A 288358-nucleotide genomic window follows, 5' to 3' on the forward strand; every position below is an offset into this window, starting at 1 on the left:
ACCTTGTCCACATCCTTGAGCTGAAAAGAATCCATCAAAACTGGACAAGCAGATGCTTGTGTTACATCCTCGGAAGCTGCCATTAATATGGTGTCAAAACCGGAGCGGTTCAGAGTGATTTTGTCCGCAAAGAACTGAGCAAATGCTTCACAAAAGGCTGCCGAGTTGTCAGGGATCCCTTCTTGAGAGACGGGATTTAACAAACCTCTGACAACTGCATCTATTGCCGTAGCATATGCCCTTAATTAGGAACATAGCCGTGTTAGGTCTAATTTGTTACGTTCTGAATGCCACATGCATTCTAGTTCCCTCTTTTTTCTTTCTTATATGAGTCTACACTGCCAAAATATCTGAGATAGGCAGATAATCTGGTATCAGATCCTGGGATAGAGGGCAGTGTAGATCCAGCCATATAAACCGAGTGGGGACAGATCTCTGCATTTATTATGGAGGCCGAGTATGCCTAACCTAAATAGCTTGGGACCAGGAGTGCTTTGGATGTCATATTCTGACAGGTTTAGGAATCCCCATATTTACATACATGTGCAAAGTGGCATTTGGGGCCGGGCTGTGGCGCAGGCTGGTAAACAGCTGCTGCAATAAATCACTCTGACCATGAGGTCATGAGTTCGAGGCCAGCCTGTGCCAGGGTGAGCACCCGTCAATTAAAAATAAAATATAGCCCCTGCTCGTTGCTGACCTAGCAACCCGAAAGATAGTTGCATCTATCAAGTAGGAAATAAGGTACCACTCATAAAAGTGGGGAGGCAAGTTTAACTAATTTACAATGTTGGAATGAGGAAGTGAGGAAGTGCCATCAGAGTGGATGATGAAGCAGCTGCTCCCCTCTGTGGCCAGAATCGAACATCCCCTCAGGAGAAGGTTAAATTGCCTCTGCGTCTGTCTGTCTGTTGTCTCTGTCTTGGTTCGATGTGTTTATGGACATTGAATGTTTGCCCTATATGTACATAATGTGATCCTCCCTAATTCCCCTTCGGGGTGAGAAGGGTGGAATATAAATACTGTAAATAAAAATAAATAAATTTCTTGAAGAATGGAGAAGTGAAATTTGTTTAAATTTCACATACATCATATTCACATAGTCTGAGGATAATTTTATACATGTTAAATAATTGTGTGCATGAAAACATTTGTGTAATGGCCATTTACTTAGACAATCTTCAGTAAAACAAACTTTAGGGCCAAAACATAGTATTTTCATCATAGGGTGCATCTACATGTAGAATTAATACAGTTGGCCAACACTTTATCTCCCATGGCCCAAAGCTAGGGAATCATGTGTTGTGTAGTTTTGCAAGCTCTTTAGCCTTCTCTACATAAACGTGCTGGTGTCTCATCAAAGTACTTCTCCCATGATTCCATAGCATTGAGCCATGGCAGCTAAAGTGGAGTCCAACTGTATTGAATCTACAGTGTAGATGCAGCCGTAAGTTGGCTTTAAATAAAAATAAATAAAACATTCTAGGAACTTAGCAGTATGTATCAAGGTCTGCAAGGAACACCCTCCATGCGATGCATGGCTACACAATTGCCACCCCACTTTGCACATACCTTACAAAAGGAGGAGCCACATTTGAAAAGATCCCACCATGGCCCCTGGGCAGTTTGTTCTCAGATATCTGCAAGAAGCTGTGTGGCAATGTGTCCATATCGATTTGTAGAGTTTATTCCTCTTCCTAGAAGTAACTTTGCTTTAAATATGAATGCATGTACTGCATTTAGAAAGCTGAAGCAAGGAAATATATTACATAACACACACACACACACACACAAACTGAATGAGAACAGATGCTAATAGAAATTTACATTCCCATTTCAGTGGGATTTGTGTCAGAGAATTTCTAAGGAGATTGTGTCCAATTTTTCAAGAGTGCCAATGAATGATTATTTCTATAATAATGTAGGATAATTTAAGTGTTTAATATTCATGCCTAAAAATCTTGGATCCATATCAAATCAAGAAACACTTGTTTGCTAAATTCAACTTTTTGGCATTTTGATTCCTTGAGACAATGAGTTTGATTTTTGCCAACATATGAGCAGGCTTTCTGTATAAATTATATATTCTCTTTGGCAACTGATCCTTGGCAGTTCCATACAATTAGAAATATTAGTCATGACTACATAGAGTAAAAAAGAATGGGAGTTGGGGGAGATGTCCTCAGGGTCCAAAAATTCTCTTGGCAGACCAAGCAGTGAGCTTTTTTGATCAACTTACATTATTCTGCTTTTCAAAAAATTCTACACAAGTCAATAAGGCATGCTTTGCTTCATGGATTGCTTATGTGGGAAGAGACTGTGTGAATTTTAAAAAATAATTCAGCGCTCCCATTATTATCTGTAATCCTAGATCTGGATTTCATTTTAAAAAGCCCAGAAAACTGAGGCTGCAGCTGTGCGGGACTCTTTAAGAAAAACCGCCAAGAGCCTCTTGTTTGGCCATTTTAAAGCCTGGATTCCAAAACTTGGTTCTATAGTTTTTAAAATTTGGAAACTCCTCTCCAAACTAGCTCCAAAGATAGAACGGCTCAATGCTATCCTGGGATATTGCTTCCTTGCCACTGCCAGTCTACAGTTGCCAACCCTTTCATATTAACATATATTAGCAGGCCTGTAGTGAGGGGGGGGGGGTTAGGGGTTCAACCCCCTCCCCCGAATTTTTTCAGGTTAAAAAAAAACCTGGTTTACTCATGAATTTTAACTGGTTAACCAAATCCCCATGCTAAGTCTATGATACGCAAAACATTAAGAGTCCCTCCAGGCACTATCTCAAGCAGATATTGACAGGTCTGTAGCTGGGGGAGGGGGTGCTAGGGGTTCAAACCCCCCCCCCCCAATTTTCAAAACCCCTCCCAAATTTTTTTTCTGGCTATGGCCCTGTATATTAGTAAAAAGTAAAGGTTTCCCCTGACGTTAAGTCCAGTCATGTCTGACTCTGGGGGTTGGTGCTCATCTCCATTTCTAAGCCAAAGAGCCAGCGTTGTCCGTAGATACCTCCAAGGTCATGTGGCTGGCATGACAGCATGGAGTGCTGTTAGTGGTTATTATTAGTTATTATAAAAACGGTTATGATAGTATGGTGTCACTGTTTGTGCTCAAAATGTGCCATAGCAGAAGCTGGTGTCATTGTCAACTGTTGTCAAGTCAACCTTGATGGATGAAGCCTTATGAATGAGAGACCTCTAAGGGCCCTTCTACACAGGCCTGAAACCCACAATCCATCACATGTTAACCCGAAGTGTCCAAACGACACCTCGGGTTAAACGGATTAATCTGGAGTAAACTGGGATTTCCCAGTTTACTCCTGATTAATTTGGCACCTGCAAAGATCCAAACCTTAAGGTAAGATTTGGATCTTTGCAGGTGCTGGGCCTGTGGTGATTGATACCCACAGTTCTAGAGGTCAATCCCCACTGCCATCTCCTCCCCCACAGCCCCCCATTTGCTCATCCCAAACTTATCTGGGGGACCTGCTGGCAGTTCAGGCTCCTCCAAAGTGTACTCTTGTTGCACAAAACTGACATGTCAGGAGTTAGGCTGGGGTGGGAAGGAAACTACAACTCCCCCACCACCTGTCACGTTTTTGCAGGTCAGTACTCCTCAGAGATGTTTGTATTGCTGTAAGGCCCCTCAGGTAGGTTTTGGAGAGGAAAATGGGGTGCTGGGTTCAATCCCTAGTCAATCTTGATTTGGGATGGCATCTAGCCACCCCCGAGGGCAAGCCCGAGGTTTGAGTTGGGCCTGGGGACACAAACCCGGGAGGAACTGGGTTAAAAAAACCCTGCAATTCCTCTTGGACTTGGGGACAGCATAGAAGGGCCCTTAGATATCCTGCATCAACAAACTCTGGCTTTCTTGACTGGGCCTATCAATTTGCCATTTCTCTCTTTTCCTACTACCTTCCACTGAAGCATTATTGGTTTTTTCCAATGAGTTCTGTCATCTCATGACATGACCAAAGTTTGATGGACTGAATTATTTTAGCCATTTTGTTTTCAAGGAAGTGAAAACAAATGCAAAGTTATGCAAATTATTATTGAATAATATCAACAAGATTTCATATAACCTCTTGAAATGTCATCTTTTGCACAACCATTCATGATGGAGGAGCGCAGTCAGGTTTCTGCTCAGGCAATCTAATCAAAAACATTTATTTCAGTTAAACAAAAAATATAGGGTTTTAAGATTAAAACTAGAGAGGGCTCCTGTAACTTTCATGGATGTGTAGAAGAAATCTGGAAAGCCCTTTCCTGTTTCTCTGTTTGTTTGTTTTTTTTAAAAAACCACATCGGAGATAGGCAGCAGTACCCTAGTCTTCTATTGTTTTCTAATATATTTTTGTGCCTCAAGAATTTAATAGTAGTGCCTCACAGTGTCCTCTCCTGTCTTATGCATATAAAAAAAACAATATTCAGTGTTCCAACTTTAAAACATGGGAGACAAAAAAACCATCATATCAAATTCTTCAGTATTTAACAAAATAGCCTTTTTGGAATTTTGAAACTGGAACCTGGAACTTTCATGCCAACCAAAAACAGTTCAGCAAATATGCAGGGATTTCCTGATGAGTTATGCCAGCATTTCCGATTCTATTTGTAGTGAGACCACTGACTTTTTCTTGTGAAATTGGGTGCTGTAATGAAAACGTTTCATCAAATTTTGAGAAATCTATTACAATGTTATCATGACTTATGGCTGCTTCAAATAGTCAGACAGGAAGCCATGCAGACATTATCTTATATTATTGCAGATGTATTTTTAATCACATTTCCCAGTCTGAGTAAAGAAGATTAATCAGCTGTGTATAAATATTTGTTAATTATCATTTTGTCTTTATGCATTACTTTTTAAATATGAAAACATGCTTTGCAGTCACTACCTTACTCATTCTTAGTTAATTCTGTGCGAGAACACACTTGTTCTACTGTTTAAGACATACAGAATCAAAAGTTAATGTCCTGACAAAAGGCCAATTTACAGTTTACTGCCTCTTACTATTCATACTACTAGGATGGTAACAGCATTGCATTTCAGCAGTTGACAGAGCTATATGTTCAGACTACTCTCCTAATTTATTATACTATTTTTTATATTCTCTGTTAAATAATCTATGGTTATTGTAATCATGACTCCACTTTTTAATTATTATTTAGAACTATAGAAACCACTGAGGAGAACAACAGGGTCCTTAGCTGGTATGAAGAAGTAACTAATCCATATAAATGATTTTTGTGGATGCCTCTTATTTCCAAATCAATTTTTACTCCAGCATTTACAATTTATTGTGCTGTAAGAGGTTGCCAAATTGTGGCTGTCACAAAGCAACATAAAATGACTTGGTGCAAAGGCATTGCGTGTGTGTGCTTTATACAAGATTCATTTTTACCCTCTGTAATCTAATGGCCAAATCCCAGTCAGTGCTATTATTCTTGAATTTCCTTTGCAGTGAAAACAGGATGTGACAGTCTCCTAGCGTTATTAAGTGAAAGCTTTAGTTGCTCATTGCGGTGCTATTGCATAGACTGATTGCAGTACCGCAGCCAATTAGCTGATTCTAGTCAAAGGCTGGAGACCAAGAAACTGGTCCCCAAGGTAGCCAGGTGTTAAATAGCATGTATTACCGCCAACACCTTGATTGCATCTACGGAGAGATGGGAAAACAATGCAATTTATGGGATACAGTTTTAAGTATTTTCTTGCTTCAGTTTCTCTCTGAAGCTAGCGGCTGTCTCAGCCAGGTTCAGCTGCAGTGCTCAAAAGGCCTTCCAATTGGAGCTTACTATAGCTGGGAAGATCAGCTGTGCTTTAGTGAATGAAAATATAAACAAGTGTGGAATCACTTATCAAAATCTGCAGGGAAATTAGGAAAAATTAAATTAAATTAAGAGCAAGACTTTCAGACACAGGCTTTAATACCTAAACCACACCCAGACATCTGTATCAGTATGATTAAGTCTCTTGACTGAAGGGTGCTTGGTTTGGAGTGGCAACTACCTGCTGTTGCATGGAAGAAAGCCAGGTTTGTGCACTAAAAAGAAAAAGGGGAGGGAGGGAGACATTTTGACAGAAGGAGGCTAAGTTTTCTCTGCTTCTGTAATGGGATGCCTGTCTATCTCACAAATGAGCTTATGAATACCTGGCAGAGGATGTAATACCAGTTTTGAAAGTGGCAATCAGCTATATGTAGGGAAATGTTGTCTTCCATCTTCTTTAACATCTAGGAATGCATTTTTTTTAAAAAAGCTTTGACTATATTGGATGTCACTGTGGCAAACATCACCTGTTTGTGTGTTCAGGGGAAAAATCTGCTCTGCTTGACAAACACCACATGCACACAAAGTAGTTGGACAAAGAAGACCACAACTATATTGATTACAACTGTAAGTAGTAAGTAAGTAGGAATGGGCTGTACCTATGAATCCAGCCATTGGCCAGCTCACTTCTTGGCCCTTGGGATGACAGGAAATGATCCATGTCGTCTGAAGCCTTGTCCAGGAGATGTAGAAAAGGTGTTCACCCTCAAGCCAGGCAAAACTCCACTTGGCCCAACTCCAGTGTCCCATTAGGGGACCCCCATCCATTTACTAATGCTGGCAATCAATAACACAGATCCAGAACACATAACATCCATCTCCTGAGTTGTGACAAACATAAAAGTACATACAGACATTAAACTCAAGTTACAAAATAGCAAGATGAGTGCAATAGAGGGTGGAGGTGGAAGAATGCTCTGAAAAGACTGACGAGCATGTGGGCATACTAAATGCTTTTGGCTGGCTGGGATGAAGCTAGCATTGGTTCACCCTGGCTGAACTTCTCAGCTAATGTATTCTAGTTGAGGATTGAACCCATTGATAGACTATTACTACCTTTTCCCTTGGCCTGAAACAAAGCACATGGGCTCTGGGAAAAACATGACCACTTGTCTCCAATACAGAAGGCAGCTACTATGCTCTGTAGAGCCCAAACCACAAACTTTTTGCGCAGTGAGTTGTTCAGTTTCATAATGCAGAAATAAGCCTTCTTCTTGGGAATTTGTTGTTTTACTCTCTTCTGCAGAAAGTGCTTCTGTACACCAAAGGGGAGAAGATAGATGTAGCAGTATATATCAAGGATGTGTATATCTGTGAGAAGATCTTTATTTGAAAGCATGGAAAACAGGTTGAGAACATTTGGGTAAAAATTGAAGGAGTGAGAAACAACAGTGACATCATTGTGGAGATCTATTGAAAAACTGGACAAAGAATGAAGACTTGGATTATGTCTGGAACAGATGACAAAACATTAAGAAAAAGATGTATAGCAATAATGGGAAGATTCAGACATCTTGATATTTATTGGAAGCTAAACTTTGCCAAGAATGTAAGATCCAACAAATTGCTCACTTGCCTTACTTTGTCCAGAAGAAGAGCAGGCAAAAATGGAACTATCTTGGACATGATCCCAACCAAGAGACAACAACTAGTCAATAGTGTCAAAATAGTGAGAACTCATGGGTGGGAGCAAACACTTCCCCTTGGGATTTGTTTTTTAGTAAGCCATCCAATTTCATGGATGTGTCAGGACCCAGGCTGCAGGGCACCAATAACCATACACAGAGGCCAGAATCTATCTAATATCTTTATTGAAGGAGTATATAAAGTTAATAAAAACAAGTGTAGAAAATAGTCCAGAGTTAGACCTTTCAGGAAAGGTCAAAATTAGTCCAAAGAAACAATGTCCAATATGAAATATTAAGGTCCAAAGTTGTAATCCAATAACCGAAACACTCACTTGCCAAGCAAGTGAGGGGAGATGACAAGGTCCTTTAGTCCATGAACTTGAGCAAGGCTAGGAAAATAACTTGATACTTGGAACACAAGGCTTGATTCAAGACAACAAGGTAAAGAGGAGCAAGAACAAGATCCGTGGAATTACTTGGTAAAATCCGGGAAAACAAAGCGAGACTGAGTCCTGGAAAACAAGGCAAGGTCCGCGAAGGTAAACAAGGCTGGAAACAGGAGCGAAGACTTGGAATCAGGGACAAGGCTTGAAACAGGAACGAGGCTTGGAAACGGAGCGCGCTGTCCACACACAACTTACTCCAGTAGCTGACGAATTGACTCCGCGAAGTTACTTCGCGGGTAAAACACCTATATAGAGTCTAACCTTCCCGCCAAGAGCAGTTCTCTGGGAACCAGAAACGAAAGCTAATCTCTGAGACCAGATGTTTGACTCCTTAAAGATTCTCATGGAAAGCAGGCTTAATTGGCTAAATTCTTAGCAGCTATTCTAGCACTCCTGCGCGAGGCCGCTTCCAAACCTCTCTGTTGTTTACAAAACTCATGGCGCGAAAACACAGGAGATGTAGGCTCAGGGTTTGTTTGACATACTTCTGGAACACAACTCTCTTGCAGGTGCAAGGTTCCCAGATCTGGCTGGGAAGAATCTGGCTGGGAAGATTCCAGTTCTGACTGGGAAGGTAAAAAACCCAAGTTTTCTTCTTCATCAGGTATCACCATGTCATGAGCAGGACTACAAGGCCCATGAGTCATCACACTATCCCCCTCCTCAAGCCCCCTCCCAAACTGGGACTCTCTCCCCGGGGCGCGAGGTCGTGGCTTGGCGGGATAGGTCTGATGAAAGCGACGGGTTAGATCAGGAGCATGGACTGTGGAGGCGTCTTCCCAAGAGCGTTCCTCAGGGCCAAAACCCACCCAGTCAATGAGATATTGCAGGCGGCGGCGGTGAAAGCGAGAATCCAAAATGTCCTGAACCTCGAATTCTTCCTCCCCATCCACCAAAACAGGGACGGGGGCCGGCCGGTCAGCATCAGGGCGCACACCATCCGCCGGAAGGAGCAGGGAGCGGTGGAACACTGGATGAATGCGCATTGAACGTGGAAGTTGGAGTTTGAAAGTCACGGGGTTAAGTTGCGCCACCACTGGATAGGGGCCAATGAAACGGGCATCTAACTTCCGGCAAGGGCGATGGGAGGGCAAAAAGCGAGTGGACAGAAAAACCCGATCTCCTACCTTGATTTCGGGGCCCGGCTGGCGATGTTTGTCCGCGTGACGTTTATAGTCCTCCTTGGCTTGGTCCAGTTGTTGGAGCAAAAGTTGTTGCACCGCTGTGAGTTCCTGCAGCCAATCCTCTGCTGCGGGAACTTCTGAAGTTTCAATGACAGGGGGAAAGAAACGTGGATGGAAGCCGTAGTTTGCAAAGAACGGCGTTTCTTTTGTAGAAGCCTGGACTCCATTGTTGTAGGCAAACTCCGACAGTGGTAACAGAGAAGCCCAATTGTCCTGTTGGTAGTTTACATAACAGCGAAGGTACTGTTCCAAAGTGGCATTGGTGCGCTCCGTTTGCCCATCTGTTTGGGGATGATGAGCTGAAGATAAACGAGAGTCTATGCCCAATAGTTTTTGTAGTGCCTTCCAGAAACGAGAGGTGAATTGGGATCCACGGTCTGTGACCAAACTCTTGGGCAATCCATGTAATCTGAAAACATGTTGGAGGAATAGATCTGCAGTCTCTTTGGCCGTGGGAAGGCCTTCACAGGGAATGAAATGGGCTAACTTGGTGAAAAGGTCCACCACCACTAGGATCGTGGTAAATTCACAGGAAGGTGGTAAGTCAGTGATAAAATCCGCAGAAATTATTTCCCATGGGCGAGATGGGGTAGGAAGGGGGTGTAAAAGCCCTGAGGGCTTCTCCCTTCTTGTCTTGGAGCGCTGGCATACTGGGCAGGTGTTGACATATTTTTCCACATCCTTGCGGATCTTGGGCCACCAGAAATCTCTTAGGATCAAATGCATGGTTTTAAATAGTCCGAAATGCCCTGCTGGCTTGCAGTCATGACACAGACGAAGTGTTTTTTCCCTGCCCGGTCCTGGGGGGATATAAACATGATTTCTATAGCAAAGTAGTCCATCCTTAAGCGAAAAGGGAAAATGCAATCCTTGGCGGAGTTGGTCCTGCGCCCAGGCATCTGCTTGCTGACTAGCCCTGATTTCTTGAGCACAGAGGGGCCCTGGAGTAGAGGGAGTTGAATCAATGAGAGTGGATTTGGTGTTCCCCACTGTGAGCGTGGCAAAGTTCTCGGGTTGTAGTAGTTGGGATTCAAAAGTCTCTTTGCGTCCTGCAGCGTATTCCGGTTTACGTGACAGGGCGTCTGCTTGCTTGGTTTGGGCTGGGGTTACATAATGAATCTGGAAGTTAAAACGTTCAAAGAATAAAGCCCAACGTTGTTGCCTCTGATTTAGCTTGCGGGCAGTTCTTAGATGTTCTAGATTCCGATGATCAGTATGGACTTCAATGGGAAATTTGGCCCCTTCTAGCCAATGTCTCCAAGTTTCAAAAGCTGCCTTTATGGCTAATAGTTCTTTTTCCCAAATGGTATAGTTTCTCTCTGGTGCGGTTAGTTGACGAGAATAAAAGGCACAAGGATGAAGGTGATCCCCCACCGGTTGTAGGAGTACAGCTCCAATCGCCACATCAGAGGCGTCCGCTTGCACAACAAAAAGGGTTTCAGGATCTGGATGCTGAAGGATTGGCTGGGACGTGAATAATTTCTTTAGTTGCTGGAACCCTTTCTCTGCTTGATCAGTCCAGCGGAAAGGCTGTTTCCCACGGATGCAGCTGGTGATTGGGTCAGACCAGCGGGCAAAATCTGGAATGAACTTGCGGTAATAGTTCGCGAACCCCAAGAATCGCTGCACCTCTTTCTTGTTGGTTGGCGCTCGCCATTCCAATACTGCTGAAACTTTTGCCGGGTCCATGGAGAGCCCTAGAGGCGAGATGCGGTACCCCAGGAAATCTACCTCTTGTAGATCAAAAGCGCATTTTTCCAGCTTGGCATAAAGCCCATGATCCCGCAATCGTTGTAACACCATTTTAACGTGGTTCTCATGTTCTGATTGTGATCTAGAAAACACCAAAAAATCGTCCAGGTAGATGATCAAGAACCGATCTAGATAGTCCTGAAAAATGTCATTGACAAAATGCTGGAACGTTGCGGGAGCTCCGCATAAACCATAATTCATAACTCGGGACTCGAATAATCCGAATTTAGTCTGGAAGGCGGTCTTCCACTCGTCCCCTTCTCTGATGCGAACTAGGTTATAAGCCCCCCGTAGGTCCAGCTTGGTGTAGACCTTGGCTCCTCGAAGTCGGTCTAGTAGATCCGAGATTAAGGGCAGGGGATAGCTGTTCCGCTTAGTGATATTGTTCAATGCTCTGTAGTCCACCACCAAGCGTAAGTCCCCTGACTTCTTCTTCACAAACATTACTGGGGAGGCGGCTGGGGATTGAGAGGGTCTGATGAATCCCTTGCGAAGGTTTGTCTCTATGAATTCCCTGAGAGCTTCTTGCTCCGGTTCAGTCAGGGAGTAGAGATGCCCTCGCGGGATCGGGGCCCCCTCCACCAAGTCAATGGCACAGTCATAAGGTCTATGTGGGGGTAATTTTTCGGCTTCTTTTTCATTGAATACATCCCAATACTCGGAGTACTTCTTTGGCAAGGTGATAATGGGCTCGGTGTCTGTGGCATGGCAGACCTTGGCTACGAGGCAATGGTTTTGGCAGTACTTTGAAGCAAACTGCAGTTCTCTGTTGGACCAGGAGATGCTTGGGTCGTGAAGTGTCAGCCATGGAATCCCCAAAATCACAGGGAAATGGGGAACCTCAGTAACAAAGAAGGAAATCTCTTCCATATGTTCCCTTATCCACATCCTGGTGGGTTCCGACCACTGGCTTACGGGGCCCGTCTTGAGAGGGCGGCCATCGATGGCTTGCACCACACGGGCATTCTTGAAGTCGTGATATTGTAATCCCAGAGAGTCGGCATACTCTCTATCAATGAAATTGTTGGTGGCTCCTGAGTCTATCATGGCGTGGATCATGACGGGTCCCTTTTTTGCTGACCATAAGGTGACCACTAGAAGGAACAGGACCCCGGTGGGCGGCTCTTGAATGGGTTTTTTGACCGGGTTGGCGAGCCTCTCTACGCCCGGTCGTTGGCTTCCCCCACCGGCTGTGTGCCAATCGCCTCAGACGCCTTCGTCTCCGTGGAGGACGCCGCCGCAAGACGGGCGGCGGGCTTCCCTTTGGCTGGGCACTCTCTGGCGAAGTGGCCCCCATTCCCGCAATACCAACAGAGGTTTAGGCGTTGGCGGCGGGCCTTCTCGGCGGCATCTAATCTGGGACGCACATTGCCCAACTGCATCGGCACCTCCTCGCTCCCTCTGGGGTATGGGGATGGTGGTGGGGGTCTCCACACTGGACGCGGCTGAACGCTGGCGGGAGCGGGGGGTTTTGCCCCAGCTCTACCGCTCTGGCCTCGTACCCACTGTTTCCTGTTGGCAATCATGACTTCAGCCCGTAAACATTGATCAATGAGTGCTTCAAGAGTGTGGGGAGGATCCACCTTGGAGATTTCCTCCAGCATTTCAATGTTGAGACCCTCCCGAAATTGTCCTCTGAGGGCTACATCGTTCCAGCCGGTGTTGTGGGCCAGCACTCGGAACTCGGCTATGTACTGAGACATGGGTCTGTCTCCTTGAAAGAGGCGGCGGAGTTTGTGACCGGCTGCCTCCAAATTGTCCTCGATTCCCCAGGTCTCCTTAAGGTGGTCCAAGAAGTGTTGCGCTGATCTTAGGTGTGGAGAGGCTTGGTCGAACAGTGCCGTCGCCCAGTTGGCCGCTGGCCCGTCTAGAAGACTGTAAACCCACGCCACCTTGATGTCTTCTTGGGGAAACTCGGCGGCACGGGCCTCTAGGTAAGCCTGGCACTGGCGGCGGAATACTTGGACCTTGGAGGCTTCTCCAGAGAACTTGGTTGGCAACGCCATGGCCGGGAGGCGGATTCCGCGCTCCCTCAACCCTTTTATTTCTCCATCCTGCGCGTTGAGTCTGTCACGGATGCGGTCCACCTCGTCCTTGCTGATGGTGTAGCTAAGTGGCTGTCCACCCGGCACGGCTCCGGTAGACATTCTGGCCTTGGTTAATTGGTGCTTATGGTGGCGGAGTCAAACTGTCAGGACCCAGGCTGCAGGGCACCAATAACCATACACAGAGGCCAGAATCTATCTAATATCTTTATTGAAGGAGTATATAAAGTTAATAAAAACAAGTGTAGAAAATAGTCCAGAGTTAGACCTTTCAGGAAAGGTCAAAATTAGTCCAAAGAAACAATGTCCAATATGAAATATTAAGGTCCAAAGTTGTAATCCAATAACCGAAACACTCACTTGCCAAGCAAGTGAGGGGAGATGACAAGGTCCTTTAGTCCATGAACTTGAGCAAGGCTAGGAAAATAACTTGATACTTGGAACACAAGGCTTGATTCAAGACAACAAGGTAACGAGGAGCAAGAACAAGATCCGTGGAATTACTTGGTAAAATCCGGGAAAACAAAGCGAGACTGAGTCCTGGAAAACAAGGCAAGGTCCGCGAAGGTAAACAAGGCTGGAAACAGGAGCGAAGACTTGGAATCAGGGACAAGGCTTGAAACAGGAACGAGGCTTGGAAACGGAGCGCGCTGTCCACACACAACTTACTCCAGTAGCTGACGAATTGACTCCGCGAAGTTACTTCGCGGGTAAAACACCTATATAGAGTCTAACCTTCCCGCCAAGAGCAGTTCTCTGGGAACCAGAAACGAAAACTAATCTCTGAGACCAGATGTTTGACTCCTTAAAGATTCTCATGGAAAGCAGGCTTAATTGGCTAAATTCTTAGCAGCTGTTCTAGCACTCCTGCGCGAGGCCGCTTCCAAACCTCTCTGTTGTTTACAAAACTCATGGCGAGAAAACACAGGAGATGTAGGCTCAGGGTTTGTTTGACATACTTCTGGAACACAACTCTCTTGCAGGTGCAAGGTTCCCAGATCTGGCTGGGAAGAATCTGGCTGGGAAGATTCCAGTTCTGACTGGGAAGGTAAAAAACCCAAGTTTTCTTCTTCATCAGGTATCACCATGTCATGAGCAGGACTACAAGGCCCTTGAGTCATCACAGGATGCTAGTGGTGCAGGACCCCTGCAAAAGTCCAATAACTGAATACAAAACAGCTATTTTTTTTACCTGAGATAATATCTCTTTAGGAGTTTCTAGATCCTCCAGGGCAACTCCAATGGTCAACTTCCAGGACAATAGAGTTTCCCTGGACAACCTAGGGATCCCTAGATAGAACATGTTAATCAAATCTGTGGATAATGAAATCCGCAAATGTTAACCCACAAATGTATAGGGTCAACTGCACAGAAAAGGAGTGAAGGCTACTGTAGTTAGACACACCAAGCTTAAGGAATCATAGAATCATAGATTTGGAAGAGACCACAAGGGCCATCTGGTCCAACCCCATTCTGCATTTGGGGTCCCTTCCACACAGCCATATAACCCAGAATATCAAGACAGATAATCCACAATATCTTCATTGAACTTGGTTATCTGAGTCCACACTGCCATATAATCCAGTTCAATGTGGATTTTATACAGCTTGTAGAAGGAGCCCAGGAGTACATAATCAAATCAGTCTTGACAGATAGTTATCCAGTCTCTGTTTAAAAACCTCTGGAGAAGGAGGCTTTACAACACTCTGAGGCAGCTTATTACATGGTTGAACAGCTTTTACCATCAGAAAATACTGTATAAGATCCCACAGTCAAATAAATTCAAAGGCAAGGAAGTTTCCTAATGGTGGGATGCTGAAGGTACAATTATTGACAATTCGAACGAGGAAGAAAAGTGGGATGTATCTAAAGTAATCAGGGTGCTTACATTTTTAAAAAACACCCTTTAGATAAGTTGAGATTTAAAAGGGACATGTTCAAGAAATGGAAGAAGGGGAAAACTGGCAAAAAGAAATTCAGAGAAATAGCCGGGATTTATTTGGAGAAAGTCAGAAAAGCTAAAGCCCAGAATGAGTTCAGGAGAGATTAGTCATATTAAAAAGGGAATGGTTAGCTATATTAAGAACAAAAGGAAGAATGAGGAAAGAATAAGACCATTATGTGGAAACCATGTGAATTTTTGACAAGAGAAAGAGAAATGGTGAAATGGCCCAACATTTTCTTTGCCTCAGTCTTTTTTCAAAACGAAAACAGTGATAGGCTGCAAATCAGGGGAAAATTCAGTAGGGACCTTATCACATTGCCCAATGCATTCACCATGTATTGTGGCAAATCCATGGAGTCCTGTTGGGGGCGTAGGGAACCCATTGCCCCATGCCCTGCATCGCCCAACTTACCTGGGACCCCATTTCATGGGGGGTGGTGTCCACCGCCCAGCTTCCCTCCATTGTTCTGAAGGCAACATTGCGCTTGCTCTCCCGTTTTGGCATGGAGCCCAGCTGGAAGTACACATGTGTTGTGTAATGGGCTTTGGGTTGAAAGGGCAGAACAAGCAGTGTACGATGGGCAAAGTAGTCTATCTGATGAGGTTGTAAGTGGGCTGCATTCCATATTCCAGAACAGGTGAAGTGGTTGTGCATGAATATCTAGTTACTCGGAATAATTCAAGTAGTTCAACTTGCCCAACCCTGTTTTTCTTTTTTAAAAAATTAAAAGATGGTGCCAAATACCCTCAAATACTGTCCAAGGTAATGATGTTGAAACCAGTGGGGTTAATCCTCTATTTGTAAATGTCAGGAAAGTCTTACCAAGTTATAAGCAACAATATATAATTTCATCATGTTATTTAGTAAGTCTTCATTTTACTAATATGTAACTTGTTTTGTTATGAGTTGAGGATGTTTTACTGCAATACATGGTAACACAGAAATCAACCAGTATGGCTTTGCCCCTCTCTGCATTCATAGAATCAGAGAGCTGGAAGAGACCTCATGGGCCATCCAATCCAACCCCCTGCCAAGAAGCAGGAAATCACATTCAAAGCACCCTCGACAGATGGCCATCCAGCCTCTGCTCAAAAGCCTCCAAAGAAGGATCCTCCACCACAGTCCGGGGCAGAGTTCCACTGCCGAACAGAGTTCCACTGCCGAATATAAATTCTTGCAGATCTATATTACTGAAGATGTTTGCCATGGTTCCATCATATTTTAGCATTGCCAGAAAAACATGGAAATAAGGCATTGGCTGTATAACATAAGAGCCAGCTTACTCTTCAACGGCTGGAGTCACTGCAGTCACACAGCCCATTTATCATAATCACTGGCATTTTGCTGGTTAGTAAACATGACTTAGATGGCACATTACATTTCCCATATGACTATTATGAAGCTCAGTCAAATAGGTCTATTTTCAGTCAAAATGTAAAGCTTCTGCTATTTATTTTACAAGCACTTTCTGTCTTGATCAGTCCTTGATAAATAACAAATAGCAGTCTCTTTTATTTGTGCTAAATCTCAGTCTTTTGTAATGTAAAAGAGACAGGTTAGAGAAATGGAAGAAGGGACCATGGGACCATTTGGGAACTGGTTTGCTGATATCCCTGTATTTTGGACATGCTACATTTTTGATGGCTACTCCTACAAAATCTCAGAGCAATCATACTAGATAAGGGATTCTGTAAGTTCCAAGGTTTTTTTTAAGTCACCACATTTCTAAACTCTGTTTTGTAGACACAAAATGGGATACTATTTCTGGTGATTAAATGTAAGCCTTGGTTATTCATACTGGGGGGGGGGGGGAATCACTCAAAAGAATACTAAAAAGATGTAAGTGTATCAGATTCATGTGTGCTACTATTCTGATGCTGTGTTAGTGGGAGAAAATCATGCAAAACAAACCAATATCTGTCCTGCTGCAGTTAAAGTACAATCGCCTTGGGAACTCTTTTAATCCATATGGAAATCTTGAAACACATTTCCCTTCCCAACTCTTTCAATGGCTTAATAGACCAGATACAAAGCTCACATAGACAAGTTGTGGGTATGTCTTTTATGGCAATTCACAAGGGGTTTGCTCAGGGGAGTCTGTCTGGCATTTTCTTGAATTTTTGATACTTGCATGACAAACCCAGGTTTTAATTGCAGACAATTTTTCTTCTGGCACTGAACCATCTGCTTTAGTGACTCTTATTTTCCCCTACCCTCCCAGTAGTGAGGAAGCATTGTATGTTTTATTAGTCTCTTATTAAAGCTTTACTAAAGATCAGCTTGCTTACTTGTTCACAAAAATATAAGGGTCTCATTTACCTTTTACAGAAACAAAAACTGAAATTATTGATTACTTGTTTCCTCCAGGGCAACATTGTTAAACTGCTTTGCTTCCAAGCCAGAGAAACTGCACAAAGAAGAAAATCCCCCAGAAAATGTAAAAAGGTCAATGGTGCATTTGATGACATGTGTGCTTATGAAGCCACATAATTCATCATTTGTTACGACAGAGCTTGCTCCTGGGGGCTTTGCATTTGCCAATAAATATACCATATGTTTGATTCTGTATGGAGATTTTTAAAGTTACCTTCCCTAATCATTAAAGGAATCTCATGAGAGCTATGAGTAAAATGGACCAAGCCAACCACGATTCTCTGGACCTTTAATCCATGTGGTTATGGAGTGAAGTCATGTCTTTTCAGAATCTAGTTCAATAAAATCTATGCAATCAAGAGGGCCAGCCTTGCCATGAGGAAAACAAAGGTCATGATCCTATTTGATGTGATGTCAGCATATGAATGCTGAGCAGTGGTACAATGGAAATTTCCCAATATAGCCTTGCAGGCAATCTATTGCCAAATCAGAGTGGAATTTCATACCAGTATTAGATGTCTTCTTACACATCATATGAAAAGTATTTTGTTGTTTATTTTTCATCAAATCGATTTCAACTTACGGTGACCCTATGGATGAGAGACCTCCAAGAGCCCTTGACATCAGCTGACCTGCTCAGGTCTTAGAAACTCACAACCATAGTTTTTTTGAGTGTATTCAGCTGTAATGTGCCATTCCTCTTGTCCTCTTGCTTTCAAATTATGGTCCTTTCCAGTGAGTCATGTTATCTCATGATGTACCCAAAGTATGAATGCCTCAGTTAAGTCATGTAATAAATACAGTTTGGGCACCTCCCCTAACAATATGATACCAAGTTAATTCTGCATATGCAATATTTGTAATGCGTTGTCTGATGTTGTCTGTCAGATGGTTTCATGTTTAATTTTGATCATTTTAACCATTCTAATTTTTAAAACTATTATTTAAACTATGTGCTATTTCCTAGTAAAAAGTAGGATGTAATTCTTCAAGGTAAACAAACAGGAACCCTTGCTTGCTTGTGACCCTATATCTGAATCTGTCAGGCTAAAATACACCTGGCCTTCTGTGTCCACAGGATCTGTATTCATGGATTCAACCAACTGCAACTTGAAAATATTCAGAAAAATATATCAAAAAGCAAAGTTTGAATTTCCTGCATGTCAAGTGCTATGATAGTGTAAAGGCATACCCCACTGTAGCCTCCCAACATTGAACAAATCCTGTTTAAGGGATGCCATTTTGCTATGCCATTGTATATAATTAAACTTGAGTACCCAACCATGGATTTTGGTATCCACTGCGGTGTGCATGTGTGTCTCGAACCAAACCACAGCAGATAGCCTAGGGTCCATTGTATTTTTAAAAAAATGTGTCGACTATAGTTAATGTCACAGAATCACAGAACATAGTGTTGGAAGGGGCCCTAAAGGTAAAGGTAAAGGTTTTCCCCTGATATTAAGTCTAGTCATGTCTGACTCTGGGGGTTGGTGCACATTTCCATTTCTAAGTCAGAGCTGGCGTTGTCTGTAGACACCTCCAAGGTCATATGGCCAGCATGACTGCATGGAGCACCGATACCTTCCCGTCAGAGTGGTATCTATTGATCTACTCACATTTGCATGTTTTCAGACTGCTAGGTTGGCAGATGCTGGGGCTAAGAGTGGGAGCTCAGCCTGCTTCCCAGATTCAAACTGCCAACCTTTTGGTCAGTAAGTTCAGCAGCTCAGTGGTTTAACCCACTGCACTACTGGGGGCTCCTGGAAGGGGCCCTACACACCATCAAATCCAATCCTTTGTTCATTGCAAGTAGCTACCCAACCTCTTTTAGAAGGCACCCAGTGAAAGAGATCCTATCACTTCGCTAGGTAAGTGGTCTCATTGTCAAACCACTCTTTTTATCAAGAGGTTTCTTCCAACATTGAATTGAAATCTATCCCCCTGTAATTTAAAACCATTATATAAATATAAAAATACTTTATTTATAGCCCACCTCAAGGCGGCTTACAGCAAAGTAAAATGTATTGGCAAACATTTAATGCTGAAGTTACAAATAACAAAACAAATAAAAAACAACTTAAAAAAACAAAACATAACACAATAACACTTTTAACATATTACATCATTAAAAACTCCTAAAATCTGACTAAAATTATTGGAGCTAAAATGGTATATAGCAGATTAAATAAGGTAGATGTTCAACAAAAACAAGGCAGGGTGTATATAAGATGTAATTAGTCCTCCTCCTCTCTGTAAGCCAATATGCATAGATATGTTTTAAAAGGTTTTTTAAAGGAGAGGAGAGGGAGGCCATTTTTAAGAGGGCAAGACTTCATTTTACCCTCTGGAGCAGCAGAGTGGAAACCTTTCTCTCGCTGACAGCCGTTTGATAAAGTGTACAATCATGTCACCTTTTCAGTCTTTTGCCAACGTCCTCATCCTTTCGTCATATGTTTTGCTCTCTTTACCTGTTATTATCCTTGTTGTCTTTCTTTGAATCTGCTTTTGCTTGTCTGTATCCTTCTTAAACTGAGGCACTCAGAACTGGGTGCAATTCACCATATGAACTTTACTAATTGGACTATTCTCTTGACATGGAGACTAAAACTGTTAATTATCATGTTCCTTCTTTGCTACATGATCATACTGCTGGGTTATATTAAATTTATGAACAATAATCCCAAAGTCTATTTCACATTTCTAATAAGAGTATGTGAAATGGCAGAAATCCGTTCTATTCCCAGTTCCATTTTCAGATGCTCTCTCCTCTTATTCTGTTTTTGGAAAGATCTGTGTGTGTGTGTTCAGATTCGTAATTTGGAACCCTGAGTTCTGTTTTCATTTCAGTAAGATTTAGTCCATTGACGCCAATGGGGGAACTTGCAAGGCTCGTCTTTCTGTCATTTTTATGGCTATCAGGATGAAACTTGACACACTTGTAGGACACATTTACAACTGCAAGCCTGCCAAGTTTCAAATCATTTCGCTAATCCACTGAGTTTTTGGATTTTTTTTGAAATTTTTACCAATAACATTTTTTGAAGAAAAAAACTACAACAGGGATTTCTGGGATTTGAAGTCCAAAAGAGTGCATGCCACAAAAGGGGAGGAGAATGGACAGAACCTGCCCTCTGATTGGCTGAGAAACATGATGCAGCATGTGTGGCTGCGCTCGCCACTCGGCCCCATCGCTCTCACCATTGAGAGATTGCTGCTTGTGCTTGCAAGCAAACCAATGGTCAGAATACTAATGTGAAAAATAAGTGCAAATCAACAAACCTTTCCCAAACTTTTAGCCGAAAGATTAGGTGGTCTGTTTTTTGTTCTGGGAAGGCTCCAAAGAGGTCCTTTCCAGTCTGTTTCCAGCGGCTCAGATCTCCGAAATTATCCATAATCCAAATCAACCAATGGAATTTCGCACACCCCTAATTTCTAAGCCGAGTGTCTGCCATTCAATATCTGTACATTTACAGTTTAAATATAAACATTAAAACAACTAACAACTTTATTCTAGCAGATGATTAGAGATACCACTTGTAGACTCATTGGTCCACTAACAAAAACTTCCTTGTTTGTTAGTGGCATGATTTTGCTTCCTAATTGTGTTATTGATTACTTTAGTAAACCTTTAAGAGAACCAATATGTAGTGTAAAGAAATCAAATTTTACTCCTGCACCTACCTAAAAGCTTCCATGTTGCAGCAACCTTCTGCCACAAGCCGTAATGAAATTGCTTTGAGATAGTGTAGTGCTCAATGTCTTATATCTTGCTTGCAGGATGTTCAATATCTTTCACATCAGTGATAATACAATTTCGCCAGTGTTTAACCTTCTCGGTGCCAAGTTGCTGGAAAGTTCAGGCTTATATTAGTCCTGATTGGTGAACTTTGTTCACCCGAGTTATGATCAGTTTTCCCTATTCAATGAAATATAGCTTATTTGTTCTTGTTTCTTCTTGGATTCTGTATTTTGTATGTGTGGATACTGTGGTCTCATATCCTGCTTTGCTTAGAGGTCCATTTTCATGTGCCTGGTTTATATGAGAGCTTCTTACCAAGTTACTTAAAACAATCTCCTTTACTACTTAATAGTGCAGACACAATAAACACTGAGCAATCTCTTACTCTGGTTCATGCATACACAGTACATTTGAACAATATTTTAATTTATCTTTCATTTCATACAAAACTTGGAGCATTTGCCATTGTAAGTTAAACAGGTTCTGGAGAGGGAATTACACATGAATTTGTATCCCTTTCTATTTGAGCAGGTAGCTAAAAAAAGTTGTCATACAATACACTTCTTGTTCTTTCCTGAGCCACCTGAGTACCGCTCCAATAATATATCATTCCAGAGGCAGCAAAAGAACTAACAGTGAAGCAAAGAAGAGAAAACAAAGAGAACTAGCAGAAGAAAAAAGGAAGTGCATTCCCCACGTCCTCTCCTGCAGCTGCTACTGTTTTATTAGCCAACAAAGCATCTGTTTTGAGTTTGCTAAACAGTATTGACAATTCATTTGAGAAGCCATGGCACCTATCTACCAAATTTCTCAAAAGTAATAAAAAGTGTTCAATCTATGTTTTCAGCTTACTACTGGTTTTGTAATACAAAGCCTTTCTATATGGCCTTTGGATTTTGGGGGTGGGAAGGGCGAATGTGAGGGGAGAAAGCTTGATATATCATGTTGTTGGCAGGGAAGTAAGTATTACTGTAGAGGGAAAGAATTTATAGAGCGTCATGTAAAACAAATGGTTCATAAACCTTTGCTGCAGGGAGCAGTGAGTGATGAGCATTTTTACTGGTCTGCAACCAAGCTATGATGCCATAAAATAGGGGTAGACCCTAATCTATGTCACCGAGCTATGACCTGTTAATGGTGCAGTGCCTTTTCCCACATCCCTCGGAAAGACAGCAAGCCAAAGGTGCTCCAGTCCAGACACAATTTCCTCTTCTTACCAAGTTACTTAAAACAATCACCTTTACTGCTTAATAGTGCAGACACAATAAACACTGAGCAATCTCTTAATCTAGTTCATGCATACACACAATCTTTAGCACAACAGTAGGCCCTTCACCATGAAACATGTGCTTGATCAATTTAAGTTTACTTGGAATGGCACCTCCAAAGCTGCGCCTGCTCATAACCATCACACTTGGACATGTGGTGGCCTCTAATGTATTAAGACCACTTCATTTCAAAACAGAGAGAAAATACATCACTGGAAGACAAAACAAAACCTTAGCAAACTGAGTCAGCTTCCTCTGCAATTTGAGAACATGAATTTATCTGTTCAGCAGCTACAAAAAGTTTAAATGGTAAAATTAAAAATACAAACCAGATTATTGAAGAATAGCATTAAAAGTGATGCATTGTGAATGCATTCAAAATATGAGAAAAAGAAAAGCATATAGAGATGCTTTTGTAAGTTGTAGTGGCTTCAGTTGGTAACAACCTGGAAAGATTACTTTTAGGTAGTACAATTCCCAAATACCCCAGCCAGCATATTTTATTTTTCACTATTTTTAAATTATTGTCTGCTTAGAAATTTAGCAGTAAATGTTAATAAGATAAAGAATATGTAAAAGTTTAAGATTAAACAAAACACCTAGGAATGCTGGATACAAAATATCCTAGGTGTAATTGCACTAAATGAAAACAAGTGTAAACACCAATAATAGGATTTACAAATGTTTATACAAAAGATTTATGAATATTCACCTAACTAAAATAAGTAAAAATAATGTGTTGAAAATGTATTAAGAAGCAACAATAATTAAAGGGATTTAAAAAAAAGTAGTCTAACTAATGTATGACTTTTCATCTTTCCTTTCAAAGAGTGGACAAGACTGCAAGCAAGTAGTAACCACTTTCTCTGAATTTTTTTTTTAAAAGTATCCTTTTGAAAATATTTAAAAATACTTTAAATTCCCCCATTACTGCCATGTCATACACAGATCTTGGAAGAGTGAGTTACAAAAAACATAGTTATCTATAATGAGTTACTCATCAATCAAAGCATCTCTGGGTTGCTTTTTGGGGGAACCACTGAGTTGCACAAGCAAAAGGTTGACTGATTCAGGATGACCGTTGTATCACTCAGAGAGAAATTTCAAGCATAATAGGCATTTCAGAAGAACATGTGCATCATATTATTGCTTGGCTTGGCTATCGGAAGATCTGTGCATGATGGGTACTGTGAGATCCTGGTTGCAAAAACAGAGTGTCGACTTCTTCCGTGACGGCTTCAGAAAACAGCCCTGAGCTTCCTAACACCTGAGGGTTTGATCAGCAACAGCTTCTTTTTGCTTTGCTCATGTCAGATGTAGCCTGCTTATAGTTTGGAAAATTCTTCCTAACAGATACCACACATGGCAAGCACACCCAATTTTTGGCCTATAAATATTCTGCCAGGATAGAGGTTTTTCATCAACCTCTCATTATTGAAAAAAATCTGGAACTGCAGAAAGAGAGAGATGTTCTTCTGCAGACTCACATTCCTGTTATGGTATCATTTCCATGGTGGCTAGGGTCAATTTTTAAGTGAAGTCATCTCTCATTTCTTGTGATATATTGTGGGGAATATTCACAAACAACCCAGTAGTTGTTTGAAGGTCTACTCTTTCCTAGCATTAATAGATGTCACTTTGAGAAGAGGTAGATCAATAATAAAGGCCCTTCCAGACAGGCCCTATATTAGGCATGGGCAAACTAAGGCCTGGGGGACAGATGCGCCCCCCTGGGTGCTTACCTCAGGCCCTCCTCATTTTCCCTGTCCTCTTGGCAGGGCATGGTGGCCCGCCACATCCTTATGCCCAAAAGATGGGGGAGGAAGGCACATAGCAACATAGAGAGCACACTGGAGCGCAGTCAGCCACCATATGTCTTGACTTCCTCCTGGAATAAGAAAGGTGCGAGTGACCCCATCCTTATGTCAGGAGGACAGCTTGAAGAAGGCATCTGCTGGCTGAGAGTCCTCCATTGCATTCTCAACCACCATCTGTCTCGTCCTCCTCCCAGCATGCCAAGAGAACAGCCCTCTTCAAGGAGGGGGATCAGGGGACATCAAAGCAGTCACTGTGTGTCCCACCTTCCTCCCGGCATAAGGATAGGGCGAGCAAAACTGTCCTTATGCTGGGAGAACACCCTGGGGATGACCCAGGCCCTGCTCTGCCCACTCCTGGTCCTGCCCTCTCCCAGACCCTTTCCCTCCTGGGCCCACCCCACCCAGCGTGTGCCTGGCCCCCGGCTCTCCTGGTTGGGCCCTCAATGCGGCCCCAAAACTAAAAAGTTTGCCCATGTCTGCCCTATATCCTAGGATCTGATCACAGGTTTTCTGTTTATCCCATATTATCTGGCAGTGCGGACTCATATAATCCAGTTTAAAGCAAAAAAACTGGGATCAGATCCTGGGATATAGGGCCTGTCTGGAAAGGCCCTAAGTGGCCCCTGACTATCCAGAACTTGTAAATAAACTCAATGTCAGTATTTCCTAATACAGTAGAGTCTCACTTATCCAAGCCTCGCTTATCCAAGCTTCTGGATTATCCAAGCCATTTTTGTAGTCAATGTTTTCAATATATCGTGATATTTTGGTGCTAAATTCGTAAATACAGTAATTACAACATAACATTACTGCGTATTGAACTACTTTTTCTGTCAAATTTGTTGTAAAACATGATGTTTTGATGCTTAATTTGTAAAATCATAACCTAATTTGATGTTTAATAGGCTTTTCCTTAATCCCTCCTTATTATCCAAGATATTCGCTTATCCAAGCTTCTGCCGGCCTGTTTAGCTTTGATAAGTGAGACTCTACTGTATGTGTAAATGATTTAAAGGTAGCAACCTCAGCATGGCTGTACTTAGTCGTTGCTATTTGCATCTCTTGTGTTTAGGTATAACATGGCACTATTTTTTAACCTGAGAAAATGCCACAGTGGGAATTTCTATGTCCTCTAGTGTGATTCTAAGGTCAACATCCATTGGAAGTTACACTGGAGAACGGAAAGATGCCTAGAAGGACCATATTAAACAAGTTTGTGAATAATCAAATCTGCAAAAATCAAGTATGAAAATTTGGAGGGCCGACTGTATCGTGATGTTATTTTCTGTTGGTCTTGCCACTATAATTCAATCTTCAGTTATTCAAACTTTATTCATTCTCCATTTTGTAATCCACCATTCTTGCTTTTTCTTCCATGTTTGAAGAACACATGTTACATAGCCTCTCCCCATCAGATGTTATGAAATCTTTAGTATGGTTAAGTTAATCTCCTTCGTATGTTTTAAGAAAGAAGATGAATCCCTTTCTGGGAGACCTCTGCTGAGATATTTGCAATGTAACTAAAAATATTTGCCTTATTTTACCCTTTACTAATAAATATGTTTAGGTTGCGTTGAAACCACTTAACTGATGGATAATATCATTTCAGTGGCATTTAGCAATGACAAATACTTGTGTGCTAAGAAACATAAAGAAATATTGACGAGAAATATCCTCATTATTCAGCCAAAAAAAATCACCATTCATTTCAAAAAGGGAGGCTGCTTCCAACACTTTTATAATATTTCATTTATTATTTTGTCGTTGCCTTCCTAGTAGCCGCACTACTTTTGATTATTCTTATTATTCCTATTCACTCTATTCAGTGTTGTTGCTGTTTTCTAAAAAGAGATAGGCAAGTATCCAAAATTCATAATGACCTGTTTGCCAGTCTTGAGACCTCTTGCCTTAAAAACAGTTTTGGGACTCTGGAGACTTCCATGAATCCATTAGACAGACACTATGTTTTTAGGGTAGTGAGAAACAAAAGCAAACTGAGAAGAGTTCTAAAAGCTTCTTTCCAAGCTAGGGAAATGAGTATGAGAGGGGCAAATTAGATTCCATGTGAGGAAATGTAAAGTGATGTATATTGAGGTGAAGAAACCCAATTGCATGGATATACTGATGGCCTCTGTCCTGGCAGAAATTGGCAAATAAATGGATTTCAGGGTTATGGTAGCTAGTTCAATGAAAATGGTGACTCACTGATGTAAGAAGAAAAAAAAGAAAGAAAGAGAAGAACAAGGTGAATTTTATGCTGGGTGTAACTAGGAAAGGAATCAGAAATACCATTACTATTTTGATCTTATCCACATCCATGGTACAACCACAACTTGAATGCTGTGCATAGTTCTGTTCACCACACCTATTGCACAGCTGGAAGATCGAAACAGGACTTCCAAAGGGATCAAAGGACTAAAGCCACTCCCCTGAGAGGAAAGGATACAGCTACTTAGAGTAAGGAGAGACATGATGTGGAGGATTAAGGATGGTGAAGAGAAAGTGAACAAGGAGAATTTTTTCTCGTGATACTAGAACTCTGGATCACTCACCGAGACTAATGAGGGGCAGATTTAAAGAAATAGATAAAAGGAACCATGGCTTCACACAGCATCTAATTAAACTATGGAAAATATAATTAAACTATGGAAACTCGGGGATGGCTGCCAACTTGGATGGCTTTAAAAGGGAATTACATACATTCCTGGATGTCAGAGTTCTCAAGGCTTAGAATAGTAGTCATGCTTAGTCATATACGACCTCCAACAGCAGAGGGAGTATGCCTCTGCACATCAGTTGCTGCCGTTCTTGAGACTGAAAATGCAGCTGAACTTGTGTTCTGGTTGTGGACTTCTCAGAGGCAACACAGGTTGGCTAGATCATACTTTTGCCATTGCTCCCATTTGTCTTTCTAAATATGCTGCCCCTTGAAAGAAAAAAAAAATAGTGTCATAGTTTCCGGTAAGGTTAGTATTGCATACTGCACATTGTTGTCTTATATTCTAATTCTATATTCTATACATTTTATATTCTAATTCTGTCTTGGATCCTACACAAGGCAAAATGTGGGCTATGCAGGTTGGGCATTCCTCATCAAAAATTTGAAATTACCACCTGGATACCTGTGGAAGTGACATCTTTGCTTTCTGATGCTTCAGTATATACACACTGTGTTTCATATGTATGTACACACACACAGACACACATAGACACAAATATTCCAATATCCCATACACTTCTGGTCCCAAGCACTTTGAATAAGGGACATTGAACTTATAAATCAAATAAATAAGTAAAATATACATTACATAAACAATATCACTAAAACTAGCCAGTTTGGTCAATGCAAATACAGTAGAGTCACGCATATCCAACCTTCGCTTATCCAATGTTTTGGGTTATCCAACGCAGTCTATCTCCCACCCGGATCCACAGCTGTTTCTCTAGACAGCAAGGACTGGATTTTTTATGGATTTAACTTCTAACAATGTTGTTACTATAAGTTCATTTTATGCAATTCTATCTTTATTTGTAATCAATTTATTAGTAGCCAATGTTTTGTAGTCAATGTTTTCAATACATTGTGATGTTTTGGTGCTAAATTCATAAATACAGTAATTACTACATAACATTATTGTGTATTGAACTGCTTTTTCCGTCGATTTGTTGTAAAATATGATGTTTTGGTGCTTAATTTGTAATCATAATGTAATTTGACGTTTATTAGGCTTAATTCCTCCTTATTATCCAACATTTTCACTTATCCAATGTTCTGTCGGCCCGTTTATGTTGGATAAGTGAGACTACTGTATGTTTCTCCTCATCATGTAAATGATGCAGATGCCTCTGGCTTCATCTTCTGTGGGAACTCTACATGATCACATCAATTACGATGCCTGAGCATTTTATTATATCATACATGTGTCACATCCAGTTTGCTGATTTCCTCTTTTAGAACTTTTCCAGCTCTGGTATTTGGATTTACCGTATGCTGCGGTTTGTTTTCTCCTAGGAATGAAATGCAAATATGTTTTGCTATGAATTGGAATCAAACTGACAACAGATGTTTTCTAAAGGCTCAGCATAAAGGAAAAGGCAATTCTGCTCCACCTGCACTTGAAGAAACACACGACTTTCCTAGAATGCAGATCTTTTGACCACTGCAGACTATCCCACTCCCCTGGTATGCACACACAGCTGAAGTGTGCTTTACATTTTAGTCTTATATTTTTAATCAGTATTTTATCAGTATTCCCAGGATGGAGGGAAAGTAACCAGTAGGATCTCTTCCCTCACTAGAAACAGAGCTGCTTTTATAAAAGTCTGGCATCCCATTAATGAGATTAATCTTTTACCCGGGGGGGGGGGGAGCACCCTCTCCAACAAGTTGGCCCAAGGCTTATTATGGCTGCTGGAAACAGAAGTTCCTCCGCCTATTGGTGCTCAGGGGCATTTGAAATGAGCCTAAGTGACCTTTACAAACAATCTCTGGAGGTGTGCTGCTAGATTCCTGCACTTAGTTTTGTCTTTGGAATTCCATTTTTTCTTTGGAAAAAACCCACACCAGGAAAAAATGAAAACTCCTAGTAATTAGTTGATATGGATCAACATTGCTACTGTGGAGCTCCTGGTAGTGCAACAGGTCAAATCCTTGTGCCAGCAGGACTGCTGACCTGGAGGTTGGGTTGCTGAACTGAAGGTTGTCGGTTCGAATCCAACCCAGGGAGAGCACAGATGAGCTCCCTCTGTCAACTCCAGCTCCACATGCAAGGACGTGAAAGAAGCATCCCAAAAGGATGATAAAACATCAAAACATCCAGGAATTCCCTGGACAACATTCTTGCAGATGGCCAATTCTTTCACACCAGAAGTGACTTGCAGTTTCTCAAGTAGCTCCTGACACAACCCCCCCACCCCAAACCCCACCGCTACTTATTTTTTGGGATTCTTCTTGTGACTATGCCATGATGTGCACATTTTAATAATAATAATAATAATAATAATAATAATAATAATAATAATAATAATAATAATAATAATAATCTGTGAAGAACTTGCTTTGATTGAAGTCAAAAACTCCTCAAAACACAGCAGACTCAGTACAAGAAAACTGCACTACAAACTAGAGCTGATAGCTGGCACAACAAAACATTGCATGGAAAGTTCCTTGACAAAATTGAAAGAAAAGCTGATAAGGAGAAGACCTGGCTATGGCTCACAAATGGAACACTGAAGAAGGAGACAGAAGGCCTGATCCTTGCAGCCCAGGAGCAAGCCATCAGAACAAACGCAATTAAGGCCAAGATCGAAAAATCAGCTGATGACCCAAAATGCAGACTGTGCAAGGAAGCTGACGAAACCATTGATCATATGCTCAGCTGCTGTAAGAAAATCGCACAGACAGACTACAAACAGAGGCACAACTATGTGGCCCAAATGATTCATTGGAACTTATGCCTCAAGTGCCACCTCCCAGCAGTAAAGAACTGGTAGGATCACAAACCTGCAAAAGTATTGGAGAATGAGCACGCAAAGATACTGTGGGACTTCCGAATCCAGACTGACAAAGTTCTGGAACACAACACACCAGACATCACAGTTGTAGAAAGGAAAAAGGTGTGGATCATTGATGTTGCCATCCCAGGTGACAGTCGCATTGACGAAAAACAACAGGAAAAACTCAGCCGCTATCAGGACCTCAAGATTGAACTTCAAAGACTCTGGCAGAAACCAGTGCAGGTGGTCCCGGTGGTGATCGGCACATTGGGTGCCATGCCAAAAGATCTCAACCGGCATTTGGAAACAATAGACATTGACAAAATCATGATCTGCCAACTGCAAAAGGCCACCCTACTGGGATCTGCACACATCATCCGAAAATACATCACACAGTCCTAGACACTTGGGAAGTGTTCAACTTGTGATTTTGTGATACAAAATTCAGCATATCTAACTTGTTTGCTGTGTCATAATAAAATAATAATAATAATAAAGACTCTGGCAGAAACCAGTACAGGTGGTCCCGGTGGTGATCGGCACATTGGGTGCTGTCCCAAAAGATCTCAGCCGACATTTGGAAATAATAGACATTGACAAAATTACGATCTGCCAACTGCAAAAGGCCACTTTACTGGGATCTGTACGCAAAATCTGAAAATACATCACACAGTCCTAAACACTTGGGAAGTGTTTGACTTGGGATTTTGTGATGCGAAATCCAGCGTATCTATCTTGTTTGCTGTGTCATACAATGTCGTTGTGTCAGTAATAATAATCTTTATTTCTAGACCGCCCTCTCTTCCCGAAGGGAACACTTCACCATTGATCAGAGTATTCAAGGGTTTGCTTCTCCCCAGGCCTTGAGCATGCAGGTGGATCACTCCTAAATCAGCCAAGAGTCTCCTGTGCATTAGCACCACTTTTGTGGCCCCAACAAAGCCATGGTAGAGGGAAGCTGACAATGAATGTCTATTGTAATATGATGGGTACAGTTATAGGTGATGTGGCAAATGAAGGCATTTCCCCATATGAATACATTTTCCCATGAATTTTTCCTTTAGTTCTCTATGTTTTGAGCATTCTAGAGCAGTAGTTTTCAACCTGTGGGTCCCCAGATGTTTTAACCTTCAACTCCCAGAAATCCTAACAGCTGGTAAAGTGGCTGGAATAACTGGGAGTTGTAGGTCAAAACACTTGGAAACACACAGGTTGAGAAGCACTGTTCTAGAGAGTCAGACATTGGAAAGTGTTGATGCTCAAAGATTAAGATCATCTGGGGAGGCCCTGCTCTCGGTCCTGCCTGCTTCGCAAGCGCAACTGGCGGGGACGAGAGACAAGGCCTTCTTATTGTGGCACGGATTCATGCATTGGACAGATTGCATGAGTTAGATTCATAGATATGATTACTGTGATTTGATTTTCTATGATTGAGCAAGCTTGTTTTCTACTGCCCTGCAGACTAGGACGCGGAACAATGGCTTCAAACTACAGGAAAGGAGATTCCATCTGAACATCAGGAAGAACTTCCTGACTGTGAGAGCTGTTCTGCAGTGGAACTCTCTGTCCCGGACTGTGGTGGAGGCTCCTTCTGTGGAGGCTTTTAAACAGAGGCTGGATGGCCATCTGTCGGGGGTGCTTTGAATGTGGTTTCCTGCTTCTTGGCAGGGGGTTGGACTGGATGGCCCATGAGGTCTCTTCCAACTCTACTATTCTATGATTCTATGAGGTGGTGACTGGTAGATGGTATATGTTATGTATCTCAAAACCTACAACCAACAGGGAAAAACTGGTGCAATTTTTAGGAATCTGCAGGTCAAATATATACAGAAATAGGTCTAACATTTGAGGCGCCAAAATGTGTGTTGGCCAATGTTGTAGATGGATACCCCAGAAAGATGCAGTGTTGTGATGTGATACTGTATTTTTATATTTTACATCTGAGAACATCTCTATTCTGTATTAATAGAGACCCTACAATCACTTAAAACAATAACTGTGTAATCCATGTCACAGGTGTGGATACTTGACAGATGAATTGTGTGTTTGTTGTTGCATGCCTTCAAGTTGTTTCCACTGTATGACAACCCTAGTGAATACCAATCACAGGGGTTTCTTGGCACTATTTGTTAAGAAGAGGTTTGCTATTGCCTTCCTATGATGATGAGAAAGATAGGGTTCATCTACACTTTGGTATTAATGCAGTTTGACACCACCTTAACTGCCCTGGTTCAATGCTATGGAGTCAGGGGAGCTGTAGTTTTTCAAGTCTTTAGCCATCTCTGTCAAAGGGTGTTGGTGCCTCACCAAACTACAGCTCCTAGGTTTCCAAAACATTGAGCCATGGCAGTTAAAGTGGTGTCAAACTGCATTAATTCCAAAGTGTAGATATACCCTGTGACTTGCCCAAGGTCACCTAGTGGGGTTCATGACTGAGCAGGGATTTCAATCCTATTTCCTGTCCGTAATCCAACACTCAAACCATATGGGTTTCCTAAATTATTGAAAGAGCAATTGTATAACTATCCTTGCAAAATATCATAGCCAAAATATTTTACAATATTGCTATTGTTCTGGATATAAAAATAAACTTTAAAACTAGACTTTTCTGTGCACAGTCTTCCATGTCTCTTCTCCTCTCTGCAGATAAAATTTCAGATCTGTCAGGTTTGCAGAATGTCGTTACAGTAGAATAGCTGTTGAAGGGTAAACAGTTTTAACATTCACGTACAGTTCAAAACTGCCTGTTCACTTGTCTTTCCTAAAACATATTACAGTCACATTCATTCAAATTTTTGTTCACTTATTTCACACTCTCTAAAGCACAAATCTTCAATTTGTCTGCTACATGGGCTTGGAGATGTTTGCTTTGTTATTCTGACAATATCTTTCAACACCCAGATAACTAGAAAGCATGTGTCTGATGTTTTATTTTTCAAGCACGTATGACAGATGGGAGGCCCAGCATGGGTCCTTTCTGCCTGGCATTCAGACTTTAAAAAACAAAAACAAAAACTACTTGTTACACTGTTATTCCTATCAAAGCTTGGAAACGTTACTTTCGGATTTTTCCTCCAAGACGTTCACAGTAAACGTGACTACTGCTTATTCTGGCTGGGATATTCTGGCACTTAAAGCATCAAAAATACTTTTTAAAGCATTATCTTATGTTGGGTAATTGAATGTTTGCAATTATTTTTTTGTCTAGTTCTGATGCAGGTTTGGACTTTACTTTTTCACTGAAAGTGAGGACAAGGAATGAATGCAGCATTTCTGCAATGTTTTATTCTCCTTTAGCACTCCTGTATCTTTTTTGGCATCGAAACATACAATTGGGTCCCTTTGAGTTTTCCTGCATTTAGATGTTGTTGGTCTAACTCAGCAAGATCTTTTCAATCTTGCTTTGTTATATATTTTTTGGAAAATGTATATCTACTGTAATTATATATTTTTTGTTGCTTATTTGCATCCCCACCCCACCCCAGCTCAAGTCTGTGTTTATTTTTGTGTTTAATTTGTGCAAAATGTCCATTTTCTGAAGGAAGCTTTTTTTACTTTTAAAATTTTTAGGTCTTGGGTGTTTGGATTTGGATTGCTTCCATCTCTGTTGATGACTTCATGATCAACTGTCCTGTGACAAAAACCTTATTCAGACATTCAGAAGTAGGTTAAAATGAATAGGCAAGGAGGAGAAGCATAATAGCCAAATCTCATTCATTGACCCTCTCCATAAACACATGGCTTTGAGTCCTAGTCTCCAGGGCAATCGACAACAAACCTGCTCTATCTTCCTTATGGCATTCTTTCAAATATTTAAACCTAGCTATCATTTCTCCTCTCAACCTTCCCTTCTTTAGGCTAAACATTAGAGTAGGGCCTGGTATTTGTTTCATATGTCTCGTTCATGCTTTTGTTCATTTGTATTGCACGGTACGGCAGACTCCTCCCCATGTGGATGAAGCAGTGCCTGCAGCACTTGTTGCCTCTTGCCTGCCTCAGTGCCTGCCTTGCAGCCTACTTATTCTTTAAGCTTAGGTCTCCTCTTCAGATCGAGAGGGAGACCTCTCAGAATCAGTGGTGCCTTAAGCCCCTACTGTTAAGCTCAGGTCTCCTTTGCAGATCAAGAGGGAGACCTCTCAGAATCAGTGGTATATTAAGCCCTTAGGGTAAAGGGCGGGACCAGCAGGGAAAGAGGGAATGTTCTTAGGGAGATTTTATTTATAGAAAGAAAAAATCCCAAGAATTCTGGGATGACCCAAATCTTGTAAGAGTTGGATGGCTAAAAGTGGTAGATATACCCTCCATGTGTGGTGATTTTCACCCCTCTAGCTCTAAAACTGAGTTGAAGGGGAGCCTGTGCAGCCTGCCCATTGCCGCCAATGGGATGAATGCATTTGTACATTCAGTTGGTGAAACGAAAGAGCTCATTTGGATGGGTGCTGGTTTCGGAAGTGGCCGACAGACACAGAAATGGGACCATATGAATGGAACAAACAGAAACATGTAGCGATTTTATACAAATGCACAAGACTACTAAGCACATCCAGCTCTTTAAGCCACTCCTCACAGGGCATGATATTTGATCACTTTAGTTGTCCTCCTCTAGACATGTTCCAGCTTGTCAATATCCCTCTTGGATTGTGGTGCCCAGAAATGGACATAGTATTTCAGCCAGTGCCAGATTTAGGACAAATGAGGACCTGTGCTGGTTAACTTTTGAGGCTCTTTACTTGGGCCCTGAAGGAGGTAGGCCCAGTATGCCTGCACTGCCTGCTTACTGGTACACTCCCATACATTATCAACATGTCTGGAATTGCTTCAAAACAGAATTCCTTCAAATTTAGAATTGTACCACATAAGCAAAATCCATCATAAACATTTTTGAGGGGCAGGAAGATGGGCCTCCCTGGCCAATGAAGCCCTGAAGCACACCTAGGCATAATGGTAAACCCGAGGTCTGTCCAAAGCAGAATAGAGTGGGACCACCAACCTCATCAGATGGGCTACTTTGCCCACCATACATCACTTGTTCTGCCTTTTCAGCATGGATCCCATTACATGATACATGAGTCCTCTCAGGGAGAGGGTGGCCTATAAGTAAAGTATTACTATTACCTCCAGCCGGGCTCCTTGCCGCAAGTGGCGTATGCTTCCCGTGTTGCCTTTGAAACATTAGGGGGATGCTTTCTCTTGTGGGATGGGGTCCCAGTAAGTTGGACAATGTGGGGCATGGGGCAACAGGTTCCCCACACTCCCTGATGGGACCCCATGGATTTGCCATGATGTGTGGCAAATCCATTAGGTAATGTGATAAGGTCCCACGACTTTCCTCGATCTCGAAACTATGCATTCTAGAATTGCATAGGCTTTTTTTTGTTACCACATGACTCGTGTTCAGTTTCTGGCATACTAAGACTCCAAGATCTATTCACATGTACTGTTTTCAGGCCGGATGTCACCCATCCTGTTTTTGTGCATTTCATTTTCAATGTTTAGTTGTAGTACCATATATATCTCCCTGTTGAAATTCATTTTGTTAGTTTTGGCCCACCAGTCTAATTTATGAAGGTCATTTTGGATTCAGATTCAGAACAATAAAATATTTAAAATGAAGAACAATTTTAACCAACATAAACTTAACAGTATTTCAGTGGAAGACTCCAGAGGCCATCCAATTCAACTCCCTTCTGCCATGGAGTAAAAGCACAACTAAAGTACCCACAACAGATGGCCATCCAGCATTTGTAATAATAGTACTACTACTACTACTACTACTAATAATAATAATAATAATAATAATAATAATAATAATAGCAGAAAGCCATTTGACCATCCTGTTCTACTCCCTTCTGCCATACCGGGGGAGGGGTGTGTGTCTGTGCCTCTGGAGGATGCTGCTGCTGCTTCTTTGGCAGCTCCAAACTTTAATTTCCTTGCATTTCTCAGGAAGAGGCGGAGAAGGATGAGGAGGAGGAAAGAGGAGGGGGTGGAAGCAGCATGGTGCTCCACAGCACAGTTTGAGAACCTCTGCTCTGGAGAATTAGCAATCCCTCCAATTTGGTGTCATCTAAAGGGGAAAGTCTCTAACACTCATGGCATTATTTCATTTGACTTTGATCTCTAATATTTCAGAGTTCTGGTTCACATCATCTCTGTTTCATACCTTCTCTTCTCTTTTACTTTCCATAGGTAAAGGTAAAGTTTTCCCCCTGACATTAAGTCTAGTCATGTCCAACTCTGGGGGTTGGTGCTCATCTCCATTTCTAAGCCAAAGAGCTAGCGTTGTCCGTAGACACCTCCTAGTTCATGTGGCTGGCATGACTGCATGGAGCACCATTACCTTCCTACCCATTGATCTACTCACATTTGCATATTTTCGAACTGCTAGGTTGGCAGAAGCTGGGGCTAACAGCGGGAGCTCACTCCGTTCCCCATATTCAATCCACCAACCTTTTGGTCAGCAAGTTCAGCAGCTCAGCAGTTTAATCCGCTGCGCCCCCGGGGGCTCCCATATTTTCCATATGAGAGCAATAATGAAGAAGATGGGATACATGGATCCTTCATCCTCTGCTAAAACTCTACTAAAACACTTCAACTAGAATTGTTTAGTGTATCTAAAAAAACTTATCTACATACCATGATTAAAACATATATCGATTTCATGGGATGGAATTATGCTGATGACATACATGTCAAAGTTCCCTTCTGCATTTGAGTTACTGGAGTGATAGTACTGTATAATTATAGTACAGTAGAGTCTCACTAATCCAAGCCTCGCTTATCCAAGCCTCTGGATAATCCAAGCCATTTTTGTAGTCAATGTTTTCAATATATTGTGTTATTTTGGTGCTAAATTCGTAAATACAGTAATTACAACATAACATTACTGCGTATTGAACTACCTTTTCTGTCAAATTTGTTGTGTAACATGATGTTTTGGTGCTTAATTTGTGAAATCATAACCTAATTTGATGTTTAATAGGCTTTTCCTTAATCCCTCCTTATTATCCAAGTTATTCGCTTATCCAAGCTTCTGCCGGCCTGTTTAGCTTGGATAAGTGAGACTCTACTGTACCCATTTATTTCTGAAGCTTGGTATTGCTGCTACCTGTAGTGCTTCTGTGGCTTCAATTACCTTCAAACTTGGCTCTGATGTAACCTATGCAGAGAATGTCCATTTTGGCTTCCATGGTGTTATTCCCCTTCCTACTGTTGTTCTGTTGGCAGGCTAGACCTTTTTATTCAGGTGCCAATAAAGTGGCTGCTGAGAAAGGAGTTTTTAATGACTTGATCTGCATTTTTAAAGCATTTTAAAATAGATTCTGAGTCATTTTTATTAATATTATAATTTGTCTATTAGTCTTTATTAAAATATTGTGTTAGCTTTATTTATGGTTAAGCTTGTTGTTAGCTACTTTCGTTCCTAGTTTTAAGAGAAGAGTGAATATTCCTCAAATAAATAAATCAAGCTATAAATAATGTCCTATGTCACTAAGCTTTCATTTTTCCTTTTGATATGGAGAGCTCTTGGCCAAATGTACATTTTATTTATTTATTTATTTGCTATATTTTGGCCGGGGGGGGGGGGGGATCAGTGGAAATATCTCAGTTTCCACTCTGAAATCTGTTTGGAGTTGCACAGGATTACCCAAACGCTGCACAATTCCCATCTTTACTGTGAAGTTCCCACCTTAACACAACCTACTTGGAGTTGTCAGTAAAGAATTGGAAGTCTTGCACATGCTGTGTGTTTCTTCATTGGGTTGCAGCCCTCATTGGCCACAGCTGCCTATGGACTTCTAGGTGCCTGCTCCTGTTAAGCCAACCAACATTCCGGGAATAGTATTGCATTTGGGTTTTAGATCTTTGAGCTCTGGGTACGGTATTGCTTTTTGGGTTTTTACGTCTTTGCACTCTTATTACAGTATTGTCTTTGAGCTTTTATGTCTGAATACAGTATTGCCTTTGGGGTATTAGTTCAGTGATGTGAGAACTCTGGAACATGAAGTTATCACAGACCTATAAAAATAAGGAGTAGTACAATGAGGGGTTCTAATAGTGAATCTATGTTCTGATCTCTCAGACAACCATACGTCTTGAGAAAACAGCTTTTAAAATAATTATATCTGTCAATAAATATAGTCCGGGAAAATGCTGCTTAGATTAATGTATATACATTTTCTATTATTTTAGGATCAAACTCCCAAACATCATTATGGATAAATGCTTTAGCATTGGGCAGCGGGCCTCTTTAAGTACCATCTTCCTCCTGTGAAGCACATCAATTTGACATACTTATATTTGCTAACAAATGAAATTGGTCAGAATGGATCACAGAAACAAATGAAAGAGAAGATAAATTTGGTTATGTTTATACTGTGTTTTGGTTAACACATAGTTTATTTTCTTTTATACAAAAAAATCAAAAATAGAAATAAAACATGGTTGATCAAGAGGGAGAGGGGAGCCCTTGTCTCAGGCTCAGTGAGAATCTGGGCATACAAAGACCTTATTAGATCGCTTTTCAAATTATATTTAACAGACACAACTGGGATCTTAGAAAGGAAGATACAAGACATGTTACATTATATCCATGCAACAAGTAGTGTACAAAATGGTGGTCAGATGAATGTTCTCGAGGCTCCTTGCATTATTTTGTTTCCAAATCATGGCTTTTGTTCACCCTTGCCTTAAAATAATAACACTTTACAAAGCATTGGCATAGACACATATGAATTTTAGTGTATGGTCTATAAATTTAAGGCATCCTAAGAGTCTGTTATTCTGCTGGTGAAAGTTACGTTTTCAAGTGGGAAGATTTCAGGCCATGTTTGGAGGAAGACTGTGAAACCCCAAGAAATGTGAGTCAAAGGAAGAATTCTTGAAGCTCTGGTTCGTCAAAACAACTTCTGCTGTAAGACTGCTGAAGTTTCCTGTCGGTGGCGTTATGCCTGTCAAGGAAAAAAAAAAACCACGTGATCATCCACAAGATGCACAGTGACTTATTTTGCTTCATACCTCAAAGATCAGTGTATTTAAAAGGTAGCCCTGGCCTAATCTTCTCTAAGGACTTCTGGGCTTAAACTGGCATAATTGTTCAAAACAGGCAGGGGTAATGTAGTCCTTCAGATATTGTTGGACTCCCAACTCCCTCCAACCTGATTAAATTGCCCAACTCTTGCTTACAGTTAACAAATAAGGGTCAAGATGTCTATTTCCTTCCTACCCTAGTGGCTCTCAGGTCCTGAAAGGGGCTGCTGCAGCTCCTCATTGCAATTGGGGATACAGAAGGAGGCCAATCTATATGAACAAAGAAGCAGCTTGGAAGGGAAAAGAAATGAAGGTACATTCACAAATGGACTTCACCAATCATTCTCTTTACTTCACAGCCCAGATTGTCCACCTTTTCCTTGCCTTAATTGTGACCCCCTTCCCTTTCCTGCATCTTGACAGAGAATATCCCTCTGCTTCATCCAGAAAATATATGTACTGCTGGAGGAATCCTCATCCCATAGAGCAGGGGTGTCAAACTCATTTTCACTGAAGGCCACATCAGCCTCATGGTGGTCTGTAAAGGGCCCTTTGTAATTGTAAGACTGTACAAATGTATCTGTGTTGCCTGCGAGCCTTGCATTTGATGTGTGTGCCATAGAGTAACAACATCAACAGTCACTTACACCTAGACACCCATATTATCATTTAACACCTAGCATATAAGACAGAGAAAAATTGCAAAACAAATCCCTGATATTTACACAGGTTAGCCAATTAAAATGATTTTTACATCATACATTTCCATCTTTTCTGTCATAAGCCTTTCAAAACTCAAAATACCCAATAAACCTAACTTTATTTTAACGACAAGTTTTTGATTCATACCCATTTTTGTGCATTTCTCTAGTAGATGAATTTGGAATCAAAGTTGTAAAAGTAAGGGTAAAAGTTTCCCCTGACATCAAGTCTAGTCATGTTCTTCTCTGGGGATTGGTGCTCATCACCATTTCTAGGCCAAAAAGCCAGTATTGTCCATAGACACCTTCTAGGTCATGTGGCCAGCATGATTGCACGGAGCACCGTTACCCTCCTGATGAAGCAGTACCTATTGATCTACTCACATTTGCATGTTTTCTAACTGCTAGGTTGGCAGAAGCTGGGCCTAACAGCGGGAGCTCACCCCTCTCCCCGGATTCGAACCACTGACCTTTCAGACAGCAAATTCAGCAGCTTAGTTGTTTAACCAGCTGTGCCACCAGGGGGCCCATATCAATGTTGTACCATCAACGTATTTTATAGACAATCTTCCTTAATATAATTCACTATATCAGGGTGTGTTTTTTTTTGCATATTTTATCCTATTATATGCAGCTCTGTATGCACTATTGACTGTTGAACAACTTCTGAAATCTGGAAAAAGTGTGGATACCGTTGTATAATTTTATTTCAGTTCAGTGTGAATAAGAGAAGTTTACATTAAAATCTGAACAGAAGAAAAAAACAAATGTCTCCTTTATTGTTAGCTATCAGTAGAATTTATACAATTTGTACAATGCAAAGTTATCAACTAAATGAAATTAATGGAAAAGCCATTCCATCATTAAAATAATATTGAATTGGTGCATGTTGTTATTATGCGTAGATAATAAAATCAAAATGTTAGTAATATATATTTTCCATAATATATTATGCAAACACTAATTGCAAAAAACTATGTATATAGTTTCCATATTATAATCCACAGGAAATAAATAACATATTATTAAAATGCAGACTTTCATTTATGGAAGACTTATGATGCATAGCTAGAAATAATTTGTAACTGAATAAATATTTATTTCCGTAAATGGAATAAAATAAAATATTTCAACTTTGCTTGAACTCCATTATCAGTGCAGTATTAGCAGTTCTTTCATGATATATTTTACAAATTAAGACCATGGAATGACTGTAAAATTTGGATAGAAAGCCTGTCTGATCCACTCGGCATCAGAGCAGATGGCCTGCAACATGTGCTTATTTGTGTACTGTTTCGTAAGAAAGGAAAAGACTGATAGACTGGAAACATGGCAGTACCACACAACCTCCAGCAATTCCATCCATCCCCAATGAACCACTCATCCTGTCCAATTAAATGGAAATAGATAAGATAAAAGAATGCCAGATGCAGTTTGTGTATTTCTTCCCTTTTTTTAGACAGTAGTTCTGCTAACTGCTCTGTGTATTAAACAGAAAACAGAATTAGGTTGGGGCTATATGCCCTTGCATATGGCACTTGTTTTGTTCTTCGAAGTCAGTATAAACAGGAAATTGTTTTCCATAGCAGCAGTCAGCCAAAGTAAGAGAGCAGACATTTTTCATTGCTCTCAGTGATCAAGAGCCTGCCTTCTCATGCTATTAAAGGGAACCCACTTTTGTCTGTAACCTGCATCCCACCCAGAGAAATTGAGATAGTTGGGCTTTGGCAGGTACAGATGGCTATAGCTACAGCACCCAAGAACTGGACTATAACACTTACACCACTGTAGTTCAAAAATATCTTTCCCATCCTTTGACTCTATCTATGCAACAGAACTACAGACATAATTCTCTATTTTTCTTCTTAAAGGAAGCAATGAATAATTTTAGCAATTTTAATTTCTGCTGTGAAAAAAATCTACAAAATTGTTCAGCTTTAGAGAAACTATTCACAATTTGGTATTTAGTCTTCAAAAATTCACGTAAGATTGTTTTTTTTTGTAAGTAACTGCATTTTCTGTGCAAAACTTGGTGTGACACGTTTGTAATGGAGTCATATTCACGATCCTTATGCAGTCACAATCATGGCACTATTACCACAATTGTCACTGCTGCCCCAAATCTAGCTCATTGTAGTTTTCAAGGTCTGTAGCCTTCTCTGACAGAATTTGTTTGCCTTACCAAACTACAAATCCCAAGCTTCCATAGCACTCGGTCATGGCAGTTAAACTGGTGTCAAACTCCATTAACTCCACAGTGTAGATACAGCCTCAGTGTGGCTGATGCCCAGTAAAGAAAGTTGCAGGACTGTCAGGCCAGGAGACATAACTGAGTTACATATATGTAACTAAGCAGCCCCTGTAGAATGCTGGAATTTACTGCATAGAAAATGCTGTTTCCTGTAGGAATCAACAATATGCTATTTCTGCACAGAACAAGTCCCAAATCTAAACATTTTTGTCTGTCTAGAATTCTTCTTGATAGAGTTTCTCAACACTCAAGAAAAATGCTATTTAACCATTTAAAAATATTTCCACTATTATTTCCATTTTGCACACGCTGGGTATAGATAATAGTTTCCTTCCTCCTTCTTTGTTCCTAGTGGTAACAAGAGGAGCTATTTAGTTCAAAATGAGTTTAAGCTATTTTCTCTTGTCTTTCTTAATGCTTCAGAAAGATTAATTGAATCACAGCATCCAACGTACAGAGGCCAAGAGATGCAACAACCCTTTTTATGGCACTAAGATTTCCTAGTCTAGCAAATAAATGGATGGCGTGCATACTAGTGAAGGTCAATGATTATGCTGCCTTCTTTTAATGGAAATTATGCCAGTAATGCAGTACAGTCACCTACATTCCTCTAAAAACAAGCGGATCAGGGCCAAGACAGATGATATATAAAATGCATGACTGCATTTAACGTGTCTGCTTTTTCTTTTAAACACAGAACAAATGGCAGCTTTCTTCCTTTTCTGAATAATAGTGTATGTATGTTTGTGTGTGCGGGTTCTTAACTGAGCCATGATATTTAGAAGTGCAGATAGTTTAAACCAATTTTCCATGCACTGTGATCCTGATTCTAATGTCCTACCCTGATGGTTTTTTTTCTGATGGACAAAACTCACCATATATTGTCTGTTCCAAATATAATTGTTAAGAATGGACACTTATGATAACCAGGTTCATGGGCAAATATAAGCTTGACATATTTTATATCATGAGAGCATCAGTCTGTAATTACGCCCCATGAAAGCCCTATGTCACTAGAAGCCTTCAAAGACAAGTATGAAATAGTTCAATCCTCCAAGTTACTACAATGATGTTCAACTGTGTTTATTAGATAAACAAATGTTTACTGCTACAGTGAAGTCCAACAGTGCTTGTTAGATAAACAAGCAATGCATTTATTATACACATTTGTGTGTTTATTATTGTTTTAGAGAACTATTAGAGAGTCTATTAGAGTCCAAAAGATCCAACTCAAACAAACTGAGAAATGTCTTGTCTAGATATAACACAGCTGAGAATAAGCATGCAGAGATAGGTTGTTATATCTGAAAAATGCTAATTTGCTTAGCTTCAGAATGAAGCTTGGCAAACTAAAAGAAAACTGTGGTACTTTGTCCAGTTCTACACCAAATGCTGAAGGATTGGCGTAATCTGAAACCTCTTATTCATTGTGGTGTTCAATCTGAAGCACGTATTAACAGAAAACTATTTCTTGTCAACAAAATACTTCATAATTACTGGAGTTATTGTCAATCCTATACTTAAGAAAAATTGCGGTATTGCAGTTGCTGATTCATCATGGTGACCTAAGCTTGCCCAATAACCAGTTTGCTCTGGTTAAATATATTTTTTGTTCTGTTTGGGAAATATTTCACATGCTGTAGTTCCAACCCATATCAGTGAACTCATATACCACTGGTATTCTATACCACTTATGGAATAACATTTACAAGCACATTTGTGATCATAGTAACCAAGCTAACTATTTTATGTGTTCAAAAAAGCAGAACTCTTTCCAGCAAATTCAGCCAAAAGAAAGAAGTGTATTAATTTTGGTTTCCTTAGACCAGAGGTGTCAAACTCATTTTCACTGAGGGCTACATCAATCTTAAGGTTGCCTTCAAAGGGCCATTGAATCCATGAACAGAGAATTCATGGATACAGAGGCTGTTCTTGTTTTAAAGTTGTGCAACATTTAAAGCTGTGTGGCATTATTTGTCCCCCCCCCCCCCCCCAATTAGCTTTTAGGAAAGCTTAATTGCTTTTCTTGGAAAGCTGTGTAGCTTTCCAAAACATCATTTGGATTTGTGGAAGCTCCTTAACTTTCTTCAGAATGTTAGGCAATTTCCCATAATGAGAGGGGAAATACCCACATGTACCAACACTGTGATAAAAGAAATTGATTGCTTTCTCCTGACATCCCTCGGTAGTGGGAAAATCTAGACTGACCACCCTGGGCTATAGTTCTGCTCACCGGATACACACTTGCAGGAACCAGAGGGAAGTAATTTTTTCAATGCCGTCTATATCCTTCACCCTCAACACACTTTCCATGGTATCTCTTGACAATCCACAATAGATTTTGAACAGACAGAAGGAGCTGTCTGGGGAATTGGAAGAAATCACTTCCCTTTCTTTTTCCAGCAGACCCCTTAACTTACAATGTGTATACAATACACAATTATAGCAATTTGATACAACTCTGAACACTCTCTCTCCTATGTGAATGTTGTGGTTCTGGGGAGTGTATTAAATCTAGTACAGCAATCTAAGGACCAAAAATTCCAAGAATTCACAGGATGGAGCCTCATCAATTGACATACAGTAGAGTCTCACTTATCCAACGCTCACTTATCCAACATTCTGGATTATCCAACACATTTTTGTAGTCAATGTTTTCAATACATATATTTTGGTGCTAAATTCATAAATACAGTAATTACTACGTAGCATTACTGTGTATTGAACTACTTTTTCTGTCAAATCTGTTGTATAACATGATGTTTTGGTGCATAATTTGTAAAATCATAACCTAATTTGATGTTTAATAGGCTTTTCCTTAATCCCTCCTTATTATCCAACATATTCACTTATCCAACGTTCTGCCGGCCCGTTTATGTTGGATAAGTGAGACTCTACTGTATAACCAAATTGTTCTGTCAAGTGTAGATATAGCCTACAGCAGTGGATCTCAACCTGTGGGTCTCCAGATGTTTTGGCCTTCAACTCCCAGAAATCCTAACAGCTGGTGAATTGACTGGGATTTCTGGGAGTTGTGGGCCAAAACATCTGGGAACCAACAAGTTGAGAACCACTTGTCTACAGTATCTCATTCCCAAAGGGTATGGCTGTATCAAACCCAACATGTACATAATGCTAATCACTAAGTGACAGGCAAGCAGCCATTTCTTCTTTGTGAAAAACCAGTAGGTTTGGTCCTTAGAGGACTACCATCAAATTCTAAAAGAACAAGGCAAATGGACTATGCTTTGACACAATTTTGAAAGGGTACAGAATCTGCTCTCATCTTCAGACATAGAGATCAGCCGTAACAGCCTCAGCCTCCACTTAAGTTTGTGTCTTTGCATAATATTTTTAATTTAAAATTTTGAGAGTCCCCACTGTTTTCAACACAGAAAAAAATAAAACAAAATTCAAAACATCATCTTGATTCTGGGCCCTCCTAGGAGACAGATGCACAATGTCTTATATTGTGTTAGGTGCAGATCTTAGCAATATATCAGATTTACCTCTGCCCTATCTGTGCTAATATCAAATTTACTTTTTGCTATAAACGCCACTATATAAGAAAGATATACTGGGCTTGATGGGGATGTGTACTACAAGAAATATTGTACTGTCCTCATTTCTGAAAGTTTATATGTTTTGCACCTTTGCAAAATAGCATGTAACAAGTGCAAGATGTAACAGTTCCTAAAGCTTCAGCAATTTGAAACTATAATGCCACTATATTGCAACTACAAAAGTCTTTGGTCTAAATTCAGTTGCTTACCTTGATTAGAGTAGCTATGTTGAATCAATGAGAACTTGAAAGATCAACACATATATAAGCTCCATTAATTCAAAGAGTCTATTCTAGCTGGAGCTAGCAGCTGGATTCAAGATCTCTTTCTGCTTATCATTTGATTATACTCCTAGCAATAAAATAGGCCTAATAGGGACCAATCCTCCCCTCACCCCAACGATTGCTGTGAATTAGGTTACCATAATGCTTCTCACACACAAGATAAACGTGTTCTCACTTTCATGCACTGCATGCTTCGCAATAACTTAATCCATGGGAAGAAAATATTCACTGGCAACACAGGACTAAAATAATTGCAAACATTTGCTTGGCACTATCATTGATAAAAACAGACCTGTCCTTTTAAATTGAAAGCAACAAAGCACTAAGAGAATGGAATGGAATGCTGTATTGTGCATTTTAACAAGGCACTAGGCATGTTCGTTATTTTGCCTCTAGAAAGTTGTAGCCTATTAGGAAATAAAGAATGAACAGGGCTTTTCGATGTGACTAAGATTTTAGTATTATTTCCAGGATGTCTATTTTTTTAAAAAAAACAACATTAAGGCTGAGTAGGGCCACTGATTGATTCAAATCCCCACATCCTTTAACATGTGTTACATGATAGAACTAGTCTAGCATGTTTTGATGCCTGCAATAAAGCAATATGGTGACTTCCTTCCATGTACAGAAGCTGGTTTAGCCTTTGAACCACAGGATCCTCCACCACATATGGGCCCAGAAGATCAGTTTATGGGGTGCAGGCTAAGCTATGTGACACAGTTTGGTCTTTTTCTCCAAAGCCTGGCTTTCTTCTCTCAATGAATGGGTTGCCACCTCCCATGACCTCTCATTTAAGAGTAGCTCAGCTCTGTTATGTATTGTCTATTAAAGTCTTCATTTATCTACAAGGTTCAAGTACATGTAAATGACTGAGGTGACCATTTGACATATGATAAGTTCCCAGATATAACTAGCTTGCACAAGCAAAATACTGTGCAACCATGATGTATGTAGGATTCCAAGGCTCCACTGGACATCCAAAAAGATGGCATTATTCTCCTTTATTCAGTTGCTGCCCCCCATCTTCCCTGTCTATTCTATGCCTATGGGTGGCACCCCAGCAGAAGATTGGTTGAATTTGTGAGAATTAAGTGAAATTTCTCATGGTGGAACTTTATGTTTTACCAGTGTAATCCAGGATCTCAATGGATCCATTGTATACAAGCCAGGATATTCAAGCTTGTTACAAACCCTGAGTCGAAAAACCCACTTGTTACAAACATGTTGTGTTTTGGTGTTAGGATCAATCCACAAATGGAAACTTCCCATCTGTTAATTTTATACTTGAATAGTTGAGAGAGTCTTCTGTCATCTCAAGCCTATCACAAATCCTGATGATGTGGCTACATCTGAATCTGATCCTAGAGTCAAAATTAAGACAGCTAACACTAGAAACAAAATAGCTCAGCATGCATTTCAACCGCACCATTTTAGTCAGGATTAATATTCAGTTTTCATATCTTGAAAGAAATATATCGTTAATGTTAATATTTAAATACAACTTTATTTATACATTATACTTCTAGCCTTCAGAAGGAAAGTAAAAACTTGGCTCTTGGGTCAGGCTTTCGGTGATTAGTACAGTGCAATAATAGACTTGGAATTATGGATAATTGACGACGGAATGGCCTTGGACTATGATTTTCGGATGATATGATTTTAATATTGTATGTAATGTTTTAAATGTTTAATATGTATTAATTTTAAATGTAATTGATTTTAAGTCTCTCTGTATGTATTTAAGGCATCTAATGGTTGCCATATGTAAGCCACCTTGAGTCCCCTTAGGGGTAGAGAAAGGCGGGGTAGAAATAAGGTAAATAAAAAATACTAAATATACATTATCAATAGAGAATGACAAAGGCTACTGGGGAAGATCTGAGGGCCCCTCAGAGCTGCATAGGAGGTCGTTCAGGGTGAAACAGTGAACATTAAATTAAATAATCTGCCTCCATCCAAAAAGGGACATTCCTTGGATCTTGATTCCTGCTGCAAACAAAAGAAGAGCTTCTATTCATGGAAGCATATGTCATTGCATTTTTATTCATGGAAGACTAAAAGCACTGTTGACTGGTGTTACTATGTGAGAGCATATTTGAATTAGAAAAGTAAAGCAACAGCTGACAAGTAGAAGAAAAAGGGCATGAGCAAATGGAGATTGGGGCACTGTGTCTCTTCAGAGTGTAAGTGAGGTTTGACTTGGCTTGATCGTGAGAGGAAATTTAATTTCCATCCTCATCTGGTGCTTGACTTTTATTCAAGAAACTGTGTGTTGCCAAACTGAACTAAAATGCATTTTTGGATTTATGAGCACTAGTGCTTTTTTATGCACGCTTTTGCTGGAGCCATTAAATTAGTTCAGTTATGGGCATCGGCAAAGGCCTGCAACAGGGATTTGTTTACTTCTCTTAGGAGATCAAAATTTCATTTTCTTTTACAATTTGTCATCAATCGTTTCATTAGTTTAAGCTGTGAACAATTATAAACTGCACACACAATGAGAGGATAATAATAAAAAAGTCATAGAAAAGCCAACGTTTTCACTCAGCATCAGCACATACCATGCATAGTTACACAGGCGGTCTTCAATCAGCATGCTAGTGGAAAAACTGACACAGCCGGAGTAAGGAGCCTAGGGAAGTGCAATGCATTAATCAGTCGAAAGAACATGCAACAGGCTTCTCACATGCATCGAAGAGGGACAGCTCTTAGAACATTACAGGGCATCAGCAAAAGCCTTGGAAATGGGTATGTCACAATTCCTCTCTACCGACACAGAATTCTGCATGCATGAAGGTTGTTCCCATCTCCTTCAAGGGGCAAAGGAATGCTATTTTAAAAAAGCCAAACGATAGAAATTACCGATGATTGTTTCCACAGTAATGCATCAGTTGTTGCATATACATTAAAATGCATTACCAACACATTGCCTGTATTTTTAATATACCTTAAAATAGAAAATTGATCAGAAGATCCAAATATTTCCCAATGACCTCTAAGCATTTAGAAGCAATAACTGAATGTTAGTTAAAAATATAACAATACTACTAGCTGTTATGTTATATTGAAAAGCAAAACTTGCCATGCCCTCATTACCCTCTCAAAGTAGTAAATTGCAAGCAGCACTGTCACTTGTCATGCATTACTTCCAAGCTGTACTCCCCCTATACACAGGCATTCTCCCCTCTTAGAAGAAAGGTTGAAAACCCTCGAATTGTGTCCATAAATCTTGTCAGGTAAAACCAAAACAGTACTGATGTCTGGCAGTTACTCACATCCATAAATCATCGAGAAACAATATATTTTCAAGCAAACTGGATATTTGAAAGCATGAAAGCATGACAAGCATTTTAAAGCAAGAAAGAATGCTTCATCCATGCAATGGGTAGAGAGGAAAGTGGGGAAAACCAGAAAGTTGCAGGATATCAGTAAAGCATCACAGACATTGAAGGGGGTAAAGATACTCCTCACCTATATTTTCCAGTTTTCGTTGCTGGCAATGTGTGATGCTTTATTGCCAACTGTTGAGTACAGGTAGTGCCAACCATAATCCCATTTGAACAAAGCACCAAACTTCTCTCTGATTAGATATGTTTTGTTATAACTGGGTCATTGCAAGTCTTCTTCCAACACAAGTATTTCTTAAAGGGCTTGACTGAAGGAACTAGGATTCTTAAAAATTACCTTCTCATTCTACCCAAGGCAGGAATCCCCTTGGGATTGGTTTTCTCCTATATTAACAGGAACCAGGAATGCTGCATTGCTGTTTAGTTCCCCATGTCCCATAATTTCTATAAGAATGTGTCCTGCCTCCCTGCCATGAGTGATGGTGCTGTACCTCAAAATCATGATTTCTGTGTAACATACTTTTCCTCAGTGTGAAATATAGATTAAGGAATAGTTTAAAGGTGATAGCCATCATAGCTTTAAATAACTACAGTAGAGTCTTGCTTATCCAACCTTCGCTCATCCAACATTCTGTATTATCCAACACAGTCTGCCTTTTAGTAGTCAATGCTTTTGTAGTCAATGTTTTCAATACATTGCGATGTTTTGGTGCTAAATTCATATAGTAATAATTACTACATAACGTTACCATGTATCGAACTGTTTTTTCTGTTGATTTGTTCTAAAACATGATGTTTTGGTGCTTAATTTGTAAAATCATAACGTAATTTGACGTTTAATAGGCTTTTCCTTAATCCCTCCTTATTATCCAACATTTTCGCTTATCCAATGTTCTACCGGCCTGTTTATGTTGGATAAGTGAGACTCTACTGTATATTGCAGCTGGTGAGTCTTTCAAATGAAGCCACTCGTTGCTGCTTTCAGACAGTATTCCACTTGCCAGGAAAAAAGCTGAAAGAAAAAAACCTTTCAGTGGCATGGGAAATGTCACCCTAATATTTTGCAAGTCAGTCTACATGGATGGTTTACTACATAATCTGCCAGATGGAGTATTTAGGAAAAGAGGTTTTCCTAAAAGAATGTCACACTTTGCTTGGATCTCTAGATGGTTTTAGAAAAAAATGTGTGCATTCAAAGATAGTCTAATTTCAATCTTAGACACTGCTCTAAGGTGAATCTGGGTTTTTATTGGTGAGGTTTGTTCAGATTGGTTTGTCTTTAGCTCCCTCTAAGACTGAGAAAATGTGACTTGTTCCAGGTCGCTCACCTAGTGAGTTTCCATGGCTGAGCAGGGATGCGAACCCTAGTCTCCAGAGCTGTAATCCGATGCTCAAACCACTATACCGTACCATGCTGGCTCACCTCAATTGAGTTACTCAGGATTTAGTCCAAAGTGGCATAGCAGATTTCAAGTATACTTTAGTGGTGGGTTCCTGTAATGGCAGGATGTTGGGCTGGATGACCCTTGCTGTCCCTTCCACACAGAAGATTTTCTTAAATAGACAGATTTGTTCCCTTCATTAGGCATTTTCACAAGATGCTCTTTTGGTTATGTTATTATTTCCTCCCCATTACCTGCTCCTTGACCTAGGCTGTCCAGGTTGTGATGCGCTGACACAATTTTAATGAACTTGCATACACATAATTTTAAAAGACCATCCATTAAAATATTAAAAAGATTCCCTCTGCCCCCTATTAAACACTCACTGGTTTATTTTTTCCTTTTGCCGAGTTAGCTGAATTTCCCTTGCTATCTGTGGCTTTCCTTCCTAATGAGGTAAAAGGTGATGAGGTCTTGGTTAAGCTCGAAGTCTGATAGTTATTATTATTGTTCTGGTTGCCACTCAGTGTTTCCATTATGGACCGAAATGTTCCAAATGGTCGTTTCTGCTGCTCCCCAGTTTCAGCATTGGGTGGCCGCTGAAGGACCTTACTCCTCTCTTTGTCCCTTTCCCCATTTAAACCAATTTCTGTTTGCTCCACCTGTACCACAGGCTCCTCAAACGTCACTCTGAGTTTTAAATTCTGGGCAGTTCTGCGCTTTGAAGATGGTGATTTGAGTGCACTCTTAGGACTTGTGGCAACTTTGTGAGAAGTGGACGTCTCAGGGCTTGACTGGCAAGCATCTCCCGACATCTGGTTCTGCGATACGGTACCAATCTGATACAGGGACTCATTATCAGGATCACTGCTTTCAGAAGTGGGAGAAGGGCTGTGACCATCCAACGATTTTGAGGTTTTCATTCCAAAAGGGAACCGGCGACCTGATGCCAAAGTATGCCTCTTAATCATTAGGTGCAAATTCTCAGTGCTTTCAGTGCTTTCCACGATGGGCTGTGGTCTTGGCTTATCCGTTCTTCTCACAGGTGTATTTTTCTGATCTTCAGAGTTATTTGAATCTGTATCAGACTCACTGAGGGAGCGCTGCATTAGATGCTTCAGCCTTGCTAATTTCAACTCCTTTTTCTCCAAGGGAGCTTTCTTCATGCTCTTGGAGGCATGCACATCTCGAAATTCTAAGGACAGCTTTTCTTGCATGCAAGCATCCTCAGAGATTTCTTTCCCCAGCAGCTGGCGCAGGATTCTGTCAGAGTCCTCATCTTTAATTTTAGGCTGATTGTGGTGAGGAGTTCCCACACTGCCAAAGATCTGAATACCATCCTGTGTGTTCAATTTATTTTTTGGTAGAGTCGAGTCATCTGTATCAGAAGGTTTCCACTGTGGTTTGCCAGAAATGGGTGATGATGGTGAACTTCAATGGAAAGAGAGAGAGAAAAGCCTTCAGTACATGAAACCACAATCAAAATTATACAGATAGAAAGTGCAAAACTGATGTTTCCATTGCAAATGTTTATCTGATCATCCTATTACGTTCTTCTAGATTCTTGCCCACGTGGAATGTATTATGGAGTCACAGTATTGACTTCATAGTTAAGAATGTAAATCTGTTTCTAGGCTAAGCTTGATCTGTTATTTCCTTTCTTTGATAGTCTCCACAGAAGGACTTTCTGGAAAAGATTTGCTTATGCTGTTAGTGTTTCTGGGAATATCTTAGGGAAAACTGGAATTCTAGAATAAACATAGTTCTTTAGAAAAATAAATAAATTTATTTACGTATTTGTTTATTTTTCAAATCCTTCATAACAATACTTTTTGTAAAAAAAAAAAAAGATTAGATCCCTATCCCAGCAGCTCATAGTTGAAATTCTGACATCAAAGAAGGCAAAAGAAGTGAAGGATAAATATGAGGATTACTATAGGAACAAGACTGAACTATAGAAATAGCCTAGAAATTAACCTCCAGTAAAATCCTATTCATGTCTGCCTAAAAGTAAGCCACACTGAACTCAAGAGTAGATTATCATCAGTAGCAGCAATTTTGTATGCAGTTTAGAGAAGCTTGTTCAAGGAAGTGCTGATAGTGCTCTGATACTATCTTTGTAACCTGTATTTTGATAAGATTGCAGATATCAATGCAAGTTGCGGCTTATGTAGGCTTTTGCCTGCTTATACACAGAGCTGAAACAGTGTATATAAGGATGTGGGAGATCATATAAGCCTCACTAGACTTGTGCACGGATCTGTTTTAGCCGTTTCCTTTGACTTCTTCGGCTTCTTCGGACAGCCATAATGGCATGGGCTCAGCCACCATATTTTTTTTGTCCAAAATAGCCCATATGTGGCTGCAAGGTGCGGCTTCTTCCCTTCTATTTGGTAGCATGCAGCAGATGTTTCCTTACCCCTATTCCTCAAGTTCAGGCTCCCTTGAAAGGAAGAAAGGATAGGGTCCCAGGAAGAGTGCTTCCTTAACCCCGTTGCTCAAACCCAGACTCCCTTGAAAGGAAGAAAGGAAAGGATACCACGAATGGAAAGGGGAGACTTGTAAGTTCCCCATTGCCACCAATGGGTTGGATCTTCCTAGGTCTTTCAGCTACCTAGCCAAAAACATTTTTTTCCATTAGCCAATTATCGGGAGGTTCCCGAAAACGGATCTAGGTACCCAATGAAATTCAGATACCAAAAACAGATCACCCTCCAGACAAATTGCACAAGCCTAAGCCTCACCTTTAATGTTACAAATACCAGGACAGCATATCAAAAAAAATCATGCTTTGTTTGAACAGAGGTCCCATGAATGGAAAGCATCAAAAATCCAGGTTCCTGATGACAGGAGCTCTATAGCCCTGTTAAACCAAGCACCACTCCAGAGCCCTTTACAGGATTTAGCACTACTTATATCAAGGTCTGAAAAAGTGCCCTGGGCATTGGGCAGTATTTGGGTGCAGAGCTCGTTTGTACATCCACGTTCCTGTATACATTTTTGCCTATACACAAGAAAGTAAACATCTGTATGAAACTCTGATTTATGATCAGAATAAACTCTATAAATAACCCAATTGTGCTTAAATTTGCTAAACCCGAATAAATAATTCTAGCACACAAAGAATTAATTTAGGATGAGGATAAAAAGACAACATTAATAAAAATTTGGACTCATTGCTTTCCTCAAATATCAACTGCCTGTTTTTCAGTTTGACCGTATCACCAGAAAACTGCTTTTAAAGAAAATAAAAACAATTGCTCAAAAGCCAAATGCCAGGCCAGATGCCACATTTTCTACTGGAAGGCATATCAGTGGCTATGCATAATTGAAATGGAACGGTCTACGTTTAGAGTCCGAACTGCTGCTTTAAAAGGGACAAGGAACATGTCTTGTTCCATACAAGTCAGAACTGGTCTCCAGTTCATATCTCAGCTCAATGATGAACTCACCAGATGTGCTCAGAAATGCCACTGCTGCTTAGCCTCAACTCCCACTTATACTCAATTGTAGCACAATAATGCTGTAATATTTTTACACTGCCATGAGAGAGGGTTCTTGCATGGATTTCTGAGATAAAGTATATGAAGCACTTTGACTGCTTGGGGGAAAATAGCATATAATGATTGGTGTAGCTTTTGCAGGCTTTTTGCATCACTGGATCATTGGCTGAGAAACTACGGCAGATCTTACATTATTAATAGAAACAGCATTCTATATACATAAAAGGGGATTTTTGCTTCTCTGTAGCTTTATTCTAGCATTGCATTACTCGCTCTTCCAACCACAGTTATAAGGATGTGTCAAGTACACTTGTATTGCTCTTCTTAATTTATAGCTAGAGGAGTTTGTATTTCTGCACACTTTCAGCTTATTAAGTAAATTTGCTTCTGTGGCACTTATCAGTATTTTGATATTTTGTCCCACATCATAGAGAAAGTTAGTAATAAGGACAGAAGCATTTCCTATGCTGTAGCCAATGAGTATGCTTTTTTCTTTCCTGCAGGCTTATTCAAGCTGAAGTCAAGCAACCTCTTCTGAGGTTAAATCATTACAATATGCAATTATATTTATTCCTTTTGGTGCTGTCTATTTATATTAGATAGTGAAGACAAATCATCTTGAAAGCACAGAATAATTAGGCTGCCTCACTACCCAACCTCTTTGCAAGCAAAGGCATTTTGAATTACTGGTAATGTACTACTAGTGATCACCAGAAAGATGTTAGAGGATCAGAAGAGACTTCTTGTGAGCAAAAGGAATTTCCTGTGATCATTATGAGTCACCAAAGATTCCAGATTATATCACACTGGCAAAAATTAATTTCATCTGAATTAATACTTGTGATATTAAAGATGTATTGAATACTACCATATGACATTATGTTTTTTTCTTTTACAAAATGAACGATGTGGTCTTTAGATGAAACATGACCTTCCCCAGCAATGAAAAAACTACATTGGAATTCCACCCCTGTAAGCCAATGTGGTATAATATTTGAATGATGGAATAAGGGCACACCAATCCTTTAGAATTAATGGAGTTTGGCACCACCTTAACTGCCATGGCTCAATGCTATGAAAGCATGGGAGCTGTAGTTTTGCAAGGTCTTTGCTAAAGAATGATGATGCCTTACCAAACTATAAACCCCATAATTCCAAAGCATTTAACCATGAAAATTAAAGTGGTGTTATAGTAGTGTTGTAATGCACCTCAAGCTGTGAGGAGAGACAGCTAAAAAATATATTATTATTAACAAAGACTTTGGAGACCAATGTTTGATTCCTGCTCAGCCATGGAAACCCACTGAGTGACCCTGGGCAAGCTGTATACTTTAAGTCCCAGAAAACCCTACTTTAGAATTATATGACTTGAAGGGATACAAAGACAACAACAACACTAACAACAACAAGCAGCTTAGTTACCTTGGAGACGTTGGCAATGACTTGACCTCAGATCTCTGTTTTTCCAGAACCTGCTGGAGTTGATTCTGTAATGTCACATGTTCTACAGTCTGCCTGTAAGGAAATATTTAATTATTAAACCTTGTTTCCCCCATCCCCCCAAAAAGCTGTCAGTAGATGTGCTATGAGAGGAAATGATAGTTTTCACTCACCATCATTGCAGTTCATTTATAATTTAAGAGTTGCACGCACATAGGGCAGACAAAAATACGAAAATACACAAAGGAGGTCTCTGTTCTGCAAATTGCTTTTAATTCCAGTGGGAACACTGTGATCTCTCTATTGTACCTTCTGAAAGCTGCTTGGCTTGTATAAATTATTTATTACTAGTAGAGACTCTGGTGTAAATTGTAAGATTAGAATACTAAGGAGCATTGTGCTGGAGCTGTGGGACTCACCACAATTAGCTTACCTGTGCCCTATTAAACCCAAATTCACAGCAAATTTGGAATTAGATATCTGAAACTCATGTTTGACTGTGACTTGAGAATGCTGTTGCTAGCTGGAGCACATATAGTGCTCATCAATATTCACTGAGAAAGTTGTTCACCAAACAGAAATAAAGGTAAAAGTTTATGGGACCAATTCTCATGTATGAAGGACAACATATTTTATACTAAAGCAGAGCTTTCCAAACTGTGTGTTGCAACACATTAGTAAGATGCCTGTAGTGCACAGGTGTGTCGCATTGAAAATGCTCCTCCTACCTGCCCCCAAACTAATGCTGCTTGGCAGCCGCTTGGAGGAAGTCTGTTGGCCACCCCTGGAGGAGGAGGAAGAGGAGGCAACAGCAGTGACAGTCACTCAGGCACCACTGAGCCAGAGCTCAAAGCCCAGCCATCATCCTCATCCATGTCATCCTTGGCTCTCCATCTCACCATGGGAGGGAGGAGGAGGAAGAAGAAAAAACGTGGAGGAAGAAGAGGAAAACCTGAATGGGAGCAAGTAGGGGCTCAGGGGAGAGGCACTGAATTAGAAGAGATTCTCAAAGGACATCCAGTCCAAACCCCTTCAGCTAGGCAGGAATGAACAATCAGCCTGAATGGTCAATAGTTATAAATGACACAGCTCAACAAAGATAACGTTGGTTTGGCTTGTTCTATGGGTTATTTGGGGCACTGATTCAGACAACCACATTGGATAAATCACATTAGCTCTAGTTTTTAAGATACGATTATCATGGGTTTTTAAATGCATGAACGGATGAAGACTGGTATATGACATATGTTCTGTAACTCAGAACTAGAGCTGATAGGGGAAAACCACTGCCATTTTTGGAATCCACAGGTCAGATATACCCCAAAATAGGTCTAACGTTTGAGGCACCAAAATGTGTTGGCAAGTCTAATTAATTCCTTTCTACAAATACAATTGTTTAACCGAGTTATATTGTACTTGTGACTTAATGATGGATATCAATCCCCCTTTTGCAGTGTTAATGTGGCCTAATAGTTACATTTATAGCCATAAATATATCGGCCCACTAAATAAGGATGGGGAGGGCACTTCCCTGAATCAGGAGAGAGTCAGAAACAGTTTGTATTGCATGAAGATTCTGCTTTTATTAAACTTCCTTCCCTTCCTGCCCCAAATTCGGCCTTGGATAATGTTCGCTTGTGTGAGGCTAAATTTCCCCATTGATCTTCCTTCACACCGTATTTGAGGCCACATGGCAATGCAACCAATCAAGTAAATGGACAGCCCCCTCCTCATTACTGCTTTCACTTTCAAAATGACTTCCTTAATAGGAAGAACAAAACTGACAGCTGTGGGATATGTAAGTGGATAATTTCCTGGTCCAAAGGATGTAAGAATTTTAACACACGTTTCAAGTCCAGAGCATTTGAACTGACAGTGTGAGAATAAAAAAAGAATCCACATTGCTTCAGCCTGTCACATACAGACTGTATTTACTATATTTACAAAAAGCAAATGCTCGTATTGGCATAGTGAAGGGTCTGGAAAACACGAAAATATGTTAGATGGGACACCAATATGCTTTCCCTCCCTGTAGAATCCAGATGCAGTTTTATAAAGATCTTCCCTTCCTTCAGTTTTTCTCCTTCCTTCCTCTCGCCTACACATTTCCTTACATTATTTGAAAGATCAGTCCAACCATATGTCAGCATCGCCTTGTGGTTTAAAAAAAAGAAAGAAGGAAGGAAAGCCAACATTCACTCTGTTGCAAGTTTGAACTTCACTTCAACCAGGGACTTTGCCACATTAAGGTCCAAAAAGTGGATGATAGTGGGGGGATTCGCCAGGCAGTGTAGTGAACCCGGCAGGCAATAGAGAAACAATCGCCCCACATTGCTTGCATCAAGGCTTTCCTCATCCCACAAGGGAAAGCATCACAGCCTGGCTTACCTCCGCACTTGTCCCATTCTTGTCAATGAGAACATGGGATGCTGGGAGGACATAACCCCACTGGAAGAAGCCCTGCGTCATACCAGAGTCTGGAAATGTTACGTTTTTGGATTACAACTCCTAGAATCCCACAGCCAGCTTGGCTAGTATACCAGGCCATTTTTCTGGCACTAACAGTTCTCCCCTTTCTCTACTATCAAAGCTGTTCCTGCTTTTCTGTTTTCTGCCTGCAGTTATTTTGTCTATTGGAGGCTGGAACCATTCCCCATAAACAGCAAAACCAGATTTGAAACACCAGCCTATATCATTTAATCACTGGTGAAATGGAAGGAGGGGTGAACTTGGTATTAAAGAAAGATAACTGAAGCCAATCCATATCATGCACCTAGTCTTGAATTCACATATCTGAATGTAATTCCAGATTACTGGCAAATGAGAGGAAAGAACATGGAACAAGCTATTTCAAATGGAAGCGTAGATGGATTGTTTATATTCATGATTAACGTATCATGAATAACTAGGTATAACATGTTATTCAAGAAGAAACATATACATGTATTACACTTACATCTTGGCTTTTGGTAGTACCATGTCAAAACAAAGGAGATACCAAACAGAGGACAACTACTGTATAAATAGATGTTTAATGGACAAATGGATATAATAGGATAAAGAAAATAAGTCTTCTAAAAATTAAAGCATAAAGGGACATCTTATTGATTAGAAGACTTTTACAAAATCCCCACAATGAAAAGTCTTCTGCCCTTCTACAAATTTCCATTTATGTCCACAGCTCTTGCCTTGGGAACACTCCTAGATTACTTCTTCCATTTCCTTACTGACTGAATAATAAGATTTCCACCACAGTTTATCCAAGGAATATGTTTTCAGCACGCCCAACAGATGTCATAAGGTAAACACGAGGCAATATTTGAAGGGAAAATGTGCAGTACATGGTTGATATCCAACTGACATTGTATGTTTATTGCTTGCTTTCTAGGGTACATCTGTTATCCACACATTACTTTGTTGACCCCCGGGCATACTGCAATCCGGTATGACTCAGTGTTGTCTAGTAGGTCCACATGCAGACGCATGGTAAACTGAGCTATATACCACTTGCAACTTACTGAACAGTCTCTGAGAGCCTTTCTCTCATGTGTGAAACAGGCAGTACCACAGATGCATTTGACTACGCCACTACAGTCAAACACAAAATGATTACAGGCAGTCCCCATGTTACAAACATCTGACTTACAAACAACTCATAGTTAAGAATAGGGATGAGATAACAGGAAGTGAGAGAAATCTACCCTTTGGAAGGGAAATTCACTCCTGAAAAAGTTATCATGGGGAAAAGAGGTCTCCACTGAAGCTTTATTGCCTGTATAGCAGCACTGGGACCTCTGAGGGATCCTAGTGATGGCATCATTATCTCATGTCTAGCTACAGAGATACGCTTCTGCAATCCTGCTCGCATCCCACAAATCAGAAGATGGTTGTACAGAAGACTTCAGAAGCTGTTCAGTAAGTTGGGAATGGGGAGGCTTTGGGTACTATGGAAAGAAGAAGTAGCTAACTAGCATCCCCCCCCCCAAAAAAAACCCATACATGATACCAGCTGAAGTGTGAAACAGCCAAAAGAGCCTGGATCCTTGATGAAAAGAACCATAAAGAGAGAGGGAGAAATAAAACCACTGTTTTATGGAAACCACCATTACAAATAAGAACTTACTCTTTGAGTTGTTTGGTTAGCTTCACAACTTGGGATGCCAATGACATGCATGTCTCCACTACTACCAGGTAACGTGAACACATGGTGTGCCCCTGCCGTTCAGCACTTTGGGAAGGTTTCTCGCCAGCATGGTTTTGCATAGTGACATTTGCTCCATATTCCACCAGAGTCTGAACATACATAAATGAATATTAAAAGGATTACCTTGAGTGGTATTGGGTTCAGTACAGTCAAGATAAAAAGCACATTTTCATTCAATTAGCCTATGGAATCCTTTACAACAAAAGTAATTATTAGGCTGGTGTGATGGCCAACAGTACAAATGACTATTAAAAGTCTATATACATTTGAAGAGTATGCGCTATTAACATTTTCTAGGGTTTTCATTTTTAGTGTCAAATTTATTCTGACTCAAATTCACCTTAGACTATAAGCCTTTCCTCCTTTTCTCCATGGGAATTCATACGCATTTCTGTGCAACTATTTCAGGAATTGTCACCGTTTTAAGACATTGTTCTATTGGATGCATTTTTGCACACATATTTCCACTGTAAAATGTATAGATTTTAAACACATTTTTTGTTGTTCTGAGAACCTCATTACAATTTATGGATCAAAAATAGTGGGATCTGTGTTTGGTACCAGAAAGGGCTACTTGGCCATTTACACATTAAAATGCAATGCTAGCAAATTTCTGAATATTCTGAGGCATAATAGCAAATTGGTAAAGGCAGAAATATTTAAAATGCTTTGAGCAAACAAAAGCATGGGACAAATATGTTTATCTTCATGGCCAACTTATATGAGTTTCCCCAGTTATGTCTTCCCCAATATGCATACTTCAACTGTAGTTCTTAACTAGTATGTGAGTGAAAGAAGTCCCCACCCAGTACATCTGAAGGGCACCCGTTCGAGGAAGACTGTCGCCAGGCCTAAACCTTTGAAAACAGAAAGTAGAAGTAGATGGTAGATGATCCAGGAAGGCTTTGTTTCATTTCCCCATTGTGAACATTCTTTATCTAATGTTGTAGTCTTATATTGCATTATCCTTATTAACAGTAACACCAGCTTTTGATTCCATGCCAATTTGAATAGGTGATAAATTTAGTTGTTCAATGAAAGTACAGTTGCAATCCCATGCATAATTGCCAGGAATTAAGTATAATTTGAATGCAATTGGACTCACTTCTGAGAAGACATGTAACGGACTGCACTGTTAGATATCCAAAATGCTGCAGTTAGAAAATTAAATAGTTGAGGACAATCTACTTCAAAATTAGCTCCAGAAATTCCAAAATCATGTAATCCTAATTTTTTGTAATTATGTAAATCTGGAATCCATAGATGTTTAAAACAATTTGAAGGGACACACTGCCTTTAACAGTATAAACAGACTCAGAGATTAAATGCACGAATAAACTCTGCCAATCTACTAGATTCCTCTAGATCTCATTATATCAGGAAAAAGGATAGCTTTTGGTAGTCTGGGTTCAATCCCACAGCCAGGATCTACCACAGGCCTCACTAATCTCATGGCATTGGAGTTTGCAGTGGTGGCATGTTCTGAAAGGAAATTGGGCTTCTGGGTGATTTCTAGGAGTATGATTCTCTGTTTTTAGAGAAAATTTGGGGGGGGGGGAATGAAAAAGGGCCTTTATAGAGATCTCAAAATGAGAATTGATATGTAATAAATGAATGTATGTTTCCCAGCACAGCATTAAGTAATAGGTGTGAGCGTTCTATTAATAATGGGGAAAAACCCTAGCTTTAGCAAGACATTTTTAGTTTGTATAAAGTCAACCAACATAAACATTTTATGGCATTTTTCCTTCTGTGCTTTGCAAATTCTGTTGACAATTTGATGAGTAAGGTAATTGGCTGCAGTATTTGGCTGGCAGCACTATCATTTACAGTGCACCTAATTGTAGGATAAATTATAGATAGGAGGTTCAAATGAAAATAAAAATCCAACATTTAGACATATTCCTGGAACACCTTCAGATTCTTTCAAATATAAAGGTAAAAGATCTTCAAGGCTGTCTCCCTCAATATCTGAACTATTAAATCAAGCATTCATCCTTCAGAGAAATGTGTGTTTTCTCTCTGCACCTATAAATCTTTAGACCATGTAACCAGAGAAACAAATGGGTTTCCTTGCTTCAGATGTTATATCATACTCTAAACTTTTGCTATTCTCATTTTAATAGTATACTCTTTTGTTTATTTTTTATTTTGGGGTTTTTGTATTTTATATTAATTAAGGGATGGTGGTCTTTTTTTTCAATTGATATTTTCAAGCAAAGAGAATGTCATTGCTTTGGATTTCCTGAGCAGCATGTTGGACTAGACGACTGCAAGTCTAACAATGAAATGCACCACTAAGAAAACACATATGCTGTGTGTTAGTCTCAAAAAGAGCAGTCATGTGCATTTGCCTCATTTCCACTATATTCTATAGATGAGTAAGGAAGATTAAAGTGAAGGATAGAAGGCCACACCAGAGTTAAATTAGAATTACAATGGTCAAGAGTTTTTCTGTATGATGCAATTTCCCATTGTTTAATTGCACTGCTTTTTTGGGGATATTTTGAGTTTTTTTAGGAACTCATCCCAAAGGCTGCCGGAATCGCCATGTATCATGTATCATGGCCGGTGGTGCATGTCAGGGTGCATGGGGAAACCACTGCCCACGCCCCGCATCACCCGACTTACCCAAGTCACCATCTCAGATAGTGGAGTGTTGACTGCCCGGCTTCCTCCCATTATTCCTGACAGAACATGAGAAACATCCCATGTTGCCACCACTGTGGCACACTTCAATTCACCTTCCCTTTAAGCACTGATCCCTGCCTGAAGTACCTGTGCGTAATGGGAGCCAGCATGCTCTGTGCTTCAAGGGAAGGTGAAGTGGAGCATGCCACTGCTTCTAGCCCATCTGATGATGTTGTTAATACATATAGTGATGTCTACTTTGTTCATTTTTAAAGTTAAATTTTGTCTTACATTGAGTGCTAGCTTCCCAGTCATGGTATATTTTTTGATTCAGTAGAGGATTTGATAAATGAAAAATAAAGAGGTAATTTTGAAAAAACTCTCTTTCCCCTCGCAACCCTCAAATTCTCATTCTACAGGACCCAATTTTCTGAGGTTTTAGATGCACACCGTATCTTCTGAAAAAAAATGTTTTCCTAATTTCACAGATTTTGTTTAAAATATTTTTTTTGGAAGTAAATGGTTTTATTTCTTTACCTGTATACACCCCAGATATCCCTGTTGGGCAGCTACATGGACTGCACTGTTACCGTCCTGATCAACTTCATCCAAAGAAATCCCTTGTTCTTGCATAAACTGAAGAAGCCACAGAAGGATTTTCTCCTATAGATAAATGAAATATTTTGTATATTAATGCAGGGTTGCCTATACTCTGTACAGTATATGTGTGTGTGTATGCATGAACCTTCAAGTCAGCAGTCATGGACCTCACAGGATTTTCTTGTATAAGGAATATTTCAAAGCCTTCCTCTAAAATATAGCACCTGGTGTTCTTTGCCATCCCATTCCTTGCCACACACTTTCAAGTACTAACCAGGCCTGACTCTGTCTAGCTTTCAAGATGAACAGGATTTGATGATTCAGGATATTAAGTCTTGAGCTATAGTGACCATAAGTTAAATTCCACAGCCCAAATAGTCTAAAAAAAACTTTATTAGCCACAAAAAGCACAAAATATGGACTGTACATTTTATGAACCCTACACAAACATACAGACTTTACATTTTATAAAAATACACATAACAAATATGTGTCAAGAAGATATTTAAAAGTACAATTGTGTTATATGAACATGTAGAAGATAACACAGTCAGTGGGTACACCAGTTTTGTCTCTATTTTGGAACAATATCTCTTTGAGCTATAAGAAATCTCCAAATATTCTCATACTTCAACTCTAAGCTAATTTACATGGAAGTATGTTTCACTGATTTATGTTCAAGCTAATTTCCATATTCTGTATGTTTTCTGCAATGACACACTGACGAAGAAGGAAACGGAGAAAGTCTGTAAGAGGACACACAACTTCTGAAGCTGAATGTGTTGCAGGATTCACATAATATACAGTAAAATATACTAAAAATGTGTTTGTGAGTTTGCTTGTTGGATTTAAAGAACTGGACAATAAATAGGGCTCAGGTTTTACTGTTAACAGGATTCTAAAAATCCATACATTCTTAGAGATATCCTTGATCCACATCTCTTCCTGATCTCACTACTTGGCAGTTATTCAGCTGGCTCATTTACCCTTTTTCTTTTGATTCAAGGATATTCCTGAAGACAGACTTGGAATTGAGACAGGACAAGGTTTTCTCAAGAATAAAACATCCTATATAAGCAATGCAGGGCAGCACTGACATCAATGGACCTATTCTCTGCCTTTTTTTTGCCTTCCCCATCATAGGAAGTATTTACTTAAAAAAAAACACCAGATACCATGTGTGCCAAGTGCTAGAGGAAATAATTGTGTGTTGAATCAATTCAAAAACACTTCTTCCTAATAAAAATATTTCCCTTGCATTCTAGCCAAGTCTGGTGTTTACATGGGTTATCTTTTGCATGAGTAACTTTTGAATAAGCCAAAGTATCTTTCAAACACACGTGTGTTAGAATTATTCAATATTTGTCTTTCCATTTCCCAAGATCTGACAGCAGACTGAGTCAAATGCAACCATATCACTATATTGTTACATTCTGCATAGCTTTTACTGATGACCGATGCACATTTAAAATCGAGATGTATAAAGAAATAACTTGAAATGATTATGTAGCATTAACATTTAAAATGTCACTGTACCTGTCCATAGCAACCTGCATAGTGAATAAGGCTTGGGTGATCTTTTGAGCAACTGAGTTCAGCAATAGCTTCTGTTTCACTCACCATCCACCTCACACACTCTAGCTGGCCATTCTAAGCAGGAGAAAAGGAAAACGCAAAGACTTCAATTCAATTAAAATCTTCTCTGTAATAATGTGAATTTATGATGATGATAATAGTAATATATCCGAGTATATCAGCCCAGAAGCCAGAATGTTATACATTTTTAAAGCCAGGCAAGGACTCTAGGAAACAGGCATTTGAACCCCTGCTCAGCTATGGAAACCCACCGAGCACGTCATACTCTGTCAGCCTAAGAGGAAGGCAATGGCAAACTTCCTCTGAATAAATCTTGCCAAGAAAACCCTAGGACAGTCTGGCCTTAAGTTGGAGTGCGCCTGAAGACACATAAAAACAATAATGCCATGCTGCTTTCATGCCTGCTGATTGCTACAATGGTACTGAATGCTCTTTTACAATTTATGAGTAATTTCTGCTCTGCAAACTTTATTTGATTCTGCAAGGCTCGAAAAGCAAAACAGCATTGTTTTATATAAATTAGGGTTTTTATTGTTCTACATGGATTGTTGGGTCACCCAGATGCAATGGGATAACATTAAAACACTAAATTAGAACAATACACACAGAGCAATTCTAGGTATGAAGGCTCAAATTCTAATGTGTTCACTGCTGTTTGACATCAGATAAACATATCAAGACTACAGCTTATATGCAAACTTATATACGCTTACTATGGAACAAATCCCCTTGAATTCATAATGCTTTCTTCTGAGTCATGCATAAATTTCACTGTAAATCTGAACTGGGAACATATTCAACATAGTTCAATTTCCCAATGAATTATAGTGAAAGGGACTTACTTTAAGTAATCACCTATATGAGTGTGTTGATTATAATCTTCATAAATAGAAAGTTGCATGGACATTTTATTAGCAAGTACAGCAGAGCCAACAATTTCTGTTGTACAAATTAAAGGAAGAAATTCCAAATACTGATGTCCTAATACACTGGAATTTTCAGGGCACTGATTAACTTTTAATGTCGTCGTGAACCAGTGCTATGAGCACTTCAATAAGATGAGGATCTGAGAGATCTTCAAAAATGAATTTCTGTATGAATGCTGTTGTCCCTTTCAGAGTCCAACACAGAGTCAATCTATGGCAAAGCCAAGATCTTCCTGGCTTTGTCAAACTGCCTGGCCTAGCTGACAACATTGTAGCAATCTGCTGGGCAACAGACAACTTTATGTCTGGAAATATGTTACCATGGATCTATAATTCATCAGTAGCTGTTGAACATGCTTTCAAATTTTTCACGAATACTGTTTACAGTAGTACAAACAGTATTAGTGCCTAAAATCTGTATGAGATTAACACTAGTGTCCAGGTCTTCTTGCTCAACTGCATCAGAAATCAGATCATTAGTCTACAAATGAATCCTCAATATATGTATATTTGGGGAAGGGGGAATAACACATACACATCTATTTATGTTCTTGAACAGACTTCCAATCTTTTCCTAAATGGAAGAGAAAACATAAGAATCTTTCGTTTTTCCACTCTGCACACTACAACACTTATTATATTACATTACAGAAGCAGTTTAGGTATTTTGCTTTATTTGGAGAATATCTCCAGAGATGTTTAACTCCACTGCCGTCCTTCCTGTGCACACTGCCTTTAACAAGTGCTCAGCAGTACTATAAAATGAAATGTTTTCTTATATCACAGATTTTCCTGTTAAGTCTGAGCTTTCTTCCAGATGACATTATGTTTTTCTCAGTGAAATCTTCTGTATGTCTACTCAAAAGTAAATAATCTTGAATTCAATTGAGGCTACTCGATTGAATAAAGGAAGGCAGCTTTGTTTTTGACATATTGCCCACTGTGCAAAAAGTAAACGTTTACTTTAGTATGATATTCCAAAGTAGTTTTGATGGTTCAAGATATTCCAGCTTTGAATACAGAATATTAAATAGAGGCAGCAAAAATATTTAAAAATATGCACAGTCTTCACATGCATGTGTTTTATCTCATGTATCCTTTATAATTTATTTATTTTATCACCAAATTAAGCCTGATTTTGAAAGTGAGAGCTTTTAAAAGCTGGGTACAGTGACAACACACTTATGTCCTATTGTTAGTACAGACCACCCTAAGTGTTATGAACTCTTGCAAAGGTGAACCTTAATTTCTCACAGGAATAGGATGAGATCAATATGCCCTGATTGTATGATACATTTTGTATTGTGTATATTGGCACTGTGCATGATTGACACTATACATCATATACAGCTGAATTTTGATTTCACCATATGGATGGTTTGTTCTAAATAGTTTATAAAATAAGTGATGGTAATGTTTTTATTCACTTCTATATTTATCTGAAGTATTATGTTGTTATTATTGTTGCTGTTATAAGCCTTATTGTCAATTTTAACTTACTGCAACCCTATCATAGTGTTGTCATGGCAAGGGTTATTCAGAGAACGTTTGCTTCCTCTATGTCTAAGAGAGTGTGATTTGTCCAAGATCACCCAGCACAGAGCAGAGATTTCAGACTCTGTGTATAACACCCAAATCCAGGACCAAAGCCAGAAAAAAAATTAGGAGGGTGTGTGTGTGTAAACTTTTTTTTTTTAGCAAATCAGGAAGAGTAGTTCAATAACACAAATAATTTATAAATCAGGCTCCGTCAATAAACTTCAGTGGACACTCATGGGGATCTGGTTAAACAGTTAAAATTCATGAGTAAACCAGGGTTTTTTTAATACCTGAAAATTTCAGGAGGGGGAGGGTTGAAAACATGACAATAGCACTTTTCCATCTGAAAGGTTACAGAGACAGAGTACATTTACCTGCCCATATGCTTGCCACTTTTGTGCTCCAGTTCTGCTTTACCATGCTAACCCAGAAAGGCAAAGTTTGGGAGAGGTGTGTTCCTTTTCTTTAAAGAAACCAAATGCATCAACGAAAATACATTTAACCACATCAGACCCATCCTTATTTTAAAGGCCATATTTTATGTTCCATCCATCCTCATTATAAAGGCACACCACAGCCTGTCTTTATAATTAAGGATGAGTGGAATGCTAAAGATTGGCAGTACATAAACAGTGAGGACTATTTTATTATTTCTAATATTTTGGAGGGTGGGAAGAAGGAAAATGTTCTCCTCCCAGCGTATAGAATGATACAGATTTACTGCAAATGTGCAAATGAGGTCACAGGAAAAAACACTACTAAAATATTTAATTGATACTAGCTTGGGTACTTGGCAATGTCCGGGTTATTTGAAAAGGGCCTTGTTTGTTTTTGGATGCTAAGTAATATCAGTGTGGTCATATGTTACGCTATGGGTTCAGTATTCATAGAATCATAGAATAGTAGAGTTGGAAGAGACCTCATGGGCCATCTAGTCCAACCCCCTGCTAAGAAGCAGGAAATCGCATTCAAAGCACTCTGAATACGAGTGACTATAACTCCTGGATGTCACGGTCAATCACCCCAAACTCCACCAGTATGCAAACTCCTATAAACCATGGTGAATTCTCCCCAAACCTCTCCATTATGTTCAGTTGCTGATCAGTTCCTCTGTTTGCTGTGTGCCATAGGAAAGGGTAGGAAAGGGTTAAGAGAGAGGCAGTGGGCAGGGTCATGCAAATGGCGAGAGAAAGAAACACTGGGATGTGCTCACTGTAACCTGCAATGTCTTGGGATGGAGTGACTTGGTGGCTTCTCAGCACTGGGAACTATAGTTTGTTTGTGGAGGCCGGAGGCTGTCTGTGTGAGTGGACACCCATGCCACATACACACATACAGATATTCACTTTTATTATGTGTAAAGATTATAATTAATTCAGCCTTGAATATGTAAAGTCATCTATGGTATGTAAGATGGACAGTTGATCTTTTCTTAACTTGGAGGTTGGACTTCAAATACTTTTGGTCACAGTCAATTTCAGAATTCTATGACACATATATTTTATTATCCAATAAAATGACTAAAATTTAGGCTCACCCGCTAAAGCTAATTAGAAAAAATGCTGCCAGAGGATAAAATCATATAACTGAAGGAATTTATTGATTATGCTTGCAAAAATATATGCCACTTCCAGATTGGATAACATGATAGCCATCAGCTAAAACTCAATTTTTAAAAAGAAATTTTCATTTAACAGAGATCTGCTTTTTATCACTCAGGGCCAGATCAGATATAACTGTAAACTCAGTTTTGAAATGCAAATCTTTATAACTTAAAATGCTATGTAAGGAGTGAATAATTTCAAAGGAGCAGTGGTTTTTAGGGCACTGCTAATTCTATCCTCTGCTCAAAACATGTTACCTGAATAGTCTTCTAGTTAACCTTCTAGATGCAGCAAACATCTCCTATCATTAGCTTCAAGGAGGCAGTTGCCTGAAACAACAGGGTGTTGGGAAGAGGAGCTCTCTTGTGTGTCTTGGCAGGCTTTCCTATGCTCTGAAATACAGCCACTCAATGCTCTGTATAGCTTGCTAAAGCCGGCACTGTATGAACCAGAGTTGGTACTCATTTTCACCTCTATTTTTCTTGGGCACAGAGATGTTTCTCCACATTTGGTGGGTTCATCTCTTCTTCCTTTGCAAATGGAATACTTAGGGCCTTTCCACACAACCCTATATCCTAGAATATCAAGGCAGAAAAACCCACAATATCTGCTTTGAACTGGGTTATCTGAGTCCACACTCAGATAAATGAGGAATTTTCTTCCCTGATATTCTGTGATATAGGGCTGTGTGGAAGGCCCCCCAGACAGCTCCCTATTGATGGCTGGGAAGGTGGAAGAATAGGTACTTCCATTACCACCATTCTCTGTTGCTCAAGGGATGAGTGAGGCATGTGGGCACTGCTGGCACTAGCTGATCCTCCACTTCCTTCTCAGGCAGAGGAGCAAAGTGCCACAAACATGGCCAAGTAGGTGCTCCTCATTCATGAGATGTTACAGTAGGGAAACCAAACACATTCTGTATTCCCCCAATTTTTATTGAACACATTTATTCTGGTCTAATTGGAAATCTTCATATTTTTGTGATATTTCCATAGTTTGTTTTTAATATAGACCTTTAGGGGATTGTTGCATGGAAAGACTGGGAAAGGGAGAGGATGAGAGAGAGACTTCTTGTTTGATTTTTCAATGTACATTAGCTGGGAGAAGTAATGGTGTGGGTCTTCTCATCTTGGACGCATCTTCTCATCAAGACTTGCTTTGACTTTTTATTGGATTTTTTATTTTGCTGCAGTGAGTGCTATCACATCATCCTTGGGATGGGCATCACTATTGCATCTTCCACTAATGTAGTGGGATGGGATTTTGCCACTAGTATTAGACTGCAATGTAGGGAAGGAAAAGCATTTTGCTTCCTACCTCAAGCAGCAATAGAGGTTAGATTATCCATAGCAAGAGGGAATGCAAAGGAAACAGGGGTTACCTTTCCCGTCCCTCTTTCCTGTGCTACTTACACAATGTTTTAGAAGACAGCTAGGTTTTGAAGTCAATGTACATTGTGAAATGTAGTTTGGCTTTAGATTCCATTTTTTTTTACCTTTATTGCTAAACCAGCTGGAGTTAGCCGCTCACTGTTCCGCTCATTCAAGCAGTCTTCACCCATCAGAGATGTGAGATGCTGTAAGCATTCTGCATGCCCTTGCGATGCTGCAACATGCAAAAGGTTGTTGCCGTTTTCGTCATGAATTTTATCCAGATTGTCCACTGCGAGATGGTGCTATGCAAAAGAAGTTTCAGGAGAGTGAGTTGCTTAATTGAAGGTAAGTTCATTTAGTAGCTGCCATGATCAAGTACTTCTATGGTAAGGTTGGAGCAGTCCTTGAGAATAGTGGAAGCAACCCTACTTCTTACCTACTAGGTGGATTTAAGAGTCCCCTGTAACATGTGAGTACATCTTTTCAAGCATTGATAATGAGGAGTTCTGCTTGTACTTTATCTCTTTTGGAGTCAGCAGCACTGGGATTTGCATATGACGCTGCTCCATTATATCCCATAATAGGTATCACACTAATTAGCTGATAAAAACACTTGCTGCAATATTTGATTGTAGGCATTGAAAACACTAGCATTATACATTACAACCAACATTACCATGACTCTTGGGGAGGGCAAGATGCTGTATCTAGTCTACACATGCTTTCCACAGGCCAATTCATGTGATAAATAATTTAATCCTATGTACTGTTGAAGGTTTCCATGTTTGGAATCACTGGGATGTTGTGTGGTTTCTAGGCTGTATTCTAGCAACATTTTCCCTTGACGTTTCATCTGCATCTGTGGTAGGCAAATCCTCTGAAGATGCCAGCCACAGATGCAGGTGAAACATCAGGAGAAAATGTTGCTAGAAGATGGCTATACAGCCTGAAAACCACATATAATGCTCTACATCAAAGTAATAAAGACAATACATTGAGAGATCACATTCAGCTGTGCTCCAGAAAAGGTTCAATTAAGGTTTACAGAGTGTAATCAATCTTAAGGATCTACAACAGTGGAGTTATAGATACTCAGTGAATTCTCTGTAGCATTTGAGTGCAATAATGACTGAGTGCAGAGACAGAGACCCTAATATCTTATGTCCAGGTATAGCTATCTATAACATTTCAAACAAAGGAAAGACAATAATTGGAATGCCTGGGGGATTAAAACAGAGTTTCCTTCCAGACTGGTGAAGCATAAGATTGGAAATTAATTGTATAATGCCACTCATTTTTATGAAGGCAGATCTGGTAGAGGCATGAATGAATATTGATCTCCTTCAGGATGACAGTTTCTACATCCCTAAGGGAATCTCTGAAGAACAATAAAAGATTACATTGCGTAGCTTTGTCCTAAACGTACAAATCTACTGGAGAAAACAAAAAGGAAATGTGCGAGCTAATCCCAGTCGATGACTATGCAAACATTTGTTTTTCTAATTTTCTATTGGTTTTAGAGTCTTTTTCATGATGCTTCCATTAGCCTTTCATTCCCATTTATATTACTGGTTTCTCAGTAATTGTGTTCCCTTCTCTAAAGGAAGTTATAAAGCATTAACTGCTTGTAGCTGATCTCACTGGACCAAGTACAGCATTGGAGTGAGCTACCATGATCCCTGATGGGGATTATGACTGAAGAGTAGAATGAGGAGGAAGAGGAAATAAATAATAAATAGGTTGATTAAATAGAGAGAAAAAAAGCAAAATTCATGTTGATAATAACACTGGGATAGTTAACTATGTTAGTGGCTCTGAATTTGTATTCTCATATAGAACAAAAGAGAATTTTGCTTTATATTTCCCTTGGCTCAATGGATATAAGAAAGAGGTGGCAGGGAAATTGAAACTGTAAAGATAATTTTCTGACACCCTGTGGTTAACTATAGTTACAGGGTGTCAGGAATTATCTTGACTATTTCTATATACAATTAAAATTTTTGGACAGTCTGTTTTTTTTATAATCACAGTGCAATAAAATACTACAGCATATCAATTTTTTAAAAAAAATGTTGGATTTTTGTTGGTTGCTTTACTTCATGATCTGACACTGTTTCTGCTCCAGATAATTTTCCAGTTAAAGCACAAATGAAAGAAGGTACACAGTGAAGAATGCTTCCAGCGCTTGCTTTCCCCACGCCACCTTGCTAGCTTGCGTCTAGTTGCTTTGGAAACGCGTGTTTGATCACAAAGCTGGAACTAACTAAAATCTTCATGTGGGTCAGAGGCCAATTGGGGCTACTGTGTGAGCTCCTGTTCATGAAAGCTGTTGCAGTGAGCTGGGGTAAACACTCTTGAATAATAATCAGAATACAACAGAAGCCCCTCTGTTGCTATCACAGTTCCTCTCAACAGGATCCCAGTTAATCTGCTAATAACTGACAAGTGAAGCCCCACCATTCTGAATAGCAGATTTAAACTTCATGAACACTATGGAAGAAGTACAACGTGCATGTCCAGATACATTGCTATATTAAAATCAACCATCTTTGCCATTACAAACTTGAAATGACATTAGAAGTCCAATGTATATGAATTCTGCCAAGTAAAAGGAGCATGTATGGTTTAATTTCAACTCTAATTAACATTTTTAAAGTAGTATTTTCATCCTGTTGCACCTGAGTTATAATTTAATTGATTTTAATGACTTACCAGGAGGGATAGCTGCCCTTCTTTCACAATGTTTAGGATACTTTTATTCTTTTTCATATTCTCGTTCCGTTCTTCTAGACCTCCAGAGCTGTTCCAGTTTGCATTGCTACTCGATTCATCTTGCTTGTTTTCTGTCACTGCTGCCTGCAGATGAAAAGTCCTTAATTGACTGTGGGACAGCGTCTTCTCCATGTTATCACCAAACGTCCTGTTGAGGAAGCCCTTGGTCTGAGCTTCAGGTTCCTGAACTGAACCACATTTAACTAATGGCCGGGGAAACTCGAATCCTTCTACTAAATGCGTATGCTGATCAGGGACAATGGGCTGTGCTTTTCTCAGCTGAGAGCTTTTCACGGGGGACAGAACACAGAACTGCGTTGTTCCTGTTGGTGCCTTCTCAGTGTTTCCTGCAGAGTATAACTTGCTATTGAGACCATTCAGCGTTGAGTATACACCCAAAATCCGTTTCTCTGGAGCTGCCTTGGTATAAGCAGCAAGCTGCTGGCTGGATTTAATGTAAGGCACATCCAAAATTTCATCCATGTCCAGGTCATAATGTTCCAGCTCACCAAGCAAAACTCCCGGTTCGACACACTTAGCTTTAAGGCTCTCCCCACTACCCAGAGTCTGGTTGCCAGTCTGAGCTGCAGATGGAGAGTCACCATCTTTCTTGTACTCTACCTTTTGGTTCTTTTGGTCATCACTTTCATTATTTTCAGAGCTTTCTGGTTGGTGCTTAAGTGGGGAAACTCTCTTCACTGGCCTGAATTTACTGTACACCTCTGCAATGCCAGTTGGTTTTTGCCCATTTCCAAGGAGTGTTGCAACTCCCAAACTCCAGTTAGTGCCAGAAACTAGGAGATAAATGAAATACAACATAGAAAGAATTCCATCAGTTATAGATCTATTATTCAAGGGTGGTGTTCTTGGTCATGTAATAAAATATAATACAAGCCACAAAACAGTGATATCTTTATTAGGACCAGCTACAACATACAAAGTATGCAAGCTTTTGAAGCTCCACTCACTTTGTCATATGTCAAAAGATGTTAAAAATCATGCAGAACAAAAGTGACTATTATTTTTATTCTGTATGCTTTCAGAAGAGAGTGTCCTTGAAACATAATTATCCATAGCTAAGGTGAAGCAAAAATGGTGTGAAAAATATACTTTGACCTAAGTGCAGCTATTATGAATCAACGGGAATTCAGTAAATCTATTGATGTAATGAAGTAGTCTGGCTGAGTATAACTATCAGATTTGGGCTTTTGTTTTTGACTGCTATACTATAAAAATCAAACACATGAGCTATAAAGAACATTTAAAATTTGAGTTTAAACTACTCTCTGTGTGTGTTTGAGTAGGCTAAATATAGCAAGAGAAAAGAAATAAAATATGAAAAATAGAAACCAACTGAACATATATTTTAATTTGATTGACCAAGAAATACCCAAGGCTTTGCTTGCTAGCTTAGAGTCAAAGACCTAAAGAATTCTTAACTTGTGTGTGTGTGTGTGTGTTTTTTTTTTAAGTGAGGATGTTGAAGCAGGGAAGATTTGCCTGCAGCACTGTTGACCTGTTAAAAAAGTTCATGCAACTTTCCACATTAAAAACATCCCCCCTAAACTGACATTTGTTCCACAGGTGGGAGAAAGGTTCAATGCAATATCCAAATGCAGCATCCAAGGAAAATATTAGTAGAAGAGCATATTAATTCCAGTAAGAAATATGATGGATAGGAGAAATGGTAGCTTCCTGCTGCTACCATTTGAGACATACTATCATGGACCTCTTAAATAAAGAACAATTTAGCATTGCATGTTCTCCAAAATTGTCTTAATGAGTAATTTAATATCACATGATCAGTAGAATTCTGATTAATGAACATTACATGTTTTTTTCAGAATTCAGTTAGATTCTTGCAGCCCTAGATACAGGAAGTCATGACAGAAACATATTGTATTTAGTAGGAAGGAACCAGCAAATGTATGTATTTATTACTGAGATCACAATTAGCATGTACGATGATTCATAGAATCAAAGAATCATAGAATCAAAGAGTTGGAAAAAACCTCATGGGTTATCCAGTCCAACCTCCTGCCAAGAAGCAGGAAATCACATTCAAGGCACCCCTGACAGATGACCATCCAGCCTCTGCTTAAAGCCTCCAAAGAAGGAGCCACCATCACACTCTGGGGCAGAGAGTTCCACCGCTGAACAGTTCTCACAGTTAGGAAGTTCTTCCTAATGTTGAGGTGGAATACTATTTTCCTGTAGTTTGAAGCCACTATTCTGCAACCTAGTCTCCAGGACCAAGTATTCAATTTATCACATGTACTAAACAGAATGCTTCATTTGTAAAAATATTGTATTGAAGTTCAGGGTTTCTAAAAATGCTATGAAGAAGCAGCTGTACTATTGCTGTCCTCATAATAACATTTTGAAAAGAGCAGAAAAAAGATTGACTTATTACCTGGATATTTTAAGAAGCTTTTGGAATTAATTATTATTCCAAAAACAAGATGTAACTTAAAATGTCCAATACAAAAGCTTGTCACTGAATAGATTTATTTATACATTATATATGATCGTGGGTTCAGAGGGTGACACTTTTATGTTGGTTTTATTTACATGTGACATTTTTTCCCAAGTGATAGGGGGAAATGGATACCACATGTTTCCCAGCTGTTTTATTCAGAAGGGAACTTCAAAAGTCTTTACATAGAAAATGAATTTGGTCAAAGTGGCATAAAAACACTTCTTCTGACAGAGGGGTCTAGACTATGACAAGACATCAACATTTTGTTAGTCATCACGTTCCTTGCATCCAGATGATTATTTGTTTTTTTGGGGAGGGGAGAAGTGGAGTGAATGTTTTCCCCCCACTGACTTCAAATGCATGTCAGCTCTAAGCAGATAGTTCCTGGATTAGAATAAACTGTCATGAGAATGGTAGTGACTTTAGTTCCTTTAGGTTGAGATTCTTGGCTCTAGGTTGGGATAAAAAATATGACATATGTGTATATGTGTAAACAGAAAGTACATAACACACATAATGATCTAAAATATCTGATACCTTGAAAGCATGATAAAACCATGGTTTATCATAATGCAAACAAGTCTGGTCTCTGCATTTTTCTCTTGTTAATATTCTGGTCGTACATCGAGTAATTTGATTATTATTCCCAATATTTGCCATGTTGATTCATTTATTTCTTCTAAGTTAGGGTTTAGTTTCATACGTAATGGTAAAGGTATTCCTCTGGCATTAAGTCTGGCCATGTCTGACTCTGGAGGGTTCCTGCTCATCTCCATTTCTAAGCTGAAGCGCCGGCATGGTCTGTAGACACCTCCAAGGTCATGTGGTCGGCATGACTGCATGGAGTGCTGTTACCTTCCTACTGGAGCGGTACCTATTGATCGACCCACATTTGCATATTTTCAAACTGTTAAGTTGGCAGTAGCTGGGGCTAACAGTGGGAGTTCAGCAGCTCAGTGGTTTAATCTGCTGCGCTACCAGCAGCTCCAATATATAATACTGATCTTCTAAGACACAAATGAAATTTAAGACTGTAGAGTTGGAATGTGTTAGTCATGGCCAAATTGTCCTGTCCGTTTCAATAAGTCTACTCTGAACATGACTATTCAACTTAGTGGGCACACTTAGATGCCAAAATAGGCCATAATTAAGAGTATGTTCCCTGCCTTACATTGTTGTAGCAGTTTGAAACCATTTTACCTTCCATGACTTTGTATAATGGATCAATATTATGAATGCTGGGATTTGTAGCTTCTTTTTATACTTGGATATCCCTGCTGTAGAGCTCTAATTTAGCTCAAGTGACCTAAAGGGTTCATGCTCTGTAAGAGAATTTTATGTAGCCCACAAAGCTTTGTGGTATAGCCTCATAGTAGTGTGTCGCTATTATTATGCAATGCGGATGCATTCTGAGGACCAAGGATTAAGTCTTTCTGGAGCATGCCCCTTGGGCAGAACACTCCCAGCATGCTGCCTTCTGCTGTTGCTGCTGGGAGGGGGTGGGGGGTGGCGAAAGGGTTGTCCCCACCAAAAAAACCCTCTTGTAGTTCCTTATAGATTAAGATATTTAATTACTTGAGTCTACTTCAACAGATACATGAATATCCTTGGCTAGTGAGTATGCTATAAACATGGTCATAGAGACAAAAGTAGCACAAGCAGAAGGAGTCAGTGAAGTCAGTCTGTGACAGTTAGGTTAAAGCTTAAATGTATCCAAAATAAGCAAGAATTACCATGCCCAACAGCACTAATTGATAATATTTTATGGCTTAATAAATCAAGTTAGTCTCATAATTATATCACTACAATGAAGAGTTGTAATTTCACTATAACTCCACCTAAGTAGAGCATTTTGGGTAAGAGGTCTTTGCGGGGAGGAGGAGGAGGTGGTGCAGACTTACTTCTTAGTTTCTTCTCATCCTTGCAGAATTGGGCTTTGGCTTATCTCCCCTTTGCCTGATCAGTTGTGACATTTCAGCAATTATAGTGTTATGATTCCATTTTATCTCTTGTAACAACATCCTTTGGAATCCTGGTATTTGCAATGTAGGGATGGACATTTAGCATTCTCAGCCAGACAGCTCTTGTGCCTCATCAAATCACAAAACCCAGAACTCCATAGGAAGTTGCCTTGACAGTTTAAATGAGAGCATAGTATTATACAGAAAATGCTGCAGTTCAGGACTTATTCAATGCAAATTTTATTGCGCCAAATTGCCATGTGTGTGTGTGTGTAAAGAAATCCTTGCAAAGTTGCTTGCTAAAGATCTCTGCAAAAAGGGACCTGAGCTTCTGCAGAGGCAAGCCACGCCTCAAACAATGTATCAGTTTGCTGGCAGATGGCTGGGTTTGTCAGTTGGTAATCTGAGCTTGCAGGGAGAGCACAGAAATGAAGAAGCTCTCTAGCTACGGTCAAGTAGCAGTTTGAATATGCTATGCTGTAAATAGAATGCTGATGTTATTGATCTTATGCAACTACATGGACATTGTACGATTGCAGAACTGTTTTATATTTCAACTCAACAAGCAAGAGTAAAGTTCTTTTGTTCTTTCAATTCCTCTGCCTGGTGTGAGTCTTTTGCACATGGTGTTAACTGGACGCTGCTGGATTCCGCTATTCTCGCTAACAAATTTGCATGTGGTTGTTTTGCACAGAAAACAGCATTTTGTCTGAAGGAAAAATGGGCTGGCACCTATTCACAATTTACAATATCATTGGCTGGACACATCATCCTAATTCATGTTTAAAGTAATTGTGTTACTGCCAGAGCTGTCCCGAGATAATTTTCCGGAGGTTGTGACCAGAATTTTGGCGCCCCTCCCGAATTTTGCTGCCCCCCCCAATTGTTGATAAATACAGGCGTTGGTGGCATCGCTGAGGCCTACCCCACACACCCGCCCGCAAGCAGGCCCTCCTCAGCACCGCCGCCGCCGCCGCCACTGCCAGAAAGCACCTGCTGCTCTTCTGCATTACAACACACACGCTGCAAAAGGAGGTCGGGACACACGCACGCACCACCACTACCACACCCGCTTCCCCACAAAGAGGCCTGGGAGGAAGGACAACGCGCAGGCATGTCTGGACCCCATGCACAATGCTGCCAGAGAGGGACCCTCAGTCTTTCCTGCCAGATGGGGAGCCATCACCCCAAGCCCCCCCCCCCCACAACAGGCATGTGCAGGCCTTCCAATCAACCCCGCGGTCGATTGAAAGGCCTGAGCCCATGCACAGGACCATTGATGGGCGGGCGGCGGGTGACAGCGAGGGAGAGCAGGAGGGCGGCCGCACGGATAGATGGCTGGGCCTTCCGCCGCCACCGCCTCGACAGCGCCCCTGCATGGTCTGTGCCACAAGCAACGGCTTAATTGGCCTTAATGTTGGACCGCCTGTGGTTACTGCAACAACCAAAGGTTGCCTCCACAACCTACCTTTAAAGTCAACCAGCTACCCAACAGAAGGATTTCCAAGGTATTGGGGGAATTAGGCACTAACAATTATGCATCTTGCTCTCTTCTTGTGGAAAGAGCACTGCGATTCACTTCCTTTTACCCTTACCTGGCTGGTGGGGAGATGCATCCATAATAAAAAAAGTCTTTTGTGCACCCCACAAAGGATCCCATGTGCTGCACTGAAAAATATCAGGACACGAGACTGCAGCAGACATTGTGGAATATAGTTCACTGAAGGATTATTGCAACTCCAAATTGAATGGGAAACTACATTTCCTAGGGCATTGCATCTTTCAGTTGTGCCGCTATACACACTGTGCCAATAATAAGATACAAAGACCTCCTGCCTCGCTTGCGGAGGCTGCCTGCTGCTGGAATCATACTGCTACCTCCTCTAGGCAGGGGATTTAAAGGGAGAGAATTTGAGGGTCTGTCTAGATGGAAAGATTTGGGTTTTACTGGAAGGGATTTGGATTGGTTCAGCTATAAAGCTAGAACGTCTGCTATTTCCTGATAATTTAGGAACTGCCTTGGCATATTTTCCTCAGATAGGCAGATTCACAAGCTCTGGTGTGAACCCTCTGATCACGATCCAGTGCACTTTTACCTTTGTGCAAATCATATTAAAAAGGAAGATGACTATACATTAGATATGAGTTTACATCAAGTGTGTATGTGTGCATGTTTCCATTCCTCTCTTCTTATGCATCAGTTTAATTGTTTTGGATTACTCATTATAGAATGAAAAACTACAAAATTAGAGCTGCATCTGTTCCACCATCTTCCTGCCTACTTTCTTGCATAAGGACATGCCAAATGCTTTCCTCATTATTGCTCTGAGCAAAATAAGGGCTTGGAGGCATCAAGAAAAAAAATGAGAGGACACGAAGACACCGTTTCCTTGTATATCCATATATGAATAAGAAAGGGGATGTGACAATTTAGTAGCTAATGACTGTGGCAGGAAAATGCCACAACTCTAATACACATGATGGTAATATTCTCTTATGTGAAAGAGGATATAGAAAGAAAATCCTTGCCAAAGCCCAATATGGCTCTGAAAACCTTAGTCCCCCCAAAAACCAGAGGCCTCGGATTTTTATTATAGGCATTTCATAATTGCAAGTACTGTATAAAAGAAACCATGATCTGATGCAAGTACAAAGATTTGTTCAAAGCACAATGCAGATATGTTACTCTCACCAGTACAATTTGCTCCATGCTGAAAACAGAAACAAAAGAGCCTTAATCCGATTTACAAAGTGAAAAACAACATTGAATGCACTTTTTGTCAGTGGGGGGAAAAGGTCTCCAGCTGGTTCTCATCTGTGTGCCATGACTCTTCATTTAGTTTACACTATTAAACTCCAAAACTTTGCTTTCATCTTAACTATTACAGTATGCCTGAGAATAGATTCTATCTTGTAGCATCCTTGATAGAGTTTCAGGATTTGGCAAAACATCATGCCTCAAACTGGTCATGACCATATGGGTAGTAAATGTATCCAACATTTTTTCATTGGCGCCTACATCATTATGTCTTGTCACTAATGGTTTCTCGGGTTTTTCAGTAAATTGTTGCATATACTGTGGCTTGGAGCTGCTGAGATTAAACCTTGCGTTTATCTGTGTACCGCCAAATCCTTTTATGGAACTATTTTTGTTGATGCTGCTGCTAATGACCTAACATCTTACAGGGAAAAAATGCAAGAGGAAAATCCAGGGAGTCGTTGTGGTAGAGGAATACATTATAACTAGAAAGCTAACACACAAGTATGATGTTTGAAAGAAGAAAAAGATGGCTGAAAAATAAATTTGTTATGGTCCACTTAAACAAATAGAAGTGTTTATAGTGAGAACATAAGTGCATACCTGTTCTGTCTTCATTTTGTGAATCGCACTTCCTGTGTAGTTCTGGGATCGTCTTGAGGGACGTTACTGAATACTGGAAAATAAAATCACATTTGTTCAGTGACATAAAATGGTAGAAAGTCCACTTTACATCACAAGTTAAGAAAATTTCTCATTTTAATAGTAGGATTTATTGGCTCATTAGAAGAGAGTTCCTACACAGCCTAATGTTCTCTACTCCTCAGTAAATGGGAGGAGAGAAGGTATCATAGGGGATATAATTCTATGGTGTTCTATACATTTCAATTCAATCCTGCTATACATATAGATGTACCCTTGCTTCTATGAAATACACCCACACAGAGACATTTTGAATGTCTGTGATTGTATTCTTCCACAGATGTTCTTGTAAGACCAAGTTTAAACACCAAACAATGCAGAGGCTTATGTTTCCTAATCAGACTGGATTAGCATCCAAATGACGAATAACTAGTCAGAACAAAGCAATACATTTTCGGATTTGACTTTTGAGGATTTGGTTATTCATGGATGTGATTATAGTGTTCTCTAGGAACCTCTTGGTCTTCCAATGTGACTCTATGACCAACTTCTTACAAAGCTTGATTACCGAGTCTTACTACCTCATTAGACAGACAGAATTGCTCATTGTATGGCACTCCCTCTTCACTTGAGTCACAGAGCCTACCAGCTTCCGTCCTATGACATAGATCTACTTTCAGCGGGTCTTTGTGGTGCAAGTGAAGAGGGAGCGTCATATTATTTATTATTTATTTCCCACATTTGTACCCCATCCTTCTCACCCTGAAGGGGACTCAGGACAGCTTTACAAAAGGCAACAGGTTGATGCCAAGACATGTATAACCAAAAATAAACAGATACAATTAAAATCCATACAATTAAAACATCAATGATTTAAAAACCAGTTAAAATCACACATATGCTGCAGCTGTGGTAGCATGGGAGGCTTCCCATGTTGCATAGCCAACAATGGGGGGAAGCCGGGCAGCATACACTTTTCCCCATGTAATGGGGTGAGGGGGGAGCCTGGTGATACAGGGCATGGGGAGACAGGTTCCCCACACACCACGCCAGATTTACCACGATGCATTGCAAATCTTAATGGGATGAGGCCCTCACTGGAGGAGCTATAGACAGAATACCTCTCAAGATATCTCTAGGTCATCCACTGCAATCCTATGGTCAACTTCTGTCGAAAGTTGATCATAGGATCACCCTGGAAGACATAGAGATTCCTAGAGAAGTGTTCTCTTAGATAAAAAATAGCATTTTTAAATTCACGGTTTTTCACTTCTGCAGGGTCGCATGCCTCCAACCCCAGTGAATGCGGAGGGCTGAGTGTATACAGATCTCAAGGATGAGAATCATGTTATTGCTACAGATTTTGTTGGACTTCAACTTCCAGCAGACTTAGTCATTTTAGCCAATGGTGAAGAATGGTGGTATATGTAGTTCAGTGCCACCTGCAGAGCCACATTATTCCCTTGAGACAACAAAAATACCAACTATGCTTCAAATACTCAGAATTTCCCAAAAGCAACATTCAACCAAAGACATTTTTTTTAAAAAAAATATTTGATACATTAACAAAATTTTTGCGATGCATGTCTTATTTCACCCCCCTCCCCTCTCCCCGTTCCCCCCTCCCGCCTGGAACAGCAATTCAATATATTATCATTGTATTATTTTAACCATGTGAAACGTCTGGTTCAAGGTGGTGTATCTTTCGTCTCCATCTATTTTGTCAATTAGGACTGACCATTGCCTGAACCAGTCTTGTTCTTTTAGGCTATTTGTATATTTTCTTTTCCTTTGATTAATGAAATCATTAATTATATATTCTGATATACAGAGCCGGCCCAATGTAATTTTCAAGTGTAGGTGAACAGAACTTTGCCCCCCCCCCCCCAAACCTTCGGGATGAGAAGGGCAGGACACAAGTATGGGAAATAAATAAATTAAATCAGGACAATAAAAAAACACTCAAAAACAGAGGAATTCCAGACATGAAACAATCAGGGCCAGCTAACACCTCCCAACAAAGGATCCCCCCAGGCAGGACGCAGCCAGGCTTTAAAGATGCAAGGCCATTCAAAGCTAATCAAGGTGGCCAACTGCAACATCCACACTTGTTAGCTGGGAGGCTTCTCTCATGTCCCCACAAGCTAGAGCTGACAGACGGGAGCTCAGCCCACCTCGCAAATTCAAACTGGCAACCTTCAGGTCAGCAACCCAACCTTCAGGTCAGCAATTCAGCCAGCACTAGGGTTTAACCCATTGCGCCACCGCAGCTCCTTGCACATTGGCTGTAGCAACATTATAAATATCAAGAAAATAGGGGGATGTGTTTTAGAAACTCCAGCCCACCTAATTGTAGATTGCAATTTAAATATACTTTTTAATTTAAGTATATTTTAAAGACATTATTGCATATAAAACAAACAGGAAAATAAGCCAGCTTCTCAAGGAATAAGTGTTATTGCAACAAACATGTCTTACCACTTTGCCGCAAGGGGCACACCTGATATTGATCAGCAAGCTATTCCTTGGATTTGCTTTTAAAGCAATGTCACATGTCTGAGTGAGCAGCAATAATTTCTTAATAAACTTGTGGAATGCCTTTATATACCCACATGATCTAACATTGTAAAATGGATTTTCCCACAAAGGAAATTCTGTACCCAATTTACAAATAATTCTGTGTTCACGTTATGCTGAACTGAAGATAGGCTCCTACACCAGAGAACAGTCACTGTGACAAATATATGTTCAGTGCAGGAAAGGAGAAAGAAAATACGCTATTGAAAACATGCCAAAGTCTCAGGAAAACAGCTGGCGTATTCTTCTCCCATTTACAGAAACTGTGCCAGCACCAACAATCAGGCTGTGCCAGCAAAATTGCCTACAAACAGAGGAAAACCTTGAACCTATGAGGATTGGGAATATGACCACAGCCAGCAGGCCCAATGCAAACTGCTGACTACTACGTCAGTGGGATGTTGAATCTGCATTGGGTTTTAGCAGGAAGCTTTAATGAACTATCCAAGATACTGAACCCTATCTCAAAGGTGGTTAAGCCAGTGGTGGCCTGCGGTGGATGTGAACCCCATTGGGTGGCACCATTTCAGCTGTCTAATACCTCATGGAACATTCACCAACTGTTCATCTCAAAACATCCTTGCTGCCTTGCTTTGCCAACCAGGGCACCTCTGCCATTAATCCACTATGGTTAATGTTGGGGATGAGGTGCTTCTGCTCAGCAGCCACCTCTGGATGTGACAGGCTTGCTGGTTGGTTCAGAAAAGGCAGGCTGCTCCAGCAGCAGAAGGTAAGGAAGGCAAGCAGGAGTGTGGCAGCAACCGGGATAAAGTGAGTGGCAAGGCAATAGGAGGGTGGGAGGTGAGCATTCTTCCCCAGCTATTGCCACTTCTTCATCTGAACCCCCCTCTCCTGTTCTCTTCCCTAGATTTTGAATCCCAAACATATGGGAGACGGAGAACTCAGCATGTGGAAGGAACTGTCACATGCCACTGCATCCTCCTCCTCTTCCACACTTCTTTCTCACTCACTTTTGTGGGGTTACGTGATTCATAGTTGCTTTCTTTGCTCTGGAGGTGGTGTGGGGAGGAAACCAAGGCTGGATCCCTCCCACCACCTCTGTCCTTCCTCACTAGAGCTGCTTGGTGGCTGCCTACCTGGGTGACACCATAAGTTAACACACTGGGGTGACACCAACCCTAGTGATGCCACTGGGTTAAGTGCCTGTTGGTTAGCTCTTTTAATGTCTGGACTAAAAATCAGAGAGAGAATTTGCCACTCTGTGGGCATGGTAGTTACCAATTGATGCTGCACAGACTGCATCACAAGAAACACAACATGGAAGATAACATCATGGCAATGACCCAACCTGATAAGCTCCATTTGCACAGTACTGACATAATAAAGCAAGTTCCCCAGCAGCCTTAAAGGCAGAGCTTTGAATCCTCTTACCCCTGGAAAAAATTTGCAAGGCCAGGTTGAATTCTTTGCTATCAACAGCCATGGGAAACTAATTTAAAGGTTTACTCCAGTGTTTGAAAATTTGCAAATGTGGAAGTGGTGTAATTGAAACACAAAGGCATTTTCGTGTGTGTTATAATTTTTACAGGGATTCAGGAGATTATTTTATTTCCTCCATTTGCTTTGTTCATACCCAGAATGTCCAGATGAGTTCTTTATCTCTGTACTAACCAAATTATTATTGAAAATACAGCCAAGTTTCTTGCTGCATTTATTAGAACAAGGTCACAGATATTCGTGTAGTCAAATTGTTTTCATCTGTTTTATTATACTTATTGTTATCTGATTTGTGGGAAGTTAAATCATTTTTGATTGTATGAATGGAACAGGCATGCTTTTATTTCCATTTGGATTTTTTAAAATCTTGTTTCTTTGTTTTATGCTTTATATATTAGAATAAAATGTGTCTTTAAGTATGGCTTTTTCTTGGTTCCACCTTGATCAGAAGGATGTCTGGTTAGGATAGACAAGAAGGATTTCTCATTGGTTTCTTCCATGCTGTGGATCTGCCTCCCACTGGAGTTTATGGATCCATCTATAGTTCTTCACTGTAGAGATAATGCAGTTTGACACCACTTTATCTGCCATGGTTCAATGCCATGGAGTCACTGGAGTTGTAATTTTTGATGTCTTTCATCTTCTCTGATAAAGAGTATTGGTGTCTCACGAAACAATAGCTCCCAAGATTCCATAGCATTGAGTCATGATGGTTAAAGTGGTGTCAAACTGCAATAATTCTACAGCAGTGGGTCCCAACCTTTGGGGCTCCAGATGTTCTGGACTTCAACTCCCAGAAATCCCAGCCAGCTTATCAGCTGTTGCGAAGTGTGGGAGCTGAAGTCCAAAACACCTGGAGGCCCAAAGGTTGGGAACCATTGTTCTACAGTATAGATGCATCTTTAGTTATCCCTAGGCTGACCTATTCTCTGCTTTCCTTCTGCTGACAAATACTTCCTGCTGCGTCTTGTAATGTGTGTGTATGTATGTGTGTTATCTTTATTCTCATTTGTTATGTCTTAAATGCATTAAATAAGTGAGAATTTAAATAGAATAATTTATTTTAAAAACATTTTGAAAATAGTCATTTTTTATTTATACTCTACTTTGTGCAGCGAATGGTCCTGGGGTCCTAGGTTCAGGAAAGGTAAGGCAATCAATCAATCAATCAATCAATCAATATGTCTCCTTAAACTCATCAGAATTACTATTTTATTTGAAGCTAATTTTTAAATTAGATAAGAACTACATAAAATACAAATTGAATAACACTTGCAACAAACACCAACAACAAATTACCAACTAAAAGCTAAACAATCCAAAAGTTAAACAGAAAATATCCCACACGTACCACTATACTTTATGTGGGGGATGCATTGCATGATAAACACACACACATACTGTAGACGAAAGCAAACCTTATGCTTTGATTATAACTGGGTTGGAAGCATACTGTAGAATCACACTGAAGGACATATGGGGCATCTACACTGTAGAATTAGTGCAGTTTGACACCACCTTATCTGTGGAAGTTGTAGTTCTCCAAAGTGTTTAGTCTTTTCTACCAAAGAGTAGTGGTGACTTGCCAAACTACAACTCCCATGATTCCAGATTACTGAGTCATGTCAGGTAAAATGGTGTCAAACTGCATAGATTCTACAGTGATGATGTTCCAAAACAGTTTTGGGAGGAAGAGGTATTTTTGTGAGAGACATAGGTAAGTTAAACCATGCATGCGGAGGGGGAGGGGTCATGTTGTAAAAACATAAAAAAGGAAAGTGACTTCCAACGATCTTTTCTGCAGTTATAATTTAACAATTCAATAGAATCATTGTTTTATAACCAGAGCACATGAAAAGGAGGAAACAGAGAAAACATGATATAGCACTGAAACACCTCCCAAGTGAGGATGCCTGCACATAGTGTGTACAATCCACTTGAGGCAAGGAGTTACGGCTAAGGTTATTTTCACAGTCCACAATTATAACACTATGACTCTACTTTTCCTGCCATAGCAGCATCTATCGAAAATCAGGATTTGCAATTTAGGGAGAGGTATCCAAACCTCTCAGGCAGAGAGTTATAGTGCCTCACAAAGCTACAAAATCCTTGATTCCATAATATGTAGTCATGGTACTGAAAATAGGAATCATCAAGTTGCAAATGTGTAGTTTGAAAAGGTACACACACGCGCGTGCACACACTTTCTAATGATGCAGGAGATTGAAATCCTTTCTCAGTCTTTTGCATGGATTGAAAAAGCTGCCACCCAAATAAATTTCCTAATCATTTAGACATAGCAGCATACAACATACATTCAATAAAAAATATATAGAGATTTGTTTTTTTACACTTCCCCCTCAAAATGTTAAAAACCGTGAAAGGAAATGTTTGTCATGGGCCAAGATAAATTCTATTTTTTTCTCCACATGGACTTTTCTTAACAGATGGCAGTATGGCGTGTGCGCACATTTTTTTTTTTTTTTGCAACAGAATGGTCTGCTACTACTTCTGGCATCTGAGCTACAAACGGCTATCGCTCTAGGCTGCCACACCCCTTTCCATTGCTTTAGAAATGATGTTTCATTCAGAAACATCAGGTCAGTACTTAAAAAACATGGCAGACCAGTAACTTTCATTTTTATGGAGGTTGCCAGTGCACCTCAAATGAAGAGTACCACTTTGGAACTGTGTTGTTCCAGAGTATAACTAATTTGTTACACAAGGAATGGACATAGAAATCACTCTGTGATTTTAAGAATGCAATTTTAAAAGTATTTCCTGTGCCCTGGTAAATTGGTTAAAATTACCAGTTAAGCGTTCAACATGAGAATGGGCCTGCATAGAGAGGGTTATAAAACACAACATGGGTCACTTGCTCTCTCTCATGTTCCCAACATCAGCAATGAAGCACAGTGGCCAGGAGCACAGGGGCAATAAGAGAAAACCCAGCCACATGAAAAGTTCATGATTTTTAGGCAGTGAGTTCTAGGTTTGAATCCACTTTGGGAAAAATAAGAAGGGTCTCTTTTATTTCCAGCTACATATAAGCCAAGCAGAAGAAGTGCAATGTAGACCATGGGCCATCCTTCTGGGGTATCTCCTGTCCTTGGAAACCTATGTGGCCAATCCAATCCCCTCCTTGATAGGTTGACTCTTCCTAACTAACTTGCTGCCTTTCTCTCCATACTGCACCCATCAACTGCCTCTTCCACACAGCCATATAACCCAGAATATCATGATAAAAAATCCCACAGTATCTGCTTTGAACTGGGTTATCTAAGTCCACACTACCATATATTCCATTTCAAAGCAGATAATGTCCATCATGCTGGACCTGGAACCTCATAGTACAAGGCAGCTGAGTGGGGAGGAAAAGGAGGACCACAGTTCCTATATATTGTAAGGTCTTGCGTCACCTGTTTCAGTACTTTACCCTGAGGCTATATGGATCTAGACCATATTGGGAGGGGAAAAATAAATCCTTCTCTAAGTACTTTCTAGCACCAAAGAAGCAAATATCAAAAGATTTGTCGAACAGAATCTGTGACAGAGATGATCCTAAAAAACAAAGATATGGCTTTGCAAGCTAGTCATTTCAACAGGTTCCTTTGGTTTGAAAACTGTGGCTCAAGAAAGAATAGCAGCAGTTATAGTGTCCTTTCCTCTTGTTATCAAAGTTACTTCTTGTTGGCTATCTATATGGCCAGATAGATACAGCTCCATGCCATACTACTTATGTGAGTTACAGTCTCCCTATTCAGGTTATACAATGGTGGTGATGTTCTGTGATGAAGTGCTGGCTTGCATCATATCCTTTGTTCTGGCAACATGATACGGCCTATTGGGCTTTGCAAAAATTCGGACATGGGTCATAAGTCATAAGTGTTTTGGAAAATCCATACTTACGACCCGCTTTACAAAGACAGCACTGCCCCTCCCCAATATAAATTAAAACAGAAATTTTCATAAGAAATTTGTTACTTTTCGTAAGTTGCAGTGAGTCAGCTTCTTTTTCAGTGCAAGCAAACTCTCCTGGGTGGCGCAGCCAAATTTAGTATGTCTTATGCTCTCCTCAGCATATCAGAACTGAGGGAGAGGGGAAGGGAGGAGGCGTGCTTACATTTCCTTTAAATGCAGGAGTCACGTTGCCTTTGCTGCTATTGTGTGGGCGAGCTAGGAGAGAGCTGGGAGGAAGATCGAGGGTAGTATAGGAGCTAGAAGTTGAATTTGTCTGTTCTCAAATGCTTTTGCCTGTGCCGTGCAAGTTTAGTTTGCCTAATTTAGGATTCCTTTTAGGATCACCACAGCTGAGTTTAGTATCTTTGCATGTAGGAAGGTGGGGTTTCCGTTTAGGATTCATTTTTGGGGGGTTTCAATTCTTTTCTCCTTTGGATTTCTTTCTATAAACTGCTTTCTTTATTTTCTAGTCTATTTTAATTCTATTTTAATTCTAGTCTAGTCTTCTTGCTTTTCTTTCTATTGGTTTTAAAACTATAATCCAATTCTGCAAAGTATAGGGCTTTATTTTCTAAAATCCCAAGTGGAGCAGTGGGTGCTGCTGCTGTTTGCTTTTGCTGCAGAGACAATATTAATGCAAACAACAAGCAAACATACATTTTTGGGTCAAGTGAAAAGAAAAATTCTAGTCTAGTACCACTGACCAACCAAATCAACCTTTTCATTCCTTTCCCATATTGTGGGGCAATTTGTAGTACAATAGAGCCTCACTTATCCAACATAAACGGGTCAGCAGAACATTGAATAATGTGGGATTAAGGAAAAGCCTATTAAACGTCAAATTACGTTATGATTTTACAAATTGAGCACCAAAATATCATGTTTTACAACAAATCAACAGAAAAAGCAGTTCAATACATGGTAACGTTATGGAGTAATTACTGTATTTATGAATTTAGCACCAAAACTTTGCAATGGATTGAAAACATTGACTACAAAAACATTGACTTCTAAAAGGAAGACTGCGTTGGATAATACAGAACATTTCCTTTCTATTGGTTTTAAAGGTATAATTCAATTCTGCAAAGTGCAGTGTGTGCTTTATTTTGTATCATTGTAGAGAAATTCAATGGGGGTGCCCAAATTTCGTAAATACAAACAAAGCGGATATTTGGCATTCTGCCCACCCCAATGGGCAAAGCAGTCTCATGTGAGTTGTCCTCCTCTTGCTTCCTTGCACGGCACTTTGGAGCATCACAGGGTGTGTTATAATGGACAGAAAGGTTATAGGGTATTGTTCAAGTGGGTTCTTCCACTGTTTGCCCATATGTCTCATCCTGTTTCAGCCATCCATCAGCAGAATAGATTCACTGTCATACTATCCTGGTGTTGCAAACTGAGGTGTTTTGATGGACTGTCTGTCATGGCAGCAGCAGCCTGGCTGGCTGGCATTGTGTGTCAGATCTTCTGGTGTGGTGGGGCTTTTGCCGAAATGTCTAACCCAGAGTTGGGCAATTACAGGAGGAGAGCAAGTTCCTACTGCATGAGAAAATACTTGCCCAATATTTCCATTTTCATCTGCCCTTCCTAAAATGCCAATCAGAAATTACATTGCATCGCTTCCAGTCATCATTTTGAACATGGTTGGATTTGGAGATAATATGAGATATCATTTGTGTGGTTATCAAGAAAAAATAACCCCCAAATTGTGAACTTGAGTAAACTAGTGGGAAGCAGGTTTGAGGAACATAAGAGTAGGGGTCTCATGCAGTCTGTAAAACACACCTTCTTCATTCTTGCTGTAACTAGTCAGCAGATGGATCCCAAGTATACACTGGTCACTATAGCTCAGTAATTGAACTGTACACACTTATGCCAATGTTTATCTAACAGCCAGAAGTACTCATTTTGCCTTTAACTCTTTTTTGCACTCTAGCAAGAATTATCCAAAAGCCAAAGGGAAAAAAACATACTAAAAGCAAAAATAGAATATTATTCTATTTTAAAGTTTATACAAGGATACTATATTCCCAAAATAAGGGGTATATTTAGCTGTGTCAGGCAAAATTAAATTGCCAAGAAACCACAGTAGTTTCCCACATAACAGAAAATCTGTCCTATAAGAGGTTTTGTTTAACTGACAATTTGCCAACTGTATGTCAAACACAAATGAAAACTAGCATGATAATATGCCTGTGAATGAGTCTATGTCTGACTTAGGTGACTAGTTGCAATATTAACCTAAGCAGCCATGTATTGGCTTCTGTTAACTTTTATATTACTTATAAATACACGTATTAATACAGATTGTCTAGGTTTTCTGCACTTCTGTTTTCCATCCATCAACAACTTTTTGCCTAAGAACAGGAACTGTTCTAGGAAACAGATTTTTATTTATGTAGTGGAAACACAAAAATGGTATAGTGGAACTTGTACTCAAGAGCATCCCAACTTAAGAACATTTTGAGTTAGAGCTGTTACTAGGCCTGGGTTTCACTTTGACATAAGAGCAGTGCTTTGAGTTAGGAGCTAGTGCCAGAGGGAGTGCTAGTGTGATAGGGAGTGCTAGCATGAGAGTACAGGGAGTTAGGGCTTCACGGGAGAAGTCTCTGTGCCTCATGTTTTTGTGCGCTTTGGGAGATTGCTGTCTGCTTTGCCCTTGTTCGCTTTGAGGAACTTTGCATTAGTTGATTTTGTGTGGTTTTTATTCCTGGTATGTTTGGCTTCATGAAGAGAGAGAAGGAGAGAGAGCAGGAGAGGGAAGGAGGCTGGAATGAGTACAGTAAGAAGTAAATTATGCTTTTGCTTCTTCACTTTTGTGCTTCCTTGCCACAACTTTGTGCCTCTACCATTTTAAAGTTGATTTTTCTTTTTTTTATTGTTCCATGTGAATGCGCAAGTTTTGCCTTTATATTAAACTGACTAACAAACATTTTGTTGCTTGAAATGTGTCTCCTTGCAACAACTTTATTTTTAAATGGATATTTTTATTGTTCCATGTGAATGTGCATATATTTATACATCACTTGTTATTAATAAAGTATATTTCCTTATTTAAAAACACATGACAAAAATTGAGGGAGGTGTTTCACGGGGCCAGAATGGATTAATAGCATTTCAATGGTAAAATTTGCTTTGGGTTAAGAGTATTTTGAGTTAAGAGCTCAGTCACAGAACAAATTAAACTTTTATGTCAAAGTATCGCTGTCTGCCTTATCATCCTAAGCAGAGTCCACAACTCTCAGGACCAGAATCCTGCCCCTGAGGCCCTGCCCCCAACCAGGGTGAAAGCATCTCTGGAGGCTTCATTCTCAATACAAGAGGCTTCCCATGTTGTGCTGGCTCCAATGGAACCAGCATGGATTCTCAGCACTCGGGCAATGCTTCCCCCATATGATGGGAAAAGCATCGCCGAGAAGGAAATGCATGCGGGGTGACAGGTTTGCCCCGCTGCCCCTCTCTTTTCTCCTTTCTGACGAGGTCATTAGTTTCTTCCCTAGCTGAAACTTAGGGTGCAGCTACACTATAGAACGAATGCAGTTTGACCCCACTTTAATTGCCACAGTACAATGCTATGGAATCCTGGGAGCTGCAGTTTGGTGAAGCATGAGTACTGTTGGACAGAGAAAGCGAAAAGCCTTGTAAAACTACAACTCCCATAGGGTGCATCTTTACTGGCACTTTAAGCCTCACGGAGGCCAAATCAGCTCTGTGGCCATTATATAATACAAGAAGCTGATTTGGCATAATGCAGGCAAAGGAGAGAATAGATTGACTCTCTCACCCTTCTTTGTTCTTGTCACCAGCACTTCCATGCCCTCTCTTGTTTACTTTGCATTAAAGAAACTAGAGCCATGTTAGGAAGGAAGTCAAGTTAAAGAGTCCATATACAACTTGTCAACCCTAACTGTGATACTACTTTACCTATCGAAGTTGTTGGTCCCAACTCGCATACATCTATTAAGTCTATGAGTGTTGACTCATCAAGTTCTCATTGATTCATTATATTTACTAGAGTGGAACACACAATTAAATTTGGATCCCCATCGTGTTTTCCAGCTGTTCAAATAACTGCATGTCAGTAAGTGAAGGAGTTTAAATAAGCCTTTTACATAACAACATTTTGGGACCCTTTTAAAATTTACAAAAATACTGTTTCCTAGCTGTTGATTTTCCTTATTTGTATATGTTGCTTATTGAGTAAACAAAGCAGTTAATACAATAAAAATGCAACAATAGAAATACTAACTTCTGGAAAGTCAGGTAATGCAGGTTAAAGTGTTACACAATTGGCAATTCAATTAGCAGTAGCTCCTTTAACTACTTCATTGGAATGTTTTCTTAGGCCAAAATTTTTCCTCTATATATTATTTCCTCCTGGAAGGATAAACCATTCTATTTTAATATATATTTGGATCTTGAGGAAAAAAACCTATTAAACATGCTATAAATTTGATTGTGCTTTTAATGGTGTGTGCTTGATTGCATTAGCAGACTTCCTCCTGCTCAACTTCTGTCCCCAAACAAAATATGCACACTTAGAATTTCTGCCATTTCTGTCAATACAATGAAAAGGTTTCAGTTGAGAAAAACTATTAAGCTGCCAAGACAGAACATTACTGAATTCTTTCCCAGACTACTAACAACTCTTCACTTACTTTCATTCCCTGGCTTCTATCCTGTTCCTTTGAGAGTGGCTACTGATTAGTCTTGCAGCTAAGTTTAAAAAAGTACTTTGCAGTATCAGCTTCATCTTATTATGGGATGGGATACTAAATATCATTGTTACAGGAGAACTTGGTGGACCTTGGTATGTCATTACTGAAAGAACAAGGGGTGGGTCTATACAGAGAAAGGTCTATGTACTGAAAACATGGCCAGTTTAGGATATTACTTCCCTGTTCAAACTACCATTTACTGTATTCAGTATTTAGTATGTTAGGATCATGTCCAGGTCTGAGCCCTCCCCACAAACTCAGCTTTACTTGTCTATTGGACACACAGAATTATGAGAGTGACAAAAGAAACTATGGATAACTGTGGGTACCAGTGGGTTCTTCAAGAGCTAAAACTAGCCTCCAAAGAAAAAGGTAGAGGCTCTGAAAGTTCTGTGTACTTAGTCTTCGTCAGACTTCAGTTGCACATAGTCCTTTGCTGAAGTAACAGCCCCCCCACCAGAGCCGGCCCTAGGTATTTTTCAAGTGTAGGCGAACAGAATTCCCCCCCCCCAAACCAATCACTGAAAAATAAAAGCATTGGATAAATGAAAATGTTGGATAATAAGGAGAGATTAAGGAAAAGCCTATTAAACATCAAATTAGATTAAGATTTTACAAATTAAGCACCAAAACATCATGTTTTCCAACAAATCAACAGAAAAAGCAGTCTCGACTGCTCCCCCGTATGTTTTGCGCCCGAAACTACCGCTTAATTTGCCTCATTGTTGGACCGGCTCTGCCCCCCACACTTTATGAATGATAGTTCATCTAGTATCTCCTGGTGGAGGTGGTTCTGGGATAAACTGAGCAAATTGAATGACAGAAAAGCAACAGCATGGCAACTGAACATGGGCAGTTCTACAATGGCCACTCAACCTAAGGCCATTATGGCAAACGCACCCTTGGGTGACTATCTTTACTGTCCCTACCTGTTCTTTTCATCAAGACAGTACGCCAGCATGACATGGGGCGTGTAGATCATTCATCACCTGGAGTGATGTCAGCAGGGGCACCAGAGCAACATAGGAGGGAGAAGAGAAGGAACCATCCCCTCCTCTACCCCTCCCTCCTTTGATCACCTCATGGCTCTGGGTAGTGTCATTCCAAGCAACAAGGGACTGACATGACCCATGTCACACCCACTGGCTGCTGCAACAAGGAGAACAGGAGGGGACAGTGAGTGTCATTTCATGTCCCTGGGCAAGCTGAGCCTGGTGGACATGAGATGCTATGTAAACAATTGTGCCAGGTTCCATCTTGGAACTGGCACAACTGTTTACAGGCCCAAAATTATGGTTTATTCCAGATTCTGGGGGAGAATTTGGAACAATGTGCGACTTTAGCTAATATTGTTTGATGTCACTTTAATCCAAATATTCTCTGTGCACCTGGGGCAATATTTTTGATCCTGCAGACCATGAATTGAGAGGTTTAGAACCTTTCCACTGATGGTATCTGCAATATAGAATATTTTTCCAATAGATTCATCAGGTCCAGCTACTCTTTTAGGATTTATAAAATGACTTTTGAAGAGAGTAGCTGGAAAAAACTTGTGGCTATTTATCCTTATTAAACTTCCACTTTATATCTAACTTTTGTTTGTATATTTTAATGTGTATTTTGTGGAAATATGTTTTAATATCAATACGTGTATTCTACAGAGTATTTTAACAAGTAGTTATCAAAATATAATGGTTGATATATTTATTCAGAAAATACAAAGAAATTAGGCAAATTGTCATTACAACATAAGTATTTTTTATCTAACATTCCATTGTAGAAACCTACTTGTGTATCTCAAAATAATGTTCACTCAATAGAATTTGAGTAGAATAAAATTTATTTGCAGAACTTTGATTAAGACGGTAATTGTGCTACATTATATAAAATGATACGTTATAAAATCAAAACATATCACTTTTATATTTTGATAAAAATCATCTTAATTTTTCTACTTGTGTTCAAAACCTGCAAGATAGACTTCAGTAGAACACATGACTACATTTACAAGAAACCAATCCTCCCTGTGACCATGGCAGTTAAGAATTAAGACTAATACATTTTCCTATGAGTTGAGCAATTTCTTTAATTCAAATTGGTCAGCTACATTTTACAGCATCCATTAGTAGCACTGAGAATTGTGCTACGTGTTTCTGGATCTGACAGCAAAGTTCATCATTAAAGCACAATGGAAAAGGCAAGAGGAGGTTAGTGCCTTTGTTTTATGGTGCTATAAAACCGAGACTAGAAATGGTTTCTGGCACATGTCGGTATACCCTATAGTGATAAAAACACTGTAGCCCTGAATATATTGGCATGGTGGGATTGGATCACTGTCTAATGAATGCACAGTCCTTATTTTACTCTTGCTCCATTAGAAAATCTGCATAACAGAATCAGAGATTTAGGTCTGTTTTATGGGAATATAATCACTAGAGATTTTTCTTTAAACAATGAACAATGTTTCTATAAAACCCAGAATCAAAACATATATTCAAAAATCTTATGTCTAATTCCCTCACTAATTGGGCATTTAATACATATTTGGTTGGGAACTTTTATTGGTATTCATAAGAGAGAATAACCTATAGTCGTGATCTCATTAGGGACATTAAAATAAGCCGCATCATTACTTCTGTAAGGATTGCAAAGTATGCAACATAGTATGATGGCTTTTTAATAATGGAATCTCAATTGATTACTGTATTTAGATTCTCCTGGCATACCGCTTGTTTAAACAGATTCCTAACTCTCCTTAGAGGGCTGCAATGAGCTCTCAGAACTAACTGTTGTGGAGTCCTGGAGGTTTTCTGAAATAGGAGGACATAAAATAGGGAAATGTAACAACAGCAGTACAGTTTATGAGGCTATTGTTTGTTCGGGGTGCAATTCCATTCTATTCCTTAATTTTTTCCAGTGTTAACTAGATGAATGCAAATACTGTATAACCTTAAATCCAGTTGCTAGTCCCAGTTTCTGTAGACCCATAAAATCCATGGTTGAATAGGGAATTGGCATTTACGTATGTAATTCGCATCATTTTCATGGTGGCCAATCACATTGGGACTAACAGCTGGATTTAGGCCACAAACACTGCCTGGTTTAGTTATTGTAATAGCTCCATCTAATTCATTCAATACTTACTTTATGTAGATTTCCTGCAGATTCTGTCTGATTTTGACTGTCTGAGACTAAGTGCCATGATATGTGTTAAGTTTGCCATGTTGTTACCATCAGAAAGGTCCATGTGGTAAAAATTAAGGGTTAAAGTAGATATTGCAACAATGTGGGGAAAGTGCTCACCAAATGGATCGGAGCCATCTCCTTGCTATGTGAGATAGGAGTGCAAAGCCTCATATGATGACTTTGACTTATATGGTGAGTGCTTCCATATGTTCTTCCAAGAAGGGAAATCAGTGACCAGAGAGGCCTATTTGGTTTCAGTAGGAAATTTATGATAACCAAAATGTTCTAGTTCTGATCTTGAAAAGGATATAGAATTTTGAAATGATGTGGGTTTTTGTTTAAAAAAATGAGAGTAATATCTCGAACCCGACATTGCATTATATGGATGACTGTAATTTTTAAATTCATACCTTCACAATAGGGGGGTGGGCCTAATTTTTAACAGAACTTAGAGACATTAGTCTTTTGGACTATAGCTTGCTGAATTCATCAGCCAACATGTAAAGTAACATGTAACTTTTCCAAGCTCTGTTTTGCAAAGCCAACAAATCAAGCCTTGCATTCAGAGAGTGCAATCTCAATTTCAATAGATTTTATTTCCTTTCTTTTTTCTTGTGGGAAAATTTTTGGAATATTTAAAACTAAAAACAAAACAGAAAGGAAATTACCACCTTTCATTATGCAAAGAAATAAAAAGTAAAACCTCATACTTACAGATATATCATCACTAAAATCTATTTCATCCAGATCAAGATATTCAGGGGCTTCCATTATTCTTCTATGCACATCTTCATTGGCTTAGTTGAATAATAAATGTCTGTTGAAGAGAGAAAAGGAGAGGAGAAAAATTAACAAAGGTCACTTAAATGTAGTGAAGGTACAACTCCCCTCAGCTCACTAAGAAAACAGCAAAATAACAGGATTCTTGGTGAGCAGTCTTGGCGACCATTTGGGAAAGGCTCATTTGTATTCTCAGAGTGATGTTCTGGCTCAATGTTCATGCATATGAAGTGGTGTAATTCACAATTGCAGTTTTTAGCAATTGCAGAGTGTAGAGCAGCCATCTCTTCTTTTCTAATGCAAACATACTTGGAAAGAAGAGAGACCCGGGGAATCTATTGTGACACACAGCATGAAACTGCTAATATCAAAAATGAGGTAAAGTTACAGAAGTATATTGAATTAGTCATGATGACAAAATACAATTTAAACGACACCAGCGGAGAATTTAAAAGCCATGTAATGAACAAATGTTCACTAGAATACCGAATCTACAGGGAACCAGAACCCTGGACTGAAACCAGGGATGCTATCAGGAAAGAATGTCTGTAGTCAACAAGAAATGGGTGACTGATGAAACTCTTCAAAATAAGAATAGAGAAGAAACAAAACTGAAAGGTAATAAAAATAGGGCAATAATATAAAAATTCAACTGTTAAGTGATTTGCATCCTTAGACAAGAGAACTATTATGTTAACCAATTCAAAAAAACACAAAAGTAGACAGCACAAAAGGAAGGACAAGAGACTTCTTCCAAAAATTCTGACCAAAAGGGAAATTTAAATCAAGAGTAGAGAGGGTTAAATTGCTGAGTTGCCAAACTTGCAGACTGAAAGATTGGCGCTTCAAATCCGGGGAGCGGGGGGAGCTCCCGCTGTTAGCCACAGCATCTGCCAACCTAGCAGTTCAAAAACCTGCATAAGTGAGTAGATCAATAGGTACTGCTCAGGCGGGAAGGTAAAGGCGTTCCACATAGTCATGTCGGCCACATGACCTTGAAAGTGTCTATGGACAATGCTGGCTCTTCGGCTTAGAAAAGGAGATGAGCACCAACCTCCCAGAGTCCGACACGACTAGGCTTAATGTCAGGGGAAACCTTTACCTTACCTTAGGGATGCTATTGTGACCAACAGGGGAATACATTATATAATCAGGTTACAACCAATAGCATAAGAAAGCAACACTCTGAAGATTTATATTAAAGAGATGAAAGGATGACAGATTTCTTCAAGGAAAAACCTTTTGCAAAAAGTCTATAGTTTAAAAAGTAGAATGGAGGTTTCACTCAAAGACATAAATCACCAGGGACAGAGTTGTTTCAAGAAATTTTGGAGATTGAATCCTTTCAATTCATATTATAATAAAAATATAACAACAAATCTGTAAAACAGAGCAATGGCCCACAAACTGGAAACAATATATTGTTGGTTTGTTTATTTGTTTAAATTATTTGAATACCCATACCCTGCCACCTATACAAAGATTTCAGGGTAGCATAATATTAGACCAACCCAATGTCAACAATAAAATAATAAAAATATTTAAAAGGGTTGAAGATTAAAAAACTTTCCCAATAACTTTACACAGGAGCTGAACATCATAGGAGCTGATCCCCAGAACCTTTTCTAAGGTACAGGGACTGCGGACTGGCAGGAAAGTCATTTTGATTTTTATGTGCTTACATGAATCCTGTTTACAGAACAGGAAACCCGCAAAATGAATTACACAATAATAATAATAATAATAATAATAATAATAATAATAATAATACACCAGGTGATTAACAATATAACTACCCCAAATACAATGACAAAATGAAAAATGAAAAACTGTAATATTGTTTAAATTTGTTTATCAAGGAAAGGGAAAATCTATAAAATTCCATTAAGTATATGGAAATATGGGTATAAACTAGGACATTTCTGACTGAGGCTCAACAACATTGTTGCCTTGATGGTCCTGATCCTTGGAACTTCATCATTTCAGGAAGGCTTAGCCCTCTAACACACCCTCATAGGGAGCCCCGTGTCGTCTTTGTCGTCTGAGCCCCTGTTCCTGGGATCCTTGCATGGAGGAGAAGACAGAATCCGATTGCACCTCACAGTATAATGCCACAGGGCTGAATGGGAACCACTCAATGCTATTTTCCAAGACAGCAAAAAGGAAGAGCACCACTAGAACACAGCACCTCCTACTCCCATCTGATGAAGTCAATCTGGTAAATTCCATGGTAAATGATTTCAAGAACTGAAGAGGAATCCAAAAACATCAACAGGGTAACATCCAAGACTTGTCTTTTACCAAGAACAAGTAATGAATCAGAGTAATTAAGGCCATTTCAGTGATCTGAAACTATAGTCAGCCTTCCACATTTGCTAGGGTTAGGGGCACAGTACCCACTTGGAAGTGAAAAACATGAATAAAACCATGGCTATTTTAGAACTCCCACTGACCATAGAATTGTACTGGAGGATGTAAACATTCCTAGAGATAACATTTTAATCAAATCCATGAATAATCAAATCCAGAAAAATCAAACCCACAAATGTGGAGGGCTGATTATAGAGTGAAATGGGTCTAAATAATTAGTTTCCTCCAATAACCTCTGAAGTTGTTCAGCCACTGCAAGCTCAGTGAGGCATTTATCCCTCCCTGGATCCACCTTATCAATCCAGCTCTGCTAGATTTTATTAAGCAAGGAGGACAAGAGTCAAGCTTTCATGTGGAGGGTGAATTGATTCAAACACTTTGTCCATATTATCAGGTCTCAGCAACTGGAACGGATCCTCAGAAAACTGACCAGATGAAGCACCCGACACTTCCTGAGACTCATATGAAAGTGTGGTATCGAGTTCTGAATGAATACAAGCAACATTCAGTTTGTAGAGCCTAGTGAGTTTGTCAAAGCTGAAAAATGGAGGTTCTACTTTTTCCCTCTCTGAGTCTGATTGCAATAAGTTCCTGCTGCTGAAGGCAGTAGGAAAAGATGACTACCACAATACAGGAAAATTGATTCACTCAAGGAAGCCACAGTTCAAAGTTTGCAAGACTTGAGCAGGGCTGTTAGCAAGGTCTTTTTGGAAGTGCCTCATTCATAGGGTCATCATCAGTCAAAGATGAATTGATACCAAGTCATCACAATAAGCAGAAGCAGTATCAGTGACACGTTCCTAAATCTCTCCCAATGAAGTAAGCAATATTGGGAGGAGGGGAGTGATACTGATCATTTCATGTTTTTTTTCATATTCCTGTGAAATCTTATGTATCATTCATTCTTGTTGCTGTCATTTCGGACTTATGGAAACTCTTAATAATAGGTGAAGGTAAAGGTATCCGACTCTGGGAGTTAGTGCTCATCTCCATTTCTAAGCCAAAGAGCCAGCGTTGTCCGTAGACACCTCCAAGGTCATGTGGCCGGCTTGACTGCATGGAGCACCATTATCTTTCCGCCAGAGTGGTACCTATTTATCTACTCACATTTGCATGTTTTCGAACTGCTAACTTGGCAGAAGCTGAAGCTAACAGTGGGAGCTCACTCCGCTCCTCGGATTCAAACCACCGACCTTTTGGTCAGCAAGTTCAGCAGCTCAGCAATTTAATCCACTGCACCACCAGGGGTTCCCATAGCTCTAATAATAGCCTTGCATACAATGCAGAATGCCAAAATTCTCATGATATCTCTCATGTAATCAATTGCTGCTTAGTAGGGAAGAATTTTATGAATGAGATTTCAGAAGCACTACCAAGGGGTAGACATAGTCATTAAAATATTATGTTGGGAGCTGGCAGTCCTTAATGCATAATAGTTCCAATATTGAGTTGTTTTTCCTGAGAGCTTTTGCTAAGCAAAAGAACAAAGTAATTTCACTTTCCAAGTGGTATCATGTTATAACTCTTCTATTTGGTAATGGCACTGAGAATAAAGGAGTAAGTGCCAAAGAAAGAGCAGCTGGGCATCTTAAATTGAAGATGATTTAATGGTGCACTTACTAGCACACAGATACAAATATGCTACAGTAACTATATGAATATGGAAGGCTATGTCACACCTCAGGATAGCTTCACCTTGCTGAACGCACCAGGCTGTACACAGGTTGAAGTCTTTTGTATTTTATTGGGAAATAGGAAATAAATAGTTCTTAAAAAGCAAAAGTAAAGATCCAAAAGATTGTTGCAAAACCAAGGCTATACAGATTAATCCAAGAAAATCTTAGGCATAAAACAAGGTTCCATTAATACATAACATAGTCCCATGAACTTGATTACAGGATAATCCAGGAAGCAAGAGCTGCTTCTAAGTCAAACGAGACGTTGCTTTGACAAAGATTCCTCTCTCAGCAGACTGATTTAATAGCATAACATGAAGGTATTCCTTTGTCTTTTGACCTCTCTCTTATTTGGTATTCTAAGACTTTTGCGAACCCCCCTAAATTCCAAGTGGTTGGCCCAGTCCAGAGATGCTGTATCATCAAGGCCAAACTGCTCATTAGTGTTATCAGGCTGAGAGCTGCTCTCCCGTCCTGGGAAACATCAGCATGAACAACACCATTTCCTCCCATGGGAAAACCTCCCTGTTCCCCATCTTCCACAGCAGCAACACCCTGCACCTGAATCCCATATTTCCCATCAGAGTCATCTTGAAATTCGTCCTGAACCTGAATCCCCTCATCCTGAACCTGAAAAATCCTCATCAGAGTCACTCTGAGGCTGAGTCACAACAGGCTACTCAGATTCAATCATAGTACAAAAACTTTCTTTTTAAATGACCATAACAAATGCACTGCTTAAGATTTTTACTGACAAACACCACTACAGCCGTATGTTCTGTGTTTTTACAGCCTGAAGTATTTTGCTTGGCAAAATAATTATTACTAAAATGGTTTGCACACATAAAAGGAAGCAAAGGGCACACCATTCCTTAGAAGGCTTTCCCCTTACGCAACTCTCCAGTTTTGAAGACTCTGCTGAAGACAAGTTGGTGACTGCTCTTTACAGAGGTTTTTGTTCTTACTATCATCAGAAAAAGCATTTTCCACCAAATATGTGCATATTTTCAGAATTTAATTGCTATTTTGGCTATTTCCACCCTAGAAGAAGATAAACTCTAGAACAGTGGTTCTCAACCTGTGGGTCTTCCAGAAATCCCAGCCAGTTTACCAGCTGTTAGGATTTCTGGGAGTTGAAGGCCAAAACATCTGGGGACCAACAAGTTGAGACCTACTGCCCTAGAAGAAGAACTGCAACTATTGTTATAACCATTATTGTTACTTCTCCTCTTTTGGTTATCACAAATTTTGAACCAATTGAGTGAAAATTGACGTTTTATTGCTTTTGTTTTTTAAAAAATATTTCTTACCCGCCTTTCCTCATGGCTCGAGGCAAGTTACAACATTGCTAAGACATATAAACAAAACACAAAATCATTTAAAAACACTCTGTAGAATACATATATTAAAACATATCTCCATAAGATACATATGAAAATACACAAAACAAAAGTTAGACATAGAATGGAAGTTTAAAATTTGTCATTAAAACTGAATTTTTGGATGACACGAGCAGAGCTTGGAAAGGTACTTAGCTTCTTCTTTTTTGCCATAAGCCACTTAGGGCAGTAAACAGTTATTTACAAAACACATACCCATGTAAAATGGCTTTGGGTACTAGAAGGATACATGCAACTACAGTAGAGGCTCGCTTATCCAATGTTCACTCATCCAACGTTCTATATCATCCAATGCAGTCTCCCTCCTGCCTGGATCCACAGCTGTTTCTCTAGGATGGCAAGTATCACAGATTTTTAAAAATCTTCACAGGACTGAACTTTTTATGGATTTAATTTCTGATAATGTTGTTACTGTAAATTTATTTTATGCAATTCTATCTTTATTTGTAGTCAAAATTTTAGTATCAATGGTTTTGTAGTCAATGTTTAGAATACATTGCGATGTTTTGGTGCTAAATTTGTAAATACAGTAATTACTACAAGAACTGCTTTTTCTGTCAATTCATTGTAAAGCATGATGTTTTGGTGCTTAATTTGTAAAATCATAACATAATTTGACGTTTAAAAGGCCTTTCCTTAATCCCTCCTTATTATCCAATATTTTTGCTTATCCAATGTACTGCTGGCCCGTTTATGTTGGATAAGCAAGACTCTACTGTACTTAGTTTAGGATCCATAGACTGTCCACAGACTGAAACATGACAAGTTCCATTTCTCCCTCTCCCCCCTGCTTTTTTTTCAATATTGGCAATTCTATTCAAACTCAACAGCTACATTCTAAAAGATTTCATGGTAAGCCTTGTGACTCAAGCTGCACCAATTAAGCTTTAATTGGATCAGTTAAGCTGGCTATAAAACCAACTTTCTGAGTGTACTAATAACAGAAGTTAAATTGACATAAGTCTAATGCAGACGTATAAAAAGTAATGGGACAGAATAAGGGCCTTTACAAAATGACTGTGTCCAAGCATAACATTAAACTATGGTTTTGCATTATACATGCAAACTTCAAGCCCATGAGTAACTTCATACTTTCTTTCCCCTGAAGTACTCTTTGAAACTATCAAAGAGTTATTGACCTTATGTCACAAGCCATAGTATAACTTGTTGAAGTCTGTTTTTGTGTGTGTCAGTGATACATAAACTGACCTCTGCAGACAAGCCATATGAGATACATGCACACAGTTTCCATCAAACAGGTGCATCTATTTGCTGTGCAATTAATGTCTTAAGCAGCAGACAAATAGTTAATATCAATTATGATTTATTATTACATCCAAATATGTCCACACTTAAATTAGTGAGAGGTCTTAAGAATAAGACACTTATCAAATGATAATTTACAACCCATAGTCAAATATAATAAAGAAATAGTGGAAAATAAATGTAAGGTTTCAGATAATGTGATTATGCCAGAGAGGGAATGGAGAATGCAGAGGTCTAAGGCTCATGCACATAATGCTAAGCCATAATTCAGCATTTCATTTAAACCAGGTCAACAAATAGGTTTACACATGATTGATTGATCTCTGGGCATGTCAGACCCAGGGGACCAGGAACTAGACATATTAGCAAAAACTTCTCATGGCATGCTATGTGAATTGGCCTTGAGATTTTCAAAAAGCTTCAACTTCCACAAACAATGCCTAGGGAATTTCTTGAAAGAAGAATAATCACCCTTAAGATTGGTTTTATCCTGCAATTGTAAATTATTTACAGCTGCAAAACAACAGGAAACATGTTCAAAGAGCTAAACAATCACATGTAGTAACAGAAAAGAAACAGCTTATTTTTCTCTTGAATTCCACTTATTTATTGTTTTACAATGTTAGGAAGAAAGGTGTAGGTGTAAAGACTGAAAATCTGTATCGCATGAAGGTCAGGAGATGTGAAAAGGGAATGAATTACGTAAATTCAAGTTAGAGCTAAACTACTCATGGAGGCTATGGTTCAGTGGATGAAAGCATCCTAACTGGGTATTTTAGACATTGAAACTGGTACTTTTGCACACAGAAGGTACTTGTTTCAATTCATAATATATCCAGTTAGGATTGGAAGAGAGTGTTTGAAATTTTAGAAAACTGCTGCCAACCCAGCACAGACACACTGAACAAGGGAGATTAATGCTCTCACATTAAGGCAGATTCTGATATCATAAGAGAACTGGCATTAACAGAAAATTGCTTAACCCTTTAATCACACACAATTTCCATATCTAATTGCTTCCCAAAGCAAAGCTCAGTGACATCTTTGAATACACTCAGCATTACATTACAGTGTTCCCTCACTTATCACTGGGGTTAGGTTCCAGGACCACCCGCAATAAGTGAAAATCTGTGAAGTAGGGACACTGTAATTATTTTAATATTTATACATTATTTTAGTATATATACACTATTTTAAGTCTTTATCAACCAATCATGTGTTGATAAATCGCCTCCTTCTCATCCTGTTGCCGCTTGGGCTCCTTTTCTCTCCCTTTGGCTTTTCCTTCCTCCCTTCCTTAGACTGTAAATTGTAATTTTTAATGATTTATAATAGTCTTTTAGAGTTTATTGAAAACCCGCAAAACAGCGAATCCGCGAAAAGTGAAACACAAAGTAGTGAGGGAACACTGTATACAAACACACACTCAGAGATACCAGTATTTCAATCCTAATGCAGAACATTTTAGTTCCTCAAAGTCACATTTTCTTGTAGAATTTGTGCAAAACTAGACATACAATACTGTCGGACTGCAGTATTGCCAACTGAACAGTTATAAACAATGTTCATAGAGCCAGTATTGCCTAGTAATTTGAGTGTTGGACTAGGAATCTGGAATACCAGTGGTTGAATTCCCATTCAGCCACAGAAACCCACCAAGTGTACCTTGGTCTGGAAACACAGTTCTCCCACCAACCTCCTTAAATAGTGTCCCTGTTTTCTTCTGAACTCACTGAAGTTTAATTTGGCAAACTTCACTGGCTTATTTGCAATATCACAATTCTTACTTAAGAATCATTAGCCCATCTGAGTGCGGGAAAGTGTACTAGCCATCTGAGATAGATCACAAATACAATACTACAATCGTTATGACACACTATAAATACACTACTTTAATTGATAGCTCATAACATGAAGAACTTATCTAGAAAGGAAACTGCAGCTTTTTATTACTACATTAATTATTAAAGTAGTCGCATTGTTTAATCTATATCTGTAATAAAAATGCAATTTGAGGTTTAAAAACACAGACAATCAATGCAGTATAGCATACTTTATTACTTTACTCATGGAACATAGAACAGATAGACTATGTAGGAATTCAATGAAGATGGTAAAATCATTTGTTGCATTCCAAAGTTGAATGAAACTATGTCCTTACAAAGAAACTGTGATCCCGTGCAAAACATGTACCTTGTATTTATAGAGCATTTTAGTGTTTATAAATCCTTGTCTTGCCCCGACCACTGTTATTGTTTGCATAGGATGGACAATGCAGTTAGTAAATGGAACAAGCTACAGGCTGATAGCATCTCAGTGGTTCTCAACCTGTGGATCCCCAGGTGTTTTGGCCTATAATTCTAGAAATCCCAGCCATTTTACCAGCTGTTAGGATTTCTGGGAGTTGAAGGCCAAAACATCTGGGGACCCACAGGTTGAGAACCACTGAAAAGTGGTCTGGAAACGTCAAGCTGATGTCATCTTAGAATTAGCAGGGAGTCCCTAGAAAGAACGACAAGCTATCCTGCATAAGTGCTAAATAATGTGTGGTATCACCATACAATGCTAGTTGCTGGAAACCACTGAACAGACAGTGTCTACCTTGTAGTTCTAATACCTCCTCTTTTCACCAGGCAGATCCAGAGAGGTAAATAATAATCTAATCTCACTATCTTCAGTTGTTGTTTTATGTTAATGTAGAATGTAGTGTAGATGCTTCCTCAGTTTTCTACTGTTCCATAGAAAAACTATTTCAAAATATTTTTACATTAAAATGCAATCTTTTGTTCACATATACAGACTATCTCTACATCTAGTTTCTACATTTTTTGAAAGGGAAGGAGCAGGTAAATCCTTTTTATTATACAGTATCTATATTACAAACATAACAAACAATCTAATGCAAACAGATATGCAACCTTTTTCTATTTCTACATTCTCTTTTTAGTGCAGTCACAGATTTGGTGAAGGAAACAGTCTGGTCACTAAGCATATGGAGAGACATCAACAGACGGGGATACAGTTGACAGAGAAACAGATTTCTTCTCACCGTTACAGGAAAAACACCTCACCTTCACTTGTACTTTGTAGTTAATCAACATAAGAAGATAAGGACTGACAGCTGAGTATCCTGAAGACAGAAGTGTCAACACCGGTGGTGCAAAGTAGCAAGATTTAAAATGTTTCAGGCAGTAAAAGAGGACAAAGTAAGAAGTCCAGAATGAAGTGATCAACAATATTAAGAGCAGGACAAATTTACATGCTCTGATGACCTCTTTTTCAGCTGCATCCTGTCCAATCCATACATCTCCATATGTTGCCTTCTTGTGTCCCCAAAGGAGATGTATTATTCGGAGGCCAACAAGAAGCATAACCAGCAGTGGGAGAAGATCAATCACTACTAAAAATATTTTTCCATAGAAAGTTTCTATATGGTAATTGTTGTATTCTGTTTTGCATTCAGTATAGATTAGGCTGTTGAATTGCTGATAAGTTTCATTTCCTTTCTTCTGCTTTTCAGTCTTTCCTGTATATATCAAAAGTGGGGAGCAGGCCCCCAAAGCAGCAATCCAGAGAGCAAAAACTAAGACCAAATGAAACTTCTGATGATTTGTGCTTGGAGCTTCAACTGGAGGATGCACTATTCGACACAATTTAAAGCAATAGAGCCAAGCAACATATAATGTGAACCATATGCCAAGAGAAGTAGTAGAAGTTGTTGTGAACATGAAAGCTTTGCAGCCAGCTGAATCCAGCCCAACACCAGAGGCATAAACAATCTTTAAGACATCCACCACCAAGCTGTTTATGAGATGGACATAAGCAAGACTGAAAATAAACACAAATGAGGTTCGCAAATGCTCACTGATGCATCTCCTTGTACAATAAACTAACAGTGTATTTCCAATCACACTGCTAGAAATCAGAACAACACAGACAACTATCTCTAAAGTTCTAGGACTGCGATCCATGTTCTTTAGCTGATAGCTTTTTCCGCATCTATTTTATTCCATACAATATCTGGATTTTAAGAAGCCCACCAAAAATTCTTATCCATTTCACAGACATTTTCCCCTCATATAAATCTTCATAGCATGGACAATGTTAAAGAAAGGCATGGTCAGACTCTTCTTAGAGTATGAAACTGAAAAACAACTAAGCCAATGCTGTTTAAGCAAGTGTACTCAGGTAACCTTTCATCATCCCATGTGGTGCTATCATTATGATCACTCACAAGATTGTCCTTTAATGAAAGGGTACAAATATAATGGAAGCAACTTAGAAACTTGCTAAAAATATCACAAATGTAGAGTTCTTTGGTGAATAACATACTCCCACCTGCAGAGTGGTTAAAGAAAAATAGAAAACTCTATGAACTTAGAATAAAATCATAATGGCTAAATTTCAGAAACACACATATTCTGAAATACAGTGCACACTAGATACATACGAAAATTAGAAAAGCAGATTCAAAAGCCACGCTTTCACTGAGAATTCTATACAGATACATACAATATACTTATTAAATATCTATTGAACAGATGTTTTTTTCAAACTGAACTGTCATAACCATCATCTATCTGTGTGAGAAAAAAAACCTATACTACAGAAGTGCAGGTCATACAAAAAATGAAGTAATGGAAAGGCCATTGGCCCAGATGACATACCAGCTGAAATTTGGGAAATGCTCAAATACTATAGTGCTACCTTTCTAGAATCACTATTCAAAAAAATCATAACAGAAAAATCCCCCCCCCCCCCAGGACTGGACTACCAGTATAACCATACCAAATTGGAAGGACAATCTGCAATTATTCAACATACCGTTCAATACGCCTATTGTGTCATGCAATGAAAATATTTGAAAAAATACTGGATGGAAGGCTAAGAAGTCACACAGCCATTACACCACATCAGTGTGGCTTTGTCGGGGATGTGGCACAATAGATTAAATATATGCTGTCCGGTTACTCATGAAAAATCACCGGTAAAAGAAACCATTGCACTTAGAATCATAGAATCATAGAATAGTAGAGTTGGAAGAGACCTCATGGGCCATCTAGTCCAACCCCCCGCTAAGAAGCAGGAAATCGCATTCAAAGCACCCCCGACAGATGGCCATCCAGCCTCTGCTTAAAAGCTTCCAAAGAAGGAGCCTCCACCACAGTCTGGGGGAGAGAGTTCCACTGCTGAACAGCCCTCACAGTGAGGAAGTTCTTCCTGATGTTCAGGTGGAATCTCCTTTCCTGTAGTTTGAAGCAATTGTTCCGTGTCCTAGTCTGCAGGGCAGCAGAAAATAAGCTTGCTCCCTCCTCCCTATGACTTCCCCTCACGTATTTGTACATGGCTATCATGTCTCCTCTCAGCCTTCTCTTCTGCAGGCTAAACATGCCCAGCACTTTGGATTCCTTGATCTCAAAAAAGCATTTGATCAGGTTCCATGGTTACAGTTCTGAACTTATTCCCATTCACTTGCCCTCTTGTTTACAGCCTGGCCATGATTACATTAGCTATTGCCATTGATGGATGAGTGCTGTTTTATTTTGAGCTTTATGTTGTTGTTTACATGCTTATATGTTTTATTCAATTGTATTTTATACTGTGTTTTTATTTCATGTTCTGCTTTTTAGGCACCTTATGCCTGATGTAAGCTATCCCGCGTCCCTTCGTAGAGATGGTGGCAGGATACAAGAATAAAGTTGTTGTTGTTGTTGTTGTTGTTGTTGTTGTTATTCCCCATGACCTGATTTGGTAAGCATGATGGTCACATGGAATACCAGAAGACTATGAAACATGCATAAAGCTAATATACAATAATACAACAAGTATGGACTGCTGCCCTGCAGGGATTTCGCCACCCTTCATCATCACTGTTGGCATGCATCAGGGATCAGTATTCTTACCATTATTATTCATACTCTGCATGGACACTGCTACAGCAGATTTGTAGACTATGCATCCCTGGATACTCCTATATGCAGATGACATAGAACTCCAATAATATTGGAAACCCTCCAATAACAGCTGCAGATATGGAGTGACAAACTCTGTGAAAATGGACTTCAACTAAACATACCCAAAACAGGGTATCTGGAATGTGGCCTTCAAACTAGAAAAAACAATTGAAATTAATGGACAAGCACTAAAGAAGGCCACCCAATTTAAATACCTAGGGTCACTGGTCTCCATAGATGGTGACACAATGCCAGACATACAGTCACAAATAAATCCAGCCTGGTTGAAATGACAGCAAACTACTGCCATTCTATGTGACTCAAAAATGCCTGAACAACTCAAGGCTAAAACCTACATTACAGTTGTTTACCCAGTAGTCCACTACAAGGCAGAGTGCTGGCCAGCAACAAATAAACATGAACAAGCCCTTAACACAATGGAAAGGGAAATGCTGAGTTGGATGCTTGGCTTGACACTTCTTGACCATGTGCCAGTTGATGACATCCATCAAAATCCAGGAAACAAGACTACGACTACAATGGTACGATCATGTCATGAGAATCAACATCAGTAACACAAACAGCACTACATTTGGAGATTGCAGGATGACGACCATGTGGACAGCCAAAGAAAAGATGGATGGACACCATCAACAAAGACATGCGTGCTGCCAACCAGAGATTTGAGAATGCTCAAAACAAAGCCTGTGGAAATGGCAGTTACAATGCTCACCCCTCCATTGGGGAAAATAGCTTAGAAAGAAGAAGACTACAGAAGTGCAAGCCATAGAATAGTGCAATTATTATTATTATTATTATTATTATTATTATTATTATTTTCAGTATGGTTTGTATGACTTTTTAAAATGGAGATTCTCAGAAAACAATGGAATTAACATATTCCTGCTGAGGGAAAAGTTTGAACAATTGTGTAGAGTAAAACAATTTGAACAAATCTGTACAAAAAAGAGAACAATAACAAAAATAATTATATTTATTTATTTATTTCCCACATTTGCACCCTGTCCTTCTCACACCAAGGGGACTCAGGGCAACAACAGGCAACAATTTGATGCCAACACATACAAAACCAAAAATAAATACAATTAAAATCCAACAATTAAAACATCAAATTATTAAAACATCAGTTAAAATACTTTAATGTGGTATTATGGGATTAAGTTTAATTTTCAGTGGTGCATATGCCAATGTGAGTAGATCAATAGGTACCGCTCCAGCGGGAAGGTAACGGCGCTCCATGCAGTCATGCCGGCCTCATGACCTTGGAGGTGTCTACAGACAATGCCGGCTCTTCGGCTTAGAAATGGAGATGAGCACCAACCCCCAGAGTCAGACATGACTGGACTTAACGTCAGGGGAAACCTTTACCTTTACCTTTATGGGATTAAGATTAATTTTCAGTGGTGCATATGATAGAATAGCCATTCATATACATCTATGAAACTTGAACATTTGGGGGGCTTCCTTGTACAATTCCCTGCTGAAATGAATGGAAATTTCACTCTAGTAATGCTTGGGATATTGTATGTATGAAAGTCAATGGGAAGTGTAAGTAATTTTATGATGCAACCTTACTAAATCCAGAAACCCCATGACAGCTGCTTTTTAATGAGACTGTTCCTTCATACGGAGATAAATGATCCTTTCTCCTGAGCATTTGAAAAGAACAATATATGTAAGATAAACAAGCTCAAGGAAGAGGCCCTCCATTAAATAAAAACATACAAAATGTGTACATTTTTCTCAGGGTCTTTGTTACTCTGTCACTGATATGAAAAAAGCAAAGGATTACAACTGGGCTTTCTTACAGGGCAACCACCACAAAAGGACAGAAAGAATGGTTCAGGCTGTGTCATAAAAATGACAGCACACATCAGCTTATAAAAGATGATTTTTAGAGTATTTCAGAAAGCAGAAATCTAACACTAATTCTCTGAATCTAGTGAATGTCTAGGAGGGCAATCTTTCAAGTATTTATCAGCTTCAGCAGGCTATTTGATAAGGTTTGCCTGCTGAATTATTTTTCTTTGGTAAGTGTCAGTCTTATCCAAATCATGCCATATTGAAAATGTCTCTTGAAGCTTTGAACAAAGATTAAAGATAAATCGAAGAAGGTTGTCTGAAAAAACATTATTCAACATGATGTAGTCTCTCACAGGAAACAAACCCCTCCAATTTAGGCAACCAAAGTGTAACTTAAAAATACAGTGTTATAATGTTACAATAACAAAAGGAACATGATTGAAAACAGAAAATTATAATTATGATAACAATGATGTAACAAATGAACACTGATTCAGTTCTATCCCTCCCCCAAATATGTAATTATAGTAACATGAAATTGATCATTCACAATCTTACTACTCAAAACTTACAAATAACTGCACAGCTCAGGTTTAGACCAAATCCAAACTACTAAAAAAGTCTAATTTCTGGAAATGGACATTTATCCTGTTTTATATAGAAGCTCTTTTAGTTTGGGGTAATTCAAGAAAGAACACGTTTTTCCAGTGTTTACTACAAATAATTGCTGCTATCATCACAAAAAATTAAAGATACATGTACGGTAAATATCCTGGCAATGTCACAATGTGACATGTGATTTCCACCAGGAGGAATGGTTTTCCCAATGGGAACAGGCTCCCAATTTGAGGTGTCTCCATTGTGACTTAAGGATCTATAATTTTACTCAAGCACTTTCCTATTTATTTTGCTGATTTTCAATATTATCAATGATCTAATTAAACAATTGGGATTTTGGATTTGAGGGGATGCAAGATGGAAGTACAATTCTCTCACCAATATGCTATATGTTCATTTATTGTGGCTCAGCCAGCTGAATCTACTTTCTTGCCATCACTATCTTCAATACCTACTAAGCATTATTTCTTTGTTTCTTCATTGCCATGGACATATGTTCAATGACAGTAGATGTGATCAAGAATTTGTTTTACCTGTTCTAAAAACTAGCCTTCTGCAGCAAGGAGCATGTGTGTTGGCATAACAATGAGGAACTTGCAACAGTGGTTTGTTTGTGGTACATCAAATTGCAGTTGTGTTTTTCGTATGTTCTTTGTGTTTACTTCAGCACAATTTTGGTGGCTAGTGCTGGAGGCATTAGGTCAGATGTATGCCACCCAACTCCTTAGATGGGAAACTCTTCAGAGCCTTCAGATGGGACTGAAAAGCTTAAGCCTGCTTCAGAGTACATTGGAATCTCTATCCTCCTAAAACTTTGCATGATTATTACTCATGGCACAGTCTATACTATCTCATCTAGTGCACTGAGGAACATTGTTCTAAATTAATTGGAAGTAAAAATGATCTCCCCTCCAAGATATCTTTCAAATGTAGAGGCCATTCTTGCATAAAATCTGCGCCCCTATTCAACTGATACTTGACAGCCTTGACTTCCTTCAATGGCAACTAACCATTCCAGTTCCAGAAAGAAATAAAAATATTATTGGTAATTTAAGTTGTTTAAATGTCCTCAAATTCAAAGGCATGTGGCACAATAATCTCTGCGCTATTGTGCCTATTTCTTTGACATTTTAAACAGTCACAATACCCGAAAAGTGTCTGATCCTATCTGATAAGTAGAAGGATAAGTAGTGTGAGCCCTGGTTAGTACTTGTATGGGAACCCCACCAATGAATATCAGATGCTGTAGAATATACTTATGAGGACAAATTTGGATTTTTGAATTTTGACTCAAGTCTGTGAAATCAAAGAGGGCCATGTTATGGGACACCAAATCAGCATCTAAACCAGTGGTTCTCAACCTATGGGTCCCCAGATGTTTTTGCCTTCAACTCCCAGAAATCCTAACAGCTGGTAAACTGGCTGGGATTTCTGGGAGTTGTAGGCCAAAACACCTGGGGACCCACAGGTTGAGAAACACTGGTCTAAACCATAGCCCATGGTCAGAGCACATTTCATTTGAAAAGTGTCTTCCTGCTTCTATACATTCCAAAAACCTCCAATTACATATTTGCATTTTTATAGTCATGTTCTATGGGAAACAGCAATATTTTAGAAAGCAAATCTCAGAAAGAAAACTGAGATAGCTGTATACCCATTTATAGAGATGGTTAGCCATTAATAGTGTTTTGCTGCAGCTTTACATATTCAAACAAAGTGACAACCTGACATGCCGTGGCACTGTTTTGACAGTAATAAGCCAGATAAGGGTTTGTAATGTAGTCTCTGGAGCACTGATTATACTATCTCCTAAAACTCCCTTAGCACAATTTTCTCCCCATCTTAATGATGTAAAATAACATTGTTTCTATTAGATGTCATCTGCATTGTCTGGTTTTTCTCTTATTGACTGAGCATCTCTGTAGCACCAGCTTATTTTATTCATTTCCCCCTTCTTGTTAACAATGTGTGCCAAGAAAAACATGTGGTACAGGATGAATTATCTGCTCAGTCAATTTATATAAAAAATTTAAAAGGGAAGGGTTAGCTGTATTTTCAGAGTCTATACAGGAATCCGAAGCAGCACTTTTGTCTAAGAAAAACAACAAGCTATCAGTCAGACGACTGACTTAAAAATGTGATTGATTTAAGTGGAGGAGCGAATTCTGAGACTAGGATTACCTTATCCTTTATCATGTTTATTCAGAAGTTTCCCTAAGTTCAAGAGTTCATAGCTGTGTATTTTGATCTGGTACTTCTGAAGCAAGCCAGAGTGAAAGTCATGTCACGTTTTTACCTAGCACATAACAGCTATCATAAAAAATACTGTACAAGTGATAATAGATTGCCCTTGACAGTCCAGATCTATACAGAATGCATGTGTGTGTGTGTGTCTGTGTGTATAACAGAAATCAAGATATTTTGTGTTTCCAGAGAATGTTTGGCATAGGATTAACATGAGACAAACACCTAAAAAAAAGGTAAGATGGATCCTGGTGTGTAGTCTGGTGGATTCGTGGGATATTAAAAGGACTTATCTGAAGTAATCCTTCTAATGCCATATTTGTTTCTACATTGGAGAGTCCATTATTTACCTGAAGAGGGGAATTTACTTCTTCTTTTTACTTAGAGCACAGTTCTAATTGGCCAAGATAGTCAAAGTCCAGCTGAACCTACATTAGACGTTCTGAATCTAACCCATTCCAGGACTAAAGATGCCAGAAATTATGTTGCACTACCCTCTCTCTGGCCTCACATTTTATGGGCATTGGAGCTATGTCCCTGAGTTGGGAGAGATCTGAATCTGGAATAACTCAGCTCCTCCCGCAACTCTCCAGTTAGCCACGGAAACTTAGAGCATGAACTTAGCCGTCACCCTCTCTCAGTCAGAGGAAGACAATGGGAAACTTTCGCTGCATACATTTTGCCAAGAAAATCTTGTCATAAATTGGAGTTTTATGTATAGGCACACAAGAGCAACAACCAGGGTGACATGCATCTCCTGGAAGTATTTAGAGCAGCAATACATTTTTTCAATAAATCTATAGAACCTATATTTGTTTTGTTTTTCAAAAACATAAATGGATATCAGGTCACTTTAATTTTTCTTGTGTGTGTGTTTTTTTTTTTAAAAAAAGATTTTGTTTTTGTAGTTTGTGTAGTCTCAGTTGGAGAAAACTTCCCCCTGGATTGACCACAATTGCTTTATAAAAAGAAAGGTGGCAAGAGAAGGACATGAACTGTATCTAAAGAAGAAGACTAATTCAGGACAACTTAACATGCAAAATCCTTATTTATAGGCTTCAGACACTATGGCTACCTTGGGACCCAGCTCTCGGGGGAAGCAGTACCAAAAACGCCTTCTCTTTTCAAGGGGAATAATTGTGTTAACTGCTCACATCTACTCCCTATTTCAACCATGCAGCCAAGCAGAAAGCCAACTGTGCCATCAAGGAATTCTCCAAGGACAATCGCTGACAGGAAACCAATCAGATGCATAAGCCACAAGGAGCAGACTGTCAAAGCTGGTCCTCCAGCAATGTAGTCAGCTCCTGCAGTGTGTCTTTTTGTGAAGGTGGTGGAATAAAGTAAATCAGAACTACCTGATCAATGTAATTCCTGTGTCAACTGCTGGTTATTGCAAAGAAGAACCACACCACTATTATTTCTACAGTACTGGGTATGTAGTCTGGAACCAAAAAGAAGGCACTTGTAATTCATTTGAATGGATTGTGCTACCTTAGTGCCCCATAGCATCTCAAATGATCAGGAATTTTTGTCACAATGCCAATGTAATGTTAAACGTTCCAAGAACACTGCAGGAAAATTACAATGGTGCAACACTATATCGTATGAATATTTCAGTTGGACCTTCAATACCCTTGTCTTACATTTGCATTGACATCTGTGAGTTGTGGATTGATGGCTCAGTTACTAAAACAACATACTTGCAAAGAAATCTCATTTCTGCTTTTGATAACTCATATAGTTTTTTTTAAAAAACAAAACAAAACAGTGAGATCTCCTTAATGATTTTCTAACATAGTAAAGCACAAAATACGGTTTTGAGGTTATTGCATACTTTGCAAGACTACTTAGAGAAATAAGCTTGTTTGTTTCAATTTCCCCTGAAAGAGAGATCAGAGAACAAGAAATTAATATTTGTTATTTGGTAATTTAAACAGTATACACTGTTCATGCTCTCTGCAAAAGTTAATGTACTCTAAGCATAATCTAACAGAAAATATCAAAACAAATTACAGGTCAGTTTATTTGCTTAACCAGTTGTGTATGACTTGTTTTGTTTTATTAATGTATGTTTCCATTCACTTGGAATTCCTACAAGGCTACTCACTGATAATATAAAATATTGTACTGTCACATAAAATTAACATGCTTGTTTCACATAGCCCAGCTGAAACACTACTGCTTCAGACAGACGAATCTTCCTATTGACTGTATATAAAAGGGGAAATGGATACACATCTCTAACCAACTTTCATGTTATGGTTTCCTAGCCTCACCGTTATCAAGGTAGGAGTTAAGTTTAATAGCAAAATATTTCTCAATTGGATCCATATGATGTAACAGCAAAAGGAAGAGCTAAAAAGTAGCAACACAGAACTTACTGTAGCATTTCTGCTTCATGATGACTATACACCACTAACCAAAGTATATATCACTTATATGCCATGTACCACTAAAGGACCATTAAAAAGCCATAATATAGGTTGAATTTGCAAATCTTTCTAGTAAACTGTTCTGAGGCCACAAATAGAGTGCTATGTTTTTAATGAAACCTTTAAATGTTTAAACAGCCCATATGTATTTGAAATAAAATATATGTCTAGGAACAAAAAAAATTAAAGCACATATGATGTGCTTTAAACATGATATACCATACAGTTAAACCTTACTGTGGAAAATTATTTTATTAGATTACTTTTCTTTCTTTCTGTCATAACCACAAGATTTGTCAGCTGCTGCCACATCTTCTCCTGGCCATACATATAATATGAAATTATTATCCTCTTTTTTGGTCCCAGTATGCATCATTTTGCACTTGATTACACTGAGTCTCATTTGCAATTCTAATGCTCATTCCCTGGTTTGGACAGATCTATTTATGAAAAGACTTTTTTTTTCACAACCTGCTTTTGTTTTCTTACCATCTTAAATAATTTTATATCTCATTAAATGTGGTCACTTATCTACTCATTCATAACTCCCAATTACTTATGAACAAAATTTAAAGCACTCGTTCCAATGCAGATGTTTTTACATCCTAGTAGTGATATGATATGTGTATGGCTGAGAGAAGAAGTGGAGCCTGAGACAAAGGATACAGTCAAATTAGGTTGGCTAAAACAAAGCTACATCTTCAGGGTATTGCTGAGTAAAATGTTGATATTACATAGCGTATAGATTGAATGCAGGTCAATACATAGGCTAAACTTCTTGCCAATCCATGCATGCCTCATCTTGCCTTCTGGGAATCCCAAAGGTGATGTTGGATATAGGTGCAGCATGGACTCCTATGTGTTTGCCAACACCACCAAGGAATGTAGTATACCAATTTCCCATGAACTTATTGCCGATAAACCCCCCAAAGTTCCTTTAAAATACCCCTCCATCTGGGAATTGATAAGTCTACCTAGTTTGCCAAGTCCAATGCCGATCCCACTCCATATGAAGTTGTGACAGACAGATACCTATATCAACAATAGGCCACTTTTACCATGTAGGGCATCAAACGACCATAAGTGAGAAGGCCAAACAGAGTCACTATTTTTTTAAAAAATCATCTTCCTTCATCAACTGGTGAGAATTGAATATTATGGCAAGAACTTGACAGGTTGACATGATGGTGGTTACCAACCACATACTTTTTGTATGGTGGGAGCTTTTATATTATTTGCTACTTTTTTTCTACTTTTTCCTGCTGGCATTGTTTTGTGAAGTTTTGTTATTCCCTCCCTTTCAGTTTTGCATTTTATGCTTTTAACTTACCTGTATACCACCCTGAGAAGTGCAATTACAGGACTGTCTATGAAGTATAATAAACAACCAACCCCATGGAGAATCGCTGAAGTTGTTGTCAGATGCCTTGGCAGGGAATAATAAATCTATAGAGACAAAGAGTAAATTTACACACAAAAGGGTTCAGCTAAGGCAGTCCTGGCTTCAAAAAAACAAAAGATTTTTTTTAAAAAATGCCTTGCTCTGTGGCATGAAATAATGGCCCCAAAACTGGTAAGAAAATGGAAGGTTGCAATATCAATCGGAGAGCATGCCAGGGGGCAGTTGGAGCTACTCATGTATACAAAAAGAATTGTGTGAACCAGCTGTGAGTGATGAGCATCTGTGAACTGCGCACACATGAAGCAAAAAGGAACTGCAGGTTTCCATATCAGCTGCATTTTCAACCCTCTTTGTTATAAGAATTCATTGAACAGTGTTTACCACTGTTCAGTTGGCAGAGTAAAAGAAAAAGAAGGCATGAGCACATTATTGCTGTAATCTCTCCTTCTTCTTTCTGAGTGAATGGATGTATATGAAAGATACCATCTTTATGCAGTTGTTGTTTAAATAAGTCGTAATTATAACAGGCTTATCACTGCAATATGCCTTGTAGAATTATAGATACCCTCTTGATCTGGCCCACCCTTCCTTCGTTTCCAAGCAAAATAACTCTTTATAGCGGTGATTACACATCTTTCAAAAGGAAGCTGATGCTGGTAAACAGATGTTCTTTCTGGTAAAGACACCATAATCTTCATTATATTGCTCTGCAAGATGTTTCTCTCACCATCCTTCCTAAAATCAGTTGATATACATATAGCAGATGCTATGCAACTTGCCCTTTTTAACCAGCTTGTTAGAAATGGTAAGAAATGCCACACTGTTTCACCTATGAACTAACTATACTTCATTGTTTCCTTCTTTATTCCAACTGTTCGTGTTTCTTGACTTATAGGCATCCATGAATGAATTTCTCATAACCAGTCTCAAGTCCTCACCATAATAATCCTATGTAAGATGCCCCCAAATGCTATGCAACCCACTTGTAAATGCAATTTCCATAATTCTGTTAAAAGTCTCTTCTACTGATCAACTTCAATTATATGAAAGAAATCAATGCAATTACATTTTATGTGTCTGCTAGAAGATTTTTAAATTGACCACCCACTTTTTTATTACAATTGACTGACATGTCAAAAGCAAGATAGGTCAGCAGGGTGCCCTAATTGTCATTCAGCTGTTAAATAAAGAAGATGAGCTATGTTTAGGTATGTGATTATCTCTTGTGTGGTGGTGAAAATGAAAAGCATGCTGTGTATCTGCAAGAATGTATTGTGATATATATGTGTATCTGTCCAAAAATAAGAGCAGCCTGTTTCATACAAACAATAAACTGCAGAGGGTGGGTCCCCATGGCTGACGCTGACGCTATTGCTTGCCCCATTTGTGGCATGCCTCAACAAGGAAACAGTGTGTCCATAGTTAAAATAAACAAAGACAAATAAATACATGTTTCTCCTTATTGAGGCAACATACTTGTCAACAGCTGATGACAGAATGAGGAAAAAATAGTATCTGGCAGAGGCTGATCTACATGCTAAATTCTGTGTGTGGAGAATGTTGTGGATTCAGTTGCAAAGTACGTAGCTTCATTATTTGGGTAAAGTATAGTAGTTTGTCAAAATGTTGCATCTCCAGCAAGGAGAAGCTGCAAATTACATGATCAACCTCTGCAAGGGGTTTAGGAGGATAGAGCCCCAAGCAATGACAGACATTGTGTATATTTTTGTCTCCTTCCATGAGCCAAAATTCTTTTCTTCATAAGCTCTTTATAACAAACTGCCTTCACCTATGCCATTCCTTCTATCTATCTATCTATCTATCTATCTATCTATCTATCTATCTATCTATCTATCTATCTATCTATCTATCTATCTATCTCTAGGCTGAGTGTCCCTTATATAAAATCTTGGGACCAGAGGTGTTTCATATTTTGGATTCGCTTGGATTTTGGAATACAGTAGAGTCTCACTTGTCCAAGCTAAATGGGCCGGCAGAAGCTTGGATAAGCGAATATCTTGGATAATAAGGAGGGATTAAGGAAAAGCCTATTAAACATCAAATTAGGTTATGATTTTACAAATTAAGCACCAAAACATCATGTTATACAACAAATTTGACAGAAAAAGTAGTTCAATAAGCAGTAATGTTATGTTGTAATTACTGTATTTACGAATTTAGCACCAAAATATCATGATATATTGAAAACATTGACTACAAAAATGGCTTGGATTATCCAGAAGCTTGGATAAGCAAGGCTTGGATAAGTGAGACTCTACTGTACTTGCATATAAATATTGAAGTAACTTGGAGATGGAACTCAAGTCTAAACATGAAATTCATTTATGTTTTATATGAGTCATATACCCATACACTGAAGATAATTTTCTACACAATACCATAAACACGTTTATGTATGAAACAATGTTTTTATACATTGACCCATCAAAAAACAAAGGTGTTACTATCTGGGCAACCCAAGTGGATAATTTTGGATCGTAGGGGGGAGGTCGAAATTCCAGATAAGGGATGCTCAACCTATATTTTAAAACAATATAAAGCACATTTTTAAAAGGTTCTAAAATATTTAAATCCCATGGGGAGTGTGTACCAAAGACAGCCATTTCCGTTGCCCAGTTGAAATTTTGAAATGATAACTTATCGTATATATAACTCCAGTTTGCTATTTTAAAAAAGCCAGGCAAAGTGGTAAAAATATTGCATTGCTATAGCCCACTCTGTGTGGATGTGCATGTGGATATGTGTTGATGCAGACCTAGAACTACAAAATTTTCTTGGACTCTTTGAACATTTCTTCTGTATGTCTTTAAAAGCCATTTCCGTTCCTACATTAAAGTACATTTCTGAACATAACGCATTCCAGAAAGGTTCAGTATTACCATACCCAGATTATTTAACAATTACCTCGTCCCAATGGTGCACACCAGACTGAAGACAATAGGTTTCACTCTCTGCTGCTGAGCCGCAGAGCATTCCCTCTGTGATTATTATATATGGGAGAAAATTACTACTCCAGGTGTAGAACAGTAGTAAACAAGCTCAGTAAGCATGTGCAGTCAAACGGCAGACCTCCAGTTTTATGTTCTGTTCCAAGATACAACAGATAGGCAGAGACAGACTATATTTCATTTCTTATTCCTCCCATCATATAATGAGTAAATGATGTAACATTATGTTGGACTTCTGAGTTTTTGCCAAGCACCATGTTTTGTTACTAAAGTTAAAGAACAGACTGCAGATGTTCAACTGTTAAATTCACCACACCACATTGAGTCAAAACTCCATGATACATGTATTATATATTACAAATGATATTTAAATTGTTATATATTATTAAAACTTATTTTCCCTATCATACTTTCCACTCTGCCCCTGTTTTTTAAAACTTTCAAGCTTGGATACATGGAGAAAGATTTAACATCAAGAAGGACTATTTCTAACCCCATTCTTTTTGAAAATAGTGGCAGTTTAAATAAACTTTAAATAAATATTTTATTTATTTGAAGTACTATACATTGTTTTCTGGTCCACCAAAGCCCATACATCAGGTAAAAATATAGAGATATTAAAAAACAGTCATTTAAAATACTTCAAAATACATAGGAGTCCACACTGCACCTATTTCCAGCATCACCTTTGGGATTCCCAGAAGGCAAGATGAGGCATGCATGGATTGGCAAGAAGGTTCCTGCTGTATATAACCTACCTAAATTACCAAGGCTGTCTCTGTCCTATTACCAGATCTCAACTCAGATTGGAATCGATTCAGGTTATCAGTTTCATCCAAGAAGTGGGTTGTATTGCCACAACTTACTCTCATTTAAAATGAGAAGAGTAGAAAATGGCTGATAAATATCATGGGAGGCGGTGTCCAATGTAGGTTTCTTCAACAGAGGTCTTAAAATCACCTCTTTTAGCAAGATGGGGGGGGGGGCTCTCTTTCAAAAACACATTTTAAATTTTGACCACCTGGTTGCTCAGCTTTCCTTTGGCAGTTCTAATAAGCCAAGGTGGATATAGGTCTAGCAGCCAAGTGGCTGCCCTCACTTTTCCAAGCAATGTGCCCACATCATTATGTTGAACAAATTGAAACTCGCCCATTAAAATGCTACATGTCTGTTTTATTTAGTTAAATTTTATTTTTTAAAAAATCTCTATTTTTCCTACACAAGAAGATGCTTGCTTGCAGGGAAATGCCTGCTTGCCTGTCTATCTAACTATTGTACATATACTTCACCACTCTGCCCAAAGGTTCTTATGGAACGCGTTAATTTGACAGTTCCCTGCCCTTGGGCTTGCGATTTAAATAAGATAGGAAACGTAAGGGAAAGGGAAAGGCAATGAGAGAGGGAATTAAATCCGGCAGGGAAAGTCTATTCTCTCCCTCAGAGGCCACAACAGCAGCAAGTGGAATTGAGGGGGCGGGGTTGTTTCATTTGCTACTTTGGCTGAATCGTGGTGGAGTTGTGACTGCCTATTCTTCTCTGACTGTGAGGCCATAACAGTGGCAGTTGGCGTGGAGAGTCAGGAGGCTTCCATTTCTACTGGGGTTAAGACATGATGGAGATCTATTATACGACATAGTAAGCCTGGTTGCAGATGATTGAGTGGTGACCTTTCCTGACTGTCTCACCTTAGGTCCAAACTTCAGGTCACTCTTTAGTGAATTTAAGAGATTGCTATAACTTCCATATAAGGATTTTTAAAGCTACTTCCAAATAGCCAAACACTAACTCCCAATGCAAACATCCTAGGCTTTAAAGCTTTAATTAAGAGTCAAAACAAATGGGATATCTGATAGCATAGTGAAACTGATATATATAGATAGATAGATAGATAGATAGAGAGAGAGGTGGTCAGAATGTGCAGAAATCCTAAATCAAGTTGGGAGTGTGGTGTTGGTGGGAATAATTTCCTGATGCTTCTGCTGCTGCAATCAGTTCCATCCATAGAATCACACCATTGCCTATGACCCCTATATTTGGCAGAATGTAATCATACTCTACAAGAAAATATTTATTGGGTAAGTAGCAGAATTACTGACAGGTTAGACTTAAGGCCAACTAGAAGCATTTTTGTATTTAAATATATTTAAATTGTGTGCAATGGTCTTCCATCTGAATATTTTTTTTGTCTTCTTTCAAAACTTGAAAGTCAAATGCACATGCGTTTAAAATCTAGTTTGGACTTTAATTTACAGGCTAAGCATATAAAATTCTTTGAACATAATTTGTATTTAACTTCCTTGTAAATAGCAGCATAATAGAAAAGCTTTGATTTTGTGTGCAAATAGTCCCATAGTCTGAACTTTTATGAGTGCAATTTTCTGCATCTATGAAACCCAGCAGCAGACCTGGCAAGTGACCGTATGCAAGTGTGATTCCAACTCTGCTGGAAGGAACGGCAGAAGCATGGTTATTAATGGCATCAGCTGTGATTCAGGTTCTCTGACACACCAGGCTTTGTTTATGTCATTTTCAATATCTTATGCTAGCAGCTACACCGAAATGAAACAAAACTGTATGTCACCAGCAGACTGCAGAGTTATACTTTAGCTTCAGATCCACAGAAACTGCCTTGTAAAAGATGGGTATGACAAGAGAGGATATTTTGTTCACATTATAGGCTTCTAACTCACTGGCAAAGACTCATCTCTTTATAAGGCTTTTCTGTATTATCTCCAGTACATGACTACATGTATTGCTTCAGCAGAATAGGCATCACTGTCTTTATAAGGAGAGCCTCCTTGAAAATACCAGATAATAAACAGACACACAATATGGAATTAGGATATGCATTTGAAATGCCAGGAGACTCCCCATAAAATTGTGAGAATTGGAAACATTAACTACAGATAGGGCTGTCTGAGAAAAGAGAAGAATCATTAAAATAGGATAAGTTCAAGGACAGGGAAGAGTCAAACCAGATAGTACATATTCACTCTTGGCATATACTTGCTCTGAAATATTTCACCATTAAAGGAAGAAAACCTTGTAAAGTTCACAGAAAAATTTCCATGGCTCCTGTTTCTTGTGAGAATATGAGGATTTTTGAAAATAATCTGTCTTCTCTTTGAATAAATTAGCTAACTGCTCTGCACAAGCAAAATTAAACTCACAGACACTGAATCATCAGCCATACCACTAATTCAGGTTCCTTCTCATCAATCTAATGGCAATCAACAAACTATCTATAGCCCAAAGTATATCTGGATTAGAATATAGGGCACTGCAGAATATGCAAGCATAGCAGATAGCTCTCAATGATCCAAGCAACCAATACATGCAATTTCTGACACATTAATTAAGGCAAAGCCACTCATGATCATCTAGCTATGTTTAAAAAAGCATAAATATTGAGAATCCAGGCTTTGTGTGGCACCTATAATGGTAGATAGGTGTCTTGAAGAATATATGCACAAACTAGGCAATCAAAATAAATGGATTTATGCTGATATGAACTTAGTTCCAGTAAACCCAGCTGGGTCTGAAATGGTTAAAGCCAAGCTATTTAAAATGGTTTCTAAATCCATATGCTGCTTCAGCTGCTGTGACAAACAGAATTTTCTACAACACCATAAAGAACAGCCCTTATTTGCACAACAGGACACAAAGCTGTCTACAGTTGATCAAGCACCCAATGAGATAAACATTGGGTCCACCAATGGACAAACACTGGGTCCACCAATTAGACAAACAATTAAATTCTTCCAAAGGTCCAAAAAGACTGAAAAACTTATGATATTCCTTATATTATATTTTATTTGTTTCTTTATATCCAACCTTTTCCCCAAAGCTGTAGCTCAAAGAGGCCTAGTAATTAAAATGAGATATACAAATCATTAAGAATATGGAGGGACACAAAGAGCTAGAATCCATGGAGAAAGTGATCTGAGTTACACAGGAGGAATTGGTAGGGCCATTCAAGTTGGCAAGGATAGAAAACAGCTCAATTGGTTAATCTGGATAGTATATTCTGAGATGTGACATAGCAAACAGCCTTCTAAAAGCTGGCTGAGAAGGAAGGGAAGGGAAGCAGAAATACTTTGCATGGCATTGCTAGTAAAAACTCCAGAAGCTCCTGCCCACTCCACCTCACCCCAGGACAGCAGGGTCAGAAGACACTACAGGCCATCTGAAGGATGTATCAGGCAATAAGGCAGCATTATGACTGATTCATAGGCTAGGTATGTGTTTACACTGTATGCTTTCTATAGTCTCCACTTCATTGGATGGAAACTGTGGGACTTTTCCAAGAAAATGTTGGAAATGTAATGCTGGCTGGGGAGGAGTCTACTTAGAAATTTCTTAACTTCCACCATCAGAAGTGAGCAAGCACTGCGTGATGGTGGATATAGTTGTCTAGAGATTTCACATTCTTAAATTTCAGGCTACTGGAGAAGCTCACTACCTTGAGATGGAAATGAACAGAGATTTGCCCCAAGCCCATGATATAATGAGGACTTTGAAGGAGTTTGGTACAAACCCAGTGCAGTAAACTCAAAGAAGGACTGTAAATGCCAATAAAATATGTTTGGACTGTACATCCTGGTGTGAACCTGTGGACTTTGTGAAGTGATAAGGCTTCATCACTCTCCTCCCAAGGAAGGATACAAGTAAAAACACTTACCAACTAAAACATATAAAATTAAAACTATTTAAAACATATCCACTAAAAAGCAAAAGACAAAAATATTATAGCACACCAATAAAAGCATTTTCCTTGTAAAATAGTTTGCAAAAGCCTATGGGAAAAATAATGTTCACCTGCTGATGGAAGAACAATAAGGAAAGAGGCAGTGTATTCTCCCTAGGAAAGGAATTCTGGATTCTCAAAGCAGCTGTGGAACAGATCCTCTCTTATTTTTCCACCAGGTGTTCCTCTGAGGAAAAAACTGAGAAAAAAGTTTCTCCCCGAGCTCTCAGAGCTTGGAAGACACGTATGTGAGTACAATTCACATGAAGCCAGTATCCATTTCTACAGGAGAGCAGTTTTACAGCTGCTCTCCTGCAGCTGCTCAGGGTTGTTCAAGTACTGTCCTCTTAGGTGTAGAACACTGTTCATTGCAAGAGGTTCAGGAACAGGAAAGTTCACATTTAGTATGGAGCAGCTTCCAGGTGGAGAGGCTGTAAAACTGACATGGGATTTTTCAGATCTACTTGTTGCCCCATAACAATTCTGCAGATAAAATGGATCTCAGCCTTTAAAAGTCATAACCAGCACTTCATTTTCTGGCCAATATGCAGACTTTAACCAGTAGAACTCTTGAAACAAAGGAGTCCTAAGCACTATGCAACCATCCCAGGTTAGGTCTGGCTACAGCCTTTGAATGGTCTGCATTTTCCTTTCATAGGCCAAAGTATAAAAGGCCCCTAAGCACTCTTTGTTATATAATTCAATTTGACTCTTGATTAAGGATGTTACATTTCATTGTCCTACCTAACAGCTGTTTTAGAGCTTGGTTAAGTTATTTTTTGAGCTAAAGCTCAAAGAATCCCCTAGCCAAATGGCTGGTCAATTCTGGGATACATAGCCTATAAAACAACTTTCATGTAAGGGAGTGGGGGAAGTGAATCTGCTCTGAATTTGAATGCAAACATTAAATTAGCTGAATTATTTTGGAGGTGAAATTCAGCACTTTGGTTATTTCCTTTAAAACTATTGCATTTCAGAATGCAGTTACTTATCATGGGTGTGAGAAAGATCCATTTAGTATTAATAAATGACTTATAGCCAACAGAGCTTTTCTCCTAGAACAGGGATCAGATAGAGCTACAGTAGTGAAACAAGATGATGCCAATGACTAAAGTTTAGGTTTAAAGGAAATATTAAAGAAGACAGCATTCAGCACCTTGGTTAGCTCCTTTAAAACTATGGCACCAGAGTCTGCTAAAACCCAGAATATGCTTCCATTGGCACAGGATTCTATAGTCACCACTTCTGTTAGTTATAATCTCCAGGCATTTGCCTAAAGGCAGAATTTTACTGGTGGGAGGCCAACTCTTTTTTTAATGTAAATTAAGAAAAAATATGATGAATCACAAACAGCCCAGCTTTCCACTAAATTCAGTTTGCATACCATGCATGTGAGAAAGATCTCCATAGTACTGATCATTTTTCAGAACAGGGCTAATGCTGTTTCAGTAGTAAAGCAAGAAGATGGGACCAATATACAGAATTCAAATTCTGCTTGCAATAAACCAATAAACTATGCATTTATCTGCCTAGTGGCGAATGATGCCATTAGTCTCTCTAGTTTGATATTTTCCACTTTTTCTTGCAGTAAACAGGTATTTCTCAGCTCTATTGCTTGAAATCCTTTAAATGAGGCTTCCATTCCTGTTTGAATTCAGAAAAGATAGGCTGTCCCTCGCCATGAAGAGAGGAAAGCAGCAAAGCAGAAGGAGCTGAGTGAGCTGGGAAAGAGACTGAGAGAGCACAGAATTCTGGGAAATGTGGTTTGGAAAGGCAAGGAGCCCTATGGTGGACAATTCAAAGGGTCCTGCCCTAAACTACATTATCCAGAATTGGACTCAGCATTAGAAAGCCCCAATTAGGATAGGGAACAGAGGCGGTTCAACTGCAAGGCCAATTAGGCACTTGCCAAATGCGCCATCCTCTATGGGGCGTAGTTGAGGTTGGAGGATGGCGCCTCCAGCAACCGTTGAGGCACCTCTGCCCAGGTGTGGCCTTCCTGCCTCCACGACCTGGCCTGGCCTCCAACCAGGCCACCCTGCTGTCCCTTTAAGGACAGGGAAGCGATCCTGGCCAGCGCCTGAGGGCTGTCTCCTCCCCACCAAAGACACCTTCCCAAGGAGGCTATGGGGCGGGGCCAAGCGGCCGCATGGTGCATGCACAGTGGTCGGAGAGAGTGCCCCCGCCCATCCCGCTGTTCGGACCGCCTCTGGTGGATGGGCGAGATGCCCTCTACAACCACTGTGCATACGCCATGTGGCTGCTTGACCCCACCCCGTATCTTCAAAGGATACAGGGCGGGGCCAAGTAGCCGCATGGCGCAAGTGGCCGCCCATCTCGTCGTTCCTCCCCTCAGTGGGGCCGGCGCTGGTTTACCGCTCGGTCCCGCCACCTGCCTCGGGACGGGTGGCCAGAGGCCCCGGCAGGTAAGAGGCCTTCCTGCCTCCACGGTCGCAGTCTGTTCTGGCCTTCACCCTTGAGGCCAGGCCTCCAGGCTGCCTAGCCATGTTCCAGAAGCATTTTCTCCTGACGTTTCACCCACATCTGTGGCAGGCATCTGGGGTTTGTTGGAAGCTAGGTAAGTGGGGTTTATGTATCTGTGGAAAGTCCAGGGTGGGAGAAAGAGCTCTTGTCTGTTTGAGGCTAGTGTGAATGTTGCAATTGGCCAGCTTGATTAGCATTTAATGGTCTTGTAGTTTCAAAGCCTGGCTGCTTCCTCCCTGGGGGCATCCTTGGTTGGGAGGTGTTTGCTGGCCCTGATTGTTTCCTGTCTGGATTTCCCCTGTTTTCAGAGTGTTGTTCTTTATTTAGGCTTTTCTTTAATCCCTCCTTATTAGCCAACATTTTTGCTTATCCAACGCTTTTATTTTTCACTGATTGGTTTTGGGGGGCATCAAAATTCTGTTCGCTTACACTTGAAAATTACCTAGGGCTGGCCCTGATAGGGAAGATATATGTCACATACGTGGTATGCAAACTGAATTTAGTGGAAATTGTTTAATTTGCAAAGAGGAGGACTGATTGATACTTCAATACTAGTAAGTAAATCTGTGCAGAAGAAATCCCTAAATTGAAGTTCCATTGATTAAAGACATTCAATGGGATAGCTGTTGTGGCTTTTTTAAAAAGTTTTTGTCAAAACTTCATAAAAATTCCCAAAAATCAGTAGATGTAATATTTCTGAAACTTGGGGAGAATGATTCCTTGCTATCTTGTGTCATTGTACAGAACATTCAAGGAGATAGCTCTTGTAGCTTTTTTTAAAATGTTAAATTTGTAAAAACTTAGAAAATTTTGGGTTGTTGTGAGCTTTCCAGGCTGTATGGCCATGCTCCAGAAGCATTCTCTCCTGATGTTTCGCCCACATCTATGGCAGGAATCCTCAGAGGTCATGAGGTATATTGAAAAAACTAAGCAAGGAAGGTTTAGATATCTGTGGAAGGTCCAGGGTGCGAGAAAGAACTCTTGTCTGTTGGAGGCCAGTGTGAATGTTGTAATTAATCACCTTGATTAGCATTAATGGCCTTGCCAGCTTCATGTCCTTGGCTTTTTCCTGCCTGGGGGAATCCTTTATTCAGAGGTGTTAGCTGCCCCTGATTGATTCATGTCTGGAATTCCTGTTTTCAGAGTGTTGTTCCTGGCCTACAACAGACAACAGCTGACCAAACAGGCACAAAGAAGAGATATAGTAGTCATGGGCAATTTCAATTATTCCGATATCTGCTGGAAAACAAACTCAGCCAAGAGTACAAAGTCCAACAAATTCCTCACTTGCCTTGCAGACAATTTTATGGTCCAGAAGGTAGAAGAGGCAACAAGAGGATCAGCAACTCTTGATCTAATCTTAACAAATGTGGAAGACCTGATCAACAAAGTTGAAGTGGTTGGATCCTTAGGGGCAAGTGACCATGTGCTCCTGGAGTTTGCAATACAAAGGAATGCTGAAACTAAGACAAGTCAAACATGCATTCTCGACTTTAAGAGAGCTGACTTCCAAAAAATGAAGGAATTACTGAGCGGCATTCCATGGACGCCAATATTAAAAAACAAGGGAGTTAAGGATGGATGGGAGTTTTTCAAAAGTGAAATACTCAAGGCGCAAATGCAAACAGTGCCAACAAAGAAGAAAAATAAGACAAGTGCAAAGAAGCCAGAATGGATGTCCAAAGAACTTCTAACTGAGCTAAAGCTCAAAAGTGACATGCACAAGAAGTGGAAAAGGGGAGAAATCACCAAAGAAGAATTCAAACGTATAGCCAATACCTGTAGGGAAAAGGTTCGCAAGGCTAAAGCACAAAATGAGCTCAGGCTTGCCAGGGACATAAAAAACAACAAAAAAGGCTTTTTTGCTTACGTTGGTAGAAAAAGGAAGAAAAAGGAGGCGATAGGGCCTCTGCAAGGAGAAGATGGGGTGATGGCAACAGGGGACAGGGAAAAGGCAGAACTGCTCAATGCCTTCTTTGCCTCGGTCTTCTCACAAAAAGAAAGCCATCTTCAACCTCAGCAACATGGAATGTACGAAGGATTGGGGGAAATCCAACCCCAAATAGGGAAACAAGTTGTCCAGGAACACCTGGCCTCTCTAAACGAATTCAAGTCCCCAGGGCCAGATCAGCTACATCCAAGAGTATTGAAGGAATTAGTGGAAGTTATTTCAGAACCACTAGCAATTATCTTCGAGAGTTCTTGGAGAACGGGAGAAGTCCCAGCAGATTGGAGGAGGGCGAATGTGGTCCCTATCTTCAAGAAGGGAAAAAAGAACGACCCAAACAATTACCGTCCGGTCAGCCTCACATCGATACCAGGCAAAATTCTGGAAAAGATCATCAAGGAAGTGGTCTGCGAACACTTAGAAACAAATGCGATCATTGCTAATAGTCAACACGGATTTACCAAAAACAAGTCATGCCAGACTAATCTGATCTCTTTTTTCGATAGAGTTACGAGTTGGGTCGATACAGGGAATGCTGTGGATGTAGCCTACCTGGATTTCAGTAAGGCCTTCAACAAAGTCCCCCACGACCTTCTGGCAAATAAACTAGTAAAATGTGGGCTAGACAAAACTACGGTTAGGTGGATCTGCAATTGGCTAAGCGAACGAACCCAAAGGGTGCTCACCAATGCGTCATCTTCATCATGGAAAGAAGTGACAAGTGGAGTGCCGCAGGGCTCCGTCCTGGGCCCGGTTCTGTTCAACATCTTTATTAACGACTTAGACGAAGGGTTAGAAGGCACGATCATCAAGTTTGCAGACGACACAAAACTGGGAGGGATAGCCAACACTCCAGAAGACAGGAGCAGAATTCAAAACGATCTTGACAGACTAGAGAGATGGGCCGAAACTAACAAAATGAAGTTCAACAGGGACAAATGCAAGATACTTCATTTCGGCAGAAAAAATGGAAATCAAAGATACAGAATGGGGGACGCCTGGCTTGACAGCAGTGTGTGCGAAAAAGACCTTGGAGTCCTCGTGGACAACAAGTTAAACATGAGCCAGCAATGTGATGCAGCAGCTAAAAAAGCCAATGGGATTCTGGCCTGCATCAATAGGGGAATAGCGTCTAGATCCAGGGAAGTCATGCTCCCCCTCTATTCTGCCTTGGTCAGACCACACCTGGAATACTGTGTCCAATTTTGGGCACCGCAGTTGAAGGGAGATGTTGACAAGCTGGAAAGCGTCTAGAGGAGGGCGACTAAAATGATTAAAGGTCTGGAGAACAAGCCCTATGAGGAGCGGCTTAAAGAGCTTGGCATGTTTAGCCTGCAGAAGAGAAGGCTGAGAGGAGACATGATAGCCATGTGCAAATACGTGAAGGGAAGTCATAGGGAGGAGGGAGCAAGCTTGTTTTCTGCTGCCCTGCAGACTAGGACACGGAACAATGGCTTCAAACTACAGGAAAGGAGATTCCACCTGAACATCAGGAAGAACTTCCTCACTGTGAGGGCTGTTCGACAGTGGAACTCTCTCCCTCGGGCTGTGGTGGAGGCTCCTTCCTTGGAGGCTTTTAAGCAGAGGCTGGATGGCCATCTGTCGGGGGTGCTTTGAATGCGATTTCCTGCTTCTTGGCAGGGGGTTGGACTGGATGGCCCATGAGGTCTCTTCCAACTGTACTATTCTATGATTCTATGATTCTAAGAGTTCTTTCTCCCACCCTGGAGATTCCACAGATATATAAACTTTCCTTGTTTAGTTTTTCTGTTATACCTCACAACCTCTGAGGATGCCTGCCATAGATGTGAAAAAATGTCAGGAGAGAATGCTTCTGGAACATGACCATACAGCCCAGAAAACTCACAACAACCCTGTAATTCTGGCCATGAAAGCCTTCGATAACACTTAGAACATTTTTCAAAAATCCATGGATGAGTGAAACATTCTGAAACATGATGGGCTATGACCATTGCAAGTTTCATGACAGTAGTTCTAACAATGTGGGAGAAAGGGGCCCCTGAATTTTCCCATTTGCAAAATTACTTAATGAAAAGTAACAAAAAAGTAGTTAACTCATTATAGTTATGATATGGAACCTGCCCAATTTCAGAAACACTTTAGAAACAATTTTTCACCACCTAATTTTGTAATGAGCACTGAAACTTTTTTTCATTGATCACACCGGCTTAATCTGTAAACCCATTTTGGAGCTCAGGATCTTGGTGCCTTCCTGTTTTATTTATTTTGTGTAATTTTTATTCTGCCTTTTCCCTGAGATAGGGACTATTTGAAAAAAGCATAACTGAGCATGTGGCTCTGGGCTTATAGTTTTTTTTAATCATGTCAGAAGTGACTTGAGAACATACTGCAAGTCGTTTCTAGTGTGAGAGAATTGGCCATTTACCGAGACAGTGCCCAGGGGATGTGTTAGCTGGGAGGTTTCTCTCATGTCACCGCAAACTAGAACTGACAGACAGGAGCTCACCCCATCTCACAGATTCAAACCAGCAACCTTCAGGTCAGCAACCCAACCTTCAGTTCAGCAGTTCAGCCAGCACAAGGGTTTAACCCACTGCACCACCTTAGGTGCAATGAGCAACTTCATGTTCATATCTGGTTTCAGCAGTTGAATTACTTGACCTGAACAGTGGGAAGGGTTCACAAGTCACCTACAGATGTAAGCAAGATATGAACCTGCAACCAATAAATAAGTTGGTAAGGATTGACCAAAATCATTGACACTACCTTTCATTTTTAGACCTTGCAATATTCTTAGTGTTTTTCTACATTTTTCAGAAGGATTCAAAGGTTAGGTAAATTGAGTCAGAATTCTGGATGGTGACAAGTAACAATTACATATTTCTAAGAAAGTTTGTTCACTCTTAGAATCTCACATGATTTGCGTCCTTGGGCTTTGATTCACCCAAGGTTAATCACTGTTATTAAACATTTATTTCAGTTGGACTTAAAATGTTTGAACTTATCATTGGTCTTTCTACAACATTGTTTCCCAAACTTCAGTCTTTCAGGTGTCTCAGTCTCCCAGAATTCCTAATCATTGGCTAAGACAGCTGGTCTATAACATATATTGAAGTATATTATTCCAATTACAAATTTGATTTCCACCTTTATTTTTTCCTTACAATTCCCTGTTGTAAACCTCTGCTCAAGACTGAAGTGTTGTTTAAATTTTTATAAAGTGTTTCTCATATGTTTTTCAATTCTGTATACGGCCACATTGGCCACAAACTTAATTATGAAGATTTTCCTTCAGCAGATACATGTGATTTTAAAAACTGTACTTTTCCAAGTCTCAGCTACTAAAAAATAGAAGGGGAGGGGAAGGAGGGAGAGGGGAAAGAATTACAAGCAACACACACACACACACACACACACACACACACACATATATACAGTCAATTTCCATATGGAATGCGTAATAAAGACATTATTTTGATTATGGGTCAAAATCAGCATATTTTGCAGCAGTAGTCATTAATACATAAGGATCTCTTATTTGTCAGCAGTTGTTTCAGCTAAAAGATTTAAATGGCCTGTGTGAGTTGGTCTGTTATTAAGTTTTTGACTAAACCTAGGCCATTAACATGTTGCCTGACTGGAATTGGAGATCTGACAAAAACAATTTACAGCACAACCCAATGAATGCCTTCTTTAAAATATACCACACTGAGTCGAATAAGACTTATTTCCAGGAAAGTAATTTTGCTACATTAACCCACGGGGAGTTAGCAGACTTGTTCCTTGTATATTTGCATATAAAGTAATTATGTTAAAAAGATTTGGCCTAAATCCAATATGGGTCCTAACTAAAGTAGTCCCACTGAATTGATTGAACTTATGTGTTAACTTCATTGTTGTTAATTGCTGCCAACTTTGACTTTTGTTGACACTATGAATGACAGATCTCTAAATCAGCCTATCATCAACAGTTCTGTTCAAATGTTGCAGATTCAGGACTCTGACTTCCTAGATTCAGTCTATTCATCTGGAATCCAGTCTTCCTCTTTTCCTACTGCCTTCTATCTTTCTAAGCCTTACTGTCTTTTCTAGGGAGTCCAGTCTGTGGTCATGTGCCACAGTATGACAAAATTAGCTCTGAGGGAAACTGATTTCCTCTATAACCTATTTATTTGTTTTTTTAGCAGTCCATAGTATCTGTAGAACTCTTCTCCGGCATTACATTGCAAATGAGTTGTTCCTCCTATCACCATTTCTCACTGACCACCTTTCATTAGCATATGTAGAAATGGGAAATGCCATAGTGTGGATAATCCTAACTTTGCTATTCAATTATATATCTTTACTCCTCAGGACCTTTAGTTCCTTCATAGCTGCTCTTCCAAGCTCTAGTCTTCTGATTTCTTGACTGCAGTCTCCATGGAAAATCTAGAATTATCTCAGTGCATTGTTTACATTAAAGTTATGTAAATCATTATTTTTGTTTTGTTAATGTTTAGCTATATATTTTCCCCTTCATAGTCATAAGTAATTTTTCTAAATCTGCACTATTTTCTGATAGTGTATGTTGTCATCTAGATATCTAAAATGGGTGACTTTTATTTCTCAGATTTTCATGCCTCTTTTCTCCAAGTCTAATCCTGCTTTTTGTATGATATATTCAGCATGCATGTTAAGCAGATAGGGTGATAAAATGAAGTATTGCTTGACCTCCTCCCCAATTGGAAACCATTTGATTTCTCTGTATTTTGTTCTATAAGTAGCCTCTTGTCCTGAGTACAAGTTATGGATCCTGATAATTAAATATTGTGGCACATCCATTTCTTTAAGAACAACCCATAGTTTCGCATTATCACACAATCAAATCCCCAAGGGTTTCCCAACACTTGGGAAAGTATAGACAACATTAAAATACACAGGAAGCCACAACTTTGATTTCTAGGTTTCCTGTTTGTCTCGGCTACCTAGTAGGAGATAATACAAATGGCTGTTTCCAGCAGGTTGAACCTATATGTGTTTGTGTGCATGTGCCTTCAAGTTGCCTATCAATACATGTACAGTATTCTTTTGTTCTATTAGTAGCAACTGATAGGTCTGGTTGTCTGGAAAACACATTTTGTAAAGGAAATCTTGATGCATGGAATGAACAATCCATTAATAAATATCATACACAACTTTCTATCCTTAAGAGTCTGAACTTCAGATTTACACTAAACTGCAGTTACAAAAGACTGGCTGCTAATGCAGCTGAGATTTATTTAACAGACCTTGTGGTACTCTCTTGCCAATTCAAACAGTAAAGTTCAAAAGCCAAAGAGCCCAGATGGCACAAGTCATGAGATCTATGTGCATCTCAGTTCAAAGCCAGCCGTGACTTTAAAAGAGACAAGGTGCTGAGTGTCTCTGCGCTTAAGCCAAGGAATGAACTAGTAGTTCTGGCATCCACTGCACTCACTTCATATTACCTTCTCTCTCAGACAGAGCTGAACTCTCAGGAATATGAATGGAACACGCAATAAAAAGATACTAGCTATTAAGTCACATTTCAATGCCAGAAAACAAATGTGTTACTTTATTCCTTTCCTCTTAAAATTTGAATGAAAGGCCAACACAATATTTGTAATGTTTTCCTTCCAATTATAGAAGTGAATTGATTTGTTAATGTACTTTTACTGCTTTCTTGGGCTATGGTTTATGATATACTAGCTAATGAAGTATCAGTGTTGGTAAAACTAAAACATGTCACATTTAACTGAAGAAGGAAGAACATCTAACTTATTTTTGTTTCTGCTAAAACTGATAATTCAGTGGCAGTTTTATTTTGCTGACACCACATAAGATCCTATGAAATGACTGTGAATGCTAACAATCCTACCCATCCTGTAACCAACTATCAGATTTTTCCACAAAGATCCTTTACAGCAACATCATGAAAATCTGAGACTACCTTGGGTAATCCTTTCACATATGCATGCTTTTATTGAGTCTATATAATCCAAGTTGTTCTGCTCGTCTATTGGCATTCCTGTGTAGCAGGGCTTTTCATTTTATGCTCAATGAAGAGGAAAGCTGGGGTACATTTTGTACTTTCATTCACTATAGTTCTGAACACTGTGTGGACTAGGGGAATAAGCTCACTACGATCTTTTGTTCTGGTACAAAAAGTGCATGCCAATTATGTTCCCAAATTTTAATCAAATCTAGCCATCGCATCACAGAAATAATAGTTTATGGGTCCTACAATTTTGAAACATGTGATCAATTGCTACCTTGACCTGAATGTAATTTTCTGTGAGCATCTAATCAGGCTGCTGCTGCTGTATATAAGACCTCGACCACACAGTTTCCTAATTTTATGTTTATCATCTTTGCCGCTTGGACAAAATACTTCATAAGATCAATGATGAATGTCAGACTCTGGGTGGTATCCTGTTAGTGAAATATATGCCTGTGAGTGTGGCTTAAATACAGATATTTCTCCTTTTGGACAAGGCAGGAGGAGCTATCCCTTAGCTCTTGTGTACCATTCCTGTCACAGATGTCAAACCTCAGGAGGGATTGGTTCAACTTACTAGTAATGGAGGAGGCAATTCAGACATAGAAGGTGCAGCAATATTGGGCTCCCAAGGGAAGGGAAAGGAGGGCAAACTCTTTTGTCTTCCCCACTGCAAGCGGAGACTTGCTGCTACTGCTTTTCTGTTTGAGCTGCTTCCCTGTCTCTCCTCCCCATGAGAAAACAGTCGCATTAGGGACCCTGTTGAGGGTTTGATAGCTGCAGGGTAGAGAGAAGATAAGGAACTATATGGGTATTATATTTGTCCCTGTTAGATCTCAGTTCTTGGTCTCTGTTTCTGGTTAGGAACTGGCAACACACCAGCAATATGGGACATCATAAGCTTCTCTTTCACTCTGGCACTTGTTGGAAATCTTTCTTAGTTCTATTATTATTATTCTTTATTAATTTATAACATTTTGACCAATGTTAATCTATTTTTTAAAAAAATCTCAGCCAATATTTGCATAAGACTGAACAACAATCCTTCAGTTTTTAAATGAAGCAAAACTAAGTAGCGCTACTCAAATTTAAACCAGTTCATTATAATCTGTACAACACAGATTTCTATTTTGGACCAGGAATCAGAAATAAGGATGACAGCCATACAACATATCTTTCCATGGTGCTGTTTCCTATCGGACTAAGAAATATATATACAGTATTCAGTTGCTGGCTCCCATCCATATCTAAGCCCTGCTGACCATGGTGAAGTATAGGATGATGAGTTCATGTTGATATAATTACTAGTGCAGCCACAAGGGCTGTACCATTTTGAGTGCAGGAAATAATTTTTTAAACATTTATTGCATTATTAATTTCACCATCCCACTGGGTTCATAGTGGACTAGAAATTACACATAAGACAAACCAAAACAATTTCTAAAAAACGTGAACTATATGAGTGAAACGAAAAGGTTATTGTCAATTATAGCTGGAATGTTTGAAATCAATTCTGCGTTTCATACCCTTTTCATAGATTTCTTGGTAAATTACTCTCATGCTTTCATATTAAAGCATAAAACCATGAATACAATCAATTCCCCAGAGGGCACAGCTTCAAGTGTGGGAGGGGAAGGGGGAGGGGGATCAGGATACGGTTCCTTTCCCATCTCTCTGCTCAACTTGTTCTGAGTCAGAAAAACACAAGAACATTGTAAACAGGGTTCTGGAGAGGAGAGGGACAGCTGGATGTGTATATGGAAGGCAAGTAGAAGAATCCTGTTGAAAATAAGGCCAGCTGCTGCAGTACACATAGCCAAGGGCAAGCTAAGGAAAAGGAAGAAGAAACTCCCAGAGAAAGGCTGTATGTACAGCTGTACCTATCATGGGTGCTGGGGGGTGGGGGAGAGATAGGGGGAGGACAGGAGAGATGGTAAGATGGATCTTGCCATTTAACTGAGCCCCCTTATACACTGCCATATAAAATCCAAATTGTCTGCTTTGAACTGAATTATTTGGCAGTGTAGACTCATACTTGTATAATCCAGTTCAACACAGATAATATGAATTATCTGCTTTGATCATCTGGATTATGATGAGTGTAGAAGCAGCCTGAGTTCTCCAGAATCTTAAGGAGACAAGAAAGCATGTTTTACTTTAGTGTAAGTAAGAGTGTAAAAGTAAAAGAAAACAGCACACCCTCAATCTATAAAGAAGAATCCATAAAAGCTGAGAATACTGAAATTAATAGCAGAACATATGCATTGCAATACTGATATATTTTGTTTGTGCTTTTTGGCAGAGTGCACTTATTACTTTCCATTATACTCATTGTTGCTGCCTTAAAAGAGCAGTGCTAAATGTTAGATTTTAACAGTCAAAAGAAGTCCAGAGTAAGAGTTAACATATACTATATACTATATGGCCACAATCCAGTGATGTGATGTATGTGCGTGCAAGCAATAAATAACCAGATTTTACCAGCTGTTCCTCTTTAGTTACTCCCTGTGATGATCTGCAAACACTTCTTAAATCTGGTGAGTTGAAAATAACATTTGGAGGTGGGGGAAGCAGGGGAAGTGTGTGAGGAGAAGAGATTGAAGAAGGAATAGTTGGGAGGAAATGGGTGTATAGTCAGACCTGGCATGCATTTCTTTTCAGATCATTTCCTATCTATATCTCTCTTTCGCACATGCGTACACTAATGCTTCAATTATGGACTGTCATCTGTTTTTAATACTAGAGCATTCAAACCCATTTATACTACAGAAGGATGCAATATATAGTGAGCACTACATCAGTCATAGATGAACAAAAACTGGTACTGTCCAACAATTTCACAAATTCTCCAGTCCAGAGACTGAACCAAAGACACATATGGATACCATGATTACAAGCCGAAACTCAAAAAGAATTACACTGTACTACTTCATGTCAAAATTATCTGCAGCTCACTTCATTATGTTAAAGCATGGTATGGACCAGATAATAAAGCCACTGCTTTTGCCTTTTCCTTAACACTAGCCATAGTAGTAAGTGACAGCAACTTCAGCTTATAATGCCCTTAAAATGTGTAGCACCCAGATAATGTAAACAAGGTAATAGGATAACCCTGTACAGACTCTTAATTTAACTGTCAAAATAATTTGAGAGTTGTCACAGCAGGATAATAATAGCCAGTTAAATCCCGATTATGTACAACCTCTTTTTAAGGTCCGCCTGCTTAAAGCATGACTCTATTACCAGGTGGCAGATATCTAACCTCTATTCGTCATAGCCATTTCCTCACCTCCCAGCACCTGAGAGTCATCTTCCTAGAGCCATTCATTATGCTATGAACTATGCTACTGTGAACAAATGCTCATTCTCTGTCCTTCTGAAATCTTCACTATCTACTGTGTAAACAAATAGGAAGCCCGGTCAGAGATTATATATTCTGAATGATAAATTCAAGTTCCTGAAAACAGTGGCATGCAAAACATACCCTGTGAATTGTACAAATTACGTTCCAGTGTTGTATACTAGTAATGATGTATTGCATAGATATTTCAGGCAGAGACACAAAGGAGTATATATATCTGTCATTTGATGGTTGTGTATAATTTCCTGTCCTATCTATAAAGCTTGACATGTTATTTGTTGTCATGTTTTAAGCACTCTAGCACATGGAGCAGTTCTTTTCAATGAATTACATAGTGAAGATCTCTATCTTGAATAATAAGTTAATTTTGATATGTATTACGGATATGTATTACTGAAATATGGCTCTTTAAAGATTGGTTTTCAATTTTTTTTACAAACTGCAAAATATTCCAGAGCCAAATCCTCTCAAACAGTTGTGTGTGTATCTGTGCATCTGTGCATCACATAATCTGACCTCACCATTAAAATCACTTAAGAAAAATCTCTTGGGAACTATTATTTATGAAATTTTATGACCATATATGTCTTTGTATGTCTTACTTCATCAAAAGATATAATTTATGCTTCACTTCATAGTTCAGTAGGGACGAGTTGCTGTCAAACAACCTTCTTTCTAGGACAAAGCTGGTTATGACTTTGAATGAAAAAGATATCTAAGATAGTAGGCAATTCCTAGTATTCTCTGTTTTTGTTGCACTCTCCAAGAATTCTCACACATTTACCTACCATTTGCTCCAATATGACCAAGGGACGGTCTTTCATTGATAAGTTTTCAGGGACTTCCATTACATTATGCAAAGGGCTTCTATACAAAACATATTTCAGAAGAGACAGCTGTTTTTTCACATAATAGATAACACAGCCCAACCAACAAGAAATATTTTGGTGTCTTGGTTTTTAGTCCTGTTTCTGGGGTTATTTGGGGCACTGATTCAGAAAATTACATTGGATAGAATGCACCAGCTCTAGTTTCTTAGATATGGCTATCATATTTTTCTAGACTGCATGTTCTATATCTCAACAGTTACAGCTAATAGGGGAAAGCTGGTGCCATTCTTGGAATCAGCAGGTCAAATATACCCAGAAACAGGGTTAACATTTAAATCACTAAAATGTGTACTGGCCAGTGCCAGAGTTAGTATCTCAGACTACTTGCTTTCTCTCATATATGCTCTTCATACTGCCCTGCATAAGTGAAAGCTTACAATTAGTTTCAACTATGGCCCCATCTGCACAGGCCTGAAAATCCAGAAATAGGATAAAATAGGGGGTGTCCAGAAATTGCATACCCCCAAAGCACACTGGAGCACACGTTTAGCCCAATACTTAGCATTAAAAACTCACTGGAAAGTCTGAAATCCGTGATAAAATGTGTTGCAGCTGACCAGTGTTTGGCTGCCACAGAGCACGAATTCTATGCTTTCCACGGTCCCTGTGGAGTCTCAGGAGCAGAACTGGATGTCTTTAATCCTCGTTCTGATGTGGATTGAGTGTGGCTGTGTTAAGCATTGCTCTCAAGACAATATTCCAGTGGACTAAATCCATCCTTCTCATCTGAGGCACAAGATGAATCAAACTGGCCGATGAGAAGGACATTTGACAAAGCATGCCAGCTGTCATAGAGTCCATTACTTCACTTGCAGCAATGAACTATGACAGATGGGACAGCATGAAGTAGGCAGGTGTGATGACCCATGGGCATTGTAGTCCTGCTCAGGACATTGTAATTCCTGATGAAGATGAAAACTTGGGTTTTTTACCTTCCCAGTCTGAACTGGATTCCTCTCAGCCAGATCTTTCCCAGGCAGATCTGGGAACCTTGCACCTGCGAGAAAGTTGTCTCCCAGAAGTATGTCAAACAAGCCCAGAGCCTACTTCTCCCGTATTCTTGCGCCGGGAGTTTTGTAAACAACAGAGAAGTTTGGATTCAGCTTCGCGCAGGAGTGCGAGGATTGCAGCTAAGAATGTGGCCAATTAAGACTGCTTCTCGTGAGAATCTTTGGGGAGTCTCACATCTGGTCTCAGAGTTAGCTTTCGGTTCTGATTCCCAGAGAACTGCTTCGGCGGGAAGCTAGACTCTATTTAGGTGTTTTACCCGCGTAGTAACTTCGCGGAGTCAATTCGTCAGCCTACGGAGCGAGTTGTGTCTGGACAGCGCGCTCCGGTTCAAGCCTCGCTCCTGCTCAAGCCTTGCCTTGCTATCCAGCCTTCGCCTTGCTTCCCAGCCTTTGTTTATCTACGGACTTTGCCTTGTTTCCCAGGATTAATCCTTGCCTTGTTCCACGGATTTATCAAGTTATTCCACGGACCTTGTTCTTGTTCTTAGTTACCTTGTTCCACGTTCAAGCCTTGTTTCAAGTATCAAGTTATTTCCTAGCCTCGCTCAAGTTTCATGGACTAAAGGACCTTGTCATCTCCCCTCACTTTGCTTGGCAAAGTGAGTGTTTCGGTTATTGGATTACAACTTTGGACCTTAATATTTCCTATTGGACATTGCTTTTTTGGACTAATTCTGACCTTTCCTGAAAGGTCTAATTCTGGACTATTTTCTACACTAGTTTTTATTAACTTTATATAATCCTACAATAAAGATATTAGATAGATTCTGGCCTCTGTGTATGGTTATTGGTGCTCTGCAGCCTGGGTCGTGACAGTTTGACTCCGCCACCCTAAGCACCAATTAACCTCGGCCAGAATGTCTACCGGAGTCGTACCTGGGCCGAGCGGCCAGCCGATTACCTACACCATCGACAAGGAAGAGGTGGACCGAATCCGTGATAAGCTCAATGCACAGGATGGAGAAATAAGGGGTTTGAAGGAACGCGGAGTTCGTCTTCCGGCCATGGCGTTGCCAACCAAGTTTACTGGAGAAGCTTCTAAGGTTCATGTCTTCCGTCGCCAATGTCAAGCTTATCTGGAGGCCCGTGCTGCCGAGTTTCCCCAAGAAGACATCAAAGTGGCATGGGTTTACAGTCTTCTAGACGGGCCAGCGGCCAGCTGGGCGACGGCACTGTTCGACCAAGCCTCTCCACACCTAAGATCAGCGCAACACTTCTTGGACCACCTCAAGGAGACTTGGGGAATCGAGGACAATTTGGAGGCAGCCGGTCACAAACTCCGTCGCCTTTTCCAAGGAGACAGACCTATGTCTCAGTATATAGCCGAGTTCCGAGTGCTGGCCCACAACACCGGCTGGAACGATGTAGCCCTCAGGGGACAATTCCGGGAGGGTCTCAACATTGAAATGCTGGAAGAAATCTCCAAGGTGGATCCTCCCCAGACCCTCGAGGCACTCATTGATCAATGTTTACGGGCTGAAGTCATGATTGCCAACAGGAAACAGTGGGTTCGAGGCCAGGGCAGTAGAGCCGGGGCAAAACCCCCTGCTCCCGCCAGCGTTCAGCCACGTCCGGTGTGGAGACCCCCACCGCCAACCCCATACCCCAGAGGAGGCGAGGAGGTGCCGATGCAGTTGGGCAATGTGCGTCCCAGACTAGATGCCGCCGAGAAGGCCCGTCGTCAACGCTTAAACCTCTGCTGGTACTGCGGGAACGGGGGCCACTTCGCCAGAGAGTGCCCAGCCAAAGGGAAGCCTGCCGCCCGTCTTGCGGCGGCGTCCTCCACGGAGACGAAGGCGTCTGAGCCGACTGGCACACAGCCGGCGGGGGAAGCCAACGACCGGGTGTAGAGGGGCTCGCCAACCCGGTCAAAAAATCCATCCAAGAGCCGCCAACCGGGGTCCTGTTCCTTCTCGTGGTCACATTATGGTCAGCAAAAAGGGGACCCGTCATGATCCACGCCATGATAGACTCTGGAGCTACCAACAATTTCATCGATAGAGAGTATGCCGACTCTCTGGGATTACAATATCATGATTTCAAGAATGCCCGTGTGGTGCAAGCCATAGACGGCCGTCCCCTCAAGACGGGCCCCGTAAGTCAGTGGACGGAACCCACCAGGATGTGGATAAGGGAACATATGGAAGAGATTTCCTTCTTTGTTACCGAGGTTCCCCATTTCCCTGTGATTTTGGGAATTCCATGGCTGACTCTCCACGACCCTAACATCTCCTGGTCCAACAGAGAACTGCAGTTTGCTTCACCGTACTGCCAAAACCATTGCCTCGTAGCCAAGGTATGCCATGCCACAGACACCGAGCCCATCATCACCTTGCCAAAGAAGTACTCCGAGTATTGGGATGTATTCAATGAGAAAGAAGCCGAAAAATTACCCCCACATAGACCTTATGACTGTGCCATTGACTTGGTGGAGGGGGCCCCGATCCCGCGAGGGCATCTCTACTCCCTGACTGAGCCAGAGCAAGAAGCTCTCAGGGAATTCCTAGAGACAAACCTTCGCAAGGGGTTCATCAGACCCTCTCAATCCCCAGCCGCCTCCCCAGTGATGTTTGTGAAGAAGAAGTCAGGGGAACTACGCTTGGTGGTGGACTACAGAGCATTGAACAATATCACCAAGCGGAACAGCTATCCCCTGCCTTTAATCTCGGATCTACTGGATCGGCTTCGAGGAGCCAAGGTTTACACCAAGCTGGATCTTCGGGGGGCTTACAACTTAGTTCGCATCAGGGAAGGGGACGAGTGGAAGACCGCCTTCCAGACCAAATTCGGATTATTTGAGTCCCGAGTTATGAATTTCGGTTTATGCGGAGCCCCCGCAACGTTCCAGCATTTTGTCAATGACATTTTTCAGGACTATCTAGACAGGTTCTTGATAATCTACCTGGACGATTTTTTGGTGTTTTCCAGATCACAATCAGAACATGAGAACCACGTCAAAATGGTGTTACAACGATTGCGGGATCATGGACTTTATGCCAAGCTGGAAAAATGCGCTTTTGATCTACAAGAGGTAGATTTCCTTGGTTACCGCATCTCGCCTCTAGGGCTTTCCATGGACCCAGCCAAAGTTTCAGCAGTATTGGAATGGCGGGCGCCAACTAACAAGAAAGAGGTGCAGCGTTTCTTGGGGTTCGCGAACTACTACCGCAAGTTCATTCCAGATTTTGCCCGCTGGTCCGACCCCATCACTAGCTGCATCCGTGGAAAGCAGCCTTTCCGCTGGACTGATCAAGCAGAGAAAGGGTTCCAGCAACTAAAGAAACTATTCACCTCCCAGCCAATTCTACAGCACCCAAATCCTGGAACCCCTTTTGTGGTGCAAGCGGACGCCTCTGATGTGGCAATTGGGGCTGTACTCTTACAACCGGTGGGAGATCACCTCCACCCCTGTGCCTTTTATTCTCGTCAACTAACCACACCAGAGAGGAATTACACCATTTGGGAAAAAGAACTACTGGCCATAAAGGCAGCCTTTGAAACTTGGAGACATTGGCTAGAAGGGGCCAAGTTTCCCATTGAAGTCCACACTGATCATCGTAATCTAGAACATCTAAGAACTGCCCGCAAACTAAATCAGAGGCAGCAACGTTGGGCTTTATTCTTTGAACGTTTCAACTTCCAGATCCATTATGTGACCCCAGCCCAAACCAAGCAAGCAGACGCCCTGTCACGTAAACCGGAATACGCTGCAGGACGCAAGGAGACCTTTGAATCCCAACTGCTACAACCTGAGAACTTTGCCACGCTCACGGTGGGGAACACCAAATCCATTCCCATTGGTTCAACTTCCCCTACTCCAGGACCCATCTGTGCTCAAGAAATCAGGGCTAGTCAGCAAGCAGATGCCTGGGCGCAGGACCAACTTCGCCAAGGTCTGCATTTCCCCTTTTCGCTTAAAGATGGGCTGCTCTGCTATAGAAATCATGTCTATATCCCACCCGGACCGGGCAGAGAAAAAGCGCTTCGTCTGTGTCATGACTGCAAACCAGCAGGACACTTCGGACTATTTAAAACTATGCATTTGATCCTAAGGGATTTTTGGTGGCCCAAGATCCGCAAGGATGTGGAAAAATATGTCAACACCTGCCCAGTATGCCAGCGCTCCAAGATACGAAGGGAGAAGCCCTCAGGGCTTTTACACCCCCTTCCTACCCCATCTCGCCCATGGGAAATAATTTCCGCGGATTTCATCACTGACCTACCACCTTCCTGTGGATTCACTACGATCTTAGTGGTGGTGGACCTATTCACCAAGTTAGCCCATTTCATTCCCTGCGAAGGCCTCCCCACGGCCAAGGAAACTGCGGATCTATTTCTTCAACATGTCTTCAGACTACATGGATTGCCCAAGAGTTTAGTCACAGACCGTGGATCTCAATTCACCTCTCGTTTTTGGAAGGCACTACAAAAACTATTGGGCATAGACTCTCGCTTATCTTCAGCTCATCATCCCCAAACAGATGGGCAAACGGAGCGCACCAATGCCACTTTGGAGCAGTATCTTCGCTGTTATGTAAACTATCAACAGGACAATTGGGCTTCTCTGTTACCACTGTCTGAGTTTGCCTACAACAATGGAGTTCAAGCTTCTACAAAAGAAACGCCGTTCTTTGCAAACTACGGCTTCCATCCACGTTTCTTTCCCCCTGTCATTGAAACTTCAGAGGTTCCCGCAGCAGAGGATTGGCTGCAGGAACTCACAGCGGTGCAACAACTTTTGCTCCAGCAACTGGACCAAGCCAAGGAGGACTATAAACGCCACGCTGACAAACATCGCCAGCCGGGCCCTGAAATCAAGGTAGGAGATCGGGTTTTCCTGTCCACTCGCTTTCTGCCCTCCCACCGCCCTTGCCGGAAGTTAGATGCCCGTTTCATTGGTCCCTATCCAGTGGTGGCGCAATTAAACCCCGTGACTTTCAAACTCCAACTTCCGCGTTCAATGCGCATTCACCCAGTGTTTCACCGTTCCCTGCTCCTTCCGGCGGATGGTGTGCGACCTGATACAGACCAACCGGCCCCCCCTCCTGTTTTGATGAATGGGGAGGAGGAGTTCGAGGTTGAGGACATTTTGGATTCTCGCTTTCACCGCCGCCGCCTACAATATCTCATTGACTGGGTGGGTTTTGGCCCTGAGGAACGCTCTTGGGAAGACGCCTCCACAGTCCATGCCCCTGATCTAACCCGTCGCTTTCATCAGACCTATCCCACCAAACCGCGACCTCGCGCCTCGGGGAGAGGGCCCCAGTTTGGGAGGGGCCTTGAGGAGGGGGATAGTGTGATGACCCATGGGCCTTGTAGTCCTGCTCAGGACATTGTAATTCCTGATGAAGATGAAAACTTGGGTTTTTTACCTTCCCAGTCTGAACTGGATTCCTCTCAGCCAGATCTTTCCCAGGCAGATCTGGGAACCTTGCACCTGCGAGAAAGTTGTCTCCCAGAAGTATGTCAAACAAGCCCAGAGCCTACTTCTCCCGTATTCTTGCGCCGGGAGTTTTGTAAACAACAGAGAAGTTTGGATTCAGCTTCGCGCAGGAGTGCGAGGATTGCAGCTAAGAATGTGGCCAATTAAGACTGCTTCTCGTGAGAATCTTTGGGGAGTCTCACATCTGGTCTCAGAGTTAGCTTTCGGTTCTGATTCCCAGAGAACTGCTTCGGCGGGAAGCTAGACTCTATTTAGGTGTTTTACCCGCGTAGTAACTTCGCGGAGTCAATTCGTCAGCCTACGGAGCGAGTTGTGTCTGGACAGCGCGCTCCGGTTCAAGCCTCGCTCCTGCTCAAGCCTTGCCTTGCTATCCAGCCTTCGCCTTGCTTCCCAGCCTTTGTTTATCTACGGACTTTGCCTTGTTTCCCAGGATTAATCCTTGCCTTGTTCCACGGATTTATCAAGTTATTCCACGGACCTTGTTCTTGTTCTTAGTTACCTTGTTCCACGTTCAAGCCTTGTTTCAAGTATCAAGTTATTTCCTAGCCTCGCTCAAGTTTCATGGACTAAAGGACCTTGTCATCTCCCCTCACTTTGCTTGGCAAAGTGAGTGTTTCGGTTATTGGATTACAACTTTGGACCTTAATATTTCCTATTGGACATTGCTTTTTTGGACTAATTCTGACCTTTCCTGAAAGGTCTAATTCTGGACTATTTTCTACACTAGTTTTTATTAACTTTATATAATCCTACAATAAAGATATTAGATAGATTCTGGCCTCTGTGTATGGTTATTGGTGCTCTGCAGCCTGGGTCGTGACAGCAGGTAAAGTACTCCTTTCACTTTCACTAATAACGATGTGCAGAGAAAAAAGCTTCAAGCAGACAACAGTTTTCTGTGCTCATGTGTCCTCTGCTATTTTCTATAAATGACAGCACTTTTGCACTTTATATTACTAATGCTTTGGAAGCTGGAAGAAGCTTCTTTCATGATAAAAAAAAACTATAGAAGCTAAAGGACATCAATGTTTGGTCAGACAAGCACATGATGGCAAAATCACCATTCTCACAGCTGTAAGCCTTCCTGGATTCTAGTCTTTTGCAGGGAACCTTAAAAAACTCTTTGGGGTTGTTTACTTAGTTCTATCTGGGCTACTGGTTTTTATGTAGGGAGAATGCAAGTGTAAGGCCAATAATGGCAATTGGCATAACACAACAGCTTAGAACTGTTCAGGGGTCATGGAGAAGTTTTCCAAAGATGCTTGTAACTGTTGACCCAGTTCTGAACTAAACTGAGTTCATACATCATTGCTTCTGTTCCAAAAGTAGTTTGCCAGGTAGCACTGGAGAAAAACAAGTCTGAATGCCTCTTGGGCTCTCACTAGTTTCACAGCTCTCTGAGCCCCTGGCCTTTACTTTCTGAAATTTGAAACATTCATGTGATACATGTGCCTAAGTTAAATCATCGCCTCTTAGAATTTAATTACTTTTTAGTCACTCGAAGTATTGCATAATTGCTTTCATATTGTAAAACACTTTCAGGACTTGATCACATTGATGAAAATAAGCTTCCCAGAACACTTAAAGCTTTCTTTGGGGATGGAGCCCCATGGCAGCCATCGCACAATGTTGTATGACTTCTGGCTATGGTTCCACCCTCAACCAGGGTGAAAATGTCACCAGAGGTTTCCATTGGAGCCAGCACACTTCTGCCCTATTTGGGTGATGCTTTCCCTGTATGATAGCAAAAGCATTGTTGTACTGGAGCAGCATGCAGGCTGATGGAGTCATTTGCTGGCAAAATGACACAGGGTGGCTCTCCCATGTGATAAAGTCATATGACTAACCCTAGGTGGCAGTTTATTTCATTTAACTTAATTGGTTTAAAACTGGTTGCACAGAAGTAGATCCTGAATATAACAAAAATATTTGTTTCAAATTGGCCCCAATTGTGCAAATATAATTGCTATTATGTCTCTCAAATGGTATCTATCTATTTATTTAAAACATTTATATTCTGCCCTTCTCACCCTGAAGGGGACTCAGGGTGGGACACAACATATATGTGGCAAAAATTCAATGCTGGAACATAAAATAAACTATAAAAATACATAAACACTAAAATCAATTATCTTCACATTAAAACAATTATTTAAAACAATCACAAGTCAGCCATACTGGATCCAGTCAGCAGGGTGAAATTTCCTATTGCTGCCCTGACTGCACTGTCCCAAAGGCTTGGTCCACAGCCAAGTTTTTACCGTTTTTATGAAGGACAGGAGGTAGAGGGCTGATCTCATCTCACCAGGGAGGGAGTTCCATAGCCAAGGGACAATCACTGAGAAGGCCCTGTCTCCCGTCCCCACCAATCGCGCCTGTGAAGGTGGCGGGACCGAGAGGAGGGCCTCCCCAGAAGATCTTAATCTCCACGAAGGTTCATAGCGGGAGATGTGTTCGGACAGGTAAACTGGGCAAGGTTCATTTAGGGCTTTATAGGCCAAAGCCAGCATTTTGAATTGTGCTCGGTAGCAAACTGCCAACCAGTGGAGCTGACACAACATGGAAGTTGTGTACACCACCCCAGTTATTATTTTAAATATTAATCTATTTAATATCTAAAATACTTGACACTTTCTTTTTCATATGTATATAAATTTACTATCTCATACTGTTGAACCATGGAAAAGTTTTAGTAGAACAAATAGATATGAGATGTTTCACATATTTATTTTGGGACAGAATCACCATATAATCATAACTCAATGGAACTATGTTGCTGGCCCTTCTTACACAACCTTTAGTGTCCACAGTAATGGCTTCTTGTCACTATGGAAGCTCAGGAACAAGCCACTGACAAATTGATCTAGCCCTATGATTTTGCAGAAACTTTCAAATGCATGAAGCAACTATGGTGTTAAGTCTAGGAAGAAGGCTCACTGGCTAGAGAAAGGAGATGCATGTGAAAATGGTGTATTGAACAAGTGCGTAATTGTCTTTAGGTCGTCTATCAACTTATAATATCCCTATGAATTTCATAGGATTTTCTTAGACTAGGAATACTCAGAGGTGATTTTACCAGTTCCTTCCTTTGAAAGTCTACAGCACCTGGTATTCATTAAACACAACACTGTAGAATATGGTCTATTAGTGCATGCTATACAGCATCAAAGCACAATCAATCATCTGTACATGTAGAGTAGTTCATTGGGAACTCTCTTGTCCTTGAGAAGGTAATTAGTGCTGTCAGAATAAACAGTAGAGACCTATCAATTCAGCAAGCATTCACTGATCATTTCCAAAAAATCTTATTTTTAAGTACATGGATTTTGGATTAGAGTTTCAAGGATAGCAGAGCAAAGCAACTAGTTGACGTGGCAGATACTGGGAAAAGGAGCGGTAGCAGTGGCACTCCCCAGCCATTCTGCTTAAACCTCTAGTCATTTTTCAAGCTAGGATGATAGAGTTGTGTGTATCACACAGCCCATGCTGTATTCCCTAATTTGGCCTTCTGTACTGAGATGTGGTAGGAGATCCTACTTTATGCATGATAGTAATATTCAACTAGCAGCTTGCTCAGCTGTTCTATGTGGAATGGATAGGTCCTAGTCCCTTGGCAGCAAAATACCCTTTGTTAGCCTGGTCTGGCCACCACAACTCCAGCTTCAAGGAGAAATTCCATCATTGCTACTGTCTTCATCATCTCCTCCTCCTCCTCCTGTAAAGCTATTTGAACCATTTCAATTCATTTGAAAACAAAGGGAGACATTCTTGAAAATCTATAGGAAGTCCAAGATATCTAAGAAAGAATCTTCCTTAAACAATGATCCTATAAGGGATGAACAATATAAAGAAAGTGGACTGTGTATGGCTTAATGCCTTCAGACTATCACATTATCATCATCATCATCATCATCATCATCATCATCATCATCATCATCATCATCATCATCTGCATTTCTATACCGCTTTTCTCACCCCTGGGGGGACTCAAAATGGTTTACAACATAATCAATGGCAAAATTCAATGCCTTATATATAAAAATATATCACATATCTAAATAAAAAACATACAACTATAGAGTAAAACAATTAAAACTATAAAAACATCAAACATATGTGTGAAACATGTTATTACAGCAATTAACATAGATCCCTTCTCTTCCCTCACCACCATCTCCCATCTCCCTCTCCATAGAGTTTCAACCTTTCTTTATATAGCCTCCCTGCTCCCCCAGGGAGCAAGATAGTGGAGGCCCTCGCTGGCTGAGACCCCCACAGGCATGGTCCTCTTATGCCCCAGTCTCTGTTCTTGCTGGGCCTGGCTTCATAGAGTCACAGGGCCAGGGCCTCAGTTCTGCGAGGAGTGAGTTCCAGGATCTGAGCCAGAGGCAACAAAGAAAACAAAGGCTGCCTCTTTCCTCGAAGCCCCTGGTGATGGTACCTTCACTCCCTTGATGGTCCTCAAGATTACAGAGCTCAAACATAAGTCAAGCTCCTTAGTTTACTCCATAGTTTCCTATCATATCCGAATTGTAGTTGATCCACTCCTTTGGCCATCATGCAAATCTACCATTTGACAAATGGTAGATTTATTCAATTGTTTAGAGAAGAAAATGTTAATCCAGTGGGTACCACTTCCCAACTGTTCCCTAGTTCCTACTTCTCCATTACATTTAGGGAAGAAGGGGGGTTGAGACTTCCCCTGTCTCTTCTTGTGATGCCTCATGGGCCTTGTAGTCCTGTTCCTAGTACTATCGTGGCAGATGAAGATGAAAACATGGGGTTTTCGCCGGTTCAACAAGAGCCGGAGTCCTTTCACCTGCTGGATGTTGATGTTTGTCCTCAAGAATTCAGTAAAACAGGCCTTGGGCATTCCTCCCCTCCGTTTCCCAGGAGGGAATCTTACTCTAGAGACAGAGGAGTCAGAGAAGCAAATCGGAGGAGTTTACGGATCGCTGCCAAACAACAGGCTGATTAGGCCTGCTTCCCTTGGGAAATTCTAAGGAGTCATGCATCTGGACAGAGTTGGGTTTCGCTTCTCGTTCTCTAGGGAAAGAGATTGTTGGCGGGAAAACGAGACCCAATATAGGTGTTTGGCGCGGGAGATTCTTTGCGGAATCAACAGATCAGCTTCAGGAGTGAGATCGTGTGTGGACTTCGTAACCCCAGTTCCTTGCCTCCCGGATCAAGTATTCAAGTTTATGCATCGCTTTGCTTTCAACCACGGACCTTGTTCCAGGATCCACGGGTTACCTTGTACCTAGTCACGGACCTTGTTAAAGAACCAAGTTATATCCAGCCTTGTTCCAGCCTTGTTGTCAAGCTACCTTGAACTCTTAAGACTCTGACTTCCCCCACGCTATTGCTTGGCAATAGTGTGTGTTTCGGTATTGGATAAAGAACTTTGAACTTTAATATCATTTATTGGACTATACATTTTTGGACTATATTTGACCTCATTTGAAAGGTCTGCTTCTGAACTATATTCTTCACTTGTTTTTATTGCCTTTATATATTTCCTTAATAAAGATATTAGATAGAGACTGGCCTCCGTGTATGGTTCTTGGTGCCCAGCTGCCAGAGGTCTGACACTTCTTTGCTGTTATTCCACTTCTTTTCTTCCTAGTATTGTTCAGTATTTTCCCCTCAAATTTATTTGGTTGATGGAGAAGACATGTAGGTGCTTCAGTGCATGCCATACTCAAGTCTACTTCCCTCTCTTAATGTGTTATTTCATAAAATCACACTACATTGCATCTTAGTGGGGTTTTTTTTAAAGTTTATGAATACAGTGATTGAATAACATATTTGAATGGCATATGGAAAATTTACGGAAATGTGCTCATAAACAAACTTAACATTAGGAGCTGTGCTATCTTGCTGCTTATATATGGTAAAACAGTATGACAGCAATATCATACATTTTAATTAAACATTGTTGCCAAAACAACTTATCCATTGTACCAGTGAAATATAATTATCGGACTGTTTGACTTGGACAATCCTGACTCTTTCCCCAATTGTGGCATGAAACTCAATAGGCAAGTTCGGTCCATTTGCTGTCTTTCAACCTATCCTGCCTCCCATGGTTGTTAAGAGGATAAAATGAAGAGAACAACCCTGAATTCACTGTAGAAAGAGTAGGATAGACATTTAACAAACAGAAATAAATAACCAATATTAAATCACTATTTCCTGCAGAAAGGAGCTTAACAAAGCTAATGAAGTACAAATAAAATTAAAAAAAACAATCAAAACAGAATAAACAGCACAAAATCTGATAAAAGCAATAGAAACAATCCATCACAATAAATCTTAACAATCACAACAACAATAAACAAGTCAGCTGACAGCCAACGGCTTTCATTAATACTGAATGCTTTCGCCTGCCAAAAGGTACCATTAGGAAATCTAGAAGTATTGCCTTCAACAACAGGTTCCAGAGTCTTGAAGCAGCCACAATAAAGACCAACAAAACAAAGCCTCATAAAGGTCTTTCTCAGAGATCCTAAAACACAGATAGGCTTAGATGGGAGAAGTTATCTCAGGCAAACAGGACTCAATCAAAACAGTTGCTTTTAATTATGTTAAGAATACAGATTAATAGCCAAGGGAAGCTCCCAGAACAATCTGGTTGCTGCATTCTGGTCAGCTGAAGTTTGCAAACATGCTTTATAAATACCACTTTACAGAAATCCAAATAAAATGTAACTAAATCACCATATCACTGGAAATTATGTTCACTCAGCTTAATTTTATTTCCACTAAAATTCAAGTTCCATATTTAGTAAGCCTGTGCGATCAATGAAAAAAGGTTTCAATACTCATTACTAAATTGGGGGGGGGAGCAGTGAATCATTTCAAAATGTTTCTAAAATATAGTAATGGGTCCTTATAATAACCATAACAATATAATGAAATTTTTGTTACTTTTTTGTTAAGCAATTGTGTAAGGGGGGAAGCTTTCGGGACTCCTTTCCCCCTTATTTTTAGAGCTATCGAGATTAAACTTGCTGTAATGGTAGAACACATTTACCTCTGTCACCCCCCCCCCCACCCAAGTTTCAGAACTTTTCACTTATCCACTAACTTTTGAGAATTTTAAAAGTTTTAATGAACAATAAGGGTCACTTCAAAAAGGCACAAGAGTGGCTTCTCAAACAGGCAGGGGGGAAATCTCTCTTTCAAGATCCCAACCACTGCCACCATTAAATGTGGGACACCCTGCCCAAAGCCCTTTACATTTAGGCTAAGGGAATCTTCTTCTTAACATCCCACACCTTTGCCACACCTTTTTAATATGGGGGTAATCCTTCTTTCAGGACCCCAGCCACTGCCAGCTATAAACACTTGAGCATGTGCATGCGCATGTATGAGATGATGTGACACTGAGGGGAAGTATGTGAGACAAATCTTCCATTGACTCTAAGTAGAGCAATTCACCACTCAGGAACACAGTCTTTATTAAAAACAAAGGATTATTTATTTACGGTTTCTTTAGTCCAAAAAGCGTAACTTGTTGCAAAGGTTTACTTCTTCAGTTTCATTTGTACATAATATAGATAATATATTTCATTCTTTAACATCAACCACTTGACTGAAATTTTGTCTCAACAGTATTCCTTTTCCTCAGCTCTATCTCGCTGGAAATCTAAACCTAACTGACTTCAGATAATTTATTTCTAGCTCTCTCGCTAGAACCTGAACATAACTGAACTGCAGACGTCTTCTTCCTAGCTCACCGGCTAGAGATCCTTTTTAAAAAACATTCCCTCCTTTTTCATCCAGCTAGCTCCGCCTCTTTCTTGCTAGCTTCGAAATAGTTACATTTCTACAGAAGCAGCTACGTTACCATGGTGACTCACAGTCAATCAGCAGTAGCTAACTCCTGCCCACCTTTACCACTGAATCAACATTAAATAACATAGACAAAAATCCCCAATAAAATAAGGCTTTCCGTTACAACTTGCTGCAATGGTAGAACACATTTACCACTGTCACCCCCCCCCCCCCAAATTTAAGAACTTTTCACTTATCCACTAATTTTTAAGAATTTTAAAAATTTTAATGAACAACATTAAAAAAACTACAAAAGCTATCTCTTTGAATTTCTATTTTCAATGATGCAACATAACCAGGGCACCATTCCCCCCAAGTTTCAGGAAGATTTGCACATCCACTGATTTTAAGGAATTTTAATAAACATAAACTTAACAGTACAATTTCACTGGAAGACCCCAGGAGCCATCCAGTTCAACCCCCTTCTACCACGCAGGAAAAGCACAGTCAAACCACTCCCAACAGATGCCCATCCAGGCTTTGAAATAATAATAAGAATAAGAAACCTACTAAGTAAACTTTGGAGTTACTGCCTCTCAACTTCGCTTACCTCACAGGGTTGATTCAACTCCCAGCAATCCCCTTTTATCTCAAATTCCCTTTAGAGAATGAATATGGGTTTTTCCCCACCCGGCAGAAGGCAGTAAGCAGAATTCTGGGAAATGTAGTTTGGGAAAGCAAGGACCCCTTTGGCAGAGAATTCAATAGTCCCCACCTAAACAACATTTCCCATAATTCTGCTCACTTCACACATTGAAGCCTTAATATGAGTGTGGTCGCTGCCTGTCTCTCTCTGGGTTGGGCATGTGCCGGAGGGGCTTCTTTCTTGCCCAGCCATCCGGCCAGGCTTCCCTGCCTCCCTCCCCCGTGCTCACCGCCCCCTTTGGGGAAAGAACAGGGCTTCTCCCTCTACTCCAGCCACACCATTCTCCTCAGGGCTCTTTGGGAGAACGAAACCCAGATGGCAGGGACCTAACAGAAGCTGAAGAGATCAAGAAAAGGTGGCGAGAATATAGGAAGGATAATAATACAGAAGATAGCTTTGACAGTGTGGTGAGTGAATTAGAACCAGATATCCTGAGGAGTGAGGTGGAATGGGCCTTAAGAAGCATTGCTAACAACAGGGCAGCAGGAGACGACGGGATCCCAGATGAGCTGTTTAAAATCTTGGAAGGTGATGCTGTCAAGGTGATGCATGCCATATTCCAGCAAATATGGAAAACACAAGATTGGCGATCAGATTGGAAAAAATCAATTTATATACCCATACCAAAAAAGGGAAACGCTAAAGAATGCTCAAACTTCTGTACAGTGGCACTTATTTCCCATGCCAGTAAGGTAATGCTCAAGATCCTGCAAGGCAGACTCCAGCAATACATGGAGCGAGAGTTGCCAGATGTCCAAGCTGGGTTCAGAAAAGGCAGAGGAACGAGAGACCAAATTGCCAATATCCGCTGGATAATGGAGGAAGCCAGGGAGTTTCAGAAAAACATCTACTTCTGCTTTATTGACTATTCTAAAGCCTTTGACTGTGTGGATCATAATAAGCTATGGCATGTTCTTGGTGGTATGGGGATACCAAGTCACCATGTCTATCTCCTGAGAAATCTGTATAAAGACCAAGTGGCCACAGTAAGAACAGACCACGGAACAACAGACTGGTTCAAGATTGGGAAAGGAGTGCAGTAGGGCTGTATACTTTCACCTTCCCTATTCAACTTGTACGCAGAACACATCATGCGATGTGTGGGGCTTCAGGAATCCAAGGCCGGAGTTAAAATTGCTGGAAGAAACATTAACAACCTTAGGTATGCAGATGATAACACTCTGATGGCCGAAAGTGAGGAAGAGCTGAGGAGCCTTATCACCAAGCTGAAAGAAGAAAGTGCAAAAGCTGGGTTGCAATTAAATGCCAAGAAAACCAAGATCATGGCAACTACACCTATTGATAACTGGCAAATAGAGGGAGAAAACGTGGAGGCAGTGACAGACTTTATATTTCTAGGCGCGAAGATCACTGCAGATGCAGACCGCAGCCAGGAAATCAGAAGATGTTTACTTCTTGGGAGGACAGCAATGGCCAACCTTGACAAAATAGTGAAGAGCAGAGACATCACACTGGCAACGAAGGTCTGCATAGTCAAAGCAATGGTATTCCCCATAGTGACCTATGGTTGCGAGAGCTGGACCATAAGGAAGGCTGAGCGAAGGAAGATAGATGCTTTTGAACTCTGGTGCTGGAGGAAATCCTGAGAGTGCCTTGGACCGCAAGAAGATCCAACCAGTCCATCCTCCAGGAAATAATGCCCGGCTGTTCACTGGAGGAAAGGATATTAGAGGCAAAGCTGAAGTATTTTGGTCACATCATGAGGAGACAGGAAAGCTTGGAAAAGATCATGATGCTGGGGAAAATGGAAGGAAAAAGGAAGAGAGGCCAACCAAGGGCAAGATGGATGGACAGTATCCTTGAAGTGACTGGCTTGACTTTGAAGGAACTGGGGGCGGTGACAGCCGACAAGGAGCTCTGGCATGGACTGGTCCATGAGGTCACGAAGAGTCAGAGATGACTAAACGACTGAGCAGCAGCAGCAAACCCAGACCTTTTGGGGGAGAAAGAGGCACCTGTGATGAAGACCTGGAGACATTTAAGAGACTTACAAAACACCATCGGTGTTCCTTAATATCACTTCATGTGTTTGAATTTTACAAGTTATAAATGAACTTTTGCACAGCCCTAAAACCGAGTTCACAGTCATCCAAAATTGGTAATGAGAAGAACATTAGGGTGAAGGATTAAGCATCTCTGCCTATCACAGAGTCCCAAAACTTGAGATCCATGTTTATCTGCAAAACAGGATGTTTAGCTTGGGTGTGGGGCCAAGGTGAACTTAAGGGGAAAGCAGGGAAAAGTAACCCTTTCCCATTCAGCTTCTTTGCTAGATACTATGCTGTCTTGAGGTTGCACTGCAAGGAAGAAACAATTATCAGCATTATTCTTGTATACATATGAGGCATAACTTCTATTTTGGCTCTTACTTTACTAAATTTTTACATTGGACAACTATATGAAATATTCAAAATTCTCATTATACTGAACCATTCTCCAGGCAATAGTTGTGCCTGCAGAGATTTTCCTTGATATCTCAAAATGCTAAGAAAAACAACCCACACACCTTAAAGAAGATTCTTCCATTTCCGAGTAAATTAGAAATACCATTTTCCTACTACATGAGAAAATGGCAAGATCTCCAAGTGTGAAACACATTGGCTCTAAGGCAATTGCATTTTTAGCATAACAGAAGAATGCTGAAAGTGTGGCAGCATTATAAAAACGTACTCTGTGTGAGACCATATCTTAAGACATTGTACTCCACAGGTCACATTGTACAGTGAATAAAAAAACACCCTCCAAGAAAAATGTGCTACAGAGCAGAATAAACTGCTAAAACATAAATGTGTAATCTTTTAATCCATCTTTTAATGGAACCACATGCTCATAGGCCATCTGAACTTTGACAGTTTGCAAAAAAAAAAGTATACCTGATCATACTTAAATATTAAAATACTTTGGGGTAACATCTTAATAATGTGACCAAGAATCTACAATTTTTAATCCTTATTGCGAGAAGATACTGAACTATGAGTGGTCATCTCAAAGATGGTTGGAATCTAGCCTGATATTATATTTAGGAGTAAGGAACTTAGAATATGAAGCTTGTCCAAGTTCAAAGGGGAATAGGTATCTCTATTCTTTTTTTATTTTTTTATTTTTTTGCCTACATCAGATCTTACTTATGCCTATATTTGTGTTCATGTGCCTTCTTTAGTGTCATTCAAGGATTTTGGCTTGTCCATTCAGCTAGGTTCTGTGTTTGGTCTTTTAAGTCTGCTTTTTCTCATAGCCAATACTATCATTTCTGGATTCTTTCCCTTAATTGTCCTCAATTTTCCCCCTTGAGATCATCTGCAGAGGTCCTTAAATTACAGGCAACTGGCCCCTTGGTGCTCCCATACACACAGTTCTTAGCACTACAGATCAAAATGGATTGTACAGATTTCTTCTTGATCTCCTTTTTGGACTTTCTCTCATAAAAAAAGACAAGGGAATATATTGAGAATTATATAATCTCCAACATTTTACAGTTGAAAATGAGGACAAGTGTGACCAAGCCACATCAGAGCGGTCAAGATGGAAAAGGATATTAATGAATAAGAACACACAAGCAAGGAAAGACGGACATAGTTTGCTTCTGCCTGAGTTTGCAGGGAGGCTCATCCTTTTCAAGAAGCACTGGGAGAAGCAAACTGCAGTGGGCACATGCAAACTACTTTCTCTACCACCCCCCAGTTAATTTAGCAAAAACTACTTTCCACTTGAAGTCAGTTTGCACCAATGGAAGTAAGCTGTGAACAAAGAAAGAAAGTTGGGGGAAGAAGGGAAATTTGGACTGTATCTGTCAAATCAGTACCAATGGAGGTCCTGATTTTACAAATGGAAGTTCTCAATGCCTAGCCCCCTTGTAACATTCCAAGAATGAAATAAGATGATTGTATATTAAAGATACTCACAGAAATGTCTCAGTAAATCCAGTAATCTATCCCTTTGCCAGATTTTTATGTATGAAAAATACAGTACATATTAACAGTGGAATAGCTCACCAAGAATGCCAATTTCTTTGTTGATTTCGAATTTCACAACAGTCATTAATTTCAGTGTATATTGTAGATACCAAGAAAGATTCCACTGCAGTGAGTTTATACTGTGCTTGAAGTATGAGGGCCCCATAATGCACATTTGCTTACAGTTGGCCTAATCCTTCAATGTGATGCTGTCTGCTCAAGCACTTTTTGTGTTTTACAACCAAAGGACCTAATCCTAAAGAGATTTTGAGGCACATAAATTCCACTTATTTCACTGGAATGAGGATAATTCTGCAGTTGTTATTGCACCCTTGTACATTTGCTATTGATTAGAATATAGCTTCTGCAACATATCCTCCTGGTACTTTAGCCCTAAATCTGTTTATGAATTTATACAAAAAGGGCTATAATTTAGCAAGCTTCAACTTATTGTTATTCTTCCATTTTTTAAAAGTATATCTTTATTAATGCACAAAACAGGGTAGGGCTACAAAAAAAGGCAAAATATAACTGAACTATATTAACACTACAACTACAAACTACCTTACTAAACTACACTAAAATACCTACGATAACAAAAGAGGGGAACGATAAAGGAATACTAATTGTATAGCCAATGGTTATAGTTATTCTTCCAGTTTTGACAGAATAGTGTAACCATTTTAATTCTAATTTCCTAACCTTCCAAGGATTTAAGGATTGCTAATGCAAACAGCATTTCTAAAAAAAATCCATTAGCGCTTTCATCACAGTGACAAATTAATCTTGGACATCTTGAGCCACTTCAAAAATAATTCTCACTGGAATCTCACTTTCATGTTACATAAGGATTATAAATGTGACTTGTGACTTTTTAAAAATGTAGCATTATTTGTGAAGACATACTTCTCTTTGCCTGGGAAATTTTATATCCTGTAATAATAAACATATGAACTAATCCAGTGCTCCAAAGGAAATCTGATACACATATAAAAATTTCCAAACAGCTTCCCCATTTACTATAACACAAAAAGTGTCTCCGCACAGGCATAACCAAGACGTCTTTATGGTCAACTTTGCTGGAAGTGGATTATATGATCATGTTAGAGGACCTTGAAATTCCTAGGCAGAACACTTCCCTAGAAATCTCTAGATCCTCCAGTACAATTCTGTAGTCACTTTCTGGTGACAGTTGACCACTGAGTGACCCTGGAGGACCGAGAGATTCCTAAAGACATGTGTTGTTGTTTATTCGTTGAGTCGCTTTCGACTCTTCGTGACGTCATGGACCAGCCTATGCCAGAGCTCTTTGTTGCCACTCCCAGCTCCATCAATCTCAAGCCAGTCACTTCAAGAATACCATCCATCTATCTTGCCCTTGGCCGACATCTCTTCCTTTTCCCTTCCATTTTCACCAGAATCATTCTCTTCTCTAAGCTTTCCTGTCTTCGCATTATGTGGCCAAAGTACTTCATCTTTGCCTCTAATATCCTTCCTTCCAGTGAGCAGCCGGACATTATTTCCTGGAGTATGGATTGGTTGGATCTTCTTGCGGTCCAAGGCACTCTCAGAATTTCCTCCAACACCATAGTTCAAAAGCGTCTATCTTCTTTCGCTTAGCCTTCCTTATGGTCCAGCTCTCGCATCCATAGGTTACTACAGGGAATACCATTGTTTTAACTATGTGGACCTTCGTTGCCAGTGTGATGTCTCTACTCTTCACTACAGTAGAGTCTCACTTATCCAAGCCTCGCTTATCCAAGCTTCTGGATTATCCAAGCCATTTTTATAGTCAATGTTTTCAATATATCGTAATATTTTGGTGCTAAATTCGTAAATACAGTAATTACAACATAACATTACTGCGTATTGAACTACTTTTTCTGTCCAATTTGTTGTATAACATGCTGTTTTGGTGCTTAATTTGTAAAATCATAACCTAATTTGATGTTTAATAGGCTTTTCCTTAATCCCTGTTTCTTATCCAAGATATTCACTTATCCAAGCTTCTGCCGGCCCGTTTAGCTTGGATAAGTGAGACTCTACTGTATTTTATCGAGATTGGTCATTGCTCTCCTTCCAAAAAGTAAACGTCTTCTGATTTCCTGGCTGCAGTCTGCGTCTGCGGAAATTTTTGCACCTAGAAATACAAAGTCTCCACGTTTTCTCCCTCTATTTGTCAGTTATCAATCAGTCTGGTTGCCATAATTGTGGTTTTCTTGATGTTTAACTAAAACTCAGCTTTTGCACTTTCTTCTTTCACCTTGGTTAGAAGGCTCCTCAGCTCCTCGCTTTCAACCATCAAAGTGGTATCACCTGCATGTCCAGCAATTTTAACTCCAGCCTTGGATTTGTCCAGCCCCGCACATCGAATGATGTATTCTGCATACAAGTTGAAAAGGTAGGATGAGAGCATACGGCCTTGCCATACTTCTTTCCCAATCTTGAACCAGTCTGTTGTTTCATGATCTGCTCTTACTGTTGCTACTTGGTTGTTATACAGATTTCTCAGGAGACAGACAAGGTGACTTGGTATCCCCATACCACCAAGAATTTCCCACAATTTATTATGATCCACACAGTCAAAAGCTTTAGAATAATCAATAAAACAGAAATAGATGTTTTTCTGAAACTCCCTGCCTTCTTCCATTATCCACCAGATATTGGCAATTTGGTCTCTCGTTCCTCTGCCTTTTCTAAAGCCAGCTTGTACATCTGGCAACTCTTGCTCCATGTATTGCTGGAGTATGCCTTGCAGGATCTTGAGCATTGCCTTACTGCCATGTGAAATAAGTGCCATTGTAGGAAAGTTTGAGCATTCTTTAGCATTTCCCTTTTTTTGGTAGACATGTAACTTCAGATATTTTTTTTTTAAAAAGGCTATGGGTTTTATTAGCATTTTTCCACTTTCACAATGTCTTGCATCCCTAACCCCCATGAATGTGGAGGGCCTACTAGCAATTTCATAGATGTATCCAGCCTCAAAATTATGTATGCCTATGCTGTCAGTATCATTAGTTTCTGTAGTCCATACTATTTACTAGTACTTCTTAGGCAGAGATTTTCCCTACCTTTGCTGTGATATCCAATACTGTATTTGAGATGGTAACATTAAACCTCAAACTACACACACAAACCAGAATACTCTGGGAATTAATCTCCATATTAAACTCAGCCCAATAAAGGCCAATGCAATCAATATAAGCATATGACGTCTAATGAGAATAGGAAACAGAAGTTTCCAATACGCAACCTCAAGTAACATCTGTCCAGAAACATATTCTATGCAAAACCTATTATAATGGCCTGGCATGCATGACACAGCAAAAATTAATGAAAATCTCCATCGTTTCTAAAGCCTACTTTAAAAAAAAAAAAGCTAAACTCAGGCCAGAATTTAATGGCTATCGTGGTCATCACTCCTCAACTACTAGATTTACTTCCATATTAGAGCAGACAAGTTAGCTACATCAAAAGAATTTAATTACATCAAAAGAAGTTGGGTAGGCTAGAGGTTGAGCACATGATTGCTAAAAGCAACAACACTGAAATACAATGAGAACTTGCCTTAAAAGTGTCAAAGGACGTTAAAGTTAAAACATTTAGAGAATTTAAAAGAAAACTATGTTTTAGAATATGTTTTTAAAATGCAATGCACTTGTGTTTCATTTATCAAGTAGCAGATCTATTATTGTTTAACAGATGCCAGCAACCCAGCATGCATACAAAAACACAACATTTCAATGTATGCTTTAGGGAATACAACTAATAAACTTAGCATTATTTTTTTCATTGTTTGAAATTAAAAACTGCCAAGTGCAATATAAAAACTGTCATCATACCCTTCACACTACATTTGAAGAAATGTTTGAAACAATTTGTTATTATTGTCATCAGTACAAGAAAAATGGTATTTTGCACACCACAATATCTGTAACAAACCCATGATTCAATCTGATTGGCCTTTGGTAATTTTATCCATATGTTGTTGGAAATTTAGCTCTGGAGTGTAAATAAAATTACAGTACAATATTTGAAAGGTAAGCAATTGGCTGAACAACAGTATAGTACGACCCCATATCTGCAGGATCAGTATCTGCAATTTCACTTCATCACATCCAAAATATATGTTTTCTCTAGGCATTTTCTAAGCCCTCCAATGCAATTCTATAATATGCTTCTGCCTGAAGTCATTCATTTCAATAGGGTTTGCTATTACCTGTAGTTTCACATTTCTATGGTAACTCCAGGAGTGTATTGCCCTGAGGATATGGGAATCATACTATACTAATAAACATGACATTGTTTGTGCCTCTCAATTACACAGGACTCCTCTGTCATCATTAATCAGTAAATTATTGCATATAGAACATTAGTTAATAGGCATTAAAATCATAATCCTATTCCATGCCCAGGAAGTACTCCTTCAATGAAGCTGCCCTGCTAGCATGGGGAAACATAGCCATTATTAGGGTTGTACACAGATCCGTTTTTCAAAATGGGCTCCAGCTGTTTTGGCTGTCTTGGACAGTCGGAACGGAATGGGCACCATTGCCATTTTTTCGCAGTCGGCTGCCAACCATGACTATTTTTGGTTTAATTCAGCTACACATGGAGCACGGAGAGTCAGCTGCGTGCCCGCATGGGTTTTCCCTGTGTGCCCTGCTTGTTGAGCCACTCAGAACAGAAGAAAGCCATGACATGTCTTTTAGCCAAGCTGGCCCTCAATTTTCTGTTGCGAGCAGGTAGTTAAACCCAGGTGTAGTTGAAGGATATGAGGAGAGAAAAAATGAAAAGGGGGGCTGAGAAGTTCCCTCATTGTTGTCAATGGGCTGGAACTTTTAGCTGATGGATCAAAAAATGGAATTTTGCACACCAGAATTTGGGAGGTTTCTGAAAAACAAATCAGGGTTGCCACCAAAATCCAGACACTGAAAATTGTATGAGGTTTAGCTGAATTGCATACCCCTACCCACTACTGAAGCCCTGCAGAAAGCTTCACAGTAGATGTACCATTAGTGGTATTCCTGCCAATGGAAGACCCTCAAATGAGACATGTTGGTTTTGAGAATAAATCTGAAAGGTGGAGTTTGTTTCCAAAAATGTACCAACCCCACTCCCCACCTCAAAAAATTTAAAAAGGGTTATGGGTAGCAGCATATTGTTGGCTGTGTGTGGAATATTATGAACACTATCAAAATGTATCTTATCACTTCAGTAAAGCTAGGGAAATGCATTTTATAAGCAAAAGAATGCATATCCTCTGAAGTTTTTTTTTTCATTTTTTTAAAAATTCATTCAGGTGGATTTGGTAGCTTTTTTAAAACAAGTTCCAGAAATAGTCTTTGATTTGTAGGATCAGATACATCATCAATGCCAAATCAGACCATTTAAAAAAAAACACAGATCTCTCAGATCTTTTCCTGCAATTGCTCATCTCCCACACTGCTTCAGTATGAGCTGCCCACCACTTTACTCCACTGCCCACTCGTGATTTCTCTGTAGCTGTTTCTTAAAAAAAATCTATGAGATCTTTTGATTTTGTTCATAGTTTACTGGTATCTTTGTATCGATTTGCTTAACATTCCGATACAGAAATCCCAGTAGTAAAAAAACATCAACAACCCCAAAAAGGTGTGAGTAAATTTAATGGAGTATCTTTCTAAGATTGCTCACTCTCTTTCAAAAGGAACTGTTATTTCTAAGCATACACAATATGTAATGAAATTAATTTTGGTCATAATAGAAAGTGCAAATTCAGACTAGAATGTTCTGCTACTTGGAGAAATGGTCCTATGGATACAGCACTGTTGCCTAAAATTTCATGCTTTGTTAAAAGCACCTCTTCAACATAACAATTTGCTGGAGCACAACTACAGATTTTATATAGTCATAAAAGTGTGTCTGTTTCTATGGCAAGAAGCAGCACCTACAATAAAGGGCCTGTTGGATTAGATGAATCTCTCTCTCTATGGTTTTATGGGATTGCTCTGTGCTGGAGAATCTGAAACATGTACATTGGTCTGAGTCTCTTTGACTCATGTAGGAGTTATCACTCTTTCTCACTGAAATCAATGGGATTTAAAATGATTAACTCTGGCAAGATTTTTCTTTTAGATTTTTACTCCTAAAATGGCTGAAATCCAAGTACTTCTAGCTGAAGATATGACTGGATAAAAGCTGAAAATGTTCACTCTTTCTAAAACATCATTAAAACTATTAATCAACTGTTTTAATCCAAAGGTAACATCAAAGAGCTAGAACTCTTAACAACCCTAACACAAAACACACAGCAAAAGTAGAACAATAAGGATCCCCAAGCAGTTACTTTTTGTCTTCATGTCTGTCACTTGATGGGCATTAATTTCCTTCTGGGAACAATTGGTCATGGGAGATAAACTGCAAGCACAGTCATGGATGAATGGAAGACTCTTTTTCCTCTTTCTAACAAAATAGCAGAAGGGCTTTCTGCAAGAGGAAAGAATGAATGCCATCCCTTACAAAGCGATATGAATTTATTCAACCTTAGGTGTGTCCAGACAAGCAGTTTTTCATGCAATCTGCTACTGATCTTTCAACGAGGAGGGGCTGCAATCCACAGTACAATCCCATATTCTGTTAATTTCACGTAAAACCTGTGTGTCATGAAATGGTTCATGTCACTGACTTTAACAAAAGTCTTCATTCCTTCTGCCTCTTGGTTTATCCCTCTTCTTTTTACTAGGAAAACCTTATTTTCTTAACGTATGAACATTGGGTTTGTTTTATTTTGTTCAGTAACGTATTTAATTTGATTTTTTTTCTTTTTTCCATCTAGTAGCCAAATTATTCCAATGGCGAACTGCTTGATAATCCTTGATTGTTGAGGTGCTTTCTCCATCCCATTCTTGCTTCTTTTAGATAAACTAGATTACATTTGTTGCAGATGTAGATGTCATATAAACAATTACAGCCAGAGCCATAGCCAGAAAAAAAATTCAGGGATGGGGGGTTGAAACTTTTTTTTAGCGAATCATGAAGAGTCATTCCATAATGCAAAATAATTTAAAAATCAGGTTCCATCAATAAACTTCAGTGGACACTCAAGACAGATAAACCTCAGTGGACACTCATGGGGATTTGGTGAACTAGTTAAAATTCATGAGTAAACCAAGTTTTTTTTAAACCTGAATTTGGGGGGGGGGGGTGAACCCCCACCCAGCTACAGCCCTGATTACAGCATTTTTTGGGAAAGGGGCAATGCAATCATAACTTAGTTAATGAAACTGATATGTTCCCAGGTTATTCTTTCTTTAACAGAGAATTTCATACCAGAGTTAGACATACCATAGAAAGGCATGAGATAGGTTACCGCACCAAAAAAAAACCCCAAGAGCAACATGTTTCAGCAATGTTTTAAGATATCTCTCAAACTAACAACATACACATATGAACTGAAAAAAGCTGGTCACATAAGGAATCATGTGTAAGCTTTTTCTATCTAGGGATATTTTTGTCTTTTACCTGCCTCCCCCTTTTTATTTTCATATTAATAGCCATACTTACACTTTTATGCTTAACATGCTGGTGAGCAGCTGGTGAGACAGCTTTATCTACTCTCACCTTTTCACTCTCCTCTGCTATTAATGCATGCCTCAGTAAATGATTGAGCAGACGTCTGCTGTTTACTTTGCCTGTTGTTGGCAGGCACATGCAGCTACAGTAGGATCAGCTAAAGTGAAATCATATTCTTCCACAGCTCAATGTTTTATTGCATTATTTACTGGTGATACACCACTGCAATCTACCCATAAAATCTTGTGTTTCTCTTCACTGTAATTTCACTGTTGATGCTGTTAAAACATCCATATAAAGAGAGAACAAGGAGGAAGGTGAGAGTCAGTAGAAAAATAATTCTTTGTAAAAAAAAGAGTTTATTTGTTGGGTTAGTTGTTACTGAAGAATGCATGTAAATGCTATTCTAAGTGGAAGGGAGGGGGGTCAACAGTGAAATTAAATATCTGTAATAGCTACTTGTATGAATAAAACAGCAAAACAAGGAATATTCATGACGGATAACTTCTGAGGATGTATTCCATACTAGTATTGAAAGGAAATTAGTTGGGTTTGCATTTCCTTATAAAAATATCAGTTTCACACCTCCTGAGACTGGCAATGGGACAAAGCTCATCTTGCCCTGGAAAGCCATACGTTTCTGAGGTTTGCAATACATTACAATGAAGAAAAATAAGCATAAAACCATACATAAATCTGAAACTTGAACTAAAACTTGAAAAATGTGCGTAATACGCTTCAGTCAATAGGGGAAATTTTGAGAATTATTCATACCTGAGTAAAAATCCATACAGTCTATATAAAAAAGGATGCACAAAGACATATACGAATGTGTATGCGGTAAAGAAAGAAAAGTCTTGCAACCCAATACAGAAGTGGGACAGGAAGTGAATGCCTGTGGAAGTCTAAGAAACATAATGAAAATGAGACTGGCAGATGTTCCCATACCTACTCAGACCCACTGATCAAATTCAGTTAATATAATGCTCAGCAGTTTCTTATTCATTACATTTATCTGCTTACATCTTTTTCTCCCTTATTTTATCAAGCCTATGATTTATTCATGTTAGTAGTATTATGTATAAGTCAGACATCTTTAGATTTCATCTGCAACCACTTTCCTGATTAAGGAAACATTCCTGATTGCAGTGCCTTTGTTGCCATTCAAATGGTTGTAACTGGACTCTGTAGGGTTTCAAATCAGATGTTACGCTGTACACAAAGTGGTCCCTATATAGCATGAAAAGTTCCCTTTATTGATGGTGCTGGAGCCAGAATTCAGATGTCTTCCCACCCACCAGCTCATCATGCAAAATACTAAGGACCGTGCCGTCTGTTATTAAAAACCTCCCCTTAGGTTCGGTGTGGCTTGGGAATTAACAACTGCATTCTAATTAATGGATGGTATTTTTGCTCATCATATTGTGAGCTATCATGGCTCCTAATTCTGGGAAAAAATGAGGCATGAATCAAATAAATAATGAATAGAATTACATTTACCTGAAAAATGGGAAAAGGCTATAAAACTAACTATAAAAAGGTGGGACATAAATCAGATGAATAAATAAGTAGAATTACACTCACCTGAAGAGCGGTCAATGGCTATACAATTAGTTTTCCTACCAAAGTGAGAATCTGAATTACAAACTGACTTTAGCAAAGAGTGTTCAGCTGCTTGTTAATCTATATATCTAGAAATAACAAAAAAAATACCAAGTCCTCCATAAAAACATTTATTCTGGACAATTATGGTAGAAGTACCCCTTAAGCAGATTTCCCATGGAAGGCTGCCACAGAATTTCGAGGAAACAAGGACAATGTACAAGACATGATTATCTCCTTTTTCATACTCCATCTATACACATTTCATTATGATACTTAGGGGTCTGCAAATATTGTCTTGTCTTGATAGCCAGACAAAATGAGAGTTTGCTACCACAATTCATCCTTCCTGAATAGGAAAAGTGTGGTCTTGACTATGACATCACACTGAATTGGGAATAGAGCATTCCAAGCATCTTAAAGGCTCAGCACAACTGCAGCAACAAGCCCTGAATTTCTCTGCAGGTCTAATTTGTTTCTCTCTTGTGTGGAGTTTCTGAAAGTAACCACACATGTCACTGCTTTTTGAGACTTTCTCAACTTACCACAGATTCTGGGAAGACTTCTGACCTTCTCCGGGCTTTGGTCAAAGCTGCAGCTTTTGACAAGATGAAAGACACATGCCCCAGTAGTGAGCAGGCAGACATATTTATGGACATCTGGTAGTGTTTCTGCTGATTTTACTATGGAAGACTGGCTTTTCTGAAAACTCAATGGAATCTGTTTCCATCTAGAATAGGGATGGGCAAAGTTTGGCTATGGAGCTACACACATCCTCTCAAAGCTGCTTTTTGGGGCCTTAATCTCTCTAGATCACTGTGTCGCTAACTCAATAGTTCTCAACCTGTGGGTCCCCAGGTGTTTTGGCCTACAACTCCCAGAAATCCCAGCCAGTTTACCAGCTGTTAGGATTTTTGGGGATTGAAGGGCAAAACATCTGGTGACCCACAGGTTGAGTACCACTGCCTAACTCTTGCACTCCAGGTGTTTGCGGCTACAGCTCCCAGAACCCTTAAACATCAGCCAAGGCAGCTGAGGTCCCATTTACACTGCTGTGTATAATACAATTTCTGAATGCAGATTATCTACTTTAAACTGGATTATATGGTCAGTGTACGTGGGGGCCGAGTCTTTTGGGTTTAGAAGTTCTAAAAAAAAAACAAACGGGAAGACAAGAGTTTGGGGAATCACTGCTCTAGATTGTGCAGGCCATCCTTTTTGATATTTTATGCTCCCTGTCATATAGCTCTGCTTTTTAAACAAGCATAACACACTGTTGTACAATCATGTATTGTATAATATGGGAGCCTTTTACACTAGACAGGTTCTGCACTGTTTCTGTTTTAAATACAGTCAGTACTTGCTTTTTGACTGTACACTTTACAAAACTCTGCTCTTTCGACAGAAACCAGAACTACCTTTCTCCTCCACTCCATCCATCCCACCCATCTCTAAATCTCACTCAGGCCCCTTCTACAATGCCATATAATCCAGATTACCGAAGCAGATAATCCACATCTGCTTTGAACTGGATTATCTGAGTCTACACTGCCATATAATTCAGTTCAAAGCAGATTATCTGGATTTTATATGGCAGTGTAGAAGAGGCTTCAGTCAAAAAGGTCCTCATGAAAAAAAGAGTGATTTGTTGTTGGGCGCTTTCTGCAGGCACCCCCCCCCCCATCCATCCTTGTTCCTCTTCTTCTCTCACATCATGCATTCTAACCACACATGCTGTTTTTATTTCCACCTCACCAGCACCCTGGGTTCCATATTTCTATAATTTCCAGGTTTCAACAGTGCTCTGGTCCTTAAGTGGTCAAATAAGCATGGCTCCATCCTATGGAATCTTGGAGTTTGCTGTTTACCATACTTAGAATTCTCAGGCAGACTATGATGAGTTGGCATCATATTTAAAGTGAAATCATAGTGCTATAATAGTCTAGTGTGAAAGGGCTCTTATGGCCCTTCCACATAGGCATATAACCCAGAATATCAAGGCAGAAAAATCCCACAATATCTGCTTTGAACTGGGTTATCTGAGTCCACATTCCCATATATTCCAGTTCAACGCAGATAATGTGAGGTATTATTCAGCTGCATGAAGGGGGGCATAGATTCATTAAGGTATGGCTTTGTGAAATTTAGAATCACGATGTAGGAAGAAACACCAAAGCTATCTTGTTCAATCTTCTATTAGAGGAGGAATCCAAACTACTTGGTTGTATTTCCAGACAACATGTCAATGATTCCTTATTGCTGCCCGATCATGTCAACTGTCATGAGTGCCCATACCATTGCTAAGTGCCATTGGGAGTGACTGGCACAAAGCCTGGAGCCTCCCTCTTTATGGCTCACACCACCTAGTAAAAGTTTTCACACATTGTACCTGTCTCATAGATCTATCTACTGAACACACAGACTACCCTGCTATAAATATGTAGATCAGCTTCAAAGTAATAGATAAAAAAGAGTCCATCCTCATATACCTAAGGTGAATTTCTATTATTGGAAGAGTTCCTTTCTCCCTATCTCTTATCAACTGTACATACCAGTATAAAAGGGATGTTGTGCAATTGTTACTCAAAGACCATTTTACAGCTCAACTGCAGGAGAGGACCACAAGAAAAGACCCGTTCTCTAGCACAGAGATTGTCCTGTTTGCCCAATGTAGAGTGCAGAGTGGCACTGCTGAGAGAGGATGTCATATATCGCGTTAGAAGACAAGCAAGCAAATGGATTCCTGCTGTTGTGGGTAACAGTATTAGGGATCTAATCTGTCCCCACATCTAATTAAGGCATACACGTCAGATAACTCTTACTGCTACAGTTACTGCTACTAATTGCACCAGTGCTTTGTCTGCCTTCCAAATGCTTCAGAGTATTGTTTTATAATTACAAATAATCCTGCCAAGAAGGTAAAGTTGATTTATATGCGCAGAAAAGCAGAACTCACTGGATATTTACCTTTAAAAATCAAGTATAAGGATGGGGTAGATTAGAGGATCATAAATGCATACACACAGGACACAGATGTATAAGGTAAATCAGAGTGGACAATCTCCTGCCCCTGTGTTTTGGAAGCTTCCAGAAGCCCCAGGTATCATGGACAATGATATGGCGTTGTTAGGAGTTGCCATGCAAAACATCTGCAGGACAAAATGTTCCCTCATCTGTGGAGTACCCTCTTTCATCAAAATTGCTTAGTGGTGAGCAAGGTTGGATCAATCTCACTGCCCTACAGCAGTTTGGCTCTACCTATGATGGTGGTAGAGCTATAGTGGCTTACCAGATGCCACACACACACTGAGCTGCACAGCCAAGTAAAGATCTAAACCTGGAATTCCCACATCCAAACCCAACCATATGATTATAATACAGAAACCAAGGATCATTGGACTGGAATGAATTTGTAAATCATGTGGTCCAGCACTGTGCTCCGTGACATCTTTTTTCTAGAGCCAACAACTACTGAACACCATCCAAACAACAGTGTGCTACTGGCAGAAGGGGGGAACAAAAGTAAACATATCATATGCGTGATGCACTCAAATAAGTGAGGCATAATATAAAAGAACAGAGGAAAGCAGAAAAAAGCACTGTGATTACTGATCGATCGTTGTACGTAGTTCCAAAATGACGATAATCCAGAGTTTGATCTTGATTATGAAGGAAAGTGCTTCCAAGCCAACAGTTCATTCTGAATCAATCTGAAATGTAATGTGTTGTTGAAAGCTTTCATGACCGGAATCACTTGATTGCTGTGAGTTTTCTGGGATGTATGGCCATGTTCCAGAAGCATTTTATCCTGATGTTTCACCCACATCCACAAGCATGTGGACAATTTCAACAGAAAGGAGGAAACCATGAAAATGAACAAAATCTGCCTGCCAGTATTTTAAAACTCTAAAATCAGGACAATAAATAAAGAACACCATTCAGAAAATGGGAACTCTAGACAGGAAACAATCAGGGCCAGCTAACACTTCCCAACAAAGGATTCTCCCAGGCAGGAAGCAGTCAGGCTCTGAAGCTGCAAGGCTATTAAATGCTAATCAAGGTGGCTAATTGCAACATTCACATTTGCCTTCAACAGACAAGAGTTCTTTTTCCCACCCTGAACATTTGACAGATATATAAACCCCACTTGTCCAGTTTCCAACAGACTTCACAACCTCTGAGGATACCTGCCATAGATGTGGGTGAAACATAGGAGAAATTGCTTCTGGAACATGGCCATACAGCCTGGAAAACTCACAGCAACGCAATCTGAAATTTAGTCATCTCCTTGTGGCTCATAGTTACAACCTCATACATAAATTAAAATACTTCCCATGGCATAATTATATTCTGGAAAATCCAGAAATGCCTGGCTCAAAGCTTCAGGAGTACTTGACTACAAATCCCACCAATCCTTGGCAATGTAGTCAGTGACCATATTTAAAGAATGATGTTGCGCAGTACATCTGGAAGGCACTAAGTTGGCGAAAGCTGACCTAGATCTTTGACACACTTTTTGAATTCAACAGGGTGGTGAAATGTGTTGAATGGCAAATCTACCCTAGGTGTCCTTGAGAACATGCCTGACATATACATCACACTCAATTTCTGGGCTACATAAAATATGGCATAATAGTGTTAACCTCCTTTCTGACTCATCTGAGCATTTGCTGCTAATTCCTTCAAGCATCTTGGATTTTTACTCCAATGGAAACACTCCCTTGAGCTAAACTATGCAGGCAATGTAGATAAGGAGCAACAAATTAAAGGGGAATCTAGAAAGTAGTATTTCTCTGGCATATAATGGCAAATCTCTGCTTAGTTATATGAAGAACACATGGAGTTTTAAATTAGTGTAACCGGGCACCAGACTCGAGGTGATGGTTTGTGCCAACATCTTTTCCTTTTTTAAAAAAAATAAATAATCACAGAAGGAAACCTATTTCCACTTTGCTTCAAATTCTAAAATGTGTAAGCTGAATATATGCAACATTTAAAGGCATGTTTCCCAGCAGTGAAAAGAGAAATTTCCACTGGGTTCATGTTTCAAGGAGAAATGGCACTGAAACAAATTTTACCATGGCACTTTAGAGAACTGACATCATGCATGCTATACGGTTAAAATACTAATAAAGCCATTCAGAGCCAGCCCAGGTTTCATTAAGAAAGCTGGCTGCTCCTTCGCTTTTATTCTTCCGACACCCAGCCTTTCGGGTTCTCTGATGGATACCTGTCAACCACAGTCTGCTTACGTTTTTATTGCTCACTTTGAAAAACCAGCAAGCAGAAAACAACAGCAGGTCTACCGCATCCCCCTCGTGCAAGCAAGACAAGAGGAAAAAACAAAGATAAGGTTCCAGGCTTTTGCTCAAGTAACACTGGAAATTGTCAACAGTGTGTATTTCTGAAGACAATTTCTTCACTGCCCACAGAGAGTCTGTAAAGAATGCCAGCATTTCCTGTGGAAACTAGGGTTTTTTTTGTATCTGCCACCAATTTCCTCCCCCATCTTATGTTCAAAAGCATAAATAGACACAACATGGCATTTTGACAGAAGCAACTGGTTCAACTGTCCTCACTACCTTGCAGGTCTTAAAGAAAGAAAGAAAACATCATAGAGAGAGAAAATGAGAAAGAGGGGGGGGGGCTAAATGGTCAAAAGGAAGAAGCCAGTATTCCAGAAGAGGCTGCAAAGAGGCTCTTGACACAAGGCTGACCCAAGAAAAAGGTGGCTGGGAAGATGTCAGAGCCAGGAGCTGCACCCCGAGGTGGGAAGAAGGGGGCTCCCACCTGAGATTTATCCCACCTCCCTCTCCTTTTCCAAAGTGGTGTATTTCTAGGTGGGATTCAGCACACACAGGTGATTCAAAGCAGCTTCCACATCTTTATTTCCCAGGTGGTGATTGATCTGCCTGGGCTCTGGAATTACATTGACCCTATAGGGAAGGACACATCTATTCTGTCACCCTCTGAGGGTGCATCCACACCCTGTAGAATGAACGCAGTTTCACACCGCTTTTACCACCATGGTTCAATGCTATAGAATCCTGGGAGTTGTAGTTTTAATAAACCTTCTCTGCCAAAGAATGCTGGTACGACATCAAACTCAAATCCCAGGATCCCACAGTATTGAGCCATGGCAGTGAAAGAGTGTCAGACTGCATTCAAGTAGATGCACTCGAAATCTCCCTCTTCTCCGCTGGCGTAGTGGATTAAAGTCTTGTAATTTGAAGGTTGGGTTGCTGACCTGAAGGCTGCCAGGTTCGAATCCCACCCAGGGAGAGCATGGATGAGCTCCCTCTGTCAGCTCCAGCTCCATGCAGGAACATGAGAGAAGCCTCCCACAAGAATGGTAAAAACATCAAAAGCGTCCCCTGGGCAACGTCCTCACAGACGGCCAATTCTCTCACATCAGAAGCGACTTGCAGTTTCTCAAGTCACTCCTGACACAAAAAAAAAAAAAAAAACCCATACTCAGAGTGCATCTACACTGCAAGAATTAATGCAGTCTGGCATCTCTTTCATTGCCATGGCTCAGTGCTGTGGTATCCTGGGAGTTGTAGTTTTAATAAACCCTCTCTGCCAAAGAATGCTGGTGCTACACCAAGCTACAAATCTCAGGATTCCACAGCATTGAGACATGGCAGTGAAAAGGTGTCAAATTGCATTCAGTATAGATGTACTCAAAATCTCTCTCTGTGTGTGAGCATGTGTGTGAGAGACATACTCAGAGTATATCTACACTGCAAGAATTAATGCAGTTTGGCCCCTCTTTCACTGCTATGACTCAATGCTGTGGAATCCTGTGAGTTGTAGCTCTTCAGCTCCCTCTGCCAAAGAGCATTGGTGCTTCACCAAACTAAAGGACCCCACAGCACTGAGCCATGGTAGTTCAGGCAGTGTCAAGCTGCATTCATTCTACAGCAGCTTTGGGCAGGAAAAGGCAAAAGACCTTGTTAAACTACAACTCCTATGAGTTCTGTAGCATTTAGCCATCAAAATTCCAAGTGGTGTTGAACTGCATTCAATCTACAATGTAGATGACACCCTGTGGCAGAAAAGACCTTGTAAAACTGCAACTCCTGGGATTCCACAGCATTGAGCCAGAGCCATGAGAGTGCCAAACTACATTCAGTGTATATTTACACTCAAAATCTCTCTCTAAATCTCTCTAACTGTGTGCATGTGTATGAGAGAGATACATACTCAGAGTGCATCTACACTGCAAGAATTAATGCAATTTGACCCCTCTTTCACTGCATGGCTCAGTGCTGTGGAATCCTGCGAATAGTAGTTTTACACACTCCTCAGCTCTCTCTGCCAAAGAGCGCCAGTGTCTCACCAGACTACAGGATCCCATAGCACTGAGCCGTCCTGTCAAGCTACAGTGTAGACATACCCTTTGGGCAGGAAAAGGCAAAAGACATTGTAAAACCACAACTCCCAGAGATCTGTAGCATTTGGCTGTCTAATTTCCAAGTAGTGCCAAACTGCATTTAATCTACAGTGTAGATGACACCCTGTGGCAGAGAAGACCTTGTAAAACCACAACTCTCATGATCTCTGTAGCATTTGGCTGTCTAAATTCCAAGTGGTGCCAAACTGCATTTAATCTACAGTGTAGATGACACCCTGTGGCAGAGAAGACCTTGTAAAACTACAACTCTCATGATCTCTGTAGCATTTGGCTGTCTAAATTCCAAGTGGTGCCAAACTGCATTTAATCTACAGTGTAGATGACACCCTGTGGCAGAGAAGACCTTGTAAAACCACAACTCTCATGATCTCTGTAGCATTTGGCTGTCTAAATTCCAAGTGGTGCCAAACTGCATTTAATCTACAGTGTAGATGACACCCTGTGGCAGAGAAGACCTTGTAAAACTACAACTCTCATGACCTCTGTAGCATTTGGGTGTCTAAATTCCAATTAGTGCTGAACTGCATTCAATGTACAGTGTTGATGACACCCTGTGGCAGAAAAGACCTTGTAAAACTACAACTCTCATGACCTCTGTAGCATTTGGCTGTCTAAATTCCAAGTAGTGACGAACTGCATTTAATCTACAGTGTAGATGACACCGTGGTAGAGAAGACCTTGTAAAACTAGAACTCTCATGAACTCTGTAGCATTTGGCTGTCTAAATTCCAAGTAGTGCCGAACTGCATTCAACCTACAGTGTAGATGACACCCTTTGGCAGTGAAGACCTTGTAAATCTATCACTCCCATGAGTTCTGTAGCATTTGGCTGTCGAAATTCCAAGTGGTGCTGAAGAAGACCTTGTAAAACTGCAACTCCCGGGATTCCACAAGCATTGAGCCATGCTGCATTCAGTCTACAGCAGGCATGGGCCAAACTTCGGCCCTCCATGTGTTTTGGACTCCAACTCCCACAATTCCTAACAGCCTGCCGGCTGTTAGGAATTGTGGGAGTTGGAGTCCAAAACACATGGAGGGCCGAAGTTTCCCCGTGCCTGTTCTACAGCTTAGATGCACCCTATAAGTCTCTCTCTCTGTTTATATAGACACTGAGAGAGGGGGGAGCAGACACACCTCTTCCCCTTTTCCTCTCTCATTCCCTTTTCCCGAAGGTGTCCGTCCCATGTGGGGCGTCCAGGCTTCCCCAGCGCCTCCTGGCTGGCCCTGGCAGGCAGGCAGAGGCGCTTCCCGAGCAGGGAGCTCCACACCGGGAGAGGCGGAAGAGCTCCATCAGCAACCAGAGGGACGTTACTATAGAGACCTCCCGGCTGAGCCCTCGCCCAGCCGCGCCCGCAGCAGTCCCGACCCAGCCTGGGTCCCCTCCAAACTTGCCTCCGGAGGGTGGCTCCTGCCTGCCTGCCTTGCCTTGCCTTGCCTTGCCTTGCCTGGGAGAGAGAAGTGGCCACGCTCACCTCGCCGCTGGGAAAGCCCTCTCCGCCTCTCTCTGCTGCTGCTGCTGCCGTCTGGCTGGATCGGAGCGCGCCGGGCCAGGAGGCTCGGGGACCAGCGCCGGCTTTCTCCTCTCTCGCCTTTGCTTGCGTCACAATGAAGCCGAGGCCATTCCCCACCACGGGGATTCGGGGGGCTGCTGCCGAAAAGGAGGAGGAGGAGGAAAGGGGTGGGGGGGGGGAGCACGTGACTTCAAAGGGAGGCCCGGAGGGAGGAGGAGGAGGAGGATGGAGAAGGAGGAGAGGAAGGGGCAGGAGGGGACCCCGCTGCTCGACTCCAAGCGCCGAAAGCTGACGACCTGGATGCTGACATGACATGCATGCACTCCCCCCCCCTTCCGCGCTTCCTCTGCAAGACCCCTCCTCACGCCCCCCTCGCGCCCACACTTCGGGTTTCACTCCCACCGCACACACCTCTCGCTTGCTCTGGGCTTCCCTCGTCTCTTCCTTCGACACGCATTCCTTCGCTCTCTCTCTTTCTCTCTCTCTTCCCCCTTGCCTTTCTTCCTTCTCCTCCTCCTCTTCTCTCTCTGTATTTCACGCCCCCCTTTCCCCCTGCCACGCTTCCCACGTGGGTCCGCCTGAGCCACGCTTTCTCTCCGTCCTCGTCCTCTGACACTTTCTCTCCGCCATCCCCTTCTGCGCTGGGCATTGACATTCCCCTTAGCTGTGTCCTGTCCCCCCTCCCCTTTCAGTCCTGGTCAAGTCTGTTATACATCTCTCTTCCCAACCTCCCCCTCTTCTTTTCAACAATATCCCTCCCTGTGTTGTCAAGGCTTTCCTGGCCGGAATCACTGGGTTGCTGAGAGTTTTCCAGCCTGTATGGTTATGTTCCAGAAGCATTCTCTCCTGACATTTTGCCCACATCTATGGCAGGCCTCCTTAGTGGTCGTGAAGTATATTGGAGACTAGGCGAGGGAGGAGTTAAAATTGCTGGAAGAAACATTCAAAACCTTAGATATGCAGATTTTTTTTCCGTGTCAGGAGCAACCCGAGTTGCTTCTGGAGTGAGAGAATTGGCCGTCTGCAAGGATATTGCCCAGGGGACGCCCGGATGTTTTGATGTTTTACCATCCTTGTGGGAGGCTTCTCTCATTTCCTCGCATGGAGCTGGAGCTGATAGAGGGAGCTCATCCGCACTCTCCCCGGGTGGGATTCGAACCTGGCAGCCTTCAGGTCAGCAACCCAACCTTCAAGTCTCCTAGGCCACCGGAGGCTCCAAGATATGCAGATGATACCACTTTGATGGCTAAAAGCAAGGAGGAGCCGAGGAGCCTAACAACCAAGGTGAAAGAAGAAAGTGCAAAAACTGGGTTGCAGTTGAACATCAACAAAAACCAAGATTATGGCAACCAGACTGAACGATAACTGGCAAATAGAGGAAGAAAACATGGAGACTTTGTATTTCTAGGTGCAAAGATTACTGCAGACGCAGACTGCAGCCAGGAAATCAGAAGACGTTTACTTTTTGGGAGGAGAGCAATGATCAATCTCGATAAAATAGTGAAGTGTAGAGACATCACACTGGCAATGAAGGTCCACATAGTTAAAGCAATGGTATTCCACATAGTAACCTATGGATGTGAGAGCTGGAGCATAAGGAAGGCTGAGCGAAGGAAGATAGACACTTTTGAACTGTGGTGTTGGAGGAGAATTCTGAGAGTGCCTTGGACCACAATAAAATCCAACCAGTCCATACTCCAGGAGATAGTGGCCAAGTTCTCGCTGGAGGGAAGGACATTGGAGGCAAAGATGAAATACTTTGGCCACATCATGAGAAGACAGGAGAAGCCAATGATACTGGGGAAAATGGAGAGAAAAAGGAAGAGCGGTCAGCCAAGGGCAAGATGGATGGATTCTATCCTTGAAGTGACTGGCTTGACCTTGACGGAGCTAGGGGTGGTGATGGCCGACAGGGAGCTCTGGCGTGAGTTGGTCTATGAGGTCACAAAGAGTCATAAGCGACTGAACGAATAAACAACAACTTTATTTTTGTAACCCGCCTCCATCTCCCCGAAGGGACTCGGGGAGGCTTACATGGGGACAAGCCTGATCAACATAGTTAACATATAACACTGTTTATACAGAGTGCTCTTATTTATTTACTGTCCTGATTTTAGATATTTTTTTAATACTGGTAACCAGATTTTGTTCATTTTCATGGTTTTCTCCTTTCTGTTGAAATTGTCCACATGCTTGTGGATTTCAATGGCTTCTCTGTGTAGTCTGGCATAGTGGTTGTTAGAGTGGTTCAGCAGTTGTGTGTTCTCAAATAATATGCTGTGTCCAGGTTGGTTAACTGCAACATTGGACAAGTCTACATAGGGACCACCAAACACAGCACCCAAACATGAATCAAGGAACATGAAAGGCACTGCGGACCAACTCAACCAGAAAAGTCAGCCAGAGCAGAGCACGTGATGAACCAACCTGGACACTGGATGAACCAATCTGGACACTGGAAAATGAACAAACTCTGGCCACAAGTATTTAAAAAAACTCTAAAATCAGGACAGTAAAGAACAACACTCAGAAAGCAGGGGAATTCCAAACATGAAACAATCAGGCTAGCTAACACCTCCCATCAATAGATGTGGGTGAAACATCAGGAGAAAATACTTCTGGGACATGGCCATACAGCCCAGAAAACTCACAGCAACCCAATATCCCTCCCTTTTTTCGTGGTTCACTCTGTTATACAGCCCCCTCTCCATTATTAGCCCCCTCTCCAGGGTTTTTCACCAGTATCCCCCCTTTTTCCTAGTCTCCACTATCTGTTTTCCATCCTCATTTTGTGCTTTTCAGCAATATCTCTTGTTTTTCCCCAGTCTATGTCCCCCCCCCCCCATCTGTTTTTCTTCATCGTTCTATGTTTTCCCCCAATATTCCCCATTTTTTCCTGGTCCTCTTTTGTGCTTTTCATCGATATTCCTCTTTTTCTTCCTGGTTCACTCTGTCATGCACCCCCTTCCTATCTGCCCCCCTTCACTGCTTTTCACAAATCTCCCTTCCCCTTATTCTATTTTCCTGGTGCAGTCTGCTGCACATCTTCCCTCCCCCCATGAAGTGCTAAATGTATTAAAATCCTCACCGAGTGTGACATATTTATCATCTTTATTCCTGTCGACTGTAGGATTTATGAATGAGGAGAGGGTTACCCAATGGAGAAGTCATTTCTCTTTCTGCAGCTCCAAGGGACCCGTGGGGTTCCGAAAGGAAGGGAGGTGGATTCCCTCCAGCGAACTATTCTGGGGAGTGAGTGAGGCATCCCCTTCAAATAGAAGACATCCTCCAAACCTAATTAGCAGGATCGAGCACCGTTCCCTGTGTTTTAATTAAGAACGCGTGGGCCTCCTCCAAGAGATGACAGCCTGCCCTCGACTGTGAGGAAATGACGGTCTTGGACTGTGTCCAAAATATCCTTCTGCCGAAATGGTTGGCAACGTGGTGTGGCCTCGGATGCTTCCACATGGCACTCTCTTTCCTGAGTGATTCACTGTCACCTTTCAGAATGGCTCCCGATATGGTCAGACATAGCTCCCGCCTACACAGATGTAGTTAGTAGAGTATCCGCAAAGATTGCAAACTAACTCAACCAGAGAAGTTAGCCATAGCAGAGCACTTTATGAACCCACTTGGACACAGCATATTATTTGAGAACACAGAAATGCTGGACCACTCTCACAACTATCATGTCAGACTACATAGAGGAGCCATGGAAATCCACAAACATGTGGACAATTTCAACAGAAAGGAGGAAACCATGAAATTGAACAAAATCTGGCTGCCAATATTTAAAAAACTCTAAAATCACGACAGGAAATAAAGAACAACATTTGGACAATAGGGGAATTCCAAACATGAAACAATCAGGGCCAGTTAACATCTCCCAAAAAAAGGATTCCCCCAGGCAGAAAGCAGCCAGGCTTTGAAGCTACAAGGCTATTCAATGCTAATTGAGCTGGCCAATTGCAACATTCACACTTGCCTCAGGCAGACAAGAGTTCTTTCTCCCACTCTGAACAACCCACTGATATATAAACCCCACTTGCCTAGTTTCTAACAGACCTCACAACCTCTGAGGATGCCTTCCATAGATGTGGGCAAAATGTCAGGAGAGAATGCTTCTGGAACATGGCCATACATCCTGGCACACTCACAGCAACCCATTGCTCCAAAAGATTGCACTTTTCAACAAGCTGCCATTTTTCCTCCGGACCTTCTCCCATGTAAGCTGCAAGAAGAGACAAATAAAACAACCCTTCACAAACCACCCAAACAATAGCTAAATCCTACCATGTTGTTTTCTGGAACACGTGGCAGAAAGTGCTGCTGCTAGGTAAAGGTAAAGGTTTTCCCCTGCCATTAAGTTTAGTTGTGTCCAACTCTGGGGGTTAGTGCTCATCTCCATTTCTAAGCCGAAGTGCTGGTGTTGTCTGTAGACACTTCCAAGGTCATGTGGCCAGTATGACTGCATGGAGTACTGTTACGTTTCCGCCGAGTGGTACCTATTGATCTACTTACATTTGCCTGTTTTCGAACTGCTAGGTTACCCTGCTCCCCGGATTTGAACCACCAACCTTTCCGTCAGCAAGTTCATCAGCTCAGCAGTTTAACTGCTAACTGTAATAATATAATAATAGCCAAGTAGAGTAGTGTTGGAGTACAATTCTGGAGACCAAGATTCGAATCCCTGGTCAGCCAGGAAACCCACTGGGCAACATAATGCAAATGTACTCTCTCAGGAGAAGGCAATGACAAACCTCTTCTGAACAAATCCCACCAAGAAAACCCAATGACAGGTTCACCTTAGGATGGGTAAGAAATGACTTGAAGGTACACAACAATACCAGCATACCATTTTCTGCCCTTTTGTGACATTCAGCATCTGCTGCCCGAGGCTCTTGTTTCACTCAGCAATAGGACCCACCCTGTTTACTCTTCCTTATGAAAATGCTGTTGAAATGAGAACAGAAAACATTACATTCATTGCTACACTTCCCTGTGCCTTTTGTTCTACTCTTATGTACGCAGTCAGGTTTGTACAGTATATCGATGCACCAGAGCATATTGTGGAAAAACCTATCACATAACATAAGCTGCAAAGCCCTGCTTATGAATGCTTCTAAGCTGGAGCGGCATAGCTCTGAAATGGCTTAGCTATCTGCATCCACAGAATGTCATTGGAAAACCCATGTGTCTGGGGAAAATGAAGTGATTTAATTAAACAGCAGAGGAGCGCAACGATTGGCAGGGGGGTTCTCAGCTGTTCCCAGCACTAATCGACTGGGTTGCATGGAGGGGCACAATAGGGACTCAAGACACTGGAGGGAAGGTTTAAAGCTAACTGTATCTGCATATTGTGTGTGTGTGTGTGTGTGAGAGAGAGAGAGAGAGAGAGAGAGAGAGAGAGAGAGAAGGAGGCAGAGAGACAGAGTTCACCTGCTTGTATGTTTATAAGCTTGCTTGCTTTTAAGTATCAAATAATGTATCTGCAATATAGAATTGATGCAGATTGACACCACTTTAACTGCCAGAACTCAATGCTATGGAATCAACTGAGTTGTAGTTTGGTGAGGCATCAGCATTCTTTAGCAAACAAAGCTAAAGATCTTGTAAAACTGCAGCTCCCATGATTCTGTAGAATTAAGCCATCACAGTTAAAGTGGTATCAAGCTGCATTAATTCTAGAGTAGATGTGTCCATGCCGAAATGTGCATTGTCAGCTCTAGGCCAACCTTTTCCCATCTCATCACCCATGAATGTGGTTTTTGGGAGGCAAGCATTGTGCACTGAACCTACAGTGAGCCAAAAGATCACAGCTCCTCTCAATGAAGGAACAGACTGATAAATAACATGAAATAAGATGCAGTAGGCAGAAGAGACAGTGGGCAAGAAAAAGTATTTAAGTGTCAAAAGATCACAGCACAAAAGTTTCTGGGGCAAATTTAGTAGGCTAAGGTTTTCCAATATGAAAAGCAATGCCACCACAATTAGATGGTTTCTTTCTGCCACAGCTTTTATAGCTACTGACTAACTCCCCCCAAAGTTACTTGTAATGTGATCCAAATGAAACTGTTAGTGATTGTTCAAATATTATAAAGTGTTCATGAGGTATTTTTCTTTCCAAGTTGGTTGATGGTAGCTAGCTAAGATATTCTCAATGCAGTTGTATGGGTTTTTTTAGAATCACACAGCACACTCTCTCATGATGTCAATAGTAAAATTTCTTCAAGTTGTTTTTAAATATAATTGGGTTTTCAAGACCTTTTGAAGATGTTTAATTCACCATGTAATTTGAACTAGCCATAGAAGGGAAAACTGGCTCTAGCATCTCTTAGGTTTTGAGAACGTAAAGGGTTAATAAAAAGTTTTGGAAACTGTGCTTGCAGTGCCAGATCAGATTGTAAACAAAAGGAGCTTATTTCCATCTGCAATTAATGAGTAGATGAGAATGATACTGTTTTGTTTGCTTCCAAATAAATATTGACTCTTCTGTTTATTTAGTTGAGATTATCTAGTACATCACTAGGCTGTTTTAATGAGGTGATTTAAGGTGAGGACAGACAGAATAAATATATGCAGAGAAATTTGCCCACCCCAACCCACAACAGTGCTTGCAGTCCCATACCCCCCCCCCCCCACACACACACACACACGTCAGATATAGGAACCAGGACACATGTGGCTAAGCAACATAACAGTATGGTCAAGATGGCAAAAGTTATTAATAGGGATGAATGAAAAAGCTAGGAAAGTCTGCAAGTTGTTTTTATCCAACCTTACTGGAAAGGACAGAATTTTGCCCCCTTTTTTCACCCCTGCTGAGTGATTTTTACTCTTTGAATTAAGTTTGCACTGATGGAAGTAAGCTGAAGATAAAGGAGAAAGTGGAAGGAGGAGAGTGTAAGGGGGTGGGGGGCATTTTACAAGCAAATCAAACAGTGAGATGACAGAGGATTTTCACTGCCAAATTGGAACAGTTGGAGTGTGTGCCATCTATTCATACCTTTATTATTAATGGCAGAACAACTATTAATTTTGTAGGTTCATTTTTGACCATAAATCTCAGAACTGGACAAGCTGGGAAATGCTCTGATAATGTAAAAGTTCAGTATTCAGATCGAAGCACTGGGAGGTCAAACAAATGTACTTATCTGAGGGATAGGAAGGGCCCTGTCAAAAGATTCAACCCAATCTGTTCATCAAAAGGGAATAGGGTGAAACTACTTAAAGATTTATATAGTTATTTCTTCCTCCAGACACTGCTAGATCTTCTGAAAGTTGTAGAATTAACCAGAAGCAAAAACAGAACAAGCTATTTTCCTTATGGCCAACTCCAGCCTGGGATTCTCCAACTGTTTTGGACATAATGCCCAGTTTACTTGACCACAGGCCATGTTGTCTAAAGCTGGTACACTGTCCTATAACCCAGGATCTGATCCCAGATTATCCATTTATCCCAGATTATCTGTCAGTGTAGATTTATATAATCCAGTTCAAAGCAGATAATCAGGGATCAGATCCTGGGACGTAGGGCAATATAGATCCAGCTTGAGGCTTATGGGAGCTGAATTCCAAAATGTTGGAAGATACCTGTTGTGGAAGGATGCACTGGCCCTTCCTATAAGATAATACTTCTAAAAGAAATGTTAGGATTTGTACTTGGGATTAGAGAGGCATGTGCTAAGTGTCAAGGAACCCCAGAGTTCCTTAGTTCTGGCAGGCATTTTTTACACAAAGGCAGAAGGAACCCACAGATTGAAAACTTTTTCTATATCTAATAAATTAAGTTTGGGTACTTTTGTAAATGATGAAAGGAAAATCAATTTATTATTTTACATTTTCAAAAATCTAAAATTTATAATTAGCTCTAGAAACCAGACATCCCATTTAGGAACAATGCTACCAGAGAAATTACCATAGACTAGCTTCCATTTATAAAAGTAGGTATGGATTTCAAACCTCACAATTATGACACAGGAGAGTATCAGGAAATAAAAGATGTATGTGCTAACAAACCAGAGACCAGCAAGAACAGTACAGAACTTAATTTGAACACGTGCTCACCAGGGCTTAGCCCTAGAAACATTTCCAGTCCCAGAGCATAGCTTAGAAATATGAATTAATAATAGAGAAAAGGATGGCTTTGATCATGTGCCAAGTGCCTTGTTTTGTTACCACAACGAAGCCCACACGCAGGGTGAAGGAGGCTTCTAGGGCATGCATGCTTGAGCGTGGACGCTTGTCATTTTAGAAATTAGAACTGGGACAGTATGTATTTTCAGATGGACCAATGATAATACACTTCTGGGAGGTCTAAAATTCTTCTTTTTTGGTTGTGGAACCAGTGCAGTGTTTTTTAGATTGTTGAAGCCAAACAACGAGTCATGTACATATCAGATTTGCAAGATGAAATATATTACTCAGTATGAAAAGAGCATGGTGTATAATCATAGCCACTGCTGTTGGCACTAAATGATCATCACATAAATTATTTTTCAGTTATGTAAACAGCTGATTGAAGTGAAGGTATATAGCATCCATCTATTGAGGATGCCCTTGGTAGCTTAATAGTACAGTCATTTAATGTGAATGCAATGCTATACAAGAGCATGCTCTTGTATCTCAAGTGTGGGAGAGTGGGTGTTCTCAGAATTTCAGCAGCTCGAGTGCAGATAACAAATTTCTGTATTCCTAGAGAGTGCTATAGATTCTAGACCAGATCTCCAAAACACAGCTAGACAGGCTATATAATAATAATAATAATAATAATAATAATAATAATAATAATAATAATAATAATAACTTTATTTTTATACCCCGCCCCATCTCCCCGAAGGGACTCGGGGCGGCTTACATGGGGCCTTGCCCGATAAAACAATCAAATATCAAAACACAGCAATAAAACAGTTATCCAATAAAAACATCAATTACAGTAAAAACAATCATTAAAATCAACATAAAACATACAATATTAACACTGGAGACTAATTCATAGAACCCAGGCAACGTGCAACATGTGCCGAAATGTGCCGAAATGGGGAAGGTAATTTCACAGTTAAAATGGACAAAGTGCAATATAGCATTGGCAACACCTCAAGAATGGGGCTATTCTAAAATGGGCAGATCGATCAGTCCAACACCAGATTAAGTATCAAAGGCCTTTTGAAAGAGCCAGGTTTTTAAGCTCCTACGGAAGGAGAGGAGGGTGGGGGCCTGCCTGATCTCTCTAGGAAGCGAGTTCCAAAGCCGGGGGGCCACGACGGAGAAGGCCCTCTCTCTCGTCCCCACCAACCGCGACTGCGAGGGTGGTGGGAGCGAGAGGAGGCCCTCCCCCGACGAGTGAAGAGAACGTGCGGGTTCGTAGGGGGAGATGCGGTCTCTAAGGTAGGTGGGTCCCAAACCGTTTAGGGCTTTGTAGGTGATAACCTGCACCTTGAATTGGGCCTGGAAAGTAAACGGCAGCCAGTGGAGCTCCTTAAACAGAGGCGTTGAACGTGCCCTGTAATTCGCTCCAGTTAGAAGCCTGGCTGCCGATCGCTGTACTAGTTGTAATTTCCGGGCCGTCTTCAAAGGCAGCCTCACGTAGAGCGCATTGCAATAGTCCAGTCTAGAGGTAACTAAGGCATGGACCACCATGGTCAGATCAGACTTCTCGAGGTATGGTCGCAGCTGGCGCACAAGTTTTAGTTGTGCAAAGGCCCTCCCGGCCACGGCCGACACCTGAGCCTCAAGCGTCAGCCCCGAATCCAGAAGGACCCCCAAGCTGCGGACCTGCGCCTTCAGGGGGAACCCATCAAGCACAGGTTGCCACCCAATACCCCGATCGGCCGCACGACTGACCTGGAGGACCTCTGTCTTGTCAGGATTAAGTCTCAGTTTGTTCACCCTCATCCAGGCCAACACAGCGGCCAGACACTGGTCCAGAATCCGAGGGGCTTCCTTGGATTTAGGTGGAAAAGAGTAGTAGAGTTGGGTGTCATCCGCGTAGAGATGGCACCTCACTCCAAAACTCCGGATGACCTCTCCCAGCGGTTTCATGTAGATGTTAAAAAGCATGGGGGACAAAATAGAATCTTGCGGGACCCCACAGGCCAATGGCCAGGGGTCCGAGCAGGTGTCCCCCAGCTTCACCAACTGGGAACGACCCTCCAGAAAGGACTGGAGCCACTGGAGTGCAGTACCCCCAAGGCCCATCCCAGAGAGCCGCCCCAGAAGGATACCATGGTCGATGGTATCGAAAGCCGCTGAGATGTCCAAGAGAACCAGCAGGGTCACACTCCCCCTGTCCAGCTCCCTGCGGAGATCATCCACCAAGGCGACCAAAGCCGTCTCGGTACTGAACCCAGGCCTGAAGCCAGACTGCGATTGGTCCAGAAAATCCGTATCTTCCAAGAATCCCTGGAGCTGAGAGGCAACCACCCGCTCCAAGACCTTGCCCAAGAATGGTAGGTTAGAGATTGGCCTGTAGTTACACGGATTGGTCGGATCCAATGAGGCCTTCTTCAGAATAGGCCTTACCACTGCTTGTTTTAGGCTAGATGGAAATTTGCCCTGCCCCAAAGAGGCATTAATTATTGCCACAACCCAATCAACTAACCCACCACTGGCCTGTTTTAAAAGCCAAGATGGGCAGGGATCTAGGGCACAGGTAGTCGCCCTCACCGCTCCAAGAATCTTGTCCACATCATCAGGTTGCACAAACTGAAACGAATCCCACAAGATTGAACAGACAGATGCCTCGGTTACCTCACCTGGCAACGCATCAAGACTGGCGTCCAAGTCGGAACGAATCTGAGTGACTTTGTCTGCAAAATGGTGAGCGAACTCGCTACACCTAGTTGCCGAGGAGTCAGGTGCCCCCCCACCCTGAGAAGGGTGGAGGAGCTCCCCAACAACTCGGAACAACTCAGAAGATCTATTTGTTGCAGACGCGATGCGGGCAGTCGTGAAAACCTTCCTGGCTGCCCGCAACGCCACGGAATAAGCCCTAATAGCGGCTTTAGACCGTGCTCGGTCAGAAACGTCGCGAGTTCTCTGCCAGCGCCACTCTAGTCTCCTTCTCCCACGTTTCATCTCCGCCAGCTCCCTGGTGAACCAGGGAGCCGGGACAACTCCACGCAGCAAGAGGGGACGTTCGGGAGCGATCATGTCAATAGCCCTGGACAACTCGGTATTATAACGAGCGACCAAGGCATCGACAGGATCGTCAGCCTCCATAGCAGACAGAACCCCAAGAGACATCAGGAGTCCCTCAGGATCCATAAGTCTCCTGGGGCGGACCATCTTAATGGGTCCACCACCCCTGCGGAGGTTTGAGGACACGGTGAGTCTTAAACTGATCAGATAATGGTCAGACCATGACAATGGAAGAATAGTTTGCTCTTCCACTCTGACCAAACCGTCGCCCACAACAAAGACCAGGTCGAGTGTATGATCAGCTTGATGGGTGGAACCCGATATTACTTGGGACAGCCCCATGGTCGTCATGGCGGCCATGAATTCCTGAGCCGCACCTGTCAAGGCGGCCTCAGCGTGGATATTGAAGTCACCCAATACCAAAAGGCGCTGGGAGCCCAACACCACGCTAGAGACCACCTCAGCTAGCTCAGGTAGGGAGACTGCTGTGTCGCGGGGTGGACGGTACACCAGCAGAATCCCCAAACTGTCCCGGGTACCCACCTTCAAGTGGAGACACTCAAACCCAGCAGATTGCGGAACGGCGCATCTGACCAGGGCAATGGACTGCCGAAAGACCACCGCGACCCCACCTCCCCGCCCTCCAGGCCTGGCCTGCTGGTGCACCCCGAAACCCGGAGGACAAAGCTGGGTAAGGTTTACCCCACCCAGTTCATCCAACCAGGTCTCGGTGATGCAAGCCAGATCCGCCTACTCATCCAGGATTAAGTCCTGGATAATTGCAGATTTCCCACTGACGGATCTGGCATTAAGCAGCAGTACCTTCAACCCGGAGGGGCTGCCATGGAGGCTACCACACCTAACCTTCTCCAGGGTCGCAAGACACCTGTTGCGCTTCTCCCTGGGAAACTGTTGGCCGCACCCCCTCCTCCCCCACACGACCTCGATGGAACCCTCCCCCCCCCCGGACCCCACCCCCCAGAGATCCTGGCTCTACTGAAAGGTTATTAAGAGCTACAACTAAGAGCTTACTTGTTAAGAGTATGAGACACATGATGCTATTATGCAACTCCAAATAAAAATGAACGAGTGAAACATGCTGAGATGCCAGGTAATTCATACACTTTTAAACTACTGGAGGCAGGTGGCAACATCCCCACTCCCTGCTCACATTTGATGAGAAAATTCAAGAACTTGAAAAGAAACTTCATTTTGGGATGATACAAAAAGTATGCCACATGCAGAAATTCTTCAACCAATCCACACTCCATATAAAGCCATCAAGGTAGTGGCATGAATCAGGAACACCCCAAAGTGAGGGACACGACAGCCAAAATCTTACCTGTGTATGTGCCTTGCTTGGCAGCTGTTCCTTGCCAAGGAATGGAGAGACAATTCAGATTGGAGAGAAGGAGCTGGTTTCAACTTAGTTGTGGGAGAAGAAATGAATGTGTATTCTCAGATGGAGTGCACTCATCTTGTTCTTCCCCCAGGAGCCCAGGGCATCCAGATCTTCATTGTTTAAATTGCCTCTGGACTTTGGTAAGGAGGAAGAAGAGGAGCCACTTGGTGCAAGGGCAAGAGAATAGCCTTCTATATCACAGAGCGCAAGGGCAAGAGAATAGCCTTCTATGTCACATCCAAATGGGGAGTTATGTGCCTTTCAAAGACATGGCTATATTACTTTGGGGACTTCATCAAATTACACTGGGAAGTGTTCAGAAGAGGAGAGTTCAGTCTAACTCCATTTCGTAATAAAAAGGAGTGTTTCCCTACTTTACAATCACACTGTTTAGTGCACTCAGTTGTCTTGAGTATTTTTCATTGAAGAGGTTTCCACACTGCAGACATTTGGCCCTGCCCAACATCCCTCTCAGTGCTTTTTGATACTTCAACTCCCACAATTCCCAACAGCAGAGAGGGAGAGAGAAGGGGTGGGAGAGGATCCCATTTGCAATGGCAGCAGCAGAGGCTCAGCTGGTGTTTTGGATTACAACTCCCACAATTCCCAACAGCAGAAAGGGAGAGGGAGAGAGAAGGGGCTGGAGGGAATCCCATTTGGAACGGCAACAGCACTAGCCCTCCCAACACAGGACACAGACAAATCATGGAAAGAAGGAAAAGGGTACCCTAAAATACCGGGCTCCTGCGAACAGGTGCCTTACATCACCACGTGAGCAAGCGACCCCCCTGCACATGCGTGGAAGGGTCCCATTGGGCATTTTGGGTGATGGGACCCTCCCGCGCATGCACAGAAATTCTGCCGCAGAAAAATGCAATACAGGTGGCGGTGGGCCATGTTTTAATGGGGGCGCCTCAAGTGCGCCCCCTGTTGGTGTGCACCAGCGGCGGCCGCCTACGTTGCTTCGCCATTGGACCACCTCTGCCTGAAGATAAACCTTGCTGGGGTAGGTCGGGTCCCTACTCTTAAGGATACTTTTCCCCACTTCCCCCCGCTTACTCCCCTTCCCTCCTGCTAGTGGGATAAAGTCTTTAGAGAATAAAATGGGGAGCATAATGTGGGGACCAATTGAAGAAGTAAACTCAGTTTATAAAAAGCTTATGCTACTAACATCATCTCCTCAGTTAGTGTTTAAAATATTATAAAATCCCTTTGCATACCTATGAGCTTGTAAGACATGAACAGGATTTTTTATTATAGCATATTCAGCTGATTCTTCCAATGTTTTAAACAGGGACATGGTAACTCAGAAGAGGCCTTGAGGCAACATTTCCTCAGTTTAATATTTCTGGAGAGATCAAATCCCTATGTTGAAATCACCAGATGCATTAGAATGCAATTGGAACTAGGCCCCAGTCTGCCTTCAAATCCATTACATGTTCCAAGAAGTCCAGCCACATCCAAGTCTTCTTCCTGAAACCAACAGAAACTATTGCAATGGTGAGGCCTTCAAAGTTCCTTCCTGTCATCATAGAAACATAAAGAAAACATCCAGTTAGATGCCATCACACGGTAAGCAAAGTTCATATACTCTTCCAGTTCCTGGAAATCCTAAAATCTCTCTAGACCTTTAAACTACCTTTTACTGAGATTGAAAACAATCCAATAAAAAATGAAGATTCAAAATATAATATGAACAGATTCTGAAAACCAAGCCAAGAAGTGACCTTCACTGACAATTCAATGGCTTAAGAGATTAAATCAATTGGGCTCTACCTATCTCAATAATTAGTAAAGAGACTACAGCTTTCTTGAAAGGATTGAATAGAATTGGATCAATGCTTCCATAAGAACCTCAAGGCTGTGATTTTATGCATAACCATCCACTTCCATTGTTTCCCCCATTGTTTGACTGTAGTCATGTGTAATCTAATATTTTAATTATTTTAATTATTTTAATAACACATATGCAGCAATTAACATGTAAATACCATTGTTCTATAAATTTTAGTTATGTGATTTGAAACAAAATACTGAGTGGACTCACTAAAACTACTCTTAATGGTACAGTAGTTACAATCATGATCCAACATGTTTAGTAGAAGACAATGCCACTAAATATGAATGAAATATGGACAGTATTGATAAATGTCCACAAAATATGGATTTTATGCAATGTCAACAATAGCTAGAAGCACTTTGAAACATTTTATATGTTTTTAGTGTAATGCCATCTGCACATAATCTTATGGAAGTTCTCCCATGAATTAATATCTAATACATAATTGAGCATTTCCATATAAACATGGATCTAACATTTCTTGAGATATCTCTGCCCCAAATTCCCTTTCCGCTTTTATTTTGCACCTAGAGATTGCAGGTTATTTATGTCCAAGACAACATATTTGACTTCATCTCACACGTAAAACGACAATTTCTGCACATGTAAGAAAGGCACTCACGGTGCCCTTCGCATGATGTAAGCCTCATGTGGGGTTGAGGTATTGTGCTGTTTCTAAAGTGTTGGTTTTTCCAGTGATTCCTAAGCTGGTTGTCAATTGACTTATTTTTAAATTCCCCACATAGAGATGGGCAAAATGGCCAATTTCTCCATGTGATGTTAATCCCTGTTTCCTGCTTGTAAATAAAATGATGTGTGTGAGAGGAATTGAATTCCCAGTTTCCCGATCGCTAACGCAGAGGCTTGGGGAAAGATCAGGATGAATTTAAAACCACTTCCTATGACCTGGGATGATGTTTTTTAAAAAGATAAATAATAGAAATCCTGGAGGGACAATGGGAGCAAACAAATCTCAGTGCAAACTACCCCAGGGGAAGTGCCACCTTAAGAAAGATGCCTTAAATCTACCTCAGTGGAAGGGTCTTGAAGGTAAAGAACCCTAGGGAACATGCTGCTTTAAGAAAGGTTATTAACTCTGTTTCAGTGGAAGGGCCTTGAGTGCAAATGACCTCATGGAAAGTGCCACCTTAAAAAAATGCCTTACATCTGCTTCAGTGGAAGGGTCTTGAAAGCAGTGCTGCCTTAGAGAATGCCTGCTTTAAAAAGTGTGCTGGTATCCTTGAAATGGAAGGAGCCATCACCTGCCCATGTGATGGGAATTAAGTGGATGGTTGAGTTAGAAGTTGGAGGAGGTGATCTTGTGTGATGGGAATGAGTAAATTCTTTGTCTTCTTTAAAGACAGAACCCCATGAAAATCCACCCTTTCCCTGCTTTCCCTTGTTTTCTCCAGCTCCTTGTGCTGAAGACCATTGTCTGGTCTGAGAATGGAGGAACTCTCTGTGGTTCAATTCTCATGGACAGATCACAACCTGATCAGGTTTAGACTGGTTGGGACTCAGAACCTCTGCAGGGGTGGGCGACCCATTAAGACTGTCTGCCACAGGAGGCTTATGGGTCTGGATGGATTGCTGACTGTTCTTGGGGAATTTGCTGCTACTTGGGCAGGTGAACCTGTTAAAACCCTGGTCGATCTCTGGAATGGGAAATGACCAAGGTGGTTGACATGATTGCTCCAAACTATCCCTTCTTATGAAGTGGAGCTAAACCAGCTCCCTGGTTCACTAAGGAGCTGGCAGCAATGAAACTCGTGAGACGAGGACTAGACCGACATTTGTAGAGAACTCAGAGTGATTCCAACCAAAAACAAGCAAAGATGTATCTGAAGATCTATGGTGGAGCAATAAAAGCAGCAACAAGAGTGTTTTATACAAATACTATTGCTAAAGCACAAAATTGTCCAGCAGATCTCTTTCGAGTAGTTAGAGGCCTAATCAAATCTGGGCCAAAAGAGAATGTTGACCATACAACAGCACAATGTGAGGAACTTGCCCACCATTTTGCAGATAAAATCACTCCAGTAGATGTAACTTTGGCACCTGCTTGTCCTGTGTTGATGGATACCTTTCACTTTGTGCAGCCTGAGGATGTGGAGAGATGAGAGCTACCACATGTGCCCTATACCCTTGCCCTTCCTGGCTCATAAAACAGGCCAGAGGGGAACTGGTGGAGTAGGTCAGGGAAGTGATTAAAGCCTCCCTATATCAGGGCAGTGGTAAGACCATGTCTTAAAAAACCTTCCTTAGACCCTTCTATACTGGACAGCTACAGACCAGTCTCCAACCTCCCATTTTTAGGCAAAGTTCTGGAGCATGTGGTGGCTTCACAGCTCCAAGGGTTCCTGGATGAAACAGATTATCTAGATCAATTTCAGGCCTGGTTATGGGACTGAGATAGCTTTGGTCACCTTGGTGGATGACTTACACAGAGAGCTAGACAGGGGAGTGAGTTCCTGTTGGATCTCCTGGACCTTGCAGCAGCTTTTGATGCCATCAACCATGGTATCCTTCTTGGTCACCTTTCTTGGATGGGGCTTGGAGGTATTAATCTTCAGTGGCTCCACTCCTTCTTGGAGGGACGTTCTCAGAAGGTGGTGCTGGGGGACTTCATTATTTAATTGTTTTTAAACTTTTGTATTGCCCTTTTTTAAATTGTTCAGTTTGGATAGATGTTAGTTGCCTTGAGTCCCCATGGGGAGAAAGGCAGGAAATTATAATAATAATAATAATAATCATCATCATCATCATCATCATCTGGCTCACGAATGGGACCCTGAAGAAGGAGACAGAAGGCCTGATCCTTGCAGCCCAGGAGCAAGCTATCAGAACAAATGCAATTAAGGCCAAGGTTGAAAAATCAGCTGATGACCCAAAATGCAGACTGTGCAAGGAAGCTGACGAAACCATTGATAATATCCTCAGCTGCTATAAGAAAATTGCACAGACAGGCTACAAACAGAGGCACAACTATGTGGCCCAAATGATTCATTGGAACGTATGCCTCAAGTACCACCTCCCAGCAGCAAAGAACTGGTGGGATCACAAACCTGCAAAAGTATTGGAAAATGAGCATGCAAAGATACTGTGGGACTTCCGAATCCAGACTGACAAAGTTCTGGAACACAACACACCAGACATCACAGTTGTGGAAAAGAAAATGGTTTGGATCATTGATGTTGCCATCCCAGGTGACAGTCGCATTGATGAAAAACAACAGGAAAAACTCAGGACCTCAAGATTGAACTTCAAAGACTCTGGCAGAAACCAGTGCAGGTGGTCCCGGTGGTGATCGGCATATTGGGTGCCGTGCCAAAAGATCTTAGCTGGCATGTGGAAACAATAGGCATTGACAAAATTACGATCTGCCAACTGCAAAGGGCCACCCTACTGGGATCTGCACGCATCATCTGAAAATACATCACACAGTCCTAGACACTTGGGAAGTGTTCAACTTGTGATTTTGTGATATGAAATCCAGCATATCTATCTTGTTTGCTGTGTCATAATTAAATAATAATAATAATAATAGTCCCTTTTGTGTACCAAGATTTAAATGTTTTTCAGATAAAGTATAATCTCTATGTACATCCAATCCTCAGTCACTGTGAAGACATTACTTCTGACATTCTATTAAAATTGACCATTATGTAACTTAAAAGAATTGGACCTAATTCTAACCCCTCATATAGTGAATAACAAGTTTTCCCTTCCCCAACCCAACTTTTATTATATGCATTTGAAACCTCAATAAAATTATTTTAAAAAAATATAGTGAATAACAAGCCTGCATCCTCTTCATAGCAGTCCTTCAAGTATTTAAAACTGGTGTTCTCAGACTTTTCAAGTAGAGGACTGGTTCACAGTTCCTCAGAGGTCAGACTATAGTTTGAAAAAAATATGAACAAATTCCTATGTACACTGCACATATCTTATTTGTAGGCCAAACAAATGAAAGGGCAATGCAGTATTTAAAATGAAGAACAATTTTAACCAACATAAGCATACCTGTATTTCAGTGGGAAGTGAGGGCCTGCTTTTGGCTGATGAGATACTCAATTTAATTAGGATTTTTGTTGTGTGCCTTCAAATCATTTCAGACTAGAGCGACCTTAATCAAAGGTTTAGGATGGGACTGGGTAAATGACCTTGGAGGACTGCATCTGGCCCACAGGCCTTAGTTTGATTTAAAGAGTGTGACCATGCTATTTCTCAGTCATTTCTTCAGCAAGTTGACCAAGTCCATATGTTTTTTTTAATTCATACATCTTTGAACCCATTCCAACTATGTCTATTATTTCAACTACACTGTAGAATTAATGCAGTTTGATAAAACGTTGACTGCCCTGGCTCAATGCTATGGCATCATGGGAGTTGTAATTTTACAAGGTCATTTGGTTTTTCTGCCAAATTGTACTGGTACAGTAGAGTCTCACTTATCCAAGCCTCGCTTATCCAAGCCTCTGGATAATCCAAGCCATTTTTGTAGTCAATGTTTTCAATATATCATGATATTTTGGTGCTAAATTCATAAATACAGTAATTACAACATAACATTACTGCGTAGTGAACTACTTTTTATGTCAAATTTGTTGTATAACATGAAGTTTTGGTGCTTAATTTGTAAAATCATAACCTAATTTGATGTTTAATAGGTTTTTCCTTAATCCCTCCTTATTATCCAAGATATTCACTTATCCAAGCTTCTGCCGGCCCGTTTAGCTTGGATAAGTGAGACTCTACTGTACTTCACAAACTGCAATTCCCATGATGCCATAGCATTGAGCCATTGCAGATAAAGTAGTGTCAAACTGCATTCATTCTAGAGTGCAGGTGCACTCTAAATCTTTTTTAAAATGAGATGCCCAGAAATGAAAGCAGTATTCCATATGAACACAGACTATAGTAGGAGAGATTTATTTGCATTTAAATGCACAACCATTGATGACAACTGTCTGTAAAAGATTTCCCAGCAAATTATTCATCTGATGTTCTCATTATTTTATATTTAGTTTGCTAATCAAAATATTATGGGGGAACCTTATTAAATGTTTTGCTGAAGTCTGAATAAATGACATCCCAATATTCCCATCATCTACATGCCCCACACAGGAAAGTTTTGAGAAGGTAATGATACTGGGGAAAATAGAAGGAAAAAGGAGGAGGGGCCGACCAAAGTACAGATGGATGGATGGCATCCTTGAAGTGACTGGCTTGACCTTGAAGGAGCTGGGGGTGGTGACAGCTGACAGGGAGCTCTGGTGTGGGCTGGTCCATGAGGTCATGAAGAGTCGGAAGTGACTGAACGAATAAACAATAAGCACATGCCCCACCCAAAGCTAGAATCTTCCAAAAGAAAGTTGATCCAGCCCACAGAAACTCCATATTTGAGATACTGGGGGACACTCACAGTATGAATGCTCCTACCAAAGTGTTGGATCTGAAGTCAAAACAGGAATGAGTTCTGTTGATTCGGCCAATGGGGGACATCCCTTTCCTAGATGCCTCCAATGCAGTCAAGCATGCCGAAGCATCAAGACATACCCAGACTCGCTTCAATATCGCAATTTGTGAAGAAAATGCCATCATGGACAAGGTCAATATCTTGTCCTTGAGGCTATCTTCAAAAACTTTCAAAGGAGTACATCTAGGTGGGCCTTCATCCGCAGGCAATAAGGAAATCATTGGTGTGAGAACGTATGGGTCTTCTCCTTGCCTTCTTAACCAGTCAATTCTTTTTTAGGTGACATTACAGCAATATAATAATTCCACGGTGAAAACATTGTCCCAAATAGTGTTCCTGCCATTGGTTCACCAGGTGTCTTTAAAGTAAGATTAGCATCTCACAAATTCAGTATTATGCCTTGAAAATGGCTATAATCCCACCTCATTTCCCAGGATTGTTGTAAAAATAGGGAACACATGCTGTGTAAGAAAAAATACAATATAAATTGATAAATACAGATTGGTTTATCCATGGGAACAAATGGGAAGTCTGATTATCCAATTGGCTTGCACTTGCCCACTTTTTAAAAAACAGAAGGGGAAAAAAATCAGCAACAGACTTTTGTACTGATCCAGAAAGATATTTCTTCTGTTCTTACATCTGCACCCTTTTTCAAAATATGAATTACATAGCTGAGTGCATTAGACCAAAAATACCTGAAAACACTAAACAGAATTCATACACATCTGTTTAAAATAAAGCCATGTTTCTTGGCTTTGTTCAAACCTTGGAAAGCACACATCACACTTCCTTCCAGAAGATACAGATGGAATTGGTGGCACTGTTGTAATGTATGAAACACATTTCCATTAAACTAATTTTAACTCTCTTTGTTAGAAAACCATATTTTCTTTTATAGCATTGAGGCATACCAGAAGTTAGAAAATGTTGCTCTGTGTCCAAATTTCCTCAATATGTAGAGTATATTTGTCAAACGTAAGCCAGGTGATCACAGTGCATAAATGCTTCAGCCCTTGCTTTTTAGTAAGCAGCACATTCTCATGATGGAGTTAGCCTGGTAACTGATATTATGTCACAATGAAATCGTATAGTAATGGGGATAATAAATATGTAGTTAAGTATTGTTTTGGCTGCACTGGAAGGTTTTTTTTAAACGTGTCACACTATCTTCACATGGTTTATATTTTTATTTTATTTTCTCCTTTAGCATCTCTTCCCAATCTAGATAAGGCTAGATTTTTCCTCTATGAGCGACATGCCTTTTGCTATGCTTACTTATGTTTTGCTGCTATATATATGCTTGCTTTTTCTTTACTTGCTGTTACATTTCACAACAGAAATCAGATAGCCTTTGATTTTCTGTTTCAGATGAGCAAATGCTGCTGAAACACAAATAACATGTGGCATGTGCTCAAGTTAATGTTATGCATGTAAAGATTTGGACATGATGATGCTAGTAGCTGAAATGTTTACTATACATAGATGTCATATAGCATAGCTAGAAATAACACAGGATTTTGTACATTGCTTCATTGGTATTCTACAATCTTGTTCTGAAAAAAATACTGTTTGCAGTGTTCAGAAAATAGTTTACCCATCTCAATTATCTATTTACTGGCCTTCTGAGGGAATGGTATGATGAAGGTCTTGAAAGCAATGTATGCTGTTATACAAGTGAACTTGGCAGCTAATTTATTTAACTGTGTCCTTTGAATATCAGTAAGCCACAGCTTTGACTCTTCCTTGACCATAGTAAATGCTGTATTAGTAACATGGAAATGCCTGAACTCCAAAAATATAAACATCTATTGCCCATAGAGGGGAATTAGCTGAGGCTGTCTTAGTCCAGCTCATTCTTTCTTACATGCTTGTGATTATTTGACCTTTAGGGTTGTGCCAGCCTGTGACAAAGAACATTGCATAGGAAACTCTGTAATCTTAGTAGACATCTCTAGATGCAGCAATTCCACACATGGTAAAATTACATACATTAAATACATTACATTAAATTACATAAAGTAAATTAGGGGTAAGCAAAGTGTGGCCCTTGTAGGCCCACCAAGGCTGTTTCTGTGGTCTGATCCGTTCTCAGATTCCTGCAAGTACAATTTATGTGACAGAAAGGTTGAACCTCCTGGAAACCACCAAGGCTGTCAATTCGTCTTTGAAAAAGGCTGTAGGGATTTGTTTAGCATTAAATCTGTTACCCAAAAATGGAAGTGGACTTCTGACCACTTCCTCTTTTTTCTTCATCTTTGAAGGAAATGGGGTATTTTAGCAACCTCTAGGTCCTCACAGGATCCTAGGGATAGAAAATTACCCCCTCCATAGTTAAGTGGAGTGAGCCTCTACTACTGAATATACTGCTTAGGGCAGTGATCCTCAACCTGTGGGTCCCCAGGTGTTTTTGCCTACAACTTCCAGAAATCCCAGCCAGTTTACTTTGTTGTTGTTGTTGTTGTTGTTGTTGTTGTTGTTGTTTACTCATTCAGTTGCTTCCGACTCTTTGTGACCTCCGGGCAATGTCCTGTTGCGGTGTTGGGCGCCCTCTAGCCTGCAATGGTGCCGCCAGGGGGCTTCTTCTTCCAGAAGCCCCCTTTGTGGCAAGAAACTTTCCTGCCACCAGGCACCTGGGCCAATCAAAGGCAGGCCGGCCCCCACCTTCGGATTGGCCAGGCCTGCCGTGGGTTGGCCCAAGGGCCCCTTCTTCAGGTGGAGAGGCAGGCCAGAGCCAGCATCGGGCGTTCTTCTCCTTTGTGCTATCCCTCCCACTCTGCATATTTGTTAAGGTTTTTATTCAGTTATTGTTGTTTCAGTTGCTTATTTGTCACAACTCCAGTTGGCATGTGGCGTGGGCCCTGGATCTGGCTTGCTTACCCCTCCCCCCATTGGTAGGAGGGGGAGTATCCGTTGGTATCCTGGGGTGCAATGGTACCGCTGGCCCGGTTTGGTTCCGGTAGCACCCCAACTTGGTTTCTGGCATCAGTCGGCAATGGGCTGACTGATTGTAGATTCAGGACCCATGCATGGCAGCCAAGTCTCGTTCTGTAAAAAATAAAAAATAAAAGAGTTGTGGCCTTGTTTATACCCAAAAAAAGAAGTGTCGTTGTTCTGGTGTCCACTTCCCTCACAGGGGCATGTCGCCCATACCCACGCAACAGCCCAGCCAGAGCTCTCTGTCAGCCGTCGCCACTCCCAGCTCCTTCAAGCTCAAGCCAGTCATTTCAAGGATACCATCCATCCATCTTGCCCTTGGTTGGCCCCTCTTCCCCTTTCCTTCAATTTTCCCCAGCACCATTATCTTCTTCAAGCTCATTATGTGGCCAAAGTACTTCATCTTTGCCTCTAATATCCTTCCCTCCAGTGAGCAGCCGGGCATTATTTCCTGGAGTATGAACTGGTTGGATCTTCTTGCGGTCCAAGGCACTCTCAGAATTTTCCTCCAACACCACAGTTCAAAAGCTTCTATCTTCCTTCGCTCAGCCTTCCTTATTGTCCAGCTCTCACATCAATAGGATACTACAGGGAATATCATTGCTTTAACTATGTGGACCTTCGTTGCTAGTGTGATGTCTCTACTCTTCACTATTTTATCAAGGTTGAGCATTGTTCTCCTCACAAGAAGTAAATGTCTTCTAATTTCCTGGCTGCAGTCTGCATCTGCAGTAATCTTTATGCCTAGAAATACAAAGTCTGTCACTGCTTCCATGTCCCCCCCCCCCCCCCCGTTTGCCAGTTATCAATCAGTCTGGTTGCCATAATCTTGGTTTTCTTGATGTTCAACTGAAACCCTGGTTTTGCACTGGAGCCAGGGCAAATTGGACATGGTTATTGGTGAGATGTGAAGATTAAAGATAGATATTCTGGGGGTCAGTGAACTGAAATGCACTGGAACAGCCCACTTCACAACAGATGACCACCAGATCTACTACTGTGGATAAGAGGAACATCAAAGAAATGGAGTAGCCTTCATAATTCTTTTGCTTTGCAGGAAGACAAGAGTAATAGCGAGGCTTAAGAATATAATTCTTCACTGAGGTTCTTCTCAAATAAAGCCATTTTCTTCCTGCTGAGAGAAAGTCTTTAAAGTGTACTCAGTTTTTGAGGATGATTCATAAACCAAGACCCAGGAACATTTGCACACAGTTGTTTTGCACAGAAGGTGGTATTTTCTGTGCAGAAAACAGCATTTTCTGCACACACAAAAGGACATCTTCCTGTATAAAAAATTCATCACAAATCACCCATATACAAATTTGGCCTATAATATTCTCATTAAGAGTTTCTTGCTGCTAGAAAATTTTTTTTTTACCATTTCTAAATATTTTCAATTGTGTTTTCTATTCATAAACTGGCTTTCCACTAGGTTTGTGAAAACAAGAGGGAGCTCCTGTACCTTGAATGACTACAAAGAAGAATAAAATTAAGTTGTTGGTTTTCATCCAGTCAGGAAACCAAGGCCCCTTCCACACACACATAAAATCCACATTGAACTGGAACATGGCAGTGTGGACTCAGGTAATCCAGTTCAAAGCAGATATTGTGGATTATCTGCCTTGATATTCTGTGTTATATGGCTGTGTGGAAAGGCCTCAAAGGGTACATAATGAAATTAATTCCTGTGCACAAATATTAAAAGTGCATGAGTTCTCCCCAGTTTTCAATTGGCAATCCTTATCAAAGTGCCAGGTGAAAAATATCCACCACAGCAGTCTTCAAATTGAGATGGCAGTTTACCCATCTCGGTTATTCATTTATTTGCCTTCCTATCAAGTAGTACAATGAAGGTCTTGAAAGCCATATTATACTACTATGAATGTAAACTTGGCAGCTGATTTATTTAACTTTGCCCTTTGACCATCATAAAGCTACAGCTTTGACTCATCTTCAACAATAGTAAAAACCATGTAAATAACATGAAAATGGAACCTTGCCTGTACTTCAAAGAACATAAGCAAATATCTATTGCCCATTGATGGGAAGGCTGCCGTAGCCCAGAACTATTTCAAATTTGGATCATGCCAATATGTAAAAAAGTTTGAAATAACTTTGTGTTGGAGACTTTGCGGTCATCATCAGACATGTCAATTACTCATATGGTAAATTACACACATTTAATTAGGGAAACAACAAAGTGTGGCATTGGGGTTACATATGCCTTCCACAAAAGCTATTTGTATGGTCTGCTCACCATCTCCCATATTAATGTGATAGGTTATAGTGATGATTGTGTCTTAATTCAGCTTTCACCAACCTGTTTTCTTTTGGGCCATAGGTTCAAATGCTGCTAAACTTTGCCCATGTTGCTTGGACTAATGGGAAATGGGGACAAAACTTCTAAAGAGAATCATGGTAGGAAAAGCTTCATTCAGTGATCTTGGGAATGCACCCTTGCTAAAAAAAAAAAAAAAGGCTAATCTTCATATACAGTAGAGTCTCACTTATCCAACATAAACGGGCCGGCAGAACATTGGATAAGCGAATATGTTGGATAATAAGGGGAGATTAAGGAGAAGCCTATTAAACATCAAATTAGGTTATGATTTTACAAATTAAGTACCAAAACATCATGTTATACAACAAATTTGACAGAAAAAGTAGTTCAATACGCAGTAATGCTATGTAGTAATTACTGTATTTACGAATTTAGCACCAAAATATCACAATGTATTGAAAACATTGACTACAAAAATGCGCTGGATAATCCAGAACATTGGATAAATGAGACTCTACTGTACTTCTAAAATTTCTGTAGATTTACATTTCACTTAAAATCTGAACAGAATGTATAGGAAAAGGTAGAGATCCTGGGTCACTTTCATACTACACAATTATAGTTCTATGTCTCTACTCCCATGCCTGCATTCTATGGTCAATGTAAACTCAGCCTGGCTCTACACTGCCATATAATCCAGATTATCTGCTTTGAACTGGATTATACACATCTACACTACCATATAATGCAGTTCAAAGCAGATAATCTGGATTTTATATGGCCGTGTAAATGGGGCCTCATATAATGCAGCTTAACTTCATTGAACTGCGTTATATGATTCTACACTAGCCATATAATACAGTTCCAAACTTCATTGTATAGCAGTGTAGATGAGGCCTCAATAAAGTGTTACATGATTGCAGCATAAAGGTTACACCCAGAGTTGGTTTCCATTGTGGGCGGCATAATTCTACATGGTTTGTAAATTGGAAACTGTATTGACCGTCTCTAATTGCAGATGAAATGGATTCAAACAACACAGCTAGTACACAGCAAGGGCAATGTTTTAAGAATCTGCTCCAAGACATTTTGAATCTAAAAGCTTGAAAGTGTGAAATGTGCTGGAAGGGCTTCTTATTGTTTCACAATTCATGCCTTGGGCTGGAGCAAAGCTGGAAAATACTTCTGTTGCTCTATGGGAATGTATGAAAGTCAGTAACTATATATTCTAGAATTAAGGCTGCAGAGGATGTAAGGGGGCAGAAGGGAACAGCGTAGAAATTTCTTTGCTAAAATTCACTTCTGAGAGAATTGTGTGTCAATTGGAAATGAGGTGGAGAAATGCTGTGCAAGGTTTATTTTGGAAACATCAGGCAAATGCTGCGCTTTTTGGAAAGAGTATTTGGACAACACGTGTTTCACACTTGTACATATATGGAGATTAAATAACTGTTTGGGGTATTTGAAATGCATTTGATTAGGTGGGTTTGGAGTGTATGTGTCCTTCTTAAAAAAGGAATGCTGGTCAGCTGTGTGTGATTAAGCAGTTTTGAAAGGAATGCAGGTCAGCTGCAGAACACCATCTCAAAAAAAGAGCGAGGCCTGTTTGTAGAACACTCTTTATGCAAATAAAATTTAATTTTATAATTGCATGAACTATAAATACAACTGCATGTTTAAGAGCTGCCATTTATGTGCATGTCTGTTGTGTGTGTATATATATATTAACTAGAGTAGAAAAAATACATAAACCTCAATGTTTCTGAAATGAAAACCGGGACACATATGGCCAGACAAAATTGGAATTTGGTCAAGATTGCAGAATTTATTGAGGAAGAACCTATAAATAGAAAAGGCTGCAGCAGCCTGCTTTTGCCTGGGTCTTTTGTGAAAGGCAAGATTCTGCCATCTTCTTTCCTTTTCCCCAAGACCCTTCTACACTGCCATATAATCCAGATTATCTGCTTTGAACTGGATTATATGAATCTACACTGTCATATAATCCAGTTCAAAAAATAATCTGGATTTTATATGGCAGTGTAGAAGGGCCCCCACTGAGGCTGGATCTATACTGCCCTATATCCCAGGATCTGATCCCAGAATAAGTACTAAAATGCAATGATTCTTGTCTGCGCAGGTTTCTTATCATCAGAATTTCTTGAATACCCAAGAAACACATTTTAAAACCATTTTTGGAATATTTTCAAATATTATTTCCACCCCTATGATCCTATTAGAGCCAATATTACTAGGTTTTGAACTTATGCATCATTTCTCAATCAGGATTCTCAGAGCTAGGACCATATGGATGCTAATAATTCATTACAGTTGAGTTATTGTGTGCCACAGCTAGCAGCCACTAGCTGTATAAATGGGACTCACATTTTATCCAGGATTGCAAGCAGAGAAGAATTTTGTACTGGATTAGAAGAAGAGATAGAACATGTGAATTTGGTTAAACAAGTTCCTCAGCTCAACTGTTTGGAGACTTACTTGTTCATTTTGGTGTGTGAGTTCTGCTTTTGTTTGTTTTGGTGTGCATGCACTGACAGATCACATAGTCTAAGGAGAAAGAGCTATTTCTAAGAGAGAGAAAATGGCATTGCCATGGTTAAGAGTAGAGACAGCAGTCATTGGTTTTATATAATTTTTCTCACACACTTTGTTTTTGTGGCTGCCACAAACTATTTTGAATTGGTTGTAACTCTATGAGAGATATTCATTGAAAAACTATAGCAAACTGAGCTGCAGGATATCCCAAAACCCCCAATTTTTTGAGGTTTAATAAACTTTTCCCATGTTTTTATGGTAGAAACAATTAGAAAATGACATTTATAACCCAGGAACAAACATTGTGTTACATAGAGTTATTGGTGACAGCTCTACTCATGGTGGAGCTGGATAGAAACAGATCTTTTAGAATGTCTCAAGAAGCATCCCTTTGTCTTGCTGTGAAGATCTAAGATATCACAGAGAGGTTACTAAGGCCTCTTCTACACAGACATATAATCCAGATTACAATGACTTCAAACTACAGGAAAGAAGATTCCACCTGAACATTAGGAAGAACTTCCAAACTGTGATTGCTGTTTGGCAGTGGAACTCTCTACCGCGGAGTGTGGTGGAGGCTCCTTCTTTGGAGGCTTTTAAGCAGAGGCTGGATGGCCATCTGTCGGGGGTGCTTTGAACGTGATTTTCCTGCTTCTTGGCAGGGGGTTGGACTGGATGGCACATGAGGTCTCTTCCAACTCTATGATACTATGATTCTATGATTATCAAAGCAGATAATCCAGAAGTGGGTTATATGAGTTTACACTGCCATATAATCCAGTTCAAAGCAGATAATCTGGATTTTATATGGCAATGTAGAAAATGCCTAAGATTCATGAAGCCCATCAACAACCCCTTCCTTCTGATTGGCCTGGGAACAAATTATATTTGAAAGCAGAGATGTCAAATGTTACAAGCAAGTAGGGAGCTCTGGACAGGTAGCTGAAAGACAGCACTTACTTCATCACATTTTCCTGTTGAATGTCACAATTCGGAAAGAGAAATATGAATATTACATGAACTATATTCTATGTGATTCCATAGAGAAGGACTTTGAGGACGAGATGACCTGAAATTTATGGTGGTTGGCAAGAAAGTCTTTCCTAGGAGTCTCACAAAGCTGATCAGTAGTTCTTTAAAATGAATCTCATGAGGAGAAACAGTATTTCAGATACCAATAATGTAGGCAGCAGTGTAAATAAAGCAGAGGAACACAGGACAGTGATACCTAACCCCATGAATGGGCAGGGAAAAGCAGTAAAAAACTGGATGGAGGTAATAAGCCATGATTTCAGATTTTCTACACTAATGCACAGAGTATGGGAAATAAAGACACACCTGAATGCAGAAAGACAAATATGATTTAATATGCAATAATGAAACCTGGTGGGATGAGAATCATGACCACAGTGTAATCTCTGAGAGTTGTAATTTATTCAAAATGAATAGACTGAACAAGAAGAGGAGCTTTACATGCAATAGATGTACATTCCTGTGAGAGGATCTTTTATTTGGAGCATGGGAGGTACTTTGAGAACATATATTGGCAACTTTATAGGCAGAGATAACACCTTTATCATCGCTGCGACAGTCTGTTATAGACCTCTAAATGAGACTAAAAACTAGGATGATTCTCCCTACAACAGATTTAAATATTCAGAAAAAAAGAATGTACTATAGTAATGGGAGATTTCAACTACCATGATACCTGTTGAAAGTTAAACTCTGGTAAGAATAATTTCCAACATATTCTTAATTTGTGTTGCTGACAATTTCATATTCCAGAAGGATGGAGAAAGCAACAATAGAATTAACTGTCTTGAACTTGATCTTTACCAACAGCAAAAAGAATTTGTCAACAAATGTGGAAGCAGTTGGAACTCTGAGTGGAAGTGACCATGTTCTTCTGGGATTCATTAAAGAGAGTAAAGGGAAAATCAAATATAGTCAAATGCACATTCTGGGTTTTAAGAACTCCAGTTTCAGTAAGTTCAAGGAAATACTTGGGATATTTCCCTGGACAATTGAAAATAATGTCCCCACTACTTGATGTTTGAAAACCATCTTTCTCCCTTATGCAATTCATTTTAAAGCTGTCTGGATGAGGTTTGTAATACTCCCAGCATGCCTTTCTTTCCAACCACTGCTACGTTTATCTTGTGAGAAATAATTTTTCATGTAAATTCAGGCTATAGTTTAAGAAGCCAAATTTTGCCAGACAAGATCACTTTCATAGCCAGTTGTCCTTGGCAGTATCTTTATTTCTCACAGGGATCAGAAGGAACGTGTATGATCAGTAGGTTTGTTGAGTCTTGGCAATCTCTGTCACATCCTGGATTCTCGCACCAGGAAGGAATCACACCTCTTCAGACATTCTGTCAAATATGCACAGTGCTGCCTCTGTCCTATTCAGAAGAAAACTATCTACAACTACTATGTATTCTTCTTTCTTAGGAATAGTAAGGATCCTTCTACCTACTGAACCCTCCAAGGGCTAGCCTGCGCCCTCTGAAGCTAGCATCTCTGTGGCTCAGAACTTCTATCCAAGGAGAGGGCAATTGCAACAACACAAAAATTGGGAGGCAACTAAAGAAACCAGTGTAGATACATTAGGAGCTTTCAGATGAACTCCAAGAAATGGAAGAAGGGGCAAATTACTAGGGGATAAATGAGTAGCTAGTGTTTTTTTGGCAGTCAGACACTCATAATGATCTGCAACTAAGATTCAAAATAAGAAATAGGAAAGAATTTGACTGTGTTCAGAACAAGAAGATGGAAAAAGGAAATGGAAAAGAGGAAGATACATTGCAGGTGGACAGACCTGGTCAAGGAAAACACAGCCTGTGCCATCGTGCCTGGGGCTGTAAACTCTTAGTGAAAGAAGCATGTACGTGACATCCTTCCCCAGGGGATTGCTTCTCCCCCTCCTTTAGGGAAACTGGAACTCCCAAGGACCAAAACACTGTAGATAACTCAAAAACTGGTTTTATTGTTCACAAAAGGTTATCTGGAAGTTTCAAAGGGGTAAAAGAAAATATACATTACAGTCTTTGGTTAAGTCCAAGGAGTTCTGAAGTTGCGAAGCCGGAGCAAACTCAGCCTCAGTCCAATGACCTATGTCTGAAGACACAGTCTTCCTCTGTTGCCAAAGGACTGATGTGAAGGCGCTTGAGACTCCTCAACGTCGTTCAGGTTGGCCCTGAACATGAAGCGTAGGTCTCAAGGGTAAGAACCTCTGAACTGGTGCTGAGAGGTAACTTTTCAAGGGCTTTCAGAGCCAAGTCTCTCTCTCAAATCCATCTGGTAGAGAGCTTGCTGGTGGAATGAAAGGAGGAAACACTGTCCTACTCCAGGAAGAGGTGGAGCCAAACAATTTTGCTGAGGGAGCAAATAACTGGTGCAAACAACATTGATTGACAGCTATCAGGGCCGGCCCCACTCATGCGGCAGCTGACGCCGCCGCCTCGGGCGCAGGCCCGGGGGGGCGCCGTCAGGCTGGGCGGGAGGCGGGGCACCGCCCTGACGGTGCCCCGCCTCCCGCCCAGTGCGCCCTGGCCCGTCTGGCCTGCTTGAAAAGGCCAGACGGGCGAGCGGGAGTAGCGTGGGAGGCGGGGCCAGCTCTGACGCCGCTCCCCCCCCCCCCGCCCAGCGTGCCTTGGCCCCGCCTCCCACGCTGCGTGGGAGGCAGGGCCAAGGCACGCTGGGCGGGGGGGGGAGCGGCGTCAGAGCTGGCTCCGCCTCCCACGCTACTCCCGCTCGCCCGTCTGGCCTTCCTAGAAGGCCAGAAAGCAGCGGAGGTCCCTCCAGGCCGCGATTGCGGCCTGGAGGGACCTCCGCTGCTTTCTGGCCTGGTAGGAAAGGCCAGACGGGCGAGCGGGAGTAGCGGAGGCGGAGCCAGCTCTGACGCCGCTCCCCCCCGCCCAGCGTGCCTTGGCCCTGCCTCGGGAGGCGGGGCCAAGGCACGCTGGGCGGGGGAGGAGCGGCGTCAGAGCTGGCTCCGCCTCCGCTACTCCCGCTCGCCCGTCTGGCCTTTCCTACCAGGCCAGAAAGCAGCGGAGGTCCCTCCAGGCCGCAATCGCGGCCTGGAGGGACCTCCGCTGCTTTCTGGCCTTCTAGGAAGGCCAGACGGGCGAGCGGGAGTAGCGTGGGAGGCGGAGCCAGCTCTGACGCCGCTCCCCCCCCGCCCAGCGTGCCTTGGCCCTGCCTCCCACGCAGCGTGGGAGGCGGGGCCAAGGCACGCTGGGCGGGGGGGGAGCGGCGTCAGAGCTGGCTCCGCCTCCGCTACTCCCGCTCGCCCGTCTGGCCTTTCCTACCAGGCCAGAAAGCAGCGGAGGTCCCTCCAGGCCGCAATCGCGGCCTGGAGGGACCTCCGCTGCTTTCTGGCCTGCTAGGAAGGCCAGACGGGCGAGTGGGAGTAGCGTGGGAGGCGGGGCCAACTCTGGCCCCGCCCCCCCGCCCAGCGTGCCCTGGCCCCGCCTCCCACGCAGCGTGGGAGGCGGGGCCAGGGCACGCTGGGCGGGGGCGGGGCCAACTGTGGCCCCGCCCCCTCACTAATCGCCATGGCCCCGCCTCCCACGCAGCGTGGGAGGCGGGGCCAGGGCGCGGGAGGCGGGGCCGGTGGCGGGGGCGCTTTTCAGCACCCCCGCTTCCCATTAAAAATTATCTCCGGCCGGCCCTGACAGCTATAAATAACCAATCCAACTACATTTACAGGATAAAGGCAAAATCAGGAATGACACAACAATTCAAATCTTGCAACTTACAGATCCACATATAGATGGAGCCACTCGCGCCGTCACACAGCCCTTACTTGGAAGACTTGAGTAGGGCTGTTAATAACATGGTATCTTGGTGGTCTCTCATTCATAGGGTCACTATAAGTCAAAGATGATTTGATGGCAATGAACAGCAGCAGCAACAACAATGACCATTACATGAAGAAAATTCTCAAATCATGTGAATTAACAACAGAGGGAAAGCAGAACTGCTCAACACCCTACTTTGCTTCCTTTCTTAATGTCTTTTCAGGAATTCACCAGTGTGAAAATAGGATAAGGATATAATTTCTAAGATTATAAGAGGGTCAATATTTATGCCTCATATTCTGCAGTTTTATGTTTAGCTTGTAAAAACCCCCACAGCTCTACCAAACATGAATTGCATGTACTTAGATGATAAATTGTACTATTATTACCTTTCTCCTAATTCGCTGAGCATTAATGAGAAAAAATATATCACACAGTGAGAACCTTACTGGCCGTTACTTGATTATACAAAATTCATAGTTGTCTGAATTTACTGTGTATTTCCCTGGTCATGTTAACCTCATTAAATCTCACCCCTCCTTATCCAAACTCCTGATTACCCAAGTGGTTGGATGTCACCCAAGCTATTTGGATGCATGTGGTTATTTGCCAAGATCAGCTTTCCAGCACATGGAAATTCACTAACAGCAATGCTGAAAGTCCAGTGGAGAGAGGAAATTAGAAAACTTGGGGCTGATGTACAGTATGACTTTTGTGAAAGCATATTCCTGCATGGCAGGGGTTTGGACTAGGTGGTCAATGTGGTCTCTTCCAACTTTATGATTCTATATATCTAACTTTCAGGGTTTATTGTACAAACTCAAAGCAGGTACCTTTAGAAAATTATCTGTTATGGATGTCTAGATTACTACAGTACTGTAGTTCACTGAGGTTTTCTACTGAGGCAGGCATGGTTAATCCTAAAGCATTAAATTCATAGTATGCATAGTCTAAGGATTATCTTAATCTTTCAGAGAGTAAATCACAAAAAACCAACCCAATTGTATAAACTGTAAATAATAGGATTTCGTATTTTCTGGAGGCCCACACTGACAGTTCAAAAGGGGTTGAGAGGGTCTGTTATGTTCAGAGTTTTTACTTTAAAGCATAACTTTATAATTTTGTGGAGATATGTTCACATCTGCTGTTGATATGATAGAAGACAAGTCAATTAGTGTTCTCTCTTATGAAATTGACTATAGTCCATAGAAGTTTATGCCACAATATGCTTTTGATTTCTTATAATGTTACAGAACTCTTGTTATTTTTCACTTTACCCTTAGTTTCTATAAATTTCTCAGATAAATATTGTTTTCTATTTTAAAAGATTCTGTGTACGGCATATAGTTAATGAAAGACCTTGTAATACCTTTCTTAGAAACCTTAACTTCCATTTTTAACTTCTAAAAGATTTGACACTCTGAAGTCTTGTTTTTATTCAATGTCTTTCCTTACATGTGAAAAAGATTGCCCGAAGAAGCGGGTAGATGGTATTACTCTCACAGTCCAACTGACACCAATCTGGTGTCCGTCAGGTGTGTCGGACAATATTTCCCTAATTCTCAGTCATGGCCATGATGGCTATGTGTGATGAGAGTTGTAGTTCAATGCAGTTGTAGTTCAATGCAACCCCTAAAACACTGGGGTCATTTTGGGGCTTCCTCAAAGCTTTGGAGTAAATTGCAATTCCTCTTGTGCCAGATGAATATCTAGATGTATTGATTCTGCTGCAAAACTGGGAGAGGGAGACAGTATTCTTGAAGACATGAGCTTAACAGGAAGGAATACTCCAACTATTATACAGTGAATGGTACAAGAATTCAACAATGAGAAAGAAAAAACCTAAATAAGCAGGGGGGGGAGGGGTGATGGCAGCCCATGGCATTTGGTAATGCAAAGAGCATGGGAAATAAACAAGAACTAGAACTTGTAATACAACAAAGTAAATATAATATACAGTCAGTCCAAGTTACAAACATTCAACTAACAAACATCTCATAGTTAAGAATGGGGGTGAGACAATAGGAAATGAGAAAAATCTACCCCTCAAGAGGGAAATTCACTCCTGGAACAATTATCATGGGGAAAAGGTGTCTTAACTGAAACTTACTAATCCTCGTTTCCACAAGCCAAATTTTTCAAAATCCAATTTTCACAGGGACAGAAAATGAGGTGAAATCTTCTTAACAGGGGCACAAACAGCAAAACAAACACCACAGGGGTGTTAACTCTTCCCTATGTGATCCAAAGCTAACATACACACACACGTGCATATATATATTTGGCTGGAGTTACATTTACAACCTCTTCACACTCACCTTAAAAAACATCCTACGATGTTTTCACACTGCCTTCTGGACGGAGCCTCACACCGGTCATCACATGAGGCTGTGTGACATCCGGCAGAGGCCCTGTCCCCAACAGGGTGAAAATATTTCCGGAGGCTTCCCATGTTGTGCTGGCTCCAATGGACCCAGCACAGATCCTTCATGAAAGGGTGACACTCCTCCAGTGTGATAGGGAAAGCATCGCCAAAAAGAAGCTGCACACAGGGTGACAGATTCTCTTTTCTCCCTAAAGTCAGGCAAAGCAGGATGCTTCATGTGGCCTTTGTGAAGAGGCCCTTAAAAAAAGTACTTGTTCTAACTTACATACAAGTTCATCTTAAGAATTCCCACATGAGGACCTGGAGCTGACAGAGGGAGCTCACTTGCCCTCCCAGGAGTTAAATCGCCCACCTGTCGGTCAGCAATTCTGCTGGCACAAGGGTTTGACCCATTGCGCCACTGGGATGTAGCAACAGAGGGATGTAACCTATTTCAGAGAAAGAGACTAAACAGGAAAGGGGGAGGGGTAGCATTGTATGTCAAGAATGTGAGGAGACAGATGATGTAAATCCTGGAAACCAGGTTGAGAACATCTAGGTAAAAATTAAGGAGTGTGAGGAGAAAAAAACAGGGATGTCATTATGGGGATCTACTATAGATGTCCATGACTTGGACGAAACCTTCACTTGCCTTGCAAACAGTTTCATTGTCCAGAAGGTGGAGGAGGCAACAAGAGGATCAGTTATTTTAGATCTGATCCTAACCAACAGTGATGACCTGGTAAAATGGGATAGAAGTGGCAAGTTCCTTAGACATAAACCAAATAAACCCATGCTTCTCTAACTCTGCCACAGAGGAATACATTTAAAAACCTTTGTTTGAATGCCAAAGCTACCTGGAATTTACAAGAATTATTCATGAGCAGACGCGGAGTGCAGCAATATATGCTTTTGCTTATAGATCTTCTGCAAGCTTCCATGCAGATTTTACATTCCAACATACAAAACAATGTATATTTTCCATGAAGGGAACTATTGCAGTGCACAGGCCTTTAAAGGTTTTAAATGAACCCAGATTTTTAGTTTTTCAAACTCTTTTCCAGCTTCTTTCTTTAGTCAGTATTTTTGCACTGCAAGCAGAACACATTACCCAGTTTACATCACATCATCAAAGCTTATTTAAATTAATGTGGGTTTTGGCAGTTTCAGAATTGTAGCAAGCAATTTACAGCTCTATGCAGATCTAGAAGAAGAGTGTATTTACAGACTCCTTGCCATCAGATTAAGAGAACAAAGGCAACAATTCTGTTTGAAAAGAACCATTACTATAAACCTAAAGAAGCTTCAGCCCGGAGTCATTCTTTTTCCTTTACGTTACAGCAAACAGTACCATGAAAGCACTGCAAAATAAATCTACCATTCTAGAGTAATGAAACTGCTGCATTTGAAGAGAGCCAGGAGATTAAACTCCTGGGACTGCAATAAAAATGAATTACATTTTGTACCATGGTCTGTCTTGGCCACACAGTTTCATTTTTTGTTCGGTTTTCAGTTGATATTATAGTCACGGAATTTGAATGTGATCATCATTCAGGCAATCACTAATCATTGGCATCCAACAAGGGGAGTTATCGGAGTCAAACTGGCAAGGTGAGACTTAAGATTACAGGAGATGAGATTAGGAACACCAGGATAATTAATGTGGATTCTGCTCTTATCTATTTGGGGTATACACTGTGGGTTTTATATTTGCATTCATCAAGAAATAGGCTGTCTGATGTTAAAAGAAAAGAAACAGGAGACATTTCTGGCTGTGTGGTTCCTTTTATGTATGCATATCTGATAGTTTTTCATTTTTGTTTTCAGAACAGCAGGATCATCGCTCTGAGAGAATTATTGTTCTGGCTTGCAACTCCCTGAAAACACCAAAGCATATAGGTTTGAGGAATTTGGGTTTGATAGTCTATAACATAAATTTCCCAAACTCTGCTCATTTGTTGCCAAGCTTTAGCCATGCTCAGAGTTAGTCTATGGCTGACCACATATTCTGGCACAGGTGGACTGAGGTCCCTTCCACACAGCTGAATAAAATCCCACATTGTCTGCTTTGAACTGGGATATATGGCAGTATGGACCCAGATAACACAGTTCAAAGCCGTTATTATGGGTTATTCTGCCTTGATATTCTGGGTTATATGGCCATGAGGTTCAAAAGACTAGAAGTTAAATAAATATGGGTGAATGATCAAGGTCTGGTTAGGCCAAAGGAATAGGTTGTCATGGGATGGGTTTGTGAAGCGACTTACAGTTTTGCAATCACTACCTCCATGGAACTACTGCACCCTGGACAAGCAAGTGCCACTGGTGCAAACAAAACAGAGCACAGTCCATTCACAGCAAAATGCTTAGTTGGTTAATTAACTAGTCAGCAGAGTACAAGTGTAACATCTGACCTTCTCCACACACTTTTTAGTAAACGCAGGCCCCTTCTACACAGATGTATAAAATACAGATTATCTGGTTTGAACCGGATTATCTGGCAGTGTAGATTTAGATAATCCTATTCAAAGCAGATAATGTGGATTATCTGCCTTGATATTCTGGTATATGGCAGTGTAGAAGGGCCCTCGCAGATTCAGTTTTTCATCCAAAAATATCAGGCAGCTTTGAACTGAGTCCACACTGCCATATATTCCAGTTCAAAGCAGATAATGTGGGATTTTATTCAACTGTGTGGAAGGGGCCAGAGAGTCACACAGGAAGAGACAGATTGAGCATTTCATCTTCCATCACCTGCTGACTTGTCCTCAGTAAAGAACAAATGACTGATGCAACCCCTTGTCAAAAGCCTCACATGATTATGACTCAGCCATTACTGCATGCCCCCTAGGTATTTCATCATAACTTTCTCAGTCATTCCCCAGATGTTATTGTATGTCCATCAAAACTGTATTTTCACATAGATTCAATGTTGAGTCATTTCTATCTAGCAGAAGTTGTGCTCTAAGTCAGTGGTCAGGTTCCTAAGCGTACATACAGGGCCGGCCCCACTAATGAGGCACCTGACGCCGCCGCCTCGGGCGCAGGCCCGGGGGGGCGCCGTCAGGCTGGGCGGGAGGCGGGGCACCGCCCTGACGGTGCCCCGCCTCCCACCCAGTGCGCCCTGGCCCGTCTGGCCTGCTAGAAAAGGCCAGACGGGCGAGCGGGAGTAGCGTGGGAGGCGGGGCCAGCTCTGACGCCGCTCCCCCCCCGCCCAGCGTGCCTTGGCCCTGCCTCCCACGCAGCGTGGGAGGCGGGGCCAAGGCACGCTGGGCGGGGGGGGGAGCGGCGTCAGAGCTGGCCCCGCCTCCCACGCTACCCCCGCTCGCCCGTCTGGCCTTTTGTAGCAGGCCAGACTCAGCGGAGGTTTCTCCAGGCCGCGATTGCGGCCTGGAGGAACCTCCGCTGAAGTCTGGCCTGCTACAAAAGGCCAGACGGGCGAGCGGGGGTAGCGTGGGAGGCGGGGCCAACTCTGGCCCTGCCCCCCCCGCCCAGCGTGCCCTGGCCCCGCCTCCCACGCTGCGTGGTAGGCGGGGCCAGGGCACGGGGGCGGGGCCAACTCTGGCCCCGCCCCCTCACTATTCGCCCTGGCCCCGCCTCCCACGCAGCGTGGGAGGCGGGGCCAGGGCACGCTGGGCGGGGCCAGGGCGCCGGTGGCGGGGGCGCTTTTCAGCACCCCCGCTTTACATCAAAAAATATCTCCGGCCGGCCCTGCGTACATATCATCAGGAAGCAGAAACAATAAAGGAATGCAGCTTCTTCCACCTTTGAAATGCTGCTGGATGTTAGGTTTTCATAGCACCCAATTGGCATGTGTCAACAGCTGGCAGTATCCGGATTGGTATTGAAATGTATTGGAGCTATTTGACCTGGTCTGCTCAAGTTTGGCACAAGAGCTATATGCAGATTGAGTATCTCTTACTCAGATTGCTTGGACCCAAAATGTTTTGGATCTTTTAAAATTATGGAATACCTGTATTCGTCTATACATAGGGGATGGAGATGGGATCCAAGTCTAAACAGACAATTCCTTTATTTTTCATCTACACCTCATACACATATCCTGTTGGCAATTTTTCCAATATTTTAAATAATTTTGTGTATGAAACCAAGCTTGTGTACATTAATCCAGAAAGCATGTGTACATTAAGCCAGAAAGCCAAAGTGTAGCTAGCTATCTCAGCCACCCATGTGGATTATTTGGAATGTCATAACTGCGGATAAAAGATTCTCAACTTGTGTTGGCTGCTATGTTTAAGGTGCACCACTCTTCTTTATTTGCAGACAATTTACAGATTAATGAGTATCAGTGGATACTTCTGTTCACTGCTGCAGCTCACTCACCCAAGGAGGCAGGCAAACAATTGGATGACCAAATAGCAGGAGAGCAAAACAGCAGGAATGTAGCTACAGAGGAGGCAAAATGAGGGTGTTGCCCTGTCTAAATAAGAATTTTGCCACACATTATTAAATTCTCTTTTAGTCCTCAGATTTCTAGCATTGCAGCTGAGCATTTAGAAATACCATTTAGGCAGCCAAAGAAAAGGAGCAGGCAAAATCACCAAGGGAATGCAAACACAGCAAATATGAGTTGTAGGTGTGAATAATTTCCAAAGCCTTGCTCTCTACAATGCTAGAAATTTGGGGACTGAAGGGGATTTAATTTGCAGGGGCAGAATTTTTATTTGGAGAGCAATGCCCTCATTTTTATCCATCCTTTTAACTACACTCCAACCTTTTACTGGCTTTGCGTCAGAACGAGCTAAAGAAAAAAGCAGTCTTTTCTCTTGGCTCTTTTAAAGCTACAGCTTTAAAGCTGAAACTTGGCAAGGCTAAGCTCCATTGATTTCAGTGAGATGTTTCAGTCTGGAACTGCTACTTACTCTTTTACTTGTACCCAGTAAAACATTAGTGGGATATTAAATATTTGCTCCATATGTTCACCGTACAACTTAGGTGCAAACTACACATTACCTTATAGGTTCGTGAGGAAGCCACAAATTGTTTATTTTCTGTTACAAGGAAAATTGCCACATCAGGCCCATTTCTTGGGAGAAGAAAAGTATCATTTAAATTCAATCAATAATCCAACAATCAATCAGTTAGTCAATTGGGAGGAAGGGATTTACATGAGAATAGAAACAAGAGGGGAAGACACAGAGCTTGGGGAAATTACTTTAACCCAAATCTCCCAGTCATCTTAAACATTTTTTTCTAAGTTCTGGAAGGATAACATGTGTGGCAGCAATGTGGCTAGCCAATATGCCTTCACAATAGCCTTGCATGCACTTTCAATGCATGAGTTGATTTGGGTGAAGCCACCTCCCTCCAGTTTATGTTATCCTCTTGTAGGTGGGTATCCATTCAGAAGAATTGCTGTATTAATTTACGAACAATGACAGAAAACATGGATGTTTACAGACTTGGATCTAGATGAGGCTTGATCTAAACCCGCAGTGCTATCTGACTACCATCCCCATCCCTCAGTTTTTTAATTTAAAACCCCAAACTGTCTTCAAGGGGACTGGCAGGAAGTGAGTCACTACAGCTACATTCTGCTGTGTAGGGCTCAGCTAGCCTCTTACCCCATGTTTACCCTACTACCAAAGCCCGGGTGGTGTCACAGTAAATGTTGGCTCAGCTGCAAGCGGTCCATGTGGTGTAACCATTATATGACCACTTTACTGTGTGATGAACTCTGCATGGATCCAGCTATTTATGGTCCCCATTTTCAAAGAAAAATGAGACTTCTGGAGTAATGTATGATAAATACCTGCTCTGAAGAGGTCTAAAATATGCAACAGATATCAAACAGTATGAGTGGAAACCAAGGCTAGTGTAAACAGCTTGAAACTTTGCTTAAAAGTGGAATCAACTTGGCTTTTTCTTTATTCCTTTCATCCATATTTTAAGAAACCATAGATACCGACATTGCTTTAAGAGCAGTCCTGCCATTTAACCTCAGTGAGACGGTTACAACTATAACTGTGGCAAGACAAGTCCCCAGAGATTTGCAATTTTCTCTTTCATAAGCAAAAAATGCCTGGGAAAAAAGGTCCCCAAAATTAGTAGACTTTTGTCTTTGGGGTAGTTTTTCTCTCTCAGCAAATGATATCTGTCAAAACAAAAAGAGGCTTACCTGTATTTCAGTAACTGTGATACAGAAAAGCAGAATTGCTGAACTCAGATTTATTATAGAAAATACCCCACAATGCAACAATTATTCATTTTCTTTTCTCTGGTATTATTGAACTTTTATTTCACCTTATGATTTCTAGCTTTGGGTGTTCAGGTGGACCACACTTGATTTTGCAAAAGGAAACTTGGGACATAGGACATTCTTATACCCCACAATACATTAGAATTTTCACTGTGAATCAGACAAGCCTTCACAATTCAGATAATGTCAGAGTTTTAACCCCAACACAAGAGGGTTAAATAGCTCTCAGTATCTCCTTGAAAAACTCCTAAGGATTTTACCAAGTTACTCATATCCAGCATAACTGAAAATGATGGCAGCAGCTGGACAAGCCAAGCCCTTGGATAAAACTAAAATTAAAGCTTGATCTTCACCCATAAATGTCAACAGGAAATTATCAACGTGTTCTCTAGACACATAATTTTGTTTCAAAGGATTTGCTGGCTCCAGTCAAAGCTCCAGCAGCTACATTTTTATCATCCTTTGTTTGAGAGAGTTCACCTTCTTCCTTTGCCAACGTCTATCAGACAAGCAGAAACCAAAATAAATTATGAACATTATCCAGATTTCAGTTGATATGCTTCTTTGCATTCAGTGGAGCTGCAGCTGGGTTCATAGAATAATACAATTTAACATTCGAAGGAACTAAAAGGGCCATCTAGTCAATCCCCCTGCCATGCAGGAATACACAACCAAAGCACCTTTGAAAATTACTCCTCCAACCTCTGACTAAAGATATTTAAAAACCTTTTCTCCAAGCATACAAACCTAACTCCTGAAGTCATTTCTCATAAGTCTTGGTTTAAGGAACTTTGATGATATTGGTCACTCTTATCTGGACACAATCCTTCTTTAATTGATTAATTACAACGTTCACACTGGCCTCCAATAGACAAGCATTCTTTCTCCCACCCTGGACCTTCCACAGATATATAAACCTCCCTTGCTTAGTTTCCAATATACCTCACAACCTCTGAGGATGCCTGCAAAACATCAGGAGAGAATGCTTCAGGAACCTGGCCATACAACCCAGAAAACACACAACAACCCAATCCTTCTTTAACAGTGTTGCCCAATATTCCAGCTGAGATCTGACCAAAGTAGAATAGAGTGCTACTACTGCTTGTGTTAGTAGGACATGTTTCTAAACATCACATCCTCTTTACTCATGATGTGTACTTACAATAAAAATAAGATATATGAGAGCTTTTGTGAGGTTGTTACGGTGAAAGACAATATTGGGCAAGGTTTGCCTGTGCCTACTTTTTATTGTTTACATCTATTTGCCTTATAGCAGGCCAATGCTACTTTACATGTTCTCTCTCACATCTGTCTTGTGCTAAAATAGTAGTAACAATACTACTATGGGCTTTACCAGAAGAAGATGGTCAAAACTGATCCTTTGCTTCCTGATACTATATGGAGCTGTCTGCCCCCAGGTGCCAGGCATTTTGAATCTTAATTCTGTCACAATGGCTCATGTCCTGGTCTATTATGCATTAAGATAGATGTAAGTGGAGTGTACTATAGTTAGCTTGTTTATCATCACTAGTGCTCAATACACCAGCTGTTAGGGTGACAGCTGGCCAATAGGGAAGACTGCGTCTATTGTGTGCCATTAGTCGCTGCTGTCATATATTCAGAAGTGACCTCTTACATTCAGTTTATATGTGGGGTTCAGCCCAATTAAGGACACAGCATTGGAACAATAACCCCTAGGCCTCCCTTAAAGGAAAACAATGTTTCTTCTGCACATTGTACCAAATTCCCAATTTAAGAGAATGAACGCCATCCTATAAAGGCTTGAAGTCCAGAAAATTGATAATAGATAAGCAGAACTGGAAAAGGCTCTGCAATGAATATGTGAAGTTCAAAGTAGCAGGCAACCGGAATCCAGCTTCAAACTGCTGAGAGGGTTGAACAAAGTTGAAGGTTGTATGACATAACCATTGCTAACTGCACTTAATTCTTTTCTGACCTGTCTGTTCAAAAAGGTTTTGTGGGTTTTTGAGGCCACAAACCACTGCTAAACTTATTTGCTCAGAGAATACAGTAAGAGAAAGCAAATGACCCTCCACCCCCAGCATGAGTAATAATGGCTATATCTTACCACTCAGCTATCTGGAATAAACTATTGCTTGTCTCCATAGTTTCTGCATGTGTGCGTGCATGCACACTTGCATATGAATGGAAGAAAAAAGAATATGGTTTGCAGATTGCCACAGACGTGTGGGAACTGAGAACACTTGAATATAGGTTTGTGCAATGTTTCTGATTCCTTTAGTCTGGCTCTACATGACTGGGTAAAGTAATCAATTGGGAGAAAATTGCTACTTAATTATAGAACATCTTCAAATAACACAACCAAATGAACACGCAGAGGCAAAGTCAGAACAAAAGAAGACCATTACCAGATGGGGAAGAGAAACACACACACACAATAACATGTTCATTCATTCACTGAAGAGCAGAGAAGAAGACAAGCAGCTGCGTCCACTAAGCAAAAATAGCTTTTGGATCAGCTCCTGCTACAACTGTATTCGGAGACAGAACTCAGGAAAAGAAGTGGACTGGCTTAGCATGTTTGATGGAAAAGGTATGTGATCCAAGAAGTTGACCTTGACACACTTCTTTCCTTAGCACAGAATGCCTTTGGAATTATAGTTTGTAAAACTGTAGCACAAGCCAAATGAGTTCAGCAGTGATCTAAGAAGGGAAGAAATTAAACCTTTTTATAACAAAAGCAAGCAGCAATTATGCCCACACTTCCAGTTCTTTCTGTTTACTATGAGAACAGGAATGTTTTCAAATCCTAAAATACATTTTACTACAATAATAACAACAACAAAAAGGAAAGGAAACAGTGAATGGGTACACTTCCAATCCACAAATCTGTAGCTGTACTTTAGAAACACAGTCTCTTGGCACTTGCTATTTTAGGATTTGTTAAGATACCAAGTAAATTTTCAACCACAGAAAAGGGTTTTGTTTTGGTTCTAGCTTCTGTATTTTATAAATAACCAGTTTATAAAAATGCCCACACCAAGGATTTTCTGGCCCTCAATTATGCTTCTTTTTCTTGTGTGTATAATAGAATGTCAGTAGACTCTCACCTCTCCAACCCTCAACTCAAATTATAGAAAGCTATGGCTTTTTGACTTTTCTTTAATTTCCTTGGGGATTCTGGGAGCTATAACCCCAAAACTCTGCTTCTGAATAAAAGCCTCCCCCCCCCCCCCAGTCACATCAGGAACAAGAGCAGGCTTAGCAATCTAAGAGTTGCTGCTCAAGCCGCCGAAGCTTCAATCTGTATCAACACCTGCACTGGACTTTTCATATCTACGAGCTTCCATTATTATTTTCTCAAAATGTACATGTGACACTATGAAGAAAAACTCTGAAAATTATAGCAGCACCTTCCAGTCTTTAAATCCATGAGATGTGAAGTTGGAAAATATTTATTTACTTTACTTCTATCCCACCTTTCTCCCTGTATAGGGGCTCAAGGCAGCGGATGAAAAATCTTGCTAGCTCTTTTTCAAATCAAGCTGTGAATTCCAGTCATATCATATTCGGATTGTGTGTCTGTTACAGAATGAAGCAGAGTCAGGGCTGCATCCCTGCATTTTACTTTGCTAGGTCCAGGTAAATTCAACAAATATAGCATATTCAAAAATCTGCGGCCTGTACAGATTGTCTCCCTAACTGGGAATTTTGCCACTGTGTTGTCGGCAATCAGGTGCATGCAGCCAACACTAATTTTAAAAGAACATCATTTACTGAACCTCTAGGCCCAATTCAATGTGCTGACATTTGTTTTCTTTGTCTTGAATAGGTTACATTTAAATAGCCGTGGGAATGCTTCATCCCTATTAAGATTCGGGGCCCTTTCCATGTGTTCCATATATTGAATGACATTCAGTTATCTAAAACAACATCCACAAAAGAGCAGTACTGCTACTAGCCCACCAAAATGGACAAAACACTTCATCCAAGCTTTGGAAACTATTGGCTTCTTCATCAAGCCAACAATGTTTAAAAAATAATATAGAAGAAAACTTTTATTAGATGTTGCTTCTGTTGTAGTTCAGTTGGTCCAGAGGAATTTCAGTGCAGACAGAGGGCACTCCCTTTTGGCCATAGGCGGACTGGTGCCCCATCTACATAGCCCTATAATACAGTGTAGGGGATGCATCCTCCTGAGTCATCCAAAAGATGTCCTAGGGCCCTTCCATACAGCCATATCACCCAGAATATCAAGGAAAAAAATCCCACAATATCTGCTTTGAACTGCGTTATCTGAGTCCACACTGCCATATATTCCAGTTCAAAGCAGAAAACGTGGGATTTTATTCAGCTGTGTGGAACGGGCCCTGGCCTAATCTGAAAATACAGATTTATTTTGGGTTAGAATAAAATGTGGGAATACTTTTTGCTAGCTATGGGGCCTTGGGACCTGCCTCTTTGGATGACTATCACAGATTCCAGGGGGCAGTCCCCCTCCCCACAGCCATCCTGCCTCTGCAGGCTCAAGCAGCCCAGTGCCCCCCTCCCCTCCCTGCCCACCATTTCACCAGAAAGCATACCTGAAATGCCTTATGACTGAAGCATGAGCTTCTCCAGAGCTCCTGGCATTTCAAAAGGATGCCATGGAACTTTGAGAGGCGAGGTGGGAATTCCCTCCCCAAGGCTTCTGGCATCCTTTTGAAACAACAGGAGCTCTGGAGAAGCCTTGTGCCTCGGTCCTGAAGCATTTAAGGCCTCCTCCACACAGCTGTATAAAATCCACATTGAACTGGATTATATGGGACTGTGGACTCAGATAACCCAGGTTAAAGCAGATATTGCGGATTATCTGCCTTGATATTCTGGGTTATATGGCTATTTGGAAGGGCCCTTAGTATGCTAGTAAGTGTGCTCTCTATTGTGTCTGTTAAGGTTAATCTATTAAATTGTCCCGGATTAACCTAAAGTCAAATCTACACAGGCCAGTTAATCTGTGACTAGTTTACAGCAGAAATTATCTGGACTGGTCCTATAGGTGGCTACGTGCACTTGGCTAAACCTGCAGTGGCACAGTGTTGGTTCACCAGATCCACCTGGGCTGATACCACATCAGCCCTGCTGGATATTCTTCTCACTGTTTGTTTTGCTATTGCCATTCCCAGTCAGACAGAGAGCTCCATGTGAGTGTCTGGCTATTGTGGGTGCCCCATTCTGACATCAGCAGAGTGTCCATGCAACCAGGAAGAAAGAGGAAAGTAACCCTGTTCCCCTTCTTCCTGGTCATGCAAGTACCTCAGTTGATGATGGCCAGGAGTTCACAAGTGTCCGGCTGGGAGTGAGGATAGTGGCAACACTGGCACAATCCATCCCTTTTTCCCTGCACTGATAAGCACAGAGAAAGGGAGATGGCATAGGTGTCCTGTCTGGACAGTGGACCAATCTGAATTGGACCCAGTCCAGCTGTCTACACTTCCTTGAAGCCATAAGATACTCCAGAGTTTCTGGCAAACTCTGGAATATCCCCTGACTTTGCCTAAAGCAGGACAAAGCCACTTTAACTCTGTAAAATCCATAATACTTACCAGAAGTAATAGAATGGCATGGGGACATTTAGAAGTCAATTCAGAACAAATATGGGATTTCTTGTACATTCACTGTAAATCTGATCTGCAAGGATTCTGCATTCTGCCTATAATCTTTTTTTGCAGATTGTCTTCTTTTCTTTTGAAGTGCTGCGCTTATCTCCAAAACACTATTAGTAGATCAGTGTTGGGATTTCGCTGCTCAATGCTGCAGAAAGATACTGATCAGAAACAGGGATTTCAAATACCCCACTCTTTCAAGCAGCAAGTTATTTAAATGCTAAGTATTTTCTGAACAGATATGCACAGAATTGAACTGCAGCTGATATGTGTGAAAACTGGGGCTTACTCCTGTAGAGTTTCGAGGCCAGAAACATCCCATATTTTGGTTGTAAAGCTGAAGGCAAAGGGCAGGTCCCTGTGTTACTATGAAAGTGAGACAGGCAAGGATTGGGTGGAGTAGAACTACTTCCTAACAGAATGATTGTGGAAACAGGCAAGAGGAGAATCAGAGGAAAATAATAATAATAATAATAATAATAATAATAATAATAATAATAATAATAACAACAACAACAACAACAACAATAAAAACTTTATTTTTATAACCCGCCTCCATCTCCCTGAAGGGACTCAGGGTGGCTTACATGGGGACAAGCCCGGTCCAACAAAGATTAAAACTAAACATAGATTAAAACATATCAATAAAATCAACAACATTACAACAAGACAATAACATAAAACATCATAAAAAGCTTGCTAATGAAGTAAAATGGCAACCCAGTGTTGTAATTACGATTATGACACTCCACTTCTTGCCTCTCTCCAAATGGCAAGATAGACCAAATACATGCACCCACCAACTCTCTTCTTTCATTTCTGGCTTTTTTCTGTGTCAGTGCTGAAAAAAGTACAAAGCAATATGCACAGATTCAAGCTGTGCCAGTGATTCCCTCTGCCACCTGGAGTATGTAAGGATATGTGCCCAGATTTGAAAGCCAACTCACTCATATAAATATTTTTCTTCTCTTCTAATGCTCTTCACCCTAATATTTTATCTCACTTCCTGAAGACTTGAGGAAATAGCCATTTACCAGGACTTTGTTCAGTTTCCTGAGTTTTGACAATCCTATTCCTGAGTCATTGTGTGCCTTCAAGTCATTTCTGACTTACAGAGACCCTAAGGTGGCTCTGTCACAGGGCTCTCTTGATAAGATGTGTTCAGAGAGAGTTTGCTTTTGCCTTTCAGTAAATAAAGAGCAACACTCTGAAAACAGGGAAATTCCAGACAGGAAACCATCAGGGCCAGCTAACGCCTTGCAACAAAGGATTACCCCAGGTAGGAAGCAGCCAGGCTTTGAAACTGCAAGGCCATTAAATACTAATCAAGGAGGCTAATTGCAGTATTCATACCTGCTGCATTGAGACTATTAATTGCTATTCAACTGGGCCAGCCAAGGATTCTGCAAGGTACAAAGTGACCAGGCTTTCAAGCAGTAAGGCTATTCAGTGCTGTTCATCTTGGCCAACCAAGATTTCCCCTAGATAGAAAACCCCCAGGCTTTGAAGCCATGAGGCTACTCCATCCCATTCAACCTGGTCAATGAAGGATGCCCCTATGTAGAAAGTGGCCAGGCTTTTAAGCTGCAAGACTATTCAGTGTATTTATTTATTTATTTACAACATTTCTACCCTGCCCTTCTCACCCAAGGGGACTCAGGGCGGCTTACAACAATTGACCAAACAATGATTCCCCTACAAAGGAAGTAGCCAGGCTTCAAAGCAGCTCTTTGAATGTGGGTGCTACTCCAGCTCTCCAAACAAGGATTACCCTAGGTATAACACAGCCAGGCATTGAAGCTGCAAGGCTTTTCAGTGCAATTCAACCAGACCAACAAAGGAATAACCTTAGTAAAAGGCAGCCAGGCTTTGAAGCAGCGATACTACTCTGTACTATTGAAGCTGACCAACGAAAGATTCCCCTAGATAGCAAGCAGCCAGGCTTTGAAGCAGCGAGGCTATTCATTGCAATTCTAGCAGCCCAAAAAACAGTCCCCTAGAATGCAAGTACCCAGACTTCAAAGCAGCAAGACTATTGCACTGTATTCCAGCTCACCAAACAAAGATTTCCGTAAGAAGAAAATGGCCAGGCTTTGAGGCTGCAAGGCTATTCACTGCTATTCCAGCTGGACAACAAATGATTCCCATAAGCCACAGCAATGCATGGCCGGGCACAGCTAGTTGATTAATAAATCTCCAGGTGGAAACATCCCAATTCCCTTTTACACGTTCAGGTGTTATTTGTACGTCTGTGCCACCAGCCCTAGCTAAACACATCTTATCTCCCCTGACTTCATAAATAAGCAGAATCAGAGCTTATTATTATTATTATTATTATTATTATTATTATTATTATTATTATCATTATCATTATTATCATCATTATTATTTCTATACCGCTTTTCTCACCCCTGAGGGGACTCAAAGCAGTTTACAACATAATCAATGGCAAAATTCAATGCCTTACATATATATAAAAATATATCATATATCTAAATAAAAAGATACAACTATAGATTAAAACCATTAAAACTATAAAAACATCAAACATAGACAAATGCATGAAACGTGTTATTACAAAAATTAACATAGATCCCTTCTCTTCCCCCACCACCATCTCCCTCTCCATAGACTTTCAACTTTTCTTTATATACCCTCCCTGCTCCCCCAGGGAGCAAGATGGTGGAGGCCCTTGATCTTGATATTAGCGCTTAGAGGACTATGGACTGAAAATGAGCCTCACCTAAAACCTTAGAGAATTATAAACCAGGCTCGATGAACCAGTAGTCCAACTTGTCAAGTTCTTTATGGTTCCTATGAATAGTTTATTTATTATTTATTTATTTCCAACATTTCTATCCCGCTCTTCTCACCCAAAGGGACTCAGGGCGGCTCACAGCCTGGCAAAATTCAATGCCAATATTCAATACAAAAAGATAAAACATAAGCATTTTTTTTCGTGTCAGGAGCAACTTGAGTTGCTTCTGGAGTGAGAGAATTGGCAGTCTGCAAGGATATTGCCCAGGGGTCGCTCGGATGTTTTGATGTTTTACCATCCTTGTGGGAGGCTTCTCTCATGTCCCCGCATGGAGCTGGAGCTGATAGAGGGAGCTCATCCGCGCTCTCCCCGAGTGGGATTCGAACCTGGCAGCTTTCAGGTCAGCAACCCAACCTTCAAGTCACTTAGTCTACTATGCCATCTGGGGGCTCAACATAAGCAATTAAAACAATTAGATAATTTAACAAGGTACAATAAATAGATTTAAAACAATACAATATAAAATACTTAAGCCATTCGTCCACAAGACCTTGTACATGAACCTTAATCCGGGCCGAGTCAAAGCCAACAGAATTCACTCATCAAACGCTTGCTCACAAAGCCAAGTCTTCACTTTTTTCCTAAAACTCAGAAGGGATGGAGCCTGCCGGATATCACTGGGGAGGGAGTTCCACAGCCGAGGAGACACCACTGAGAAGGCCCTGTCTCTTGTCCCCACCAGATGCACTTGTGAGGCAGGTGGGACCAAGAGAAGGGCCTCCCCAGATGATATTAAAGTTCTCATAGGCTCACAGAAGGAGATACATTCAGACAGGGAAGTTGGACCGGAACCGTTTAGGGCTTTGTAGGCCAAGACCAGCACTTTGAATTGGGCCTGGTAGCATATTGGCAGCCAGTGGAGCTGGCTTAACAGGGGAGTAGTACGCTTCCTGTATGCCGCTCCAGTTATTAAACTGGCTGCTGCCCGTTGTACTAGTTGGAGCTTCCAGGTAGTCTTCAAAGGCAGCCCCACGTAGTGCGCATTGCAGTAATCCAAATGGGATGTAACCAGAGCGTGGACCACTGTGGCCAAGTCAGACTTCCCAAGGTATGGGTGCAGCTGGTGCACAAGTCTGAGTTGTGCAAATGCTCCCCTGGCCACCGCTGAAACCTGGGGTTCCAGTCTCAGTGATGAGTCTAGGAGAACATCCATACTGCGAACCTGTGTCTTCAGGGGGAATGCGACCCCGTCCAACACAGGCTGTAACCCTATACCCTGTTCAGCCCTGCGACTGACCAGGAGGACCTCTGTCTTGTCTGGATTCAATTTCAATTTGTTGGCCCTCATCCAGTCCGACACAGCAGCCACACACCTATTCAGGACCTGAACAGCCTCCTTAGTGACAGGTAGGAAGGAGTGACAGAGCTGGATATCATTTGCGTACAGATGACATCTCATCCTGAAACTGAGCCCTGTGGGACCCCACAAGACAGTGGTTGTGGGGTCGAGCAGGTGTCCCCCAATGACACCATCTGGGATCGCCCCTCCAGGAAGGACCAGAGCCACTGCAAAACAGTACCTCCGAGACCCATCCTGGCAAGGCACCCCAGAAGGATACCGTGATCGACGATATCGAAGGCCGCTGAGAGGTCCAGCAGAACCAGCAGGGACACACTCCTCCTGTCCAGTTCCCAGCATAGATCATCGACTAAGGCAACCAAGGGTGTCTCGGTACCATGTCCCGGCCTGAAGCCAGACTGTGCCGGATCTAGAAAATCAGTATCATCCAAGAATGCCTGGAGTTGTGCGGCCACCACATGTTCCACGACCTTGCCCAAAAAGGGGAGATTGGAAATGGGCTGAAAGTTATCCAATTGAGTGGGGTCCAGTGATGGCTTCTTCAACTGCGGTTTGATCACAGCCAATTTGAGGCTTGGTGGAAAAATGCCTTCCTGAAGGGAGGCATTCACCACCACCTTCACCCACTCAGCCAAACCCCCTCTGGCTTCCTTTATCAGCCAGAATGGGCAGGGGTCTAGGATGCATGTGGTAGCCCTCACCTCTCCAAGCACCTTGTCCACATCCTCAGGCTGAACCAATTGAAAAGAATCCATCAAAATAGGACACGCGTGTGCTTGTGTTACATCCTTAGAGACTGCCGTTAATTTGGTGTCAAAGCCGGAGCGGATCAGAGCGACTTTGTTCGCAAAGAACCGAGCAAATGCTTCACAGCGGGCTGCCAAGTTGTCAGGGATCCCATCTTGGGTGACGGGATTTAACAACCCTCTGACAACTCGAAACAGCTCAGCCGGATGGTTCTTTGCGGACTCAATATTAGCTGCAAGGAAAACATTCTTTGCAGCATCTATTGCCGCGGCATATGCCCTTAGGTAGGTGCACAGCCGTGTTCGGTCTGATTCGTTCTGCTTCGAACACCACACGCGCTCTAGTTCCCTCTTCTTTCACTTCATCGCTGCCAACTCCTCAGTGAACAAAGGAGATGGTTTAGTTGACATTATCATTGTCAATGCACACTTGTCCATGCACATAAACATGTCCTGGAACTGCCTCATTCCTCAACTACATACCTATGTAGATGTGTACCTACGTAGACTAAAAACCCTGAGTTGTACTTTATGATTTTTCCACTATCAGGTCTCCTAGAAAATCTCAGCAGAATCATACTTTCCTTAGCCCATTTTTGTGCATTCTGGGCATGCATTCCTTTTTCTATTTATTGCCTCTGTGCATCCCTCTCTGAGTTTATACTGTATTTCTCCATATGGAAAATGTGTAAAATGTACAAATTGCCAGTGCTTTGCTACATATAATCCAGAGAGCAGCAACCTCTCTCCTCTTTCTTCATAACTAGAAAGGCAAATATTTTATATAAAGTTTCACGCCTTCCCTTATTTGGGCAAAATGGACTGGAATATTTTTACAAAATATATGCCCAGACATTGCAGGTTGGCTGGACTTCATTTAGTAAAGCCAAGTGGACAACACGCATACATGCACACATATGGAATCATGCCACTTTTGTGGTTTGTCAGTTTCAGGTTCATTGGGTACTGGCACCAGCTCTCCCCTTTTTCTTTTGTAAACACTTAGAGGTGAATATTTAAACATTTTTGACTGGCTGGAGCCATGTGGCTTCTTTTCTCCTATAGCTGAAAATGAGACATGTCAGTCCTTCTTTTAAATATTGCCAGCTTATTTCCATGGGGTCTTGTAAAGCTTAACATCGAAGCATGGTCCTCAATTAACATGCTGTTTTTTATTGTTACTTGCTTTGTGATTTTAACAGTGGCAGTTATTCTGTTCATGGCCAAATATATACTGAAGTTACCCAAGAACAAACTGTGCTACAAGGTTCTTTTTTCAAAATGGAGACAGCACTTTCTTCTAAATTAAAAACCACCACCCTCTGCTGCCGCCATTAGGTTGAAATGTCAGTGTTGCAAGTATTGTCAATCACACACACACACATACATATTCTCTGATTTCAGCATGAAATCACCAGAAGAATCAATTTTCTTGCATTTAATCCATCCAGCTTTTAAAATCCACAGGAGCAAAGTGTCCTCATAATTCTGTCCTATTAAATGGTGAGATAGTGACCCAAATGAGGTCTGCTGTACATTGTGTGTTCATATGTCTATGTGGGATTTGTACGTTTTCCATAATAAAGAAAATGTCTTTGTGACCCAGGTTAATCTGACACATTTGAACCAGAGTTCATTTCATTCTGTCACCGAAATCCAAGATTAATATGGTGGAAATCTTTTTGCCTTTTTTTAGTGTTATGATGAAAAAAATATGTGTCAAGCCAGTCTGTAGGGAGTGCTGTGCCATTTTTAAAGTTCATATAGTGGTTTAGGTCATAGTTGGGAAAAATGTGGTCCTCTGAGGGTTGATGGGCTGCAACTCACATTGACTAGGGTTGGTAACAGTCCACAAACATCTGAAGAGCTCCATATGCTTTGCTCCTGATTTAGGCGTTTTTATAATTAAAATGATAATGATCCAGGCATGGATTCCCTAAGGCTTACTTGGTGCCTCAGTTTTTCTATGAACCCCATTCATTCACTTTTTCTTATGCCTTGTTTCCTTTCTGGGCAGAATGTGATGTGGCATTGCAGAAATAGACACAGGAGATAGGAAATACTCTAATTCTGTCCATGACACTAACATTCCTGCAGTAGGAAATATATTCACTGCTATTCTAATTTTTTCATGTTTATACTTTTGATCTTATTGTCTATTTTCAGAGTGAAAATTGCACCTTACTTATTCACGCAGTAGCATTTATAACTTGTTTTTTTTAGCCAAGGGGCTTGGTTGAAAGAAAATAGACATGTCCTCTTGGAGTTTAAATTAGTACATTCATTTGAGGGGGGAAACAAGCTAGTGATGGCATGCTTTTAACAGCAACAGCATTAGGCTGAACTGCCATGGTAATAATATAAGCTGTACTAACAGAATCTGTAATAGGATCAAGCTGGATAAACCTCTCTCCTTATGCATGAAAGACACCTTTATAGTTCACTATGCCCCCCTCCACTTCTGTTATAATCCTTGAAGCACAATCCATGAAAAGTTTATGATGGCTTGGGATTTGCACTTAAGGAAACTAGGGCAGGCGTTCGCTTTCTAAGACATGAAAAAGTTGCATACTTTTGCTCTGTTTCTGCAATGCAAATCAAACATAATCATTTTTGCGAAAGAAAAGCAGTCAATGAAGAATTTAACCAAGGTTGCCTGTGACCTACCAATCCCTTGTGAGAAAAGATATATTGTATATGCTCAGATGGAGTTATCAAGGGCATGGCTCTTATGTTTTCGGACTGATGCATATGCATGCCGTGCCCACAAATGAAAAAGGTAGTGGGGGGAAGAACTGAGACATGCAATAAAAACATGGAAAGTGGAACATAGTTTTGACATTCCTAAGTATGCCAAGAAAGGTGCGTGATCTGGCCAAATGGAGCAATCCAAGCAAAATAGAAAAAAAGTGGGAAATGGACCTGTTACAACAGCAGGGAGAAAACACACCTGGACATCATCCTTTCAGAGCACATGGGTGGAAAAGATAACAGTGCCATTTAACTACTGCTGTCTACAAAGCTTTTAACTGCATCTTTCTCTGGAAGGAAGACGATGGGAAGATTAGGGTTTCAAACACATTCTGCAGAGAGAATCATTAGAGATAAAAGTCATTTATTTCTCGTATAGAGCCAAGAGGAAACAAACAAAGCTAAGCCCTAGAAGATAAGGAAGGTTGTGTGATGGGAAATCTCTGAAAAGTGATACCTGTTTAGAGATCTTTAACTTAAGCTATTAACTCCAAATGTCTGCAAAAGATTGAGCTCTACAAAGTGTTTTCAAAAACCTGTCAAATACATCAAGAATAAAATTAGGAAAAGAATTTGCACAATCTGAGCCAAAGCTTCCACTCTATGTTTCCAGAATGTAATGTTTTTTTTCTACAGTTGTTATTTTTAGTCTTTCTGAGCATGAAATATTAAGTGTACATAGTTTATCAGAATGAACAACACTAACCACACACTTTAACAGTACTTACAATGGTGATCACTGTGCATACATACACAAGTCTCATCTTTTAATCATACCTATGTCCTTTTCCTCTATTAATAAGAGACCTAAAGGATTTTTTTTCATGTCAGGAGCGACTTGAGAAACTGCAAGTCGCTTCTGGTGTGACAGGAAGGAATTCACCCAATACATTTCTGTGTCATCATATGTTGTACAGCATCATCAGCAAATTGTGGAAAGAAGGAAAGACTGATATTTATGACTAATAAAATTGCTACTTTTTTCTTTCCACAAATTCCTGCCCCAAGCACATTTCTTCCAAGTTGTGACACTATAATTATAAGAAGTATATAACTGAATCTTTTAAAGGTCCCATTTGAAAATCTAGTGACATTTTACATTGTGGTTAAAGCAATGATTCTGAAATGTACCTCATGTAGAGACAGTATTGGTATTCATACTAAGAGAGGCTTTATCAAACTACTTTTAGAAGACATTTCACTTAACCAAGATCTCACAGAGAGTTGAATTAAAAGATAGGACAGCCCAATCCCAAACCTATATTTGAATAATGACAAAGAGCAACCCCAGAATTTGACAGAATAGGAGATCCTCCTTTAGAAGCTCATTTATGACAGGAAAGCAAAAATGGTTAGTTATTTAATGTATTATTATAGAATTTTACTACCATAGATGGGAATAAATGTTTGAGTGTTTTTCTGCCTCAGGTGCCAGAATAGCTGGTCTGGGTATAATGTACTTGTTTGCAGTCTTGAACTGGCTCTGCATATTACTAACCCCTGAATTATTCATTCTTTGAACCTAATATGGTTTCTTGAAGAGGCATATATCTCAAACATTGACATTTTGTGGCCCTCCAGATGTTCTTGGGTTGCTGTCCCAATCAGCTCTACTCAGCATAGCAATTGCATTCTAGCATCATCTTCTGAAGAACAAGCTGTCTGCTTTTGATCTTCACCCTTTCAATCTACCTACAAACCTGGTTATATGGCAGACACTGCTTTGGACATCTTACAGATGCCTGGAATTAGAAGGAGGGACTTTAGCTGCATTGGGTTTTCTGGAATCTCTGTGTCTTTCAGTACCTCCAACCATGTTATTATTCTGGACTACTTGGCTAAGATTGAGTTGTTATATGGTGACTTCAATTCTTCTTGGAATTAAATATTCAGAAAATAATGCCAGCTGACTCCAACACTCTAACCATCAGTCTATGGAGTTCCATATACATTAAAACAGAATTTTGGGGGCTCAGTGCCACCAGAAACCAAATGACCATGGACTTTTCTCTATCCTTCTCCATATAAATCTTAGGAAGCTCTTCAAGTTCAATGTCAGGATCTGATGTTGCTAATAGATTGAGTAAAAATAAATCAGTGAATGTTTAGAAGAGAGAAATACTCTCTGTCAATTCAAAAATAAGTAAAGGAATCGAGACTCAGCCTGGGTACGGTTACAATTTCCTTTCACACTCAAATTGAGTGGAATTACAATCTCCTTTTGTACTCAGGTTTACAGCTCAGTTTTATATCTGGATTCAGCTGAAATTTCAGTGGCTGATTTGCACAGTGTGGCAACTTCCTACATACCTGAAAATGTAACATCTGGCAATGGTAGCATATGCCAATTACACGTTTGTTGGACCATTGCAATTCATCCCTCTGTGAGTGCATCCCACCATGTGAGTACATCCTTCTAAAGTCCTGTGGTAGGTAACCTCTGCATGTCTGGAAGTTGTCCATCCCTGCATTACGTAAAACAAGAAGCAGGTCTGAAGTGGCAGCAATGAAAATTTTTGCTCTGTTTTATCTCTATTTTTCATTACTGGTTGCTCTCCATTGCAAGACATTCAAGTTGGAGGCCATACCAGATTTTGTACTATGTGACAGCACCTTAGCAGAGAAATAGCATGTACAGAGATCTCCAGAACGTGCTCTGCAGATCCTCAGAATAAAAGCACAAAGATCTGTAGTGGGATGGGAGATTTACTATGCTACCCTATTTGTTTCTGAAAGGAAACCCCTTAAATCAGGTTTCTTCAACCTGTGGCTATCCATGTGTTTTGGACTTCAGCTCCCAGAATTCCTGACCATTGAACAAGCTGCCTGGAGATTCTGGGAGTTGGAGGCCCAGACACCTGAAGGGCTGCAGGTTGAAGAGGCTGACTTTTTAAAGTCTTGTACTTAAGCATGACTGGCCTTATGGGTTCCAGGAAAGTCTGGCACTGCTCCCCAAGAAGACTAGGGCTTCTGCAAGTCTGAAAACCAGCATTTCCATAACTATAATGGGACACACTCCCATCTCAGACAATGGAACAGCTAGGGCCATGGCTGTATAGAACCTTCTTGCATGCAGCACAATCAGTATGAACTCTTCAGAGGTACTTTGCTAAAATCTACCTACTGGAGAAACCCAAAATGACCTGAACAGACCACTATCAGTTAACAAGTATCACTCTTCTCCAGTGTCCCTTGCACACTACATAAGTATATTACTATAATTCTACATTAACTGCCATGATTCCATCCTATGGGCTTCTGAGATTTGTAGTTCAGGGAAGCTATTGAGAATTTTCAGCCAAAGAGCTCTAGTGCTTGAATAAATTACATATACCTTTCTATAAGATGCAGCCATGACAGTTAAACTGCAGTGTGAAAAGGCTCTAAATCAATGACATGGTCAAAATCTCTCCCACAATGAAAAATGCCCATCTATATGGTTCAAAATAAGAGTACCCATTTCATTGGAGAGCTAACAATAATTTATACAACATGGTGGTTTAACTCATTTGTGGGAAAAGAGGTTTTACTCCTTCATTAAAAAAAATCATTCTTGTTGAAGTTATATTGTCCAATCTTCTGTTCTTTAAACAATTCTATTTTGTAGTCAAAGCAAGAGAAATGATATGTGATTATAGTGTTTTAAATGGTCTGCCCCTTTCCTAAGGTGAAGGAAGTTCCAGAGCAGCTTTATAGAGTCAGTATACAGTAAGACCCTTGTGATGGCAGAACCCATTTCTCTTACCCACACCCAGCCTAAAATGATGTTTTTCATAATTTGCTAGGTTCTCTCCTGGAGGTTACCATAGATTTGCATTGGAGGACCTAGCAAATCCTAGAGAAGATACCTCTCTATGAACCTCAACATCTTCCAATGCAACTCTATAGTATCCTGTGACTGGACGTCAAGTAATTTAATGGCTTTTGATCATATCCATGATTTCAGGGTACCATAATCTGTCTGGAAATAGTGGATATAAGAGTTATACTGTACTTCTGAAGAGATGTGTAGAATTTTTTGGTTATAACTCTTTATTAATAAATATACAGGTAGAGCGGTGGGAAGCAAGCAAACACCCAGGCAAGTAATGCTAATGCTAAAGCAGCTGAAAATGGTTGTCAAAGTTAACAACTTCTTTCTGCTAGAACTGACTTTGAAAGTTGGTTGGTGTGGAGATGATAACATACAATTTCTTTTCTAATCTCTCCAGATCAAGCTGTTTTTTAAGGCATTCAATCCAGTTTTGCCCCTAGACAGTTGGCTAATTTAATAGCCCAAAAAGCAGACACTACAGAAATGTGAAGTCCTTCAGAAAGGCTACTTGAGTCTATTCCAAGATATTTAATTTTTCCTTCTTCTACTCCATTATATAAATTGCCCCATCCTGAAAATACAAACACCTCCAACTGCTTTCCACATTTTTTTAAAAAAAGAAACAGAAGATAACATCCCATGTTTGAACCACTAGGGGACATTAATGGAACACATATTGTGCATCATCATACTGTAATCCTCACAAAAATCTATGTTATTCTTGCATCTCTTGAAATAAGCATTCTAATAGCATGACCTATAACAATTTATCACGGTGCGATTCTGTTTAGTTTTGGATTCAGTGTCCCAATATCGTTTCTTCATCTACCATTATAGTGGGGCGAGGATGGAGTTGCCCAGATGAACTACTCTGTCAATTTAATGTGCTTCCTTCTCTCTTTTAATAGCTTATTGTGCTAATCGTATTAGATAATCAGAGGACTTAAAAACATACATGGCAGAAAACTTAGCCTCTAATTTCTAGTTTTATTTTACTTTAAATTATCAAATTTCTGTTGATTGCAGCAAACACAGATTTAATTACTTTGAAATGCTAATTGAATTATAAATCTTCACAATCTTGTAACAGTAGCAAAAATAGCCACTGATTTATTCTTGGCAAGCAAAATTAATCTGTACAGAGATTCAAGGGAAAGCCTTAGGCAATGTTTAAATCCCTCTTTGAGATTTTGAGAGCTAAGGTGGCTAAAGCAATATGTAGGCTTTGTGCTGTCTTTCTAAAATATGTCTTTTTCCTTTTTTATTCTTGTAAATGCTGTAACTGGCAATAATGAATACATTTCATTCTTCAGATCACGAGGGAAATGCTTGGTATTGGAGCTGGAGCATCATTAACACTGGTATTCTCCAAATTCCAGGCTGTCACCAAGACAGTTATGCATATAAATAGGAAAACCATCAAAATATAGAAGCAAAACATTTGGTCAATATAGCTTTTTAGAGCAGAAAATGCTAAATGTGTCTCAACCCTGTATAATTAATGGAGTTTGATACCACATTATTAGCATGTCTCAGTGTCATGGAATCCTGGGATTTGTAGCTCGGTGATGCACCAGTATTCTTTGGCAGTGAGAGCTGAAGACTTTGCAAAACTACAACTCCTGTGATTCTATAGCATTGAGCCGTGGCAGTTAAAGTGTTGTCAAACTGCATTAAATATACAGTGTAGATGCCCTCTATTGTAGAGATGTCCCCATTATACTTCATGTGCTTACAAAGCTAGTGTTATAAACATGAATGAAAGTTGTCTTTTATTATAAGATTTTCAAGCATTTTTCATTATGTAGCATCACCACAATACTTCCTGAGTACTTGAGACAGCATCTTAATAGTGACTTATTACAGACAATCCAGCTAACAATAGTAAAGCCAGAATTGTGCATGCAGATCATTGTGCATGTGATAATGTACAAAGGCATATAGAGTAGCATATGAATGTACATTGTCTATACACATGGCCTCAATCCACATACATTACCCTATGTTGGCATTTGGTGTAGGAACTACATAAAGAACTGTAACGATCTCGTCAGAGGGATGTGGGAAACAATCAGATGAGGGAAGCATGAGCACATGTGGTGTGTGTGGCTTCCCCCCATGGATTGCAGTGGCATTGCCCTGACAGTGGCATTTGCTGGCTCCTTCACCCACAGAGCTGTGCTGATGTCATGTGATGGGAGTCGGCTGGCTCGGTGGGTGACCAGGGCTAAATCAGTGCATGCCACCAAATTTAGCCCCATATGAAGAGGTCGTAACTGTCCTGGCAGAAATTTATACTATGCTTAAATAGTTACGTTTTTCTTCAGCTCCATGTGTATCTACTACCATGATCTATCCCTTTTCTAATGATGCCATATCTTTTTTTGTTAGAACTGGAGCTGTGTGAAACCATACTTCCACAAGTACTTATGTGCATTAAAGGGGTGAAAAAAATAAGAGAGGAAATTATAGTACAGTAGAGTCTCACTTATCCAAGCCTCACTTATTCAAACCTCTGGATTATCCAAGCCATTTTTGTAGTCAATGTTTTCAATACATTGTGATATTTTGGTGCTAAATTCGTAAATACAGTAATTACAACATAACATTACTGGGTATTGAACTACTTTTTCTGTCAAATTTGTTGTATAACATGAAGTTTTGGTGCTTAAGTTGTAAAATCATAACCTAATTTGATGTTTAATAGGCTTTTCCTTAATCCCTTCTTATCATCCAAGATATTCGCTTATCCAAGCTTCTGCCAGCCCGTTTAGCTTGGATAAGTGAGACTCTACTGTAATAATAAATACAGGAAAATAATACATGTAATAATAAATAGAGTAAAATAATAAATGTAATACAGTAGAGTCTCACTTATCCAAGTTTCTGGATTATCCAAGCCATTTTGTAGTCAATGTTTTCAATATATCGTGATACTTTGGTGCTAAATTCTTAAATACAGTAATTACAACATAACATTACTGTGTATTGAACTGCGTTTTCTGTCAAATTTGTTGTATAACATGATGTTTTGGTGCTTAATTTGTAAAATCATAACCTAATTTGATGTTTAATAGGCTTTTCCTTCATCCCTCCTTATTATCCAAGATATTCACTTATCCAAGCTTCTGCCTGCCCGTTTAGCTTGGATAAGTGAGACTCTACTGTAGCTTTATTTTTATTGTAGTTTTTGCTAGTTTCTCACCTGCAAGCTAAATACTTTGTTGCAAAAAACTGCTATTCCATTGCTGTGATGCTATCATGTAATAGTGATTACATATTGTGTTGAGCACCTTTGATATTGCACCCCTCTTCATTTGTAATGCTGAAATGCCAGCACAGAAGCAGACCCATTGTACCAAGGTAAGCGATGGTAATGTTGTGGGATTGTGAGTGAGCAATTAATGGATTTTTCCCACCAATAACAAGGGGCAGGAGAATCATGGGGAGGAGACAGATCACTAGTGGGATGCACATGGCATTCTGCAACAAGGACCTTTGCCAAAAGTGATCATCCAGCTTCAATGCCAGTTTGCCTGCCTCATGTGATGAAGTCCTAATACTCTTATGCATGATTTCATTTCAGCTCACACTCCTCTTTACATATGCACACATACCACTTAGCAGTCTAATCAGTGGCAGGAAAGTCATTTTTTCTCTCCAAAATAAGAAGCTCATTCTAACAGACTTTCCCTTCACTAAAGACGGTCTTTTGTTGATTATGCCAAGCACCAGCTTCCATTTAACTAACAGTCTGTTTGCAAGAGCAGATCAAACTGGAGACATGGGTGGAGGCAGCAGCTTCAGAAGCGACATCAAAATGCCCATCTGTTGCAAAATTCAACATATTGCTGACACCACGAAGGAATAAGTGCAAGAGTTTGGCTACTTAGTCATATCAACCATGCAAACCACAGAGATTCAGAAAATCCAAAAGAACTCATTATCTAACTTAGTTTGAATTACAAAGATGTCTGTGTGTGTGTGTGTAAAAAAGGATCCAAGTAATGACTCATTTTACACTCAAGACATCCAAACTTGTTAGATTCAGTTTATGAACTAATTAATGTCAAGTTTTGATCTCACATCCCTATGGAGGTTTCAAAGCAGATAATGATCCATCCATCCTAAATGAAAATCACCCTATTCTTCTAATTACTTAAAATCTTCTTCCTGACCAGAGACCTATCTATTGTTGTCATGGAGATTATGATCTTCTGAGACACATCAGATAAACAAAACGTCATGTGAATGTTTCCGTACTTTGCGACCATAAGCCTGCAAAACACCTCTGAAACTATTTAGGAATAGAATGGTATACTTGTGCAATTCTGGAATACTTGTGCAATTCTTATTCAAGAATGAAACATCAAATACAAATACGGAAAATGGAATGACTGCTAGAAAGAATGACAGATAAAGTCATCACCATGGCAAACTCATCTCCTTATGGGAACTATAATGCAGATGCAACAAGACCTGGGAGGAATAACTAGAGAAATGTACATGCCCTGTTCTATCTATCCAGATTTGGCTAGTACAACACAGATAGGGTTGTTTCAGGTAGCATAGCCACATCCAGATCAGAGGCAAATCCTGCTGCCATCTCCAACATGCTTGCATCAATTCTACTTTTATGTGGTATACCCAAAGGGCTACTATAATTTCTTTATTGCTAGCTTAATGTTATAATGCATATAGCTTCCTCAGCTAAGAAATCAGACACAGAGAAATTATATTTTTTTAAAAACCCAGCTAGCTGGGTTTGGTTAAAGAACGGTTTTGCAGAACCTTTCCTTGGGTGCATGTTACGTGCATCATGCATAATATCTCACTAAAGATAATGAGGCTGCTAGTAAAACCTCATAATGCTCAGCTGGAACTGTGAAGAGTATCTTTTTCAGCTGCCTTTTCCCATTCTTCTTTTCTCTGCAGAGCCATTCTTCTGCTGTTTGATGTCTATTACTCCAATCCTTTTCTCAAGATAAGCATTCCTTCTCTCTCCCCAGCCCTGGATTAAGACAGGACTGGCAGAGAATTTACATTTTTGGACTACTTCCTTTCACATACATGCCCTATCACTAAAAGGAATATTAAAAAGCCCGCTCCTAAATAGACTAACGCAGTTAACTCTTGGTTTGTCTTTCTTGGGGCCTGACATGTTGTGCACATCTCTTCCAGACTGAGTTATTTCAAGTGATAAAAGCTGCACAATACAAAGTCATTTTTTGTCACATTCCCATTCAAAATCCCATGATTACCAAACTTTTGTTTGAATTGCATGGGAAAAAGAACAATATACACAATACAAAAACCCACCAGAAGAATAACATTTGTCCATGTGCAGGCATGTAGCTGGGGGGGGGCTTTAGCCCCCCCCCCCAAATTCTCAGGGTGGTCCGCGAGAAGGCCTTACATATATTATTTAAACTATTATGTTTATTCATATCATGAACTGATCACCATGCTCAATATATCCCATATGCATGGGGGTATTGGGGTAAGGATACAATAGGTTTGCTAGGGTAGACCCTCTACTGCTCAGACTCAAACCCTCCCCCCCCCGAACCAAAATCCCAGCCCCTCCCGAAACAAAATCCTGGCTACGGGCCTGTCCATGTGGATATGCCCGTAAAGACACATGGCACATTACAATCTATAGCCGTGTGCAGTTCTGTATTGGTTTTTTTCCAGTCAAAAGTAAGGCCAGTGCTCCCTTTCTCTAGTCCTGACTGGGATGATCTAATCTGGGGAAGAAGGTTTAATACCTTACCCAGCCATTTCCCTGTTCAAAGTTGCATCTGCACTGGAGAACTAATTTAACTTGATACAATTTTACTTGTAATGCCTCAATTACAGTTACAGTTTGGTGAAGCACCAGCACTCTTTGGCACTGAAGTCTAAAGGCCATGTAAAACTACAACTTACATGATTCCATAGCATTGAACCATGGCAGTTAAAATGGTGTCAAACCACATTTGCAGACTTCAGTTCCACATTTAACACAATCCTTCCACATAGACTGGTGTCTAAACTCATTAATTAATGAGTTAAATTGATTAGATATCCCATTAGATCTGGGCTTTCCTAATAGGCTCGAATCAAATGGGGTAGTGGGCCTGTGGAGACTCACCTACAGGCCCACCTGGAACTACCCGGGGGTGAGTTCCTGGAGCCCAAAGGTGCAGGATGGCACCCATCCCCTCCCCCCAGCCCTCCCAAACTAACCTAAAATTGTGGGGGGGAAAAAACCTTACTGGGCCACCACTAAGGTACTGCTGGTGTGTCATTTCTACATGCCAGGAAAACTCCAAAAGTACCTTAATGGCAGCCTGGTAAGTTTTTATTTCCTTTAAGGACTTCTTTTGGGGGCTTTGGAGTTTACTGGGATGGCATGGGGACACCCCCAAGAAAACCTGTTTTTTTTGGGGGGGGGAGGACAGATGTGTGCCTCAGTGGGTTTTAAAAACCCACTGTGGCACACATTTCTGGCATATCTGGAAGCACCTTGAGAGATAGCTTTTATCCTTTTTATGACTATGTTGAATTCCATGGTTTCACATTGACGTGGCATTGGGGGCTGTGCAATGGTGATTGGGGTGTGGAGAAATGTATGTGTTCTTTTGTGGTGTGTGCTGGGGAAGGCATTTAATTTCATTATGCAATAGTACAATGACAATAAAGGTATTCTATTCTATTCAATTCATTCTACACCCCAAATCAGCACCCCATACAGCAGTTATAACAGGGAAATAAAAATCACAAGGACTTTTCGTTGTGGAGGAAAGAATTAAACCACCTCATTTCATACTGTGAGCCTGAGCTTTCTGACTCAATAAAATAAAATAAAAAATCAGAGCTGCATGATATGTATTCAACGTTATGTGTAGTTTGACCCTGAGAAACTACACTTTTATGGTAAGTCTCTGGCAGTTCTTTCTCAGTACTTCCCATAGTGCAAACTGCTTTCTCAGAATCTTAGAGCTCAGAGACAGGTAGTAACTTTTTCTATATCTGTTCATTGTACAAGCCAGCAACAAATTAGTTTCTCAAGGCATCGTCTAACATTTGTTCAAATTGATAGTGCTATGACATCTTCCTGAGTACAACCATAAACTGCAAAATTGGTTCTCTGCTTCCTTCATGTTACTGATTGAAGTGATACCTTTCTGCAGCCTTTGAAGAGACTGGAGAAACATTATACTGCAAGAGTGCTGAATGTCTTAATATGTAGCATATCTGAGCATCTCTACAGATAGTGGGTGGTGTGGCATTTCCCATGCTTCAGATTCCATTATATCAACAGAGTTGTATCCCCTGCCTCATAAATGCAGTTGCAATCTATCAGTTGCTCAGAATATTTGAGAAATTAATACATAGGGATGCCTGGCTGTAATGGCAGATGTATTGCACACATTCTGGCCTTGTCTTCATTTAGGACCATTCATCAGGATGCTATGTGAGTTATAAAATATATAACACATTATAGCATTGATTCATACCCTATGGTCATACTACTCAGATACCTGAAAACAGCTTAAAATATTATTTAGTGTAGGTCACTAGTTTACCTACAATTAAACGAATTATAACATCACCTGGAAATGTCTAAGCCTACTGTGTTGTAGTATATTAAAACTTTGCTGTACAGAGTTTTAAAACTTTTAAAGGAGGGTGCAAACAGGTACAGAAGCAGGATCGTTACTAAGGGGGATGGTCCCTAATGCATGAAGCTGTGCACAACCTATTGCTGATGTGCCACTTCCTGGTGACAAACTTGTCCACTGCTATTGATAGATTTTTCCCATCAATTGATGGGAAAAATCTATCAATAGCCCCCAATCACACCACAACGTACCTGGTGCGATGATCCCAAGGCGCTTCTGTGCCTTCATGGTAACATCAAGGGGAGGAATTGTCCTCCTCTTCCTTCATGGTAAAAGAAAGATGTTATGTTAAAGAACATAAGTTATGCTGTTTATCCGGAGGTGTGGCTGGAGGACCCTGGACTGCTGAAGTGACACAGTTGTGTTGACATTTGCATCAGTGTGGTACCCAGGTAAGTTGTGGTATGCCTAATTGCACAAATGGTGTGGGATAGAGACATCATGTGCTAAAGTCCTAAACTAGCTTTAAGTTATTACTGAAAGTTTAATATGGATTTAGTTATTATTATTATTATTATTATTATTATTATTATTATTATTATTATTATTGACACAAAGACAGAGTATGACACAGCAAACAAGATGTATATGCTGGATTTCGTATCACAGAATCACAAGTCGAACACTTCCCAAGCGTTTAGGATTCTGTGATGTATTTTCAGATGATGTGTGCGGATCCTAGTAAGGTGGCCTTTTTCAGTTGACAGATTGTAATTTTGCCAATGCTTACGGTTTTCAAATGCCGGCTGATATCTTTTGGCACAGTACCCAGTGCACCAATTACCATTGGGACTACCTGTACTGAATTATGCCAGAGCCTTTGCTGTTTGATTTTGAGGTCCTGATAATGGTTTAATTTTTCTTATTGATTTTCATTATTATAATTGTTGTTGTTGTTGTTGTTATTGTTATTATTATTATTATTATTATTATTGTTTGTTATTCGTTTCTAATTGTGTAATTTGTTTGAATATTTTTTGTAAGTTACTCTGATGTCTTTGATATATGTATTTTAATAAAGACATTTAATATATATGCTATATTTAGTTGTGAGCAGGCTTGGATGGTGGTTATTCAAAGTAAATGTTTGTGTTATGAGAAATTTATAAAGTGTTCACCAGTCAAAATTGAGTTTATGTTTAAATCACTAGATTATGAAATATCAGTCTTTGCCCATGCTGACTGGCTGTTCTGATATGCGTTTACGGTATATATGTTGCTATTACAATTCCCATACATATTTCATAGCTTTACAAATTTCTGGGGATCATATTGCAATTGCTCTATAGAATTTTTCTGCTACATTGTCTGTTTTACCTTGTTTATAAATGTATTGGTATGTGTGCATTCCTTTAATAAAATATGTTCAATATCCATTACCAATCTTTTATGGTCTTTCCTTTCTTGCCTTTTGGGTGGGAAAGCTGTATGAGATGGGGTTATTTTTCCCCTTGAATTTCCCGAACTACATTGGCTAATTGCGGCAAAGTGTGCTGTGTTCATTGTCCTAGATTTGCTCATGGCAAAATAGCTGCAATGTTCCAGAGGATTTTGTTTCATTTTGCAGCCAAGAACTGCTCCAGTGATTGGTTTCCACCTGGTTTCCTACTGCCTACGGCCGTCATATAATTCTCCTTCAAGAAATTTATTCTGTGTTTCTCTCATCTTGACCCTTTGAGGGTGTAACGGCAATGGGTAAGACGATCCTTGCTGCCAGATGTAACATACGTAACTTCATATAAGCTGGGGAGCTAACCACAGACAACCTCATAGCTACAGTCAGCCATGATGATTTTTGTTGGGTTTTTTAAAATACTAAACCGAGTGTCAAACAAAAAGCAGAAAATAACCACCGAAATAGGGTAAAATTTAAAGGGACAGTATATCACATTGTGAGATTTCTATAGTTCAAAACATACCCAGTGGAGGTTAGAGGGGAGTCTACTTGGCTGGAATTCTAGCTGCCAACCAAAGAAATAATATTTTCAGTTTATGATAGATTGATATTGGACTTATATGTCTAGAATCAGAGTTAGAAAGAATGTAAAAAGAAAAGGAGGAGGTGGTGGTGGTGGTGGCAGGGAATATGGCTAATTGAAATTGACATAAAAACAAGAGCACAGCATTTTAAAGGAAGAGCTGTCTTTTGCCTGCTTTTATCTAACCCAGTTTTTGCTCCTTAGAAGGAATGAAGCAGTCAGCACTTCCAGAGCTTACCAAGTAAATTCCTAGCACCATGCCCAGTAGCACTGTTATAATTATGGGTTAATTCCTAATAAAACCACACATTCCAGCAAGCACTTACAAGCATATTGCATCCTATCACATACATGAAATTACAATTGGCAACAACAAGAGAAATGTAAAATATGTCCCATAGTGCTTAATGTGGGTTGGCCCTTCCTGCTTTTAAATGAAAAACATACGCTTTGTACCATCACTTGAGGCTAGTTCTTGTGACATTTTCAAATGCACTTTGAGAGGGGAAAAGATCAGTAACACTTTACAGAAACAGAGTATCCTGTTTACTAACACATGATTGAAGGATCTTTAATGTCAGCGGGAAGCTCTTGTGAGCCTGTCGAAATGGCACATTATTCAGCATGTCAGATCTGGCATTCCAGCTCACATGCAACATCTGAAGAAAGATTGCTTTTTCAAGGAGCGTACCTCGTACTCTTGATTTTGGAAGGGGTACAAAGTCAATAAAGTTGTTTTGTGCTATTTAGGAAAGGAAAAAACATATTAAAATAATGTTGAGGGTCTGGATGAAATTACATTGTACGTTCACTCTATGCTGTACTTTCATCCAGTACAACCTAGTTTGTCTCAACAGCCTAAGGCATCTACAACATTTGGCCTGATAAACTGATGCTCAAGTTATTCTGTATTCCAGCATTATTTTTCTGCTACTCCTCAGGATGTTTTCCTTTTGCCTCTTTGTCCAAAGTTTTGGGAAGGGGGCCTACATTGGTTCAACTTGGGTTCAGCTTGTGCAAAGTCTATTCTCTGTAATTCAGTGTACATGCTAGAAAGTATCATATCCTGTTTATTTATTCATAGGCTACCAAGAACAGCACACTGGGTAACATTCACAGTGCAAATTTATGCATATTTATTCAGAAAAAAGCTTGCTTAATTACACAGAGCTTATTCCCAGGATCGTATATCTAGGATTGCAGCGTCAGTGTTTATTTTCATGGCCAAATTGATCCCAGGTATAAAAATGAGATATTCAGGAACCGGAGTGGAAAGAAGGAGCTGATAGACTGCATGTGTACCCCCAAAGCCAGCATGTGTATCACTAAGCATGTCTGAAAAAAAAATTAGAGTAGCCACGTTCTACTCTAAATGACCAATAGTACTTTCCCAATTTTCTGAGGTACTATTGGCTATTTTACCTGGTTTGGAAAAAAAAATCCCGTAAAGTCCTAAAAATAGGTGAGGAGATCATAAAATACATGTAAATGTAGTGAAATTGCCCATAATATTCACCAGATGGGGTACTTATCGTTACTTTTTTTGAGGGGGGTAGCTTTGTTCCTTAACCTTTTAGGGGAAGATGTTGGAGGACAGGGGCAACAATAAGAGACTGCAGCCCTCCAGGGTCTCATGTGAAGACAATGTGGACCCAGAACTCACAGCAATCATTCATTTCTGATGATGCCATTTGAAAAAGAGAGGTAGCATGTTTTAAATCACAGATACTCTGGCAGGGCTTGAAGGTTATTTTTAGAGACCTTATCAGACGGCAGTATTAAGAGGCATCTCTAGGTTAAGTAAAGAGAGGAATCGGAGGCTGATCATACCTTCCAGTCCTCCCTCACTCATTTTCATTCATTTTCCTCTCATCAGACTTTTAGTGCTTCTCCGTAGGTGCCCACTAACTTCCTCATCGCACATAGGCAATAAGTCTCAGCCCCCAGCTTTTTTCCTTCATGCAAATCTGCCAAAATCCATGGGATGCAGTAGTTCTGCATCTAAGCCCACTAGACCCTTGAGACAGGGATGCTGTTCTATACCATTGCTTTTCATGAGATGCAATAGTTCTGCATCTAAGCCCATTGGACCCTTGAGACCAGGATGCTGTTTTAAACCATTGTTTTCCATGGGATCCAATTGTCCTGCATCAAAACCCATTGGACACCTAAGACAGGGATGCTATTTTAAGCCACTTCTTTCTGTAGGAAGGAGTAATTATGTATTTCTATAAACAGGGATGACAGTTCTCTGCTAAGAACAATATCATAATTGGAACAAACCAGCAAAAAAAAAAAAACCCTGCCTGTTCACTGTTCTACAATGTCTCTATTACGCTATGTCTATCTATATATATAAAAGAGTGATGGCATCAGGGCAGTGGACAAAACAACAAAACTACAGGACCCCCAACCTCGAAATTTGACAACACAACCCATCATCCACGCCTCTAGGTTGATACAACAAAAAGAAAAGAAAAATAAAGTCCTCATTAGAGGGAGAGCAATAATTGTTTTTATCCAATTGCTGCCAGTTTAGAGGGCTAATCTCTGCCCACTTCGTTGCCTAGCAACCAAGGGACAGCCAGGTTTCAGTTAGGGGACAGGTAAATTTAGGCCTCACTTAGGCTTCTTCCTCAGATTATCTAATTTGCACTGGATTATATGGCAGTGTAGACTCAAGGTCCTTCCACACAGCTATATAACCCATTTATAATCTTATATTATCTGCTTTGCACTGGATTATCTTGACTCCACACTGCCATATAATCCACTTCAGTGTGCATTTTATACAACTGTGAAGAAAGGGCTTCATATAATCCAGTTCTGAGCAGATAATATAAGATTAGAAATATACAGTAGACTCTCACTTATCCAACATAAACAGGCCGGCAGGATTAGTAAATATATTGGATAATAAGAAGGGATTCAGGAAAAGCTGATTAAACATCAAATTAGGTAATCGTTATACAAATTAAGCACCAAAACATCATATTATACAACAAATTTGACAGAAAAGATAGTTCCATGCGCAGTAATGCTATGTAGTAATTACAGTAGAGTCTCACTTATCCAACACTCGCTTATCCAACGTTCTGGATTATCCAACGCATTTTTGTAGTCAATGTTTTCAATATATCGTGATATTTTGGTGCTAAATTCATAAATACAGTAATTACTACATAGCATTACTGCGTATTGAACTACTTTTTCTGCCAAATTTGTTGTCTAACATGATGTTTTGGTGTTTCATTTGTAAAATCATAACCTAATTTGATATTTAATAGGCTTTTCCTTAACGTCTCCTTATTATCCAACATATTCGGTTATCCAACATTTTGCCAGCCCACTTATGTTGGATAAGTGAGACTCTACTGTACTGTATTTACAAATTTACCAGTAAAATATCACAATGAATTTGAAACACTGACTACAAAAACATTGATTATGAAAAGGCAGACTGTGTTGGATAATCCAGAACATTGTATAAGCGAATGTTGGATAAGTGAGATTCTACTTTGATATGAAATAATTTCTAGGATAGAATAATGCAGAACAATATAATCTCTAAAACCAGGACAGTAATAAAGAAATAAAGAAAGTAAATAAAGCAAGGAAATTGGAAATTCCACAAAGGAAACAATCAGGGCCAGTTAACACCTCCCAAGAAAGGATTCTTCCAGAAAGGAAGCTGAGAAGGCAGTGAAGCACTATGTATTACCAAAGTCATTATTATTACTATCATTACTATCCTTACTATTATTATTATTATTATTATTATTATTATTATTATTATTATTGTGTTGCGGTCAACCGTGAAAATGAATACAATCTGGCTCCAAGTATTCAAAAACACTAAAATCAGAATATATAAAAATTAATGTGGTATAATAAAACAGAACAATACAATCTCTAAAATCAGAACACTAAATAAAGAACAACACTCTGAAAATAGGGGAATTCCACACAGAAAACAATCAGGGCCAGCTAACACCTCCCAACAAAGGATTCCCATCATCAAAGTCTGGCCAATCCTCTGTTTTCTCAGGGCCACAGACAGTAGAAGCATATAAAATATCGCAAACAACACCACTCTGAAAACAAGGTAATTCCAGACAGGAAACAATCAGGGCCAGCTAACACCTCCCAACAAACAAATCACTCAGGGAGGAAACAGCTAGGCTTTAAATCTGCAAGGCCATTACATCCTAATCATTTTTCCTAATTGCAGCATTCATACTTGCCTCCAACAGACAAAAAAAACCAATCAGAAATATTGCATATTCACAACCTTTAGGAAATAATGTCCCCTGATGGCACAGCATGTTAAAGCGCTGAGCTGCTGAACTTCTGGACCGAAAGGCCGCAGGTTTGAATTGGGGGAACTGACAGAGCCCCCACTGTTAGCCCCAGCTTCTGCCAACCCAGAAGTTCAAAAACATGTAAATGTGAGTGCATCAATAGGTACTGCTCCGGTGGGAAGGTAACGCCGCTCCATGCAGTCATCCCACATGACCTTGGAGGAGTCTACGGACAACGACGGCTCTTCGGCTTAGAAATGGAGATGAGCACCAACCCCCAGAATCATACATGACTGGGCTTAATGTCCGAGGAAAACGTTTACCCTTTACCTTAACTACCACCAATTCCTCAATACTTTATTTCCCATACCACCATTCTTCGCCACAGCAACGCGTGGCCGGGCACAGCTAGTCTATATATATAAAAGGATAAAGTTGTTTGCGCAGTGACTATAACAACAAAACTAAACATCCCAGAAATACGAAATTTGGCAACACAATGCAAAAGGCTTGCCTCCAGGTTACAACAACACAACCACACCACAAAACCACAATCCAGACCCACAAAACTCACAACAACGCATCATGCGATAACAACACAACTAAACGCCCCAGAAATACAAAACTTGGCAACACAACGCAAAAGCCTTGCCTCCCGGTTGTAACAACACAACCACACCACAAAACCACAATCCGGACCCACAAAACACAACAGTGCATCGTGACTATAACAACACAACTAAACGCCCCAGAAATACAAAACTTGACAAAACAATGCAAAAGCCTTGCCTCCCAGTTGTAACAACACAACCACACCACAAAACCACAATCTGGACCCACAAAACACAACAGTGCATCGTGACTATAACAACACAACTAAACACCCCACAAATACAAAACTTGGCACACAACTAAACGCCCCACAAATACAAAACTTGGCACACAACTAAACGCCCCACAAATACAAAACTTGGCACACAACTAAACGCCCCACAAATACAAAACTTGGCCCACAACTAAACGCCCCACAAATACAAAACTTGGCACACAACTAAACGCCCCACAAATACAAAACTTGGCACACAACTAAACGCCCCACAAATACAAAACTTGGCAACACAACGCAAAAGCCTTGCCTCTCAGTTGTAACAACACAACCACACCACAAAACCACAATCCGGACCCACAAAACTCACAACAACGCATTGTGACTATAACAAATACAAAATTTGACAACACAACTCATCCACCTCCCCAATCCCTACATTCACACTTGGCCTCCAAAAAAACAATTACAATAATAACAACGACAACAACAATAAGAATCAACACCATCACAGGCAAGAAACAGCCAGGCACTGAGGCTGAGAGGCCAGTCAGTGCTACACTGGGCCTCCAAAAAACAATACAGTAGCATCTAACTTATCCAGCCTTCATGACCACTACAACAACAACAATAATAAACACCTACACAGGCAAAACAAAAGAAAGACTATTGTACCACAATAAAAATATAAACAGCACTCAGCAGAATCAGACATTACAATTAACAACAAACCAAAGACAACAGGGATCTCAAGCAATTATCAATCAACACAAAAATTGAAGAAGGTAACAGACTTCAAATACTACTACTAATGTGAGTATAAAGAAGGGTGGAGGTCACAGCATAAATACAACCTAATGTAGACTGACCAACACCACCAGACTAAGCCACAGCAACGCGTGGCCGGGCACAGCTAGTCATTAATATTTTTTTTAAAAGAAATTTGCAAAGGGGAGGAGTTATTATGCACTTCTGTAAAGAGGGATGATAGTTGCATGCTAAGGACACTTCACTGCTAAGGACCACCCATCGGAATGCCCGTTTCACCATGGCAAGAATGGAGACTGTCACAGACCCCATCACATGTTGCTTTGAGCCAAAATAATGGGTCCTTAGCTCTATTTTGGTAAAATTCATGATTTCTCCCTGTGATTATAGATCTGCCCAATTTCAAGATTGCTCTGTAGTTCTGTTGGGGCGGGGGGGGGGGGGGGGGTGACGACCGGAAGTGTTCTGATGGCAGCTGTGACTCCCAGTAATTTATGGTGTCTGCCCATAAAATGGGGGATGACTGTAATTGTGATGAGGTGGTAAGAAGGTTGAATCTAGAGATATGCTGAAGCCGGGCTGTGATGCAGGCTGGTTAGCAGCCAGCTGCAATAAATCACTCTGACCAAGAAGTCATGAGTTTGAGGCCAGCTCATGTCGGGGTGAGCACCTGACAATTAAAAATAAAATATGGCCCCTGCTCATTGCTGACTTAAGCAACCTGAAAGATAGTTGTACCTATCAAGTAGGAAATTTACGTTCCACTTATATGTAGGGAGGCTAATTTACGACACCATAAAAAAATCATCCAGCCGCCGTTGGAATGAGGAAGTTGCTGTCACAGTGGATGATGAAGCAGCTGCTCCCCCTGTGGCCCGAATCAAGCATACACTCAGGAAGCTGGAAGCTGGAGAAGGTTTAAATTGCCTCTGCGTCTGTCTCTGTTCTATGTTATATGGCATTGAATGTTTGCCTTGTATGTGTACAATGTGATCCGCCCTGAGTCCCCTGCGGGGTGAGAAGGGAGGGATATAAATACTGTAAGTAAATAAATAAATAAATAAATATCCATAACAGTTTAGAAGAAAGACGATGTTCTTGAGTCCTACAGCTTGGTTATGGATGGTTCCAGCAAGTCATCATATTCATTCTTATTTAAAGTACAATCCTGGGCTCTGTTCTTGGGGAATTCTGGTCAATTCTCTGGTTTTACTCACTGACCAGTATCAAAACTAATTCAATGAGCTAACTTGTTGCAGAGCTGATCCAAGATATTTTGCTGCACAAGCTAGAGCAGGTACAGAGAAGCACAACAAGGATGATAAGAGGTAAGGAGAACAAAACATATAAGGAAAAATTGAAGGAGCTGGGCATGTTCAACATGGTGAAGAAAATGCTAAGAGGTGACATGCTTGCTTTCTTCAAATATCACAGGACTGTCAGAGAGAGACCTGTTTTCTGCTGCTGCAGAGGGTAAGATGAAATCAAATGGTTTGAAGTTACAAGAGAATAGGTTTTGATTGAACATTAAAAGAAACTTCTTGACAGTGAGAGCGGTTCAGCAATGGGACCAATTATCTAGAGAGGTTGTAGGGTCTCCTTCTCTGGATCTTCAAAAGGAGGCTTGACAGTTGTTGGGGATACTTCAGCTGGAGATCATACGTTGAACAGTGAGTTGGATTCAATGGCCCATGAGACCCTTTCCAATTCTTTTTGGAGTAACAAATGTTCCCCATTTTACCCCAAGGTGCATATCTAATTCCTTTGGTGCAGGAAATAATCTCTCACATACCCTTTTCAGTCTCTAGTACTATAAATACAAGAAGCACAAATTGTAAACCAAACATTTGCTTCTTTTTCATGACACACCGAATATGTTCCTGGAGATATCTGACTGACCTGACTTTCATAGTTGGCCCTGTGGTGGATAGCCCTTTCTAAATAGGACAAATGGGTTTTTATGGTGATTACTTAATAATAAAGTATGCACAGTACATTTTCTATACTTTTGCTCCACAGTATTCATATTAGTAGAGCAGATTTTTAGATCTATATGATAAATAAAGCTGCTTCCGCAGTACTTTTTCCTTTTGCCAAGTAATTTAAGGATACAGAAGACCATTTGAGTATCTCAGAGGGAAACTCCACACACTCTGTACCTGACCTTGGTCAAATCCTTAACTAGAAGCCTATCAGTTCTCATATCCAATCTGTATAAGAGAATGAACAGTAGGTACAAGACTGATTGTATTTAAGCATATTTGCTGTCTGGCCCTGTAATTTCCCCCTTATTCTTGACATTTTCCACCACATGTTGGGAGACATATGGTGAAGTGGCTGATTTACATGTCTGGGATAGGAAGAAAGAGTTGTAGTGTCTGGGAAATGAGGCACAACATGAGGTAGAGTGAATACCGGTAACTTTGAGCACAACCATTTGGGGGAATATCAGCCAAGAGCCTAGAAACAGTAGTGGATAAAAGAAGCCCCATGGGCCACATATGGCCTCCATCCGTCCCTCCCCAAATGGTCCTTTTTCTTGGTAAAAAAAAAAAAAAGATGTCCCTCTAGGAATGGTAATTCATCTTCCAAACCAAGTTCTCTCTTCAACACATTTTTAACATTCTAAAAACCTCTGTTTTTCAAAACCAGAAGTGGAATTCTGGGTATTGGAGTGCTATTTTTGACAGTCTGTGCATCTTGAAGAGAGTTTGAGGGGCAGAACTGTGATTCCCAGAGCTCCCATGGTTACTCACATCTGGAATAAAGAAATACATGAGAATAGTGTTTGCGTCCATAGCTTCCTCAACAAATTTGCGAGATTTAGCATTGAGGGGAATGAACACTCACTAGGTTCTTTCCCCCCCCAAATATTTGGTACCTTTACTCTTGGTAGAAAGTTGATAGCATGTTGATTATATTGTTAAACTCTTGGGAAGCCTACGTCTAATATAATGAGCTTAGATATTGGCTGATATTTTGAAAGTTGTAATCAGAAAAGTAACTTATTTCCAACTTCTAAGGCTATGTTTACTGTCAGTCATGCTGGAAAGTCTCAGCATCCCATGGTGACACAGTGCTGAATTGGGAGCCTGGAAGCTGCCAGCTGGATGTGGCCTAGTTTACTTAATAAGCTTCTTTTAATAGGTTTCTGCACTACGAAGAGCTACACAGGATCACAGAAGCTTAGATGCAGCTGATAAATGCCAAGCATTTTGTGCTTAGGATTACGGAAAGAATAACACAGCACAAAGCCCATCCTATAAAAGTAACTGATACAAAACTGGCATTAGTTCCCTTTCCCCAATTGGGATGTGCTGAAGTGAGGATTGTGGTATAAAGGCATAAAATGACACACTGAAAAAGTTAACATTCTGAATCAACATTCCCTGAAAATGGTTACAACTCAGCATTATAATTTATCCTCTATTGTTGTTTCTTGGCTTTGCTGTGGTTTTTCCTAGAGTCATGGTTCTGAAAGCATGAAGAGAGTTTCTCCCTAAGGAGTGCTGGGGGACAGAGAGCAATTGCAAGCTGAAGGAGTGAATAATAACATAAAACTGGGGGTCTGGATGAAGGTGGGGTGGGTAGAGACTTAAGAACAAAAAAAGTGACCATAAGTGTGCCCATGAGTGTGCATGCATAACACAAACAGAATCATGTGTAGCTCTGGTTAGCTTCTGAGTTTGAGAAAGAATATAAAGTTAGTTAGGGCGGACAAAAGCACTTGGCAATATCTCTGTCGCTTGGTCATCTGGAATAGGTGATCACATAAAAATAGCTTTTTATAAACATCCCCATAAAAATGGAAATGATATGAATCACCTCACATGGTTTAATTGCCCTGGAGTTTCATACTGTTGTCCTTAAATTATTACAATCTTGAAGGTAAAATTGCACACACCAAAAAAAGCAAGAAAACCACAAAACATCAAAGGACAAACATGCTGATTTAGGTTTTCTATTCTCATCCTTTGTAACATTTAGTCCAAGAGTGAACAAAAGTATGGCCTATGGGCTGCATGTGGCCCCTCTAGGGTCACCAATGTATCCCAGAGGTTTAAAAAATGGGGGAAAATGTTGTTTTTTTGTCTGCCTGTGTGTGTGTGGGGGGGGGGGGGGAGCAGGGGTGAACAATTATGAAACCTTCTGTGAAACAAGAAGTGAACAAGAATGACTTCAATTCACTTCCCAATGTTAAAAAAGATATCAAATATGGTGAAAACAGCCCTACAACCCCTTATAGAATGTTTGGGCATTCAGGGAAAAGCATTTTAATTTTTTTTTTACCAAATTATAGTTTGTATATAAGTATATGTAGCGAAAGGCAGTCCTTAAAAGTCTTTAGTGTGACCGTCTAGCCTTCTGCTGAATTTTCCAGTAGTTCCAGCAAGTTGGAGGGGATGAAAGTGAAAGGAAACACACATGGCAATGATGTCAGGAGAGAAGGGTTAGCAAAACCAAACTTTGTGAAGTTGTGAAAATTCACTCGTATTTTATCTATAACATTGCACAATTTTTAAAACATTCTCATAAAACTCTTAACCTGGAGACTTCTGAATCTTTATTTACAATACATGTGCAAGTAGAGTCTTTCAGGCAGGGTACATGCACATTTAAGACATCTGTAGGGATGGTTTACATGGATATATACACAACTATGAATTGATTATTAGCTGTTTCTCATAAAGAAGATGTGAAAATGATGTCAAGTAGAATGAAACCATTGTTCAGCATTGATCTTTAAGAGCCACTTCTTACATGAAGGTTCTTAACATGCATATCTTATGTTGATGCATTGGTTAATATTATTGCATGTTAATGAGCATAAAGGTAAAAGGTTTCTCCTGATGTTAAGTCCGGTCATGTCTGACTCTGGGGGTTGGTGCTCATCTTCATTTCTAAGCCGAAGAGCTTGCGTTGTCCGTAGTCACCTCCAAGGTCATGTGGCCGGCATGACTGCATGGAGTGCCGTTACCTTCCCGCCGGAGTGGTACCTATTGACATTGACATGTTTTCGAACTGCTAGGTTGGCAGAAACTGGAGCTAAAAGTGGGCACTCACTCAGCTCCTGGGATTTGAACCTGCAACCTTTCGGTCGGCAAATTCAGCAGTTCAGTGCTTTAACACACTTCGCCACCGGGGTTCTTATGAGCATACATATGTGAATTTTATAAATACAGTAGAGTCTCACTTATCCAACACTCGCTTATCCAACGTTCTGGATTATCCAACACATGTTTGTAGTCAATGTTTTCAATAAATCGTGATATTTTGGTGCTAAATTCATAAATACAGTAATTACTATATAGCATTACTGCGTATTGAACTACCTTTTCTGTCAAATTTGTTGTATAACATGATGTTTTGGTGCTTAATTTGTAAAACCATAACCAAATTTGATGTGTAATAGGCTTTTCCTTAATCCCTCCTTATTATCCAACATATTCGCTTATCCAGCGTTCTGCCGGCCCATTTATGTTGGATAAGTGAGACTCTACTATAGAAGGAGGTGAAAGAGAAAAGAGTTACTGCCATGTGTATACTGAACAAATGAGAGAGAGTAAATCAGTCCCACCCAATCTATTCCTATGAACTTATCACAAAAGCTAGGCAAAGCATCTCACTTCATCAAAGAAACAGAGGGGCAGCGGGGCAAATGCATGAGCTCATGTGACGCTCACTCGCAGTGGAGCCTCCCCATCATATGGGGGAAGCGTTTCCCAAGTGGTGAGGATCTGTGCTGCTGGCTCAACCTGGCAGCACAACATGGGCAGGCTCCTGTGTTAGGGGGAAGCATTGTACAATGCTTCCACTCCACTTGTGGGCAGGGCCTCTGCCGAAAGTGCAGGGATATTGTGAGATCGGCAGCATGCCCATCCATCACTGGACTGGCAGGGAAGCATCCTAGGATGCTTCCCAAGCCCCGTCTGGTGAGGTGGCTAGTCTTATCACTGTCTTCTTCCCAGAGGGTAAGTGTCTGAAAGGGATTGCAGCAGCTATGAATTTTGGAAACCTGATATTTTGGAATTCCAACTCACATGAAGGGTATCAATGGGCCCCAGACCATCTCCCCTTCAGGCCTGTTACCTACCATTGGTAGAAAAGCAGTGGAAGAGATGATAGAATAACTAGGGCTAGCCTTCTTCTCTTCTTGTGTGTTGAGCATATACATGTCTATAATGTCTGGACAGAGAAATAGCCTATGGAACATACAAAGCCCTTAAATAAATACAAATTTCCCTGAATCAGATTCACACTTACAGACTGAGATAGAAGCTCATAAGAGCCACATGTATGTTGAAGACTTTTATGTCATTTTGTCTTAAAGGCAGCATATTCAGTTATCTCAGGAAATCCCTGTCACTTGCAGAATACGACTCCGTATAAAGAACTACAGATGCAAACTCTTAGGCACATCATGTTTCTATATACAGATTCAAGCCAACATGTATACACTAATGCTATTGAGTGATGGAAGAGGAAAACTGCCATAAAAAAACAAACACACCTTTGCCCCTGAGAATATTTCTTGAGAACAATTTACTTCACTTTTCTAGTTTATAGCCATGGGAAAAATACATTTTGTAAGAGGAAGGAAATAAGGAGGTGCCCTTTTCACCCACAGCATTGTGAAATTGGGCTTGTGATGGGTGGAAGAACAACTTGGCATTACAGCTTTCCTGCTGGCTAGTGAACAGCTGTAATAGACTCCAACGAAGGTTGTTTTTATAAAAAAAATTGGCAGACTGGTTTTATGTTATTGTCTTTGCTCCAACAAGACAAAGGTCCCCATGTTGTTCTGCAGAACAATATGAACGTCCTATAATCCTGAGAGATTAATATTTTTTTTCCTGGAGTCTATTGTTTTCTGAGTTAAGTCATGAAAAAATTCTCTATAAATCAAGAGTAGTAAAAGTTATTTGGAAGGGATGAAGTAAAGAGAAAATGAATTTTATGTGCTTTTGTGAGTCACAAAATAACACCATGGTTGTTCCAAGGCATTTTTAAATGCATTTTTGGGACCACTTTTTTTTTCTTATTCTGCTTTTGGAGAACACATTGTGTTAAAACTATCTTGTAAAAGTTTAATAAATAATGCTTGAAAACATGTTAATGACGTAGATATGCATAACCCCTGCTTATGCAAGTATATGTCTCTTTTTGGACATTGTGTGAGTACTTGTTCACCATTTTCTCATGGCATGGTTGGAGTCATTTGCAGATATGGGCAAGAGAAGCAGGACTAACAGCCAAGGGGAAATGGAATGAAGTTGCTCTCTCTGAACCCCAGAGACCATGCAGGACCTCCTCTTTTCCTCTTAGCTATAGCTGTGAAATATAGGCTGCCTTGTTTTTCTCTTCCCACCCTTTGCCAGTAGGGTTTGAGATGTACTGGTGAGAGTGAAGAAAACAGAGAATTTAAAGAAGGAGTATTACACTCTGCAATGTCAGTGTGGGATTGGAGCAACCAAGACTTCTCAAATTTATTCCTTCACTTGGCAAGGCACCTAGGAAAGACTTGTGATAATCTTGAAGGCATAAAAGTCCTCAACTAGCTTTGGTAAGAAAGACTTGTGGTGTTTATGTTAAAACTGCCTATTACAAAACAGTTATAGTGCTACTTAGCTTCAAATGTAATGAGTGTTTCCAAAATAATTTCTTTGAGTTTTGGGAAAATGTTTTGAGCCTGCTTCTCAGGATTGTCTGTGAAATGATATGAGCTGGACCTTAATTATCATTATCAGCACACAGAAATATATGGCCCTACAACAGTTACTTTCTACAAGAAACATTCAGGCATAGGTACTTCCTACATGAATTATAGACGTTGGAGATTACAATTCTGGAAATATTAATTATACATAGACTGGAATTTTTTTTGATAATTATCTAACTTACTTAATTTGAGTTGCTTGAAAGTATTGTGCCGACTGCCTGAACGAAGCTAAAACCAATGACATCAAACATCCTAGTGCTAAACATCCTAATGCCAGAGAGCGTCTCTTATCCAGATCTCTGCCTGCAGACAAATGGATAGACCTCAAGCTGAGCAGAATAAATGATCTGGTCTGAAAAGCAGAAGGAAAATTTCTCATAGTGAGCAGTGGCTGACAGCTGCCGGGTAGATTTGTCACATCATCCACAATTCAGAACAGCTCTGCTGTGACAGCACTTTGTAAACAGCGTGGAAGCAAAGGGAGAGGCATTTTTCTGCATTGCCACAGTCCTTTAAAACTATCTGTTCTTCCCCTTTGTCAGACATGATGGCAGTTGCTACTTGAACTATCCCTGCTCTTTTTTTGATCCATCATTCACAGTCCCTTACTACCATGCATCACTCCAATAGTAAAAGAAGTTGTCCAAGAGCTACCAGCTCAGCACAAAGAAACCAGCAGCCACTCTATGGCTTCACTATAATATTAATGGGATTGTTGTCAACGCCGGTGGTTATTCATCCTAGAGCATTTTGAAATCCAGTCACTTCCATAAGTCCTTCAGTCTCAGCACCCCAATGGAAGCACAGAGGAATACTCATATAGTATAATTTTTCCCTTCCTCTTTAGGCTCCCCCCCCCACACACACACACTTTTTATCATAGTAGCCATAATGTTACAACAGATTTACTATTCCAAAATTGAAATACCTTTTTTGGGGAGGGGCACTGGAGAAACTTGTCCAAAGGTGCGTTGCTGCGTCATCAAGTGTCCACAAGTAACACCAGAAATTTAGACTTCCTCTGTGGCAAGAAATTGCACCTATTTGTATTTCTTTTGTTTGGCAAAGGTATTTCTTTCAATGAACTGTGCCTGATGTTGTACTGGCTTGCATCAAGCTATGGCACGTCACATCTGCTACACACAGTAGTTTATGTACTGAAAAACGATGAGGTGAAACAGAGGTCAGGAGGATACAGTAAATGTTATTTCTGCTGTGGATGGGGGTTTATTGCCTATATGTATGCATTTATGAGGAAATCTTCAAGTTATTTTACATTTGTGGATGCACATGCTGGACTCAATCCTGAGGAGTGCTGAACTATTCCAGCTGTCACGGTCATCTTCCAGGAGAAGGGCCCCAAATCCACACAAAAGAGCCAAACACAATTTCTTGTTTGAATATTTTGTACATCGTTGTTTCAATGAGACACAAAACCTCTAAACCCAAAGGCGGTCTCAGAGAGTGTGGAAACGTTGTGCTGCTTCCAAGGTCTGTGGCTTGGATCTGTCCATAAATGTAACCTTTAATTGCTTCTCCTGCCCTCACTGGAAGATGATACACAGAGGAAGGGAAATTCACACATACAAGGAGTTAGTCAGAACAAACATATGATATAACATATAGCACCACCTGCACAGGAAAGAAAGCCTGTCTGTTTTTTTTATTGACCAGTATCCCATGACTCGGGCTGCTTTCCTGAGCCAAGTTCCACTTATAGTTACCCTGGTACGAATCCAGAGTAACTAAATAGTATAAATGGGAGGATAATTGCACCTATAAACTCCTTATGTCAATCATTTTGTTTTATTCATTTTTAGATGAATAAACATCTCTCCCATCTGTCCCACAGTATGCAGTCTAATTATACAAAAAGCAAGATTTGGCAAAGAGAGCACAATGTAGGTGAAAAATATGCAGGCATGTAAATAGCAGGAAAAATAATTAAATGATAGAATAGTAGGAGAAAATGAAGTAGTATGATATTTAAAGGGCTACCCTTGATATGTCTATTCTTAAATGCGTTTCTTGTTGACTCTATGTTGCAGTGACCCTATCCCAGGGTTTTCCTGGAAAGGTTTATTCAGGCAAGATTTACTCTTGCCTTCCACTAGAGCTGTGAAAGTGTGACTTGCCTAAGGTCACCCAATGAGTTTTTATGGCTCAACAGGGATTTGAATCTTGGCCTCTAGTCCAAATCTAGACTTGATCCCACCGTGTCACACTGGTTTACATTCTTCTTAATCTGCCTTATATCTAGCTTAGAGAGAAAGATTGAGTATAAATATGATAATGATGATCCTCACCAGCACCATAGTCATCACCAACATCATCTCAGGAGCATGAATTTCTTTGAGGACAGTGGATGGTAAGTTCAGGACTGCTGGAGCATACTTGTTTGCTCCCCAGCACTATATTTGTGATTCCTCAGTAGTCACAGAAAGCGTTCCCCCATGTTCAGAAGCACTAATTATTTTATCTGCTCCTATACAAATAACACTCATCAACTATTGTCCTGTAATCCATGGTCTGCCAGAATCCTAGTTTGACACTCAAAGCACTAAACCACTTTGATTCCCAGGTATGTTTCCCTGTGTGTGCCTCTTCATGTTACCTGTTAACTTATGGTGGCCCATGAATTTCATAGGGTTTGCTTAGGTAAGAAATGTTCCATGGTGGTTTTGCCATTTCCTTCCTCTGGAATGTAGCCTACAGCACCTGGTATTTGTTGGCAGAATTCCATCCAAATTATAACCACAACTTATTACTTAGCTTCTGAGATCAGATGGAACCTGATTACTTTTATGTTATTTAGGCCACCATTATTTTGGTATTCAATGGGGTTTTCTTACAGGAAACTGAATACAGGGATTGCCATCTTACTGCCTCATCACACTAAAGCATGACTCCACTTTAAATTTGGTTTCTGGCTCCTGCAGAATTCTGGGGGTTGTAGTTTGGTGAGGCCCAGGACCAGTCTGGCTGAGCTGTTCGAAGCCCTCTCCCTAAAGTGAATTTAAAGTGGATGCAAGCTCTAGTGTGATGGGATCCTTAATGGATGCTTTTGTTTTGGAATTTTAGATTTTCTGCATAGACATGTAGTTCGCTAAGTGGATTTGAGCAAGTCAATGTTATTATCAGAAGTATTGTAAGAAAAGGAGAGATAAGGGAAAACAAGCACAAACACTGAAAGGGCTACAAAAACTATTGTTATTCTAATGATGTTTCAGTGATGCAGATTAAATGTAATCCTCATATAAATCCTCCCTGCTGAGACTCTTTTTCTTCTCTTAACTTACTGGCATCGAAGTAATAACTGCTGTAATTCTAAATGTGCATTTTAAAATGAAGGCGTATTTTTCAGACACTATATGAAGATGGGCCTTTCAAATTTTTCAACCCATTCAATGTTAATGAATTTGATCATGCCATTTTGGCAGTAACTTTTGCAAAAGTTCTTTTTGGCTTTTACCTGTAGTAGTCAGTCAGGTTTTTTTTCTTTCTCTCCTTGATGATATTCTGGGGAGAGAATATGGCAGCCACTGCTGTCAGATGCTAATAGGCTCTTGGCACTGACTGTGGTGACAGCCTTTAGAAACAAAACAAAGATGTTTTTCTAAATTTAAAAAGATGAGTCAAAAAAGAAAGTCTTCTATTACAGGAACTTCCATTAGTGGCAAATGCCAGGCCCCCAACAAATCTTTCTCATCTCTCTCCAGATTGTTTCCTCAAGTTGGGAAAGAGTGGATGGGATAATTTCATTGTGTGCAGTTTCAACAGGTTTGCTTTGAGAATTGTCAGCTCAACACTAGACGTATCTGTCCCTGAGCAGAATAATTAGGTAATTATTTGAGGAAATTATGTTTCCTGACTCTTACTGGAATTGAGGGAACAAAAGGTTTAAATCACAGAGCTCAAACTGCTCAGGTGGCTTGAGATCAGAAACACATTTACTAGCCTGTATTCCACTGCAGATTCATTGAACCAAAGGGTCTATGGGTTGAATCATTATTCAACTATGTGTTTGTTTGTTTCATTTAGTTCTGATTCAGTGGGTCTACTAGTAGGAACTCATCACATTGAGAAATTTGGCCGCCGCAGGACACTTTATCCTCTTTTCAAGCATGGAGAGGCACAGAGCTTATCACACGACATTAAACTACTTCCAGCCGTCATGCACATCCCTAAGTGGCTGAGAAGAGGCAGAAGTGTCCTGAAAGGAGGGAACTCAAGGCAATCGTGCTCAGGGACCTCAGGCACAAAGCCTATCGCATGACATTAAGCTACTTGTGGAGTTGAAAAGAGGCAAAAATGTCCTGAAAAGGGGGAATCCAAACACAGACCAGCAGTCGTGTTCAGAGCTCCTATCTCCTATCATGCGTTACTCCCATGGTTCCAGCTGAAAAGCAGGTGGGATGGGACTATCAAAGTTTCCCATTCTGTTTCATTGCCTACTCCCATAAGTCTCCTTTATAATATGGGGGTTTGGGCAGGGCAATTTTATCCCTTCGAAAGAAGATGTTTAAACATGGTGTATGGTATCTCTTTTATCTTAAGGGGTTTGGAACAGGGCAATTTTATCCCATGGAAAGAAGAATTTTTAAAGTGGTGTCAGTCTCCTTTAATGTAAGGGGCTTTGTACAAGGCAGGGGGTCTCTTGGCTTTCAGATATTGTAATTTTCCCTGGTTAAAAAGTGATAATGTAAAATGAATGTATTGCTAGCTCCTAGGTTTCCATGTTTGAGTGTGATGGGGAGGCAGAATTTGAAACGGGATGGCTGACTATCTAAAGGGGCAATTCTCTATGCTAAAAAGATGGTCACCTGCACTTTCTCATCTCAATGTGATGAAGGCTTAGGATAATGACCATCCCTGACTTGGGCTACACCTACACTGATCAAAATAATCTGGAGTACTGTCATGATGAAACATGAGAGCATCTTCATATTGGGACTGCTGGCAGTAAAAAACAGTTCCCTCAGAGTCCACTTCACAGTGGCACTTCTCATGAGCTCACACCAGGGAGCTTAGCCATGTTATCAGTAAAAGCATTGCCCGAAAACCTCTGCCAAAGAGCTGCTTCCCAGCAGTAAACAGACCTACTGGATTGGGCCAGATACTGGATTGGGCCAGATCCATCCCAATCCAGATGCACACACCTGAAAAATACTGGGAGAATTTCAGAGTTTCCTTTCTTCCAGGTTAAAGACTGGAAGCAACACTTCTGTTGCAAAACCAGCCAAATGTCATATAGACTCTGCATAGCACTTGCAAGGTGTATCTGCTTGATTTGTCCCATGTAGACATGGCTTTAGTCTCAAGCAAGGGACATACTCAGGGTACATCTATAGTGCAGAATTGATGCAGTTTCACACCAGTTTAACTGCCATGGCTCACTGCTATGGAATCATGGTAGTTATAGTTATTACAAGGTCTTTGCCCTTCTCTGTCAAAGGGTGCTAGTGCTTTATTAAATTGCAGATTCATAGCACTGAGCCATGGCAGTTAAAGTAGTGTCAAACTGTTTTAGATCTACAGTGTTGATGCACCATAAAATATCAGGAACTAGTGAAGGAGGTGACTATTTGATGATGGAATTCATGATCATATCAAAATTCAAAACTGAGTATAGACAAATGTATAGCTTAGTTTTCAGGAACCCCAATTTAATAAGCTAACAGTGATGTGAGTGAACAAATTGAGACTCAATCCACAACATAGAGGTTTTAGTGAAAAAAGACATCCTGGAATTAAATTTAAAAATTGTTTAGGGACTGCTTTTCCTCTTTGGGATGACATTTACAGCTTGAAGGTGTTCTTGGAACCACTAGTTTTCTGGGAAAGCCATGAATCTGCTGTGGTCAGCTTCTCTTGGTTCACCAGTGGTGCCTATTCTAAGGCAAGACAGACCTGGGAGCAGTGGTCCATGCCTAACCTACTTTGTTGTTTAGACTACTGTAGTAAGGTAGACTTGCAAAGTATTCAGAAGCCTGGGCTGTGGCGCAGGCGGGAGAGCAAGCCAGCTGCAATTAACTGCAATGAATCACTCTGACCAGGAGGTCATGAGTTCGAGGCCCGCTTGGAGCCTATGTTTGTTTGTCTTTGTTCTATGTTAAAAGGAATTGAATATTTGCCTATATGTGTAATGTGATCCGCCCTGAGTCCCCTTCGGGGTGAGAAGGGCGGAATATAAATGCTGTAAATAAATAAATAAATAATACAGCCAGTACAAAGCCTACTGGTCACCAGTCCTGAAACAATTTAAATTTGATTCTGAGTTTGGTTCAGGAAGCTATACAATAATAAATGGCTTGGGGCCAAGATGTCAAAAAGACTGTGATTTTTAAGATCTTCAACAGTATTCCTGTTGGCTGATTTGTGAGATGTAAACTGGAATTGTTTCATGAGACATTATTTGATTTCTGAGACGTAAGCTGGTTCTTGAGACATAAGATGAAATTCATGGAGCCAATTATGAATGTGTAACCTAGAGTTATCTATTTGTGACCGGTTAATACAGTACCTACATATTCACAAATAAAATATGTAGATACCATGAAAGTCCTCCAGTCCTTGTTTATGGAGCAGCAGCCACTACTGTCCCCCTTTCCATTGGTAAACAGCTAAATAATGTTCCCACTCTTATCCCTCTTGTGAATGGTGAGTCAACCCAGAGGTAAATCCTATTGGTTCAGTAAATAGAATTATGGTTAATATATATATATTTATGATCTTAATCCACCTGAGCCTTGTGATTTAAACCCTCCATTCCCTTTTCAATACTCTAATGCAGGGGTCCTCAAACTTTTTAAGCCGAGGGCCGGTCCACAATCCTTCAGACTGTTAAGGGGCCGGATTATCATTTGAAAAAAAATACAAACAAATTCCGATGTATGACTTATTTGTAGTGCAAAAACAACAACAACAACAAGAACAATGAAAGAACAATACAATATTTAAAAATAAAAACAATTTTAACCAACATAAATTTATCAGGATTTCAATGGGAAGTGTGGTCCTGCTTCTGACCAATGAGATAGTCAAGTTAATTAGGGTTGTTGTTGTTGTTGTTGTTGTTGTGTGCCTTCAAGTCATTTCAGACTTTGGGTGAGCCTAAGTCTAAAATGTATTTATTATTTATTTACTGCATTTATTTACTACATTTGTATCACACCCTTCTCACCCCAAAGGGGCCTCAGAGTGGCATACAAATTATATGTACATACAATATATTATATTATTAGCATAGCACAATATTAGCATTATATATTACTATATTGAAATATACCACTATACTGTAATATTATTAGTAATATTATATGTAATATAGAATATATAATTAATATTATTATATGGTATTATTATTAGTTATATTGTATTACATTATAATATTATTATCAATATTATATGTATATACAATATATTATATTATAAAACTGAGGGCGGGGGCCAGGTAAATGACCTCGGAGGGCTGCATCCGGCCCCCGGGCCTTAGTTTGGGGACCCCTGCTCTAATGCATCAGGAAATATGTGAAAGGGGATTGTCCCAATCCGTTTGAAAACTGCTCAAACATTTTGGGGGCACTGTCTGGATGTAAGGGTACAGTCTGAGGAACACATTTGATCATTAATGACAAAAACTCTAAATCCCAAAAGTTATAAAATCATAAATCCAGTTTATAGTCTTGTAAGTAATGATTAACATACCACTATAATCTCTTATGCCATGTAAATATGTACTAGAAGAAGTGATACATCATCAGTTTGTACGTGTATTGGTACCAAACATGGTCTCCCACATCTTTAGACAGATACTGAGGGATAAGGAAGACTAAAGAGACATTTGAGGACAGAATTGATTGTAACTTAGGCTGGATTTATACTGCCATATAATAAAGTTTTCTAAATCCAGATTATCTGCTTTGAAACAGGTTATATGAGTCTACACTGCCATATAATCTACTTCAAATTTGATAATCTGGATTCAGAAACTGGATTATATGGCAGTATAAGATGGGACCTTAGTGTTTGAAACCCAGTCAGTTTTTGTGAATAGATTTGGGTTTTAAAAGAATCTGTTTTACTTCAAGTACAGTACAACTCCCATATCCATGGTGGATATATTCCTGGAGTCCGTGTGGATATATGAAACTATGAATAACAGTGCACCTTATCGAAATGAAGGACTTTGGCCCAGGAATTCCATAGAGTCACACTAGAGGACCTAAAAATGATACTGGACATAATATATGTACGTATGTATGTATGTATGTATGTATGTATAGTATTTTTATCCCATTTTCTCTCTATCAAGGAAACTCAAAGCAGCTTGAGTCGGCACTGATAATATAATAATGCAAAAGTTACCCGAAGCCAGTCATGCTTTGTTCAGATTACTTCTTGAAATTATCTACCTTACTTATGGGCAGATAAATTAGGGAAGTCATTTCACTGGATTTTTCCCAAAAATGTCAGCGGCACTGGCAATGGTAGTACAGTTTCTCTTTTATCATTCCCCAATATTTTTCCTCACCATATTTTATCATTTGCAAATGCTCCAGAATGTGCATAATACCAGAGCATTGTGGGAGTAAAATGGAATCAGCCCTACACACACACACAAAGATGGAATATATTCAGAGAACATTCAGCAAAGTTTTTTTTTATTTCTAAGGAGGTGAGAAAAAAGAAAAGGCACATATATTTTCTTTAAAAAAAAAAAAAAGCTGTCTGAGAAATTTGCTTGAGCTATAGAAGCCAGCATGGATTTGTCAAGAACAAATCATGTATGCTAATCTTATCTTTTTCATTTGATTTCTCTGCACAACTGTTACCCAAATGTTAAAACAGAATTAATGGGATTTGGCTCATAGAGGTTGAACATCGTAATGAATGGGTGGCTGTAAAGGACTTCAGGAAGCAAGAGGCACTTGAGAAGTGTAAGTGTTTTTATTATTACTGTCTGTCAGATTTTTAAAACAGCATATTGGAAGTTCTGCAGCCTTACAACACTCTTGGTTCTTAATTTCACCCAGAGGGACTCTCCAGTTACTTCCGTGCCCAGTAGCCTCAAAAGCACATTTATATGCAACATGCTATTTCCACTGTTTTAGTTTTCGAGCATATGTGTTAACAGCTCTACATAACATTAGCTGGCTGCTACAAAACCACCTCTCATGTCTCTCAGACAAAAACTATAAGACTATCCTACGCACACACAATAACATACATACATGCACAAAGTGATATTGAAAGAGAGGGAGCGAGAGTATGTTTTCATCTTTACACATATAGTACCTGGTTTTTGTTCCATTACAAAGCAAAGCATAACATAAGAGAAAGTACACATAGATCAAACAATGAACATTATTCTCTGGATCCCCTCCCCTCTGCAAGGCAGTAGTAGCAAAAACCTCCCAAAATTCGTTCCAAATGACAACACTTCCTTTTTTAAAAATGAAAGTCTTTATATGATATTGGAACTCTAGTTTATTCATATTTATTTGTTTGATTTTCCACAAATTGCATAAGCAGCTCATGATCTAAGCAAGTGGGAGAGGATTATCTCTCCTGAAGGTGGTGCCTCCAACCAGACCAGAAGTCCCCAATGGATACATGTTTAATATGCAGCTGCACTTGAGGCGGGTCAGGCATTAGAAGTGGTCCTATATGTAGGAAGCCAATCAATCTAGCTAGTCCAGTTGGAGCTTGGACATTATTTTTGGACATGAAGCTCCTAAAAACCTGCAATGAGTATGGTTATTACTAACTCTAGTAACTTTTGAATGTTCTGAATCCTGAGTTGCCTATTCTGAATGGCTTTCCCAGTTTCATTCTAATCACTACTTATTTAATCAATTTAACTAAAAATGGCCTTTTTAGCAGACACATCTCAGATTACCTTTCAGTTCAAAGGCAACAGTTAGAATCATAGAATCATTTCTGCTTAAGTGGAGTATCTTGCATTTGTTCCTGTTGAACTTCATTTTGTTAGTTTCGGTCCATCTCTCTAATCTGTTAAGATGGAGCCCCCAGATGGCGTAGTGGACTAAGTGACTTGAAGGTTGGGTTGCTGACCTGAAAGCTGCCAGGTTCGAATCCCACCTGGGGAGAGTGTGAATGAGCTCCCTCTATCAGCTCCAGCTCCATGCGGGGACATGAGAGAAGCCTCCCACGAGGATGGTAAAAACATCAAAACATCCGGGCGTCCCCTGGGCAACGTCCTTGCAGACGGCCAATTCTCTCACTCCAGAAGCAACTCCGGTTGCTCCTGACACGAAAAAAAAAATCTGTTAAGATAGTTTAGAATTCTGTTCCTGTCTTCTGGAGTATTAGCTATTCCTCCCAATTTGGTGGTATCTGCAAACTTGATGATCATGCCTTCTAACCCTTCATCTAAGTCATGAATAAAGATGTTGAACAGAACCGGGCCCAGGACTGAACCTTGCGGCACAGCACTCTGCACTTCTTTCCAGGATGAAGAAGACGCATTGGTGAGCACCCTTTGGGTTCGTTCACTTAGCCAATTACAGTTTAGCCTTTTAAGTGATTCTGTTATTTTTTTCATCTGTATTTTGGGACATATGATATGGAAGAATGGAATAGTGTCCTCCAAAATACAGCTGGGTGAGTTCAGGGAACTCTGATTCCCAAAGATCATTCGTGAAAAAAACAAATGATTGTTGTGTGCCCTCAAGTTGAACCCAACTTATGTGATACTATCATAGGGTTTTCTTGGTGAGATTTATTCAGTGCGAAGTTGTTATTGCCTTCTTAGGGTGAGTAAATATGATTTGCCCAAAGTTGAGAGGAAATTTGAACCCTGGTCTTCAGTTCTAGTCCAGTGCTAGACCAGTACAAAACACTGAATCCAAATGAAATACAGACATGTCTAAATCATAATTTTAATAATAATACAATTCTTCAGTTTTCTGTTTGTTCTAGCAATGTGGGGCCAGAGAGTTGCACATCTGATTTTTTAAAAATCAGCAAGCAGTTAATTAAAGCATTATATGTAATGAAGGGAACCATTTGAAGTCGTCATTTGAAGTGAAGTTGTTCATTTGAAATGAACCAGCTCCTCTGTTGGGCTGAGTAATGTCACCTTTATGACTGCTTTGCGCTAATTCTTCCAGTCTGTTTGTCGCCATGTGTCTCATATTATGAAAATAATTCCAGACTATCAGCAGTTAAATTTGTATTATTTCAGTGGGCAAAAATATCATCAGAGTGAGAGAGACATACCAGGTTTTTCACATCACTTTGTCCCATAAATGACTAGAAAAATAATTTTCTCTGTCAGACACACATATAAAAATGCACGCACACACACACACACACACACACACACACACACACACAAATAGAAATACTGAGAGACCGTGTAAGAGGTTCAAAATTCTGAAGACCAGCAGTACCTCTATTGCCACCTGCTGGACTTTGTTGATTCATGAACAGGGCTGTTTACTTCCTTTCTGAATATAGAGCTGGGTTATTACTGCTTCCTGGAATGTAACTTGTGCAAACAAGGCATCCAATGAGTTATTTTTTTCAAGTTGGGAAAGACTATGTTAGAAATAGGAACATCAGCCTTTGGTGTTAATTTATAGAGCTAATCTTTTGCAAATATTGGAAACACATGTCAGCTCACACAGCTGAGAATTTCTTGTCTCAACTAACATTTCGCACTGAACATTTCTTCCCTCAACTAATCCATCATTGCTTTCTCTCAAGGTTTAAATGATTTTATTTGGGTCACACATGTGTACAGTATTATTAGTACATACGCTTCAGAAAGGTCAGAAAGAAAGTTGGACAGTGCTGAATGAAAAAGTGATAATTTTCTACCTTTGCTGTGTTGTTTGCAGACTTAGTAAGTGTACTTAGGATTGTCTCCTCGGACTCAGTACAATGTCAACCATACCTCTGAAGAAACAGATTTATGGAAGTGTGACGAGATGCAGACTTGAGGTGTTAGGGGCATGTGAAGTTTCAGATGAATTCATGCAATCGCTTTAAGTGGTAGCAAGTGGAAACATCTGTACAGGACAATTTTAATTCATTTAAGTTGTGTATCTCTTCTTTGGAGGATTCTGTACTCTAAGCTTTCATACCAAAGAGAATAGGACTACAAATTCAAGGGATACAAATAAATTTACCTACTTATTCCACTAGGTAGGTATAGCAAATAGTTTAATTAAATGCAGCATAGGTTCCAATCAGTCTCAACACAAAATGTTCATAGAAGTATTGCAAATAGCTGCAAATCCAAGGAGGAAAACAGTATGACTGGTGACTACATCCATTAAAAATTCTCATAAAGAGAAGTTATAATGCCACTTTGAGAAATCATTTTAGACATGGCAGACAGACAGTGCAGGTAAATAGTTAACACAGTTACATTATACATTTCTTTAAAGTGTAAAGCACAGAGATATCACACATATCCTAAACATATGGTCAATAACTTTATATAAAGTTATTGAACTCATGACATCCTTTTTTACAGTGTTTCTCTCATGACTTACTTGCTAACTTCAGGAGTTAACACAATAATGCTAAGGCTATAAGTGGGTTTGCTATAAAGTGTTCAGCAGAAAACTGTATGTCAGACTGAATGACCCTATGGCCTCTTCCAAATCTATGATTCTAACATTAAATTATTTGCAGTGAACATAAAAGGTTGAGAAGGGAATACTGCAGAATAAAAAACAAAAACAAAAAAAGAAGACAATGGGCCAATCTACATGCACACAAAAAACCCAGATTCGCCCTGAAGTCACTTCTAACTTGTACCACAACGTTTGCCTTCTTCGAGTGAGCATTGTAGTTTTTTCATGGTTAAACTGGTTTTACTCTACTTTGAGTAAAGTCAGAAGATACTCTGGAATTTGCTAGACACTGAAGTATCCCATGGCAGGGGGCAGTCTAGACAACTGATCTACTTTCCAGATGGCACACTGGTGTCATCACCCTTTCCCCTGTGCTCATCAATGCATTCCTGTATCACCACCATTCCTAGCCAGACACATGGTTCTGTGTCCTGTGTGAGCTCCTGGTCATTGAGGATGCACCATTCTGATATCAACAGAAACCACCCCTCCTCCTTCCTGGTCACCTGGACATTTCTGCTGATGTCAGAACTAGGCACCTACAGTAAGGAGATCAAACAGATCTCTGTGTTTGTCTGGGAGTGGCAGTGGAGACAGAACTGTGGTGTTGGCCTGCATGAATCATGTGGATGCCAATGAGGCACAACAGCATGGTTGGTATGGTGTGTCCAGTTGCCTACGGGGCCAATCCAGAACATGTATTGGCTGCTGATTTAGTGAACAGTATAGACTCACCCTCAGAAAGTGCTTGTAAGTTGCCAAAATAAGGAAGGTTTCTATGATATATGCTACCAATGTGGTAAATATAGAAGAATGGAAAGAACCTATTTAAAGCATGAGTATAAAGTACAAAGGGCAGGGGAGCAATGAGACTATATAGAGCAGTGGTTCTCAACCTGGGGTCCCCAGATGTTTTTGGCCTTCAACTCCCAGAAATCCTAACAGCTGGTAAACTGGCTGGGATTTCTGGGAGTTGTAGGCCAAAAACATCTGGGAACTCCAGGTTGAGAACCACTGAAAATGTAGCGGAAGCCAGACTTCCCCTCTTCTCGGCTTCTCGTGTGTCTGTGCGGACGCAGTGGAAGTAGGAGACAGACAACTGGAGTTTTTTTCCAAAGAAAGCAGTTTACTAAAGTTCATGCAGCTGCAGAGGTTCATCCCACGCACAACTAGATGCTGAAAAGGGAGAACCCCGCCGACAGGGTCAAGTGTCTATTTATACAATTCAATGGGTTCGGTTTACGACTGCCCACATATCAAACCATTGGTGCATATTTGTGGTGCAGTATTACATTTCATTACTTTCGTTTCTCTCAAAACACATGATTTCGGGGAAATCATGTGATAACCCATCGGCTGTGTTCCTGGCCTGCTCGTACCTCCTTATATGGCCATTTCCTCCTACCCCTTCATTCCTGCCTTATTCCCCCATTTTTTTTTTTTTTGCGAAGCGTGTATACAAAAGCTGAAGCAAACCAAATGAGCAGACTTATGGGTCTCTCCAATCCCTTCTAGCTTGCAGCCGAGCTATCTTTTCAGTGGAAAATGAGCGCAGAATAGCATTTGTACATAGTTTCATCACCAGAGGTAAACAACACATAAGGATTAAAAATATTAATCAGGTTTTAGAAAGGATATAGTCCACAGTAGAATTCTGATCTAGCCCAGTCATTTGGCTTCTTCCGATGATGGATTTGTTGCTATGGCCAGAGGTGGCCATTCACATACATGTCCAACTTTCAGGTCTTTTCAGTCTTTGGCATAAAGTCAAACTGGGGGTGTGTTTCCTCTTCCTTGATCAAAGGAATAATGTTCAGTTAATTTGAAGAAAGTCTCTTTTCGTCCAATCAAGTCTCTAGTCTCTAAGAATAGTCTCTGTGTAAAGAAAAGTCTGTAAAGAAAATCTCCATCTCTCACAGGGCTTTAGCTGTCATACCCAGTATACCCAGCGTGTGGTGTGGGGTAGACTCAACCCCTGCGGGTTTTGGATTCCAAAACAGGCCTTCCAGTAATAATGCCTTATGGATCTCCATTTTGGAAAACAGGCCTCTCAGTAACAATGCCTTATGGATCTCCAATTTAGGAACAGGAGTCCAAAAAGCTGAAAAAGAAAGCAGGAAGATAGTGAGAGAGAAGGGGGGGACGGATTACCCATCTGTCGATCATCCTGTTCAGCATCACTTTTGTCTCAGTCAATCTTGTTGAAATCCCTTGTCTCTCCACGGGTGGGGCAGGTAGGCCACTATTCAGCTCCCAAACGACCCCTCCATGGCCTCTTGAGAAACGATTCCTCCATGGGCCTTCTTTCGCGATCTGCAGTAATCCTTTTTACTCTGGTCCTGCTGCAATGGTTAACTTATTTTATTCTTTGTCACATTGTCTCCGTGCTATATCCTCCTTTTGGCTTAAAAAGCAAGGTTGTTAGATGGCATATGAAAAAGTCCCTCATTGTCTCTCAAATCCGGCAAAAATCCGAATTATTTGCAATGTCCCGTTACAAAAGGTCCTAACCAGGAGAGTTGGGTCAAAATAGAAAATTGTATGTTGTTGAGTTGGTCAGCCCTTACAGCCTCCAGCCTGATGCCACACTCCATCACAGCCTTAGCACTCAGCAACACCTATAGGCCCTCCCAGGCCTCTCTTTAAACATGTCTCATAGACTTCTGGGTTTATCCCATACAGGAGTTCAGGACCTGTAGCAAAAAACAATGAGAGGGAAAAGAAGGGGAGGGAAATACTCATCCTTCCAGGCTGTATGGCTCTTGAAGCACTCTCTCTAGTCGTTTCGCTCACATCCACGGCAGGCCTCCTCAGAGGTTGTGCCTTCGACAACACACTCATCTGTCTTGAAATCCAACAAAATCTTTCTTCTCTGCATCTTTTTTCTTTTCTTTTCCGCAAACGATTTAACAATTGTCTATCCACTTGCTGCAATGCAATCTTCCACTCCAGTCCTGCTGCAGTGTTAAACTTACTCAACTCCCCTTTTACACCGACTCGTTGCTACATTCTTATTCTTCAGCTTTAACAGATCAAAATTTGTCAGTAATACACGTTGAAAAGCCTCCTGCCGCTTCTCAAATCTGGCAAAATCCAGGCTGGGGGCAATGGAAAAAATGCCCCTATTTGCATGATCTAATGTCCCGTTTACAAAAGTCCTAGTCCTCCCTTTCCGTAACCTTTAGAAAGAGCTGGGCCAAAATCACAAAGTCCAGAATCCAAATCTCACAAAATTATTATGAAGCAACATGAGATGTAGCCAATTATATCATGCCTTTGGTTCTCAAAAGGATAACTTTTTATCACTTGGGCACTAGCTCCCTTTTTGAATAAAATGTCAATCAAAAATTTAAAAATCAATGTCAGTTCTTAATCCTTCTGTGTCAGGAATATGGGATCAATTTTTTTTCAAAAATAAATATTTTTTTTTGCACTGCCACCTTGTGACAGTTTTCCATACAAAGTCTCCACAACTAATAACTCCTCTCCTTGTCCTCTCCCTTCAGCATCCATCTCCTTTCCAAAACATTCATTCACATTCCTCCTCCTTGACTTACCAAGATTACTTGTATTCCAAAGTGCTGCAAAAAAGAACTTTTAACATTTCCCTATAACCTGTAAGGGGTTTAAACAGTCTGTCGAACAGAAAAAGGGGGGAGTAGCCCACAGAGGCTTGAGTCAGCTTGTCTGCAGCTTGTCAGCAAAAGCAAACTAACACAGACAGACCCTCTTCGAATCAGATTTTTTCAACCGTAATAAAACATTTCTAGATATTTGTGCTCAACATTTTTTGTATAAATCTATAGACTCATTTTTTTTCTCATTTTCACTTCAATATTACCACGAAATACGCAGAACTTGAAACTCATTATTCCCCACACATGACAAAGAAATCAAACAGTTTTTTTCCCTTTTTGTTTTCAAAAGGGTATGTCACCTTCCCCTTTTTTATTTTTTTTATTTTTCCCTTTCCCCGGGAGTTGCGACTCAGTCTTGGATTTTCATCCTCATGCACGACTTGGTCTTGGGGCACCCTCACAAGTCTTGTTCTCTGGGGAATTCCTTCTACGGCTCTACTTGCAACTGAGCCGAAATTGTCTAACATACACTGTAATGGGGTGGTGGATATGAACCCACTGCCTCCCATCCTGCCTAATAGAGGGGACTGCCTTGGCCTGGGCACCCGGACACTCAACGGTATGCGTCAGGAATCACAAGACAGAACCCCTTTATACCTCCCTGGGAACCTTTGTGTGTCCCTCCCGGCGCCGGTAACTGTGTTCCCTTAGTGTCTCATTTAACCACTATACTTGCCAGATTGCTGTAGACGTCGGACCAACCTTCGCCCCTGGACTTTTCCCTGGATCCTTTTCCTCCTGGCTGGTTTCTTTGGAACCTCGCTGTCGTTGCGGCTCCCACCGTCGGCCGGCGTTGGCATCAGAGGCAAGTACCGCAGCCGGTCTTGCAATATTCAGGGGCCCCTTCTCGTCTCACGGTAGTTGCCTCCGGCCCCCACCGCCGAGTTGGGACCGTCCCGCCAACGGGATCCGTCTCCGATCTCCTGGCCCGTCTTATTGTGGGATCACGTCGGGGTCACCAGAAAATGTAGCGGAAGCCAGACTTCCCCTCTTCTCGGCTTCTCGTGTGTCTGTGCGGACGCAGTGGAAGTAGGAGACAGACAACTGGAGTTTTTTTTCCAAAGAAAGCAGTTTACTAAAGTTCATGCAGCTGCAGAGGTTCATCCCATGCACAACTAGATGCTGAAAAGGGAGAACCCCGCCGACAGGGTCAAGTGTCTATTTATACAATTCAATGGGTTCGGTTTACGACCGCCCACATATCAAACCATTGGTGCATATTTGTGGTGCAGTATTACATTTCATTACTTTCGTTTCTCTCAAAACACATGATTTCGGGGAAATCATGTGATAACCCATCGGCTGTGTTCCTGACCTGCTCGTACCTCCTTATATGGCCATTTCCTCCTACCCCTTCATTCCTGCCTTAATATAGAGTTATGCATTGAGACTACAGTAAAGAATTTTATATGCCCTTTCTTTCACCCTATGGCAGTGTGATTCTACTTTGACTGCAATAACAATATAGCATGGTATTTGGGGACTGGCAGTTTAGGGGAATGTATGTAGAATTCTCATCCAAGGAAGTCTAGTGCTCTCGTGGAACTGCAAACTCCATCAAACCAAAGGATGCATGTAGCCTTGTCAGTTAAGGGGGAATCACAGTGCTATAAAATATGTAGTGTAAAAGGGCCTCTGTCCCTAAAGCAATAATAATAGGCTTCAATTTTGAAATGTGACCAAAGAGCCTTCCCAGATAATTTCTCAAATGTCTTCCACTTTGCTTCAGCATTTCATTCAGTGCCCCTTCTACACTGCCACATAATCCAAATTATCAAAGTAGATAATCCATATTATCTGCTTTGAACTTGATTATATGAGTCTACACTGCCATATAATTTGGATTCTATATGGCAGCGTAGAAGGGGCCTAAGACACCAGCTCTTGGATTTGCTACTATTTACTGATAATGGTCTGTTTTCTTGTGGGACCAGCTGGGTAAATGGGCTTTCTTTCAACTGTTCTCTTTGAGACGTTTTCGTTTTGAGTGTCCCATGAACCACCCATTTGTACAGAGGGAAAACCTAATAGGCACTTAGTCTTCACATTGGCCAAAAAGGGGCAACACCAGGAGCCATGCACCTGCAGGAGCAGTCATAGATTCCAATCATAGATTCATCCTAAGGGAAGGAATCTATGATAGGAAACCTGTTACTGGGTTTCCCTTCCAGAGTGATATTTCTCAGAGATACCCACCACAGCTACCAGCATTGTGAATTAAGTTCATATTTACCTGCCAATGACCAACCCTGAAGTATGGAAAATGTGAAATTTCTGACCGCCTGGGGTAGCATCTCTGCAGAAACCATGCAAACATATTGTCTAGTATGACTCTGAGTAAACTTATATGTGATTAAATTGAGAAATGTGCAATTTAGTCCTGAAGAGGTTGCTTCTGCCAACAAGGCGTCACTATGAATTTTGCAAGGTTTGCAGGGCTTTCAGTGGAAGGATTCTTTCTAGGATCATCACAATTGCCAGCATTTCTTCTTCTAAATCCTCTTCCAAATCTCAGGACCCAGAAATTTGTCAACAGATCCTGGATATTTTTGAAATATTGTGATAATTGAAGCTGTAACAAGTTGGTACAGTTTGTAAAACAAAACAAAACTCTCAAAATATTGTCGAATAATTTTAGTTACTAGAATGGTTACAGTCATTGGTGACTCATTATGCAGGCATGTTCTGTACTACAGAGCAATGGCTTGTAACATTCTGTTGGTTTAAAAAATAATTCAAAGGGACTAATACATTTGAAATATAAAAGAGTGTTTCTTTGAATTTTAAAACTATAGCAAGTAATTCCCTTTAATAAGTAACCTTTTCAGGTCTCTTATAATTACTGCACCTTAGAAAGAAATAGTATGAAGATATAAAATAGTAATGGTAATAAAAATTATTTGTAAACACACACACATACATCATACATACATGTTGCTTTGTAAAATACTCGATTTGCATACAAACTTCTAGAAGATAAAATGCTTGTAAAGCAGAAGGATTACAAAAGGGAACCCATGACACGTGCTGTTTACACATGTACATTAGTGTCTTTTTACACTTCAGTGAGTAAAAGCAATTATACGGTGTTCACATTTTCTACTTGATAAGCTTTTGCCATATGCTGTCCAATTCTGTCTCTATTAAGAAACCAGGCATGTAGTGAAGACAAAATGATATATAAGACAGATCAGATGAAATCTGAAATACCTCTGCATTTAAAAAATTGCCTCTGGGTTAAATATCCTTTTGTATATATATTCATTTTTCATTTTACTGCTTTAGCCATTTATACTTGATATTATTTTTTAACCTTAAGATGAAGCATGAATTCTTCATGTAGTTTTTGTGAAAGAAGGACCATTTTGGATAGTAGCAGAATGAATTTATTATCCCATGAATTACATTCTGGTTGAAAAGATTTGATTTATGTGAGTTGCTGTTTGGTGCTTTTAGCCATGCTTTGAAATAAATTATTTTGTTAGAAAGCAAAATTAATTTATTTTCTCCTGCTGTCCACTTTACAATGTGCATTTTAACCAAGTTTATTGTTAACAGAAAAATAGTCTGCACATATCTACTGAGATGTAGGGCCAATTGAATTGAATAGGGCTTGCTCCTAAGGAAGTAGATACATGTTTGCAGCTTAATTTTCATTTAATGTTTAGGTTTGGGACAGAATCTAGAAACCCTAAGGATTTTGAACTTCCGTATCAAGGACATGTTATTATTATTGGTGGGCCTCTTCTGGCAGAAGGCAGAATCTGCTTGTGCACATTCTCATATGTGTATCCCTCAAAACTTAATCTGGGTGGCTGTGAAACACTTTGAAGACAACAGTGGTCAGGCATTATTATTATTATTATTATTATTATTTTATTGTATGACACAGCAAACAAGATAGATATGCTGTATTTCGTTTCACAAAATCACAAGTCAAACACTTCCCAAGTGTCTAGGACTGTGTGATGTATTTTCGGATGATGCGTGCAGATCCCAGTAGGGTGGTCTTTTGCAGTTGACAGATTGTAATTTTGTCAATGTCTATTGTTTCCAAATGCTAGCTGAGATCTTTTGGCACGGCACCCAAATAATTTTATAGGAGAGAGGGGAGAAAAAGAAAGGTCTTCTATTGAGTACCTTCTTAGGTTTTCATCTCCCATTTTTGTTTTTTTACCCCATCCCAAAAGGCCACTATTTCAGCAAGTCTTATTGGCCAAGAGTCAATAAATACTAATGAGTGGGCAAATTTCCAGAAAACGATCTCCCAGTGATGCCTATCAAAGGCAACTTCTATGCAACTGTTCAATCTCTTCCATTATAAAACAGGTTTGGGGCAGAGTATCCTTTAGGGGGCCACGGTGGTGCAGTGGATTAAACTGCTAAACTGCAGAACTTGCTGATCAGAAAGTCAGTAGTTCGAATCCACGGGACGGGATGAGCTACCGTTGTTACCCCAGCTTCTGCCAACATAGCAGTTCAAAAATATGCAAATGGGAGTAGATCAATAGGTACTGCTTCAGCGGGAAGGTAATGACACTCCATGCAGCCATGCTGGCCACATGACCTAGGTGGCGTCTATGGACAACGCCAGCTCTTCGGATTGGAAATGGAGATGAACACCACCCCCCAGAGTTGGACTCGACTAGACTTAATGTCAAGGGGAAACCTTTACCTTTTCTTTATCCTTTGATGGTATCACTGGGAGATCACAGTTTTGAAATACTGCATCCCATAAAAACTCATGTCTAGTCCTTTTCATTGAAACTTGCTCCATTTCCACTGTTGTGATTAAACTGAACAGATACAAGACAGAAACTCTCACACCTACTGCAAATTTCCTAGAGATCTATCACCGATTCCAATTTACTTTCCACTCCCTCAATTGGAATAACCATGGTGTAATTGCATTGGTTTTACCTGAGGAAAAATGAGGGCTAATTTGTCTTTGGAGGATTAAAACAGGTGGTTAATCAATGGCAAGGGTTATTTAGGATCATGTGTACATGAAAAGATCCATGAATTGCAATGAAGATCCCAAGTGTTCATTTTTGTCAACATCATTGCTGATGTTGTTCTTTTATAATGATCAAAAACAGGTGGCTCTTGGATCAAATAGTGTGTATATTGGTCCACTAAACTGAAGGGAAGTGCCCCCTTATTTAGTGGGCTTCTACTGCTGTCAAATACATTTCATTTGGTAAGATTGTGCATGTTTGAACTGAGGCTGAATCCACACCTGAAAAATAATCCTACTCCAGTGTGCAGTTTACTGTCCTGGTTTGACCCCATTAATGCCACACAGTCACTGTAATCCAAACTCCAATGGTGTTCAAAACCACACATTTACCCCATCCTGTTACATCAGTATAAAAGTGTCTAATGTTCTGATATTCAATAAATCAGATTATTTTAGGTCTTATCATCACCACAACTAAGCTGTCTTTTTGTGCTGGCATGTGCACACAAGTACACACACACACACACACACACACACACACACATGCATATATATCTCAACCAATAACCTTTTTTGCCATTCCTACCGCCCACCTGCACTCCTTTTGGATGATTCCCTTGCCCAGGAGAATTAAATGCCTCTTCATTCAAAGACACTCTGGAATTGACAGTGTTATAATAAAAAAATCTAATACCAATTAAAAGTGCTAATGAAGACACCAGGGAAACGAGGGGAGCAGAATTTGTCAGTTAAAGCCTCCTTCCAGCAACATCCCAGCTTAACAACTAAAACCCAGCCTGAGTAAAATAATCTTTGCCAGTAGAAGAAGTTTGACGACAGAGCATTAATTGGGGCTGGCTCTGCCAAATTGGGACAGTTGGAGAATATGAGAATGTGAATTTGATTACTTCACACTGGAAGGAGTGAATGGAAGCATTGCTGGGGGTGTTTGGGAGTTCTTCATGCAGGGAAGGGTATCCGTAGCTGGGTTTTTACAACTTGAGCCTGGTGGGAGGGAGGTGGGAAAAGTTCACAGTGGAAAGCTTATTGGTGACAACTAGAGATGTGTGCAAAAAAAAAAATCCTTCATTTCCTTTGTGCTATCATTTCATTTCTACCATTCATCTACACAAAATGGATGACGACATTTTCGTAGGAAACGAGAGGCGGCATGAAAATAAAAGCTGCACAATTATCATGCTTGCTTTCGTGTCATATAGGCAGCCCATTTTCATTAGTGGGACACGAATACAAAAATGAGATAACACAAATGAAACTACAGAAAACAAACAGTAATTCTATACAAATACACACCACTAGTGACAACCCATTCTATGTACTTAACAACCTCTTGTGGTAGTTCTATGTGTGCGTTGGGGAAAGCTGGCAGTTAATTTTCCTTTCTAACTTACAGCCTCCCATTTGAATGTTCATATATTTAAATGTCCAAAGGTTTGCAGGACTTCTGAAATGGAGGTGTCCTACCAAGCATTCAAATACACTCAACTAAAAAAGAGTATCACCATACTTGTTGGGCATGGAGGACTTTGGACTCTTCTCACCATGAATTTTGCCCACTTACCACACATCCAACTCAAGTTGTGTACGTGGATCCATGAATAACTGGAGGTTATAACATGAGGGAGGGCCCTAGTGGTGGCGCAGTGTGTTAAAGTGCTGAGCTGCTGAACTTGCAGACCGAAAGGTCCCAGGTTCAAATCCCGGGAATGGAATGAGCGCCCGCTGTTAGCCCCAGCTCCTGCCAACCTAGCAGTTCGAAAACATGCCAATGTAAGTAGATCAATAGGTACCGCTCCAGCCGGAAGGTAACGGCGCTTCATGCAGTCATGCCAGCCACATGACCTTGGAGGTGTCCAAGGACAACACCGGCTCTTCGGCTTAGAAATGAAGATGAGCACCGATTTCCCCTTAACGTCAGGGGAAAACCTTTACGTTTACCTATAACATGAGGGAATGCAGTTGGTGGATGTGACCACTGATTAGCATTTTGAGTTGTTGCAATGCCTGGAAGGGGAAAGAAGTCTGAAAGGAGATCAGACAGCACCCTTCACCTCCAGATCACCCTCCACTTCACCCATTCCTTCCAATCCAATGTTACTGTCTGTTTTTTTTTCTTGTCCTCCTCCCCATTACTCCATCCTTCACCCCCTTTTTTCTTCTGCTGATGAAGTGGCTGCACACCACCTAAAAAATGGTGACACCATGCTTTCCAGGCCTATGTAACCATCTGCACATCTGCCCTGCCCTCCAATTTTCTCCTCCCTGCCACCCCCAGTTTGACCCTGAACACAGTTCAGGGCACAGGACACATGTGAAACTCTGGACTAAAGAGGAAATCTTTAAAAATCACATTAAAGTCCCATGGCATCTAAAAGAAGTGCTTCACAAAATGACTGAACTTTTTGTGTTCCAAAAGAATTGAGATTAAGGTAAGGATGATTATTTTACAGGTGTGGATTCTGCCTGAGTTATTCAGGTCCAGAGGATCAAGAACAGACATTTCAGGTGGTGCTGCTGCTGCAGGATGCTGCACTACAGAACTTTCCACCCAAATTTTGGTCTCTCACTGAATGCATTTAATTGCTAACAGCATTTGCATGGATTGACAAGTCTAGGGAGTTGGATGGGTTTTAAACAATATGTTCTGCAAAATACCAATGTGTTTGCCAGACATTTTGCATTGTCTGGGAAAGAATTAAATAAAATGAAGTTTAGATCAGTTGCATAATTCTGGCAGGAGAAAAGTGTGATGAAGAAGAAAAAAGTAGTGACAATGGGCCAGAATAAAGCTAAGATTTTTGATAGCAATAAAAATGCATCCCCACTTTCTCTTATCCCTCTGGAAAAGAGATTAGAAAAGCAGATGGGTGGGGATAAATAGGCAGGGATCCATCATATCTGAAACTATGGCAGACTAGCAGTGTGTGTGTGTGGGGAGGGGGGGCGGGGGGAATAGTACTTCGGTGTAAATCTCTTCCTGATTGATGCCATAAAATTCATCACTTGTCTCCCTATAAATTACTTTTCAAACTGAAAAAATATTATACCCTGAACTTTTGGCATTCTAGGCAGACTTTAGAAATATTACTTTTTTGGACTTCTAGTTAGGGATTCTAGGAACTGTAACTCAACCAGGCAACTTTCACAAGATTTGCTCTGTTGCAGGATTGTATACAGTCAAAGGCAAAGTGTGAGACAAACATTTTGCAGAACATAACTCATTGATATGGATGATGCCACTCCCATTAAAAATATGGGATACTTTCTTCTAGATTTGATGAGTAAGCATATAAGCAGAATGGAAGTACAGAACACTTGGACTTCTTGCTCCAATCTCAATCCTGTCCACAGCTGCTCTAAGTTTTATTAGAAGAGCAGCTTTACTGGTTGAGTTTTTTGCTACACAGTCATGATGATCAAAGGACTTTGTATGGGTTTATGCAGTGCAGAACCTTAGGCCAGGAACTAACCTGTTGACTTAATAAATTGAACATGTTTCCTTTTTCATGCAGATTAAAGGGCCAATTGAAGTGTCATTGATTGATCTGGCAAGCATTTTCCACAAAGAGTATGAACTTCAAATGCAATTTGAAAGAACTTCCTTCTGGGTCCTGGGATTTTGATTTCACTTAATAACCTGTGATACTATTTCTTGTTTTCGTTATGAGGTAAATTGTGAAATATGATAACTTGGCACTGAGAAGCAACTGGAATCTCATCTCTTTTTCAAATTGTACAGAGACCTCCAGCACACTTCATCTGGAAGCACAGATGCTGGTGACAATCTCCTTGGAAAATTTGTCATAAAATACCCACAGCCAGTTTCAAAACATTGAGGTGAAAACTAAGACACAATTCAGCTCTTTCCCACAGTTCACAGTATTGTTTAACAAGACAGATTGGGTTTCAGATTGCATTTCCAAATAACTTTACCAGCCACTTAATAAAGCACTTTCTCTAAGTATAACAAAACAATTCTGCTTTTATACTAGTTTCCCTCATAATTTCAGCTCTTTGATTTATGTTCACTTGATCTTAATGGTTGCAAACATAACAAGAATCATATATAAAATGGGTCCCCAATATTTCCTTGATAATGAAAATAGGAAACTTCTGATGTTATATTGATAAGTGTCTACTGATTCAACCAACAGATGTTGGACTATCTGTGGGAGAGTTACAAGGAGTGAGAAATCAATCCCACTACTATTAATAAAATACATATTCATATGTGCTTTCATCTGCATGTAATTTTAATTTTATCAGCTACCTTGAATCTTTAGGAGAAAAGTGGGATGTAACAAATAAACTATAATAATCTTAATCATAATATGTGCAAAGGATGCCAGATTTTTGTCTGTAACTAGATTAGTATTTACTAGGCTTGCTCAAATAATTCGTTTTCCCCGTTAACCGTTATTAATTCGTTATTTTCGTTTGTTTTGAAGCAATATACGGCATTGGTTGTCCACACGTCTGGATATCGCGGTTTCGAATCGCGAGAGGTCGTTTTTCGTTATGTCGTCGTTTTTTTCGTTAGGAAAAAAAAGCTTTTGCAAATCACCCAAACTCCCACCATTCAGGCCCTTTCCTTTTGCCCCTCAGCAAAAGGGGCGTCACGGGCTCAGCCAATGGGAGGGGGCGAGGGGGAAGGAGGCCAAGGAGGAGGAGGAAGACGGAGGGGGAAAATGGCCGCCGCCGCCTCGCCTCAGCTCAGGCCTGATACTCAGAGGTTTTGACGTCTGTGCGAAGCTAGGCAAGTGGGGTTTATATATCTGTGGAAGGTCCAGCGTGGGAGAAAGAACTCTTGTCTGTGGGAGGCAAGTGTGAATGTTGCAATTGGTCACCTTGATTACCATTGAATAGCCTTGCAGCTTCAAAGCCTGGCTGCTTCCTACCTGGGGGAATCCTTTGTTGGGAGGTATTAGCTGGCCCAGATTGTTTCCTGTCTGGAATTCCCATTTTCTGGGTGTTGTTCTTTTACTGTCCTGATTTTAGCTTTTCTGTAGCTAAAAATGCATATAACATTGATTCTATAGGGAGGATAAATGATTGGATTTCAACTCCTACAGCTTAGCTTTCTCTGCCAATAATGGTACCATATCAAACTAAACCTCCCAAGATTCTGTAGCAGTGAGCCATCTTGGATATTGTAAGGGATTTATTATTATTATTATTATTATTATTATTATTAGACCTTGCTCCCAGGAAGGTGCCTTCGCTGTGGCTCCCAACTTATCTATCTACCTTTCCATATATTCTCCACATTGTGTGTATGTGTATGTATATTATATATACATGAGCCCCGATGGCGAAGTGTGTTAAAGCACTGAGCTGCTGAACTTGCAGACCGAAAGGTCCCAGGTTCAAATCCCGGGAGCAGAGTGAGTGCCCGCTGTTAGCTCCAGCTTCTGCCAACCTAGCAGCTTGAAAACATGCCAATGTGAGTAGATCAATAGGTACCGCTGTGGCGGGAAGGTAATGGCACTCCATGTAGTCATGCCGGCCACATGACCTTGGAGGTGTCTATGGACAACACTGGCTCTTGGGCTTAGAAATTGAGATGAGCACCAACCCCCAGAGTCAGACATGACTGAACTTAACGTCAAGGGATACTTTTACCTTTACCTATACACACACACACACACACACATTATGCAGGGACTATATATATACACAGTATATATCACACACACACACCAATTTAACAAAGTTTCAGCCACAAAAACAAAGTTTCTGAAGTAGAACAATGACTTTCACAGTAAAGACAACCCAATTTAACAGGAAATAAGACTTTCAAACCAGGAACAGATTTCTGCAATTATTAAAAAATGGTTTATTATAAAAGCTATGAAAATTTGCCAAAAATCAGAGGATAAGGGAAACGTTCCAAATTTTGGTGAGCTATCAGTGTTAAATGTGTTCTACCACTGTACCAAGTTGGAAGAAGATCACTCAAAAAATGAGGGTGGGAGAGTCCTGTAAAGTCCTCTCCCTCTGTGCTGTTTTTGGGAATTGCGCATGCGAGTCCGCCATTAACGAATTAATTTTGAAAATAACGAATTTTCGTTAATTTCGAATTTTTTGGGGGGCCAAATTCGGAAATACCATCAGAAACGAAAAGCTACCCCCCTCTAGTTTTGAAACGAGTTTAGAATCAAATTTTTCGTGGATCGATCAAGCCTAGTATTTACCTAAAAACTAAATCTAAGATCTCTTACATGCACATACTCCCAGTGGAACAAGATCCCAGAAATAACGAATGCACTACCAGAAGCCATATTTTTAAATCATTATAGTTTCCTCGTGTACGCCTTCCCTAGCACTTTAATGTGACAATAGTTCTGGCATTGTAATACTTCTACCAATGCCAGCTGGTGGCGATGGTATTTTCCATAATATGAAAGATGTAAATCTTTATTCAGTATGCATATTTTGGTTCTGAATGGGCAAGATAGAAAGGTGTCCTTGAGCATATACCACTTTCCAGAATGCCATAATAGCTGGATTTGCATATCCAAAATAAATAACTGTACATTGTTGGTTGGTCTATCAAATCTAGAGCAAATACTCAAGAAAGATACAACCCAATTTTCTATGTGTAAAAATATTTTTTCCATGAAAGATGATTTGGTCATAAGAGCTCTCAGCTATAATGTGCATTCCAGACACCCATTTAACATCAAATCTCAGTCCTATGTGAACATCTCACATTATCTATATGTGGATTGTGTTCAGTCATGTTTGCCCTTCTTTGCTATTGAGTCTCTATATTGGCTATGCTCTTTCTCCACACTTTGTCAGGAGGAAAGTCTAAATGGGGAGCCTTCATTATGTGTGAACATTATCTGTGATTTATAGAATTGGTATTCAAAATATTCACGGATGCCACATACATAGAGTAAGACCTGTACTTCTGATGTCCTCACATAGATTTAGGAAAGCAATTGAATTAGGCAACATAGACATGACAAAGGTTGTGAGGCCAACCATAGTGGTATTGCTCTTCTTCTTTATGGAATATTACTTTAAAAATGTCTGAGTAGGATTCTTTTATCTGTGAAACCTAGACCCCATGAGTCAGATATCTTCTGTTCATATATGAGCTTGGCAAGAATGCATTGCACAGTGGTTTCAGAAAAGCTGTTTTGTTTTGTTTTTCATTTGACCTCCTGGGGCTTGACAGCTGCCAGGTGCTAGGAGAACATAGGACTATTGAGCTATGTCTGCAATTGAATGTCAGCCAATGTGTGTAAAGTTATTTGTATTCTTAAGAAAAAATCACTAACTGATTATAATACTTATAATTCAAGTCTTCTAGAGAATGTGGAGAATTAAATTTATAAGTGATTATTATGACTGAGATATGTGATCTGAAAGAGGGAGGAGGCAAGTAACAGTCTCAGATTGAAGGAGATTAAAGGAGACATGAAGCTAACTGTAGGCTTTAAGGAGGCACAAAAGGGCTTGTGAACAATATGGGAGGTAAGATATGGGAAGACCCATTTCTCTTCTCAAGAAAGATAATGCAATACCCAAATATCCCATATCCAGAAACGGAGACTGATAACGAGATTAAACAGTAAAACTGGTGCTTAGAGTTAGAAACTAAAATTTTACTACTGGGTTTGTTGCAAAAGTTGACCATTGTTCAAAGTCCTTAAGGCCTTCAAAATTTGGGGTTTGAAAAAAGAATTGAAATTGGGCCATTAAACACACACAAGCCCACTTTTGAAGAAGACTACTGAAGGCTTTTATTGTCCTTATTTTGTGCAGACAGAGTTTTCAAACATAAGCTTAATCAATAAAAATAAGTATTTTTACACATGATTTATTAATCCTGAGGTGGGAAAAGGCATGGCTACTTCTTAATAGAGAGTGCTATAGTAATAACGTTGGTAATCATTTGCAGTCTTGAAGTCATTCCAAAGGTTCTTGTAGATCCTTGAGCTTGTGGCTCACATAGTCATCATTACTGTCACAAAACACTGCAGAAGCAACATATTCCATATTTCACCTACATAATCAATGTTGAGATAATTTTAACAGGACAAGTGTTAAACTTGATTCTATAGAGTACTGAAACCTATTTAGATCAAAGCTAAATTTAGTTCTTTAAAATCTTGGCTAGGAAGGAGGAGCCTTTTATTTTGGTGTCTTCGGTTTACATGAACGCTGGTGGACGATCAGTCTGTCTGGCAAGAAGGTACGGCCACAAATATTACATGGAACTAACTGGCTCTGGGAATTTTGCCAAGCAGACTCATTTAAAGCATCAAGATCATAGTAACCTTTGGCTGGAAAATTAAAAAGAAACAAGAAAAATATATCAGTTTTCATTCTGGAGAACCATGTTCACTTTTTATGGAAAATATTTTCAGGAAATACCTGTTGACTGAGCCTTTCAGTTTTAACTAAATCATAGTCTTTAGGAGGGAG

At 40.5% G+C, this 288358-nt stretch overlaps 3 protein-coding genes across 6 annotated transcripts in view; all 3 read right to left on the minus strand.

Annotated features, from left to right (window-relative positions):
* Positions 1-37888: 37888 nt before the first annotated feature.
* On the minus strand, positions 37889-177957 carry sncaip (synuclein alpha interacting protein). Of its 4 annotated transcripts, XM_062972152.1 has the most exons (14): positions 177766-177951; positions 177316-177491; positions 96728-96830; positions 80076-80148; positions 72896-73068; positions 72215-72358; positions 69625-69804; positions 64001-64114; positions 62402-62527; positions 59153-59322; positions 55012-55104; positions 50473-51517; positions 47919-47989; positions 37889-38479 (listed from the first exon to the last, which is right to left on the minus strand). In XM_062972152.1, exons 3-14 carry the CDS (start codon positions 96782-96784, stop codon positions 38395-38397), a joined length of 2331 nt encoding a protein of 776 aa, XP_062828222.1. In that variant the 5' UTR covers positions 96785-96830; positions 177316-177491; positions 177766-177951; the 3' UTR covers positions 37889-38394. The 4 variants fall into 4 exon arrangements, with proteins under 4 accessions (XP_062828222.1, XP_062828219.1, XP_008112262.2 ...); XM_062972149.1 differs by having other exon boundaries at positions 72215-73068; positions 177766-177957; XM_008114055.3 differs by lacking the exon at positions 177316-177491 and having other exon boundaries at positions 72215-73068; positions 177766-177957.
* ancv1r (ancient vomeronasal 1 receptor) lies at positions 106490-107476 on the minus strand. Its single transcript, NM_001367936.1, is given in 1 exon segment — positions 106490-107476. A coding segment is annotated over 1 exon segment (987 nt).
* Positions 177958-287648: 109691 nt separating the features above from the next.
* Positions 287649-288358, minus strand: part of znf475 (zinc finger protein 475) — a 19521-nt gene continuing 18811 nt past the window's right edge. The window contains exon 5 of the mRNA XM_003223012.4: positions 287649-288216. Within this exon, the coding sequence (XP_003223060.2) occupies positions 288065-288216 (152 nt within the window). The 3' untranslated portion in view covers positions 287649-288064. The remainder of the gene's footprint in view (positions 288217-288358) is intronic.

This window comes from Anolis carolinensis, chromosome 2, assembly GCF_035594765.1.
Source record: "Anolis carolinensis isolate JA03-04 chromosome 2, rAnoCar3.1.pri, whole genome shotgun sequence".
Classification (NCBI taxonomy): Eukaryota; Metazoa; Chordata; class Lepidosauria; order Squamata; family Dactyloidae; genus Anolis; species Anolis carolinensis.

Coding starts and splice junctions, on each gene's coding strand:
- sncaip (XM_008114055.3), bottom strand. CDS start 96,784: ATGGAAGCCCCTGAATATCTTGATCTGGATGAAATAGATTTTAGTGAT. Junction 69,805..72,214: donor AAGGGCAGCTATCCCTCCTG/GTAAGTCATTAA, acceptor TCTTTTGCATAG/CACCATCTCGCAGTGGACAA. Junction 64,115..69,624: donor CAGCTGGTTTAGCAATAAAG/GTAAAAAAAAAT, acceptor TCTCCTGCTTAG/AATGGCCAGCTAGAGTGTGT.